General features: G+C 35.4%; 10 protein-coding genes across 19 annotated transcripts; 6 read left to right on the top strand and 4 right to left on the bottom strand.

Annotated features, from left to right (window-relative positions):
• Positions 1 to 45,450: 45,450 nt before the first annotated feature.
• LOC100367579 (ras-related protein Rab-11A) lies at positions 45,451 to 56,587 on the top strand. The gene is made up of 6 exons (XM_085495179.1): positions 45,451 to 45,541; positions 47,055 to 47,112; positions 53,400 to 53,595; positions 53,839 to 54,032; positions 54,406 to 54,486; positions 55,979 to 56,587. The coding sequence occupies exons 1-6, from the start codon at positions 45,527 to 45,529 to the stop codon at positions 56,122 to 56,124; spliced, it is 690 nt and encodes a 229-aa protein (XP_085351305.1). The 5' UTR covers positions 45,451 to 45,526; the 3' UTR covers positions 56,125 to 56,587.
• Positions 56,588 to 66,248: 9,661 nt separating this feature from the next.
• LOC102802120 (uncharacterized) lies at positions 66,249 to 85,882 on the top strand. Its single transcript, XM_085495022.1, has 19 exons — positions 66,249 to 66,367; positions 68,558 to 68,652; positions 69,524 to 69,619; positions 70,472 to 70,591; positions 70,743 to 70,878; positions 71,218 to 71,338; positions 71,643 to 71,881; positions 72,364 to 72,404; positions 72,503 to 72,572; positions 79,508 to 79,690; positions 80,096 to 80,211; positions 80,640 to 80,800; positions 80,926 to 81,034; positions 81,158 to 81,304; positions 81,782 to 81,935; positions 82,646 to 82,896; positions 83,438 to 83,548; positions 84,228 to 84,374; positions 84,622 to 85,882. The coding sequence occupies exons 1-19, from the start codon at positions 66,249 to 66,251 to the stop codon at positions 84,756 to 84,758; spliced, it is 2,553 nt and encodes an 850-aa protein (XP_085351148.1). The 3' UTR covers positions 84,759 to 85,882.
• Positions 85,883 to 99,134: 13,252 nt separating this feature from the next.
• LOC100366833 (kelch-like protein 24) lies at positions 99,135 to 102,235 on the top strand. 2 transcript variants are annotated; one of them, XM_002739725.3, is made up of 2 exons: positions 99,135 to 99,270; positions 100,269 to 102,235. In XM_002739725.3, the coding sequence occupies exon 2, from the start codon at positions 100,327 to 100,329 to the stop codon at positions 102,067 to 102,069; it is 1,743 nt and encodes a 580-aa protein (XP_002739771.2). In that variant the 5' UTR covers positions 99,135 to 99,270; positions 100,269 to 100,326; the 3' UTR covers positions 102,070 to 102,235. The 2 variants fall into 2 exon arrangements, with proteins under 2 accessions (XP_002739771.2, XP_085350925.1); XM_085494799.1 differs by having other exon boundaries at positions 99,135 to 99,274.
• A 3,121-nt stretch (positions 102,236 to 105,356) lies between these two features.
• Positions 105,357 to 168,246, bottom strand: LOC100366681 (uncharacterized). Of its 9 annotated transcripts, none has more exons than XM_085494948.1 (28): positions 167,989 to 168,246; positions 158,728 to 158,870; positions 143,780 to 143,953; positions 138,492 to 138,593; positions 137,499 to 137,599; positions 135,994 to 136,089; positions 135,064 to 135,183; positions 134,487 to 134,622; positions 133,957 to 134,077; positions 133,160 to 133,398; positions 132,071 to 132,111; positions 131,418 to 131,487; positions 130,926 to 131,108; positions 130,419 to 130,534; positions 130,037 to 130,200; positions 129,123 to 129,231; positions 128,728 to 128,874; positions 127,911 to 128,045; positions 126,745 to 126,873; positions 125,651 to 125,779; positions 124,408 to 124,533; positions 123,116 to 123,247; positions 122,700 to 122,828; positions 121,558 to 121,750; positions 109,969 to 110,171; positions 109,418 to 109,516; positions 108,895 to 109,107; positions 105,357 to 108,677 (listed from the first exon to the last, which is right to left on the bottom strand). In XM_085494948.1, exons 3-28 carry the CDS (start codon positions 143,896 to 143,898, stop codon positions 108,166 to 108,168), a joined length of 3,864 nt encoding a protein of 1,287 aa, XP_085351074.1. In that variant the 5' UTR covers positions 143,899 to 143,953; positions 158,728 to 158,870; positions 167,989 to 168,246; the 3' UTR covers positions 105,357 to 108,165. The 9 variants fall into 9 exon arrangements, with proteins under 9 accessions (XP_085351074.1, XP_085351076.1, XP_085351077.1 ...); XM_085494950.1 differs by lacking the exon at positions 121,558 to 121,750 and adding an exon at positions 121,348 to 121,498; XM_085494952.1 differs by lacking the exons at positions 105,357 to 108,677; positions 108,895 to 109,107; positions 109,418 to 109,516; positions 109,969 to 110,171 and adding exons at positions 112,339 to 116,460; positions 117,412 to 117,558; positions 118,583 to 118,693; positions 119,293 to 119,567.
• A 337-nt stretch (positions 168,247 to 168,583) lies between these two features.
• Positions 168,584 to 176,826, top strand: LOC146729624 (disintegrin and metalloproteinase domain-containing protein 10-like). Its single transcript, XM_085495021.1, has 6 exons — positions 168,584 to 168,641; positions 168,993 to 169,125; positions 170,081 to 170,202; positions 171,087 to 171,802; positions 175,058 to 175,186; positions 176,590 to 176,826. Exons 1-6 carry the CDS (start codon positions 168,584 to 168,586, stop codon positions 176,824 to 176,826), a joined length of 1,395 nt encoding a protein of 464 aa, XP_085351147.1.
• Positions 176,827 to 176,902: 76 nt separating this feature from the next.
• LOC102808412 (uncharacterized) lies at positions 176,903 to 177,583 on the bottom strand. Its single transcript, XM_085495020.1, has 2 exons — positions 177,173 to 177,583; positions 176,903 to 176,983 (listed from the first exon to the last, which is right to left on the bottom strand). The coding sequence occupies exons 1-2, from the start codon at positions 177,581 to 177,583 to the stop codon at positions 176,903 to 176,905; spliced, it is 492 nt and encodes a 163-aa protein (XP_085351146.1).
• A 107-nt stretch (positions 177,584 to 177,690) lies between these two features.
• On the bottom strand, positions 177,691 to 178,971 carry LOC144344497 (uncharacterized). Its single transcript, XM_085495019.1, has 2 exons — positions 178,900 to 178,971; positions 177,691 to 178,461 (listed from the first exon to the last, which is right to left on the bottom strand). Exons 1-2 carry the CDS (start codon positions 178,969 to 178,971, stop codon positions 177,691 to 177,693), a joined length of 843 nt encoding a protein of 280 aa, XP_085351145.1.
• Positions 178,972 to 200,914: 21,943 nt separating this feature from the next.
• On the bottom strand, positions 200,915 to 202,581 carry LOC146729623 (uncharacterized). Its single transcript, XM_085494777.1, has 2 exons — positions 202,023 to 202,581; positions 200,915 to 201,141 (listed from the first exon to the last, which is right to left on the bottom strand). Exons 1-2 carry the CDS (start codon positions 202,454 to 202,456, stop codon positions 200,967 to 200,969), a joined length of 609 nt encoding a protein of 202 aa, XP_085350903.1. The 5' UTR covers positions 202,457 to 202,581; the 3' UTR covers positions 200,915 to 200,966.
• On the top strand, positions 202,573 to 214,505 carry LOC146729622 (disintegrin and metalloproteinase domain-containing protein 10-like). Its single transcript, XM_085495018.1, has 12 exons — positions 202,573 to 202,585; positions 202,961 to 203,093; positions 203,803 to 203,924; positions 204,843 to 205,555; positions 205,991 to 206,125; positions 209,819 to 209,999; positions 210,892 to 211,060; positions 211,518 to 211,651; positions 211,875 to 212,002; positions 212,894 to 212,997; positions 213,784 to 213,886; positions 214,311 to 214,505. The coding sequence occupies exons 1-12, from the start codon at positions 202,573 to 202,575 to the stop codon at positions 214,503 to 214,505; spliced, it is 2,130 nt and encodes a 709-aa protein (XP_085351144.1).
• A 2,073-nt stretch (positions 214,506 to 216,578) lies between these two features.
• LOC100366531 (interleukin enhancer-binding factor 2 homolog) lies at positions 216,579 to 236,561 on the top strand. Its single transcript, XM_006822752.3, has 12 exons — positions 216,579 to 216,676; positions 219,606 to 219,674; positions 219,786 to 219,828; positions 220,803 to 220,859; positions 221,778 to 221,903; positions 228,712 to 228,814; positions 229,353 to 229,535; positions 233,742 to 233,820; positions 234,393 to 234,480; positions 234,980 to 235,156; positions 235,856 to 235,943; positions 236,409 to 236,561. Exons 1-12 carry the CDS (start codon positions 216,672 to 216,674, stop codon positions 236,549 to 236,551), a joined length of 1,161 nt encoding a protein of 386 aa, XP_006822815.1. The 5' UTR covers positions 216,579 to 216,671; the 3' UTR covers positions 236,552 to 236,561.
• The last annotated feature ends 19,512 nt before the right edge of the window (positions 236,562 to 256,073 follow it).

The raw sequence follows: 256,073 nt of genomic DNA, 5'->3' as shown, positions 1-256,073 counted from the left end.
TACAATATTATATCTTACAAAATACATCTTATCACACAATATTAGAGCAATTATTGGATTATCTATCCCTAACCGTCTTTGTAAAACACTAAAGTGATAAACTGTACGATATTTGTGTGCAGGCGAAAGTGTGATATGTAATTTAATTCTAGTTACATGTAGATGCCACTACAAACTGCTATAAAAAGTTCACACTTCTACGCATTTAACTGTGGTTACGTGTGATATAGCAGGCTTGACATAAAATAATATATATATATATTTAGGATGAAAAAGGGAATATTTCTGCCCAAGCTCCAGCCCGCTGTTACACTGACAAATACAACACATGTTGTCAATCATGAAAACACTGATCGTTTCTCAATCAACTTGTCAAAACTTTTACTGGGATTTTACAAACTTTCCTCTGAATTTTTTTATTATATTTTTTTGCCCAAGATACATTTCTTGAGAGCTGTATGACTAGAGTAGATTCTTTGTGGTATGGGCACGTTTATCATTATTTAAGTAAAATAATTTAAAAAAAAATCAAAATTCAAAAAATATCTAACAAAAATAGTTTTCCTGACTAAATAATGATGAATTACATTTTAGCATAGTTGTGTTATTCATCCATTGATTCGTGCAGCTGCGTTCACCATTCCCTCCTATCATTTCATTTATGTATTCATTCTTTTGTACATCCATTCATTCATCTAATGTTACATTGGCCTTCAGGGCGATATGTCGTTGCATGACATTCCACATGTCAAAATCTCTGTCTATATTCCCTATCGTGTGCTTCTGGAGAAGCTCATCCACAATTAGAAAACCTCCAATGTTCCAACCCTAAAAAAACAAAAGCAACGTTACTTGTATTTGGAGCGGCAACATATAACTGGTTGATTCATTCATTTTTACGTGAGCACGAGAAGGAAAGCAGTTGAGTCGAAGCATATATACAAGGTAGAATTTGATATTGATAATAATTAAAAAATGTTAACAAGTTGCTCTCTGATTGGTCTGACTGTCAGGTGTTATGCTTAGGTAGCCAATCAGGCACAATCTTGTAAGTCCAACTTATTAAGGAACAGAATAAACATATCACACTGAAACTTGATGGGAAACTGGCCTGGACTGCAATATTAACTGCGGTTTATGGGGTTATTAATATTACGGGGATACCGAAAAGTATGCAAGAAGACGCGACATCATAAGAATGCCGACATCCAAAAAACAACAGAATCAGCGAACTTCTTTGTGTGGAGTTCGGTAAAACTAGTATTAGAGAACGCTTACGCGCGTAATCATTCTATAGAATTCGCATTTCCTAATATGGTAGGATGAAAATATCACGTAAAATACCACAAAATTACGACATGCTGTAACATATGACGTTACCGTAACAGATGTATAATAAATACATTTATTATGAAGTGTTTAAAAGACGCTGGCCGTCACGTAGCGCGTGAATGCATTTTGCTCGCGTTATGTACGGCGCAATGAGTCCCAAGTCGAACACGACACGACGAAACGACATCCACCCTTTAATCATTAAGAAAATAATATATACTGTATTTTTATCAATGACAAGATTCGTCTTAGAAATACATCCATGGCAGTATTCCTCTGAGTGTAATATTTTCAGTGCAGTGTTGACGTCATTGAAAAGCTGTTGAACGTCTTCCGCGTTCATAATTTCCCAGTACTTGAACTGGTACAGCTTCTTTACTTCTGAAATATGACTACATTTCTGCAGATGAGGGCTCCACATGAGCCTCGTGGTCGCTATAGAGCTTCGCAACGTCTTCTTGACAGCTGAACCTAATATAAATTTGAAGAAATTACGTCATTCCCAGGCAATATTCAGTGCAAGACAAATACTATAACACAGTATATAGCGACTGAGTAATACGGTTTGTAATTACAGTTACAACAAATTTGTAATCTCGTAATTTCAAATAGAGTGAACACCCTACTTCACATGTGACGTCCGACGCAATCCAAGTCACAGTCAAATAGTTTATTTTAGAACGCATGCACTATGTTTAGGCATAGACCCTCTAGAGGGTCTATGGTTTAGGGCATAACTATTTGTTTATGTGTTTTCTGTCAAATATGTCTTCGATGTAAATGTCCGCCGGAATTACGCTGAGGGCGAGAAAGTCACGACACATGTTTTTGCCCTCTTGTCATAACACCCACTGCTCAAAATACCATGGTTACGTATGCCAAGGTAGCAGTGGACGCGAAAACAAGAGAGAACTTGAATGGAACACTATTAGAGGGACAAAACAAGTCTCGTGGTTCTCTCGCTTTCAACGAGATCTCGACGGCCATTTTCGTCATTGGTCTTTTCTGACAAGGACAAAACTATTTTATAATTAAACATAGAAGCCCGTATGCTCGTTCAAAACTGGTTCATGACGCACACGACCGACGTCTCGGGCATGGAAAAAAAGATACCACATGATATTAAAACCGGTTACACACCTACTCTCCGCCTTTTTCTTTTAGCTATGAACGCCGATATGATGTTGTCTTCTGCAATCATGCTGAATTCGCGAGTAGATATTGAATGAAATATCGGATTCACCACAGAGCTAATTGGTAGCACAAAAACCGTCACCCACATATACACTAAGGGGGGAATAGAAACACCCGCTAAGTCTGCAAAGCTAAGCACTGCAACCGGGAACCAACAGCACACATTGGTAGAAACCAGTATGATAGACTTGAAGAGAAGAGTTGCAGATCCTTTTCCCCTTCTACCGGAACAGGCATTTTTACTGCTTCTACTCGCCGATATCACTATTATACTATAGCACACTATTATCATTATTACGCAGATACAATTAACGCTAACGAAGAAGAACAAAGAATACACCCATCCTGGTGTGTAGTCATGACGCAGCTGATACGGTGAGCATACACTGTTCTGTCCGTAAAACAATGTTCCAAAATATGGCATTCCAAACGCCGGAATAGCAGCGATAATACTCGTCCCCACGACTAACGCAAAGCTCAGCACACACGCTCTCATCCTGCCGAGACGTATTCTCTTATACGGGAATGCTACTACTAGACATCTCATCAAGGTCATCATTGTGAGCACGTACAGAGATGACTGCGAGGACACGGCAGCCATGATTCCAAGAACCTTACATAGAGCGCTGCGTCTCCATAACAAATCATACACGAAGTAAGATTCGGCAAAGTATGCATCAATAACTGCAATCAAGAGAAGGTATATTCCACCGAGTTGATCGGCAAATGCTATCCCCAAAATCAGAAAAGAGTCGCCCGTGAGCATCACAGTACTATGCCTTTTCTTAATTGAAGTTACCCGCCACCTGACGACGACAGCGTTCAACACAACAGATACTGCGCCAAGAATCCAAACAACAACTTGTACGGAAGTAGATCGTAACATCCGGTCACAAGATGTTGTCATATCCGGTTCCGGTAGACATTCCTTAATTGGTGCACTTGCAGTGGCAACGCAACACAACACGTATTCATCACTCCACCTGTAAATGAGAGGCAAAATAATTTCGTATATGAACACACATTCTTGGAACTAGTAGTCCCAGGAATGATATGAGTATGCAACACTAACAATACAATGGAATTGACAACTGCTCGTTTGCTTATTGATAATAATCAAGGTTTAACTTTCTTGCATTTCATTTGCAATCATAAAATCAAGCGAAATGCCCCTGGGTATTCTGTGTTATATTACATTGTTGTTATACTCACAGCACGAGGAGATGTGATAAATGACTGAAAACATTATCCTGAAACTGTACTATGTTGTTTAACTGCAAATCTCTGATATAAGTATAGGCATAATAAAGAAAAAAAACACACAATGTGATCTCTATATGTCGCATATATTCAATAATTTATTTTGGATAAACATATTATAATGAGCATACTGACAGCAAAGACTGAATCAGTTCCATTTTTATTTAATCTCTTTATGAATGAAACGTGTTCATAATACATAACATGTAATTATCGATGGTTCTGCATCGTTTTAATGCCCATATTGTGAACATTAAAGAGGGGGAATCGTCACCTGCGCATGCGGCCAACGGCCAAAACGTGTCGTTGTTTACTAACAAGCGTCTACCCATGAGCCTTTGCGTTTTAGCATGCGTTGTTATCGTCGCTTAAAACTCAATTGCCGCGCATGCGCATGTGACGACCCCTCCGCTTTAATATGTCATTCCCTTCATGTATATACAGATCATGTATATTGCAATAGCATACTTTACTTACAAGAATTTAAGGGCTTTTAATCCATTGAATGTATTGACCGTAAGCTCTCCTATTGAGTTATTGCGCAAATATCTGTAATTAATGTTGCGATACAATAACATGAAAATTATCAACAAACAGAGGAATACAAATCATATCATGATGCAAATGCACTCATTTTGTATGCGAACTTGGACAAGACAGATCCGAGTTTACGCGAGTACACGCTATGGGAAAGTTCTTTGCTGCATTCGCTACAATAAGTCCATTAGACCCCGCACTTTTGAAAATACTAACTAACCAATAATATCGCGAAAATTTCATCATTTTCAATGGTATACTCACAATAATAAAAGATTATTCAATCCTACGAAAACGTTATCATCGATCTTCTTAATTCCATTGGACGACAAATCCCTACGAATCAGAGCCGGAGTCAGACAGTCATGTCGTGTTAGTTACGGCACTGAAGTGAACTTGAATACTATAAAATGTCGCATCAAGTTAAATGCGTATTCATAAAAGAATACTCACAATTTTCCGAGGTTAGATAAAAATCCAAGTTTCGTGCTCAGCGAACTGTTTCCCGTTTTTATGACATTGGATGCAAGCCTTAAACAAAATACGATTCAGAACAAAATAATCAGATGAAACGTACAATAACGTACCGCAGAATGTAATTCAATATAGTGTGATGTGATGCAACAGTACAGTATTAATGTATTCCTGAACATGTACGTACAGACTCCTTGTGCCTTTATGAAGTTCGGGAAAATGCAGTCTATCAGCATAGTTGCAATTAACATCATAACTCCGACAATCACACCCCAGGGGACAGGTAACTCCTGAAATACAGTATATGAATGGAGTCGAGTTAAATGGCGGCAGTCGTCGCGCGAAGCACGTGTTAATTTCATAATATCATCTAGTACCCATGTTATAAACAAACTATGTCTGATTGGCTGGCGGCTTGCGTTGTTCACTAAATGCACAGCTTCTATGGCTAATGCAGTGACTCCCCTAGCTTTAGCTGCTAAGATTGAACTCGAGCGAACACAAACCGGCAATTGCAAGGCGAGAGCCTAATAAACAGTCATTCTTTTTAGTTCCGTGAATATGTTGTGTTGATCAACTCGTTTCCAAATGGGTACCCTTACGTGCAACTCTGCGTTGATCGGACGAACTAAATGACATTACTGTCGCTGCATATCGTCTGTCCTATGTTACCCCGCCCCGACACACAAGATACATTATTGTATACAAATGTTTGTTGAAATGAAAATAATTGCACAATCATCATCGTTCCTCGTTTTGGTGAGCATATACAAGTACTTTACCTGTGCCTAGGACAGAACAAGACACAGTATTTGCAGTTTTTATGGCCCCATCTATTATATAGTTACTGTACTTCATTTTCCCAAACGTGTTTTGTAGTTTATGCAGAATACTTTCTAGTTTATATTGCTCGATGAGCATTCAGTTAGGGTATCGAAACCATAATCCCCCTGATGCGAGGCAAACGCGGTGACCACTGTACCACGCTCCGTCCAGAAGCACAATCCCCCTGATGCGAAGCAAACACGGTGACCACTGTACCACGCTCCGTTCAGAAGCAACTTACAAATGTCATTCGTGATATTTAAATAATTTCAATAACTCGAATCTAAGTACGCCATGAATTTCTACTTTCTTGGATAATCTGGACATAACCCATAATCTAAAATCAGCGAGTTTTTACAATGTTCGATAAGTTGGATTTTAATAGCATAACAATGTACCATATAAGGCACTGTACTAATATATATGCTTCGCCGTATGTGTAAGAAAACAGTACTGGTTCAACAACAAACGTGTATCTACACAGGGTAAAGAGGCCATTTAGACATTTATGGTAGACCCATATTTTCTGATTGCTATATTAATTATGTGAGGCAAAAACAATGTTGAACAACGAAACGCATTATAAATTTGCACGTAATACGTAAGGTGACGTGTACGTACCGCAATACAGCTCATCTCCACCATCTTCACACTGGGCTACACCATCACATATGTTGCTAGGCGACACACATATACTCTGATTCTTGCATTTATATGTACCATTAACACATGTGTGATTTTCTATTGAAAAACAAACACAGAATTCATACACGTTTAGGGGAATTCAATGTCGTCTCTGTCATTCGTAGTGCCAATCGTCATTCAATGGACTCATATGGGACACTTCCCAGAATGCAATTGCCTTAGTGTGCTACGTTCATATATAAGGGTAGAAAGTTAGGGTGTGAGATTATTTTAATCGTAAATTCAGATTTACGTTTAAGCTAGATAAATAAATTCATTTTGTATCGTTGGTAAAATAACCATGCATTTTACATAATCCATATAGTGGAGGGATGGTGATTAACTAATCCTGGTTCAAGGGCCTTAATTGCACACTTTGACATCATGCCCATTATAAATATGTACATGCATAGACGACGTCAGGTGGCCATTAACTCCCAGCAAGGCATATCGACATTCATTGGCGGATCCAGCAAAATGTATTGGGAGGGGGGGGGGGTCCAAGCTACGCTTAAGATATACGGACCGTAAATAGCAGAGAAGCTATGCGTAATCCAGATGATACGAATCGTCATGCGTTTGGGGGGGGGGGGTACATGCCCTAAACCCCCCCCCCCGGGCCCACCTCTGGATCCGCCACTGTCGACATTGCGTGTAAAATATCAAATATAATAACACGTACCACAGTCTGCATCTTCGTCAAGTGTCGGGCAGTCCGTGACTCCATTGCACTTCCGGTGCAGGGGAATGCAGTAACTCTGTGGACATTTGTATGTATATTCCGGGCACGTAAAGTTTTCTGTCACAGTAATAAAGAATATGATTACCTATGTATGAAAGGCAAGCATGGCACTATTGTCATCGGCGTGCAATATACATTGTTAACTGCTCATCTGTTTTTTTTTATAACGAATCTAACTGTCAACAATGAATGGATATATCTTCATAACAATAACTTTAAATCGTGAATTCTACAAACTTTCGTAACATACCACAGTTTTCTAAATGTGTAGCATCCCTACAGCCAATAGGAAAGTTAGTATCATCCAAATCATATACGCATCTAGTTTGGTTGAGGATGCAGACCCCATTCTTACAGCGAATCTCTTCTGCTTGACAATGTTCTTTGAAATCTATCGTTTGTACATTAAGAGGTATACTAGTAGTCTTTAAAATGAGAGAAATTAATAATGCTTTACGTACATAATACACCTCTGTTTCAAGTAACGCACTCTGGTGGCAAAACACTTATGTGACGTCAATAGACCACTTTCCTGGAAATGCGTTTCGCATGCGCGCGTATGCTGTTTAAGGGTGTAACGTAAACTTGCATGCATGATACTGTACTTATCGTTGTACCAATTGACAAAAATAAAATTCCCTTCTACCGACTATCAGCAAACTGACATGTTTGTATTTTCCGCCATGACAAACCATGAGTATTTCTGTGCCCGAGTTTCGCTTCCTCTGGGAAAGTGGTCTAGTACGTAGATGGGTGTGAGAATTATCATGTCTGGTTTTGAAATCGTTTAGAATATCACACATTTCCAAAGACAAATGAGGCACAGATCATGAACGGCGCCCTTTACGTCAAATAATCGCTTCGTCTCTAGAGGGCGTGAAAAATTGATTGACCATCATACCACAATCAGTTTCATCTGGCGAAGTTTCCTTCTCACAGTAAACACAGTCCGTTATGCCGTCACACGACGCGCTATGCGGCAAACACGTTTCATCCAAGCACGTGATAGCATTACATATTCCTACATATGGTAAATAGATGAGAATATCATTACTATACTAATAATCTAGAATCAATTATATCAAATTGTACATCTGTTACATATGTCCTTCTAGATCCAAGGTTATTGTTAGTTTTGATAACGTACATCGCATAAAATTTCGAGGAAAAGTTAATTATCATTCAAATCATGCCGTTTATTTAAAAAAATGCCCAGATAACAGAGTGTTGTGTTTACCAGACTCAGTGCAGTTTGTTTCATCACTTCCATCAAAACAATCTTCTCTCATATCACATCGTTTACCAACATCAATACATTGCCCATCTCCACAGAGAAATGTGTTATATGTGTTGTCGCAGGCACTGAAGTCTGTTGAAGATTTGTATTTAGAATTGAGTAAAGTTTGACCTATAACATACGCAATGGTGAATCGGCTTCAGAGAATGTATCTAACGGTGTCAAGAGAGACCATCGTTGGCGCAGTCTACGCAGAGCGGGCGCTAGAATTCGTGTAAATGATGGATTTTTTCACTGTCACATTGTACACGTCGCATGCGAAAACGTGTGTACTTTAAATAAATAAAACTACTACAATTGTATAACTAACCACAATGTATCTCGTCAGATGAGTCGTCACAGTCCTCCCGGAAATCACAATATTTTGAAAAAGGTATGCATTGGTTGCTTTCACACAAAAAACCATCACAATCTGAATAAATAAACAATACTGAATAAATAAACTAAATTAATAATTAATAATAACGGAATACGAACATAGAATTCAGAGTATTACTTGAAACGGAACAAAGATGTCTAATGCATGACATGTGCGCGTATATTTCTGATTATCGTCAATTGGAAAATGTATCCCCATACCACAGGCATCTTCGTCACTTCCATCGTAGCAATCAACATTCTGATCGCATATATCTGAATAATGCACACATTCGCCACTTCTACATTGGTGTAAATGGCTTGGGCATGATGTGTATTCTGTGGAGATAAAATAAGTACATATAAGTACATGTGAACACCCATGCCTTTGCATGATATCACTCAGAAAGTTAGTAAATCGATACGAATTTAGCATTCCATCAGTACAATCGTTGTTTTGTATATAATTTTCATTTTGAACCGTACGTAATGCATAATAATTGAATTTCCATATGCTAAAAAATATCTGTGTACAATTCTTACCAATGATGTCGAGAATTAGTTCCGTGGTTCTTGTGTTATCTGTGAATCGAGATTACATTTCAGAGCAAGTTGTTGTTGTTGGTGGTAAGTATTATGACATTCCGTAGAAATAATACCATTGATATTGTCTCATAGTGTACATCAATTTTTGAGTGTCTATAACAATATCTAAAACTCACCTTGGTTCATATTCTGTTTGCAGATAAACTGATTGGAAGTGTACGAGTCGCATACGAGATCGTGCCAATGTGCGGATGAATACAGTTTTGTCAGATGTAAAGCAGCACAGCCTTGATAAATCCCACCATCTGGCTGCGAGCTGTCAACAATTTCACGAACGCATGTTTGTTATATATTTGCGGTAAAACAGCATAGTCCTGTGGATTTAGGGTTTGACCCGGAACAAAATAGTACATTAGCGAATTTTGTTTCAAACGTTGGCTAAGGTCATTGAGAATGACCAAAAAAAACTCAAGACCTAAACCGTTGGGCAATTTTTTTAGAGCATGTTAAAGATTTATTGTTTTTTAGCACTGATTTTACCTACCGCAGATGCAATAACTTCTAATAACCTCTAATTACCATTGAAATGTATTACTGTATAGCAACAATATTTTAAAAACAATGAATGAAATATAAATCTGCATCTGTAACAGATCACGTCAACGTGCATGATGACGTCATATACATGATGACGTCATTGCTGACGTCAGAAGTTCGTCGACCTTGTGAAGCTGATGTCTTTTAAAAGCTAGTAGTCCAGTCAATCTAATTTAATTTTTAGGTCAACCCGGACAAAATTGCAACAGAAAGTTTCTTTGCAGATTTAGCAACAATAGACATCAATAAACAACATATCAAAAGTCTACCAAAATCGGACAAAGAGAAAGCTAATTTTTTTAGGTATTATAATTGCCCATATAAAGGAAATATTAAGCCATTTTATTGATGCAGTAAGACGTACATATACAAATGCATATGGGATAATAATGGTCAATATATCCACATATTTATCACACTTACCATATTTAGTTTTTTTGCGCATGGTGAAGCAAATAGCGCCCTCTACCTTGATTCCCTTCACTTCTAGTTCAGTTCCCAGGATATTAATGAACCGCTGCTTATTTGCTACATTTGCAAGAAACTGTTGTTTCTTCATTATTCATAACCATGTGAGAATCATAGTAAACACCAGTAGACATTTTCCCTAATGAACGCCTAAGATGAGTTGTGTGTTTTTTTGATGGTCTATCTAGATAGCCATTAAAAACAACTGTTGATTCTTTACCATATTTGCGGTCAATGTAATCAAGGTAAAGTTTGCAGATGCCCTTATATGTTAGTCCTCGTAGCCATGGAATTCTCTGTAAAAGTGAACCTCCATCAATAACATACTTAACCTCAATGGACATGTCACTAGTAATAGGACCAACACATTTCTAGACTACTTCGGCTAAAGCTGGCTTGTTTACTTCCCGCATCAGTCCATCAGAGGCAAACAATGCTGTAGGATGAATACACAGCTCATATGTGAAATATGTGAAAGTCTGTTGATACAATTCCCCTTGCAATGGAAACAAGTCTTTGAAATAACAACTGGGGATCAACTTGTACTTCATTCCATCAAGCTTTAATAATGTTTTCACACAGCCTGTTTTTTTTAGTGAATGAAAAATCACTTGCGCTTATTCCAATCCTAGACTTTATTATTTCAGCACCAATAGACCTAGCATTATCGACATTTCCTTTGTCATCAGCAACAACTCCAGTAGCTATACTACATAGAGAAGAGTTGTTTCTTGCACGAAGAAACTGTACCAACTCCATTAGGTCATTATGATCTCTAATTTGCCTGGTCTTTGCACTATCTTTGTGTTGCTCACTTGTGATGTAAGAAACGCCAGTGAACTCTTGCATTGCACGATTGACTTCTGCACATACAGGTGTTGATAGTAGCCAAACGGTATGTTGTATTTCTCTACCCCTCTACCCCTTGTCAGCCCACCACTTGTTTTGACACTCCACATCAACACTTTTTCAATTGCAATATCAGTCGATATACCTGCCCAGTCTGTCTGCCTAACCACATGGTATCCATTCAGGAATGATCGAAATACATCAGCATTACTTTCTGGTAGTTTTGACATAATCTGAAGATATATGTACACTGATTTTCCATAAAGATTATGGCCAGATGCAGCAAAGTATAGAGGCATGTTCGAAAATGCTTTTAGATGGAGAGACCAGTTACCAGTTCTTTCAGCTTTAATGAACTGCTGGAGTATTTCAATCATCTCTATGTACTGTAGCCATAATTTGGATGTTCTAAGGGAAGCGAGTGTTTCCTTGAATTGGTTGATTTTTTACTGTATTAAAGTCAGTACTTCCTCCGAACAAACCGATTCTATCTCTGTCTCATGTGCAGGCAGCCTCTTTAGGATGTTCCCCGCTTCTTTCAACTTATTTGTTGTACCTTCTGTTTGTGACTGATTTGCATTGCTGGAATCGGGATGTTCAGGTATATCTGTTAATTCACTAGCACTGGTATCTCCCTGGTAATGGAAGGTCATACATCATTGACAAAAGCAATGCATATAATGCTGCTTCCACTAGAATGTGACTCATAATATCCATTGAAATGGCCTTGCCACTCAACATATGTCCAACAGCATTCTCGGCATAAATTGTCTCCAATAGTTTCTTAAGTCCAGATCCACTCATCAAATGTCCAATGCAACCCAGAAAACCCATTTGCACATGCAGTGATTTCCACCACAAAGGCTGGCCGAAGGTGAGCACTGGTGATACATCATACTTCTTGGTTTGTTCACTGATGAAGCACATAGTTGAGAAGATACATGATTCATTAGTTGATTTAATATCGATTGACATGAACATTATAGATGAGACCCCAGGATGAGGACCTTGATGTACCATTTGCATAAAGATGGTCTAGATGGATATAACAGCCAAGAGATTTTCCACAGAAGACCCACATTCAATGTATCAAACTGGATAACTGGGCATACTTTAATTTGGCCATGCCCTCTGATAACTGCTTATAACATTTATTATTAACTTTTGCGATAGAAACTATATCCTCGGATGTGACATGAACTTTAGGTATAGTTTTGTTCCACAATATCCCTGGTGTTATGGTCGTTATTATGCCCATACCATGGAACGTATTCAGCCCGTCAATGTCCGGATGTGAAACCAGGAATGTCAGTTCCTTGGTGCAAGGTGGCACTACGTTCGAACTTCTGTACCTCTGCATATGATGAACAAAACCCATGACTATGGAGAGAATCAATGAGAAATCGTGAGCCAAACTGGCGATGCATTCGAACAGCAAGTCCTATTTGTAGTAGAGTCACTATAACTCGTGGGCAAACTGACTGCATGATGGCCTGCCCTATGCATGCCACTTTAACATCAGTGTTTTTTCCAACAAACATATCTTGAAGTAAAACTTTCAGGGTGGATGGAAGGTACTCAATTTCTTTCTCAGTGCGTTGCATTTCTCTAGTGTTTGGGTATAAATGACTAATTGTGCTGGACGATTTTATATCATTTTAATAAGTTGTGCAGCCGTTTCAATCAGCCTGTTGCATCAACTCATCTTCGTGGATCTTGAGTTTTGTTGTTGCAATGTTGTACGAATCTAAATTTATCACAAGCATAAAAAAGACGCGTTTAGTACGCACAAAAGCCTTCACATTTTGGTAAAAGTTGTCAGTGTTTGCATTCAAAAAGTCTGAAAGTGTTCAAGCAAGAAATTGCGGCAGAATCTTGTGGTACTTAAGGTTCGTCTGGTTGCCATATAAGGAAATTACGTGATGATAATCAAACATCACATTGACTTTACAAACTGAGCAATCTATTATGATTGACAGTCATGCAAGGACTTGCAAATGACTTGTTTTAACTATATTAAAATATGATTACTCTAAACAGAGCAATTAATACAGAAAGGAAATAAGAAGTAATCATAGAAAAGTGTTTATATGGGTCTTGCCATAACAATCTTCCTTGTGTATTTTGGGAATAACAGAGTGTTTAAAAAAACTGGAAATCACAAACGAGTCATTAAAAGTTCAAACAATGCTTAGTTTTCTAGAAAGATATTCTGTTATAACGATAAGTATCTGGTAAAACAAAAGATTGGTTGACTACTTGACAGGATTAAAATAATTGTAAAATAAAGCTGACATTAGCAAATTTCTGTTCTATAACTGACGGATAGTTTCTTCAGTTTATCTAAATAAAAAGTGTATAGAAATCACTAGCAATATCTATATGAAATAATGTGTAGGCTGTAAGTAGTATTAATTACAAAATATAAATGTAAGAAAAATATAAAATGTACGAAAAACACTAACCCTTACATCTACCCGTGTAAAAAAAATTGCCCATGTTATCAGTTCTTGTTTTTTTTGGGTAAATCTACAAACAATTCCTTATATTTTGATACCAAATTTGTTAATGTACTATTTACTTCCCGGTTCGGCCTGTTTCAGGGCTAAATCCACTGGACTAGCTACGTCACAGAACGCTCCACGTTGCTAAAACGCGCACCACTGTACCATGTATATCCTTGGCCTCTGCGCAAGCTGCTTTGTAACGCCGATCGAAAGCCGGTGAAAACAGCTAAAGTCGAGAAAAGAGCACAAACCTATGAGACAATCCTGAACAACCAAATTTACACATATGTTGCACATATAGAGGTCATATTGCCATACAGTTCAGGGGAGTCTCAACAACTAGCACAAAGTACCGTTTCTTGAGAGTTTTCCCCGATTTTGGTTGCTAGGCGGTGAATATATTCGAATTTTCTTTCCCAGGAAAATATATAGCTCTTACTTTTCTATGTCCCAATCTGTATATGACAAAGGGCTGCCATCAGACCATTTGTAAATGCCTTCAATGTCCACATCATGTAATCCTACGTGAGAAGCAAACGTTATATTATTTTTCAGTAAAAAACTGACTGTGCAAATTAAAAACACATTTTAAAAGGGAAAGTAAATCTTACTAGATGAAATTTCTAAATTGCTTTTTCATCAAACGTGTTTCAAACACTGTTCCATTAATATCTAAAGAACTACTCATTGGATTTTGATGAAACTTGGTGCATATGCGCAGACCTGATTAGTTTCGAGTAAAAAATCCATGCCTATAAATTACCTAATTTGCATAGTGATTAGTCAATTGTTTGGCTTTTCCACTGATATCCTAAGTACTAATTATAACATTACAATAAAACATGGTACATAGATGCTCTAGGACAATACACAGAGCTGATATGTTTTGAGTCAATATCCGTGCATATTAATTACCTAATTTGCCTAATTAGTCATAATTCTTTGGCTTTTCCATCAATATCTCAAGTTAATAAAATCAGATTTATATTGAACTTGTTGTAGAGGTGCTCTGGAATAAATTTGGTCTGAAACCACACATGTAAAATATAATAATTTTCTGTATGTATTCTAAATTTCAATAATGTGTTTTCACGTTGTACACCTCAAACAGGAGACAGATATAGGTTGCCAAGCTTCAGTTTTTTGGAGGCTACTTAATGTTTGTCTCCGATAACTTTCTAAGCTTTCTTTCGATTGCCAAATAGTATGTACATGATAAAGCAACAAATAATAAACAAAATAATAAAAAGTATAGTAATAATTTACATATCAATTAAAAAAACATGCCGAACAACACAATCGTATTGTTTTACAATAAGGATTGATATGACTCATAGTGTCTATCATATACACCATTTCTGGGATAAATTTCCAATTCATATTACAATGCTTGCCTATATACGTCCATGAAAGATGTTGATCTGAAACCATTTGATGAAGAAATACAGATTCATCTCTACTCTTTACACTGGTTAATGATGAATTGTGTGTGTGACAAACACCAAGAGCGTCGTTCCAGGATAATGGATCTGCCATTTGAAACAACTGATAACAACAATTGTTGAATGGTTTCCACCCCGAATGGCAGGCTGAGAAAAAACAAACAAAAAACAAAGGCAATAGTAAAAGACAACGGAAGATCGAGGGGTTGTTTCAGGATACCCCCTCGATATCAGCCAGATGATGTTACCTACTTATACACTTGCTGCTTCAACAAGATAAGCTCAACATATCCCCCCACGAACAATTCACTATTATCCACGTCTAATATCTCTAATATCCATAATAACTACAACATTCACAGCAGTTTTAGCGGAAATTATGGTTAGTAACATTTAAGGCATAGTTTTTACATTGACCTTGTTTGGAAAATGTAATAATTATGTAAAAAATGGTAATTCTGTAAAGCATTTTCGTCGTCGTGGTAAAGATATACAAACTTACCTGAGTTATTTGATGACAGGGAACTCACAACGGACACTGATTGGAACTTATACGAAGCGACGAAACCGTGGCTACTATCATCATATGCATCGGAGGTAAACATTACAAACATCTCGTTGAAGTTGGAGAGTATTGCAGTTGTTGGCTTGTTATGATTGCAGTATCGACCTCTACGTTCGACGCCAAACCGTCCACTATAGACTTCCACAAAGTCAGAATGACATAGATTTCTATCACGCTCAACATCAAATTCCTGGAACTCAATTATAATGTATGACGTAATGGGCGCCAGTAACAGCCATGAACACTGGGACGCGTCCCTGTAAGGATTTGGGTAGTCCAAAGTGCTTATAATTCCGCTATCTTCGGTACATTCCTGTTTCATTGAGCATATTCTGGTGATATTTTGGCAGTTCAAGACGTCTGTAAAATGATATGGTATTACAAGTATACGGTAACATGTATTATCCAAAACTGTGTACGTCGATCAAACACCATGAAGTAATATCCCATATATCTGTTTCTTCAGCAGTGAAACGACATTTATTGATATCGATGAATGGAAACGTGAATATTAGTTGAAACTTTCGATTGTTCTTCAAATTTTCAAATGGGAATAATATGAGGGGAATACTGCGGTCAAAAGTTTTGACCAAGTGTATAGTAAATGGTTGAAAAAAAAGATATTAAATACTGCGCAATATTGATTGATTGTTAGAAAGGAACATATAATGTACATTCTTTAGAGATCGGTTTGATATATATACTATAATACCTTCTGTCAGGCGAATGTAGTAGTCCCACTGCGAGGACGGTTGTAATGTGGACGACATATCTTCCATCCAGTAGGGAATTGGTCCATATTGACATTTAGAAATTATAGTGGAATACATAAGATAAAGACATTGACCGATGTCTTCCTCGAGACACAATGCTTCACATTCTTGGCGATTAGTCATGAAATACGTTTTCGTGCCCAGTACTTCTGACTGCACACTTTCCAATAAATGTTTTCCTGCGTTGATCCGGATGTAAAACAATGAAGATATGCTTTCTAGGGGGAGTATTAGCATATGTATAAGTATTATTCTCAAGACATTTGTTTTACTTCGTAGATAAATTATGTTAATCTACACGTAAAACATAGATTAGTTCAGCTAATTTAGCAACAGATCGTGCCTAGCCTGAACTAATTACAATAGAAGATTTGGTCAAGTTCACAAATACCCTCCCGAACAACATATCAACATTCTGCTACAATATAAACAGGGACACATATTATTTCTTCCAGTTGATGGTTACATAATCGGCATTTCAATTCTCCAATCGCATACATACATGTATAGGTGCCGACTCGTGCTAATACAATTTGTCATATCGTTGCACCTGTTAACATTGCAGCCATAAAAAAGGCATCAGCTTTCTAAAGTCATGCTAATGTATTCTGTACTGTGTACGTCTATGTTCTATAATATAGCACAACAATGAAGTTTGTTCAAAGCGGGAGGGGTCGTCACCTGCGCACGCGCGGGAATTGAGTCCCAAGCGACGATAACAACACACGCTAAAAGCGCAAAGGTTCATGGGTAGACGCTTGTTTGTAAACAATGACACGCTATGGCCATCTGACACATGCGCAGGTGACGACTCCCCTGCTTTAAACTTGAGAAAGTTAGGGAGCGAAATTTGTTTGGGTTGCACAGGTGATACTGTAGTACAGTATATTTATACTTTATGTGTGAAGATGTACTTAATTTCCAACGGTTGCACAAGTACTATACGTTGTCGCGTACTTTCTTTCAATCATCTAATTAAAGAAGTCTCTTTTGCAAATTTTTCCCAACTTACATTTTGGTACATTTTTTTATATATGGCTGAGGAGGTTATTTGCGAACTGTAACCATGGAAACACTTTCATGTTGCTATTTAGTGGCAGGTATAAATGCACATATAATACACCAGTAGCAGTTATTCTTTTTTCTCCTGACAAATATGTAACTTACATCACTATTGACGTCATGACAAGGGAATCGGTGTATATATTTTAAATTCATCATAATTAAAATGGATATTGTTAAAACAACTTAATGGTGTAAATCATAGAAATTCCTGTTCTTGCCATTTCGTGGTTTGAATTCCCCATAGACTTCAATATGTCCACCGGGTAGTTGCGGAAGCCACTCTAACGCTGTAATAATCAAACGGGATGTCTTAATATGTGGACAAACAGAGTTTAGACTGGATAAATCGGAAATGTTCTGTATGTGGTAAACCTGTGAAATAAATAATATTATTTAAATAAATATAACAAACGCATTCAAAGAGAGCAACCCCCAAACTCTTTTCCAAAGTCAAGTGGTCGTTGTTTTGGGGGCTACTATCCCAAAAAAATCATTAAAATAAAGATGAAGAATCCTTCCTAAAATACTCTCCATGAAAACCAGTTTCAGCACTTCCAAAATGAATTCGATTGCTTTTTATCTCAAGAGCTAAATAAATATATAAAATCGACAATAGATGTCAAATAACCCAATATAATGTGTAAGACCTTAGTATTGCCTCTGCCATCCTCCACTTCAATCATCATACCCCATTCTTGGTGGTAGTACGACAACTTGAAGGTTTGTAGCATCCATCCACTAAAATCCAAGGAGGCTGCTAGATATATACCAACTCCATTCACCAATTGACTTTCATGGAAATATATTTGCCACGTTTGATCGGGTGCATCAACTCCAGTCCATATATTGTAGTAGCGCGTTAGGTTGCCACGAAAATATAAATTAACGTCCCCACTGAAGTCCAACGTGTGTTCCTGTGTGATAAATTTAAAAAATGGAATCATATATAATATAGCAAATATATAATAATATAATATAATTGCATAACCGCTAACAACAATGATCGTACACATTGGTATATATGTTGTATGTGTTGTATATTTCAGATTAAGTATGTGTATATGGCAAATACCCTACAGCTTCCAGTTAATAATTGTTATTTCGAAATCGTATGAAGCAAATAAAGATTACTACAACTCATACTTACTTCTTATCATAAAATTAATATAAAAACTTACGTCATATATTTAACTCACTGTTTATACTTACGTCTCCTACCTATACTCTTACGTCATATATTTTACTCGCTACGTCATATCTCCCACCTATACTTACGTCATATCTTGAGCTTGCTACTATTTGTTCTTTTTGTATACGACCATCAATAACACCATAAGGGAAATAGTTGGTCGGGCAGCTACTATCTGAATGAATAAAGAAGTAAGCTGTGCAAACCTAACCGTCTATCTATTCGGAATATACGCGTATCCAATTTGAGATATAAAACCCGATCTAGATGTTGTTTTGTATCTCGATTTGGATATTTTGCATTAGATCACGTTGGCGCATTTTACAGGTATTATAGAATGACACATATTTAAATATTTACAAAGAAAGCCTCGGTCAAAAATAGGGTACCCAGGGTAATGTTTTGCAACCTGTTGTTAAAGGAAATTTATCCCGATCGCGAAGATTTTTTTCTACTCCGATTGGGTGTGAACTGGATAAACATAACGGTAATTTACGGATGCTATGGCCAAATGCACTGTCAGCATCCTTTACTTTTAGGTTTTGTATACTACCTAAAAACCCTGAAAATAGAAGTTTGCATGGAGTCATGAAAAAAAGCGGTGTGTTGTGATATTCTATTTTTCCCTGTACATAATGCATCCTTGTGATCACATCTGCCAATTATGGTAATCAGAATACACTCACTAATGGCATTGTCGCAGCTTTTGCAAGCATGCTTTCATGTCAACATTTAACAACTGAAGAGAGAGCCAGAGCCATAGGCTTGTTGAATGAGAGTGTTTCCTTGCCATAAGCTGCCCATCTGTTATTCACAGATCATCCCAGCGCTTCAGAGAAACCCATACAGTACATGGCAGACCCAGGTCAGGTCGTCCACGTGTCACAACTTCTGCTGAGAACTGCTACCTCCTTATTTCAGCCCTTCGTAACTGAACCGTAACTGCCAATTCCCTACGTAAGACCCTCAGCAGCAGCAACTCCGTCTTCACAGATGAGTCAAAGATTCACTTTGCAGAACAATGATGGTCGTAATCTTGTCTATAGACACGAATGCTTCACTGATGCCACCATCAGACAGCACAACCAGTTTGGTGGTGGCAGCATCATGGTATGGGGTGGCTTTAGTTACCACCGAAGGACCCCTCTCCATGTTACTGATGGCAACTTAACTGTATTATGTTACAGAGACGAGATCCTGTAGTGTTACCTTGTCTACCGTGGATAGGAGACGCGGCAGTTCTACAAGATGATAAAGCCAGACCACAGCGTGCACGTGTTGTCACAGATTTTCTGCAAGAGGTGGTCACACCCATTATTGAAATGTTCCATGAACTGGGATTTTCATTTTCAACCCTTCTCTCTTTCAGAACTCATGTAACGAAATGTGTAATGTGCAGTCCTTATCATCTGTTTCATTTGCATATGTTTCACGTCAATTATTTTACCAAATGGGTTTTTCTGAAATAAAGGATCTTGCTGTAACTGAAATATTCAAATGTTCTTTAAATTGTTTTGAGTAGTATAGTTCAGCCCCAGTGCAGTGTCGACGTGGAAGCCAGCACATGTCTCAAGATAATACCTGTCCTGCAATTCAGGAAGTGGGAATGATAGATGCGAGACAGCCTGCTGTGGTTCTGCGCTGTAAAATCAACATTATTCAAAGACCTGTGTTTCACCAGAAAGCGTGGTTTGTTGATCTTGCTCCTTACTCAGCACGGACAGTATAGAAGTAGCGTAACATCACGGCCAGTGTCGTGTAGTTTGCATTCCTTGAGCTCTCATCGTTTGAAGCTGTAGAACTGATATTGTCGGCGACGTTACTGTGAATGACTGTACTTTCGCTTGAACTATGCTGTATGAGTTGTGCACCTAGGCAGGGTAGGCAATTCTGAGCTGGGCTATTATCCTTATTGTAATGTTTATTGCTGACCGGTGTGTGATTTATATTACTCCTAACAATGGTTTAAGCTTGCTGTATTATTAAATTAGTATTATTAGTGTTGCGTCCTGGAGTGCGGGATATTGGCGGCCAGGTTCATAACAACTGTCATACAGGTGATTGACAGGTCATACTTGTTTCAGGAAAATTGGAATCTGCCAGGCGTGCTTGTGATTTACATAACAAAGCATGTTTACGATCTACTGACTTGCTTGCGTGAGTGTCTGCAATCTTATCGTGCGAGAGCTAGGCTAGATTGGGAATTACCATTCTGTGTGTTGCTGCTGCAATAGTGTGAGACTGGGATACAGGTTTCAATCATCATTCTGAGACTTGTATGAACTGCTCTGTGTTATCCTGCTATCAGCAGTGCCCTCCAGAATAATAGCGTTCTTCTGCAAGCAAGACTCCTGTATCTCTTTCTTGTTGCGTTGCAAGAAGCCATTGACTTCCATAATTTTTCACATTCTGGAACTCTGAGTTATTTTAGTGAATATATTCATTGTATTATTCTGTGCTTTGTTTCCTATCATTATCATTGAAGAGTCTCAGGGCGCACAAGTTGCGCATTTCGAATACCCATATCTGTCATTGAGTTATTGTACTATCGCGTCTTTGCTGTTTACTGGTGATGTCAAATTAATTTTCTACAATACAAAGTGGGCTAATAGTTGAAAAGGTGAACCACAGTATCTATCGTCCACGAGTCTTGTAGGGGTCGGGATACAGAATATAACACACTGTTCCAAACATCGTATGAAATGGGGAAATGGTCTACCACTGAGCACAAGGATTCATAATATTCCTTAAAATGACTGGTTTTAACTAGTGTGTACAACTGGATGGGTGGTTTTTGGATTGCGGGATAACTTGATCAGCCAAAATAAGAGGAATTGCATGTAGCGCCCATGTTGGGGGAGAGTGTACCTTCCGGTGGTTATTTTCTTCGCTCTATGGGATCTATTTGCCTATCAGCTTATAAAAGTTGTATCCTTTAGAAACCAAACTTGGTTTCAGTAGTATTGGTATGCCTCGGATCGCCAAACAAGAAATTGTAAAATAAGCATTCAGCCGTTGTTGTACCTTGTACAAGCCAGAGATGAAAAATCATAATAATTACCTGATGCCCGGGCACACATTGCCCAAAAACGTGTGGCCAGAGGGGCGTTCTTAGCTAGAATCCAGTGACTGTTGTAACGTATCATTTGATGTACCATAGCCGTGACTGAATTACTTGTAGTTCTTCTTGGAATTCTACCTTCATTCCAATAAAATCCATCACACTCTACGTGGTACCAGTGAGCCATTCGCGCGTCCTCGAAAGATGCCAGGCTTGCATTGAAGTATTTGCAGGCAGCCATTGCTTCAGGATATGTGAATGACCCTCGTATATTGAACCCAACCACTGTGAATAAATATAACACTTATACGCTCATTTTTTAATCAAATGATGTCATTGTGCACTGTATGTTTATTAGCTAGTTAGATTCATCTGCCACTGAATGAAAATATATAAAACTGGAAGGAATACGTTTGTTGTGCCGATAGTATGTTTCAAAAATTTGATTTTACTAGATATGACAGGATAACAGACGCAAATGGCCGCCCAGATATCGCGGGATTGAGAAAGCCACGAGACTTGATTTTACACTTATTTTCTACCGTCATCGTGTCTCCTGCTCTACTGATTTATGTAACTATGTGGTTCTCGCGCTCTCGGCCGACAAAGTCATATATTTTCACGTATACCATACTTTTTTGCCAAATTTTTTGTTTGCACTTTTTTCTTATAATCTTCAAATTTCCTGAAAATGAATCCTAATTTTTGAGCCAACGGAAAAAAATTGTCAGTTTTCACTCAAAAAAATGGCTATTTTGTGAATGTGTGATGATAAGAGGGAACTGGTGGTGAAAAAATTAAAGAAACACGAATATGTAATAGAGACCATTTATTATTCTTGAGACCTAATTATCTGTTTGATGCAAACAAATTGGATTGTAAATGTACCGTGATTTATAATAAATGGTACTCCGGGTACTCCGTGGATAGAATAGTGTAGGTGGCGCCATTTCGTCTGCTACATAAATGGGGGCTTGAATTCTCTGTATCCATATGAAAAATGAGTGATTATCTCTGGCTGTGTTTGTTTCTTTGTACTTAGTCTGTCTGTAGGTATGGAAATGATTATTTTTTTTTCATTTTCAACTCAAATTGATGCATGCCAATGAAATGTTGAGCAGTTGCTCAATGACCATTCCGATAAATGTTTGTACTGTTGTATACCCGGTTTCCATGACACAATTGTTGTTTGTGGGATGGGGAGTGAAGTCTTTTTTATTCACAACTCATCATGTTGATTCATGTACAAATTTCAACAGCAACTTCCCTTGACATAAGGACCAACCGATTACATTCTGTGAGATATGGTCGAATTTTCATAATTTAAAAATGTTCAAGAGAGGTTCCTTTTGACATACCGTTAGATTAGATGTTGAGGGAGATCTTGATCTGGTTGTAACAGCAATTGTTGGAAAGTGTTTCACTTATAACTCAAAAAAGTTATGATCGAATTGTCATACAAATTTTAAGGAGGCTTGCTTGCTTCTGACTGTTTACGGTGGAGATGGTTGGGCTGGGATATCTCTTTATATAAAAGTGTACCAAGCGCCGTCGTAGCGCATAACTACCATGCAATTGATATTTATCATGTTTCACAATATATACCTCCTTCGCACAGATCCCCGGTGAGTCCAACTGGACAAACACACGTGTAAGTATCGAATATTGGAACGCAGGTACCCTCATTGTGGCATGGGTTACTCTCACATAGGTAGGTTTTGGGATAATCTGCAATAAAATGTATGTACTTATTAATTAAAGCGGGAGGGTCGTCACCTGCGCACGCGCGGAAATTGGGTCCCAAACGACGATAACAACACACGCTAAAAACGTAAAGGTCCATGGGTAGACGTTTGTTTGTAAACAATGGCACGCTATGGCCATCTGACGCATGCGCAGGCGACGACTCCCCCGCTTTAATAGGTCACCGTCTAGTATGTCTGGCACTTTCAGCCACCAAAATGTAGCACATGTAGAAAAGCAAAATATTAAGGTATAGATGCAGGTTCGTATGCAGTCGGAATGATTTTTTTTTTCTTTTTTTTTTTTATTTTTCTTACTCAGACAGACTTGGCTATATAGTTATAAAATTTCGGAGCATTGTCAATGCTGGAACATACTCAAAAACGGTTTTAAAATATAGGGAACCGAGGCCCGCGTATGTGATTAAAAGTGCCCACGAACCTGCATCAATACCTTAATTTTTATCGACCTGTTTCCCTTCTAATGCGACTTCATTTCGAATTTGTCTCAACGGCGTTTGAGCGATTGAGCAGTAAAAACTGCGAATAGCCGTTATGTAGCAAAATATTACATCCCATCTCAACCGCGTCGTCTAAATTCGCACTGTCCATATGGTATTTCACCGGGGATCGCGAAAAACTGTGTCATACAAAGTATTTGTTAAAGGTTTCAGGAAAGGTTAATTTAGACTCAACTCGCCCAATCGCGATCGCTATGTTTATATAACTGTAATAATATCTCATCGGCTTTACGTAATCCATTGTGCCCCTTCCTCATCAGTGGAAATTATAACAAGACGCCATGACATGCAAGATTTTGACTTCACGGACAATTTTACGTCCGTTTCCCTCGAATTGTAAATATTTTTATTTTATTTTTGTCTGACGATTGAACATCAGTAAGCGTGGTGTATGATAGATTTTGGCATGTCGTCGTGATGCAATAGCCTATTTTGTGGACGATAAACGTCACTTTTATAAAACGGGCCTGCTTGGCAACTTTGTGATATGAAAACAAAACAAACTATATATACGCCCGGATGCCGATTTATTAATAAACAACTGATAAATGTAGTGTGATAGTTCCACTTGAAATAAACAACAATTGTGAGAGCTATTTGGATTTGAACTTCCCTAGTAAACTAAAAAACACAAGTGGGAATAATGGCTAATTTGCATAACCATTCACTCAGAAAGTAGATTGCTAATGCTCATAATTAAAATGGCTGTAACAGTTCCAAATTTAAATGTATCGTAGTTTTGTAAAAAGTGAAATATAGTGCATTTTAGCCTTGCTAAATGTTAACAGTCTATAGCCAAGACTGTTTGGATAATAACAAGCAAACAAAAATTACTCTGGCCACGAACCTGCATCTAACTATGGATTTAATTAAATGTAATTAAATTCATTTTCGGGGGGGTCACGTGCCAAGTTGAGATTGGAAGAATTTGAAGCAGGTGATAAAGCATAATAGACTATGACTCGGAGCACAAAACGCAATGTGTTGGACGTCAGTGACTAGAGAATTCGATCTAATATACTGTAGAATACATTTTTTCCACTTGAAAATTAATTTTCGCTGAAGAAATGCTTCAGTGAAAATAGATTCTAGCGAATAAACTTTTTGCTATATTTCACGTTTAACTCATCAATAATCAGTGGGAAAAAATCCATACAAAACACCCAATTCCTTCTAAAATAAAGTATTTTACAGTATGTCAATTATTGGAACAATCACTACCATACATTACAATTTAAAGTGGGTAGGTGGGTGGTCACCTGCGCATGCGCGGGAATTGAGTCCCAAGCGACGATAACAACACACGCTAAAAACGTAAATGTCCATGGGTAGACGTTTGTTTGTAAACAATGGCACGCTATGGCCATCTGACGCATGCGCAGGCGACGACTCCCCCGCTTTAACATTTGAAATAGGACGTGTGGCATTGTACACCGTGTAATGTGTACACCGTAATTGTACACTGTATAACGCGTGTAATGTACACCCGGGATATACATGTAGTACTGGACTACAATGGTGGCATAAAGTTAGCAATGACGATGAGAGAATCAAACTTACAGCATTTTTCCCCTGGTTCACCTGCATAACAGGCAGCTACATCATCCATGGTGATAGCACAGATAGTATGGTAGTGATCTAAATACTTCATGTGGCGACAATAGTTTTTATCTAGATGCACAAGGAACGTACGTTTAGTAACACCAAGCACTTCCAACCATGGCAAGCACCCTTCCATACTCGCCTCACCGCGATAGTCGACTCCATTAACATTCCAGAAACATTCATCGAGACCGCCTGTGCTAATAAAATATAGAACACATGTGATATATTTTCCTGTGCCAAGTTTTGTTTTAACAAAATTATTATCATGCAAAATACCATAGACGTCATGCGGTGACACATTCGTCACATGACGATGATTTAATAATAATACAAATATTTAATCAGTGTATTCAGCATAATGAAAAAAATCCAAGAAGCGTTTGCATTATATGCCGTGGTGCTTGTTTATGCTTTGCGCATGTGTGCATGCGCAGTGACTGGTTGCCACGAACCAGTCATTCACAACTGAAGGTAAAATAGCGATGTTGCTTGCTGTTGTCATTATTCAGATATCACATGTATATATCCATTCATTAAATACCCTAAGAGCAACACTGTCACGGCAGATGGCTATGTATCGTGCTGACAAGTGATCAAAGAAACCCATCTTACCAAACCGGGTAAACTAATCACCGTTACCCCAGACCATTCGTCCCGGTGTTATCGCTATCGCCACAACACCAGGACGAATGGTCTGGGGTAAATCACCGTATGAATGGCATTAAACAACATGACCTAACTCGGGAAAAATTACCAGAACTTAAAAGATCCTAATGATTGGACACCCCACGACTAAGCATATTAAAATGATAGGTTTGTTTTCTGAATAACATGTGACAATACCTACTAACCCATGAGCGACAATATTGAAAAGCAACTAGAAAGTAACACTTAAGATGAAACACCGGACTGTATATTATTTCATTTTGGAAAAAATAAAAAAAGCAAAAGGGACACTGCCAATCCATGCATTGACAAATAATACTTCAAAACTCGAGTATTTTGATTTCGTCAATCTCCCAAAAAACGACAATTTAAATCTATGTTTGCATCAATGTCAAAGCGATATCAGCACTACACACAATGTACATCTCAGCAATTATGTCAACTAGTGAAATAAACAAGGTACGTCACAGGGTACATTACTTAGAAATCATATACTTGTAGAGATAACACACTGGCTTACTTTTTCGGCCCATATAGACTACATCAAATCAGTTCAGTTCTCATTGTGAGTGTCTGCATCGTTTATTTTATGTTTTTTGTCATATTACCTCAAACCCTGCAAATGGAAGTGTGTTCCATGGGGAGAAACGCTGTGCATTGCCGTTTGATAACTGTCATAAAGGTGAATGACGGGTCATACTTGTTTTCAACTCTGTAAAACGGTTGGAATTTACCAGGTGTGCTTGCAATTTACAAAACAAAGGGTGTTTACAACTTTGGAAGGAGAATTGGAATCTACCAGGTGTGCTGTTATTTGAATAGCAAGGGATGTTTATGATCTACTGAGTTGCCTACGTGACACAGCTGCTAGCAACATCACATTCTGATTGACTTATGTGGAAACCCAGATGGTGTCACTGAATCACGCCTATAAATTAGACAGGCTGAGGACAGTTTGGGTCCATCATTTCAACTTGGTATCCTGTGTGTGCTGCTGCGATATTGTGTGACAAGTGATACAGGCTACAAGCATCATTCTGTGAGACTTGTATTTACTGTTCTGCGATCTCCCGCTTTCAGCGGCGCCCTTCAGAATACCAGCGTTCCTCCACAAGCAAGACTCCTGTATTTCTTCGTCGTTGTGTTGCAGAAGCCACTGATTGTCTTCCATTATTACATCCTGAAACTGTGAGTTATCACCAATGCACACTTCCCTAAGCAATCCCCTATTTTAGTAACTTTATTCATTGTATTTTTCTGTGCTTTATTTCTTGTAATTATTTTGAGAGGTATTAAATCCAGAAGCTTTAACTCGATATTTTGGTGTATGTGTATTTCATTTCCAGTACTATTGTCTACCCTATACTAGCAGTGAAAGAACCCCCCTGTCCAGTGTGAGCTCTGTTGGTGGCCCTCTCAATTGCGATAAGCAGGCCTTACACTGTGACATGTATAATAAATAAATAAATAAATAAATAAAATATAATATCTCGATATATATAATAGCTGGTGTGTTGCGTACGAACGGTGTTTGTGAAATGATGAAGGTAGCTCCATGGTGAAAGAAGTACACAGGAAACGAAACTGAAACATGATTTGCATACCACTGTTAAGCTCCAGCGACCAATCAACATTAATTAAGCAAGATTTATGCAAATTAAACAGTTAAAGTAAGACCATGGTACATGTGTTTGTTTTTAATAATTTAAACCTAGTTTATTAGGTGTTCTACTCACAATAGAATTTTGAAATTTTCACTCAAGAGCAAGGTCGTTTTCTACTATATAAATGTAAAAAAAATTAAATTCCACCTCTAAATGCATTTTTCCCTCCAACGCCACCTTAAATTCAATTATATTTTGGTTTATATTATTTTCTGCCACACCTGACCCGTGTTTATATAAAGTGTATTTGACTCCCACTAAATAATCTATTTCTTGAGGTAAAAGTTGAATAGATAATATTGAAATGTGTTTAAATAAATTAGTTCTGAATCAATTCATACCGCTGATTCTAAAAAAAAAAAACATCTCAAACATTACATTTAATGAGAATTCCTACATAATTAAAACAATTTATTGAAAAAAATCAAAGTCTACAATATGTTCATACAAAACTTAGGAGTAGGATAGCAAAGTTTTCAGACATATTTGCAACATAGAAATATCCAGTCACTGTGTAATCGTAATCAACGACTCAACATACACACGCATCAGTGCACGTACACTTAACATTGAATATATGATATATAATACGTCTAAACTACCTAAGTATGTTATACTTTTAAAACAAGGTGTAATCTGAATACCATTTTGTGAAAAGATATCGAAGGATTATGAAGGCCTTCGTGCTATTCACTTACGTCATCAAATCGTTCCGTCACTAAATGGCTCGATTATAGAAAAGGTGTATAGCATTGAAATTACGAGATTAAAGCGGAGGGGTCGTCACCTGCGCACGCGCGGGAATTGAGTGACGATAACAACGCTTGGCTGGTTCTCAAATGTCATAGCGCACCAAGCCACAAGAGCTCGGTAACTAGTAATGGTTCCGGCGATCTGATTGGTCCATCACGTTCTCATTCTTTGTTTTATTTCCTTTGCTTACCTGACGCCAGCGCGTACGCTAGTGGTCGTTATATTAAAACAGAGTTTTTTTTCTTTTACACTCAATAGTTGCTTGAATATAAAACTGTTTCTTTTGTAACACATAGCAAGAAACGTCTCAAATAGGAAGTCTAAACAGGCAGACTGAATAGGCATGCCTCATCGCAGTAATACAAACTTGTTTACGAGGAAACGAAAATTGGAATGTTTCCAAATTACGCCATTTAGTCACGTGGGAATCCCGGCCCACTGGACCAATATGGTGATCACTAGTTACCTGCGTACTACTTGTGATTCGCAAGGGATGCTGGGAACCAGTGAATAACACCACCTGCTAAAAACGTAAAAGCTTGCGGATAGACGTCTATTTGTAAATACCGACACGCCATGGCCGTCTGTCGCAGGAGCAGGTGACGACCCCCCCCCCCCCCATTTCAACCAACAATAATTGCACTAACCGTATGTAGTGTACGCTTCGATTTCATATATGTAAGCGCCGTAATGTGTCTGCAGAAGACTTCCAATCCTTAAGCCTTCGGTGTACAAGTCATCGAAATCGGCTTGGCAGAAAAAATGTATCCACACTAAACCACCATCTGTTTCATCTATGATGATGCTTTCTGGGTAAACGCCATTAATGAGTTCTAGAGTATCACCACACACCACGCGAACAGCTTCTTCATCGAGGAGTACAGCTGAAGAGAGGACTGTAATACCCTCCAGGCGAGATACTGTGTAGATATTAATTATTGCACGATATTAATTAAATTAATTTAACTTTGTCTTGACTAAGTAATTGTTTATTAGCATGATTGTTTATTGGAAAAAAATTGTTTTTTTCTCAAACACTGTTTCATTCTTTCATGTACAGAAAATAACTGCGAAGTTGTATAAAATTATCAACGCCAACATGGTTAAACTTGGTGTGTATTTGAAATAAATTTTATACGTTTTACGAGTTTCGCTTGCGTAGTATCGGACCAATACAGTCACGTGACACTGCTTCCCGGATTACGTTCTTGTAAACTACTTCCTTGAGGAGCCCTTTCGTTGCCACGGGTCACTACTGCCACGTCACTAGGGGGGCACCCCGAGGCAGCGACACGAACGCACTCCTACATTGTGCCAGGAAGGATTGGCAAGGGGGAGTGCGTCCGATCTGGATGGATCGTTTCGAAGTCAGTCGTACGCAGGCCATCAACGAATTTCGCAACTTGTTATGATCACATTAAAGAATAAAATTGTGGTTACTTTGTTTGCTGGACTTAAAAACACTTTGACACCAGTTTTTCGATTATTTTTGCAGCTAGCTCGGAAAGCACGTTGGCACAGTATTCCTGAAAAGACGTTATTTTTCATTGCTATTGAATATTAATTTATGTAAATAATACAATTTTCGATTTTAGTCAAATGTGTCATGCTACTCAGCCAGACCCCCATCCCCCACCAATATGGCGGCCATTTGCATCCATGGTATAATTGCTTGCATATTCTTCTAAAATAATTGTAGGCATATGCGAAATGGTACGCCATCATTATACAATTGTCTGTTTAGTATCCACTCACCATCTTCCCTTCTTGTCAGAATTCTGACACTGTCGACGAGGAGCTTCTTGTCGAAAGTCATGTCGATTGACATTTTGAAAAGTAGACGCTCTCGCCTATCGTTGTTCGTCAACTGTCTCAAGCTGTTCAATTTACAGTCCATGCTTTTCCATCCGGGTTGCTGGTCTCGCGTTGGTGGATCCACAGATGGCATTATATAACGAGCCGTGAAGACTGAGGCAATATCTTCCTGGTATTTCGAATTAACATCACGTGGTATGCGCCCATCGTTCAATGCCCAGCAGTTGGTGAGAAGACAACCGGGCATGTAACTATTCAAAGCGATGTTGTAAATATCTAGAATTGGTAAATAACAACAACAAATTAGGGGAGTTAAATAGAATCCTAGGCGATATTATTGCATGTACTGTTTAATGGAAATGTGTACACTCAAGAGTTCAGTTTGGGTATTTAGTCAAGTCGTTTAGTAAAGGATCATCTGAATGGCATAATGATGACATTCGATACGGCGTCTGTCGGTGAGCGAGATTCAGACCATTTCTTTGTTGATTTCATAAGCTCTTCCAGTGTTTCGTCGAACGTCGATATCCGAAATGTCAGTTGTTGCATGGAAGATAATATCCATGATTGTAGATAAGATCGTCCATATCAGAGGCGGCGGCACAAAATTTTGTATGGAGTCTGCTCACAATACCTCGCGCCTTCGGCGCGACCTTACTAGGTGGGTCTGGGGGCATGCTCCCCGAAAAAAAATGAAATCTAGACCCTCTGAAATGCTATTTCCTGCATTTTGAGGGGCACATTTTGCTGACTTATATAGCGGTGGATGTAAGTGAAAAATACACAAAGGGTTTCAGCCTGACTTTGGGGGACGCCCCCAGCGACCGCCTGGCGCCGCCGCCTTACTGTACATATAATTGAGATTGTTGTAAATTATACATATCTAGATGTTGTCTTTGCCGTAATTGGTTCATTTAAGTTGGCATGTGCAATTTTGGCCGGAAAAGCTTCAAAGGCAGCGTACGTGGTCTGGAAAAGAATTGGTAATTGATTTATCTAAACTTACTTCAAAGAATATTTGACTCGAAAATTAAACCAATTTATGGAGCGACAGTTATAGGAAATCGGTATTGTAAAAAATTGGCACTGATAGGAAAACCATCTTTTTAAGAAATTATTAATTAAACACAATATGCATACTATTTGAGAGAAGAGGTTTATCTCCAAAATTACTGATGAAATAACGTTATTAATTGGAAAAAAAGACAGAGAGAGATTGTTATTTCAAAAGTTGGAAAGATTTGACGATGTTCGTAGATTCCCAAGCAGTAGATGTAAGTTACGAACGTTTCGCCGATTTAAAACAAATATTGTTTATGAGAATTATTTGGATATCGTTCGTGTTCCCCTGTGCAGACACGCTTTAACTAAACTTCGGTGCTCTAATCATAAGTTACACATTGAGGCCGGTCGATATTATGGAACTCCAGTGGAAAATAGAATCTGCCAAATATGTACAGATGCTGTTTTCTGGTAGTTTGTCCAGCATATTATGAGGGGGGAATTCTTCTTCTCTGGGTTCTCCACACGTGTAAGGGGGAATATCTTGTCTCGTCTCATAGACGCACACAACAAAATACGTTTCAACTCTTGTCTTTAGTCAGTCAGTCGAGTACTCTATAAGACACCGCGCCCTGGGGAAAAGTCCCCAAGACTGTCGTAAGGCTGACCCAAGACTCTCCTAGACTGCCCCACGACTGCCCCAAGACTGCCTCTGTCGTGGTGTTCTCGCCAAGACCAACTCAAAACTCTTTTATTCACTTTCAAAACCTTAACCAATTACAAAGCAGTATAAAAACTCTAGGGCGTAACCTTCAATCATACAGCCAATCACACTAAGCACTGAATACGTCATATCTTTTGATTAATCGTTCACTATATTAGTAACTGCGAATACCAACTGTCAGAAATAGTAGTTCGAATAGCGACGGTTATATCGTAATTAGTTCCAAATCACTGAACCAAGTTCCGTCCAGAACCTCGCATGGGCCTAAACGATGACAGATATAACACTGCCATTCGCTAGTAATCAGCTAAATAAGTCGATCAACAGATACGCAAAACAAATTCATCACAATACAAGTAACTTGTAGAATGCTGTGTGGGTAATATTTTTATATTGATTTTTGTTGCATTTGCAGCAAATAGTTACCAAACAATGAGAAATCTATAGGATTGGATATACGTCTCAGCTGGCTTCACATGCATAGTTCAAGACTGCCTAACCGGTGCTTATACCAGGATTTAGTTGCAGCACTGTGGTATGTGGTTACAGCTTCATTTTCCGAGTAATCACAAGAAATTGACATTACAATAGAAAAATATAGCTGCAAGCAGCGATTACCGGCTTTCGATGCTATGCCTGCATTAGCGCTGAATTGCGTTCATGCAAAAGAGTTAAGACATTACACTTCTGTGATATCTAGGGTAATGGAGACATGTACTGTGATCCGTTTACTATATACTGTAGGCAAATTGATCACAATGTATGTTGATCTAGTCACAGTATGGTGAACTGATTACACTATATGAATTATATGACCATATATGGTCATTGAACATGTTAACAATTTATCTTGTTCAATGCCTTCAATATAGCATTGTCTCCATATTTGTACTTGCAATAGTGCCTGAGATATTAGTAATATGCATATTTAATGAGTTCTATGACCATATATGGTCATTGAACATTTTAGCCATTTCTCATTTCCAATGCCTTCAATATAGCATTGGTTCCATGTTTGTACTTGCAATAGTGCCTAAGATATTAGGGATATGCATATTTAATGAGTTCTATGACCATATATGGTCATTGAACATTTTAGCTATTTCTCTTGTCCAATGCCTTCAATATAGCATTGGTTCCATGTTTGTACTTGCAATAGTGCCTAAGATATTAGGGATATGCATATTTAATGAGTTCTATGACCATATATGGTCATTGAACATTTTAGCTATTTCTCTTGTCCAATGCCTTCAATATAGCAATGGTTCTATGTTTGTACTTGCGATAGCGCCTAACATATTCGGGATATGCATATTTAATGAGTTCTATGACCATCTATGGTCAACAAATCTTTTGGTCAATTCTCTTGTCCATTGTTTTCAATATAACGTTAGTTCCATGTTTGTACATGTAATAGTACTTGAGATATTAGAGACTTGCATATTTAATGAGGTCACATAACCATATATGGTCATTTAATGTGTTAGTCACATCTCTTATCCCATAGCTTCAATATTGCACTGAGTGCATGGGCCTATCTGTGATAGTGCTTGAGATATTTCAAACAGAATGTACAGGGCCCTCCCCCCTTTCCCATGATGCTTTGCATGGTACAATAAAAAAAATGTGAAAAAACATTCTAAAATCATTTTCTAAAAAACGGCTCGTCGCCTGGAGAAGCCGTTTGGAAAAATAAATACTATGGCACTTGATCTTTCAAAATATATGCAGGGTTAGTGAATTAGTCCAAAAATGTGCAAATGAGATGCAAAACAAAATTTCTGAAAATTCTAGTAAAATAAGTCACGTGACCGCTAAAGTTTTTTTTTTCATCATATTTGTAGCCCTTGTTCCACTGCTGCTACCATAAAAAACTGGGAGCACTCAGACCCTCAGAAAGGTGTGCAATTCGGCATTGAAAATTTCGCCTTTAATCCAAGATGGCGGCCGAATGACGTCACATATCGAAAATCGGAAACTTTGACGTTTTAGAGAATTGCATATAGATTGTGTCTGCAAAGTCTCGAGTCAAGTGGGCAACCCATCTTCGAGAAGAAGAGTTTTAAAAAAACGGCAGAAAAAAAAAAATATACATTACAATAACAAAAGGCTTTCGAAAGCCTAATAAAAGACTGGCACTCCCATACAATTAATAGCAAGTGAAATTCCTGGAATTGAAACATAGATTTTGAAGTCACTGGTGTAGGCATTGAATAACTTCAAGTTGGCATAAAGACGAGGTAGTTTATTTAATCAGTGCTGAATTAGAGGTTGAAATTATAATTAAGTTTGTTATCATATAATTTGTTTATTTAAATTTCTCCTGAATTCAAATAGAATACACTGGTGAAAGGATGTTTTTGAGGTGTGGTTACATTGTGTATGGAGTGGTAGGGTTGGGTGTCATATAATTTTTTCATTTTCAACTCTCATGAAATCACACAGAATTTCACTTAATTTATTTTCGATGAAAAGTTTTCAAGCATACGGTGTGAATCAAATTTTCACTGTGCTGTGTCAAGTCTCAATAGAGTATGAGGGAAATGGCATTTTCACTGGAATTTATTTTAGCGGAAAAATGTTCACAGTGAAAGGAAGTATTCCACATTATTACATATATACTGCAGTTTATTTTGATTCGTCCCTGAAATCAAAATCGGTACTTCCACACCCCATATGCAAATGAGGTCTGAGAGCGAATAAAGTAGTCCGTTCAAGAGTAACATAGCAGAAATAAACAATATTTAGAAGTACGATACTTTACGTTTGGGTACATGAATATATTTGCCGAGTGAAATGAAATTTGAACAACAGTAATGGTACTTCTAAGCAGTAACTTATTTTGATTAAAACTAATTTGCATATCACCAATGCAATGATGTTTTTGGTATTTTCACGGTCAATATGCAAATGAACATGGTATTGGCGATTCGCTCCACTTGGATTGCCCTTAAAATCACTTTAATTTTGTGTATCTGTGTGTGTGTGTGTGATTTCTAGTGTTTTCACGTATTAATTCTTCTGTGATTTGTTTGGCTTGGCCGATTTCGCTCAAACTTAGCAGGTAGGTCACACCTTCACCCTAGTTATCAGGAAATGTATCTCCTACAAATTTTGGATACAACACCTCAGACATAGCTCATTTTGCTCAGCTTGAGTGTGGGCACAAAGTTACTATTGGTAAAATCTGAAAACAAATTCTGACCACCGTTTCCATGGAAACAGCCAACAACTGAATTTTGTAATACCTTCACGCCAAATGTATCACACCCTACATTTCTATGATTAAAAAGCATGGACGTAGCTCATTCTAATCCGCTTGAGTGTGGGCAACAATTTACTGAGATTTTTTTTGGCTTGGCTAATTTTGTTTGTAATTGACAGGCAGGTCGTACCGTCACTAATTGGCAAAACAATCCTGGTCCACAGCTACCATGGCAACAGCCAAAAACTGTTTTTTGAATACTTTCGACCCCAAATTTATTACCTCCCACTAGTCTTGTATTCATGCCTTTTATTTTGGCTACGTTGCACTGTTGCACTGCATGAACTGTAAATGCTGCCTGCAATCTAGAAAATACTATCGGTTGGAAATAATAAATTTAAGGGATTGTTCAGTTACTCTGGCCTGGGGGGGGAGTCGGTAGATTCCATTTTGTCAGCTGTAAATCTCAGTTGACCCACCCCTATCAACAACAAAAAGTGGGCGACCCCCTAATATTATATTTTAAAACATGCTGACACCCCCCCCGAAAAACAAAGAAACATTAACAGTTTTGGCTCTGACATGATTACAAAATGTATGATGTGCATTGAAAATATCGTGGTTTGCCGTAATTTTTAGTGTTTGCATTTAATAGACCAGTCACCTTAGGAGGGGAGGGGAAGCATAAAGCCAAAAAACGACTGCAGAAAAGGCTGCAGGAAGTAGGGAAATCTATGCTGCTAAAGATAGTAAATAAAAACAAAGCTGTGGAGTACTCACTTGATAAACGCCCTTATAAGATAGGAAAAGAGGATTTGAATCTAGGCGGTTTGAAAACTAATTTGGATTTAATAAATCTTTCATATCTTATAGACCAGGAAAGCTTTACACCTAAAGCACAGTCTGTGCTTATGAAAACAAAGGACACTTTGATTTTTGTATATATTTGTGTTGGATTTTGGTATTTTACAGAGCAAAATATGCATATTTAAAAGTTAAAAAAACAAAAAAACTATTTATTTATATACATGAATCCATTTAACTTTTTTGATATACTGAACAAAAACTGTCACTGCTCTTTGTACTAATTGCTGTGTTTTTCCGTCTCCAGCTACAATTGGATAAATCCAGTAAATATCTTATACAATGGTGACTTCAAACTTTAAATAAAATAATCTGATATCACATGGACTTGGGATGTGTTCAAAACTTAACTGTATAATTGCATGGGGCTCTGCCGCATTGCATAATCTGTTAGTTATTTGTCAACTTCAACCCCAAAATATTTAGCCTATAACATTTTTTGCATCAACAAATTTATAGGCAATATGGGTAATAGTTATTATTAAGAACACATTTGTACGATTAACTTTTTAATCTATTGTTCTGAAATAAAATTTAAAAAAATATATGCATAAGCGCGTGTGTGAATTGTGGAAAACAGGGTGACCCCCCCCCCCATTCGCAAAATCAAAAACAGGGTAATCCCCCTACTGATCCACCCCCAGGCCGAAGTAACTGACCAATCCCTAACAACAGCATACGTCCTAGCAATAAAATAAAATGACTTCTAAGGACTGAATGTTTTTTTGCGAACTTTGTATAAGGTGCCCGGTTTTAGTTATAAACCGACGTTAGCTTCACGTTCATGTCCTACCATGGCAACAGCCGGCCGAAAACATATTGCTAGTTTTTTTTATAGTGGAGTGGATCGCCAACCGGCTTGTTTTCATTGGCAAAGTCGTTCAGCAACATGTTTGGCATATTAGGTGTACATCACATGGACTACTACGATTGAGAGAACTTTAAACCCCGAAGGGCTCTTGGAAGATCCACCCGCAGTAAAATTAGCGATTGCCATGGAGGCGCAACCATCAACATCAAAATCCCAGGAGGTTTCTGCTGGCGACGTTACCCAGTTCCAAATAAAGATCACCAACGCCAAATAAGCAACATTTTAACCGGTAATCAAGATTAATTCAATCCACGGCTAACAAGCAACATCACAAGTGAAGTTGTAGCGTGAAGCTCAGCGACTACTGCTGACAACGTAAGTCATGCTTGCGTGCCGGGATTCGATCAATAGGGGAGTTTCAGTAAAAAAACACATTGCAAATCATGCAAATTCAACATTTTCAAACCAGTATACTAAAACAGAAATGCTCAGCGATGCAAAAGAAGGATAGATGTTACTTTTCATTATACACATCTCTGTTGATACAATCCCTCACATATTCTATTCCCAGTTATACCTGCGTAAATGGATTAGCCTCTTTTGATGTTGACATTCAGACTAAAATCACGTGACAGGCTGTTAAAATTGGCTGTTGCATACACTTTCGCCGGTCTGGAAAATGTGTTTAGTTAGCTCTCATTCAAGTAACAATGCAGATTTCCCAGTGGGAGTGAAACTATTCGACTCTGCCATTAAAAAATAGGGGTGTTTTGAGCAAAAAACGAATAACCCTGGAGTGCACACAACACACTGAATTTCGGAAAAAATCTTGCATTATTTACAGCAGCAGAATACCACAGAAATATCAGACGAAACATGGAAACACTATATATATGTATTTCGGCCTGAACCCTCTCTATTGCAATTCCAGGAATTATCCCCATATGTGCAACCATTTTCCACCTTGGTACCACCCAAGCCTGAAAACAAAATCTTAATACCACGCTGAAGCGTTTGGTAATAACCATATTCGAAAACCACTTTTTGATCGAATTAACTGCATTGAGCCATAATTTGAGCTGAATTTGAGCTCCTTTCGCCTATCAGTAAACTTATATATATTTTCTCAGGATAACCATGAAATCATCCAAAGTATTGCAAGATTTGTATACACAGCTTTTCAGATTAGATATAATTTGTTAGTGGGAGTTCTCCAATAGATTAGCTATAATATTTTATTTTATTTTATTTTATTGAGGTGATTAAAGTCACGCTTGTAACTTTCTTTTTTATATGCATTGCAAGCTGTTCCCTCAGGTTAGTGGGGTATATTTCTTTAGAGAAATGTAAATAAAATAATAATATAATAAAAAATAGGTGCCCACGAATCTGTGTATATAATGATGAATACAATAGTAAGACCTCATGCAATAATAGTGCTGTTCATTTCATAGAATTATGACTACAAATAATATGTATCTGAAATTGACTCATTAATTTGAATATATGTTAAATGTACTATACCTTCACTTCGTCTTTGGTAACATGTTTCCTTCTCTTTGTCCCAGCAACATACGTGCTGCTTGCACGCGTCTTCTGTTCGTGGATTGGTGATACAGTACGCCCTCTCCCATGGAGCAATGAAGCACGACGAACCTAAGAGTGTTAAGCAATGACATAAACAAGTGATGTCATATATATGCACGCATGTTTTGTAAATATTACTATGATGATTAAACATTACAAGATTCACAAGATTTTTAGAAATATTTTTTCTTGAAGAACACACTAATACAGAATTTTTGCCTTTGCTGGGTGCCGCGCCTTCCAGCGACAAAGCACTTCTGTGACGTATATGTGGCCGTAAGTTTCTTCTCTTTTTTTTGTGGTGTGTATTTCAACACATTGCCGTTGCATGTGGCCAATCAATACAAAGCTTATGAAACAGCGCCCTTGCGGTTTGCCAAGGAATATACCGGCCATGTAGCTTTATAAGCGCTGCGCTGATTGGATATATGCGTTGAATGTCGCTGATAATTTCTAATTCTCGTTCACTATAGCTTGCTCACGCACATTACGTTATTTTGACGTCACAAAAGCGCTTTATCTCTAGAACGTGCGAGTAAATGTTTATTTAAAGGGCAAATTGGAGAGAATAACGTACGTTAAAGATATTACGCAGACGGTAAAGATATTTTTAACCGTAACTATGTTACTTTGCCTTTGCGCTTAAAATGTGTCTGTCACTATTCAATTTTAAGTTTTCTTCCTGTGTTTCAAGTTGTCCCATTCAAACGTCGTCAGAATAATCAATCACAACACACAAGGTTTAGTGACGTCACTCGTTCTATGTAAATGTACCTTGATTGTACGAGAGCGCTCCTGAGGTCCTCACACGAGTGGAAATTAACACAGAGCACATGAATACAATCTTGATGAGTTTTTCCATAGTGCTGTAAACAATAGTTGAGAGAAGTTATTTTTTCTGAAAACATGTACATTATATTATATTATTTGGTTTAGTTCGCCCAATAATATTGAAACCATTTTCTGACTCAATTTTTACAGCCAGCGGTGGTTACAGTTTCACTCCCTTGGATGTTTTGAATGCTTTTAAAATGACTTAAAATATAAATTTTAAATATCACCAACAAAATTGTTACGTGAAAGAAGTACAGACATATTCAACGTGAACAACAATATTCTTTTAATTCGTGATGTTCCAAAAGGATTTAAAATTGCACATTTTAATATCTGCTTTTACTTTTGGATGCGAAAAGCGACATTAAGAAAAAAATTAAGAAACAAATAAAACGCCTTTTGAAAAACAAATTAGCCGAAACATCCACAGTCGCCATGTCCTTATATCGTATGTTCTGTTGAATTTATCGGTGATGTGGTTTGATGTAGAACAGCCTAAGGTGTGATAATTAATCATAGGTGTGTACTGATATACCTGCAACACTGTTAAAAACTCTTCACATCGAGAAATACATATTGACAGACACAGAGACAGTATTTTGACAACCCTGGGATCCCGGGCTCAATTTATGTGGTCCGTGTACATTAAAATGGTTTACTCTGCGTTCATTTTTCAGGGGTGATTTAGCAATGCCCGAAACGATTTTTTATCAATATTTCCCAATATTTTAACCTAAGTTATTCATACCTAGAACATTTATTGGAAAATTTATCATTGTCAGAATTATAGCACTGTAATGAATGCTAATCGAAAGAATCTCTTCGATTTTGGTGCCACGGCGGTAATCTGCATTTCAGAAGAAAGGCGCCTTGCTGCGGGTTTCACAAATATTATAATATCACGCATTGTACGATAGCTCCATGGTGTGGCTATTGTGTTTTATATTGATCTAAATTGATATTCATTCCATTCTCGTTATTACATGACTGTATATACCACACACGTTTTTTCTTCTTCTGGTGTTTCAACATATGCGTTAAAAGTAATGTATAACAAAGTCACAGACTAATAGGTGACAAAAGAGATCCTTGGTTGTAGCGTCAAAATCGTCGATGTGGGTTCCATGCGTCATGTATAATATGTATAAAATACATTACATGAAATTCAAATACGTTGCGTGACCGTTTTTTTCCCTCTAGCTCCACAATAAAAAACAAGCGTACTCACCTGAAACTGTGTGCGATATACGTGCTTTAAGTGTCAGGGTGTGGCATGCCACGTTCACTTTTACTAGTATGTGCTTTGCCTTCAGGGAGTCACGCGCTTAAAGTGGCTTCATGTGATACATTAAGAATACTTTTAACTTGGTATTAGGAAACTCTACTGAGCAAATACGTCGTACGCCTATCATATAGCTGTTTAATTTGTTGTTTTAAATACTACGCCAGATGTTTTGCACGTGTCGGACGTGTAGCATCCTACGTCACTTGACAAACATAGACAACGTTTTTTTTATCACAGTCAGGCCTTCTCTTTTTTTTTACATGAAAACCAAACAAACAAAGCATTCGAACAACACATATAAAGACAAATTACGATTACTCTGTAATTCATTTTGTGTGTGTATTATATTATAAAATTAATAAAAAATATTTTAAAGAAAATAAATAAATGATAAAGATAAGTTGAAATGGTTCCAAAATAGACTCATTTTCGATGTGACATGTTCTCAAGTTTTATCCGACTAAGATTTCATGTTTTGGTCAAATCTCGAAAACGTCATCGATCTCCACTGCCACTGCAGGATTTCATAATTCGAAAACAAACTGCCCTCTGATTGGTGTGACTGTTATGTGTTAGATTTTGGCACAATCATAACTTCCAATGTTGTGGATTCCAATTATATATAATGACATTCTTAAACAAGACGATAGTTTGAGAGTAACCAATCATACAATGCTGGTTATATTACATGCAGAAACCCTCCCACTGTTCTTGCAATTAGTGTAATCACATTCAAAAATGATAAAACCGTTTTGTGTGGCAACCAATTCTGTAATATTGGAATAATGCCGAAGCTAGCCTGTTCTGGAGGTCATGGTGTTCGATTTCCTAGTAATAAACATAGTTTTCATTGTTGCAATTATATATCACTGAAGGTTACTTTACTTTATTTTAGGAGGTACTTTTAAATTTGATTTCAACTCTCACGGGTTGTTACAAAATCTAAATCCCGCGTGGTGATTCCAGGAGTCTATCGATCATACAGAGTGAAAATGCGACTTTAAGTTGCAATTGAGGACAGTGCCACATTGTGTCGATGTAGTATCCTCGGGGCGGACATCCGGGCAATTTCTACCGCCTGGCAACCCTCGCGGTGAAAACAAAAACCAACAACACGCAGAAAACGGTACTTTGGGATGTTTGTTGAGACTCCCCTGAACAGTGTATTAAGATTAGCCCTATGTGTGTAACATATATAAATTTGGCTGTTCAGGATTACTTCAAAGTTGAGTTTGAGTTGTTTTCTCGAGTTTTCACCGGCTCAACCGGCGTTTAACAGCAGCGCGCACAAAGCCCATAGAAATACGTGGTACAGTGGTGTGCGTCTTAGCAACGTAGAACGTCCGTGACGTAGCTCCGCCCCCAAGGATACTGTAAAACACGTCTTTTTCGCGAGCATGTCTTTTTCGCGAATTTAGCGAGAGAACTGATTCGCTAATTCAAGATGTCGCTAATGACTTTATTAGACATTCAAAATGGCCGCCAAACAAAGAAATCAACAATAACAAGAGAGATTCGCTAAATCAACATTTCGCTATTACCGCTTTTTCAACATGTTTTACAGTATATGATGCACGGCCAGGCACCGCCGTGGGTTTGAAAGCACGTGGTCGAACGAATTATTATTCTCTTGTCATATTCGAAAACTGGTACATCAACTATACCATTATGTAAGCCTCGAATGATTTCTGCCGCTGGTGTCGTGGTTGAGGGCCCAGAATCAGAATAAATCATCGCGTTCAGTCCGCAATGCATGGAGAATGACTGAAAGCCGCCAGTGCACCTAGAGGGCCCTAGAGCATTGGGACATGGTGCGCGTACACGTGGCTAAAGTTACGTTGTCGTAATACATGTATTGGGTTGGCACTAGATCTAACACGCAATCATGCTATCGTGAGATTCAAGTTCAAATATTCAGATTAAAACATGGGAGATATGGGAGTACAAACTGAGACGTCACTGAGCTGTAATACTAGTAGTGTGATTAGAATGTATCGAAAGAGTCACCGGCGGTAAGTAGTGCACGTTGCGTCCAGCTCAAAACTCGTACTCGTTATTGGAAGATCGAATTGAATTGTGGGAAAATCAATATTTATCAACACAAATGTCGCACATGCAACCACAGCATAATGTGGGATACCTCATCTGAAGAATTACCCGCACCGCTCTTGGTGGAATACATAGAACACAAACTATTAGGCACGTGTTAAATCCAATGGGTTTTCGAAAGTAGTAAAGCGCCATGCTCGGGACACAAAGGTGACGCAATTTCTTCATGTGAAAAACGAAGTCCGCATTAGACATACTGTAATTCAAATTTGCTCGACCGTAGAGGGCGGTGCGACATGTTCGAGTCGTCATAGACAGCATTGGATACGGCTTTTATCAGAACAATACAGAACTTTTTTAACATTGGTCTTAAAATAGGGATATAAATTATCACAAATTCTTGTTTCAGAGCGGTTACATTATTGAGGGAGGGGGCAAGGGTTATTTTCGTTCAACGTAATTGCAATATTTTATTGTTCGTTCAACGTAAATTGAAAAAATAAATTCCGTAATTCTGTAATCACAGGCTAGACGTACAACGTAATCAATCAAATATTTTTTTTTCGTACACTGTAAAAATGTGTAATTTTTCTCGGTACGTACAAGAATTTACAAGTCGTAACGAATAATCCAAGGAAATTACATTTTCGAAACTGTGAAACGACTAGATGACACAATTCACTGCAAAATTCAATTTTCACTGTGAACTGTAAAAACGTCTTTTTTCCTTGTAAATTGTAAAAAGCCCTTTTATTACCCGTAAAACTGTACTAGCTACCTTCCCCCCTGCACCCCCATTATTATTGCTTTGACAGTCAATTGTACGAAACATTTTTCGTAGGAAAAAACAAAAGACAAAAATGAACATTTGTTAAACAGTTTCCTCGGGAAACTAAGCAGTAGTCAACATAAACTCCTAATAATTCGTAATAATTATCAGTGTCAATCTTATAGCTGCATGTGACATTTTCCACATTTATAACCGCACTTTGAAATATTGGACCTTGGCCAAAACCAGTGATGGCTCAAAAATGGCAATTTACATGAATCATAATGTTTGACTGATGTTTTGCGAGAAAAGTACTAGGCACTTCGGTGACCACATGTTTATAATTGATGTTTGGCTTTCCTGAATTAGTTGGAATAATTTTAAAAAGTGACAAAATTCCTATTTTGCTTCCGCATGGTGTTTTATGGAAAATAACTTCAAAAAACTTCGAGTGTGAATTCTCGTTGTAAATTGCGACATCGTCACTGTATCGCTGTCGTTTGCGTGAACGTATTTCGTACACATTTACTCATGGTTGGCATTGACTGTAATAGCAAACTGGACGACAGAATCAGTGCATTTAGTACACAGGCGACCTTTGAAATGGGCGTTTTCTGTTTACAACTCAAAGGTCGTAACTCGAACATTTTTACTTGTGAGTCATTCTGAAATTTGACCTTCGACCTCATTACTTTTACGGCCCGTGGATTGATAGCGTATCGTCACGTCGTGTGTTCATACTTTAACTTAGTGACTTTTATAGACAATGGATGTATCGGTCGTAAGTATTTAATTGGTTACGATTGGCGACTCAAGAATACATATAAGTGTACATATAATATATACATTTCTTCAAACAGAAGGAAGTTGTTCTCTCACTGACAGCGAACATCCAAATGAAATCAACATAGTATTTACAATTAAATGGTAGTACTGTATATCCGAGACTGATACTACTAGTATAATTAATTAATACCAGTACGTCACAGATCATCAACCTAACGTACATACACAGTGGTTATTGTATCGGACTCTGGAACGGTTAACTTGAGTTCAAATCCTACAGTTGGGGTACATATGCAATGGGGTGGGGTAAACCTATTGCCTGGAGCAATAAGATGCGGATTCAGTGTGAGTAGCATTGTTAACGGTCAGCTTGTGTCTGAGCTCGACCAGGCCTGGTTAACACCAACATAGCGCATTTGTATGCCATAGTGTCATTATGACTAATAGTAAAATGGGTGCACATTATGTGACGACGCCCGGCCCGAAAACGAAATATGGGGGAAATTCACAATCACCATGATCAACACATGCGTTTGCATATCAGAAAAGAAGGCGATATTCTTTGCTGGGAACTGTCATTTGCCACAAAAATATTTAAGTTTGAAAACAAAAATTGTTAAATTATTTAATTTCTCTAAAATGAGTGCATATATCCGTTGACATTTGGCGGTTGTATTGTAGTGCCGAACTTGTCAACTTTCAACCAATCAAAAGACGTCTACATGACGTCACGGTAACATTGTATAAACCGCTTGCATATTTAGTAATTGATAACACAATATCTTATTGAATAAACATTGGCGAAATCTAGGTCGTTTGTAAAGCTTTGTAAATAAAATATCGAGTATATGTCATAATAGGTGCTTAACCTGTCAACTTTCAACCAATGAAAAGGCGTTTACATGACGTAATGTTTTAGCTATGACTCACATCCATATTGAGACAGTGATATCACAGTTTCTTTTGTCAACAATAGCATAAACCCTGCAGATTGTATTGTTTGTTGTCATACGTTCGCAGAACCAGTGTGCAAGAATCGATTGAGTTGTTGAAGAAAACTTGATTTTTTATCTGAATGACATGTATCGAACTCAGGTATGTTTGCAAGATGAATGTCTTACCTCAGGATTGAGTTGCCGACTTTTGTATGCATTCAAATTTGATACTTTTCGCGATAAATGGAATTTCTCATTTACAGTGCTATTATCTTGAACTGGGACGTCGTCTTCTCTGTTGGTGCGTGCACACGCATACCAAGTTCGTTCCGTGTTACCCGTAAACGCGAGTATCCGGTTTTCAGTAGGCGCCAGACCAACTGTGGCGAATCGTGAATCGAGCCGGTTTTTGCTGGTCCATAAAAAGGATAGGAATATATACTACAATCTTTTACCCCCCCCCCCCTAGTGACAGTCTCGGTAGGTTAGATTATATTACTCATACTCCGAGTCGAGACTTATAGCGAGTTGGCGAGAAAAAAATGGCATACTCCTGTCATTCGGGCGGGGAGTAATATTGGCTAATTAGAATTAGAATTAGATGTAGTCTTTCCATTAGTAACACAAATGAATAACTTTGGCACTGATCCACAGAAAATTCTGCATGTACTACCGTCTGGCTGGGCTCGGATTTCTCAAAAAGTCTCAAGTTGTGTGAGCATTTAACGTCAGATCATGGATTAAAATATACTATAATGAATCCACTGTGTTTGGGTAAAAAAGGCGGTCTACATTATCTATAAAGAGCGATGTAAATATAGGGAGAAACCTAACTCAATAATTTTGATTAAAGAGTTAAAAAAAGTGCGTTTTATAGAAAATTGTTGATGTCTGATTTTGTGAGTAATCAATGAATGGGGGAAAAAGAACTGATGTGAGCGGTTTTAATAGTGACCTTTTTTTATTTCATAACGATAGTTCTTCGTGAGATCGAACATGAACAAAAAATCGAACAGTGTGTGACCCAATTTTATTGTGCCTATAACGTCAAGCGACCAACAATGGCGAAACCTAGAAAGATTACTAAAATTATCGGCGATACCTACATTTATTCGGATATAGTGCAAAATAGCCTCACAAATACAACTTGGTCTATTTGAGACAAATACAAGTGGTATTTTCAAAATAAAAGCAATAGTTGCAGTTGTTTGGTTGGTTGCTAAGTAGTTTGTGCTTCAATTCTTCGATTTGTAATCTCTGTGATTGAAATTGAACTTTGTACAGCGTATGTGTGTAATGATAGTTCGGTTTATTTTGCCGATACAACTGTGCTTGTATATACATCCGGGAACTGGGCTATTTTTTACAGATGCGCAGTGATGACATCATTGGATGCGTAGAAGTAGAGGGGCGTTTAACCGTCGCCATTTTGGATTGATTCGTAATTTAGCGTTTGAGAAACAAGTTAATTATCGTCAAATATCTCTTCCATCCTCGGTAGCATAATTACCAGATTCATTCCAGTGTATTGCCTGATTATTTGACATCGGGGAACTGCTTTTAGTTTTAGTATCTGGACATTTTGTGAAGCTTTATTGCGGTTGTTTTGTTCCCGATCGGGAATTTTAATCCACCTCAAGTGACCGGGACCGACCTTCCTTCTTTGCTCGTAGGTGATCACCTTCTCGAAAATGGGCACCAAGGATGATGAATACGATTACTTGTTTAAAGGTGAGTATTGTAGAAATGGCAACACTTTTGATATACACTATGTAGTGCGTATTCTTTCACCTGTGTGTTTACAAGCCAACGCTAAATAATACTTGTATTGGTCATGTCGTCATAGCTTTCAGAGATCTCTATAAACCGGTCAACGATCATTAAATTGTTATCAGTACTAGTCGTGTATTCAATCGCTTACGCCCTACAACAGTTGCTTCACATAATGCTTGTTCGGTTTGTATTTGCATTACGATTTTAGCGGCTAAAATTGCGTGAAATTTTCCTTCAGTCTATTCACCATAAAAAACTATGCGACCAACGACTTCCGTGTTTACAATCGATGAAAATTCCATTGAGCAGCCATGATTTCATCGCCGAATTTTGCATCTGAGTCACCCCCCCCCCCTCCAACGTGTCCACAATGACATCACATTGCTATTGTCAGCCGTTTCCATTTATGCTTTGTTCGTTAAAAGTCCGTTATTTTGTGATTTGGGTAACCATACACTCGTTTTGTCGTTTCCATTGTACAACTTTTATAGAGGCAACTCCCCCACTTGTATTGTAATGTAAACTGTAGGTTTTAAATAAATATCCAAATTGTTTTCTAATTAATATTTTTAACTGATAGTTTATATCCGATTTGATTTCAAATTTTGTATATGTACGCCCCCTTCCCAATTAATTTAGTACAGATTTTGTATATTACATGTAATTTGTGCCATAATGATTTACATAATAAATAATGAACCTGTTTTAATGTTTAACTATATGTATAGCATTTGTATATAACTTGTATATAATTAATTTATGCCAGATTTGTGTGCCCTAGCTCTATAAATTTAGTACAGATTTTGTATATTACATGTAATTTGTGCCATAATGATTTACATAATAAATAATGAACCTGTTTTAATGTTTAACTATATGTATAGCATTTGTATATAACTTGTATATAATTAATTATGCCAGATTTGTGTGCCCTAGCCCTGGCTGTGTCAGTCAAATGCAGGCTATTAGCCAGGAATCAGTTGCCAGTCCGTTTGGTGGGTGGACTGGTGGCTGGTTAACACCCTGGTCAAATGACTGTTGGAGTGTTCTTTGATGATCATGACTTTGCCACCTGGCTTCTGCACTTTTCTGTAAATTTTCTCAAAATCTGGGACCAAGAAAGTTGGCTTTCAAGTGAAATATTTTTGCTCGTTATTTACAACACAAGTTTGCAAATTTTAATAATGTTTTGAGCCAGAAGAATGATTTCAGTATTTATATAAACTTCACCCTTGGCTGAGAGAAAACATGTCAATGGAACAGGAACTTCTGAAAGAGGCCATGGAATTGAGGGCTAGCCATGCACATATGAAACCTCAAGAAAGTTGTTTTAGACGGTTAACAATTCAGTATATTTATACTGCAAAACTAAGTCAGGGATTGCATTTATACAAAGTTCTGACAACAGAAAATACAAGGACATATGATCTCTAACTGCTTCTCTGGACATGTTGAAACAAAATTTATGTTAATTTTCTGAGCGGAGCTCGAAATCAGCACTGCATCCATGCTTCATAGATCGGGGAAGGTTGTGGGTAGAGTGATGTACTTTTTTACACTGAGTAAATTTTTTCGTGCTGTTACCCAGGGGGGCATTCTGACCTTTGTTAACTATTTCATTTAATTTTCATGTTCAGGTTTTCTACCTTCAAATTACGTGTGATAAATACGCTTATAGCGATAAAAACTACATATTTATAGGAATGTTTTGCTGCGAAACGACAAAATCAGAAAAATTTACAGGTATTTTATGATTTTTCAGCTAAAGATAACATAAAGGCTTGAGCTTCTCTGCCAAGGTCATGCAAGGGTAACCCCACTCCTGCAGAATGCTATTTATATGCAAATAAACGTACAGCCTTGAAACCAAATGATGCCAATTGTTCTTAAAAAAAAAAAAAACTTGTATTAAGCAGAGTAAAGTGTAGTACAGTTGAAATCTTTTTTAACTAGTTGTTTAATTTAGCTATTTTTTCTTGTTCAGTATTTTCGCAAAATAACAATGTACATTCTGCTTGAAGGCAAGTCTTATTATAATGAGTCTGTTTTCACTTTCCGTAAAATAAGGTCAACACATTGAAGGCTATATAAATTTTGCTTATTGGCAGCAGCCGGCACTGTGGGGGTGTCAGTGTTTTTACTGCTATACCATGCACGAAATGAAATTTACTAAAATTGCCGTTGTCAATTTTGAATAATTTTATATAAACAACGTTTAGTATACTGTATTGTACAGTAGAAATTTATGTCAAATTTGATGTTTAACATTTTTTCTTGAAATGTGGATGATTAAATTATTGGACAGTATGTTTATGTTCAACATATACAGGTTTGATTTTTGGGTGGTGCAACATTTTGGTTGCAAATGGTCAGATATCTCGCTGAGAGCGAGTTTCATTCTCTCTGCATCATCACATCTACTGTAACATTGATATATGCAACCACAGTATTTTGAAACGGCGACTGGGGAGAATCAAACTCTATTTCAGTGGCTCACGCTCCCGAAATTCTGGTGGCCAATTTGCTTTTTAGGTTTATTGGCTTTTGATGAGTTTTTGATAACGCAGCAACACAAAACATGTAGTCTGGCATTCATAGCTGCATTAATTTTGTTGAGATAGAGATTGTCATCTTCGCATGTTATGGGTAGGTACTTGAGCAGGTGATGACTCCCGTGCTGTAAAATGTAAAGTCTTCAGTTTTCAAAAGGTTTGTTTAATTTGGATAAAAAAATCCATCGTTTTAGTCAATTTGAAATTCCTTATCAGCAATTGTTAGTCACTCTGATGTCTAGGGCTGATGTTGATTCCAAGCTCCGATAAAACTGAAGTAATAACAGTTTTGAATTAATGTGGATTGTAATCACTGTAGCTGTAAAAGCTATAGTTACAATGCATGTACACCTTGCTTTAAACTGCAAAAACATTGTCATACATTTACAAGGTGTCTGGCGTGAAGCAATTGTATTTGTACGACTTCAATAGACACGGAAACGATATTTCCCTTCCTAGATTAATACACAGCCAGTATGCTTATTAGCATATTTCTAAAATAACCAACTAGTAGCTGTAAATAAAGCATATATAGTGACCACTCCCTAGTTTATCTGTGCACAAGTATTTCCTCTTACATTTTTAAATAACCTTGCGAAGCAATACAATTGTCATTGAAACTGGGGAGAGAGTGCCATTCTACAAGAACATTTTTCATTGAAATTACTGTATTTTGGTGTGATGTGTGAAATTTTATCTTAATGAGAAGTAAAAAAGATTATTTGCGTTTTCTGCATTTTATTTACTTGGGTTTAGTATGGGTTTTATTGATTATTTCCTCAGCATGTTTTTTTTTTTAACTTGAGATTTTTACTAATCATTTCATTTTACCAGGTGGACATAATCCTGTGCTAGCATATGAATGAATAAAAACTTGTTAGCCCAGTGCACACAGATTATTCGTAATCATCACAGTTACTAATGGGTCTTTTCAATCATTAATAGGGGATTTTCCGTACAATTGCGAGATCTCGCGAGATGTATGAAAAACGCGCGTCGAACGTCTGCCGCAAAAATCGAACGATTTGATTTTGAACTCGAATTTCTTTATTTCGTAACTCACATCGACCGGCCGATCTTCGACAGAGGAATATTGCTTCCGAATACCCTTACTTAATCAAAATTGTCTATCATCAATTGTGGACAGCACATTATTAAGCATGGAAATGTCCCCGAAATACTTTCGCGTTTGTCGAATCCCACATGATGTTTGACGGCACTACGACGCTATGACCTTTGTTTGTCCTGTTTTTACGTTCAATTTCACGCATAACGCGTGATTCTCGCAGTGAGCGGAAAATGGTCTATTGGTGAAAATAACCTTTTTATTATTTAGTGCTTGTCAGTGCAAATATACTAAACATGTTACAATGTGAATAGAATGGTGTAAATTATTGAAATTCTATAATGGGCATTTGGGGTTCATGCTTCTGCATCACCATCTCCATTAGGCATACTAAACAACGAGATAATTATTACTGCGTTTTATCATCGAAGGGTGGTTTAAAGAATATTTTCTAGAATGTTCTAGTTTTGCTCTGTCATTAAAATGTAGTATATTGAGATTTTGTTGTTGAAAATTTACTAAGTATCTCAAGATGAATGAGTATAAGTTACATTATGATACATATAGGAAATGTTTGCTATTTAATGTTTTATGTTCTCTATTATTGAATTCGCAAACCCTCCAAATCTAGAGCTTTTCCCACTTCATTTAGCAAAATTCATTTAGCATTTAGCAATTTTATCAGCTATTTTTTGTATTGGGAATTTGCTACCCCAGGTTTGTCATGGTGATTTAAAACCACCAATCCGGAACAAATAATTTTCAGGAAATGTTACAAATGTGTGTGACTTACGACTATAAATTAATGGCATTATGCTGCCTCTGTTATGATTATTTGGTTCTTAGTAATTTTAATGAAGTGTCATAATTACAACACTTTGTTTGTGCATTATCAGAACTACAGCCATACATGTACAGTCAACTCATAGCTAGCTAGCTATGTGTTCTTGGGTTTTATTATACAAGTGAAATCTAGTTTCGTCAGTATACTATGATTACCCGTGTATTTTGTATTTGTAAGTGACAGGAAGTAATATCTTGCATGTAGCGAAAATCTGCTCATTTCTTGAGGTAATGGATGTGAGGGGAAATATGGATTATTCATTCGATGTCATTGATATTCAGGAGTGGGCTAGACACGGGAAGTAGAGTTTGTTGACCTATTCTTGTAGCACCAAGGGGAGTATATCTACTTTTCATGCATGGAGTGAACCGTTGAAAAAAAGATGAATGTTGGGTGGTTTAAAACATGATTGGAGACGACTAGATGGTGGTTATGTTGCATCCAGAGCAAGATTATTGTGCTTAAAGTAATTCACAGCCGTTTTTATGTTTTTAATGACTTTGGTACATTTAGTAACTGTAGGCGAAAATACTGTTGTGAAGTATATTATAAAGTATCAGACGTGGACTGAATCTTTTTTTTTTATTAATGTCAGATCATTTGTTTGGTTCTATGTAGTCTCCAACATGTCTGTGGTCTGTTTGCTTTTGGCCAGAAAACGCCACAATATGTGATGTTCTCAGAACATGTTTTCTGTCACTAATGTGGTCATTAGTTAGAAATTGTCAGGTGATGCACCTTTTGTTCAATTGTCATTATTGAAATGAATTTGTTGATATTTCAATATAATAAAAAGCAAAAAAAAAAAATTATCACCACAAATGTTGTAATTTTGTGCCATAATAAACAAATTGATGAAAATGGGTCTTTTCAAGAAATCTCGTCTGAAATTCATTCAATTGGGAGGCTAACGGAAATACATGCTACTATTATCAGTTATGATCACCAACCAATTATATCACATGTACCGTATTTGTTCTATTTTTTAGCGCATCTTCAATGAAGGTGTACATGCTTTTATTGCGTGCTAGTTCATTCAAATATTATTTTGACAATACACACCTCTGTCATTTACACAATAGAATATGAGATACTAATAGTACGCTATGTGAAACATTTTGCAGTGGTTTAGACTACAGTAAGCCTATTTTGTTCCAATGGTGATCACATAATTTGTAACATGTATTGGTGTCCAACGTATATAGTATTAAAGGGCAGTTAGCGACATGGACAACATGTGTAAAATACATACATAGTTTGTTTACGTGATATTTGAACACGTGCTGCGTGACGACATCTCCCTTTAAGTGTACCCCGTTTTGTTTGGAAGGGCTTGGGGAATATAAGGGTGATTTAAGGTGATTCACTACCCGAGGAAATAAGATTTCTTGCCATTCTGATAATTACTATTTTTTTAGGAAATGATGCTTTAGCCTGGCTTTCTATTGAAATGTTCCAAAAATGTTAATTTTTGCATTTTTTGAGGCTGTTTTTCTCGGAACACTTATTTCATAATGAGGGAAAAAATGAAAAGTTGTTGACCTTTGTCAAATTCAATAATTTTCTCGCACTTTTTGAACCTAAAGAAATTGTGATTTCCTAGGTTGATTTATTAGGTTGAATATCAACATTCTACCCTAAATAAGTAAAACTGCACACTTTATAAAACTTGAAAGACAGTTATAATACTTCTGGAACAAGATGGCATACTTACAAGCGCAGTCGGTTTTTATTTTAGCAGTATAACATTGGTTGAATTTTTTTTTTTTTTTTTTTTTTGTAGTTGTGCTGATCGGAGATTCTGGAGTTGGCAAGAGTAACTTGCTGTCAAGATTTACACGAAATGAATTTAACTTGGAGAGTAAAAGTACGATTGGCGTAGAATTTGCCACGCGTAGCATCCAGGTAGATGGTAAAACGATAAAGGCCCAGATATGGGATACTGCAGGACAGGAGCGATACAGAGCCATTACCAGTGCGTAAGTGGACGTTTTCAACTAAACCGTCTGATTTCATGTTCTGATCTGCTTGTCACCTATTTTGACAAGTAGGTAGTTTTCAATCATTATGCCCACTAACAGAATTGTTGAGATCTCAAAATGGAGAAGAGACAGCGATAAGAATTGTTTTATGGAATTGACAGCGTTTTGATTTCCAGTGTTTATATTTTTATCTTTTGCTCCTTTCTGTGGCTGATTTAAATAATTGGTCTAATATTACAGGTACTACCGTGGTGCTGTGGGTGCGTTACTAGTATATGACATAGCCAAACACTTAACATATGAAAATGTTGAAAGATGGCTAAAAGAACTGAGGGACCATGCAGACAATAATATAGTCATCATGCTAGTGGGCAACAAGAGTGATTTGCGACATCTTAGGGCAGTTCCTACAGATGAAGCAAAAGCATTTGCAGGTAGGACTAATTCATTTCTGTTTATTAGGAACTAGTACCAATTGCAAAGACAAAATCATCTCCCAAAAATATCTGATACTTTTTATTTGTACAGAGGCCAAGGTGGGATGTGGGGTATCCCGAGGCAGTCTTAGCACTGTGAATTGACCTTCGATGTTAACAGGGTTTATGATCTTGTTGAGAGCGAAAGAACCACAAGATTTTTTTTTTCGCCCATCAATTCTCTTCCATCTTTATGTCTACTATATTCCACTGATCTGTTCCACTATGGTGTTTGGAACAGTGCAAGGCCTACTCCGAGCCAATGTTGTTTTCCATTCTTCCAATTATACTTGTCCTGCCGTCTGATTCTTTGTGTTCTGCTTCTCCACAGAAAAGAACAATCTTTCATTCATTGAGACGTCAGCGCTGGACTCAACAAATGTAGAAACAGCTTTCCAGAATATCCTCACAGGTAAGTGCGTCTGCCATGTTTTCTACTGTTTTTTTTCTTAATTTTCTTAATTTAGTAATCTTGCTTTCTAAGAACAATTAATCAGTGAATGTAGATCACAGAATCAGAATGACGTTTTCAAGTTGATCTGCACTGCGAAATTGCATTGCATTGCATTGCATCCCATCCAGAGTTTTATTTTAGTGCATGGGTTTTCTATTCTTACTAATCTTCGCCTTACATACATGGGTAAATAATCTCCTCCAGTTTTGATTTCTTGCTGTTAATCCTAGCTATGAATGCTTGATATAAATGAAAGGGTTGTAATGAAGTGTTAACAGCCAACTAAACTGCTTGAATTTCTCCTCGGTCAAGTTTTCATCAGCTGATTGCTAAAAGGGGGGTCTCTGAATTTGGTTCTCATAAACAGCTCTCGATGAACTTGGACACAAAAGAGTCAGGTTTTGTCTTGCAAACGGTGTTCCAGTCTCTTCCATCATCCCCCACTTTGTTACCATGGTTACAAAGATCAGTGGAACAGGAAGTGTAATGATGGAAGTGAATATAACACCATTTGACGGACAAATACAAGTCCTATGGCTCTCTCGCGTTCAATGAGATCTGAGTGGTTGTTTGTTTCTAAGGTCTGTCGATGGACGTAGAGAAATTTGTCAGAAATTTATGTTAGGGGTAATACTCTCGTTTGGATAAGTTGAATTGTAGTCGTATACTTGTCCACTAGTATTATGCTGACTAATCCTGCACATGTACTATTTCTGGGATAACTAACGGTTGGTTAAATAATGTTTTTGCTTTGCTACCTCTTTTCCTTGTATATATTAAAATATTAAATTTCAAAGCCCAAGCCCTTTAAAAAGGACCATGCTACAATTGTTCAAACAGCTTTTTAAAGATGCAGTCAAACCAACTGTAAAACACATTGACAGCCACAGTACCAACAATTTTTTTTTTCCCCCTGAAATTTCGATCAAGGCTCAGTCACGAAAAGAGGTGCTAAATTATTTGCGAAAGTATGAGTAGCAGTTTCACTTGTGTAAATGAGTTGTCTAAGATCAAAATAGGTCCTTTTTGAATTATTTTTTGATTTATGGTTCATGCACACTTCTATTAGAGCAAATACAATATTGAGAAAATTACCTTTTAAGGAATCCTTCAAGAAACATTGGATTTGGTCCTGTGGCTGTTTTTTGGATTTGAAAAATTAGAATCTTTCCCAATCCAGTTTTATGCAAGGACTAATCCCGGCTTTCCAAAAAAAGTGATTCAAATCAATTCAAATGTAGCATTGAATTTTAAATGGATCCTTTTTAAAGTGCTCCTGTTCTTGTAAGTTGTCAAATTGGAACGTCTGGAAACACTTCCATTTCCATTCCCTCATCCTGCATTTGTGTGTCTGCGTCTGCTAGCATATTTCATTTTTGTTATCTGCTCATATTTTCATAATTATTTATTTTTGTCCATATGCATGTTTTTTTCTTTTCTTTTTTTGCAGAAATTTATCGCATTGTGTCACAGAAACAAATCCGGCAAGGGTCGGGTGAGCAGGACGATCTGAAAACGGATAACACTAAACCAATCCATATAGCCCCTACGGAGGATGATACTAGGAAGAAATCAACATGCTGTGCAAACTTATAGATCCCTCTCAACTCATCCCACCCATCCCCCATCATTCCAAATGTTGTGGTCCATGTTGTGCTGATACGCTTCTGTGTTGATGTGTAATGCATTGTAAATAGGAAGATAGAATTCTACATATAGGGGTGGTATGTCATTAGGAAGGTGGGGAAGGGAAAGAGCAATTTATTCCGAAATACTATCTGTAATTTACCTTAAAATATACATGTAATACTGACAAACTGAAGTAACCAGATTTATCTACTATCAATTGTAAAAAAAAAACAATGTTTTTGTTAGTTTTGGGATTATTATTTCTGTGATTGGTTTTTGTTATTGCAGAAATATACCACATTGTCTCGCAGAAACAGATCCGTGATGGAGGAAGTGGTGAGGACTCCCCCAACGACAACGTACAGACCATCAATATTGACAAATCCATTGATACCGACTCAAAGAAGAAAACATGTTGTCAGAATTAGCAGCCTCTGTCTTTTTATTTGTCTGTCTGTCTGTCTGTCTGTCTGTCTGTCTGTCTGCGTGTATGTCAGTCTTTCACATTACATTAGTGGATGCACACATACAGAGGTGGTCAACTTAATCATAATGACAGATTTTTCTTTAAAATAATAATCTTTTCGTAAGGGGAGTTTGTAATACTCGAACTCTGTGCTATTGCTGGATTTGTCTGATGTCAGCTCCTATGTACAGTCTAAGGCCTTCCTATACATTGTATCATTACACGTAATTGAAGTTTACTGCTAAGAAGTCGACACAAACTTGCATGGGATTTAAACCTTGCAAATGCTAGTATTAAAATCACTGTACTTTAGGTCCTGTGTGTTCACTATTTAAAGTCGTCTGTTTTTTTACCCACATGTTCAAGTATTACAACTTTAAAGTGGGAGAGTCGTCACCTTTGCATGCGTCAGATGGCCATAGCGTGTTTACAACAAGCATCTACCCATGAGCCTATGCGTTTTTAGCATGTTATCGTCGCTTGGGACTCTATTCCCACATGTGCTCAGGTGACGACCGTCTCGCCTTAACCCTACCCCACATGTGTTACTGTACGATAAAAGACAGACATTGACCAGAAAATGTGCAGAAATTTGACCTTGGTGTGAAAATGCCTATTCTGCTAGTCACAGTAAGGTTCACATGTAATTTATAATTACGTTTTCTAGGGTAATAGATTCATAATTTCTTTTTCAGCCAGTATATATATAATATGTAGTATAGACACTAAGTGTTCATCAATGAAATGAATTGTCTGGGCAGTGATAAATAAGCAAGCCATACTCAAGGCATTTTTTTTTTTTTTTTTTGTTCTGTTGCCAGTGTGGTTCTCGTGTGTGTACATGCTATTTTCAAATCTTGCGTAACGAATAAATATCATACATTTAATTGTTTACAAACATTATGTCAGTCATTTGTACCTGCAACAACTATCTATTAAATGCTTACTGGTGTATTTATATATACATGTATAAAGCACGGTTTATGCTTTCCATACCTTTGAGATATTGTCTACACTTCAATGCGAAAATGAGATTCTAAGGTCGTATAGGTTAAACCGCCCTACAGGCTACTGTCTGTAAGATGTGTTATCATTCTCAACAAGGCTTGTAATTGGCTGCTTTGTCATGACATTATCACCAATCAGCACACGTTTTAGAATGGAGGCATGGGAGATTCACTTATTGGTGTATTTGCAAGCTACTGGGTGCGACCAGGTTGGCGGGTTTTATCACGAAGGCAGTGTGGTAACTACCAGGTGCTGCAGAGAGGGCAAGGTTTTTGCAACTTGCAGCCTTATTGTATGTTATTTTCACAATTTGAGACGTCAAAATTAAATATCATTTACATATGGGCTGTTAAGAATCGCTATATGCTGACTACAAAGTTGTCTGGTTTGCCAACCTTAACTCGCCAAATTAGTTGTTGCACTCCACTCTTGGTCTCGTAATACTGCACATTGCTTTAATTTTGAGATGTTCATAAATTGCAAAATTTTGCAGTGATAAACATTTCACTACTGTCTTGGCATGAAGTTTGTGGCTTTTGTAAAACTGGGTACGGTATACAGTGCATACATGTTTTGACAAATTTTGAATGTGCTGTAATACTGATGGCAATGCTGGAAATTATCCTTCCTAAGTGACCTAGCTGCAACTGTAGGCAGCCTTGGATTCCTTGACCCCACATTTCTATTCTGCCTGTGGCACCTCAGAAGTAATAATTAGTCGTGTGAACCCACCCCTCTTCAAAGGTGGTTGGTAAAAGTTTTTCTACTAATTGTCTAAAAGTGTGCAAGGCCAGCCAGTTTAAATTCTTGAGTATAGAATGTGAATCTATTGTAACTGATGTTTGTTCAAAAATTAATATTTTACTATTAAATTTGTTGATTCAATTTCTTGCTCATCTGCTTTTGCTGAATGGTCACTTAGAAGCGGTTGCAAGAAAGTGATTCTATGGTGCTATGCAGCAATGTGTCTTAAAAGTGATGCTTTGTAGAGGTTTTGTACGCGCTTTCCTCTTCAATATTTCAATAGTTTTAATGTAGCATTGTGCATGTGTGAAACTCTGTATCTAAGAGTGTACGAGACTATTGCACCTTTTGCAACAGTTTATCCTTCACTGTGTTTATTACCTTTCAAACTTGCTTTCTGTAATCTTGACTATTGTGCATTGTTTTTACCTTATTCTTGTGCTTTATCTTCATTATGGTTTTATCCGTTAATTGATGACCATGCATCTCCGATTAGAAGTGCAAGTAAAATGTCAACTGTTTTAAATACGAGTCCCATCGTAAACAGTGCATATGAAAAACAGTTTAAATGAAATTTAGATTGTGTGCTTTATAGCATCTGCTCTTAACTAAGGGGGTTAATATTGTTGAATTGGCAAGTTTCTTTTGCAATTCTACCTCTACCTCTACCCTGCAGCGCTTTCCAATTTAATTGTATATGCCCCTTATAAGGACAGTTATCTCGAGGGGTATTTCCAATTGAATTGAGGAACTAGAGTTGGGGTGCAAAAGGAATGTTTCCAGATGACACAATCGATTGGGCAAATGCAAGCACTTCTAAAGAGAGGCTTTTTAGGATGGGTAGGATTTTTTGACTTATTTTCAAATAAAAACTTTTCCTTTTGTATGTGTATACATGTCAGATAGCGGATACTAACCTGAAAGACACAGCTGTGTGGATATGACGTCTCGCAGACAAAGTGCTTTAATATTGTAATTGTAGTTTAATAAATAAGTTGCTATTCACACCAGTAAGTTATTTTACTGACTAACCAGAGGGTGAAATTAAAAATGAGTTTACTGTCCACTGGACAACTTGATGTACCTGTCCCGGGTGAGATAAATTGCTTCAATTAAAATTTTTAGCCTGTCATTGTTAGTCTTAAAAATTCTGAAAGCAATTTTTTTCGACACTTGGGGCTACACTATTTGGTCAGTGGGTCAAGGACAAATATTTCCCAAAAATATGCCTGTCTGCGATGGGCCTTAATTTCGACCACTGCAGACATTTCTAAAATGCTTAATATTGCATCGTACAAAGTGTATGCCGTTTGTTGACGTGTTAGATTCAAAATGGCAGCCATCCCACCGTGCAGTGTTCTAAGAGTCTTGTGCGACTTCTACATTATCTACACAAGATTCAATGGAACCACAACAGAATAAAAACCTAATAATGTTGCTCTGCTAGATGTAAAGTCCGCACGTTTTAAAAAAATAAGTGTGTTGTAACTTGCTGGTGAGAATCAAACTTAAAATAATAAATTAAAAAAAAGTGCAAATTTTATCAATATCTTGACTGTACAATATTGTAAATAAAATGAGAGCATTGCGTTGATTGAGCTGCACAGTTGCATTACCTTTACAGTGTCATTTTTCATGTTGTGGAATATTTTAATAGAAAATTATGTAACCATGTGATTCATCTCAACTGGTTCCACTCTGAAGTGGTGTTATATTTCCACATTTTTCAGCTCCTCTTAAGGAGGTTTGGACTGAATTCAGGATTGTCATTTTCTATATGGAATGTAGAAATTGAAAAGTTTAATTCTCCATGTCTCAAAATTATGTTTGGTGACATTGGATAAAGAAATATTCTGGGAAGTTTCTAGAGTGATATTGCATTGCTCAAACAAGCTGCTTTCCGATTGGTCCAAATGTTGGGTGTTCAAGTTTGATAGCCAATCAGATAGTCTTATAAGTAGCTTCACTTTGACTCAAGACTCCTTAAGATGATGAAACATTGTCTTTTCTGACCCATTACAGTTGTTCTTAATTTTGCAGGGTTGCTCTTTCGAAAAAAAAAAAATATATATATATTACAATAGTCTGCACTAACTCGAAATCTAGCTTATTTACAAATATTATAGTCTGTCTTGTATATGGTATATCATAGAAAGAAATCATATTTGTTATTTGTTTCCTCCAATAAGTTTGGAGATTAATGTGTCAATGATTTGAGTGCACTGTACTCTGGGTTTTGTGGCAAAATATTTCTATGCTTAGAATAATTTTGTAACTTAGATCTGTCCTCTTGATTTGCAAGTTTTCACAACAATTTAAACATGTTAATAAAATCATTAGTATCAGATGTTCTTTTCATTGTCCATTTTCTTTCCCTCTAAACTGAAATTCGTAAATAACAGTTCAGTACAATAGAATACATTATGAGCGTTTTTGCCCTTGGCGGCGCCCTACTTACGCTGTGATCATGTCCGGGAAAGATCAGTACCCATGTAGGACTTAGTTCCAGTGGTACAAACCTGTCCTTTCGGCGGGAGTGCTCCGCAAGCAGTTGGACCTGGACCAAAGAAGATCGACTGTAAAAAATATGGGTGAAAACAGCGGCGGATATGGAACATTTACGTGTAGAGGTGATGGTATTTTTCGTACTTCTATAATAACTGTTATAGAGGGCGTTGGGGTGGGACTCGTAACTTTACTATCCTCAGGGGCGGACATCCGGGCATTTTCACCGCCTGGCAACCCTCGCGGTGAAAACAAAGGCCAAAAACTCGCAGAAAACAGTACTTTGGGATGGTTGTTGAGACTCCCCTGGAGAGTGTATCAAGATTAGTGTAGCATATATACATTTGGTTGTTCAGAATTACTTCAAAGTTGAGTTTGTGTTGTTTTCTCGAATTTTCACCGGCTCGACCGGCGTTCCACACACAGTCACTTGGGGGCTGAAAATCAATAAATACTAATTTTTTTTTTTAAATCATCCGCTATACGTATATAAACAAGTTGTGAAACACGGCACCGAGTAAATCGACGCCCTGTCGGTTTCAAATGTCGATTTCTTACCTTAAAATGCGAAATAAAAAGTGCAGAGGGGATCAGGTATTATGTTAATAACCATTGTTCATAATCGCTAACTTGGTTTTATTCAAAACTGCACAAATCGCGAGTTTTCTGGTGATATCCGACAATTTCATGATCGAAAATGGCCAGCAGCCAGAATCAAGGGGGATTCGCACAGAGTTCTGGGTAAATCAAGTGCGCATACTCATTTTCAGCCAATCAGGCGTGCCGTAACAGCGAGTATTTCCTTGATTTACCCAGAACTCTATGCGAATCCCCCTTGATTCCGGCTGCTGGCCATTTTCGTTCACGAAATCGTCGGATATCATCAGAAAACGCGGGATTTGTGCAGTTTTGAATAAAACCAAGTTAGCGATTATGAACAATGGTTATTAACGTAACACCTGATCCCCTCTAAAAATTTTTGTTTCGCATTTTAAGGTAAGAAATCGACATTTGAAACCGACAGGGTGTCGATTTACTCGATGCCGTGTTTCACAACTTGTTTATTTATATACGTATAGCGTATGATTTTTATTGAAAATTAGTATTTATTGATTTTCAGCCCCCAAGTGACTGTGGTTCCACAGCAGCGCGCACATAGCCATATAAATGCTTGGCTGCAATCTCCTTCCCAGAGGCCTTTGCGCTTTACGCAATAGTGCCTCTGCCACAGGCAGCCTTCAATTTTGTGGTCAATCACCTCACTACGCACGGCCATTTTCTTGTACCTGTTAGATCTGAAAACGTACTACAAAAAGTGGGGAAAAAACGTATGTGACATCCGAACTACTAATGTTTATTAATGTCAGACCTCAGTAAAAACGCAAATATTCTGATGTATTCTGGTGAATATATCAATACTATTTCTGGCTTGAACGGGTTCGATTTTGCGCGTCTAACAGCATTAGAACACACAGGTTCTAGTAAGTTTATAAAGTTAGTCATTTATAGTAGAAACTAGTGCTTTGGCATGTAGGAAAGGATTGTAATTTTCTAACGCAAGTCATGTATATTTTGTATAAATAACTGAACATTTTATTTAGAGTCGGGGCGTGAAACCTCTTAATAAAGTGATTAAAGTAACCGAGTGACTTACGCATAACTTTGTTAATCGACAGGGTCTTGTAGTTCGAACATATTCGAATATGCAAATGAGTTCTATGCAAAGCTGCTTGGTGCAGTGATGATAAGTAACTCGCATCGAATTGTGCGGAGTTCGGCTTGGCTGGTTCCGGCCTCAATTGTCATGGCGTATCAAGCCACAAGAGGCCGGTAACTAGTATCAAATCCGGCATTCCGATTGGCCCATCACTTTTTCGTTGTTTCTTCTATTTCCCTTGGTTACCTGATGTCAGCGTTTATGCTCGTGGCCGTTCCGGGGTTTCCTTTTACTTTCGAAAGTTGGGCGAATAAAAAACTGTTGTTTTTTTTTTGTTATAAATTTTCATAGAAACAGCGATGAATGTCAGAAACTACCTGCCATTCGCAAAGGACGCCGGGAACCAGCGAATAGAAATGCATGGTACAGTGCGAACTCCGCGCAGTTCGATGCGCAAACGCCTCTGGGAAGGAGATTGGGTACAGTGGTGCGCGTCTTAGCAACGTGGAACGTCTGTGACGTAGCTCCGCCCCCGAGGATAGCCCTGTGCTAATATCGACTGTAAACCACTCCTGTTTTCAAACAACTCATTAGTTTTTTTTTTTAAATTGTACGGGGATATCGTTGGACTTTACAGTAATTTCACTGTTTTGAAGATTTTTTTCTTAGATGTTGACTGCATGCTGTCTAACTGTATAAACTATGGATAGGTAAGTGTATCCGATTTCCACTCATTCATTCATTCTATTTTATGTTTTATTATTTTCCAGATCACAGTTGAAAAAGCTTGTATCTATCTTGTCTACTAATAAGTTTTGGATTATTTTAAATCAGTTTTAAGTGTGTGGTGACAATGGAGGTCTTGATTTGCAAAGAGTGGCTGACACTTTTTTGAGACTGGTGTTACCTGCAGTTGAACACAAGAACAGTCTGTGTAATGAACTGTTAATGTATGAATGTAATATTGGGTTACATCCTGCTACTGGGATTTAGAAATTTAAAGTTAGGATCTCGGAAGGGATGTGGTCAAGAGCGGTAGTCGTCGCGCCGCGTATGTACGACATTTGTGTTGATAAACATTAATTTTCCCACAATCCAATGCGCTCTTCTAATGAAAATCACAAATATGAGGTTTGACCTGGGCGCGACCTGCACTAATCACCGCTGGTGACTCTTTCAATACCTTCCTATCACCGAAAAAAATACATAATTAAAGCTTGGTCGCGTCTCAGTTTGTACTCGTTGATCTGCGCAACAGTCAAAGTCGTGCGTGGCGCGACGACTATCGCCCTTTAAAATGTGTTCTAAATCTGATTTTAAAAATTAGTAATCGATTGAAAATATTGTTTTAAACACACAAACTTAAACGTGTTACTCAGTAATACACCTGTCTTTTACGTCAAAATGACGTAGTCGAGTCAACGTAATGTCTTATGAAGCGACATCTGTGGTTTGGTTTAGTGTACAATGTAGGAAGTCACGCAAAAACACATTTAGAAGAAATATATATCGTGCACATATAATGTAACGTCTACAGTGGCGTAATAGCTGTAATCGTAGGGGGCGTCATTCACGAGTCGATATCTACCGTATATTGTGGTGGTCCGTAAAATAAAAGATTCAGAGAGTTTTACTTATGTTAATTGTTAGTGAAAAACAACGACATTACTGAGAAGAGTGGTCTATTTTATGTTATTTTGACGTCACAGAAGCAATTTATCGCTAGAGGGCGCGACCTATATGAACAGTGTATTCAATGTCGACGGTATACAAATCAGATGGTTCAAATTTGAAGATTTTCTTGGGTGTGTTAATTTGTGATATTTTTCACAGCTGAGTTTGAGCGTATATACAAGACAAAATTTGATACGTCTAAAAAACCTGTCAACATACAAACTCCTCTCTGATTGGTCACACAGTAAGGTGTTAGGGTTGGGTAGCCAATCAGGTACAATCTTGTAAGTAGCTTCGCAATGGTATATTTCACAGTGCTTAACACGCCAGGTAACCTAACGAGGTCCTCCCAAACTTTATGTCCGTATATGTTACATATATATGAGGTACTCCATTATTACGCGTGCGATGTTGATACGGGTGGTAGAAGGTGTCTGTTGGAGGGGTGAAAAACAAGTTACCGCCTGTCGGAGCTGCGTATTCTGATGTGATTTTAACTTTTAATCTATATACCGTCATAACTCATCTGTAATTCACGAGTTGTACATGTACCAACACAATAGAACTTATTTCATGCGCTACCCGGGCCCTGTTGTAAAATAGAACAGTCCAAACACGCAACACCATCAGAGCATGTCTTTGGAAAGTTTTTTTTAAAATAACACCACGGCCTTTAAAACAATCGCAGTACTTATCCGCTCTGTGTTTACTTGCTGTCGTAGGAAAAGGAAACTTCTCGCGTCACTGAAGTCTAAATTTCTACCAGAAGTTGAACACACACTCACTGCTGATTCTGTGTGTTTCTAGCGGCTGCCAGTGGTTTTATACATCCGGGTTCCTTCTATCGATATCAGGTAGGTATAAGGAAATCAACAATGCAATAAGTGTACGTGGTTTCACCCGGAAGTAAGTTATTATAATATACCAAGTTAGCTTATATCTAAAAACAGTAACTTCCTAGACAAATCTATTTTATGACATACACATTGATAGACATAGTTATAGTCCTACTATGCAGCGCGCGATGTTTCTGTGAAAAAAAAAAACACTACAAGTTACACGCGTAACACAGTGCGACGTGGCGACTGCGGCGCTATGATATCATCGATCGATTTCGTAATCAAGCTTCAATGGACCGTATAGTACTGTGTATTCATGGTGATTATTAACGCTGTGGAATATTAAAACTGTGGCATATTAAAACTGTTCCCTCCTACCACTTTACAAACGTGATTACAGTATTTCGTTGTAAGACATTGTTAACCGAGGTTAGAAAGTCAATCAGATAAACAATGTTCACGATAATAAAACCTTGGTATCAAAGTTCACACGGAGTGTCTAGACATGGCACTCGTACAATAATTTCAAAAGTCTAAATGTTTGTTTTGTTGTAATAAATAAAACAGCAAAATATCGGTGTTTTAGAAAACCTGTGCGTGGTTTTTGTGAAATAAACAAGCCAATACTTAAATAAAATAACAACGTATATAGATCACGTTTTAAGAATATAAATTTCATGTTTCTGCTTGACTGGGGACAAATAATGCCGAGCCCGTTCTTACTGTGATTTAACACTCCTGCACCGATTACACACAGGTGCTGAATGACTAACTTCAAGTTGACGTACGCGATTGTTTTGCTACGTCAGTCTCCCCATAAAACCCATAACGAGAAGGTAGCTTTGGTACAACTTAGGCACAAATCTCGAAATCTCGTTGATATATGAGGAGCGTCACAAGTACAACACAGCAAACAACTGATAAACATTCCACAAATACAACGGCAGCAACAAGTGGCATTAGAATAAAAGCTAAATCAGCGAGAGAGAAATGTTATGATATCCACGCAGGATCGACCATGGTCAGAACCATAGTATTCGATATTCCAACATGACGATCATTACATATCTTTATGATCATGATCATTTGCCTAGGTAATGAGCTCAAGTTCAGGAAAAAGAAATCCTTTATCTTCTGTTTATCTATTTTTTTTAGATTCATCATACACATCACAATTGTAAGCTGCAAAACTTTCAAGATGAAGTTGTCAAATATTGTATATGTGACTGTGGTGTCTGTGATGTCATGTGTTGGTGTATTCGGAGAATTGTCATTAAAGGACGATTCTGGTGATCATATATGTTACGTAACAACCAGGTGAGTGTGTGTTTAATACAATGTGTGTTTTATGTTTCAAAACTTAAGGGATTTAGCTCCTCCTCTGGCACAGACGAACAGCACTTATTTTAAATAAGTGACAGTTTAAACAATGTTTAAAAAATAGTATTAACTTTTGTATTAACATGCGAATGTTCTGGATTTCATGTCATTGTTGTGACTTTCTTTTCATTTACAAATTGCAAGTGCAAATATTTCCCAATGCAAAGTTTCAAATGTTTTCTATTCTAAATACAATATGTTACATAAGTTATAACACAGGGGCGGGACAGAATTTTTTCATTGGAGGGGGGGTCCAAACTTTAAAATCGCCAGACTAAGTTAATGATTTTGTTATATTATACAAACAAAAATTGAAGAAATTTTTCAACGGGGGGAGGAGTCCGGACCGCAAGAACCCCCTAGATCCGCCATTGTAACAATATACGTGACATTAGCCAGTTGATCTCAGACATGTACATCAGTCTATCCTATCAATTGTACAAATGCCCACACAAACACCTATAATTTATTAATTGACTGTATTTTATGATGCACACTAACGCTAACATAACACACCAGCATAGCTGTGTGTCTTTCTTAAAATGTGTATCACGTAATATTATCTTCATAAGAAGGGACGTGATACGTGGTTTTGTTTGGATGTCATAATTATCCACCATTCTGTCGTCGCTGTAGTTGGTTAATGTTGTTAATAAAAACAACTAATAGTATCAATTTGATATAACATCTAGTGTGTAGGTAACGTTCGACTTATTGTATCGTGAGCTCCTGAAAATCTGGATAATGATCTATTGAGGGTGCACGTGCGCGTCTCGCTCTCAATGAAATATAGGCGATCATTTGCAAAAATAGTTGATTATGTGAACAAGTTATATATTACAGACGAACCACACGCATTTTAAATACAATATACTATACGGCATATTGAGAAACAAAGTGAGTTATGAATTAATGTAAAATGCAAATGCTACTTTCAAATTGGCCCACTTATTATAGTATTCGTTCAGTGACAATTAAAATAAAACAACTAATACTCATCTATCAAAATAATTAGTGCAAACTCTCATTTGGGTGCTACAAGACACAATATTTTCAGTTCGTGGTAAATCACTATCCAAATGTATTTACAAACATACAGCACCAGACAGCAGTACTAAAAGTTACATATTTTCTGCTATATTGCTTATTTATAGTACTCAGTGATTTATTCTGAATTGGAAAACAAATACCTAATAAAATATTCAAAAGCTTATCCATGAAGTTAGCCACTACTAGACTAGACATTTTTACTGTTGCTTGCTCCACGACCTCGGAATTATTCAGGAGTGACTTGCTCAGTGGCGTGTTGAAAAGAGCGGCCACAACCTGCGTCAGCTTTTTAAGAGGGCACACCCAATTAAGCTCAACAGGGTCTAATAAATAAAACAATTATAACAGCGCAAACCCTATATAATAAAGAAAATAACCAGTACTCATATTCGCAAAACGTTTTGAGGTCAAATGTCAAGTTCACAATATGAGTTTATGTATAAAATAAAATAGCCATGACTGTCAGACTTTGTCGACATGTAATTTACAGCGCCTGGGTGCATTTTCGGGTCAACAGGTCAAGGTCACATTATTGAAATATATATGTCCACTATCGTGCTACAAGTAACTAGGCACTTCGAAATTGGAACACATTTCTCTCATGTAAGTCACAGAACACGGCACATGTCAGGGTAAAAGTTCAAGAGTGAAGATCACACCCTTGTTAATTTAAGGTCAGAGGTCAAAGTGTCAGCGTATGTGTATATAAAGCCTAAACTTGTTGAGTGTTGATACGAATATTGAGTTGTGAGTTCATTACCCAGCTTTCTTATATAAGATCACCCAGTTTGAACAATTCAGATGCGTACATTTGCTAATCGACTGACTATTTACTAGTATACTACTTTCAGCCATGTGACCCATTGTTTTGACCGTTGGTTTAAACCTTTTGTTCTTATGCAAATTGTAAACCGGTCACACTTGTAGTTGGGTTCGAAGCCACAACATCAGCCATTGGTATACCCTCTATCAACTGAGCTATTGGATTTCCGATGGGTTTTCTGGGGAAATAAAACTGTTATTAGAAATGCCATTTCAATGTCAACTGGATTAATAAAAAAAACAATGTTTTTTCAGCTTACAAGAATCCTATGAAGAAAGCTATGTATATCCATATGATCAGATTTATTACACAACATGCTGGAATCCACTCAAATTCTTTAGGTGCACCCGTACACGGTAAGAATCCAACATACCATCCATAGCGCCCTCTGAAACATATTTAATCTCACTCTATATATTATCAAATTTGACTTGATACATCAAATAAATTAAAGATAATTTATTCGTATATGCAAAGTCGACTCATCGAGTATGTAAGGTTACACATGATATTGTGAAAAGCTAAATAAATTGATTTACAGACGCTTGTACCGAACTGAGTGGCGTACAGTATATCAAACTACATATGTGAGAGATAAGGTCTGTTGTCCTGGCTACGAACAAAATGGGGACGTATGTATTCGTACGTATTTTCCTTATTATATATATATACTCTGTTTTGCAATAGTTGCCATACTGCAATCGAATAATGCTTTCGTCACTGGACCGTTAATGCTTATATTTGCATACTGTAAACTAGTGCTTGGCCCCGCAATCAGTAGAGTGGTGCATAAGTAAGAATAACACAGAGCAACGCATAGCATAAATCCGTAGTTGAAAAATTGTCAATTTAAATATATACGGGTATGAATATAAATATATACATCATGTACCCGCTAAAACAGACATACTATTATCGTTTTAAATGCTGACAAATGAAGATTACGTATGATATGTTATTATGGTTCTAAAGCAATGGGGAAGCAGTTCTGGAGATCAATTCACATTTAAGAACGTAATTAGGCCAGATATTTAGATTTAGACTAATTTACATACCAATAAATAATTGGTTGGTTAGTTCGGCGTTTAAATTGTACTGTATAAAATAATTAAGTACACTTAAAATATTTACTTTATACAGAAGTATGCACTTCTATTCGAGGTGTGCTGCGGATAAAAGAATATGATGTACATTAAACCCCATTTTCTATTCACTTACAGCGCTATGTAATGAATGTGACAATCGACATGCTACCTGTGTTCGTCCCGATGTGTGTAAATGTGATGCAGGTTACCATGGCAATGACTGCTCAAGTAGTAAGTTATTGTGCATATTTGTGTTGTGAAGCACAGACATCATTTGTGATGTTCCATTAATGCAATGCTATAATTATATGTTTAGTAATTTATCCAGATTATCTTAATTCAAAACTAATAAAATGTTAATTATATAAATACAACCAAGAGAATTATTTGTTTGTTTTTTTCTTTGCAGGCAATAAAATGTAAACAGAACATTCTAAATTTACCATTCATTAAATATCAGTCATATTTGCATAACAGGGCATGCACGATCAAACGGGAACCCGACGTTACCCCAATTAGATAGATGCCGCCCAGCAAAAAACGGTATTAATCATAGCTCAAAGCTGCGCCACAAGCGAAGGTCCAATATAAGTTAAAACGCTACGTGTTCAATTCTCAAATTGTATGGATAGTCATTGAACAATCTGTGGAATCACTGGGCATGCTAATTTATGAATTCCCTCACGAAATGCTAAAAACCCGTGTATAGATATTCATGTTATAATTATACTTAAACTATGCTAACTTTCAAAAAACATATATATAACATGTGTGCGGTCGAATATGGGTTTGGAAATAAGCCACATCGAACGCAGTTTTCTGTACCATCACAAGTGTGGAAAGAATAGCGATGTTGTGCTTAGTGAAAAAAGAGGGACATGGTACGGTCGCCCCTGCATCTAATGAAACACGGAACATTTTAGGAACATTTATTATGACGAAGCATACAACCTCTTATAATCTAGAAATATATCAAGAAATGAAATATAAAAAGGAATCAGAAAATCAACCAAAAATATCGAAAAAAGTCACACCAATTACAAAAATGTTCATTAGTAATTTTTGTCTTTCTATTTCTCACAGCATGCAGTAACAACATGTGTGGAGATAACTGTGGTATATCTTGTTTATCAGTGTGTGGTACTAATGCTGATACGTGTAATCCCAGCACATGTGAGTGCAGCTGTAATCCAGGATGGAGAGGTAAGGATACTAATACATGTATGTAAGCTATGAGGAGTATGGTGATGTCCACATGTGAGTTATACTCGTGTGAATGTGTATGTATATAGATTGGATGTTGCAGTGCTATTTCTATGCATTGAGTTAATACTAAATGTTCATACTTTATTAGGTGATTTTTGTGATGAGCCTTGTCCATATGGATATTATGGTCCTGGTTGTGCATTGCTATGTCAATGTCAAAATGGTGCCGAATGTGATTATGTAGATGGTTCCTGTACATGTACTGCTGGCTGGCAACCACCTCTGTAAGTACTATAACAGAAAAATACAGCCTGTCATTGGTCTGTTAAGTTTAAATTGTATTGCAACTATTACAAATCAATCCATGACATTGTGATTATTGTAATGTATGTGGCTGGGAGTGTCATTTATTCTTGGTCTCCGCATATTTTGTATTTACGTCCAGTTTCTAAACTTGTTTGTTTATGAAAAATGAACACGGTTAACATTTCTTTTACGAAAGAGCCGCACACAGATCTGCGAACGCGTGCCTGTAGTTATATCAAAGTATGTTAATTTCTCGTTGTCGATTTTTAAAATAAGAGTCACATCAAGTCAGAATACATTTCTTATGTGTGTTTCAGTTGTGACATTCCTTGTCCTATTGGAATGCATGGTGATAACTGTTCTTATATATGTGACTGTCAACATGGAGGAGATTGTAATCCAACTAATGGAGCCTGTGACTGCACACCAGGGTGGTTGGTAAGTTACATTTCACAATAAATGTACATGTATTATTGCCACTCAGATGACCTACCCAAAATATAATCGGATTATTGTAAAGTATATTATAAACCCCAATATTATATGAGCTTATTATACAGTTACGGCACACAAGACAACTGATTCAATCGTTTTACAAACTTTGGCACACAAAAAACGACGGCACATGCGCCAAACCGTACTAAAAATAGAAGTTAGATAACACACATATCCGATAAAAAGAACCGACACGCATCAGTATAAAATTATATAAATATATTGCGGTTCACTGTTTATTGACTAGGGGGATGTTTGTTCAGTGCCTTGTGATGACGGTTATTACGGCCAGGATTGTCTTGAGATTTGCGACTGTAGGAACGATGGTATATGTGATAACGAGAATGGGGATTGCCATTGTTTAGCTGGTTACCATGGCGAGAACTGCGAGGGAGAATGTGATCATGGTTATTATGGTGATGGTTGTCTAGAAAATTGCCTGTGTCAAAATGGTGCGGACTGTGCTATAGAAGATGGCTTTTGCACGTGAGTATTTAAGATATGTTTCGGAGGAATACTATTAATATGCAACGAATTGTTATTTTTTTATTTTTCTCATATGCAACTTGAAAATCAACATTCAGTTTAACTATTTATTTGACATGTACATTGTGTTATATTAGTCTCCTCCTGCAGAATGGTTATTATCAGACATATATATGATATTACAATTAAAAAAATCATATAAAGATATTATCATCATATCCTCAAAAAGCTGAAAATGAATTACAGATATCATTTATATATAACAAAAAGGGAACTGACTGAGGATATATTCTTGTGGAACATCACAACTTATTCTTACCTTCTACTTGTTTTACAAAGTTTTCTTTCACAAACTGTTTTTTTCCAGTAGAGTAATGGTAAACTTTACTCCGCTAAACCTCCAAACATTATCAAAACAAAAATACCCCCACCCCCTACGAAAAAACTGTCAAAAACTGTAATGTCTGTAATATTTGTTCTAGGTGTACGCTTGGATTCCAAGGAGTTTATTGTAACGAAAGTGGTAAGTTATTTATTGAAAACGATTGTTGCTTTCAAATTTGTTTCTAGTCAATCGTTTGTACACAAAAACAAAAAATAATCATTGTTGTTGTTTTTCAGCGTGTGAAGTATGGAAATTTGGAGAAAACTGCACACACAAATGTCCTTGTGTTCAAAGTAACAGTTTAAGGTAAGGTTAGGTTTAGGTAAAGGTGCAAGAGAATAATAACTTGTTTATTTATTCCCTGCTTTCTATGTGCGTTATAAGAGTTATACCTGAGGCTGAGGGCGCTTTCCGGTAGAACACATGCAATTGCAGATGCTCCGAGCTATATTTTAAGTTTTTACTCGTTCAAGCGTATAGATCTATCTACCTCATCATGAAATGCCACGATTGTAATGCCAGAAAGGGTGTAAAGTTGTGCCAAGGCGACCTGATGCTATGCGCAAGTTGTAATGCAAAAAGGTCAACATCAACATCAACCGAAAGTGAAAGTGAAAAAGACAAGATGGCGACGTCCATGTCCATTGGTATGTCACCGGCTGACCAACTACATGCCATGCTGCAACCCATCAGTGCACAACTACTGAAAATCGGAAATGACTTAATGGAGGTGAAAAAAAAAGCAAGCGGACTTAGTCAGCTCATTTGATTTTTTTAATGAGAAATATGAAGCTCTGTCCGCTCGTCTGGACCAGGTGTTTCAATGTAACAAAGAACTCAAACAAGTAAACAAAGACTTGAGTCAACGAGTGACAGCGCTGGAAAGAGAAGTTACAGATCTTAATCAGTATCAACGGAGAATTAACCTGGAAATTAGTGGCGTGCCTGTGAGTGAAAATGAAGATACAACAGCAATCGTATTGTCAGTATGTAAGAAAGTCAATCCAGGGATACAGGCAAGTGATATCGACATTGCTCATCGTCTTCCTACAAAAGAAAACAACAGTGAAAATGAACACACCAAACCACGACCAATTATCGTTAAGTTTACCACACGAAGTTCTAGAAATTCCATTTACGAAAATAGAAAGAACTTGAAAGACATTACAGCGAGGAATTTTGGATTTAACAGCACCGGGAGAATCTTTATTAATGAAAATTTAGTATTAGCAACACGTCAACTTCTGTTTAAAGCGCGGCTCCGCAATCCCAGGAATTGCACCAGTGTATCATGGGAAATGTAATTTGCATGGTCCGCCCAGTTGCTTACATTTCAACTGAAGGCGTTAATTCCGTAAGCTAACATCGTGCATTACGCTATAATCTGATTTGAAAGGACTTGCTGAATCCCGTTGTTCGACGTTCACTCTTTTGAAAGCCGTTTTCTGTGTTTGTTTCGCTCGTGGTCGACTGTGAAGCACAATTTCTGTAAATGGCGTTACGGCATTGTAAGGTTCTCTCCGAATTGAACTCATGCCTTTGCTTTCTTGCTACTAATTGTACTAATATGTTACAAGTGCGACCTTTTTATACAATGTATTTATTCATTCACAACCCGTACATTACGAGCGCGATGTATTCATACTACGTACTGCGCTATGTTGCCGTGGGTTTATTTATAAATGTAATGAGTACGTAGTTGCAACAAGCCAGTTATTATTAAAAATCTAAATAGGCAAAGTTGTGATGTTGTCTCACACTTCTAACGTCCACTGTCATGAAATCGTATTGTCCAAAAAGGGAAACTATTGTTTATTTGCACTTGTTTCCGGAAGCATAGCAGAACTTCGCATACTTGAAGTCAAGTGTACGTGTTTGGCTGGACATTTGATTGCACCTTTACCGTGTAACAGCCAACATGCACAAAATAACGATACGTGTCTCGGAAGCACAAGAGGCCGCGATACGCGCTCTATTCTCCCACTCTGATTGGGATTTAGTTTACGAGAACCAGGCGGAGGAAGAACTAGATTTAGATGATAGTGGATTGGAGCCTGATCTGGTTGTTGAGAGAGTCGTCGGGCAAAACGAGTGTGGGTTGTGTCTTAGTCAACCTTGTGTGACAACAAACAGGCAAGATTGGTTGGGAAATGGCCAGGGTCCGTGTGACAACAACGCTGCTATTAGGCGTCGTTTATTTCAAAAAGTATTGGACGATGCTCGGACAACGAAATGCGTGGACTGACGAAAGATACATCCAGCGCAAGTCACAACTTATGATGGCTGATGACGTTGTGGTCACACAAAGAGAAGTGATGCCGGAGTGTGTTATAAGACAGATACGCGGACTGTATCCCAATCTCCCAGGCGTGCCTTATATGAGTCATCTCTGGTACTGAAAAAATATGTGTCTTTCATTGATACAAACGAACCAAACGGCCCTTTTCAGGGCCAACCAATATTCCAAAAAGAGAACTACCGTATTGCCAATTCCTTGCATCATGAAATAACTGTAGTTTATTTGAATGACCTACACAATGTAGTTGTCGTACAACGTTTGCCACAATGTGTCTTGTCGGCTAGGCAATAATGACGTTATGCAACGTCAAAAAAAACAAAAAACAAAAAACTTCATTATACGTATACGGCTGTGCGGCACGGGTCCGACGCCAAACATACATAAATATATGCGCGGCTCATACTAGTACGTGGCAAAAAGGGCTAAATATTTCACTGCGGGGACATGTTTCAGGGAACATTATAATTTTTTGTGAGACCTTTCAATTTATTTATTTCGAGAACGAAGAGAAATTTGAGAAGCATACTCGACATATTGTCGGGGACGTATTTGGAACTCCCTCGACTCTTTTCATCGATATCGGAGTGAAAACCATTTTTTTTATTTTCCCAGCCCTGTAACCGCGAATGTCTTTCTTTGCGCACACACACTACATAAATTTTTGGTATGTTTACGCAAAGTCTCTCCCCTCTCGCGCATACCCCAGCTCGTGCGATTCGCACTCGCGCGGGTCGGACCGCTTCGTGGAGCGCCGACGATGTCCCCTGAGATGAACGGACGGACGGACGGACAAACAGCTCACAGCATATCATTTCTTATTAGCTCCACGATATCACTTACATGATCAACTCCGTAATTACATAAACATACCTAGAGATTGAACAAACAACTCGGGACTAACACCTTACATTTACATAAACCCATGACTGACAGCCAGTTTGAGCAGTCAAAACGACTGTTTGAATCATGCTTTTCCGTCGCTTTTACGCGGAATTCACACTGACATCGCACCGAACTCGTAAATTAACATCGCAGTTGTATCGCGGACATATTCATGTTTGTGTACGACATGAAAATAAAGCACCACAGGCGTTAAGATTGCCGAAAAGAGTGATTTTGCGGAGCACCCCGAAGAGTTGTTTCACGCTTGAGTGTCATTTGCATACTGAAAAGTGGCGGCCATCTTTCCTTTTATACACCCAGACCCGCGGTTTAAGGTAAATATTGCAAGAAAGAGAGCTGGGTATAGATTTTTATGGACAAATAATGGAAAGATTTATATTAAGAAGAATGTTAATTCAAGAGGTATGCTTATCTCGGGTGAACATGATATACCCCGCATTGTTTAATACATCTAAATTGTGGTAGTGAAATAGCAATGTGAATTAATTTCTATTTTTATGACAGTCTTAGACTCATCTTCATTACATAAATTTCAATGTAATAGTTACTCTGTACAAGACTTCAATACACAATTTCCAAACTCCCCACCAGGTGCTTTGTCCATTTTACACATGAATATTCGATCATTAAACAAAAATATTGACCAACTAAAATTATTATGCGAAAATACATTATCCCCAAAATTCCATGTCATCGCTTTATCTGAAACCTGGCAAATCAATGATTCATCTTATTTTAATATCCAAAATTATACTCTTATCAAGAAATGTCGTACTGGTGCACTTGGGGGAGGGGTGGCAGCATATATCCACAATTCGGTTGATTACCGTGTATTGAACTCTAACATTATTCCCCACTCTGAAACCTTGTGGCTAGAATTACACTTGAACTCTGGTTATTTTAACATAGGCATTATATATAGGAAACCAGGAACAAATGTGGTTGACTTCAGTACTGGCCTAGAAAACCACCTTATGAATATAAATGTTACTAAATCAAAGTGTATCTTAATTGGTGATTTTAATATTGATTATAATAATCAATCAGCTACAGTAAATCAGAATTACATCAATTCTATGGCCAGTATCAATTACAAACAACTAATCAATAAACCCACACGTTCAACAAATAGCTCATCAACAATAATTGACCACATATATTCAAACTTCTATGATTATTTTGTGCACTGTGGCACTATTCTGACAGATATAACAGACCATTTTCCCATTTTTGCATTCATTGAAAATCTTGACAAAATGTACCAAAAGCAGAGTGTATATTATACTCGAGACTTTTCCCGGTATAATATTGAAAATTTTCATCTGAAATTAAACAGTGTCAACTGGTCTGATGTCCTAAACAGCTTGGATGTAAATAATGCGTATAATACTTTTTCGTCTATTTTTAGCACTATTTGTGACAAAGTGGCCCCCTTAGTCAAGATGAAAAAAAGATCAAAACTACCCAAGAAGCCATGGATAACGAGGGGCATTACAAAGTCAATCAGACATAAAAATAAACTATACGAAAAAGTGATTAAGAGTAATTACAATCAAAATCGCCTGTCTGCTTACAAAACCTACAGAAATATTTTAACAACTATTCTTAGAAAATCTAAAAAAAAATATTACTCCAATTTAATTAATCTAAATAAAAACAACCCGACTAAACTCTGGAAAACGATAAATGATTTAACAGGAAGGGCCACTGGGAATGGTGGTAGACTGCCTAAACTACTTACCATAGACAACCCGCTTTCTCAAACCATGAATATTCATGACCCAATAAAAATAACTAACTATTTTAATATATTTTTTGCTAACATTGGGGAGGAACTTGCTATGAATATTAACACATCTGCCGATCCCTTGGACTACTTTACAACTACCAATTTGAATTCCTTCTTTCTCCAACCAGTTACCATCCATGAAATAGAATCTGATCTAAAATTATTAGACCCGCGTAAATCTTGTGGCCATGACTATAATTATTCCCGTCTTCTAAGAGATGCAGCCCCTTTCATTAAAATACCTCTTTGTCACATTATAAATCAATCCTTTATGTCTGGTGTGTTCCCCGACCAACTAAAAATAGCCAAAATTACTCCTATTTTTAAAAAAGGTTCACCCTATTTGCCTGGTAATTACAGACCCATCTCAATCTTACCCGTTATCAGTAAAATTATTGAAAAAACTCTGCACAAACAATTATCTTCCTTTCTTAACAAATTTAATATTATCAATAAGCACCAATATGGATTTCGCAGAAAATACAGTACCAAGCTTGCGTTAATAGATCTTTTCTATGAATTAATTAATAAAATTGATGATGGTAATATCGTGATGGGGGTATTCCTGGATTTTACTAAGGCCTTCGACACGATAAATCACAACATTCTTCTTTCCAAATTAAGTTCCTATGGTATTCGTGGAAAACCTTTAGGCTTGAAAACTATCTATTGAATCGAAAACAGTTTGTTCAAGCTGATGGCCATACCTCCTCCACTCTCCCAATTAATTATGGTGTGCCACAAGGTTCCATCCTTGGACCGTTACTTTTTCTAATTTATATAAACGATATTCCTGCATCATCAACTTACTTCCAAATTAAATTATTTGCTGATGACTCAAATCTTTTTCATTCATTTTCCAGTAACAATATACCCAGCGCTGAAGTTGATTTACATTTAGATATGGTGAACACATGGTGCAACACTAATAAACTTACAATTAATACCAACAAAACTAATTACACGCTGTTTTCCACCTCTAAGAAACAGCTGGTAAACAAACAAAACATACATTTAAACAATGCAGTTCTCCAGGAAGTCGATACTACTACTTATCTTGGTGTGGTGATAGATAAACATCTCACATGGAAGCCGCATATTAATAGAGTTTTAGCAAAGATAACTCCTTTAATTGGCTTAATTGCTAAGCTCAGACATACACTTCCCAAATACGTTCTTATCCTTCTGTATAATTCTCTAATTCTTCCTCATATCCTCTATGGTTTAGAAGTATGGGGTAGTACGTATCGCACATTTCTGGACCCTATATATAAACAACAAAAAAAGCTTGTTCGTATCATGCTATTTAAAGACTACTGTGCACATAGTAAACCTCTTTTTCAGTCACTACGTATTCTCAATATATATGACCAATTTAAGTATCAGCTATGTACATTTATACATGACCTACAATTTCACAGATTGCCACGTGACCTTAATTACTATTTCAATTTCCATACTCACCATTATCACACTAGGTCAAGGGATAATTCAAACTTTCTTCTACCAATGAAAAAGACAAATTTGGGTCAGTTTTCAGTCGATTACCAGGGAACTAAAATTTGGAACAGCTTACCCCTGGATATCCAATTGATTCGTATTCGAGCAAATTTTAAAAAAGAAGTGAAAGACTATTTAATCCACTGTAATCATCAATAGTTATATTCCAATATGTATATATAGAGGCATACAAACATGTATCGGTGTGTAAGCAAACCATTGTAAATAAGTTTTTTCTGTCTACTTGATTGCCCTTTTTAATAAATAGCTATTTACAAATATATGTTGATGGGAAATAGACTAGACTAGCTCTGCATGAGCTAATTTCTGTTTCCCAGCCATAGATTAATATTATTATTATTTATCAATATTTATTAGTTATTATTTATTGCTGTATTGTTATTTTTTATGTAATCTATGGCAAATAAACATTATTATTATTATTATTATTATTATTATTATTATTATTATTATTACCTGTTCGATGATACATTGCGTCCGGCGAAGACTTAAAACTCGTTGAGGGCGGTAGAGATTTTTTTCCCCTCAAATAGTTTCCATGCTTTCAAAAACGTGGTTACACAGAGCGGTGGGACAGTAGACACGAAGACTGGATAGAATGTAACACAATTTGAGTAGCAGAAACAAGTCTCGCGGCTCTCTCGCTTTCAACGAGATCTCAACGGTCATTTCCGTCTGACGGCTTTTAACATTTCCTTTTACCATGTGTTTTATCGCTTGTTCCATCAGTTGTCATCCCGGTAATGGTCAGTGTTACTGTAAACCTGGTTATGATGGCAGTAATTGTGAAGAGGAATGTCCACATCTTTGGTATGGAGAAGGATGTATGAGTATATGCCAGTGTCAGAATGGTGCACACTGTGATCACGTGACTGGCGTATGTACCTGTCCACCAGGCTTTAATGGCACATTGTAAGCATGACTCTATTAAAAACAAATTCTCGATGATACTTCAATTTTTATTTTCCTTTCTTTTGGTGGTTGTAAATTTGTTTTGTACTGGTCATAGTATGAAGTACCCACCAGATATGGAAATCTGGTCCATCATTGTGTCATAGTTATTCATGTGCTATGTTATCACTAATAGTAGTATTTTTGGTGATAGATGTACTGACATTATTGTGTATAGATCCTCGTCTATGACTCACACGTACATACACGAGACAGTATCTTTTAAAGTCTATATAAATTGTCATAACAGTATCATAGTATATATAATATACAGCTATCATCACGTACACGTGATAAGGACATAGTGGTAATCCAATATGGTATTTCCAATGATAATAAGTCAATTACAAAAATATGTCTATTTAGCTGTGATGCGTCTTGTCCACCTCCTACATTTGGTCTTAACTGTGAAGGCACGTGCACTGTTTGTGAAAATGATGGCGTATGTGATCCAGTAAGTGGAATGTGCATCTGTGATGAAGGTAAGAACAAAGATGGGCTGTGCGAGAATTACTTGACAACATATCGGTGGGGGCGTTGTCCGGTGTTGCTATATTTCATGTAGTTTGTCAGTGTAGTTTAAGTTGTTATGTTTAAGTTGTTTAAGTTTGTAGTTTAAGTTGTTATGCTGCTAAACTTTGCCTAACCTAAACAGTACACTTGCTCCTAATACAGTAATTTCCATCTACGATTAGCGATATATTGGAATATCAGTGTAGTACATTGAATGAGCCGTACTTATTCTGAAAATGTTTCTCGGTTCAGGGCATGCATATTCATACGCCATACACAATTTCACTGTCGTTTGAAGATGTGCCAGCAAGTTTCGTGTACAGTTTGTACAGAATACCACCCATGTGGTTAATATCATTTCACTAAAATATTTATCTAATATTCCATCTACTGTTAGGTTGGCGCGGTGACTGTACGCTACCATGTCTCCCTGGGACTTATGGTATGTTCTGCAATAATACTTGTGATTGTGAAAATGGGGCGTCTTGTGATCCTATCTCTGGACATTGTATTTGTAATGATGGATGGATTGGTGATCGATGTGCCGATATATGTCAGGTACGTGACGTAATGTAATAAATATGAAGAAGTACACCATGGAGAAAACGTAGCTTCTACTTGTATCTGTGCTGTATTGTAATTATCGTAGAGCCAGAATCGTAACAGTGTTGTGTTTATTGTAGAGTTGGAAGTATGGTTTCAACTGTGAGAAAGATTGTGATTGCAACGAAGATAACTCTGCTGGATGCAATGCAGTTGATGGTACATGTGTATGTCATTCAGGCTACCAAGGTAAATCAACAATGTAATGTAATTTGTCCCATTCCTGTTGTTATGGATATATATGTCCATTGTATTTGAAATCTTTATACGACTATTGGATTTAGATTAATATTTGTAAATATTACGTTGTAGGTGTTAAATGTGATAGTATGTGTTCTAGTGGTACATGGGGTAGTTTCTGTAAAACAACATGTGACTGTGGGCAGGGGTCGGCATGCGATCCAGTGGATGGGACTTGTGAGTGCCCACCTGGATACTCTGGTGACAGATGTGAAAACAGTAAGTTTGGTTTTGAGTTCTATTTTTTTCTTTCCTGTAACCTCCTGTAGTGATTCATCAAGTATAATCATTTTACGTCAATATAGTGTTATAGTTAATATATACAGTAGCAGTTAAAAGAATTGAAAGTCTATCTAAATATGCAACCATCATATCATATGTAGATATGATATGATATATAACACGGCTTTTGTGCATGCTGTCATTATCTTTGCATTTATCACGTCCGGGTAGCTTCCGCCACGCCCACAGAGCATTTCAGCTGATCTAATGTACTTGGTTCCATAATTTCTACAAATATTTACAAATTCCAATGACAGTTGAATCAACCCAGTCAATTAACAAGCGTAGTGGACCATGACGCGAATTGAAAATGTTCCAGTGTCATTTTATTAGCCAATAGAAACCTCTCGTTTCAGTTTTTAAAATCAATATTTTAAAGGTGAAATATAATGTTGTTATTTTGGTGTGTTGTAGCTGCTGTATCAAATCGCCCCAAATCAAACAAAACCAGTGACTTGAGTGCGGCAGGGATTGGAGCCGTGGTAGGGGTCCTTGTCTTCTCCTTGTTGCTCGTAATACTATTAATTGTTCTGTGGCGATGCCGACGTAACCCCAAACCAATTGTGAAGTAAGTCAGTTTCCCTTTAATACAAATTAATCAATCAAACATATGCATATTCGCCACGCTTACTATAATACGTACATACTTCGGTACCGGTGATGCATGACTTGTTTTTTTTTTTACATCAATCATTCTGTTCGCTATTCTGTTCTGGTGTTGTATTTTTACAATCAGTTGCCATGGCATCATTACGTAGTCTGGTTCAAAGATCGTATTATTGCCTAGGACGTAAGCTTTTAATAATACCAACATTACTGTAAACGTTCATTGTGGGAACTTCTCTCAATGTGCCCTGGGTACTCTGCCTGTCATTTTTACGATATTTAATAGTTTTAGTACTTCTTCCTTATTAACCCTGTTTAGTCTGGTGTCAAGTTGAGGTAATACCTCTTAGAAATGTACACGTGTTTCCCTTGTAAAAACTTGACCAAAGTGCTTATATTCTTTTTTTCCGCGATGTATTTTAATGATTGATATCAAACATGTGTGATGCACATTTGAATTTTGTAACTGAAGCCCCGGTTTCACAATGTTCTGAACATGGTTTCATTGTCCATGTTTGTTTGTATCGACAATATTGAATGAGAAAGGCAGATTTTTAAGTCACAATAAGTTTATTTGTATTGGTTCTGGTCCTTTGATCACTCTGTAATGTATATATTATATTTAATCATAATGTTGATGATAATGATAATAATATTGTATTTATTGAACAGTGGACCAGGTGTGTTATGGGTCAGAAACAACGAAGACAATCTGAGATACGTAGATCATAGATACGAAACTCCACTTGACCCTGGGTCGAGTGTTTCTGCACCGAACGCAGTAGAACACAGTTCACAGATTAGTGTGCATGATAATCCAATGTACGTACCGACTACAAGTCTACGTGTTAATTCTCAAAATACTGCGACTACAGGAGCCTATGAAACAATAGACGAGGATGTCTTGTCAACATTTAAACCGAGTGAGTTAGCGGTCATATTTTATCATGTCCGTCACATAGAAACAATTAATGACCTGCCAAAGGTGAAGCGTGATGCGATCTCTCTTTTTGATGAGTGTGTGCCCTTCGGACCATATATCTTTTTCATAATGATTTCCATTGTTATTCATTAGTTGTGCACTAATTTTATATCACTTTGTATCGTTTGAATATAATATTAATCCTACTTTACATACATATATACATTTACTCATTAAAATTATTGTGTGCTCGTGTATCTGCATATTATTCCATCTCAGACGGTGACAAGGTTGTATTTTTCTAGCAAGAACACAGCCCGTCGCGTCGCGCAGCCCGTGTTCGAATTTCATGTAACCAAACAATGTATTTTACACGCGTTATACACGTCGCTATGAGTCCCACATCGAACAGGATGCGACGACCACCGCCCTTTAATTTTTTGCAACACGTGGAGAAGGGTGTGCTTACTCATTATTTATGTTACCTGTTTAAACATAACGATACTGATAACATGTCATTCACGTTTTCATGTGGTTTACAGAAGTATATGGGAATGATAATCCTTATTTGGAGCCAGTGCCTCATGCCGCTGGTAAGAATATAAACCTCCTGTGTGATTCCAAGAAAAAGGTCAAGCAAATAAACACAGACAGTAAGTACAGAAAACAGAAAATTCAATTCATTTTGATTCATTCATTTATTGAACTTTTTAGATTACCATAACTAGCCATTGTTTTACCTAAATACACAGTGCACATAACCTTTCTAGACGTTTGATCAAAGTTCTGTATTGAGGTTATTATGACACAAATCAGGAACTCTTGTGATACGCGTCTTTTGCACGACGACTTTACTAAGCATTTTGGACATTCATGCCAAGTTTTGTGCTTCTTCGTAGTTTTTAATCTATCATTTCATGTTGGGCTTAGAATTTTGGATACTGGATATTATTTTGTCCCTCGTCACCGTGTTCATGGTTCTAGCTCGATGTGACCATGCCGGTAAACATTACAGTGAATGTTAGTACAGGCGAAAATGAAACAATCTTTGATGGATGAAAACAAGTCTCGTGGTTCTCTCACTTCCAACGAGATCTCGGCGGCCATTTACGACTAAGGCCTATTGTAAACAAAAATTACAGCTAATTTCTCCCATTCTGTGCACGTTACATGTACAGTTGGAGTGTGCGCACACGGTGGTTCACATAGAAACGCGCATTAGGTTTTCATTCAGAATGAGCCTGTTGGCTTACCTGCAATGATGTATTCGAAATGTGTGGATAAATATTGCATGTAATTATTAACTAAGCCTATATCACGTGATTATTACAGTGTTTCCTAGTACTAGTGCCGACTGCAGCCACTACACTCTTATGAAAGATTTAAAGCCTAAAGAAGAATCTACTTACGTAGAGGCGACAGCACGCCCTTATACAAATGTACCATCAGCAACGCCAACTGATGAGGCATTGACCCACGGTTAGTCTGCATGTTGACTTTATCACATTTCAGGCCACTTCTAAAAGTACCTTACGACAATTTCATAGTGAAAACACCGATGAATATTTCATTTGGTGAATCGACCAATGATAATCTTTCATTGAATAGTGAAAGCACAACTAGGAATGCAAATGAATAATGTATTTATTTTTTTTTTATTGATATTTAGTAAAACCCACCCCTGATTTTTGAAACAAATCGTCATACTTTTTATAATTATTTGCAGATTATCACAATCTATCCGATCCCAGTGAATATGATAACCTTCAGCGAAATCCACGGCTAATCAGTGAAGTCAGCAACCACTACTGCACTATTGCAGATGCACAGCTTTCAGTAAGCAACAACCAAACAAATGTGTGAATAATGCAACAATCTTTTACCAAAGTGTCTTGCTTAGATAGTAGTTCATTATTTTGTGATTTATAAATTAGATTTAATCGCCGGAAAAGCGATGGGACAGAGTGCATTATGGGTTTGTTGTGATGATGATGATGATGATGATGACGATGATGATGATGCAATGTAATTAGTCGCCATATTTGCCATATTAGAAGTGTGCACGCGTCGACCACTAACGTGAGAAGTTCACCCAATGATTTTGGTGTGTTAAAGCGCGGTGGTCGTCGCGCAACGCGTGTTCGAATTTCATGTAAACAAACAATGTATTTTACACGCGCTGTATAAGTCGCTATGAGTCTCATGTCGAACAGGAAACGGCACGATGACCACCGCCCTTTAAATGTTTCTTCTTATGAAGCTAGTATGGTTCACTTTTAATATATCAAATATGGTTTACAGAAAAAATGTAGTATGTAGTCTTGTAAATGTATCTATGTAATACAATTGATTGGTGGAAAGTGTTTTCAAATTTAAATAAATATCAATGTACGCCTAACACATGTAAATGATATTCCAGAAATATCTCACGCGAACTGAATAGGTCACGCGCATTGCGAGATAATAAAAAAATCGCATAGTTTTGCGAATTTATTAAACATCCCCCCTATAATCTGGCAAAGACGTTGACGTTTCTGTTACGTAATATACTGTGAAACATTAGTAAACAGAATAATAGGCAACGATATAAATATCCTAGACAAAACTAGATTCGCATTTCAAACATTTGTATTTGTACATTTTGACTTTGCCGCTAAAGTTCAGATACAGGTGAACAATAATGAATTGACAAATATACACAGACATAAATGTTATAGTTGTATTATATCTACCCGAGGGCTTTCGACATTTTATTCATTTTACGCTTGATAATATTTGTAAAATTCGGTGTTTTACTCGCATTCAATTGATGGTTGTATAGTTGTGGTACGACTATAATGTTATATATTGTTTATTAAGGCAGTAAATAATAAGAAAATAACATTTTTTATCTTATAAATTAGTAAGTGTTTGTTATCATGTGGGGTATACATGTAATTTGTTTTTATTTACACAACTAATAATTAAATACCTGTGTTTCATGAAGATTGTATATATTCTTGTTAATTTTGTTAAATGTCACCAGCACTGAACTAAACTAAACTTAGTTCACAACCATACTATATGACTGTTAGATAAAAAGAGGAAATCCCTAGCACGTGGGTGTGTCTTTTGAATAACTTTTAATTAGGTGTTTTCAAGATCTCTTGCCGATGACCAGATGCTGAAACTAAGGGATGTATGTTAGTTCAGTAAAAGTCACGGAATTTTCTAGCATCTGTAGTTCATCGAAACAATACTTTTGACTGCAACCCCGTTGCGGGTTGTGTTTGTCACAGTGTATGTTTATAGCCAATGAATAGGTCAATGCCCGTAGAAATTACACATATGTACATATCATAGTAAACATGTACCCAACCACACAGCTTGTCGATCTGAAATGTTGTTGCTGCTTTACAAATATACAATTTTTCACATGGTGAGGATAATGTTATGCTCACTTAGGCATGTGAGAACAGCCTAGTTCTGACAAAAACAGACATCATCTAGTGAATTAAGAACAAAGACTAATGAACAAAGGGCTTGGAAACGATTATAATATATATTGAGAATGTTTATAGCAAAAAACGTCAATATTGTACAATACAAAACAGATTTTAGACAGGAAAATAATTGTGTGTGTTAGCTATGGTTGAATTACCCCAGACCATTCGTCCCGGTGTTATCGCTATCGCCACACAATATCGTGTGGCGATAGCGATAACACCGGGACGAATGGTCTGGGGTATGGTTGAATACGTGACAGAGATATATTAAAATGTGTTTGTAATAAATTTTAAAACATATCGGAAAAAAATAATTATTTTAGAATATCCTTGATGGAAACATTACAAATTTATTTGGCCTGTATATATCCAAAAGATCGTGTCGTTTTGGTCTAGTTTGTGATTGCATTTCAGACGAATCTGAAAAAAAATGTCTAATAATTGCAAGAATTGACCATTTGATATTCAGCCAAACTATTGGATTATTCGAAGCATCGATGTATTAAACGTGAAATCCGATAAGTGGTTGATATATCGGTGATACACTCACTTACTCGAACAGGGTAAACTATCTATACAATTTATATCACAGAGAGAACATAATATAAAAACCAAAAACAACAATAACCGGATAGAATAAGATTACACATGTAGACACGAAAATAACACACCGAGTGAAATATATTGACTAATAATAATTTATTTAGCAATGCACTGTAAGATATTTCATTATATACAGTCAGGTAGATTATCTCAAATAACTAAACACAATGTACAATGGTACGAAAAACTTTCACTTCGTCTTTTACAGACAAAAAAAGAAAATTTAGATAAATTTCTAATTTGGATGGATCTTTGGGATTAAAATATATGTATATGTATCATATACTATTCGTCTTCGATAGATATATTATTGCAAATCACAAATACAAGATATTGTGGTACATTGTAGTATACACATATTAACTAACACAAAGACAATCCACCACTTCATATCTTTACACCGTGCCATAGTCGCCCTATTTTCACAATGACACTCCATTCCACAATCCACTCCATAAAAATAAGAACATGCTGAAAAAAGGAGAGGAATCACATGCATATTTCAATAACGCTGTAGACACAAACGAATAATTGTGTGAACTCATTTCTTTTAAGTATGTACTAGCTGTGAAATTATATATCAGGGCAATTTGACTGTATCTGTTGCAGACCACGCTAAACAATAACCAGACTTACTATTTTCACACCTGGCACCTGTGTAGCCAGATGGGCATTCACATGTTCCGTCAATAGGATCACATGGTGCATCTTGTTCACAGTCGCATGGTGTCTCACAGTCAACGCCCCAGTTACATATATATATATATATATATATATATATATATATATATATATATATATATATATATATATATATATATATATATATATATATATATATATATATAATTGCATGGTATTACAAACACTGTACAGGCAATAAATACACATATTATGCGGCTCGATGTTTTTAGTAAGAACATTTAGATTAAAATGGTGATTCACTTAGAGGATAAAAATATGCACACATATTATATAGTCATGTTTACCACGTCAATGCAAATTAGTGGATTTACCTTGGTAGCCTGAATGGCATATACATGTACCATCAACTGCATTGCATCCAGCAGAGTTATGTAAATTGCAGTCACAGTCGAGTTCACAAGTTAAGCCATACTTCCAACTCTATAATATATACAATATAGTTAAGATACATATATGGCTAAATATGAAAACCATGGTTCCATCTCCACACTACGTAGGACACAGTTAATAAGATATCCGTAGTTTAGCTCACAAAAAAACATAGTTCTAGCTTTCCAAATATACAACAAGTTAATATATGTAGTCAGTGTAATAACATAAACATATTCTCACACGTACATTTGGTGGAACATATTTAAATGTTCAAATGTTAGAACCAACGCGTCAAACATAGTAATAGTACGATTATGGCTGTGTTTATTGTTTACTATTATGATGTCTAAGTATTTTTATCGTTATATGATACTTCTACATTTTAAGTTCATTGCTGGGTTGCCTATGATTCTAGTGTCTATAACCACATAAAAGGTCAGAGGTATAACATATATATTTAGAATTGGGGTATATAATAGATATTAGAACACTAGAGTGATGTATTTCATTATTATTTGTACATGCATGTCTATATCCAACATGCCTGAAATATAATAATTCAGAGTTGATATTAATTCATGAAGATACTCAATTTCTGTTTTGCCTTAATTACTTAGGGAATGTACTAAGATTCGACATACTTCGACCGCGCAAAGACACTGTCCAGATATGTGGTCACAAGATTCCCCATTTTCACAATTACAGGTTGTATTGCAGAATATTCCATACTTTCCAGCAGGACATGGTAGCGTGCAATCATTTCCACGCCATCCTTACGGTAAAAATATAAAAAAATTAACCATAATTATAATTATATGATTTTATTTATATAATTGTTTCTTCTTGTAAATTGTGCGCATCATTTTTGCAGTAAATAAATATAGCTACAAGCAGCAATTTGTGGCTCGCCTTCAATAAGTTGTTTAACAAAATACATATAACCCGTTAACTTTATTCATCAAGACATTTTAAGCAAGGCATTTGCTGGCATGGTTATTGTTACTAGGCTATTATGTCATGTGATATATAGAATGTTCTAAAACACGTGCAAACAGCATATGATGGAATCGGTCAGTTAGATCAAAAGATAGTTCAGGCTGTTATTTTTTTTAAAATACCCCTAAGTTCACAACAACCAAAATCAAAAACTTTTACAATGTTATTTAATAGACTATACCTGTTCTAAGAACATATATGTAGAAACAGGTACTAAAAGCAAAACTTTAAAATATTGCACAGTATCACCCTCCCCATCGCAACCCAATACACAGACAGATAATAATTAGTGTATATTTCGCATACTTTGGGAGATATTGGTTTCAGACAAATGGAGCATTCTACACATTATTGGAAAATGAAAATTACCCACCCAGGTCGTGGGACACTGGAACAACTAATCCTTGAATACAACCCCTTCAGAACATATTTATATGATATGTCTGCCAATGTGAATCAAAATGGAGTGAATCAATTTGCAAATGGAACAAATGCATTGGATTTACAGAATTTTTTTTATTGCAAATATAAAACATATTTGATAGTGTAGATATTGAAATTGGCCACATACAATATGTTTCCTTGGTTCAAACATATACACCACTTAAATTACTACACACCGCAGCTAGTTAATCTCCTACCTTCATCACAATTACACAGTCCACTTACTGGATCACATACGCCATCATTTTCACAAACGGTGCATGTCCCTTCACAGTTAATACCAAATGTGGGAGGAGGACAAGACGCATCACAGCTAATAAATACACACATGTACATTAGTGACATGAAAAATATGGGTAACCCTCAGGCTGGACAACGACAAACAATCAGTATTATGTCTAGCTCCACTCGGCGATATAAATACCAATTATAATAAACTCAAGTACGATTAACATAGCATATTATTAATGTTTGGTATAACGATGTTAACAATCGTTTACGTGTTAGTTGAACAGCATCAAGATATTTGCTGTGGGATCAGTACTTACAGAGGTGGTTGCCAGCCAGCAGTACATGTACAGGAACCATCTACATAATCACATTCGGCTCCATTTTGACATTGACATAGCAATACACAACCAGGACCATAATACCCATATGAACAAGGCTCATCACAAAAATCACCTAATAAAGTATGAACATTTAGTATTAACTCAATGAATAGAAATATTAAAAGGACAAGAGATGTGTGCTGGTCATAATACTAAACATCCAATGCAAATACACGTAGACGTGTACATTCAAGACCATAGCAGCCATAATACATTGGCATCAGCATTGGTACGTTTATTAGCACAAAACGCCACAAAACATTGTTTGTTAGGTAAAGCTACACAATCCCTGCGATACAATCATACAATAAAAAACAGCTTAGAGTGCTAACATACATACATGTTACATCAAATACTGTAAAGAAATCTACTGCTATTAGTTTTCGCAAAATCGACAATTAGAAGGATTTCGTGAAAATTACATTTGCGAAAATCACTGATAATCAACGACTTTAGGATACAAATAAAATGTTTTCTACTTCAATATTTTGCAGTTCCCAAATTAAATTTAATCTTTAAATTTTCTTTTACAAATTCAAAGCGGTTTACAACCAGTACACATTTAGCTTTTGTCCAATGTTATATGTGTGGACACAACATAAATTCAATACTACATGTATTTATTAATTTATTTCCTAAGTCTGTGGACACTACATGTAAATATAAATAGTTTAACACTGATTTTATTGTAGAACTAAATCTTTTAGTAGTGATTGGTAGTACGTCTCCTTACCTCTCCACCCTGGATTACAGCTGCACTCACATGTGCTGGGATTACACGTATCAGCATTAGTACCACACACTGATAAACAAGATATACCACAGTTATCTCCACACATGTTGTTACTACATGCTGTATGAGAGACTGAAAGACGTAAATTACTATTAAACAGTTTTGTGATGTGTGACCTTTCGATATGCCAATGACAATAGCATGTATGTTAAATTTTAAGTAAAATCAGTATTTTCAATATGCAAAGAAAACAAAAGACAAGCAATAATAACTCAGTATGACTACCATATAAATACACTATAACACGGGTATTCCATGAGGGCATGCACGAATTAACTTGCCCAGTGACTCTCCCTACTAATGGATGGAGAGATGAACAAATTAGCGTTCCAGCTTATATCGGGGCATTAGCGTACGTCATTTTTGATTGATATAATTTTTACAGGGCAATATATATCTGACTCGATGTAGCAATGAATTCTGATTGTGTATGCATTGTTGTTGTTGTTACAGGTGTTATAAATCATAGTAATTTTAAAGTGTACTGGTTAAATTGTAAATGTTGTCACTTTCTTTCATCCAGTAATAATCTTCGCGTGTAAACAATGACTTGAAAATAACGCTTAGTTCTTTCCCATATGTCATGTAATCTTACTATAGTGGCAATATTAATACGCCTTTATATAAAAAACTTCCAAAATACAAATACATATTTTTTTCACTTTGCCTCTTTCTTATACAAATGATACAAACCTAGAATTAGAATTTTAAAATAAATATGGAACTATTAGTTTTATCTGACAGAAACAAATAAGGTATACGTATGCTTTTTATAATTCAAATTTTCCTTCTTTCAGAAATCCTGTTTTCCTCCCTGGTTTTAATGTGATGCTTTGAGATGTGCGTCTTGGTATATATTGTAAGGAACAATGATATTTTATTCAATAAATAATTTGTATTAAAATATATTTCGATATATATGTGCATTATAACTTACTACTTGAACAGTTATTACCATGGAAACCTGCATCACATTCACACACATCGGGACTAACACAGGTGCCATGTTTATTGTCACAGTCATTGCATAGAGCTGTAAGTGAATAAAAAATTGAGTTTACTCTACTCCATATTAAACAACGTACCTTTAATGCATACCTGTATAAAGTGGATATTTTCAGTGAACTGTATTATTTTTTTCACATGCACTAATTATATGTCAGTTATAAGGAGAATATGCATAATATCATTTTGCACATATCCATGTTTATTTGAAATGGATACATAGCAACGAAGGATGTATGTCTGATTTTGGAGTTAACGACATTTGTTAACGATGTGCTCATACAAATTGACCTAAATGTGAATGTAAAGAACGGTCTAGTTCTTCAGCCAATACATATACAAATACTCGAGGAAATTAAGTGATTGTGATTTAACTAACTCTGGTCGATACACAAATAATAATACTGTTCTACCATATAAGATTATTGCAATACTAAGGACGCGAATGGAAAATGTTGCAATACAGATGTTAGACATATAAGAAAGTAAATACGTACGAATACATACGTCCACATTTTGTGCGTATCCATGACAACAGACTTTATCTCTTACATATGCAGTTCGATATAATGTACGCCACTCAGTCCGGTACAGGATCCTGTAAATCAATTTAATTTGACTTTCCTCAATATTATGGGCACTATTTTTCACATTCAGGGATGCGTCGTTCAAAATTGACAAGACTCCTGTTACACCGTTTCGATCGACTACCGATAAATTCCAATCAAAAGGAAGTAATAAATAAAATAGCCAACTGAAACATGTTGAATATCTTTGAATGCAAGACGAGGTTTCCAGTTTATTTCTTTGCAGACTAAATCAATTATTAAACACATCGCGAACACATATTTCAACATACTTCATAAACTATCACGTCCCTGAACCACTTATAATAGCACACCGTCTCAGTAATAACATCCGTGGTCTGTTAGTTCACAGTGGGCTTCGTGTGAATACGCTTCCTTCAGAAAAGTGTGACTTGACACAAAGCAGCTTGACACAAAACAGCTGCTCTTTGCTAATAGCACTACATTCACGGGCAATTTCAGAAATCGCACATATAGCAACAATACTCACGGCAATGTAAGGTAACCTTATATACATGATAACGTGTAACTTGCATAATGTGGCAGAAATGAAAACACAACTACGATTCAACAACCATTTATCCACCACGAAACATTAGCTAGAAACACACTTTCCTATACACTTCTACCAGAAGGGAAAGAACATCAACGACATGTCTACAGTGGGAATGGACCAAATCAACAAAAACGATGACCAGTTATGAAAAACAGATCTGTATAGCTTGATAAATTAAATAGATTATAACCTCATGACTCAAATCTTAACTGTGATGGCTCCCTTTGATAGGCGCCATCTACCACTCAGTGTATATAGCTTTGTTTCTTTCTTAAAGGGCGGTGGTCGTCGCATTCAAGTTACGCATTGGTTTCCCCACAAGTTTAATGGAAATCACAAATATGAGGTTTGACCTGAGCGCGACTTGCACTAATTACCGCCAATAACTCATTCGATACCTTCCAATCACCTAAAGAAATACCTAATTAAAGCTTGGTAACGTCTCAATTTGAACTCGTTGATCTGCGCAACAGTCAAAGTCGCCATCTTTGTTCATATCAGATCCACATATCTCGAGCATGCGTGGCGCGACGACTACCACCCTTTAACGCATTAAGGATCTACGTAGTAGCCAAGGTGAGTGTTGTTTTTTATTGGTCGCCATTATTTCTTGATATTATTTTTGATTTTCCAGGTATTCTTTGTTTATTTATTTTATTTTGTATTTATTAGTGAAATATTCCTTTTTCTAGACAAAACGTCGGAATAATAATAGAGTTAGTGTTTTATGTATTCATATATTAACCAGTCTAAATTACATACCCATCAACCAACTATTCATTACTATTATTTATGATCCTTACCGTATACGAGTGCACGTGAAAAATACGAGTGGGTTGGTACAAGTTGTGTAATAAGTCTGATCATATTGAACTATATAACTTTCTTCGTAGGATTCATATATGCTGAAAAAACGGGAAATATTTTATTATAAATACAACTTAGATCTCTAGAAACACTCACAAGTATCAGGGGTAGATGTGTGTTATTTTACACTACCGAACAGTAAACGTTTCACCCCTGAATGATTCCGAGGTCGTTTAGCAAGTCAACTATTTAACCAAAGGCAGAATCACCTGTAAAATGCATGTAGTACAATCTTGCAGTGGCCATATTCATGGATGACTGCTTTCGAGTATTTTAATAGATATTAGACATTCGTTCTCCAATTCAGAACAAATTGCTGGAGGTTATACGTAAGTAACATGGCTAAAAACATGTGACTTTTAGCACTGTTGTTTGATGATCCTATGTTTAATGAATTTGTTTGATTTTGATTTATCACGAACTGAAAGTTGTGTTCTTGTATCGCACAATTGATTAGACGAAACAAAGAAACCTTCTAATTCGCATGTGCCATGATCATTTTGGTACGCATGATAACAATCACTGCGCATGCGTATTAGACCATTTTTAGGTATGTTAATAACAACCAACAACGCAATGACGACAAAATGGCGGATAATGATGACGCTTTTGGACAAAATACCACGTGACGGATCTTTCCTTATGAAGATGATGTTACGTGACATACATTTTAAAGAAGACACAGAACTATGTCGGTGTGTTATGGTTGTGTTACCATGCAGTCATTGAAAACAATGGGTCGTAACACTTGAGTTGATCTGTTCAGTGTTTTACAAAGGGTATTTATCTGTTGAATACAATTCCTAAATAATTTGTAGGTTTTATGTTGTCATTTGTACATCTTATTCGAAGTCCGACGTATGTTTAAAGCGGAGGGGTCTTCACGTACGCACGCGCAGGAATTGAGTCCACGCTCGTTAAACTGCAAAGGCTCATAGGCAGACGCTTGTTTACAAACAACGACACGACTTCCCCGCTTTAAGTGTAGTGCTGCACTGTGTCACCAATCTGATGCGGGTACCACATCAGATTGGTGACAAGCATACGGAGCAGAAAGAAATATAGTTAAGACATGATTAACGATGTAAGAATTAATCTACCTGAACAAAGGGAATTAGCAAAATAAGAATTAAGAAAGACACCTTCTATTGTACTGACCATGATTTGATTGTTCTATTGTTGTGCGTATACTGCCATGGCTTCTTCGTTTCTACATTGTATTTGAATAAGATTCGATTTGTTTATTTGTATACTGCCATGGCTTCTTCGTTTCTACATTGTATTTGAATAAGATTCGATTTGTTTATTTGTATTTGTAAATATTTTTTTATCAATATTTCTGTTATTTTTTTCCTAGCGTATGATTTGATATTACGAAAATGGGTACATTTTCATTTTTCGTTGGAAGGGACAGTGTCACCAATCTGATGTGGTACCCGCATACACGTATGACATGACAATTGCATTCAATTATGTAACTTATGTAACATATTAGTTTTAGAGTAAAAAATATTGGACATTTGTTTTGACAATATTAAAAAGAAGCCGTATATGCCTGCCTGCACACGTGTTCTTGCAATGTGTACATAACAATAAAGACTAGAGAGACAACGGTGAAATTTAATGCTCTGAAAATGTAATACTATTTTTTTAACATATTTGCCATCTGTGATTTTCTCGTTCATTTGAAAATTGACAACTTATTTCAGATAAATGCTGCTCGTCTGTGACAGACGGGGAACTAAATCCCTTAAGTTTGGAGAAATAAACACATTTTACGAGAAGTAATATATTAAACACACACTCACCTGGTTGAAATGTAACATATATGATCACCAGAGTCGTCATTTAATGACAATTCTCCGAATACACCAACACATGACATCACAGACACCATAGTCACACATACAATACTTGACAACTTCATCTTGAACGTGTTGCAGCTTGAAATTGTGATGTATATGGTGAATCTAAAATTTAGATAAACAGAAATCAAATTATCATAACACACTAACAGGTCAACGATGGCCGAAGTTTAGAATTGTATTATTGATTTTGAGACTTGTTGTGTTAAGAATGCTTTAAAAGATCGAATAGTTGAGTGGAATGCATTAAAGCCTTTAGTGGTACCACAATTTCTAGGAATTGTAGTGTCATGAAATGTATACGAATCACGAATAACACAAAACAATATATTCCTATTTATTTGTTGGTCTTTTTATGTACCTAAGTTGTACCAGAGCGATTATCTCGCCATTGGTGGGCGAGAGGGGGGGAGTAGATATACGTGGCGAAGTCAATCGCATACGTCCAGTTTATATAAATATTCAAAAGGGTGTAATCGATATATGTGTAGTATATCGCAGTGAAGTGAGTACAGACAAGGCAGTATTGTTCTCCGTCGTTTCTCAACGATGGAGCTTTAATTGATGTCTATCAATGTATTATTGTTAATATTATTGCATTGTTGACTTCTCTATAAGTTTGTCTGTTTGTCCTACCTGGTATCGATAGAAGCAATCCGTCTATTCAACCAACGAAAATGCCTTGGGTGCCAAGGAACAAACTATGAACATCCAGAACCAGCAGCGTGTGTGTTCAACTTCGGGTAGAAATTTGGACTTCAGTAATGTCAATAGTTCCTTTCTTCTGTGACAGCCAGGGAAATAGGACGAATAAGCACTGTTTTGTGGTGGCTGTAGTGTTTTAAAATCTTTCCGAAGATATGTTCTGTTGTTGTTTTACGTCTTGGGACTGTTCTATTTTATAATAGGCTATTGTAGCTGTTACAAATCACGTATGGTATTAAAGTGACTTATATATGAATATAAGTTAAAAACACATCAGAATACGCAACATCGAACCCGTTACAGTCGGCAACTTATTTACCAAAAGAGTGACACTCCGACAAACCTCCCCTACAACCCCTACATCATTACACACGTAATGATGGAATCGTCCATAAGATAAATAACATGTACAGACATGAGATGTAGGCAGACCTCGGGGCTTCACTAGTCTGGTCCCCTGCCCCAATTTCAACGCTTAATTTTCTTAACCGCCCTCAGCATTGAAATTGGGACAGGGAACCAGACTAGGGGCTTCACCTGCAGTGCCAAGCACCGTCGAAGTAGCACATGTACTTCGATATCATAAATAAACACAAACAAACAAACAAACAAACAAATCAAGAAAAAATACAAATTTGAACAATCTGATTTATTATATACCGTCGACATTGAACTCACTCTTCCTTTCACGCCCTCTAGCGTCGAGGCGTTTCCGTGACGTAAACGAGTGAAAGAAAGGCCGTTGAAAGCGCCGATATTATTTTGATCGTCCGCAAGATAAATCATGGCCACCCGTCAATAAAACAAATACTGATTTTGAGAGATTTTTCACATGACAAACGATTAAACATAAACACACTTCATATGATGTTATATTCGTTTATAGATGCTTACATAATATTGTTGGCAGGTAAGATGACGAGATCGAGTTGTGATACAAGTAAATTATGTACAAAAAGTAGCACGTATCGAGACATGTAAAAATGTTAATGTATATTATTAATAATAAATAATAATAATACACATTAAGAATTATATTTTTTTATTAATAAGAATGTACTTTATTTTCACTCGATATGTCAGATAGGTCATTTGCCTATTTTCATCGGTGTCGAGCGATTTACAATTATAACAATACATTTTTTGGTAAAATAAATAACAAAATCACAACAAAGCTAGTAAAATTAAAAATTAATTTAAAAATAGTGGCGTAGTTATTGTTCAGAGTGAATCACATTCCGCGTCTCTGATAGTTTTCCAATTGATCAATGTCGTAATCGGAGTAGCGTTCCCACACAGAAATACAGTAGTAACAAAGCGGTAGTGTAAATAGGCAAGGCCGCGTGCTCCCCCCTTCAGCCTGCAATAAAAAAAAAGAAGACAAATCTATTGCCAAACCCAGCCCACCGGAGGCTACTTCAACTTGAATGGGAGTGCGCTTCCCGCCAGGGTAGTCAAAGCGGGAGGGTCGCCACCAATCTCCCCAGGTAGAGTTTTATCACGAATATATACTTTCGGTGATCTAATCGCAAGGAACTCTGGGAAGGAGAATGGGTCGCCACCTGTGCACGCGCGGGAATTGGTCCCAGGCGACGATAACAACACATGCTAAAAGCCCAAAGGCTCATGGGTAGACGCTTGTTTGTAAACAATGACACGCTATGGCCATCCATGGAAGGTGGGCCATCTGACGCATGCACAGGTGACGACTCCCTCGCTTTAAAGTGCTACAGTCGCCGCGTCCTGTTCGATATGGCCCCAGACGTATACGCGTGTAAAATACAATGTTTGTTTACATGAAATTCGAACTGGGTCCGTGTGACGACTGTTTCGCTTTAAGTGTTTTTTTCTTCCTTTTCTTTAGATAATTGTTTATATTTCCACAGTTGTTTGTATGTTATCGGTTTAATACTGTGTTTCTGCATAGAGGGTCTACGGTTTCTGCTATGCGCTTCCTCCAAGAAATAGGTATCCTCGGGGGCGGAGCTACGTCACGGACGTTCTACGTTTCTAAGACGCGCACCACTGTCACACGTATTTCTATGGGCTTTGTGCGCGCTGCTGTGGAACGCCGGTGGAGCCGGTGAAAACTCGAGAAAACAACACAAACTCAACTTTGAAGTAATCCCTAACAACCAAATTCATATATGACACACACGTAGGGCTAATCTTGTTACACTGTTCAGGGAACTCTCAACAACCATTGCAAAGTACCGTTTTCTGCGAGTTTTTGGTCTTTGTTTTCACCGCGAGGGTTGCCAGGCGGTAGAAAATGCCCGGATGTCCGCCCCCGAGGATAGAACACATACGAGGGTGTAGAATTTAAATGAAAATCATATCGAATCAAACTTTGATGAGCTTCCATGTAGGGGTTACTATTTTTATATGAAATAGCTATTTCACAGTCACAATTATTATAATGCCATGGTAATATGTTTTTATTATTTTCTGCTATTTGTAATGTATTTAAAAAAAATACAATATATGTACATAAACAATAATCTTCCTTCCCTCGAAGATAACACACATCTTCAAAACGTAATGACCACTGATTATACTTTTGCTGTCAGAAATCCAAACAACGCAGTTCGCTGGAACGTATATAGCGCCACCAACGACATTTATGGTATTTACTGTTTGTTTGTTTGTGTGTTTGTGTACAAGGACAGCAAGGTCACGTTCCTGTGTTTGCTTTCTTGTTAATTTAACGTCTTTTCGTCAAATAGTACTGACGTGTGATGTTCATACGCTTCTATTGCATAGAGACGAGGAAGGGAAGCGGTAGGTAGGCAGTTTCTAGTATTCACCGATTGAATTAAAGTAATAATATTTGCCTGGGTTCGGGGGTCACTGGACTCGCAGATTAGCTTTCCCAGTTTTACATCTGCTCGGTTTCGCTGCAATGCTTCCGTTTGTTATCGTCGGTAAAGTGTAATTTTTAATAATCTTAACGACGATAAAAAAAAACTAAACTAAACTAAACTAAGAGTTGCAGAACAAGTTAAGGCCATGCTATCTCTGTGTACAACTTCAAGACTGAATAGGGTAGGTAAACAGTGAGTACAATTTTGCAAGTCGGCAAACTTTGGCTCACCGTATCAGATGCGGAATGCCAGTCATAATCGGTAAGCACAATTTCTCAAGGAAACAGATAAGGGAAGCGTTCACACTTAAATATGAAGTTAGATACATGGAAGAGTTACACGCAATCCGCTTTACATAATATCAGATAGTGAAATGACATCAAATAGACATTTGCATAACTCCACCATGTGTGGAAAACAATTACAATTGTTGCGTAGTAGAACCATTCTGACTATAATAAATCATTATTAATATGAGGTTATTACAAGGATACCTCAAAGTATACATGAAGACAGTACAGCAGAATTATCGACTGATGCACATACATATATGCATCTTGAGGTATACTCATAATAACCTTATTATTATACATCTTTTACTTCCAAGGATACATCATGGGAATGCCGAAATCCAAAAAGTTTAGAACACAATAAGTGAAATTCTTTGTGTGGAGTCCGGTCAAACCCTGGTGGCAGCCATGTTTGTTTTTATTATTAGAGGACGCTTACGTGCATATTCCATATTGGGAATTTGTATTTCCTTATATGGTAGGATGAAAATACCCTGTAAAATACTGAAAAATTACAACCTTACGGTGACGGATGTATAATAATAATAATTATCAATAAATATGTCGCTACTTACACATAGGAACAATTAAACTCACTAATGTTTGTTTCTTGATTTCTATTTAGGCATGGTTTATGGGATTGACTCTATGATATGTCAGTGAAATAAGTGTTTATCTGTAAAATGGATTTGGAGATTTCATTTGAATTCGATAATCCCAATCACCTAACATCTTTGATGTCTGAAATGAATGAAGCGAGAGTTGAATCCAAGTTCACCGATGTTATTCTATGCGTTGATGGGACCATCTTCCCCTGCCATAAATTGGTATTGGCAAGTAGCAGTGAATACTTTAAAGGGATGTTTTCTAGTGGTATGCGTGAGAGTAAAGAAGAAAAAATTCACCTCCGAGACGTACAGAGTCATGCAGTAGAGCTGATGTTGGATTACATATACACTGGAAAGGCAGTTATTACTGGCTCTAATCTACAGGCTCTCCTTGAAGCTGCAAACATGTTTCAAGTTTTAACACTCCGAGATGGATGCATTAAGTTCATGTTAGAGAATATGGATGCAAGCAACTGTTTAGGTGTATGGCAGATGGCGGAATCCTTCAGCCTCGCTGCTGCCAGTGAAAAGGCGCTGGAATACATGATAAACTATTTTAAGTTAGTCTCCACTCAAGGGGAATTCCTTGAGTTGACTAAGGAGGTTTTGATTAAACTTGTTTCGAATGACTTGCTCTGCGTCGAGGATGAAGATTTAGTCGGTGCCGCTGTGATTAGGTGGTACGAGCACTGTAAAGGTGATGATCGCAATAATCGGGAAGAAGATTTTGTGGATGTATTGGAGTATCTAAAACTTGGAGAGTTATCACCAAATTTGTATTATGACATCAATTGTCAGTTATCAGACATGAAAGGAGTAACCAAAAAAACTATAGAAAATAGGCCTCGATTGAAGGACAGGAAAAACAAAGGTAGTCCAAAGCGTCTTGTTAGTGTTGTCTGTTCTGTAGGGGGGTTTCGGCGAGGCTGGAGGTATTGTCGTAATGTGGAATATTTTGACGCTGTTAAGAAGACATGGCACCGTATAACGCAGACTCCCGTGATTAAAGATAAGAATTGGGAGGTTGAATACGCAGCAACTTACGACAAGTACATCATCACCCACGTGTTCAGGTACCCAAGCATGTTAAACCTTGAAACGAGGGAGTGGGAGTTATTCGATGACAAAATATATCTGCATTTACGTGAATGTCAGAGCTCCAAGATGATAGTTTTGGATAATAAACTGTATTTTATTGGTGGAGAAGATCGGGAGAACTCTCACTATGTGGCAATCTATGGTGGATTCACGTGTTGTGATCTAGTCACCCGCCGGGAAGTTCAAGTCCCGCCGTTGCTGAAAGACGGCGTCTTCTCAAGTGTTGTTTCATTTCAGGGGAAGATATACGTATTCGGTGGAAGTGTGCGCTCTACACATGGTGACACATATGATTCAATATCACTGATCCAGTGTTATAATCCAAACAAGAAAGTTTGGACCTGCTTCGATGATATCCCGCCGAGTGTGCCACGAGAAGATACAAATGCTGTTGTCTTCGATACACTCATTTATATATTCCAGAATGCCAGTAAGTTGTACGTGTATGATCCAAAGCAGAAGGAATGGCAGCCCCCGATTGCAGGATTTCCCGAAGCCCGCTATTACAAGGACTGCAGCGCTACTGTATGTAACTGCAAGATATACATCATGGGTGGGCGTATCGATCGCGACGATGCACACGATGACGTTTACACTAATAAGATGTACTGCTATGATCCCATTCACAGCATATGGGAATCAAACGTTGGGAAATTGAAGACTCCATTGGCGTACCTCAATTGCCTGACTATTAGAATGCCTGACGATAAGCAAAAATAATACGATGTATTATGTCTCGAGAATATTCCAGTTGCTCCACCTCAAATTGACAGCTGTTTTAATTTAGGTAAATTGTGAGAATTCAGTCACTTCAGAGATTTGTTCGTACTTTCTTCCTCTGTTTGTATTCTTCTGGAAAATAAAATTGACCGCCTATACTTCATAATTCCTTTGTCGTTAATTATGGAATGAGTACTCTTGTTTCTAGCGCCTGACAGTGTTGTGTGCTTTGTCTTTCTTCAACTATGAAATGTGACACTGTCCCATGTCAGAAGATTCACCAAACTAAGAAAACAGAGTAACTGATGCTGGACCCTTCAAAACTGTCACATTTCCTACAAAGTTTTTGTTTTCAATATTTTAATGTTGGACAACATTTCCATTCATTGAAGTCACTGCTGTCTTTCCAGACTTTCATTTCTGTTTTCAGTGCTAGTTGTAATGGGTGTTACACAATTTTAGTTAGTGTAAACAGTTTTGGCCCAAGTGTTCTTGAGGTATGATCCAGGATACAACTGCTTCAGGGCTATTAAACAGAAATGTCTGGTTCTAGAAATAACTACTGTAAATACTTTTAGCTGGAATTAATTTTCACTATAAAAGACATTTTGGGTGTTTTGTAAGGAATTTATTTTCACTGATTTTTTACAAGTTGAATGAAAAATATAGGAAAAAAGGCATATTTGCTAGATTTTATTTTCCCTGAATCATTCCTTCAGCAACAATAGCAAAAATTAATTTCTAGTTTGTAGAAAGCAAGTTTCACTATATAGGTCTTCGTTATAACAAGGTAACATCTAGGTAATAAACATAGTGTTTGTAGATAACAAGTTTCACTATAGGTCTTCGTTATAACAAGGTAACATCTAGGTAATAAACATAGTGTTTGTAGATAACAAGTTTCACTATAGGTCTTCGTTATAACAAGGTAACATCTAGGTAATAAACATAGTGTTTGTAGATAACAAGTTTCACTATATAGGTCTTCGTTATAACAAGGTAACATCTAGGTAATAAACAGTGTTTGTAGATAACAAGTTTCACTATAGGTCTTCGTTATAACAAGGTAACATCTAGGTAATAAACATAGTGTTTGTAGATAACAAGTTTCACTATATAGGTCTTCGTTATAACAAGGTAACATCTAGGTAATAAACAGTGTTTGTAGATAACAAGTTTCACTATAGGTCTTCGTTATAACAAGGTAACATCTAGGTAATAAACATAGTGTTTGTAGATAACAAGTTTCACTATAGGTCTTCGTTATAACAAGGTAACAGCTAGGTAATAAACACAGTGTTTGTAGATAACAAGTTTCACTATATAGGTCTTCGTTATAACAAGGTAACATCTAGGTAATAAACAGTGTTTGTAGATAACAAGTTTCACTATAGGTCTTCGTTATAACAAGGTAACATCTAGGTAATAAACATAGTGTTTGTAGATAACAAGTTTCACTATATAGGTCTTCGTTATAACAAGGTAACATCTAGGTAATAAACAGTGTTTGTAGATAACAAGTTTCACTATATAGGTCTTCGTTATAACAAGGTAACATCTAGGTAATAAACATAGTGTTTGTAGATAACAAGTTTCACTATAGGTCTTCGTTATAACAAGGTAACATCTAGGTAATAAACATAGTGTTTGTAGATAACAAGTTTCACTATATAGGTCTTCGTTATAACAAGGTAACATCTAGGTAATAAACATAGTGTTTGTAGATAACAAGTTTCACTATATAGGTCTTCGTTATAACAAGGTAACATCTAGGTAATAAACATAGTGTTTGTAGATAACAAGTTTCACTATAGGTCTTCGTTATAACAAGGTAACATCTAGGTAATAAACATAGTGTTTGTAGATAACAAGTTTCACTATATAGGTCTTCGTTATAACAAGGTAACATCTAGGTAATAAACACAGTGTTTGTAGATAACAAGTTTCACTATATAGGTCTTTGTTATAACAAGGTAACATCTAGGTAATAAACACAGTGTTTGTAGATAACAAGTTTCACTATAGGTCTTTGTTATAACAAGGTAACATCTAGGTAATAAACATAGTGTTTGTAGATAACAAGTTTCACTATAGGTCTTTGTTATAACAAGGTAACATCTAGGTAATAAACATAGTGTTTGTAGATAACAAGTTTCACTATAGGTCTTCGTTATAACAAGGTAACATCTAGGTAATAAACATAGTGTTTGTAGATAACAAGTTTCACTATAGGTCTTCGTTATAACAAGGTTATAGCTAGGTAATAAACAGTGTTTGTAGATAACAAGTTTCACTATATAGGTCTTCGTTATAACAAGGTAACAGCTAGGTAATAAACACAGTGTTTGTAGATAACAAGTTTCACTATATAGGTCTTCGTTATAACAAGGTAACATCTAGGTAATAAACACAGTGTTTGTAGATAACAAGTTTCACTATAGGTCTTTGTTATAACAAGGTTACAGCTAGGAAATAAACACTCAGTATTTGTAGAAAGCAATGTTTTATTGGCATTCTATAATATTTATAGAAATGAAACCTAAGTTTGGAGCAAACAGACAAAATTTTAGTCAATTTTTACATTCAAAAAATGTGTCTATTTTTGTCCCAATCTTTCGAAAGAAAGTGCAGACTATAAAAGGGACTGCTCTGTGATTTGTGATGAAAAGAAGGAACTGGTGGTAAAAAGGTTAAACTTTCAAAATACATAGCACAGTAACAATGATGAGTTACAACACAGTATGGTACAATCCAGACGTAACTGAACTTCCAAGCAGGCTTTGCCTTTCCAAGTTTTAAAGCAAGTATCATTGTCATCATTAGTCTTAATTTGTATTCTTTGTAACATTTTCCCTTCACTTTACTAATATGAAACATGTTTACAGGGGTTTTTCTAGAAAAAAACTGCAAGAAGGAGCACTGCAATTCAGCGGAGCCACCTAGGGTGTGGGGTTTTTGATAATTCTAAGTTAAAATGGAGCATTCTATGGCTTCCTTGGGGCCAAAATTACTATCAGATAGGTCACAGTTGAAGACTGTGACCACATGTGATCTCTGGTCAATCAGAATTTTATGGTTACCAGGGAATCTGCTTCCAGGGTAAGGGGGCGCATGACCATGGCATGAGGGCGCTGCGCCCCTGTGTTTAGGCAGATTATTCTGCACAATTTACATATGTCTATTTGCATAGCAACCTAAAGTAGATTAAAGTCGAATGTTGCAGATAAACGCATTAAACAAGTCTGTTCTAATCTGCATAGATTATAACTTATCTTCACACATATATATAAACTAATTTGCATATATTTAAATCTGTATACATGTATACAAAATCATGAACTTGTTATTGCAAATTTGTATTTGGTGTTTGATGGAATTTCCTACTAGGATTCTAGATAGAAGTAACAATATGAATATTGAACCATCTCAAATAAAAAGCTTACTTGGATAAATAACATTTTATCATACAGTTCAAACATTTTTTTTCCTGTTATAAAATATAATATATTCTAATACAGAGTACTATCTATACAAAGTTGAGGATTTCTTTTGTGCATGTAAAACCCTCTAAAAACTGAACTCGACATTAGACGATCTAGTGTACTTTTACAACATGTAAATACTAAATGTATAGAGTTACTATTTTAGTGCTATGAGTAAAATTAGAATTGTGAAAATACCAAATGTCAGTTATAAATTTATTTGGTTGATCTGATAAATGCTGCCCTCACAGTCACAATTACATATAGATTCACTGCCCTCTAGAGGCTAAATGGTTCCATTGTTGTCTGTTAAAGTGGCAGGAGCTTTCACCAATTCTTTTTTAAATTTTGTAATTATGTTTCTATACTAAGACAAAGTAACCAGTGTGGTTCCAACATTTCTAAACATGTTATATGGCAGATATAACAAATAAATCACATGCAAATAATGCGTAAATCACATGCAAACCATATGCAAATACATGCAAACCATATGCAAATACATGCAAATAGAATGCAAACCATATGCAAATACATGCAAACCATATGCAAATACATACAAATAGAATGCAAACCATATGCAAATACATGCAAATAGAATGCAAACCATATGCAAATAACATGCAAACTATATGCAAATACATGCAAACCATATGCAAATACATGCAAACCATATGCAAATAACATGAAAACCATATGCAAATACATGCAAACCATATGCAAATAACATGCAAGTAGTTTGAAAATAAATTTGTAGTTGACCAAAAGTTCATTTTTTAGTTAAGTGCATGCATTGCACAAAGATCCTAACACTACCCCATGTATGTACACTTAGTACCATAAGGATTACTTTTTATATAATTCACTGTTGACCAGACAAAATTTGATATTGCTTTTGAAAAAAATGTTGGTAATCTTAGTAATGGAAGTAACAAACATTTTAAATTTAAAAAATGTGATATTGCTTTTAAAAAAAATGTTGGTAACCTTAGTATAAATGGAAGAAAAAAATGTTTAAATTTACAAAATGTGTTGCATAGAAATTCAATGATAACTTTAAATAATCACAATGTTTTAACTTACCGTATTTAGCTATCAAGGAAATAAGTAAAAAAAAAATATTTTACAATTCACTCTGAATTCTTTTACAGTATTTTGTAAAAACTTGAAAATCGCAGCTACATTTTGTATCTTATCACATTGCACCTTGGTGGTGGAATGAATTACCTACCAACAAACAATCTTATACAAGAAACTCCATAGTCAAAATGGCTGCGAGTATTTTCATTATTTGATCTTTGTAGCATTCTACAATTCTTGTTTCATTAAAAAGTGTTGGAATACCAATCAGGTAAAAAAATTGCATAGTCTATATAAATGTTGGGTGAGGTTAAAATGTCCTCTCCAAATATTTACTAGTGTAAATTTGCACCAGTAAAGTAAAAATTAATTTTCAATATCAAACAATTAAAATTAATTTGGCTGGTATAAAAAAAACGATACAAAAAGATTGTTTCTGCTCAAAATTCATCGCTAGTATCTGACAAAGAATCTGATTATGAATTTACAGTACAGAGCTACATGCTATATGCAGTCTATATATGAATTTTATATTAAATATTACTGTTTTATACTAAGCAGTAGTTAAAATCATGAAAATTGTTCATGCATTTAGCCAAGTTGCACGGCTGATCATTTGATAAATACTGCCCTCACAGGCGCAACTTCATTGTTACTTTGTAACGGTCCTTCCTTAACTAGTTCTCTTGCAGCATAAATGTAGCATTCTGATAACAAAGTAGTGTCAATATTTTGTTATAAATTTTTTATTAAATCGACAATAGCTGTAACTATTTTCTCCAAATTTGTTTTTTCCCCATGTCATTATTGTCAATCTGTAATGGCCATCAGCGAAACATGGACGCTCTCGGGGATTACGGTACAAGATTTTACCATAGACCCGTGGGCAAAATGTCAAATACGTTGTCATCTTGAGGGGCTAAGCCTCTCTGACGGCCTCTAATTATTCTCCATAATAGTGTATGTCATAGATCACAGTTCTCTGCATTTCCCATGGTGAAACCAATTTGAATCTCTATTCATGTGACATTAGTATGGTCACTTTGCACAATATTTTTAGTAAGATTTTGTCTTCTTTATGTTGTTTAATTTTCAAAGTCACAGCTATTTTACTTCATTCCCTTTGAATTCGTGAGTCAACTTTTGTCATCTTTTAAAAAATAAACCCACAAAACGTTTTCCTCAATTTTGAATAATTGTACCCAGTATGAAATTATTACCATTTTTCCCCCAAAATTATCAAAATTATCAAAATATGATGTCATTCAAAATATATGAACATCACTTTACTCTTTGAACGCCACAGTCGACTTTTACAAAATAAAACCCACATAATTTATTTTATAGATTTTTTGAAACAAATAAAAAAATTATATCTATTTGATCCAAAATATCAAACAAATTACTGAAAAATACATAAGAATAGAAAAAATATTGCACCAAACTGCAGTAGGAACAATTTCGAAACTCAAAGGGTTTATAATAATCTTTCAATATTGACCCTCACGTATAAATCTCTGCACACTCCTCTCTGTTAATTTATGCTGCTATGTAGTTCATGGTCATTTTTAACTTGGCTTGGGTCTCCTGCTGTGTCATATTGATCTAAAATGTCACTGATTGGACGTCCATCATAATTTACATTCTCGGTATCTTCTCTAACATAATCACTGTCGATTTCACATGGTGAATGTTCAAATCCAGTGTTTTCTACATCACAGACGTCAGCTCTAGCGGAATCATCATAGACTTCACTTATTGGATGAGCTGAGGGAACAAATCCGTCATATTCAAGATTCCCTGCATTGTCTTCATTGCAAACATTATTGATAGGATTTGGTGTATCGTCGATTTCATTGTTTTCCACACTATCATCACCAGCTCTAGCATAATCATCGTTGACTTCACTTAATGGACGTGGTGACCGATCAAGTCCATCATATTCCACATTCTCTCTGACTGCTGACTCATAGTGATCCTTGATGACGCTGATATTCCGTGGTGATCGTACAAGGTTGTCATAGTTGTCATTGTGATATTTGTAATCTTCGGGGAAAACAAAAAAAAATATCATTATTTTGTTTGATGAAACTTTGAAGAATTCTTTAAAATACTAATGTCAGTGTTGATGTTGGTGCCAGTGTTGGTAGCAACACAAATGACAGTGTCACCACCAATGCCAATGTTGACATCAGAACGAGTGTCACCACCAGTGTCAGTGTGGTACAAATTAATACAGTAAATTTAATCAAAATGTTCCTACCGTGTTGTTGAGGATAATTAGTGACTGGAGACCCAGGTGGAGATGTGGATGCAAAATTGGAGTATGTATTAGTGACTGGCTCTAGGTACGGTGACTCTAGTGCTGCAAGTCTTTGTTTCTCTGCGGCAAGTGATTCCTTTACTGTGGCTGCAATGTCCTCCATACTGGCATACACAGGTTCGCTATCTTCATCATCATAGTTACTTGGAAACCCTGGGAACAAAAATATCAGAAACTTCAAAGTTAGGGCTTATTTTGTTTTTGCTATTGGAATTGAAACAAAGATCTCTGCACTGAATCACTATATGTTCTGTCTTTGTGTTTTATTTTGCAATTTCTTATTCCAGTCGTTATGCTTTCTAACTTCACATACATGAGAACTGCTGTGCAAATCATCAACTACTGTTGACGCAGACAAGCACAAACAATCATGACCTGCATGCACAAGCATTAACAGTATGCTTTGGATATATGTTAAAAAAAAATGTTAAAATGTTAAAATTGTTACAAGTATTTCACTTACTTTGTTGACTGAAGTAGTTGTTGGAAGCACCTTTAGAGAACTCATCGATAGGAATTGGTGGTGGCAGTGGAAACGCACTGTAATCTGTTCCATTGTCCCCTGCAAGACACAAGAACACACAATTTGAATATAAATATTCTCTGATAAAATTGATAAAACGTAAAGTGTAATGAATTACACTGTAATTAATTAATTAATTAATGAATTTCATGAAGGCATGAGCATATTATTATTGATATTTATGAAACATTTACCCTGGCACTTTATTTAAATCCAAAGCATTTGATTCCATCGTTAATAGATGCCATTTGGTAATGACCACAAGTCTTTGCAGGTTTACCTTAGCGGAACTCGTATATAGAATATCTTTACATGCATGGGAGTGAATCAGCCAATGCTTGGTCCCACAAAGACGTTAGCCAATAGCTTTTATAGCCGATGCAAGGGTCTTTGGATTTAAATAAATCGTGACAGTCTTGAGGGTAAATGAATATAAAAATATTTGATTAATTTCTATGGAAGCAGTTCATGAAATGAAGTGTACTACTTACGTTTGTCATCAAATGTATATGAACTAACTGTTGGATCAGGAGTATAGTGGTTTCCTCTGACACTGGATTTAGGGATGTACAAAACATTGGTTCCTACGATAATCTGCGAGTTCTCCTGCCCTCCACAAATTGGTCCTGACACATTGCCAAGTTGATTGTTGTTACCGCACTCCGTGTCGTCATCGTTTACTCGGAAAACCCCCCTGTACAATGTGATTAAAATACAACAATATGTCATGAAAACTAAACAAGAGAATTGAACAGTTTGAGCATTGAGGGTGCTGCAGATTTTACAGTTGGACAGTTTTTTGAGTAGAAATTTTTTTTTTTTGGTACTGTTATCACATTCTTTTCTTTCAAAAGTGCTACATTATTGCTACAACTTTTGGGATTTTTTTCCCCAGTACAAAGTAATTTTGTTGTCTGAAAATATGAAAAGATGGGGAGTTTTCAAGGTATGCAGAATGATTCACCATGTGTACCCAAATGAGATTTTGAGATATGACTAAATCTTAAGGAAAAATTTTTGTTCAAAATTTAGTATAGTAATCATATGTTCTTTGTGGATTTTTTGAGAAACAGCGTAAAATAAAGCCAAAACATGGTAGTAAAAATTAAGGAAATCTGGTTTCAAGTTTCAATAGTAGCCAACGACCTAAACAACCACCGCAGTAATTTTCACAGGTGAAAAATTTTTGATTTTTCATTCTATGTTATTTCTATTTATTACGGTTAATTTAAATAAGACAATTATTTGCAATGAGTTTTCAATGTAATTTCTGATTGATAATGATTTAGAGAGAACAATTTTAATCATCAGATAACAAGTAAAGTCAAATGACATGAGAACATAATTTCTTACAATAAAGTGTAGTAAAAAAAACCCAGATGCATGAGGCCCTTGTGACAAGGGGGCCAACAAAAATTCAGGAATTTACATATTTCGTCACTACCACCGGGCCATGGTATACATTTATTTCTCCCAGGTGTTGATGAGTGTGTGTGTGTGTGTATGACATACAATAAAGAAATTAACAAATGATGGTTGCCATGGTTATTTTTGTTATTTCTCCCATAGCGATGTATACAACACATATAAAATATAATGATTTTCTAGCTTAAGCTGTACAAGGCTAAAATTGAGTCACAATAACGTACGTACGGTTTACAGAGTATGAGCTCTTTGAATATGAATAATGGTGGTCATCGCATTGTGATCATGATTTTTGAATTTCATGTAAACAATGCATTCCACATGATGGATATGTTGCATGGGACTCGCATCGAAAGTGACATGGTGCAACAACCATCATTTAAATTTCAAATTGACAGGTATAACCATGCACAATTGCTTTTATACAATGTTTTTTTTGTTTGTTAATATTTCTGACAATTCAAATCTATTCCAAGTCTATCTCTGCATCTATTGAGAGATGGGCAGGGAGTACAATTTTTAGAAAGTGGGTCGGTCAGAAAGCTATCACAGAACTCTTTGTTAAAAATAAGTAGGACAAGGACAGGCAGCATAGGGAATCTATAACTATAATGTTCAAGGTTACAGTAGCATGTTTAGAAATGTGCTCATGAGTTGTTTTTTTTTAGCCAATATTTTTGTAGTTTTTGTCAACCTTTTGAGTGCCAATTTTGTTTTCCTTCCAAAATGTTAGTGCAACATACTTTGCACATATTTAAGAATTTTCAATTTATTTGTTAATTTTTAATGAGGTAAAAATAATTTTCAATTGGTTACTGATCTTTATCAAGATTATCAAATTAATATGAACGAGGAGAATTTATTTTGAAAAAGTGACAAAATTTGGTATTGGTATTTAAAGGATTCATTTACTGTAAAATACATGTACATTATTTTAGATGAACAGACATTGGGTGTTTTGTATGGAATTTATTTTCACTGATTTTTGACAAGATGTAAAATGTAAAATATAGGAAAAAAGGTACCGGTATATTCGCTGGATTTTATTTTCACTTCACCATTCTTTCAGAAAAAATTAATTCCCAGCGAAAATAAAATATTTTACAGTAATAATGATCCCAAAATTGTCCAGCTTTTGCACAGGAACATGCAATATGGTACTTATGAACCGGTAATGAAGAAAAAAAAAAAAAAAACCCCACTAATTAGGGCCTTTTTTGAATAGTGTGTTCCATTTAGTTCTGCTAATAGAAATGTAAATAAAAGGTGAATAACCACAAGTGCTTTATAAGTAGTATATGTGGTTACATAAATAACAGGAGTGTCTGTGGTCAAACCCTATTCTAATGATGTATGAAATTAAACTTTGGATTTATGTGTGCTTTTATCGAGAGACACTCCCAATAAAGCAAATATATTGAGACACAGAACATGAATCACAAACAGAATTAGAATTATTTATTTGATAACACATATATAATAATTTGAAATAAGTACATGTAAATAGACATTGACAATATTAGGATTCATACCAGTACATGTGTATATGTAAACAAACAAAGTACAGACTAAGAAACAAAATGCAGTACAAAAATGAATATAATCGGGGTTACAAAATTGACTTGAATTCTAAAAATGAACCTGGTTCTTTATATGTATACCATTCAAACTTGACTGTATTTGTTCTATTAAACTGATCTTTATGTTGCACTCAGAGAGCACCCATATACATTGTAGCTTTAAAGTTGTCTTACAACTATTATGTGTGAAAATTAAATGTCTAAATTTGTCCAAATTGTTGAAAATGAATAATAAATGTTTCAAATTTCAATGCTTCTAAGCGTGTCTGATTTGATTACGAGCATCATGAATTTATAACAAAGACAGAATCCTGTTTTTTTTTTTCTCTCTGCAATATATGCAGATTCACACTTATCAATATTTTCACAAAATAATCAAGACCACAACCACAACTATGAATACTCTCATATTTAACAGATAGATCTTTGTGATGTTTTTAAACTCGACCCAAACTGATTGTTGGCCGACATGACCATCTATGAATGATGAGCTTTTAACAGAACAAATACGGTATATAATTCAACTGTGTATCAAAGTTACAAAACTAACCCATCATAAGAAAATGAAGCCACAATGGGCTGGCATATATACTGTGGAATACTTTATTTTCGCTGGAATTAATATTCGCTGAAAAGGCTTTTTGGGCATTTTGTATGGAATTTATTTTCACTGATTTTTGATGAGCTTAATGTAAAATATAGGAAAAAAAGTGTATTCGCTGGATTTTATTTTCACGGAATCATCCCTTCAGCGAAAATAGCGAAAATAAATTCCAAGCGAAAATAAAGTATTCTACAGTATATAGTTGGGCATATATATAGTTGTTGAAAATCAAAAATTATAAAATAAAAAGAATATTCACCCCACAAATCCCTCAACAGGATTTATTTTATTGTCGCTCTTGACATAGCTATTTATTGACTAGAATACGACTGGAAAGTTTGGTTATTCAATAATAATACTCTCCTCAAAATATAACAGAAAATAATAACCATGGTGACTTAGTTCTCTATTTGTACTTTAAAGAGCCTGTGTAGCTCTACCCTATCATAAAACCCTGTGAAAAACAATAAGTTTATGTGTATGCTTTGTTCAGAGACAAGGTATAGATTCAGTTCAGGCTGAAAATATATAGATATATAAAAATAGCAAAGCAGTACAAAATGTATATATATATATTAATTGGGGGCAACACTAGCTCTGTTAAAAATAAAAAAAATCACTCCACCTCCCATGACTTAAAATTATTCTTTCTCAAGCTCCATACCTTTTGTGGGCATGAATTTTTTTTTTTGGTTTTCTATAAAAATTGAGTTGACTGCTAACTAGCTTTTAATTAATCCATACAGGAAAGCCTCACTTTCAAACCCCAAACATACAGCGCCCTCAACATGTATTGTTACTGAAAATGTCTTACATAGAAATATTATAATATTAAATTTAGATATAAATTATGGAATGGCTGATGTAAAAACAAAATGCATTTTTTAAAATACAGCAGTAAAAAACAATTGATATATGCATTACATCTATAAAGAATTGATTAATTAATGCCCTTATTAATTGAAAGTTAATCAGGTAATTCACTCAAAATGCCTGCATTTTGATACAAATATATTTATTTATGTTAGCTGGATTTTTTTTTCAGGAAAAAAACATTTGATGTGTATTTAATTGTGACATGCATTACATGTACAAATAGGGGGAAATGTTTTGTCAATGAATTTAGTTTTTCATTGAAGAACTGTTCCAATGACAAGTATTAATACTGCACAAAAGTGTTGATTTAATTAAAAAAAGCAAGCAGCAGAAACAATGCTGTGATCCACTCTACTAATGCCTAGCTACAGTTCTAGTAATATCTTGCTATGTAGCCTAGAATCTACATTGCACTCCACTCACAACATGCCTAGGTACAATAATATAAGGTTATTACAATAGTACAAAAAAGTATGCACAAAAACAGTTTGGTAAGGTTATCAACCAAAGTTTTGCAGTCAATGTAACTGTGTACTGCCTGAGTGCATACTTTGTGGTATCCTCAAGATAACCTGTACATCTTCTTGATCCAATCGCTTTGTGTGGGAGGACCAGAACTGAGTAAATAACAATTTCAACCATGGTCAGCCATTGACTATGAATTTGATGGAAACTGCCCATGATTATAGAGTCAATGTGAAGCTACTTAAAAGCTTGTACCTGTACCCAACCCAAACACCTCACAGTCAGACCAATCAGAGAGCAGCTTGTTGTTAAATTCTGCCATGCATATAAGCTTCAACTGAACTGTAATTATGGGGAAATCCCTGTCTGGAGCATTTAAACTGGCCAATAAATTTGTTATTTCCCTGAGACGGTTTTTTTATAGTGTGAATGAAGTTTGCATAAATCAGGGAAATCAGGGAAATGAGATTTTATTGTCGTCGTTCCGAGCATAGAATCCTTTGCTGACCAAAATGTTATTAGCTTATTATTAAATTATGATAAAATGGAAGCACAGATGTTTATTAATCCATCAGAAATATGAAAGCCCTGAAAGAGATATGATAAAACCCAATAAATGTTCATATAAATTCATAAATTGTTATACAAATCAAGATTATTATTATTATTATGCCACCTCAGGCAAGATATGCATCAATTTGGTTGAAACGATGACGATTGGTAATGGATGTACATTTGGAAATTATCGGATGTCTAAAGTAACCGAGATAACAATTTGTTTCGACCTGCTTCCTTGTTGGCAAATCACGATGCAACCAACATACTTCAAAAATATTTAACGAGATCAGTTTGCAAAGATTATATTTTCCGGTATTCCAAATTGTGACTTTACCTGTGATTAGACTTCAAAATAAGATAATCATGATTAGATTGAAAAGTACTACAGAGTAGATATATTATGGTCAATCTGACACCTCACTGAAGCTAAAAACAATATCAAAAGTATCTCTAAATACTGAATGAGTATCAAAACTATAAAATCTGATACAGCATTAACTTGATGTAGGTATATAAACATAATTGCACACAAGTTGATACAAAAATTATAAAATACTAGGTAATTATTCACCAATAATCTAATCTTTTTTAATGCCATTTACAAGACTACATACTAAATAGTTTGAGGTATACCATATTTGATCTATTACATTTGCAACATTTATAGATAAGATTGAAATATTAACTTGTTATGCTATCCCGAGTTTTGAAATCAACTTTTCAACACCGCCATTATAGGTTAGTATTCTCGCTGTGGTTGACACACACGTACCCTTCTAGCAGGACAATGAGAAATACTAAAAAAATTTTCTGATTTTCACCAATCTATCCCAGTAGTATATTCCGCCCAGTGATAAATATTTATATGGCAGCATTACTGTTAGTTGTAAAATAAAAACAGCCTCTGGCTTTTCACTTGCACACACAGGATGTCTGAAGCCTTATATGGCTTCAGTTGTCAGACGAGTGTTATATTGATAATTTTAGAATTACAGAACATGTTGGCTATCAGATACATTTGCTACTAAAAACTCTTGTAGGTGACAATGTTTGTCAATCATTTGTATTATTCTGCAGCAAACATACGCTACTCTGAAAGTAAAATGAAGTTGTTTGATATTCACATGTTAAACTGTGCACGATCGATTGCAATCATTTAGTGACACGCATGCTTGTTCGTCTACAATAAAAAAAATTTGACAATGAACAAGAAATGACTCAATACTGATGACCTTAAATCGTAAATCAAATTTAGCATTCAACAGCATTACAGCTTTAGGAAGCGTCCATCTCTAACAGGTGGTTCGTGAAATATAGCTTGCAAGCAGTTATTCAGATGTTTATATTTTCTTGGTTGTTGCTGACTGAAAGCTGTGCATCTGCTATTGTTGAGTAGTGGTTGCTGACTTGACTGATTGGACGTGGATTTCGCTGAAGGTTATCATATTCACCGGGATCGGATAGATAATGATAATCTGCAAAAAATGAAAGAACACGTATGACGAGTGGTTTCAATGTCAGCAGTTGATTTGAAATACTGTGGAATACTTTATTTTCGCTGGAATTAATTTTCGCTGAAAAGGCTTTTTGGGCGTTTTGCTTGATTTTTGATGAAATTAATGTGAAATATAGGAAAAAAGTATATTCACTGGATTTTATTTTCACGGAATTATCCCTTCAGCGAAAATAAATTCCAACCAAAAATAAAGTATTCTACAGTAGTAGCTTTAATTTTCGTGAATTTTGCAAGTTGGGGGAAAATCACCAATTTTGTAGTAGTGAGAATGTCTTTGCGATTACTATGACACTGATTCTCACAGACTTTTGTGAAATTTATTCTTCAAGAAGGCCATAAGGTCATCAAACTGTGACAAGTAAGAAATTAGTGTATAATCCACTTCCAGTTTTGAAAGTAGATTTTTTTAATCATAAACTTTTAGTATTTCAAAAAATTAAAGCAATAGATTTTAGATACAAATGCCCGCTGAGATTTTGTTGAAAGTACGAGCTACGATTGTTTTTGCCACTCAAATAGCGTTTTTCGCTCGTTCATTGCTTCCGCTGTTTTCTGTAACCATGGTACTCCCAAGCTGTTATTCGACAGCCTTATGCAAACCCGAAGTTGCCACTGCTAGGAAGACTCATCATGCCACTGAATGCGGAAACTTTGGTTTGCAGCTTGTTGCACTTTTAATGTTGAAGTCAGAAAATAAAAGTTACACTGCCCCCCCCCCCCCAGAAACACTTACCAGAGGTTACTCAACTGCATACTCAGTTTTGTTCTCAGTATTGAGTGTAAGGTTATCATAAGGCGACTCATCAACTGTAGCCTCAGTGGCATTTTCACTAGTGAATGGAATATTATCATAGGGCACTTCCGGAAGTGGCCTGGAATCTAAGAGAAAGAAAACATGCATGTAACTCACCATGGGTCAATGCGGCATCAGTTGGCGTTGGTGATGGTAAATTTTGATAAGGGTGTTCAGTTGGTTCTACATAAGGTGATTCCTCTTTTGTTTGTAAGTCTTCCATACTAGCGTAAGGAGTGTGATCAGCACTAGTTCTAGGAAACACTGTAAGAACAGTTATATAGTAGTGCATTAGTGAATTAACAAGAAGTTAGTTTTTATAGAAAGTTATACACTAACAGTACAGGTTTTTGCTCTATGAGAAGTGCATCACTAAATATATATGTAAGCAAGAATATACATGATGAGGGTATGCAACTTTCCTACCCATGTATTGTGATATATGCGATGAAGATCTCTTGAGAAGGGAACTCTTGCTAACGTTTAAAAGCAATCCCATTCTATAAGCCTCTATTGAACATACTTCTAACCAATAATATCACAGAAGTAGTGGATGCTTAGAAATATTTGATTGCGAAAACAGCACACTCAAAAACTCAAAACACACATATTACACACATTGCAAATAAGCACTGGCAAAACAGTGTAAAAAGAACACAAATCAAATCTTTCATAGACTGAATAATTTGTATTAAGATTTCTAGAAATGTTGGTTTCTCTTGCGACTTTGTGATTATCTTGAAATTTGAAAGACTTCTTTATTGTGCGTGTGATCTTCATTGCATATCACACCCTTATCTTATCTTATATTCGTATTCAAAGTTTCATTTCAACTGGACAATTCATAATTAAAGAAATTACAATGTTTTTTTGTTTTTTTCATTTCCACTAAAATTAGTACTACATGTATAAGCAGAAGTATATAAATATAATGTGTGTTTAATAGTACAGACTATGGAGTGTATAGCTTGATTTATGGTGCCATGTTGGTGCCACACCTCTTAAAACTGAATGCAGTGAACTAAACAACATTTTAAGAGTGTTTGTTATTTAGCTTCATACAGGTTTCCATTATATGTATATGCAAAGTATGCAGTATGGAACTAAAATGACAATATCAAAACTATGAGTACTCTAAGTGCAGTTCAACTGTTGAGCTGTGAACACTATTACACAGTCTATAACTGTGATTTTTTTTAAATTTGTTACCAGTAAACCCCCCCCCCCCAAAAAAAAAAAAAAAAAAACGGAAAATCAATTTTTGTCAGAATCTACATCCTCTACTTACTGTCTTTATTTATTGGTTTGACGTTGTCCTTGGAATCAAAAAACTGATTGACATTCTTCTCTGCTGAAAGTGGAGAAGGCACCAAGTAATGATTTTCATACATATCTACTTCTGTAAAACACAATGAACCAACAATAAAGTTTAAAAGGCAATTATGAGGCATAATATTGTTGGATTCCATTGCTTCAGTTTGGAGCATTTTTGATGCACTCCATTCCCTGCCATGGGTGTATTATTCTCACAGTATTGTACATGTTCCACTCTCATACATATGTCAAAACAGCGACTTTATTCATAGTAGGTTGAAACAGCAATTTCAATATTTGGGCATGGACGTCTCCCTCCTCCCCCAAAGGTCTGAGGGGAAGCACATCAAAAAAGCAGGTGTTCCCAAACAAAGCCAAGACATGGAAAATGATTTGCTACTGTAGGTAAAATGGTATAATGTTGATACATCATTGTGATGTGTTGACTCAGGAACACACGAAACATCAAAGAAACCAGAGAGCTTTCAAATTTAACTTCTTGTTTATTCCGTCGTTTTCAGTTACCCCAACGGCACTACTTTTCACATATTAATAAACTCAGGTGATCAGGTGACATATAACACCATTACAAAAGCATGTATTCTGACGCATGCAATAAAGTAGTCCCAAAAACGTCACAATCATAAGCAGAAAGAGATGTTAAAATAAGACTACTAAACTCACTCTTGTTAAAGGTTGATACACCACCCCCATCAATCGACTCATAGGCGCTTGCTCCTGCAGTATCAGTATTCTGTTTATTATCACGTAGACTTTTACTCGGTACAAACAGTGGATTATCCTGCACAATAATCTTCGAACTGTCCCGCTGCACTGCATACGGTCCAGAGACGCTTGACCCAGGTTCACGTGGAGCTTCGTAATTTGGATTTTCGTATCTCAAACCGTCTTCATTGTTGGCCCATGACACGCCACCATTTATTAAATCATTATTATATCTGTTGAAAAAAAAACATACAATAATATGATCAGAAGATAGAACCGATTAAAGCTAACTGGTGGTTTTCATGGAAATGCAGAACAATGTCATGTGCTGTATATATTTAAAATTAAAAAAATGCATAGCAATTAAATAATTATAACAGCTTGGAATTAACATAAATGCAATAAATGTAAATAATATTCAGTACAGCAATAGTAATAAATCTGACTGAGCAGTCATAAAGAAAAGAAAAACATTTAAAACTTATAATACTAAGCTAGGGCAGAGAAAAAATGAAGGAGAGAGATGCAAAAAGGTCAAACAGAACAGAGAAAGACAGTTTTAATCTAATGAATTTATGTTGTTTATTGCTAGTTTATTTTCTACAGAATAAAAGAGGATATTAATGATTTTGCTCACCAGTGTGCATATCTTAATTTTTGTGGTTTATTTTGCTAGAAGAATGATTAATTTGTAAGCATGTGCATTGAACACTGTTCCATTTGTTTCAGAAAATCTGTAGGAATTTTGTTTATGTACATGTATAAGTAAAGTATTAACAATACCATGAGAGTTAGATAATACTTGTGGTGTTCAAAACAAAAAAACAAAATTTTTGTCTGATATTGCAACTACTGTAATTAAGTCACACATAAGGCCACAAAACAAAATGTTTTTGATCATTGTTTATAAAAAAATGTGTGTGACAGTCTTTTAATTTTTTTGTCAGAATTTCAGAAAAACGTTCTTAAAGGCACGAACATGTGCATGCAATATTTCAGGAAAACAAATGACCAGAAATATTCTTCTTTTTTTTCTGGGGCTAGACATAACAAAAATACAGGTTTCTGAAAATTTATGGATTTTCTGAAGAGACATAACTGGACTGTGAATGAACGACTGTAATTGATTCATAATAATTGCATTGCAATGTATGGCATCAAAGTATTGAAGGTTGATATGCAGGCTTTGTGGTATGGTGTAATCTCTCTTTTAGAAGCATGTTTGTGTTTTGGCAGGCAACTGGCTAGAACTGTTTTGGATATTTCATTTTTGCTATATTGAATTTCACAAATAGGTTATACCAGTATATACAGTGGTACAGTTTTAATCATTAAAATAGCAATTCCATTAAACATTGGACTGGACTTTGAAATAAGAGCAAGATAAGGGTTCCAGTGTAAATTTATTTTGGGAATAAATTTAATTTAGTATTGTTACCAGTGAGAAACACTATTTCGTAGATCGTAACTTTTTATCTGGATGAACAATGCATGCTGGAAAATTTTAAAAATGTTGAACATAACCTTATAATATCAGGTGAAATTTTTGATATTTTGTATTCTGAATATCGGCCTCTATTCACACCAAACTTTGAAAATGCATTTACTAGATCGAGGCGAGAGTGTTTTTATTTTTAGTTGTTTGAAATTAAGCCAAAAAACCTGCATTACAACCTTAGAAAAGAAATTGTCTGTTATTATTACCTTTTTAGTCATATTACGATAATGAGTTACCAACGGTTCAAAAAAAAAAGAAAAAACGCGAAATACAGCAACGCTACGTACAACTACGCCATCCAACGGTGCAGGTGACTGCAATGTGATATTGGAATGACTTGGTGCGCCGATAGTGGGGCCTGCCCACTGGTGAGCGGAACGACCAACGTAAAAGAACATGTCATGCAAAATAAATGGATATAAATGTACGTTTATGTATGTATGTGTTTACCCTGTATGGAAGGTAACCCAACACTCAACCTAGGTTCAACTGTTCTCATGTCAAAACTGACTTACTTCGAGGACGGTCGGAATATACGTCTGTATCGCCACAGAACAATTAGCAGTATTATGAGCAACACCATGAAGACAAGGACCCCGACCACGGCTCCAATCACGCCCGGACTCATGCCGTCCTTGCTCTCAGCCGCTATGGCTGCTGCAGCAGCTACAATTCAACACAATTACAACTTGAAAAAGACAAGTAACATTATATTTTCAACTTACACCACAGCGGGAGTGTATCCCTTGCTTGTCGGCTGTTGACGTCTACGACAATATATGGCAAGAAATATAGCTATGGCGACCAAAAGGAGGCCAGTTATTATTCCTCCGGTAATAGACATGTGATAATTATTGTCACTATGACTTTCAGATGAGCTCCTGGCAGAGTTAGAGATGAGTTTGTATTCACCGGTGACTAGATGTGGAAACGACAGAAAGAGTTAGAGCACAATTACAGAAATAAAAGACATTTAACAGAAAGGACAGCCACAGATACACCAAAACAATACACAAATTTAACAGACACAGACAGGCATAGAGAGTTTATCTGTACATATTTTAGTTGAAAAAAAAACAACATACATTGTTAAAGTTTCAGAAATAGAATTGTTAGTTGAACATGAAGACAAAGTGAACAGGATACTTTATAAATTGGGTGGTTGGGGGAGGGGTGGAAATAACAGTGTATGATTATTGCACTATAAGAAAAAAGGGGTAAAAGATCTGTCCCGGCACCACGTTTAACTGTGTGTAAGTATTTTTCATGCCTGCAGTACAATGTGCAGCAATCATGCAGACATATATTGTCACCCTTGTAATGAACCCTAACACCCCCATTGTATAAACATTTTAGTTCAACCCATGCTTTTAACAAGAATACTTTTTGAATATTAATAATAAGTTAAACAAAAATCAATTTCTTTTTGGATAAGGTACAGAGAAAATCATGCAATTTACACCAATATAAAATACTAATATTATTAGAATTTCATGGACACATCAAAGAGATTTAAGATTCATCAACACAGTATCAACAAATTATCACAAAGAGATCATAGGCAATAACAAACTTTTTGATTGGTATGAAAATAAATATATCAGTTTTCAAAACTTTTTAAGAAGTATCGGTACTTGTTAACTCTACAAAAGTAGCTTTTTTAAGAAGCAAAAAAATGACTATTTTGGTTTCAAGGGTTTTCTCTACGAGATACATAGAAGAATAGGAATGTTCTCATCAAACTGAAATTTAAAATACTTTTATACACCAAAGGGCCAACACATAGATATATTAAGATATTTGCGAGGGGAATTAACAAAAAATAATTAAAACTATGAATATTATCATTGTACTATCATTGACTCACATTGATCGCATTTTTCACCAATAAATCCCACGGCACATATACAACCATGGACGGGGTCACATTGGAAATTATCGCTGGTACAACCACAGAAATAGGCACATCCTGAACCATAAAATGGATATTCACATTCTGTAGAGTAAAGTGGAAAATAAACTTATTGTCAAAGTCGACTTCAACTCAAATCAGTGCGAGTGCTAATTGGCTTAACAGTTAATTAAAGCGACACTGTCTTTGTTACGTTGCATGCACGTAGGAGACTAAACACTTGTGATTACCGACAGAGTAGCAGCAATCAAACCCACACAGCTCATTACTGCATCTCGGCTTGATACAAAATTGTGGCGCTAATCACTGTTTTCTGCTTTCGTCAAACAAAGGGAAAATATCGTGGGATTATATATTTAGAATACTCATACCTTTTTCGCATTTATCTCCCCTATATCCACTTCTACAGTATCCAACACAGCTACCAGTAAAAGAATCGCATGTACTGTTATTGCAATCACATTTAGCAGCACATTTAGCACCATAACGACCCCATGGACATGCTGTATACAATAAAAACAATAGAAGTTATTCGATGACAGTCACCACCATCTGTATGTGTTAGCAGTTGTAACGTTATATTACATTCTAGATACAAAGTATTGCGTTTGACATTTTAATTTTAATAACATATCAAATATTATTATACATCTGTCATAAGTTACAGCGTGTCATAATTTTGCGGTATTTTACGGGGTATTTTCATCCTACCATATTAGGAAATGCAAATTCCAAATATGGAATGCTACGCACGTAGCCGTTCTCTAATAATAAAAACAAACGTGGCTGCCACATGGCTGTGCGTCGGTCGATACTGCCGCTGTACTGTCTTAATGCATACTTTGAGGTATTCTCGTAATAACCTCATATTATTATACACCTGACACTAAAAACAACGGAATTTAGTCATCCGTAAAACACTGTACGTACAGGTTAGAAAATGTTACGAACACATTTGGATGTCTTCCTTATTTGGAAATCTGCGTAGCATTTATGTCATATACAAACACTCTTTTCGTTTAAATCGAACTTAGAAGTGCTATGTCATGTTATTGAATGCAAACAGATTGGGCTGTTATCTTTCATAAAAATTATGATTAGGAAAAAGAAATATAATATTAAGGTTATTACGATAATATGACAAATTATGCATTTGTATGATAATGCATTGACCTCTGTTATGCATTGGTTGATGTGATCGTCGTACTGCCTTAGTGCATACTTTTTGGTATTCTCATAATAACCTAAATAATATAAAATTTGACGGTTACACATTTAGTTATAGTTTTGGATACACTAGGTTTGAAGGTACATGTACATATTAAAGTGGAGGGGGGTGGTCACCTGCTCACACACAGGAATTGAGTCCTAAGCAACAACAGCAACGTACTCGTGGGGTTTGTAAACAATGTCACGCAGGTGACAAGTCCCCCGCTTTAATATTACATATAATCTTCATTATTACAATTAATACATGCTATATAAGGAAACACCTAATATTCCATATATGGGATGAAGCATACCATAAATGGAAATTAGTTTTCCAAATATGGAATGGTGAGAAGATGTACATGAAATGTAAGTTTCTATATACAATTTGAGCAATGCATAGAAATGACATTGACAAAACTGAGAAACTTTTTATGTTAGTGCATGCACTTACGTTCATCACAATTTTTTCCAGAATAGCCAGGTTCACATTCACAGTCACCTGTCACGTGATGACAAGAACCGTGCTGACAAGTACAGATTTCTTGACACATCACTCCATAGAAATTCATTTTACACCCTACAATACAATATCATCATGCAATCAACAAACAAAACATGCAGAGTAAAAAAAAAAATTGTGCCAAGGTGTACATCCCCAACAGTGTTCTCCCAGCAGTGTTATCAAATGGCTAAAAAAGAAAGTCGAAAGATTACAAATAATGCAGGTCCGTTCAAAATCAAGGGTAGATAAAAAAAAAGGGCATGCAACTATGATGACATGCGGTGAACATTTCAATGATCATGAGAAACCGTGAGACAAGCAAACAGACTTCTAGAAATACTACAATGCTTTAATGAGTCAATAGAAATTTTTTTAGGGTTTGTCTCATGATTTACTCCCCTAGGAATGCACAAATGCATCATAGAAAATATAATTTGAACGATCTGCCTATTGTTTGATGATAAAAACGTTATTGGATGGATGCCTTGAATCTACATATTGTCATAAATCTACATATTCGATAAGAAACAGCTTCAAATCTCACACAACTTGTAAACTATCGCCAAAATCATATTCTACATAATTGTATTTATTCCAAATTATCGATTTCTCCAGCCAGATGCATCAAGACGGTGTACAATGTGCATATTAAAATGCAGTCACCATTTTTCAAGAGAAGTGATTTGAGAGAATCTAATGTCAGATAAACATTGGCAGTTGAACTTGCATTAATGACAACATGTCATTCTGTGATGAGGTAAGTTGCAGACCCTTATCTTTATCTACCCTTGAGTTAACCATAGACTTTTATTTTAGTGAAGAGTCTTTTTCGCGTGCAGTTTTAAAGCATTCTAGAATGCCAAATAGTGATGCCTAATGAAATAATGTAATTTTCATTTAAATTGTAACTTCATTAATACTTTAAGATTTTGAAACAGGATTTAATGGGCGAAACACACCCATCACAGAAGATGAACACTGTGCACAAAAACAAATAAATAAATAAATAAATAAATAAATACAAATACATTTATTAGAGCATTGACAATGTAATAGAGGAGTGTAACACAGAATAGAATAACAGAAACCCTACTTTCTACCTAATGAATATATAACACTCCCTCTCCTGAAAGAAGGACTTTCACAGAGTGGCAGCAGAGGCAATGAGTACAAGGGTGCAGTCAATATTTACCTTCAGTGCACATTAGTCCTGTGTAGCCAGGTGCACATATACACTCCCCATCAAAACTGTTACATGAAGCACCATTCTCACAGTGACACTCCATTCCACAGTCTTTCCCATAATACCCTTGGGCACAAGCTGAAACATTAAAGAACATGTTTGATTGATACGGATTTGTCAATAGATAAATTTGGTTCAAATTCTAGGTTAAAGGGTGGCAGTCAACATGCCGTGTCATGTTCGATAGGGGACTCATAGCGACGTATACAACACATGTAAAATATATTGATTATTTACATGAAATTCGAACACGTGCTGCGCGACACCACTGCGCTTTAAAGTGTCAAAGTTAGTGGCATTGTTATGTCTTTGGACAATGTAAATATGATCAAACTCTGTATGGATTAGGAAAGTGCTTCTAAAAGTGACAATAAGGTGTATCAGTTTAGCACTAAATCTACATGGCATTTTTATATATAATTCCATGATGTTGTTTTTTTTAGGTTGTCATCAGCTGACACAAGTTATTATCGCTAGTTTTGCAGGGATTTTTTTAAACAAGGGAACAAGGGCGCAGCGCTTTCATGCCATGGTCATGCGCCCCCTTACTCTGGGGAGCAGATCATCTGGCAACCATAAAATTCTGATTGACAAGGAATCACATGTGGCCACAGTCTTCAACTGTGACCTGTCTGATAGTAATTTTGGCCCCAAGGAAGCCATAGAATGCTCCACTGTAACTTAGAATTATCAAAAACTCCACACTCTGGTAGAGAGAACCTTATCTCCCCCACTTGGTGGTGCCGCTGAATTGCAGTTTTTTTTATAGAAAAACCCCTGTTTTGTATCAAGCCAAGCTGTAGTAATCAACTCAGTGGCAATTTCACTTGCTTGTGATATTTGCTCCAATTACTATTTTTTTATATTTTCAAACTACTTTTTGGAGAAACTAAATACAAATTCTGTAACAGGCAAAGCTCTGGACAACCTTCAGGCAGTGTGTACAGTGAAAAAAAGTTCTGCATTATGTATTATGTTCATGTATTACATCACACTAAAGACACAAATTTGATAATGTAGATTAAAACATGTATAGCTCTTACCATCAGCGCAGGTTACTCCTTGCCATCCAGGTAGACATTGACATTCCCCTGTTTCTGGTTGGCATGTAGCGTTGTTCACACACTGACATGTCAGAGAACAGTCAGGTCCGTACTTGTTGGCTGCACAAACTACGAGAAGAACATCATCAACATTTAATAGACATCAATAGTAAGATACAACTAGAAAATAGGTAATATTTGGTGAATGTTGCTCTAAGTAACTATACAAAACAGCTAAATGTTTAGTGGCATAGTAAAGGTAGTGGAACCCAAAACAGCACGTGTTTGAGAATAAGTTATATCTGTGGCCTTAATACTTTATAATAGTAGTTAAATATCCTTTATCATGATTGCAAATGCTTATAATTACATGAAAGCTATACTTTTCAAATACTAGACTAAGTATAGTTTCAATGTACTCTAAATGTATTTTCAAATTTTCTTTCAAATGTATTTTCAATGCTATCTAAATGTACTTTCAAAGGTAGTTCAAATATACTTGTATTTGTACTTGTATACTGTAAATGTACTTCTAAATGTACTTCCAAATGTAATTTGAAAATTCTTTCAAATATACTATCAATGTACTGGTACTCTGAATGTAATTAAAACTTTCTTTCAAATAAACTTTCAATGTACTTTCAATGTACTCCAAATGGACTTTCAAATGTTATTCAATTTTTTTCAAATATACCCCCCCCCCAGTACTGTCAATGTACTTCCAAATGTAATTCAAATTTTCTTTCAAATACTTTCAATGTACTATAAATGTACTTCAAGTTTCTTTCAAATGTTCTCTAAATCTACTTTCAAATGTACTCTACATGTACTTCCAAATGTAATTCAAAAATTCTTTCAAATATACTATCAATGTACCGGTACTCTGAATGTATTGCAAATTTTCAAATTTACTGTCAATGTACTTCCAAATGTAATTCAATTTTTTTTCAAATAAACTTTCAATGTACTCTAAATGTACTTTCAAATGTTATTCAAATTTTTTTCAAATATACTTTTAATGTACTGTAATGTAATTCAAATTTCCTTTTCAAATATACTGTCAACTTCCAAATGTAATTCAAGTTTCTTTCAAATGTTCTCTAAATCTACTTTCAAATGTACTCTAAATGTTCTTTCAAATGTAATTCAAGTGAGATAAGCCCTACCTTGTGTACATGTTGGTCCAGTCCAGCCGCTTTTACACCCACAATATCCATCTACTGGGTCACAATTGCCATTTGTATTAGTGCAATCAGGACATGGTGTCTCACAGTTCCTTCCATAGAAACCCTCATTACAGACTGAAAATTTACATACATGTATAAGAATTAATCAGCTGAGATTTCAAGCTGTCATTTTTCACAACTTTTGAGAACATAGCATAACTATTACAACAAATATAGATTAAATAAAAATGAATGAATACAAACTAATAATGCACAATCTTTTCTTTCATGGCAAAAGTAACTATAAAAGTCCTGAAACTATACAATAATATATCTAAACATTTTGCAGGAATAAATACTGGCTAAAATTCAGATGTAAACAATTCTGACCAAACAATGAAGTCAAAACTCAGATTTTTTCGAGTAATTTCAGCATTTCTACGAGATGTCGTGAAAAGTCAGATTTTTCCAGCAATTTCTGTCATTTTGTCTAGTAAAATGTTAAAAATCAAAGAAAAACACAAATCAAAAAACACTTGGTGTGAATATGTAGGGCATTGAGATATACATGTGCACCAACTTTGAGATAAATTGGAAAGAGCATATCAAGTTAAGAGCAGTGAAAGACGGGCGAACGGAACTCAAACCACTAGCCTTCATCCGTGAAGGCTAAAAATAATTATTATCATGTTCCTTGAATAATTTCTGTAAACAATTTACATATTGCAATATTGAAATTAAATGCCAGTGACAATTTACAGTAAATTATGTGTTGCACTCAAGATGACTATTCATGGCCATACTCCAGGGTACTTACTATTTTCACATCTGCTACCAGTGTAGCCAGCAGGACACTCACAAGTTCCGTCTACTGGATCACAAGATGCCTGCTGTTCACAGTCACATGGTGTGTCACATGCACCACCCCAGTACCCACTAGAACACATACTGTTGCAATGAGCACCTATCAATAAAATCATACATGTAAATCAGATTCAACATCAAACTTTTTTTTAATGAACTCAGAAGTCAGTTACAATTTAATGAAAGTTGGTCATTTCCTTGCATAAGGGGCTCCAGCAAACTTCATTTCGACAAATCTTGATTTGCAAAATATTCTTTTATACTTTATACATACATATAGCTTGGGGTCAATTAAAATTTGCAAATAAGTTATAATTTGTACTATTACATAATTTGGTGTGGATTTACCTTGGTAGCCTGAATGACATATGCATGTACCATCAACTGCATTGCATCCAGCAGAGTTATCTAAATTGCAGTCACAATCTTTCTCACAATTGAAACCATACTTCCAACTCTACAATAAAAAAACACAGTTAGGATACATTTTTAATACTTTAAATGAATTAAGATGTATTATTAAAAGTGTTGAGCTAATTTTGATTATTGATAATCATGTCAATATTTTAATAATTAAAACTACATCAACACTTATGATACAGTGGGATAAAAAACAGATACATCAGTGATAGCAAAGATCTTGTTTTAATAGTTACCCCTATATGAGCTAAATGGTCACCACGTTTTGGTTCACACCATATTTGCGGTTTTGTGTAACATCACTCTTTCACATTATACTACCTGAGTGTGCCTTCTCAGCTGATATGATGTGCTATGGACACACAAAGATTTTTGTGATGAAACTCTGATGGGAATTCACTTATGATAACAGAAAATCATACCCATACATTGATTTTAATAGTGACTTTCAAAAATAATATTTCTGTAGTTACGAGATTTGTAATTTGGTAAAATGAAATTCACATTTTATAGACAAAATCAGTTTAGTTTATGCTTTCAGAAGCTTCCTACAGCCATATACAATTTTTATTTCAACACCTCTCTCCCGAGCAGTCAACAAGCTGACTGAACTTGATTTTTGGAATTACATTTTGATTCCAACAAAAGAAGTCCTATTAACTCAAGAACCTTAAGAAGATAGTACCTAAATGTTCATACCGGTATATACAAAACACCATTTTATACATGGCCAAGATTTCATGGTTACACAAGATGACAGAATTCAATCTTATATATTTTTGTAAATAGGAATTTATTTTTGGAAGTCTTATAATACTGACGTACTATCACTTGTGACTTACCTCACACGTTTCTGCACAGCGATCACCTAACCATCCAGGAGTACAAAGACACTGACCAGATATGTGATTACAAGACGCCCCATTTTCACAATCACAGGTTTTATTGCAGAACAATCCATATGTCCCAGCAGGACAATGTAGAGTGCAGTCATTACCACGCCATCCTTAAAATAAATGTTACAATATTTTTAGTATTATGACAAAGACCAAATAATATGTATAACCACACACTCAGATTACATCATATTTGACATCCCTCTGTAAAATTTTGTAATGATTATAGATGAAAAAATATGTATACTATGATTCTACCGATGAAGAATGATTGATTTATATTATAATCTCCAAAATATCCTTCTCCTAATGACCATTTCTTACTTACCTTGAGTACATATGCACATTCCACTTACTGGATCACATACGCCATCATTTTCACAAACGGTGCATGTCCCTTCACAGTTAAGACCAAATGTGGGAGCTGGACACGAAGTATCGCAGCTAAATAGACAAACCAGATTACATAACAGTTTTAGTAACAGAAAATCATTACTGGGTTTCCCTATAACTGCTGGGCAACGTAGTAAAAAAAGGTGACAGTCATTATGCTACAAATGCGCGAGATATTTGTCCCATATCGACAAAGATGGTAATATTTGCTTTGTCAATAAAACTACACATGGCTTGCTCTGTATATGTAAAGGTGGGCATATTACAGCATGGAGAGCGGTTATCATTACATAAGTGCGGCAGATCACAGCATAAGATGCACTATAATTTAAAGGTAAGAAAACTAACAGAGGTACAAGGCATTATGATCCATTTTGATTATCTGATCTATCAGAGATGCACCTCTAATAGAGAAAGTTTTGTAGGTAGAGAAAATACTTACAATTGACCAGTAAAACCTGGTGGACAGGTACATACGCCAGTCACGTGATCACAGTGTGCACCATTCTGACACTGGCATATACTCATACATCCTTCTCCATACCAAAGATGTGGACATTCCTCTTCACAATTACTGCCATCATAACCAGGTTTACAGTAACACTGACCATTACCGGGATGACAACTGATGGGATGAACATAGAGAGTGTACTTTATAATTCTCTGATATTTCTAGGATTTAAAATACAACAGTGGTACAGGCAGTATTATGCAAAGTCCTCAAACCATCAACAATCCAACCACGGATCAGATCTGATAAAACATTTGTCATGTGCCTTAATATGGTATAGCATCATACCTTATTAGGAGGTAACATGTCCATATAAGGCCTGTGGGAGTTATTCATAAGATACTACCTGTTTTTCCACTTCATTTGCATATCTAAAACTACAAGACAGCTTAGCTGGGACTGAAGAAATCTACATGTACGTACCTTAAACTGTTACTTTGAACACAAGGACAGTCATGTGCACAGTTTTCTCCAAATTTCCATACTTCACACACTGAAACAAACATAATTATTACTTTGAAACAAATTTCCTACTAAGCAATGATAGATTTACAGCTACTGGTGAGATCTTGCATTGAGCGATTTTAGAACATTCAGAAACATGCGACAAGGAACACTTTCTCGTCATTACTGGCAGTGTTGTCACAATGAGGAAGGTTATTTACTGCAATTTCTACTACTTTGTATACATCTCAATTCATTGTCCTGTGCATTGATAACATCACAAGCTGAGAAATGTTTGAAATTTATTGCGAGAAGAATATCATGACTACATTCTACTACCGATAGAATGTTTCATTCAAAAGTGACTTTGTTTGAATAATAACAAATTTTACAATTGAGGAACTAATATCACATTTCAGTTTTTATTAATTACTGTTCAAACCTCATAATTATTGCTTAAAACAATCCGTGATGCATGTAACATATTTAGAACATAGAATATGCAGATTTCAAAGCTTCATAAACAAAAATATTTGGGGTTGAAAACAGTTTTATTTTTTGAGCAATTCCATGGTTATATTAGAGCTACAGAACTTGACAGTGATCAATGCTATGACAAATTGAGACCTTACCACTTTCATCACAATAAGCTCCCTGGAATCCAAGTGTACACCTAGAAAAAGAAGAAACACCATGTTTATTTGTTATATTTAAAAGTAAATATTTGAAGAAACACTTATCAGAACTGTGCATGTGTTCTACTGTTCTGATGTTCTTCTAATTTCTGGTTTGTCATTGACTAAGTTCATACATTGTCAAGGTCTAACAGTACGTTATTGTCACAAAAAGAATACATGTTCAAGCATGACACAAAAGTTTGACAAATGTTTGAATTTACTAGCTTGACTGTAAATGAACAACTAGTCTCTATCAAAATGTAAATATTCATTATTTGTGTGACCCTTGACCCTGAGCATCTGACGACGCTTTTAGAAAAGAGTCATAGTGAACTTTTTTTTTCTGAAAAAAGCAAAAATATAAAGTTATCTGATTACTCAAATAGATTCATTCTGATAATTACTGCACTGTGAGGCTACTGAGAATGTCATTTACTTTATATATATATGACGTTTTTTTTTTAGAGAGGTGTCGCGACTTTTCTATCTACATGGCCTTGTTTATTTATTAACTACATTATTTTTTCTCAGGAAAAACCAATGGAAGGAAATCCTATTTACAGACAGTTGTTGTTGCACAATACATGTATACTGAAGATGTAGGTCTCTGAGACCTTACCTTTTCACTACCCGACTTTCTCGCTCAAATTTGTCTGCACTTTTTATTCTTATATTCTTCAATATCAACAGACAAAATTTGAGTAAATTTTCAGTTTTTACTCAAAAAAATTGGCTATTTTTGTCCCAATCTTCTGAAAGAATGTAAAAACTATAAACAGGTCTATTTTTTAAATTTGTGATGAAAAGAAGGAACTGGCGGTGAAAAGGTTAAACCATATTTTTTTGGAGGGTAACATTTTGGTTCAACATTTCCCCTGTTTTTATGTATTTTTCAATGTTTTTTTAAAAATAATTTTGGACTATCACATTGGTTACAATTTATGTGGGTTTAAAATTGGCGAATGATGATGGAAGTGGACTTTGATCGAAAGGTTTAAGCACTACAGCCACCGTAATGTATATTACACGTGTTTGAAAACTCACATGCAAAATCCATCTTCTATAGCACAGTCAGCACCATTTTGACACAAGCAATCTTCCAGGCAACCAGGACCATATTTACCAGGATTACATTCATCCTCACAGCTTTCACCATGGTAACCAGCTAAACAATGACAGAACCCATTCTCCTTATCACATATACCATCGTTCCTACAGTCGCATATATCAAGACAATCCTGACCGTAATAACCGTCATCACAAGGCACTGAACAAACATCCCCCTAGTCAAAAATACAATAAATATGCATACTTTTTTCCATATTTTTTTTCAATAATTCATAAAATGGTCAAAAATTGAGAAGTTACACTTGTAGATTTTTCAGCACAGCGATTGCAAATATGTATGCCGCTATTTTAGTTTTTTAGGTAAGAGTTCCTCAGGACCCCCTCACCCATAACTCAAATTCTAACCCTGCCCCTCCAGTACACCTCTTCCTTTTTAATTGTATATACTCCTCTTTGAGTCACTTATAATTATTTTCAGGGGGAATATTGAAATACATTCGGGGGCTAAAGTGTTAGGGTTAGGGTTCAGGTTAGGGGTGAGGCAGGTCTTAAGGAACTCTTTCAGTTTTTTTGCTGCCAATTTTTGTTTGGTTTGAACCAAATGGTTGTCCGAATTATTAATGTATCATGTTATATGCATAGTGACATCATTTGAAATATACAAACATCAAAATGCATACCAAATCAAATGCTTCTTGAAAGCGCAAGAAAATTGCATGACAGCTTTTGTTCATACCAAAGTGTCGAAGACTGACTTAGAAAGCATGACTTACCATCCATCCCGGTGTGCACTCGCATGTTCCATCTAATGGACTGCAACCACCACCATTTTGACAGTCGCATAGAGCGGTACAGGCATCACCATGAGTTCCATCTGGACAAGGGGTATTACATCTAGATAATTTATAATACAAGACTTAGTATTTCAAGGATATTGCAAAATATGTATGAAAACAGTATAGTGTGAGTATCAACTGATGCAGAGGGGGGGGGGGCAATGCTATGTGAGCATGTACTGATTTGCAGCATCCTCACAATAACCTTAATATTACATTTCTGTGATCCAACCGCTTGGTGGAGGAAGCCCACAACAGTGAAAAATTATTTCTTTCTCATCATATGAACAAATAATGCACAATCATTCCATATTTGAAATTCACATTTCCTAATAAGGTATCTGGTGCTGCGGGACTTCTCATCCAAAATTTGTATTATATCCTTTTGCACAACTTTCTACAATGAGAGCATTTGGTCAGAGACACGAGTTGAGATAATATTCTAATGCTGGTGCATCAATACTTACAGAGGTGGTTGCCAGCCAGCAGTACATGTACAGGAACCATCTACATAATCACATTCGGCACCATTTTGACATTGACATAGCAATACACAACCAGGACCATAATATCCATATGGACAAGGCTCATCACAAAAATCACCTAATAAAGTATGAACATTTAGTATTAACTCAATGCATAGAAATACACAACCAGGACCATAATATCCATATGGACAAGGCTCATCACAAAAATCACCTAATAAAGTATGAACATTTAGTATTAACTCAATGCATAGAAATACACAACCAGGACCATAATATCCATATGGACAAGGCTCATCACAAAAATCACCTAATAAAGTATGAACATTTAGTATTAACTCAATAAAAAAGTAAAATTAAAGTAAACTAATGTTTGGCATATACCTGTACATAAATCTAACCAATACACAAATCCACATTCAATATTACATTTATTTATTAATTGATTGATTGATTTCCTATGTCTTTAGACACTACATGTAAATATGCATATAGTTTAACACTAGTTTTATTATAGAAATAAATCTTCTTAGTAGTCAATGATGGTACGTATCCTTACCTCTCCACCCTGGATTACAGCTGCAATCACATGTGCTGGGATTACACGTATCAGCATTAGTACCACACACTGATAAACAAGATATACCACAGTTATCTCCACACATGTTGTTACTACATGCTGTATGAGAGACAGAAAAATACAAATATTTCATGTCCAAAAAATTATACAAAATGTAGGTCTTCAATCTTTAATAAACAGCCAAGGTCGGCTTGATGTCAGGTGGAATTGAATTAAATTATTATTATATTTATTTTTTATAAATTTGTTGTGCCAAAGGAATATCTGGAAATAGTCTCTGCTGTTTCCCCCAAACTTTTTTTGTCTTTGGTGCAATTTACAAGTGCATATGTGCAAATCAGTTTTCCAAATCTACTACTGGGTGTTGGAAGGCAGAGTAGACTGTACTTATATTTATACTGCAGAGTGAACAGTTGGCTCCTTGAATTTAACTTGCAACCTCCCTGATGTGAGGTGGATCTGCTAACTACAGTATTATCTTGCAGTTCAGGTGGAAGTTTATGGCAGTCAATACGGTAACACCTGAATGCAGGGTTATTATTACCTATTCGTGGCTAAACAAAAATAAATTTGGCTGAATGCGCTTAGGGCCAGTGGCCTACTGTACTTTAGAAATAAACATTATTTTTTATTACTCATGCATTTATAAGACAAAACAGTGACTTGATGACCAGTTTGGCTGAAAGTTTTTGTTTTTCAAAATAGATGCGGGCCTGGAATGCTTTGAAGTTCATCAAAATTATCAAATATTTCCCTTAAACTTTTGATCAGAGTTTAGAAATTTATTTTGGCCTTAAAATTGGGTGCCCTCAAGTTCAAGCTAGCATAGTTAACACCACAGGGTATAAGTTTAGATTTAATGTCACTTAGTTTTAAAGTCACTGGTTTGTAAATGAAAAAATAACTTACTACTTGAGCAGTCATTGCCATGGTAACCTGCATCACATTCACACACATCAGGACGAATACAAGTACCATGTCGAGTGTCACAGTCATTGCATAGAGCTGGAAAAGAAAAAAAGATGTAAATATCTCAAGTTGCTGTCATCAACTGTAATAAATACAAAATCTACTACACCAGTGTTTGAAATTTGTCAAAATACTGTAAAATCCTTTATTTTAGCTGGAATTAATTTTATTGAAGAAACTTTCTGGAGTATATTCGCTGGATTGTATTTTCACTGAATCATTCCTTCAGCGAAAATAAATTCCAAGTGAAAATAAAGTATTTTACATTAGTTTTCCAGACAACAGGGCAGGTAACTTTAAAAACTTGCCTGCCATGCTAAAAATTTACCAGCCTCGTTTATGTTTGCAATATTTTATTTGCTTTCAATCATTCCGTATTCATTCAATCAGTGTCACTGCAGTGACTTTCATTCAAGTAAGAAAAATCTGATTCTAGATCCAGCTCTGAAAAGGTCGGGTCAACTGGAACTCTCGTATAGTGTGAGAGTTTACTGAAATCACGCATAGTGTGAGAGTTCACTGAAATCACGCATAGTGTGAGAATTCAAATCATGCATAGTGTGAGAGTTCGCTAAAACATGCATCGTTCATGAATTGTTGTTGTTTATACCTTGTTTTACATTTCGCATCAGACCTCTAGGTACATAATTTTGACAACAATCATACATCCGTAGACATTTAATTTCTTTTCTCAAAAATTCTGCCAGACCACAGAATTCAGTAACTTGATATTTTCATCAGCCCACTGAGTTGTAATTTCAATTTCAAACACTGACTAAACTCAATTATAGCAACAGATCCAATATTTTACAGTCACTTGCTGAGGTGTCTTATATACATGATTACATAACATGTTGAATTTATTAGCTTTTACTCAAGAAATGATATTGCTTCTGAAATTTCAGGTTTAGGAGCATTTTGGCACATGGCCAGAAAATTAAATTTCCTGGCTGATATTGGTCTGGATAGCCCATATTGAACACAACATGGTCACAATGACCATTTCCGTATTAGATTACCAGGGATTTTTTTAAACAAGGAAACAGGGGTGCAGCACCCTCATGCCATGGCCATGCGCCCCTTTACCCAGGGGAGCAGATCCTCTGGCAACCATAAAATTCTGATTGACCAGGGATCACATGTGGCCACAGTCTTCAACTGTGACCTGTCTGATAGTAAATTTGGTCCCAAGGAAGCCATAGAATGCTCCATTTTAACTTAGAATTATAAAAAACTCCACATCCCATCTCTCCCACTTGGTGGTGCCGCTGAATTGCAGTGCTTCCTCTTGCACAGTTTTTTTCTAGAAAAACCCCTTATAACATAAACAGGAAGAGAAACATTACTGTGCTTATATATATGGTAAGGAAAGCGCTGAATCACTAAATTATTATATAACGGCAGTGGTTATGGCGAAAACTGCAAAGTTATGATGGTATACTTACGAATACAAATATCTCCATTTTCTGCATAGCCATCACAGCAGACTTTATCCCTAGTGTAAACTGTTTGGAAAGCTTGGCGGTATTCTGTTCGGTACATAAGTCTGTGAACCAAACATTGAATTACACTGTTTTTAATGTTATACTTGGCGATGATACCGAAGGTGGTTGAGTTGAGTTTATTGCATTGTATTTGTGGATACAAACATGGAGGAAACATTTAAGATGCTCCATTGTTCTGAATCACTTTTGCCTGCAATAATTTGTAACAAGCATTAGCAAATGAAATGCAACAAACTCAAAAGCAAAAATGCAAAGACTCTGACATATTTCCTACTACATATTTATGTACATTTTGGCCATCAATAGTTCAAGGATGGTTGTCATTGCGCAGCACATGTTCCAATTGCATGTAAACAAACAATGTATTTTACACAAGTTGTGTACGTCGCTATGAGTCAAACAAGACAAGGTGCGACGACCACCACCCTTTAAATAACACCAATAAATCTACAACAAAGTACAAACTAATATATTCAAATTCAGGGATTTATAAATTCAAATAAATTAATCTTAAGGTAGTTCTGCTGATGATTCACTTACATGCAAGTCATTCATATTTGTCAGTTTTTACGGAGAAAGAATGTGTTTTCAAGAAAACACACACGACATAATCATAATTTATTCCATGGATAACTTACACTAATATTCAAAATTCTCTGAATTCTGATTTTTTGTGATATTCCAATTGTAGTGAACTACCGGTAACTTCAATGTCAGAACAGAGAAATAGGAGAACCAAAAATCTATGAATTAATTTTTTTTCTGAATTTTAGCAACAAACTTTTCATCAGGACCGCAAGAAGATACTACCGATGCTCAGGTTAAAAAAGAATTTGGCAAACAGAAAAATGTCATTCTTTATAAAAAAGAAAAAGAAAAAGAAAAAGAAAAAAAGACAGATTAACTATCATGGGCATATGAGGGCACTCTTACCGTCGTCTGGTACACTTGAACCAACTAAGTACATCTGTACATGTTGTATAATAAATCTGATCATACGGAGCTTCATAACTTTCCACATAAGAATCCAGATGGCTGAAAAAACAAAAACAAGACAAATTTTTCAAACAAAAATGCACTCGACAGTGAACCTGCCCCAATGCTCTAACCTAAGCAACGAGAGGAAATGTACTTTGAAATGAAATTTATGTTATGATGTTGTACATGAAGTATTTTTGCAGAGCATATCTATCACATGTTAAGCCATTGAATGAAATGAATGAACTCGGTGAGTTTCCAGCTCTGATTAATATAAGTCAGGAATTTTTTTAAACAAGGGAACAGGGGCCCAGTGTGCAGTAGGGAGTAGATCCTCTGGCAACCATCAAATTCTGATTGACCAGGGATCACATGTGGCCAGAGTCTTCAACTGTGACCTGTCCGATAGTAATTTTGGCCCCAAGGAAGCCATATAGAATGCTCCATTTTAACTTAGAATTATTAAAACTCCACACTTTGGTAGAGAGAACCTTATCTCTCCCACCTTGGTGGCACCACAGAATTACAGTGCTCCCTCTTGCAGTTTTTTTCTAGAAAAACCCATGTAAGTAGTATAAAGTTGCTGTGTTAAATCATAAATATGTTGTGTTACAAGCACAAAGTTGTTGTGTTACTAGTGTAAATATGTTGTGTTGCTATCATAAACATAAAAACAGCAATAAACAATGATAAAAGTAATGTTGGCAATTTAAAATTAGACGCATGATATACAATGTATATGCTTTTGGAACAGATCCAGGAGAACTAATCATGTTGTAACACATCTGACCATATATCCGGAATGCTGGTTATGAAAACTGCCCCACCCACTTCAATATATAAATGGAGTAAGATCACCCCATGCAATCAACCAATACAGTGCAAGCTGAGATTTATGATTAAGAGCACTACACATATTACTCTCTAGATTTAGCCTTTTCACCACTAGACTTTCTCGCCCACACATTTTCTGTACTATTTTATGTAATTTTTAATATTTCCGGGAATGAACCAATTTGAGTCAATTTTCAGTTTTTACTCAAAATATTTGGCTATTTTTGTCCCAATCGTCTTAACGGGCAGTGGTCGTCCCGCCACGCATGCGCGAGATATTGGTCTCATATATGAACAAAGATAGAGACTTTGACTGTTGCATGAACCGACACGTAAAAAACTGATACGTTATCAAGCTTTAACTAAGTAAAATCTTTTGTGATTGGAAGGTCTCGAAGAGTTAATGATGGTGATTAGTTCACGTAGTGCCAAGGTCAAAACTTGTGAACTTGTGATGTCCTCTGAAAGAGCGTATTTGATTGTGGGGAAAACCAATGTTTATTAACACGAATGCCGCACATGCTTAGCCTGACTACCGCCCTTTAAGGAAAGTGCTATAAAGACTATAAACCCAACTATTTTTGAATTTGTGATGAAAAGAGGGAACTGGTGGTGAAAAGGTTAGAGATGACTGATACACTTATATGCTCTTGATCTGTTTCTTCCTTGCCTCTCCCTCCTTCCTCGCCTCTCCCCCCACATTACAACCAACACATGTTTCCGTCAAAATAGTTTTTAAGGCCATGTTAGCTCATGCTGAAGGCAAGTCAGTAACCTATCTACAATATAAATGCATAATAATCCCTATGTTTTAAATATGCTATTTTTGCTGGTAATTGAAATCCACTACATTAAATCCACATGTGAATTACACAACAAATGATTGTTTCGTTAGCAAATATGCAAATTTCTCAGGAAATTAATGAGAAAAATTATTGAATTTACAGAATATTTTCCAACATTATTACATGTGTCGATTTAAGCAATGATTTAGTACACCGGATACAATACAAGCAACTAGCATCAACAACACCTGTTGTTTTGTACGTCTGCAGCAAAGCCGATTTAAAAACAAAAAGAAATTTTCTTTCACTGTTATGCTATACTTCAAAACAATTTGATAACTATAAGCACAGATATCAGTCGATCACCATTTCTGATTATGAAGGCTCAATAAAGAATAATGTTCAGGCTATTCTAATTATTTAAATCACTTCTATCTTCTTCTCAGGTGGACAAGATTGTGTTAATACTTCAATTCTTATCTTTAAAACACTTTACCTATACTTTACCCTTCGCTTCTATGAAACAGAATTTATGTAGATAGAGGAATTCAACAACCATCATCTTTGTTTGTTTACAATATAACCCATCTTTTTTTTTATTGATAGACCATCCACAGATTCAAACACTAGCAACGATGTGAGTTGTTTTCATTCAACTCATTAACATCACAAGATCTTTTGTTGCGCAAGGTTAAGAGGCTTGTAAAAAGGTGGAGCATTGTGACGATTTATTTTAATAACACAATTACAAGGTTATCACAAGATGTCATTTGGTCATACATAGACTGATGGCGTGTTGATAATAATATGAATATATCGGAAGATAACATTGTAATCATATGACTAATATTTCTGAACTATGGTTATTAATCATCATGCTAGTAAATCTTAGACAATATAGCAGAAAAGATCTTGTTAAGCATGAGAACGCCACAAGACTTGTTTTGATTCTAAATCGTGATCTATTCTCTAAAGGCATGTTTCCCTCGACCTGTGTAACCATGGTAGTTAGGGTACTGGCCCGGTGATGCGAGCAAATGATCAATACGCTATTTGCAGAGCATATCAAGTGTTCTAGCACACTCACTCTTAAAAAGATTTCAGTATTAATTTGCATCTATATCTATCATACATATACATATGATGTCTTAAGCTTTCTGATGATCTGACATTTAATTACACTTATTTGCATTTATGAGTTTTTATCCTTGAGATATCCTATCAAAATATTAAGAATTAACATCATTGTTTTCTGCAGAAACTTAGATAAACTGTAAGGCTTAAGCACCACAGTCGACACCCAGCATGCCTGTGTACGTATCAATAACACCCCCCCCCCCATTGGACATGACAATGTGTTGCTTTATTGAAACCTACATTTATATAATAATTTTCTCTATAAAAAAGCATATCTTCAGCGAAAGCTCACACGAACTCGAAAATGCAAGTGTATAAAGTATTATTATACATCCGTCACCATAACACCATAAGTTACAGTGTGTCGTAGTATTTTACAAGGTATTTTCATCCTACCGTATTAGGAAATGAGAATTCCAAATATGGAATGATTATGCAAGTAAGCGCCTTCTAATAATAAAAACAAACAAGGCTGCCACTGGGGTTTGATCATCTCCACACAAAGAAGATCGCTGATTCTGTTCTCAACATTTTTGAACCTCATATTATTTTGACCATAGACACACTCCTGACATCAACGTAACCACATGCACTGCTAATAGAGAAAATACTGTAGTTGTTTTAAAATTAGCAAATCCCTTTCCATAAAATTGCAACCTTCTTTTCAAATACAATTTAAATTAAGTAAACTTTATTTATAAACTGAAATTTACAGTTTGACATTACACTTGAGTATTTTAAACACCTTCAAATTGATCTGCAAGTGTTATTTCATTTCAAGTTCATTTTAGAAATTTCATTCAGTTGATATACAAAGACTCAGAAAAAAAAATTATTAACAGTGAACATGAAGTACAGAGAAAGCAATAAATACGAAAGTGTTTGAAAGAAATTCTCATAGCTATCGGTACATGTATTTGTTTGTTTTTTACAGATTGTGATGGACAAAGGTTATAATGCTGGTGTGTTGTGTTACGGCGTAGTCAAGGGAGGACACAATAGTCTGTCTCTTGAGATGACCTACCTTTGCAGTCTTATAAATAGGCATTGTTCAAAAAACTTTTCATACAAGTATCTGCAAGCATGCTGTGAATGCAGATGAATTGAAATGCATTTGGAGAATTTGAGTTGCATAAAAAAAGTTGTATATCACCTTTATAAGTTTGTCTAGATTTGAAATTGTTAGTGTTGCTATTCTTACTGAAGAAAGAATAAAGCCCACAGGAAATGAAATGTATTAATCTGAAACTGTAGCTTACAACAAAAATAAATTAAAAATGGTTTTATCTGAGGCCGATTATCTGGATCATACCAATGACAATCTATATAACTACTGGTATAACATTACAATGTTTACTTCCAGGCCTCCTAAGTACATAAAGAGTAAAAATGAATAAAAAGGCAAAAAATACTTCAGAAAATAAAAAATAAAGATTAAATTTTGTTGAAAAAAGTTGATCAATATTATTAAATAAAGAAATAAGACAGACAGAGAAGCATGTGCTCAGCGGACACAATGAATTGGAGCTTGGCATGTAACAAACTATTGCATGTATTCACATTCCAAGGTCATCTTTGTTATTCAACAGTATACCAGGTACTGTAAAGCACTTTATTTTCACTTGGAATTAATTTTTTGCTATTTGGATAAATCAGCAAAAATCATTTTTTATTTTCTATATTTTATATTGAAAAAATTCACACAAAACATTACAAATTTTACAGTAGATGATAGAAAACAACAATTCTGGTATAATATATGTCAAATTGAACTTTCTATACACTTCTGCTAATTATAATTTCATAATTTATTTATTTACATTTGCACCCATTTGCATAATTATTCCTGATAGAAATTGTGATGATGAACCTACTGAAGTACTCTATGCACAAAAGTATTGACTCAAGTTTTTGCAAAGTATCATTTGATTTAAAAAGTCACTATGGGAATCAGTACTGCCACAGTGTTTGTATCCTGAGAAGAACGTCTTTGACAACTTTATCTTTGATTTAAATAAAAATATGTGCTTGTAAAGTATGGAATTTACCGGTAGTACTATTATATGACTTTGAAAAATCTTACACCTCGATAAACAGGTATTGTCAGTGTTCTCACATTGTGAGATTTTCTGGTCAAGGCTGAAGTCATGCAACCTGAAGGACAGCAAGCAAACACACAACAATGTTCACATCATGGATACTTTTAATTATATTTTCAAGGTTTTGTTAAACAATTGAATACACTTCATTCATTCATGCGGCTAATGTTCATTTTCATAGCTTGGCTGGAAATGGTATAACACTATAAAATGCTTTTTTTTTTTATGGAAGGAAATTCTTACGTAGACAGACAATATCAGCTACTACTTCTGCTAGGTAAATTTTCTGCATGTTTGGCAGTGCTTCCTTTGAAGTAAATTTGGCACTGAGCAACTTTAATGACGATGCCTGCATGGCAAGGGTACAATCTTTTAGATATAGACTCACCTGGTTGTTTTGTAACATATATGATCACCAGAGTCGTCATTTAATGACAATTCTCCTAATACACCAACACATGACATCACAGACACCATAGTCACACATACAATACTTGACAACTTCATCTTGAACGTTTTGCAGCTTACAATTGTGATGTACCGGTTAATTATAAAGATGAATCTGGAAATAGATAAAAAATAAATATTTATAATTTTTAAATCAATGTAACATGGTAAAAAATCCTGTATTGGTGTTGCGTTTATCATTGTGTTTAATACAGTGATACAGCCTTTGTGTTCTAGCTAATATAAATTAGTGTGGATATTATTCCACACTCTTACTGTAATCATATAGTGAAACAAGCAACCTGTCAGCTGATATAGCTCTGCAGTACAGTTAGACAGTTGAAAATAGCACTTTTTACCAAAAATGAGAAAAATATGCATCAAAATTAGAGATTTGAAGAAATCTTCACTAAATAAACAAATTTAAGAGCGGTCCACCCATGGTACATAAATACAAAGTATCAAATCAAAAAAAAGTTGAAAATGTAAAGTAGATGTCGATGGAAGACGTCTATATCGTCTATACCTGCTGACAGACAATCAGCCTTGCAATGATATACAAGATATAGATGAATACAACGACAGCATGTATGCACCAAAAACATTTCTATGATAGCATGGGGGGGGATAGGATATTTAAAATAAAAATAGTTTTCAAATCATAGCCTTGAAATTCCATTGTAAAACTACATTCTGTATGCTTATACCCTGATGTTTTATTATTATGTCTAGAGAATCTAAAAGTGAAATATCAAAGTACATTGTAGGAATTCTAATCAGACTTTAAATGCTGATGTTTAAATATTAGAAATTATTATTTTATATAAAAGTTGCATAATATTTTATTCAAGGTCCTGAAGATGAGGTTACACATACAACCCAAATAATATACCATGCAAGGTTTGTATCACCAAATGTAACATGTTTAGGCATAAAATAACCAACTCAATGAAATTGCCAATAAAACTCAGCAGTCATAAAGTACAGGAGACATTTTATTATAAACCTATTAAGCATAGTGACAGATTTATTAATAATTTACAAGCAGAAGCTGTGTGTAAGTTATATTTTCACCCAATGCCTGAATTCTATTTCACAGTGCAAAGGTCTAAGACTGGATACTGCCTAATATTGGAGTTTGGACCACAGTGCTATGTGATAATTTGCTCAATGAGCACAGGCAGATACTGCGAGTATTTCTATTCTAAATTGTGTATAACTTTTATATGAAGGTGAATGCATGCATGGCCTCCCTAAGCCAATTGGAATTGTGCATTTTAATTTGAATGAATGAATGAATGAATGAGGCGTACCATACAGAAATTATTAGAATTGGATTTATGTAATATTGAAATTATTCAATAAAAAGTATTAGTACTATAGTGACAGCTGGACATTGAAACCTTAATACAATACAAACAATCAGACAGAATATATCAATAAATGTTGCATGTCTTGTATCAGGCATGTACCCATGTCACATCATTTCTATGAGAATTCTATATATTCACTCGGATGGCTAAAAATTGCCTTATACAATATGAAATGCAGAATATGGGACGCCTAGAATGGCAGCAAAACAAATGCTGGGTATCCTTGAATTGAAGCGTGGTGTTGAATAACAACCAAGCAATAAAGAAACCATTAAATGAAATGTCTGCATCCATCTATCTATCTATCTATCTATCCAACTCATGGATATCTTACTCAGAGGAAGAAATAAATTTCTTGAGCGACATTCCTACCTACGACATCAGATGTAATCATAACATACTGGATGGACAATCATTTGACACTGTTGGCCACATGTCTTCTCATAGGAATACATAATATAAATAAGAATAATAAATAGGTTGAGGTCACTGTGTGTCAGAATCTGAGGTGATGCATCTGTTGATCTGTGTTATTGTAGTATTAATATGCAGGGTATTATGTAAGTCAGCTGTCAATCATTTACTAAGCTATAAAACCAAACCTACAGTGCACAGCAGATTCCTGTCCCTAACTTTATAAAAACATTTGTAAATACCAGCTATGTATTTGTGACTGGCTCAATATTATCCACACCCATACTGTGAAAGCATGCCTTCAAACATATACATGTACACTGTATAGATTTGGCATAGTGCCTGCAACCACCTATCTATTTAAATTTTGGGTTTTTTTGCTTGGACAATGGAGAACTAACTAATTATTTTTAATTTATACTCATAATGACAACTGAGTTTCTGAATTGGTCTATTGAAATTTTTTTGGAAACAGCTATTCTTATTTTATAAAATGTTTATAACGTCCACAGGTTTCTGCCATTCATTGTACTGTAATTCCTTATTTTGAATTAAATTAATGCCGATTAAATCAGCTATTTTTCTTTGTTTTTCAAGACTAATTAGGGATAACATGTGCCAACCTAATTTTCAGATTTCACAGTAACAATATTTTTTTACATGTATGCCAAAATACAATTAGTGGTCTCCACAGATTATTTAAAGCAACTTCCTTTGCATTTAAACTTTCAAGAATCAGGTTAATTTATATATTATTTTAATACTATTTTAAAATTTATATGGTCATTATAATTTAGAAGAATTTAGTATAAAGTTTGGGGTGAAAAACATATTTTGTGAGTAAGAAAAAAATTATACAATTCTGTAGCAGGGGGAATTTAACAGGAGTCCTCAAGTCACAGTGACTTTTGAAAAATTACATTTTTGCAAGTGTCCTTACAATATCAAGTTACCAGTACTGGCAAAAATTCAATAGTTTACAGGGGATTCTTTCAGTGATTGTGGAATATAAAATACCATATTACATTTCATATATATTTTTTTGTTTGAAATTTAAACTAATCTTGTAATGCAAGGTTGTGATGACCACAGAGCGAGTTTTATAAATGCATTTCAGAATTTCAGTAAATTAAAGCAGACGAGTCGTCGCCTACTCATGCATGGGAATTGAGTCCCAAGCGACGATAACAACACACGCTAAAAATGCAAAGGCTCATGGGTAAACGCTTGTAAACAATGACACGCTCTGGTCATCTTACGCATGTGCAGGTGACAACTACCCTGCTTTAAACACTTTTTATTTTCTCATGCACTCACAGAATTGTTTTTCATATTTTTTTTTAATCAAAAAATTAAGAAAAAAAATTGATTGATATTGTCATTCATATTATTCATTCTACACATACTTATAATGTTAAGTTATTTTAAAACACTGTTTATTTTCTCATGCACTCACAAAATTGTCTTTCATATTTTTTAATTACTTTTTTTAATTAATTAATTAATTAAGAAAAAAAATAATTTATTGTTATTGTCATTCACATTATTCATTTTACACATACTTCTAATTTTAAGTTATTTTAAAGTACTGTAAATGTTTTGAACATTCATCAATGGATACTGTACAACACGCAGTTCTCAAGTCATACTAGTACTGGTAGTAGTGATAGGTGTGTCCTTATACTGGGTAGTTACATTGCACATGTATGATGTGTATAATAGTGCCGAAAAAGTTAAATAGCCATGTATGCATACATAGTCGTCATGCTGCGTTACATTATTTACCGTATTCGATATTGGTGTCATGTTGCAAGATGTACCGGTGTACAATGTGTGTAACATACATTGTTTACAACTGAAACTGTGAAACGATAGTGCTTAAACAAACTGTAAACTTTCATTATTTGATGATTTCAAAATACAAAATTTTGTGAAAGTCACTGACACTTTGTGTTATAGGGCAGCAGTGAGATTTTCACTGCTACGAAATTTTTTGATTTTTACTGACTTGAAATACCTAATCTCTCACTAATTTAACGAAGGTTCTCTACTGCTGTTGGTACAAATAAGTTCGCAAGAGTATCGTATTGCCTCAATTAGAAGAACACATATTAAGTACACAGACATTACCATTTATCAGATCAGTGCCTCTTTTTACAAGTCCTGAAGCGATTGAAAATACAGCTCTGGCGTTGAGAAAGTGTAGTGTACTTTTATGTAATCACATCTACTTTCACACTAAAAAGTCATTCTCTGCATTTCACATGCATACACAATTTACCCCATGCATTGCAAAGTTACAGTCATATACAGGTCATACAATTTGTCAATAAACCTTACATATATATTCTCACTATAAGTTGACACACCCACATGTAACAGTATCTGAAAGTAATCCTCTTTTCAATTCTACCATGCTGTGTTCATAGGCATTTACAGGATACATATTTTAAACTCTCCATTCAAATATGAGTGGAAATTCCCCTATCTACACCAATATTGAGTTACATGTGACTGAACTTTATGGAATTATTTCATATTTGCCTTGATCTGATCAATAAACTCATTAAACATGTTAAGGTTGTTGCTCAAATCACAAATAGTATACAATGTATGTACTAGTTACTATAAAATACTTTGCTTGGAATTAATTTTTGCTATTTTCGCTGAAGGAATGATACAGTGAAAATAAAATCCAGTGAATATACCTTTTTTCTATATTTTACATTCAATTCGTCAAAAATCAGTGAAAATAATTTCCATACAAAAACCTAAAATCTCCTTTCAGTGAAAATTAATTTCAGCTAAAATTTAGTATTTTACAGTAAATCATGATCACATGATAGTTAAGGTAAACAAACCACCAGTACGAAGTAGCATATAACCACAAGAATTCTAGAATGATCCTTGGCCACTTAGAGACAGCTGAGGCACAACCTATGGTATATAGTTGTAGTGATACAGCCATTTTTTCACTACCGTACTTATCCGGGTAAGAGCCCATGCCTGGACAAACGCCCACTCCCCACTTTTGACACAATAAAGAAGTTGAGGTCATATCCGGGCACACGCCCAGGGGGTCTTTTTCTATATACACAAAACAAAAAACAAAAAAAACTATTTTCTATTCGTTGACTGTGGTTGTATTACCAGTTGACTTTCTTGAAGTCTGTCGTGATACTTATAAAAATTGTTAATTGCGTAAAACAAGGGGTGAACGCAAAATAGCTGTGACAGCTTTCTGCCTTCAGGGCAGCGCTTTCACCGTTCATTTTTTTCAGAATCATAACAGTCAGCAAATCTATAAAAATAAATATTAAAGCAGAAACGTTAGTATTCTTTTTGAAATACGTCATGGCCCTAAAAAGCTCCGACCGTTTGGTTTGTGCTTCCTTAGAAACAATTCAAGCAAATCGTATAAGGAGAGCCACTAAGCAAGTGTTGCACTCGTTCGGCTTTAGCGTCGACGACAATGAAAACAATGTTGCAATATTGTAGCAACCCGTACCTGGGAGAATGGTTGAAATTACGTTATTTTGGCTTTATAAATATATTGTAGCAGCTTGTGAATCCATAACTGGGGCCAGCAATTTTGCAATGTCACGCTGAAAACTGCCAACTTTTTTACCATCTTTTATCACCGCTATTGCATTTCTGTCATGAAAACTATTCTTCTGTTGTTGGATAAAAAAAAACTTCCTATTTCAAGTCCACTGCGATATCCATATAATGAGACATTCCAACGGCCGAAACTTGCTGAATGATAACTTTCACCGTGATTAATAAGCGTCAAGTCTGATAAGACAGCAATGTCACGATTTGACCTGCATGATGAAATACTAGTAGTGATGTCATTCTTAGCCAATCAGTAAAGCAGATGCATAAAGGTCAAAGATGATTGCTAGACTGTAAACAAAAGCATTGCAGCAGAGCGACCCCATTTTTCTTGTCTCTTTATTATGATTAGACATGAATAAAAAGTGCCAAGCTGACAGACTGCGAAATCCGTGGATTAAAAGTGCTAAGTCCAAATTGTATGGGACGATATCGACGAACTTCAGGAATAAGTTGTAGGGATTTTGTTCGACGGCTACAGTGACGCCGACTTGGACATTTGAAAGTTTTGAGTTTGACGAAGATGGCAATGAACGTACAAATAAAGATCTGAGAAGTTTTTTCAAACAGCTATGAATTTTTATAATTTTTACTGTGTAAATTTGTAAATTATTATTGATCTTGTATGACGGTTGATTCGTAATTTGTCAAGACCGGAAATCATTTTACGCAGTTCAACCCCTGACATTTTAATTCCTTTTGAGTTCACGCGTATTGAGCGTGTTTGTCGGCGGGAAAATCCAAATTCAAATGATTTCTCACTGTCGATTTTTATTATTTCTGGTTTATTTGTCACATTATAAGCAGTACATTATTTTTGTTTTACTTCTAGTGTTGCATATTGTTCATTTATTTTCGTTGCATGTTTTCATTTGCCCACTGTCTCTGTGATAGAGGGACTGTGGTTTGCCGTTCTATTCCCTGCCGCAGTTCGATCTGCGTGTTGTCAATTTTTGCGAATTTTCGTTTTTTTTGCCGGGGATCTCCTGGCAAACGCCCACCCCTTCTTTTTGGCAATTTTCCATGTTCAGGACCTTGGGCTTATACCCGGATAAATACGGTAATTCAACTAAGGTTATTTCTAGATTTTGTCAACTGACAGTTTTCAGTTTCTCCATTAAGACAATACCAAACATGATTTTGAAGTTGGCCATAGCAAGGCTTGAATTTTGAGTTAAAGAGAACACCCATTTTCAAGGCAAAATTTGATAAAACTGTCTTAGTGTATAGGACTAGTGTAGTAAAATTCTGTATTTTTCAGGTCCCAGATTCCTTGGGTAACAAAGTAATGCTGGGACAGCACAAAATAAAAAGAGCAGACATATCATTCCTCCTTGTTTTGTTCTTGGTTCTTTCACATAACATAATGATCTAAGTTTTATGTCCCCTTTAACTGGATTACATTTCACCAAGAAGAAAAATTATTATGTACGTACCATGTAAAGTAGGAAAAACAAGAGTACCGGTACATCTTTTCACTGGTGCATATATGCAGCCGACCACAGGAATTGACTCAGCTATATCTCACTGATGCAGGGAGGATGCTGGTCGGACATGCTAATTTTGCCGTGTATCCACAAGGAAGTCATCTTTCACCTTATCATCGTGTCAGATGATGTGTTGTGAACAAGTACTCATTGACAAGTAAATGATAGCAAATTATATAATTCGGATATACAATTAGAATTCAGTGTCAAAGTTCAAATTTCATGATCTGGATATACCATATTTGATCTATTAGTGGGAGATGCATTTATTTTTGCCAATAGTATTTTGTGGATGGTGCTTAAAGTTGACTTTCGCGCTCAAAGGATTAAGAGGAATCCTAGACTGCAGGTTAAGCCAATAAACAACTTACAATGCTAAGCATCCGACTTAGTATCTAAGATAACCTAGAACAGTGCAACACTTAACATGTTAGTTTAGCTTCACCTTTCTCAGGGATAGGTAAACAAAAACAGAATAAATATTGATAGAACTTAGAGTGATTAGAGAAGAACAAGGCTGTACGTCCCAACCTTGAAGGATACCAGTAGCCTTGTTAAATGTTTAAGTAAGACTACCAACAAGGATAAACAAGCAGCCACTCGGCTGAGATAGCTTTGCTGTTATTCATAAAAATTAGCGATTTTACCAAAAATGACAGAAATATTCATCAAAATTACAGAATTGAAGATATCATCATAAAACGAACAAATCTAAGAGAGGTCTACCCAAGGTACATATACACCAAGTATCAAAGCATTCAGGCTTGTAGTTTTCAAGAAAAAGCCGAAAAAGTAAAACATTGACACAGACGACGGACAATCACTTATATGATAAGCTCCGCACGACAAAGCCAACAGTGAAGCTAAAGAACCACTGAATTAAGCCGGTATGACGTATATACCCGCAATGTCGAAAACAAGCATTGTTTGAAAGTGCATGATACACCTTAATAGCATACGTATATTACAAAGATCCAAGTTGTTCACGTTTGTCTTTAAGAGGCTGGTTGACAAGATTCAGTCATCCGGATTAGGATATGAAAGAATGTCATTGTTGGCTGGTTAATAAAAACAAATTGTATCATGGGAAACTTTGTCACAATAAATCGTAAGTGTGTGTATGCGTAGGCTAGTCAACAATTTAAAAAGTAAAAATGATGGCACAAAGTTCCAGTTTATATAGGTAAAACTGCATGACTAATAATTGTGCTCAGTAAAATAGACAGTCCCCAACTAGTGCTAATTATTTTCTGTCTCCAATCATTGTTGATAAATACAATTACATTTTAGCTTTACTGTTTTTTTACTAATTCTGTTGTTTTCATAAATAAATTGTACAGTGGCCCCTCGCTAAGTCATGGGTTTCTGGATCCAAGCAAAAACCGTGACTTATAGAGGGTCATGACTTATCGATAAAATGTACATATACATACATGGGTCTATTTATAGTATGTTTTCTTTACTGAACAAGATCACATCGTCCTTGTCCGTATTGATTCAACTCATTGCAGTAAGTTTCATAGAGATATATTGAAGGGAAACGACTGAGAAGTACGTAAAGTTGCAACTTCATACCCGTGTTGCCACCTCGAGTCACCCTTTGCATCTCAGTAATCGTCGGCCTGTAGGTGTTAAGTTGTCTCCTCTATTCTATTAAAGGCCAATTAAATACACAATGCAACAAAACTTTAGTTCTTCTACTTCAAAACTATTGCCATCCAACTACTTGCAACTTAGCCTCAACCACGACTTACTGAGGCGCGAATTAGCGAGTGGTCACTGGATATATCATTTTTGCAATGTTAATATTCTGGAATCTGTGCATCACTATATGATAGTCATCTAATGCCTAGGTACGGTGCTAGTAATATCTCATTACTCATTTAGATTTAAGCAAGCATCACACACACAATGTCATATAGGTAATTGTAATGTGTCAAGAAAAAAATTGGTACTGGCCTAGGCCAATTCGATTTATATTTGTGGCACATTTAAACTGCATTAGAACAGGAATATTCAATACAAGATTCACAAGGCTGAATAAATGAAAGAAGGAATCTTTTTTTTTCATAAGTTCAGACAGCAGACTGCAGTCACTGAGTCACAGATGGGTGAAAAAAAAAAATTCTTTAACTGCATCTTTACAAAGAACTCAGATGTGACTCAGGTTTTTGCACATACAAAGGCAAGTACTTCTATACTTAGTCACTCAACCCCTAGAGAAATGAACGCACATCACTGGAGTATGAATGACCAGTCAAGATACTTATATATGACCAATATATGATGGTGCATACATAAAATGGAGGTGGGCTTAATATAAGGTTTAACGGAGTGTCTATTCGAACATAGCGTGTGAATATCAAAGTAATCAACAAAATTGGTTGAGGTGTGTGCAAATAGCCATTTTGTTGACCATTTTGGCTATTTATGGCCGGCGTACAAATAGGCATTTAGAAGCATATATTGGCTATATGGCATATCATGTGCAAATAACTTCGGCTGAAGTGAAGGAAGGGTCAGTAAGTTATTACCACCTACACTGGATCATAATTAATGAGTGTATACAAATGGCAGAGGAGGCAAAGAGTAAGGATACACACCTACACACATTTAAGAGAATACCGGTATATCTTTTCAATATATTGATGTATGTGCCCTTTAAATGAATGACTCATACTTTCCCTGGTTTCTATTGAAAACCCACCTGACGACTGCAGTATACCATTACAACAAAGCATTACTATGGGGCAAATAGAAGACAAACATGGGTCCTTTGGGATTCTTGAGATAAAAACAATTCTGAAAACACGAGAATAGTACTGATATCATAGATCCTGGCCAAATTATATTTGTTCTGTCCATAACATGATAAAAATATAATTTGAAATGATCATAAGGATTCTATGTGCCACACAAATGACAATAAAAAAAACAATAGTAACGGACTTGAACTTGCAGGTTCAGACCAAATTTAAGGCAAAATTATAAAATTGTCTTGGTGTATACAAATAGTATAGAGAAGCGTTTCAAGACATATTGTGTGAAAGACACATATCAAACATCTGCTGCAAATATTATGATTTGTTTTTAATAGCTCAATGTCAAAATGCCGATCTTTCAGATGGGATTATTGGATTTACATAAACTCACTTCATCAAAATTGCCCACCATCAAATGTGTATAGTGTGTTATTATGTGTGAAAATACCCTAAAAATAATATAGCATTCGTTGAATACCATGTGAAGTTGTGACTCCACTACGATGCTTTGACCTTGTTTTTAAGTCTGATTTTTTTGCTTAGTGAATGATCTCGCAGTGAGCGGAAAATGGTCCTTTGACAATAAGATGTATTCAGTCAATCTACATGTTAACAGCACTTATTCTGTTATTTTGCACATGGTTGGTAGGGCTTGGTGACTATATTTGGAGTAAGTGAGTAATTCACACAGCATACTAACACTTTTTATAGGTGTAGTTTCACTGCTGAGGTCCATACAAACAGTATCATGATCTTACACAATACAAGCAGGTGTAGTACGTAGCATAACACTGCATCACTAACAGACGTGAAACTGACTGCTTTTATCTCAAGTAGGGAAAAGCGATTAAAAAAGGCATTCACTTTTATGTTAAAGTTTTCAAGATTTTTATAATGAGGACACATAAAATTTACAACCTGGTGATGCCTGATGAACGGACGACACAAATTTCATTCACATTAGGTGCAAAATAGTTGCTTACACCCAACCCCAACGCCTGGTAAGCAGTCTCAAACTTTCCTGAGAACTTATTTACAGATTATCAAAACACTGGACGCGGTATGCCTTTGATGTGTGGTCACGTGGGGGCAGCTTAGTTGCTTTTGTATGAACAAAAACCATAGCTGTAGTGTAACACTTGGAAGAAATGTAACACGTACATAAAATTGAAAATGGATATTAACTACCTATTATAATTGAAAATTCAGTTGATTTGAAATTTGTTGATTATATTAGAAATAGTAGCATTGTAAGCACCACATTCTAAGTTTCCTGTTTAATGGAATTTCCCCACTCCAAGAAGAGGCAAATAATCTGTTTTCACTTTGGCATAATAGCAATAATTGTGAAGTTTTAGTCAACGATAATTTTAAAATCAAAAACTGCCTTCAAAACTAAACTGTTCTCACAAGGATAATTTTTAAGAGGAGTTTCTTAAAAATAATTGTATCAACAAGGTTTATTATTTTCATAAAACATTCAAAGATAAATTAATTTATCAAATTAGCGAGTATAAGTAAACATGAAATAATAAAATGTCTAATAACAAAACATTGTTTGATTAATGTTTGACCAAACACTCTTAAACACCCTATCTGCACATGGACAGATACGTAACCATATTTGCATCTATAACGTCACTGAAATATCTAGGAAAGTGTCTGGGTATGTTGCAAAGTCACTCTGTAACTGCCTACCAGGTGAAGGAAGGGAGATGTATGTACCGGTAAATAATTTGTGCTCGCTGTAAAATCATAGTAGGTATACAGTAAACTACTAAGAACATACTATAAACAATGTTTAACATAGAAGTATTGTTTACACAAGACTAACACTTGACACACAAGTCATGTGATTTTCAATTTACCAAATGTACCAACATATTAATAGAAAAGATGAAATTCTCTTATTAAATATTATATCTATACACATATAGTAGATTTGATGGAGATATGTAGAAAATTAGGAAAGCTGTTACGATAGTATTTGCATTAGGTATTATATTGTGTTCTTGTCCCCAGGATACATACAGCGTGGCGGAACCACCACAGAGCTTTGTTTTACCGTCACACTGGACTGACTGACACCACTGCAGTCATTATCCTGACTACCACAGAGGCTAATTTCTACTGTGCTATTGCTGATTTTTCAAATCAAATTCAAATAAATTACTGGAAACACATGTGTAGTAATGTGTTATTAAAGTGTAGTACATATGTGTATCTATCTGTCTAATGTAATAAGATTTTTGCAAATGTATAATTGTATGTGTAGTTGTATTCTGTAATTGAGTGTTTTAATGAAAATGTCAATCATCACTATTTTTAATTGAATAATTATGCAAATAATATGTAAACATTATGCAAATTTGAAAGTAAATTTTTACCACCAGTTTTAGCAAACCTAAAATCAATTTTTCTCTACAGATACGTTGATTAAAAAAAATAGGATAAATAGAGATTGCGACAAGTAACATTTAAGACGATTGACACATCTAATTTCAATAATTACGATTGCTGAACAGCTGAAATGTTGGAATAAATATGATCATACAAGTTGTGCCAATAACACCTACACGTTCTACCTGTAAATCATTGTAAGTGTGTCATTTCTTATGCATGTTCCTGATCACTATATTAATTACCAGTAAATGATTTCCACCACTTGTGAATTTTATGTCAACCCAAAACTTACAATGTTTTCTTTAAGGATGTAGTAGAGGTTATTGCTATTGCAATTGCATAGCACATTTCTGAAGTAACATATTCTTTGAATCCCATCAAGTTATATATTTTTAGAAAGCTTATTTTTCAAATAATAAGAAATAAATATTCCTACAAAAAAATGGTACAGTGTAATGACGTGATCACTGTGCAAATAGAGAGGTGTTATTTTCGAAGAAACCGAAATAAGGCCACAAAAATGATGTTCGCGGAATTCAGAGATACTATAAAAGGTTTGAATTTAATTTCCCAGTTCGTCTACTGTCGCGTGACCTAGATTTTTACCTCATAACACTTTTTAAAAACATCGTCAACGTTGTTTTGAAATATAGTACCCTGTTTCAGAGTTTACATAGGGGAGAGTTGTGTCATATTTTCTAAAGTCAAAGTGGTAGACAAACTATTTTTGCCAGATTTCATTAGCAGCTATCAGAGAATACCTATGCCAAAAATCACCATCGTGGAGCAGCTGGGAGTCGAGATCAACTCTCTAGACTAACCCCAAATACCGATGTTTACTTAAGCATGAAAAATCACAAAAAATATAAAACACACTGTATCTCAGATTTATTCAAAATGTATTACCCTCCTAAACCATCTCTACAATTGTTTTTTTCTAGTTAAATGCATGCTTCATATATTCGTATAAGAGAATATGGAAAAAAAGTAAATTTGATATTTTCAAAGGAAAAAACCTCTACTACATCCTTAATGCAACCTCTGAAGACATCAAAATAATGGCACAAATTCAAAATTAGTAAATTTGATAGAGGTACATGTAACAAAAATAATTATTTTTTGCTGTGAACATGGAGTGGTCGAACTAGTGAAGCTTTTATGGTTTGATCACTACTAATAAATACTAAGCACTCACTAATCAGCAACCAACTGCATAAATACAATGTGCAACAGGTTGCAGTTATAAAATCCATCAATTGCCGTTTACAGTTATAAACAAACACAGCCAGACAGTACCGTATTACTTAACAGTGAAGTCCTGTTAAGACCAGACTGTCTTACAATACATGGAAATGATGTGTGGTAACTTTGTGGTTAAAACCACATGTAGTGTTTAATGTATGAGATGGTCTAGCAATCATTTACTACACACACAAACTGGCCTTTAATTGTGTACTCTAAATACCCGTATCAATAAAAAAAAAATGTCTGCAGATAAAAAAAAACTTCAGTCATTCCCAAAATGAAGTTCAACTCCAGTACCTGACAAGGCATTTTTCATTTAAAAGATTGAATAGTTAAGCACAAAAACAAATTTCCTATTTATAATGATATATATTACAACGTTAAAATTCAAACCATTTTTCATACTTTAACTAATACTTCCTTTTTTTCAAATTCATGGATCATACCAAGTATTTTATTGCTACGAGACTGGGGTGACAAACATTACATCATTTTTTAAATTAGAATTGACACTGGTCATTTATCAAGGCTCAATGTGCATCCTTAAAAACAGGGTTTGAAACTTGTAAAATTAACATTTGTGATTTTATTCATAGACGTTATTATAAGGTTTCTGTATTATTTCTGTTGAAAACACCCCCCCCCCCCCAAAAAAAAACACAACAAAAACAACAGGAGTATTTTGCAATATGACGCACATGGTACAATACTAACAACAGGATAACTTTGCCTCCAGATATTAATGCATATCACGGTATGATCTGTAAATTATGGAATGAATTTGTAGGTCGATATCCCACCAAGTTGGATTGGATTTCCAGTGAGATGAAACCGAAACTTAAACTGCAAACTGTCTCATACCTCTACATGCCATATATACCATTCATTGTAACATAAACCCAAGGTGTAAATAAATGGTAAAACTTGTGATAAATTGTGAGATGAGAAATTGCCGAAAGAGCGGACAACACCCAAGTGCTGATACACGCCACACTGGGCTGATTTTCAATGCTCCACAATACAGGTATTCACTAGGATGGAACGTACATTGTTGTTTTCTTATGTGCGTCACTTAGTGAGCTATTTATACATTTCACCCACATCATAACATGCATATAAAACTTGTCTTCAATCAGTTCAATACTCAATAATTCAAGACAATCAAATGTACATGAAATATTCAAATCAATTCCAATGGGTCAAACTATATGCGGCAACCATACGTAGTGTGTTTTGAAGATGAAAGTCAGTTCTGAAAAGACTGGTTTTCTTAAATCAGACTACGAAATCAATCTAATCCTTCTCACAAGACTTGAATCATCCACTGTGTAAATACAAATACGTGAAAACAGGGAATTTGTCTTAGAAGTTAGAACGAGGTACGTCACAGTGTAACGTAAGAACTCAGAAAGTCGTTTTCAAGACATTTAAATAAACAGATATTACAATATAAGACAATACGACACAAGATTGAATTACAGTTTACTAAAGAAAGCTCTGTAGACAGATAGCACAATGCTAGTTTGACATAGAATAACATAGAAACCATTGGTTACATTTGTTTGAATTCAAAGAATAAATAAAACTTACCTGGTACAAAAAAACTTGCTCAATCCTATTCAAGAAAACAAGTTGGATGCCTAGAACCAGCTAGGTATATCCAGAACCAGCAGTGTGTGCGTCCAACTTCGGGTAGAAATTTGGACTCAAGTAACGTCAGAGGCTTTCTTTTCCTGCGACAGCAAGGAAAATCAGAACAGATAATAAGTTTTGTGAAGGCTTTTATTTTGAAAACTTTTAATCAGCCCAAAGACATGCTCTGTTGATGCTCTGTGATTGTACTGTTATTCACATTAGGACTGTTTTACTTTGTGATTGGGTAGGGTGGGGTAAAAGAAACATGATGACATCATGTACTTCTGTAAGTCATTATACAAAAGTGACTACTACATAGTATATAGTAAAAACAAATCACAATTCACATCAGCAATGAACTTGGTACATGTACAGTCATTCTGCATCAAAGAAGTTAAACCTCACTAAACAGCTACCACCCCTCAAGCACATAGAATAGCCCAAAGTCTATTTTACCAATGATTAGAGGACTCCACTTTATGACTCAACACTTTGCATCCATACATGGTCGGCTTGCCTTATATGGCAAATCATCGTATCAGGCCGTCAAAAGTAGTTGTCTTGCAAATTTACAAGAGTGACGAAAGCACATTTCTTTCAAATTTCTGCTGAAGAGATTAAGTTCACCTCATGAGTTCATCTGGAGTGCCAAACACTATGAAAGAAGACCATGTACTCAAGGCTAAATGGCAGTCTTTGATACCATAAATAAACAGGTACAAGGTGATTTCCAAGGAAAATCAATAAGCTTGGGTAACCAGATTGAAAGGCTCACATCAACATTGATTAGTGACAGTATTATACCGTGTTCTCAGTTACGCCAATGTAATTTGCACTCGGTAATAAGGAAAATAAGGATTCTATAATCTTGCGTTCACACCATCAAGTCAATATAACAACAATATAACTAAAAATTACACACATTACGGTAATCTTAAATACAATCAACATTGATTAGTGACAGTATTATACCGTGTTCTCAGTTACACCAATGTAATTTGCACTCGGTAATAAGAAAAATAAGGATTCTATAATCTTGCGTTCACACCATCAAGTCAATATAACAACAATATAACTAAAAATTACACACATTACAGTAATCTTAAATACAGTTTGTTAACTGAATTCAGTTTAGGAGATTAATACACCTAGAACACCCTATAGGAATGGTCCTCGGTGTTGCCTCTACTACATGTATATTAAAGCCTCATCATACAGACATAATGTGTTTTCATTTGTTTTTACATTTTAACAAGTCAAAATAGAACTTGTGTTTCCGGTAACAGCCTGAAAATTACTAGTATACAAGTTTTTTTTTATGTTTCCAAAAAGGCTCTGCTATTAGTTTATTTCTGGAATTTAATCATGGTATAACAACTGATTTGAAAACCTTTTTTCATGAATTAGTCCATGCTAGGTATATGTGGCTTGGTTTACATTAACGGTAACGTAATAATCAAAGAAAGCTTAGAAAGAACTCCTGTGTGCTGAGAGTATTGGAGACACATTAAAAACTAATTCAAAATTACTTGAACTTGAGATGTTGATGGAAACGCAGAAAATTAATTATGCATATAAGGTAACAGATTTAAGTGTAAAACTAATAAGGTCTGCACAATGTATCAAGTTTCATTGAAATGTGATTAGAACCAAAAAAATATTAATTATTATGCTAATTAGAGAATTAATATGAACAGATTTTAACCCAAAATTAATCAGACTGTCTATTGTCCTAGACCATTTATGTACCAAGTTTTATCCAAATGTGATGATCAATACTTGAGATATACAGTATTAATTAATTATGTTAATTAGGTGATTAAGAAGAATAAATATTTACCAAAAACTAATATGGTGTATAGTCGTAGGTTCATTGAAATGTGACAGGTACTCTTGAAAAGTTTCGTTGAAATCCAATGAGTGGTTTTTAGACATCAGTGCAACAGCCATAGAACAGCAAAAAAATAACTAATTATACAAATTAGGTAATTAATAGGCACAATTATTTATCCCAAAATTAATCAGGTCTCTGCATAGTCCTAGAATATCTATGTCGCAAGTCTCATTGAAATGTGATGATTAGTACTTGAGATATCAGGTGAAAAGCTGAAAATTAACTAATTATGCTAATAAGGTGATTAATATGCACAAATATTTACCCAAAACTAATTAGGTCTCTGCACAGTCCTCAAGTAACTATGTACCAAGTTTCATTGAAACGTGATCATTATTACTCGAAATATCAAAACCTGAAAATTGATTAATTATGCAAATTAGGTAATTAATATGTACTGATATTACCCTAAAAACTATCAGGTCTGTGCAGTGTCATACGACATCTATGTACCAAGTTTTATTGAAATGTTATGATTAGTACTTGAGATATCAGTGGAAAAGCCGAAAATTGATTAATCATTATGTAAATTAGGTAATTAATAATATTAACAGATTTTTACCCAAAACTAATCAAATCGGCGCATTAGATCAGAGCATCCATGTGCCAAGTTTCATCAAAATCCAATGAGTGGTTCTTCAAATATCAGTGGACCAGTCATGGAACAGCTTGAAATCAGTTAATTATCATTCAAATTAGGTAATTAATATTCATAGATTTTTACCCAAAACTAATCAAATCTGCGCACTAGTTCAGAGCATCCATGTGCCAAGTTTCATCAAAATCCAATGAGTGGTTCTTCAGATATCTGTGGAACAGTCTTGGAACAGCTAAAAATCAGCTAATTATCATGCAAATTAGGTAATTAATATTCATAGATTTTTACCAAAACCTAATCAGCTCTGCGCATTATCCCAGAGCATATATGTACCAAGTTTCACCAAAATTTGATTAGTGGTTCTTGAGATAACGGTGAACAAAAAAAAGTGACATACACACATACATACATACAGACAGACAGACATACAGACATACAGACATACAGACATACAGACATACAGACAGGGTAACTGCAAAAACTCCCTTTTGTGCTTCCCACACGGGAGTCAAAAAATGTAACACTTGCTTCTTATAAGTAGACAGGAAATGATCAGATTTTGTTTCCGCTAACCCTTGACCAGTCATCAATGGAAAAGTTATTCCAATATGATTTACAACAACAAAATATGTGACTTTTGCCACTAATTAATTGAGCCATAAAATTATTCTTAGAATAGCGTATTTGCTCTATTACTATAAGTAGCGTATATGCTAATATACCGGTACTAGTATATGACCAATGTCCGGGTATGTCTATGGTAAAAATAAATGATACAATATTTTAATAATCTGCATAAATGCATAATGTTTTTGGAGTAAAGTAAGCAACTGCTTTATTGAAAACCATAGTAGCGTACCAATTTGCTCTCTCAGAAGCACATACACTCTCGTAAAGTACAGAGATATGTTAACCTTTTCACAACCAGTTCCCTCTTTTCATTACAAAATTACAAATTTTCATGCGATGCAGTGGTTTAAACCGTTTTTCTAGAAAAAAAACTGCAAGAGGGAGCACTGCAATTAAGCGACGCCACCAATTGTAGGAGATAGGGTTCTCTCTACCAGGGTGTGGAGTTTTTGATAATTCTAAGTTAAAATGGAGCATTCTATGGCTTCCTTGGGGCCAAAATTACTATCAGACAGGTCACAGTTGAAGACTGTGGCCAAATGTGATCCCTGGTCAATCAGAATTTTATGGTTGCCAGAGAATCTGCTCCCCAGGGTTAGGGGACACATGGCCATGGCATGAGGGCACTGCGCCCCTGTGCCCTTGTTAAAAAAAATCTCTGCAGTGATTGGGATAAAAATAGCAAAACAGAAAATTGAGACAAATGTCTGTTGGCTCCAAAATTAGGGTTCATTTCAATATTGAAGAACATGCAGAATAAATTTTGATGAGAAGCCTGGTGATAAAAGGTTAAAGACTACTATACAATAAATGCAATTTCTACCTGCTTCTAATAGAGCAAATACAGTATTTCAATATTTGCTATTGCTACCTTGTCCCTCTAAGGCAAACAGTGAAGTGGCCCAAGAAAAACAAAACAGTATTTATAGCCACTATAATTATAAGTACATTGTATTGTTATCCCGAATGGAACATATATCAGCCTTAGGAAATATCACGTGTACATAATGTGTGTATTATCGATCGTGGAACATCCAAGTATCGTACAATGATTGATAAGTTATTCTTGCGGAATTCATGTTAATTTCAGACCACAACATTACAAGTTAGTGTAAACAAATGTCTGTGTTCTTATACAAAGATTTGAATATACAAACTTAACACAGAGTAAAGTAAAAATGCCACTTGTTTTTTCTGTTAAAATAACAGCACACAAATACCCCATAGAAGTCAGGCCATGGTTGAAAACTACCCAATTGTAAATTGTTCTCTGTGACATGGGCAATTCACAATAGACAACTACAACTGTACACTGTATAACTGGGACACCTTAGCTTACTTGAGAACATATATTATTGTGATGAATCCCAATACCTACTCTGAATGAATGACACTTTCAATTGTTAACTACATTCCACCTTGAATTGAACAAAATGACATTTTTGACCTCTCAACTCAACCTTCAGTTTTCACCTATTTTTCTGGAATCTGAAATTTACTTCTGTTATTTAAATGCATAGTTACTTGTTTTCGATATTTTATGTTAATACACAGGTGCCACAAACGCTCAATTCCAAAGTCTGTGATTTGCAGTTGAAAATACTGAAGATTTTGGTATAAAGTAATAAACACTTCGACAGGTCAACACTGGAAGTGTTGAATATTTCAATTACCTAGTATACCTGATTTTGAAAAGTTTTGAATACAAAAGATATGCAAATTCATTCCAAAATTCAGGTCCAATATCTGAAATAAAAATTCATTATTTTACAATAAAAAAGTGATGCATCCCAAACTTTTGCGTCCTAACTACCAAGTATGTTTGTGCAGTCTATTTTGTATATTGTCAGTCATATGCTAATCGGATACATTCATATGCAAATATGAACACTTTTCATATCGCCTTTGTTGCAAGCTGTAAAGCAAGTAATCTGCCCATGCTGGTCGACACTGGTCTCACGTGACGTGCACTCAGAATTTGCATCCACCAAAATAAGGCGCAACCAGCACTAATGTTCTCAAAGCTTGTATGTCAGCGTGTGACAGGAAGCCGGCCAAGTGATCGACACTAGTACCTGGTACTTTAATATCCCATCCCTGTAAACGTAATTGAATTATTATTATTAAACACCACACGCTAATTATCATGTGTCAAATAAATCATTGGGGATATACAGGGGTCGAAATACTCTGGTGCACACTGCACTATGCACATAGATTATTAGCTAGTGCAAGTAAACTCAAAATATAATGTGCACACTGTGCACGTAGAAATTAACACGACATTTTCTCATTATATTCACTAAGCCTAAATTAAGTTCAACTAACATTGTAAGACAACTGAAAAAAAAGCAAATTCGTTTGTGATTGCGTCAATCGAGAATCGGTAAATTTTATTTAAACTTTAAAAGTGGTGCAGTGCATTTCACAACAAGTTAGTGCAGGTAAATTTCAAATTCAACATGCACACTGTGCATGCAGAAAAAAAATTATATTTCAATCCCTGATATATGATTTTGCTTGCTGTACCTACTGTATTTTCTCTACTCAAAACATATGTGCTCAGATACATTACAGGTGGTGTTTTTATAATGCAAACAGTTAGTAAAAAATACAAACAAATGACGTCTCACTGCAACAACCTACATGTATACCTGCTTTAAACCAAGTGTTGAATTTGCATGAAAACGAAGGCATGCAATTTATTAACTCATAACAACCTACTGAAGGAGATTAAAGGTTACAAAAACAACAAAAATTACCGATAAAAATTAATCAAATTACAATGGCTAATAGTTTAAAGACAACCAAAAACAGACTAAAATGAAGTTAGAAATGGAAATATATAATAAAGTAAAATGAAACACCAACAAAAAACTATAAACTGAAAATAAAAACAAGAACCCAATGAACACATACCGTAATAGGTATAAAAAAAAAAGTCAATGACTAAGTACCTACAACATGTATCGGTATGTCTTTTATTTAAGTGCATGCGTTACCGTACTCATAGAGCAAATACGTTATTCTCAATGATCCAGAGAGTTAACACCTTTATCTATGAGATTTATATTTTTACATGTCTACACATGTATACAGGTAGCAGCAACCACAGAACCAGAGGCTGCTGCAAATCCATACTTGCACAAATCATGTACATGTACCATATTAGACGCACAACTCTAATAGAAGCACATAAAAACCAAAAATCACATTCAAAGTATACTGATTCTTCATTGAAATATGACTTATTTTGTTCATAGACACACTTGTGTCGTTTATGTGAATGTATAAGCTATAGACCACTGCATAGGGAAACTTTGTAACTATTGAAGAATGAGAAATATGGGTTAAATGATTTTAGCTGATTTGATGTTGCAGAGATATTCAAAAGCTTTTGTTTTCAATTCACTGAATTGTGAAGGAAACAATACATTCCATTGTTAATTGTGAATAAACATTCAGCTTTCAACAAAAAAACTGAAAAAAATATAACCCAGCTTATAAATTAGCTCTCGATACAGAACATTAAATGATTTTAATTTCCAGATATCTATAAGGATGTCCCAGTTTGGTGCACAAGTCATTCTAGTTTAAACTCACTTCTTCTCAATAAACCCTTGCTTCAATATGCAATAATACACCCCTAACAGAATTACAATACATTATGAAAAGAAGGACAACCTAATGGTACAGTCTGTACAACTCACCTGATCCGAAATAATACATATGATAGGTTGCAATCACAATAGGGTCTGATCACGTCATATTATAAGTACTGTACACAACACGCCACTACACACTAAGAATAATGATGTATAAACTCCTTTCACGGCCTCTCAATACTACTCACTGAATGACAATTTGATGATTCAACTTCCCTACATTTTATATTAATTAAAGAATATTTTGACTGCATGGGGTAATTGGGATAGTTTACTTGAACATAAATGTTAGTTAATTCCTACACCTGGGTATTGTGGACATAAATCACAACTGTTCCAATATGACATGTGATATCACAATATTATTCCATGTTGCTCATGCCACCCCTCTCTGTAGAGGTAATGGTTTCTCCCATACAACTATTGAGTTGGTATTTATGCTAGAAACAAAACTTTGAGCGGGACATTGGTAGAATATACTACGACGACGAGATTATATTAAGTGTTGATTGCAGAGGTCATTCTGGGTCAGCAGTGAGCAACTCACATGACACCAGCCCAGATACAAGTCTTGAAATCTTGGTTTTGTTTAGAATTACGTACTTGTCAGTACCAACAACAATTGTTAACTTGGTATTTTGTTTAATATTGTTCTTAATGAAATAATATTCATAAATAATAATAATAAAAAATAATAATCTGTCATGTGACAATGCAATTTTCAGTGGTAATAAAACAAACCATTCTGGTGTCTATGAAAGTACTAGCTGGATTATTTGTTAAAGCAATTTTAATTTTTTCATATAATATAAATTGTCAAAATTCTGTATACGAGATGAAACTCAAAATTCTAAAAAATTTAGACAAATGTGCAACAAAATCATATTCTACATACCTAACTTAAACTATCTGTTAATTTCTGATAATTTCTAGTAAAAATCCTTATAAACAATTGATCTTTAATAAAATTACTGAGACTGACCATCGTTTTGATGCAAAAACAATTCCTTTTTTCTGAGAGTAAACAATGTTACAAACATTTCCACCACAGCGTTAGAGGGTTGGGTTTGACTCTGAGTTCTGGGTTTAACTACAAGATATGAGGCTCGTGCATAAGGTCTTGGGTTTAAAACAATGCCCTTTAACTGCCACCAATGGCGTGTGAAAAGGTGTGAGAGCCAAGTTAAACCCCTGCGACCTATAAACTTAACCTGTGGTTCAGCCTATTAAAATATTTTCAAAGCGATCAAGCTCTCCGCTTGTCAGCATGTGTGAACAAGGCCTTATCAGGAGAGATTTATATAGTTGTGTGTATAGTTTTGTTTATTTATTTATTATATATTATAGGGTAATCAGTAAATATGTAAAAGCAATGGTAGAAGTACCAGTACATTGTTCTCTGTTGGTTCTGAAATAATGGCATTCCATGCAAATACTTCATCATGATAAGTGTGGGTACTGGGTAATAATTATATTAAATTAATATGGTCTGTTTTATTTAAAACTGGCATGAAAATTTTTATGGCCGCCACAAGTATTCACCATTTCTACGAATAAGAGATGTCAGGTGATAAGCTTTTTATCACATGACCTACCCTTAACTCAAAATGATAGCGAAATCATAATTTGACAGAACTATGCTTGCAAATTAGATCTGCTAATTTTAATTTTATACTACCATAGTTAGACATGATATTGATAATGTGTAAACATGTTGGCGGTAAACTTGACTTGCAGGTAGTAATATTAGTAATAATTACTTTTGATATAGGAATTTTTTTTTTTAAGTAAATCTGAAATTCGGTATTGTCACAAGATTTGCTTTCTCAGGACCGCGTACTGTATGTATCAGCAGTGATATTTTACGTTTTTAGTAATTTTATTTCTGGTTCATACAGATAATTAATAATTCATTCTTAATATACTGAGATAGCCAAATTCTCTGGGATATCACTCACGATGAAATACGCCTACGGAACGCCAGCCGACGTCGAGAACGGACACGACAAACCAAGTGATTCACACAACTTTATTCGTCATGCTTGTAAACATCCGGTCAACAGAGATGGGTTTATAGTTTGTTGTTGTTGTTAGAACGTATCGTTGACTCGGCGACTGTACAACAACAACGACGTCGTTGTTTTGCCTATTTTTCTACTTGTTAAAATATACTAAACAGAAACAAGTCCACTATAACGTAAAGGTAACACACACTGTTTAGTAATGTTTTCAAAAAGACGAACGACGATACTGTCAGTGAAAATTAAGACTGTGTTGGTGCTAGTGTTTGTAGTTATGACCCGAGGCTACTGGAGGTAAATAAATCAAATTCAACAATCATCAAACCAAAACAAAGTCGAAAACAAAAACATTTTTGACAGTTATGTACAAGTTCAAGATACAATGAAATGGAATCAAAATGCACCCACCTTTGTACGACTTGTCTATCGGCAGCATGTTCGTCTAGCTCATCAGCTAGCGCTTTGACGATGAGCGTTGATGAACATAATCTCGTGAATCACGAGAGTTTAACTGTCAATCACTTATGAATCATTTGCCCCAGATCGTCACTAAACAACTGATATTTAATACTACCAGAAAAGTCGGTTACAAGACCGCTTCTTGGTCAATAAAACAATTATACACGTAAAATGGCGCAGCTGTTTTGTTTACGTCGAAGAACATCGCATCAATAAACTTTAATTTCTCAAGATCACATTACAGTGCATTATTGCCACTTGAGGGCAGTGTTGCTTCCCGGCGTTGTCTTACCCATGTCGTCTGCAAGAAGTTCATTCATTTTTAACATTTTTAGTTACGTGAATCTGTGTCCCATTGTATAACTAATATTAGAAATGGATGTTGACGCATGCCTTGATGCCTAGCAGATACTGTATGATTTTGAAAAGTCTCATTCGGTTTTCCAAGAAATTTAAAAAAATGCGCCTTCAGTGTCGCCGCCCCCACCCAGGCCCAGAATCTCCAAGAATTCCGGTCCTTCTGAAGAAGTGAAACTTGGTAAAGATGTTATTTCATTGGCTATTTATCCTGGTGATCGATTCGTTTGGAATCGTCTGTTTGGGTAAGTTTGACTGAACTATTTTACGTCAGCCATAACGTGTCATCATCCAACTAACATCCAGCGATAATTTGTCTAATATTTATCCACATGGACACAACGGCTTATGTACGTGGCTATTGAGATAAAAAAATAACAGTACCCCATACTCTACAGCACGTACGGTGATGGGAAACCGTGAAGTTACGTCGTACAAACATTTTCCAAACTCAAAAATATACATATCATGACCTCATAACACTTCAACTTACAAAATTAATAGTTATTTATGTGCAATAAGCCGCAAATCTAAAAAAGTTATGTTACCTTTGTTTCCTAGTTAATATACATATAACCTCTATGCTGTTTTCACAGGAGTCCCACTGAATGAGTTTATCCAGAATTTTGAACCTATCTACTACAGTAAAGATGAACTGTTAAAAGAACACCACACTGTAAAGCGTTCTGTACAGAAAAATCTTAACCTCAAATTTTCAGCATATAGCAGGTAAAGTTGAATGACATTACCCTCTTGCATGGGCTTGTTTCCTTCAAAAATGCAATGTGCTACTGCAGGGCTTGAACTTCGGATCTGTGAGGGCACCTATTTTTGAGGCAAATCATGTTGAACATGTTCTTTTATCTTACTGAAATTGTATAGTGAAAATATAAGAAGACCAAGGTAGGTTATCAAGACATTCATGTACATCCTGTTTGATATAGTACGTCATCATCAAAGCATTTCTTCTAGAAATGGAGATTATCTCCAAATCCGAGGACATGCATTTAACTTATTATTTTTTTCAAACATCAGTAACCCACCTTCAAAACATAAATTGGGTATTCTTTGGTTGTATAAAAATGTTTCCATATCAAGTGACAGTCTCCTGCTGATCAGACTTGCATTTATCTCCAGATTCTGGTAAATTTGGAGATGATCTCTATTATGAAGAAAAAATGTGACATCTAGTGCGATGTTAGTATTCACATTTAAAATACAAATCTTCATATAAAATTTTATGATGCACAACATGTTACAATTAGTTACCATTTTGTTTATTCTCTTGTGCCTCATTGACTCAATAGAAACTAATACATTGGAAAAGTTAATTTCAGAAATGTTTCACTATTGTTGAATTTGGTAAAAGAAAATTAGCATTTTATAAACAAAATTATACAATCCTGTTCCCTGCAGGCAACAAACTAATCCAACCTAATTTTTTTGGATTTTATTTTGACACCAACAATTGTTTAAGTCATCTCTGTGTGAACTTTACAAAGTTAATCTAACAAGGCATGAAACAGGCAATACCAGTTATTGTACCAATGCACAAAAGTACCTTCAGTTGATAATATCTTCATACAGTCAAATTTGGTTTTAATCCACCAACTGTAACATATTGGACTATTCAGTTGTAATATATTACTTACTACGGTAGTAACAATTGTTTTGTTTTTTCAAGATTATTTGAATTAGATCTCACACCTGACAGGTATCTGTTCACTCAAGATGTATTACTTGAGACTGGTAATGGGAGTCTGGTTGACTTTGACAAATCAAAGATTTACATTGGCAGTTTAAAAGGTATAATATTTTCTTTAAAATATGTATGAAATCTTTTTTGTTGTTACGCTATATGCATCTTTAGCTAATGATGTGCCATTCTGATCAAGCAAAAAAAAAACAGCATATACCGGTATTGGCAGATGAGCAAGTGTGATCAAACATTGTCTTTCAGGTATATTCCGTGATGGCTACTTAGAGTGGAGCAGCAACTCAGAGTCAATATTGGTTCAAACATTTCAAAAATATTCACCATGAATTAAAAACTGTAAATAATATCTCAAAATTTTATGTTCATAACTGTAATTTTAATTGAATTATTTCGTTATTTATGGTGCAAAATTTCCTATTTTTAATTTTTAAACCACTTGTTTCGTGACAAAATCTTTTTTTTTATATTTTTTAGATAAATGTTTAGTGATATTTGGTCAAAATTATTTATAACCTCGTTTTATAACCTTTTTTTTTATGATCAACAGGTTTCTTGCCTATTAAAAATGTTATATTATCATTATAATAATGCTCCTTCAACAGAAATAGCGAACCTAAATTCTAAGTGAGAAAGTAAATCCATAGCAGATGAATGAAAAATTAAACAAAAACTGCTTTTCAACCATGATCCAGGCAGTTTTTAGTATCAGTAATTTCCAAGAACTATTATGTAACTGCCTGGATCACTCTTAACCCTTCGAGCGCCAAAGTCAACTTTTGTGTCATTCACAAAATAAAACCCACATAATTTTTGTCCTGTTGTTCCAAAATTTTGATTGAGATATTTTTTAAAAAATAGGCAAAAAATGTGGTGCTCAAAGGGTTAATTAACAAATATAGGTTCAAATGAGCTACCGGTAGTAGTTGAAATTGATGAGAAAGTTATTATTCTAACAATACATTTAACTTTCTAGGAGAATATGATTCAAGTGTTCATGGTGTACTGACAGAAGAAGGAATATTTGAAGGGAAAATTAGAACAACTGATGATGAATTCATTTTGGAACCAGTGCACAAATATCTGTATCACAACAGTAAAAATGAAGCAGGCACATCTCTTGACTTCCATTCTGTTATATACAGAGTATCTGAAGTCAAATTTCCGTACAAGCAATTCAAATGTGGTTACAGCTCTCAAACATCAGATTGGATGCAAAAAATACTTGAAGAAGCAAAACCCATAGATCAGCCACCAAAGAGACAAAAGAGATATGTTGAGCGCAATACGTGTTGTACACTGAACATTGTGGCTGATCATACTTATGTGGAAAAGCAAGGATCAGTGATTACCAGTGTAGAGCAGGTTATTGTACATATACAAGAGTTAAATATTATATACAGGACTATTGACTTTGATTTGGACAATGTTGCAGATAATATTTCATTTGCTCTGAAACATTTGACAGTTTATACAGCAGAGTCATTGATGGATCCCACTTATGCCTTGTCGTCATCTAATATGCTAGATTCAGAAGATTATATTAGGACATTTTCAAAAATGGGCAACTACAATGATTACTGCCTGTCTGTTGCCTTTACCAATCGGAATTTTGATGAAGGTGTTCTTGGATTATCCTGGATTGGAGAACCTGGGCATGAATCAGGTGGTGGCATATGCCAGAGAAGAATGGTACGTATGCTTGAAATAATCAATTCTACTGCAAATTTACCGCAGGGTAAATGTGTTTCAAGTATAATGTAACAACATTATGTGTAAAATTGCCAAGAATGAAGTTGTTTTATACATTGAATACTTGAATGTAACATGGTTAATTTGTAGTGTTTCACTCACTTCACATATGGGAATCGAAACATAATATTAAAAAATTACTGTCGCAGACCTTTATTTTTAATTTTAGTAATTCCAAATGATTTTCAAAACGTGAAGACACTGAAATTGACAAGGATTATGTCATATACAATGTATTTGCAATGAATTATTTGTTGAAATTTTAAATTGTTCATCGTACTTGTATTTCCAATTCTGATATGCTTATATTTTACTTGTTACCTTTCAGTATGCGAATGGCACAATGATGAGTTTAAACTCAGCTTTATATTTTACTTGTTACCTTTCAGTATGCGGATGACACAATGATGAGTTTAAACTCGGCTTTATATTTTATTTGTTACTTTTCAGTATGCGGATGGCACAATGATGAGTTTAAACTCAGCTTTATATTTTATTTGTTACCTTTCAGTATGCGGATGGCACAATGATGAGTTTAAACTCAGCTTTATATTTTACTTGTTACCTTTCAGTATGCGAATGGCACAATGATGAGTTTAAACTCAGCTTTATATTTTACTTGTTACCTTTCAGTATGCGGATGACACAATGATGAGTTTAAACTCGGCTTTATATTTTATTTGTTACTTTTCAGTATGCGGATGGCACAATGATGAGTTTAAACTCAGCTTTATATTTTATTTGTTACCTTTCAGTATGCGGATGGCACAATGATGAGTTTAAACTCAGCTTTATATTTTACTTGTTACCTTTCAGTATGCGAATGGCACAATGATGAGTTTAAACTCAGCTTTATATTTTATTTGTTACCTTTCAGTATGCAAATGGCACAATACTGAGTTTAAACTCAGCTTTATATTTTATTTGTTACCTTTCAGTATGCAAATGGCACAATGATGAGTTTAAACTCAGCTTTATATTTTACTTGTTACCTTTCAGTATGCAAATGGCACAATGATGAGTTTAAACTCAGCTTTATATTTTACTTGTTACCTTTCAGTATGCGAATGGCACAATGATGAGTTTAAACTCAGCTTTATATTTTACTTGTTACCTTTCAGTATGCGAATGGCACAATGATGAGTTTAAACTCAGCTTTATATTTTATTTGTTACCTTTCAGTATGCAAATGGCACAATGATGAGTTTAAACTCAGCTTTATATTTTATTTGTTACCTTTCAGTATGCGAATGGCACAATGATGAGTTTAAACTCAGCTTTATATTTTACTTGTTACCTTTCAGTATGCGAATGGCACAATGATGAGTTTAAACTCAGCTTTATATTTTATTTGTTACCTTTCAGTATGCGGATGGCACAATGATGAGTTTAAACTCAGCTTTATATTTTATTTGTTACCTTTCAGTATGCGGATGGCACAATGATGAGTTTAAACTCAGCTTTATATTTTACTTGTTACCTTTCAGTATGCAAATGGCACAATGATGAGTTTAAACTCAGCTTTATATTTTATTTGTTACTTTTCAGTATGCGAATGGCACAATGATGAGTTTAAACTCAGCTTTATATTTTACTTGTTACTTTTCAGTATGCGGATGGCACAATTATGAGTTTAAACTCAGCTTTATATTTTACTTGTTACCTTTCAGTATGCAAATGGCACAATGATGAGTTTAAACTCAGCTTTATATTTTATTTGTTACCTTTCAGTATGCAAATGGCACAATGATGAGTTTAAACTCAGCTTTATATTTTATTTGTTACTTTTCAGTATGCGAATGGCACAATGATGAGTTTAAACTCAGCTTTATATTTTATTTGTTACCTTTCAGTATGCGAATGGCACAATGATGAGTTTAAACTCAGCTTTATATTTTATTTGTTACCTTTCAGTATGCAAATGGCACAATGATGAGTTTAAACTCAGCTTTATATTTTATTTGTTACCTTTCAGTATGCGAATGGCACAATGATGAGTTTAAACTCAGCTTTATATTTTATTTGTTACCTTTCAGTATGCGAATGGCACAATGATGAGTTTAAACTCAGCTTTATATTTTACTTGTTACTTTTCAGTATGCAAATGGCACAATGATGAGTTTAAACTCAGCTTTATATTTTATTTGTTACCTTTCAGTATGCAAATGGCACAATGATGAGTTTAAACTCAGCTTTATATTTTACTTGTTACTTTTCAGTATGCAAATGGCACAATGATGAGTTTAAACTCAGCTTTATATTTTATTTGTTACCTTTCAGTATGCGAATGGCACAATGATGAGTTTAAACTCAGCTTTATATTTTACTTGTTACCTTTCAGTATGCGAATGGCACAATGATGAGTTTAAACTCAGCTTTATATTTTACTTGTTACCTTTCAGTATGCAAATGGCACAATGATGAGTTTAAACTCAGCTTTATATTTTACTTGTTACCTTTCAGTATGCAAATGGCACAATGATGAGTTTAAACTCAGCTTTATATTTTACTTGTTACCTTTCAGTATGCAAATGGCACAATGATGAGTTTAAACTCAGCTTTATATTTTACTTGTTACCTTTCAGTATGCAAATGGCACAATGATGAGTTTAAACTCAGCTTTATATTTTACTTGTTACCTTTCAGTATGCGGATGACACAATGATGAGTTTAAACTCAGCTTTATATTTTACTTGTTACCTTTCAGTATGCAAATGGCACAATGATGAGTTTAAACTCAGCTTTATATTTTACTTGTTACTTTTCATTATGCGGATGGCACAATGATGAGTTTAAACTCAGCTTTATATTTTACTTGTTACCTTTCAGTATGCAAATGGCACAATGATGAGTTTAAACTCAGCTTTATATTTTACTTGTTACTTTTCAGTATGCGGATGACACAATGATGAGTTTAAACTCAGCTTTATATTTTACTTGTTACCTTTCAGTATGCGGATGGCACAATGATGAGTTTAAACTCAGCTTTATATTTTACTTGTTACCTTTCAGTATGCGAATGGCACAATGATGAGTTTAAACTCAGCTTTATATTTTACTTGTTACCTTTCAGTATGCAAATGGCACAATACTGAGTTTAAACTCAGCTTTATATTTTACTTGTTACCTTTCAGTATGCGGATGACACAATGATGAGTTTAAACTCAGCTTTATATTTTACTTGTTACTTTTCAGTATGCGGATGGCACAATGATGAGTTTAAACTCAGCTTTAATATCAATTCAGAACAATGGAGAATATGTTCCCACATCCATGACTTATATAACTTTCGCACATGAAGTGGCACATTCTTTTGGTTCCAATGTAAGTATCATATAAATGTATTGCCTTATTCATTGCGGCTATCAGCAGTTGTTTCCTATAAACCTTTAATTTTTCACTTGCAGACACATTATATTTATTGAAAGTCATTGCACGGGTCTCAGACCATGGTAAACCGTTGTTAGAGAAGGTTCAATTCTCTTTTGCTGTCTCTGACAATGGTTTGATTTTGGGCAGATCTATCCATGGTCAGAGACATCTGACATTTGAATCATCTCTGATCATGTTAAGTCTCATTTAACAAAATGTGGCCTGCCATTGCAACTTTCGGGGTGCTTACCATGGCGTACCATAGTCAGAGATGGTTCAACTGTCTATTGCTGTCCCTGACAATGGTTTGGTCACTCATGACTATTGCAACTTTAGAGGTGCTTACCATGGCGTACCATAGTCAGAGATGGTTCAACTGTCTTTTGCTGTCTCTGACAATGGTTTGATTTTGGGAAGATCTATCCATGGTTAGAGACATCTGACATTTGAATCATCTCTGATCTTGTTTAGTCTCATTTAACAAAATGTGGCCTACCATGGTCACTTATGACTATTGCAACTTTTAAGGATGCTTACCATGGCATACCAGAGAAGGTTCAACTGTCTTTTGGTGTCACTGAATAGGCTGTGTGGAGATCTGACCATAGTTGACTAGGGGCAGAGCAGATCCGACCATTCTCAAAGACACCCGACATCCAAACTGAACAGCATTTTTTAAATGATTTTTTTTTTTATTTTATTTTCATAATTTCTTGCAGTAATGAGTTGTGTGCAGTAATTAGCATGTAAAATCTGTTTGTTTGGTCATGATTCACATTAGAAAACTCAAAAATAAAAATTTTGGGACTTAATGTTTTGAGTTCTGTCCATTCAAGGTCTGTGTTTCCATCCATGGACAAAATATGATGAAATTACTGTTGTGCATATCATTATTGGAAGCAGACATTTTTGATCTAGGTACACGAAATTTCAACATTTTTAGGCCAGTTACATTCAAACATCATCCATTGTAGGTTTGTCACCTTTCATTTTATTCAGTGATCAGAATCAAAATGGCCATTTTGTTTTTCAACAGATGTTTTTAAATTTTTTCTAACGAGCTGATTTTACAAAAGCAAGCATTTAGTTTGGACTGTAGCCATAAAAACTCAATTCTCATTTCAAATTGTGTTATACATGTATTAGCTGTTTCTCTGGTATGACTGAGTCAATTTCATTCAAATATGCTATTAACATCACGCTTGGTGGGATACTGATTTTAATTTACAATTTGATTTAAAATGGCCATTTTATTCATTTTGCCAAACCCCTACATCAAGGTTTTCAGTATGTTAAAGCTGCATATATTTGATCACGTTGAATAATGTGGGCATGACATGTCTTTTACACTATAGCATGATGAGCCAGATGACGGGGAATGTGCCCCAGAGGAGGAAGATGGTGGTTATTATATAATGTTTGCTTATGCTGTGGATGGAAATGATCGAAATAACAGAAGGTTTTCACCATGTAGTAAAGCAAGCATGAATGCTGTAATAACAGTTGATGGGATAGGTGAAACCGGATGCTTTATAGGTAAGCACATATCATTTGTGTCTTCCAATAACAGAGCACCCAATATCAATATGTAGTAATGGTGTATTCTAACTTCCAATGACATCTTCTATGAACAGAGCACCCCATCTCAGTATGTGGTAATGGTGTATTCTAACTTCCAATGACATCTTCTAATAACAGAGCACCCAAAATCAATATCTGGTAATGGTGTATTCCATCTTCCAATGATATCTTCCAATAACAGAGTACCCTTTATCAATATGTGTTAATGGTGTATTCTAACTTCCAATGACATCTTCTAATAACAGAGCACCCAATATCCATATATGTAGTAGTAGTAGTCCAGAGTTTTAAATCCATTTTGGTCCCCGAAGACGAGGGTGGCCGGATTCACCTTAAACTAGTGGCAATCGCTCTTACCCCCTCCCTCCACTTTGCACGATTTAAAGCATCCCTCATCCTCATCCCAACCTTCCCACTCTCCTCCACTTGCATCTTCCACGTCTTCTTTGGCCTTCCCCTTTTCCTTGGACCACTCACCTCTAAATCAAAGGCCCTTCTTAATACATGCCCATCCTCCCTCCTCAGCACATGCCCATACCAACGTACCCCATTTGCCTTCGCCAACCGATCTACCGCTTCCTTCAAACCCAACATCTGCATCAAGTCCTCAGTTAACTTTCTGTCCATCAACTTCACCCCACACATCACTCTCACCATCGCTCTCTCCGTCCTCCTTAAAATACCCAGCTCATTTTCACTCAAACACCATGTCTCGCTCCCATACAGCAATGCTGATCTTACACAACTCTTATAAACTATTCCTTTCATCTCCAAGGGAAATCTCTTTCCATATAGTAGCTCTCCACATTCCCTAAACTTCACCCAAGCAAACCTTGCTCTAGCTGTCACAGCCGCCTCACACCCACCACCCACACTTACCTTGTCAATCTCTTATACCTAACCTTATTCTCTTCAGTACCACTTTTTCGCATTTTCTTGTATGCATCTTTCTTTCTTGCTATTGCTTCCTTCACCTCTTCATTCCACCAACCTGTGTCTCCTCTACCCCTCCTACCTTTCTTCTTCCCACAAACTTCATCACATGTCTGCAACACCCTTTCTTTAAAGCACCCCCACAAATCTGATGCATCAGTCTCCACAAGCTCCCCAACTCTCGCTTCAAAATTCTTTCTGGTATCTTCTTCTTTCAATTTCCACACATTCCTCCTCACCAATGCTACTTTCCTTACTATTTTTTTCACCTTCCTCTTGTCCGCATCCACAGCCACCAACCTGTGTTGTAATTCCCCTGGAAACACCTTTATATCCTTCAGAAATTTTCTCTTCTCCTTGTCCACTAGCACAAAATCAATCTCTGTCTCATTTCCTCCAGAGCTGAACGTCACCTTCCTTTTGTCCTCCTTCTTAAACCATGTATTTGCTACACACAACTCCATTTCATCACAAAACTCTAACAACATCCTTCCTTCCAAGTTTCTCTCCCCAAAAGCGTTCCCTTTGTGCACACCTTCAAATCCATCAATCTTTTTTCCCACATGCCCATTGAAGTTACCCATACATAGGACCAATTCACCCCCACTTTGTACCCCCCATTCCCCTGACAACTCATCATAAAACTGCTCCTTCTCTTCATGCGTCCTACCACTTAATATATGGTAATGGTGTATTCTAACTTCCAATGATATCTCCCAATAACAGAGAACCCCATATCAGTATGTGGTAATGGTGTATTCTAACTTCCAATGACATCTTCTAATAACAGAGCACCCCATATCAGTATGTGTTAATGGTGTATTCTAACTTCCAATGATATCTTCCAATAACAGCACCCAATATCAATATGTGGTAATGGTGTATTCTAACTTCCAATGATATCTTCCAACAACAGCACCCAATATCAATATGTGGTAATGGTGTATTCTAACTTCCAGTAACATCTTCCAATAACAGAACACCCAATATCAATATGTGGTAGTGGTGTATTCTAACTTCCAGTGACATCTTCTAATAACAGCACCCAATATCAATATGTGGTAATGGTACGTGTATTCTAACTTCCAATGATATCTTCCAATAACAGAGCACCCCATATCAGTGTGTGGTAATGGTGTATTCTAACTTACAATGACATATTCTAATAACAGGGCACCCAATATCAATATCTGGTAATGGTGTATTCTAACTTCCAATGACATCTCCCAATAACAGAGAACCCCATATCAATATGTGGTAATGGTGTATTCTAACTTCCAATGATATCTTCTAATAACAGCACCCAATATCAATATGTGGTAATGATGTATTCTAACTTCCAATGATATCTTCTAATAACAGCACCCCATACCAATATGTGGTAATGGTGTATTCCAACTTCCAATGATATCTTCTAATAACAGCACCCCATATCAATATGTGGTAATGGTGTATTCTAACTTCCAATGATATCTTCTAATAACAGCACCCCATATCAATATATGGTAATGGTGTATTATAACTTCCAATGATATCTTCCAATAACAGAGCACCCAATATCAATATGTGGTAATGGTGTATTCTAACTTCCAATGACAACTTCTAATAACAGCACCCCATATCAATATATGGTAATGGTGTATTCTAACTTCCAATGATACCTCCCAATAATAGAGCACCGAATATCAATATGTGGTAATGGTGTATTTAACTACCAATGACATCTTCTAATTACAGACCACCACATATCAATATGTGGTAATGGTGTATTCTAACTTCCAATGATACCTCCCAATAATAGAGCACCCAATATCAATATGTGGTAATGGTGTATTCTAACTACCAATGACATCTTCTAATTACAGATCACCACATATCAATATGTGGTAATGGTGTATTCTAACTTCCAATGATACCTCCCAATAATAGAACACCCAATATCAATATGTGGTAATGGTGCATTCTAACTTCCAATGATACCTCCCAATAATTGAGCACCCAATATCAATATGTGGTAATGGTGTATTCTAACTTGCAATGATATCTTCTAATTACAGATCACCACATATCAATATGTGGTAATGGTGTATTCTAACTTCCAATGACATCTTCTAATAACAGAGCACCACATATCAATATGTGGTAATGGCGTATTCTAACTTCCAATGATACCTCCCAATAATAGAACACCCTATCTATATGTGTTAATGGTATATTCTAACTTCCAATGACATCTTCTTATAACAGCACCCAATATCAATATCTGGTAATGGTGTATTCTAACTTCCAATGATATCTTCTAATAACAGAGAACCCCATATCAATATATGGTAATGGTGTATTCTAACTTCCAATGACATCTCCCAATAACAGAGAACCCAATATCAATATGTGGTAATGGTGTATTCTAACTTCCAATGATATCTTCTAATAACAGAGAACCCCATATCAATATATGGTAATGGTGTATTCTAACTTCCAATGACATCTCCCAATAACAGAGAACCCCATACCAATATATGGTAATGGTGTATTCTAACTTCCAATGATATCTTCTAATAACAGCACCCCATATCAATATGTGGTAATGGTGTACTCTAACTTCCAATGACATCTCCCAATAACAGAGAACCCCATATCAATATGTGGTAATGGTGTATTCTAACTTCCAATGATATCTTCTAATAACAGCACCCCATATCAATATGTGGTAATGGTGTATTCTAACTTCCAATGACACCTTCTAATAACAGAACACCCAATATCAATATGTGGTAATGGTGTATTAGATATTGGTGAAGAATGTGACTGTGGGTATGAAGATGCCAATGGATGCTGGGATGATTGTTGTTATCCAATGAGAGAATCTCATGATACACTTGAAGGCACTCCATGTACTCTCAAATCACATGCAGTCTGTAGGTAAGGTTAAACCCAGAATATTAATTGAATGTTGTATATTGTGCTAATTAAATAACCACATGATGCTTTGTATTCTTAGATTTTTCACTTCTGTCGTTGTATTGTATCAGCACTATTTCTATAACGTATCAGCATTTAACCAAATGTTCCCTTATATGGGGTTTCGAACATTGAATGTCACTGTTGTCTCTCCTGACGTTTTTTTTTGTACATGCAAATTGCTAGTGCTGACACATAGTGCCTTTTTTCTACAAACTCCATATTATGTTTGGGACTACATGACAGAGCTGAGTTGCTGACTCTCTGTTAAATGTCAATTTAATGTGCTATCCTTGCATCAACCTGGCTCAGTCGAACACAAGCACCTGTGGTCGCATTTGTTAGTGAATGAATCTTAGCCAGTGGAATTGGCCTTCCCATTGAGTCTGTGGCACACTCACCCGGGGATAGGGGTTGACCATTTTTGATGTGTTCAGTCTACCGATCACGAGTCTGATGCGACAACCACTATGCTGCACCCCAATAAATTATTACTACTAGCAAGAAAAAAATGTAATAATTATGTTGTCACAAGAATAGCACAAAGCATGTACTCAGGCAGTACTCAGGTTACATCAACTTCCGCAAGTCAATACAATCACTGTACTGCTCATGTGCATACTTTATGGTATATTTCTCATGATAACCTCATATTATTGTCTTCAATGGTTTGGTAATTTACTTATCAGAATAAACAAATTGACATTCAGTGATTCTTTTGCACAATAACTAAAAATTTAGAAAGACTCCTATAATTGTTGTGACTAGTGAATTAAAAACAAAGTTGAAAAAAACAAAACAATTTTGGATTTTCAAGATTGTTTCTTTGGCAAGCTCTGACCAATTTTTGCAATTTCCATGATGTAAAAATTACATTTGAAGTATACATAAATATCAATTTATTTTTGGATTCATTGACATTTGACGATCCAACATATAAGTCTGTAATTTGAACATGTCAACAACAATTTCCTGGTCATGGTGGGCTGATGTATAATGTTCTGTTTCAGTTTGATATATCCAGTTGTTTGTTTTGTTAATTAATGGACCTTGATAAGCCTTATTTGAGAGACAAGAACAAGTATGACTCTCTCACTCCAACAAGATCTTGGTGACTATCTGTGTCCTACCTCTATTGTCATGCAATGTTGAGCTAAGGACAATCTTTGACTAGTGTTATTCTTACTTTATCACTAAAAAAAATAAGACATGTGCATATCAATTTTTTTTTTTAATTTCATTAATGACTGGTGATCATTCCTATCACACCTCATAAAATACAAAATATTATCAACAGTGTCTATAGTTCTAAGTTCACACTTGTATGTCACATTTGTACATGAACCACCACAATGTCTAGAACTAATTATTTGTATGTCTTTTTTCAGTCCTGCATCAGACGTATGCTGCAGTAAACAATGTACTTATTATAATAGTAGTCACAACATACTTTGTTTTTCTGGTAATCAGTGTGCTGATGATGCATACTGTACATATCCTTTTTCTCTCAAGTTTGGATAAGTAAGGTACATCATTGATGATAATGACTGCTAAGCTGGCAGATTCAAGTTGAAAAATTTTTACCATTTGACAAGTTTGATGATATCAATATATATGAAAGTTAACCCATCCCCTTTTTGTGTCGTATTCAATAATTTCATGTGTATAGAGTTTGTGATTACACTGACGTATGTACATGTACACATTATCTTTTATGTATGATAGTACACATGGTAAAAAGTTCATTACATTTAAACATAAAAGTTCTTCTCAATATAACACTGTTCCAAATACTATTATACTGTTATATGTATACATATATCAGTGGAACAGTAGGCTGATGATGGGAGAGATTGTCCAGTTGTGTGCATGATGCTCTCCTTCAACAAGATCTTTGTATTGACATCTAAAGTTTGTGTATATAGTTCCTCTTACTTAATGACTGCATCATTCAACACTCAAATATAAATATAAAAAAAAAAACTTAAAATAAGTCATTGTATATACATGTTGTTTCCTTGACAACACTTATACTGATGATGGTGTATGTCCTGAACCTGTGTTACAACCTGATCTCATCCCATGTGAAGGAGATATGATATGTATGAATGGGGTAAGATACTTTTATTGTTAACGATGTTTTACTCATATTGCCATGGTAACAATTAGTGATTTGGTTCAGACAGAAAAGATTCTCAACGTCGTAATTTAATTGTATTCATGGATTAATAATTGACATGCTGTAACAGAAGTTGTTTAAATTTTTGTGAAATTATATAAATTATAGGCCAAAGATGCTTGTGTACAAACTATTATAATTAATAGTATGTTTTATTATACATCTAACACTGAAAACAATCCATCGTTCTATAGAAAGCTATATCTACAAATGTTTCAATGTTGAATTTCTCATAAACATTTTTCTTTGTTTACATTGAAATCACTAATAAAAATCATGATCACATCATTGAATGCAAATTTCAGTGTTTTTTGTTGGTGCTTTAGCTGTTGTATGTCATTAAATTGTTACCACAAGCAGAGAACAAATGTGTAATAATAAATACAGAAGAGCTTGCATGCATACTTCTTTGTGTTCCTAACCTCATACTATTATATTGTAAAAAATAGTAAGCCATTTTAGTATTGAGTATAATAATTGTCCAAGCTATAATATAATGCTTTATTATCTCTTAGATTTGTTCACATTCCATATGTGTTGCTCATGGTATGGAAAGGTGTATGTGTAAAGAAGAAGATCAACTTTGTCATGTGTGCTGCTTGGAAGATCATATCTGCAAGTGAGTCGATATATTATTTTCCTATTTCCTGTTAGTTTGCACATAAAGATAACAAAAGTACAGGCTTTGATATTTAACTTTTCTGGGTCTTGATATCAGTAAGTATAGTGGGTAGAGTGATCACTCACTTGAGGTCTGAAAGTATAAATGCCATGGAGACTAAAAATGCTTGGATTCTATCAATATTTTCTTTACAATTTCAATCAGTTTTTTTAGAAAATTCTGCTTTGATATTGGTGTAGTATATCACTCTCAGGCTCTGTATTATACTAGGTCGTTACTCTTACTGCCAGAAATTATAGGACTCGAATCAGAATTGAATCTTTACATGGATGGAGACTTTATTTACCAAAACTCACACAAGGCTGTACCCAGCATGCAATACGCTTAGGCAAACTCAATATGTTACAATTGGGTGCCTCATAGTACAGAAGTTTAAGCTTTGCATATTAGATCAGATGTTAATTATATATCGGTCCATATACATTGAAATGTGAAATGAATCCAACATGTTTTTTTTTTACTTTTTGATACTTAGGTCAACATTTCAAATAGATATTGTCCCGGACACAATGGCACAACCTGGTAGACCTTGTAATGGTTACAAAGGTTATTGCAATCTGGATCAAGAATGTATAGAGGTATGCCATTTATTAATTTAAACATATATATTTTATTCACATATGCTAGCGATGGCAAATTTTGTTCCAATTTGGTACAAAAAGGGAAGATAATAATATTTTGTACACAAAAGACACAATACAACAGTTTTCTTGGACAATGACTGTTACAAAGTCTAAGATAATCTTATGGACATGTCACAGTAAATGCTTCAACAATTGACTGAATTTGGCAATTTCATTGTATTGCGAAGAGACAAAAACAAAAAATGGACAGCATGACTGCAATTATGTTTTTATTTTTCAATTGTTCTTTCTAGAATACAAGCTAATATATGCTATAGTTACATTTCAATCTAATAATATACCAAGATATTTGCATTTTCATTCGCTGAATGATTCAGGATGCTAAAAATACGCCATAATCCTGTATTTCTATTATTCCCATGCTTGATATACATACAATGGGACCTCCACTGTGGCCATTTTGTTTTCAAAAATGCTGGTCTAATTATGTTCAAACTTTACACATGTGCAATTATTTTAAGATCGAATTCAAGGTATGATTAACACACAAAAGTATCAGCAATTCTAACATACCAAATATATGGTCTATTCACAGGTTCAACCACAGCAAGAACTGACACCTGTTATACTACAAAGTCCATCAATACTTAAGACTTACTGGTGGGCTATAGTACTAATTGGTGTCATAGCCATATTGATAATTGTTGTAGTATTATATGTTTTTAAAAAGCAGTATATTGCATCAAACATACCACCCTCAGATCACAGTTTAGAATTATATGCATAAAGTGTATGCAAGCTAGTAGATTGTGTCCATAAATATGTACAGTGTAGTAGATTTTCTGTCTCAACAAACAAACGCTTTTACACAGAATGGCAAATTCCACAGGCAGTAGCCCATAATCTATTTAGTTGTTGGTTTCAATATTGATATGCTCTTAATTATGTTCAATAGCTATATATAAGGTAGCATGTAGTAACTTTCTTATCATTATCAGAACATTCCTATGGTATTATTTAACTTGTTAAATACTAGTATATATTTTTTGTATTACATGACCATGGTGCTCATCATCCACACTAGTGATGTTGATTGTGAAATATCACTTCATATGGTACTGTAAATATTTTAATATTCACATCAAAGTTTTTTTTAACAGGTATGTTAGTAATGTAGACAGAGAAACACAAACTTTATCAAAAAGGTATGGTTAACAACCAAATAAGCTTATCGGTATGTTTAACGAATTTTCAGTTCTGAACCATTCAGTGGCCATATGAATTATTTGAAACAATGTGCTGTATGCTATATTAAAACTTTTTAACAAGCTTATTCTATTAAGGCATAGTATGATGTCCGCCTTCAACCTTGGACCCAAAAAGATGCTCTGCAGCTTTAATCTTTCAATTGTGTTCAACTTTTTCTCCCGAACTATATCAAACTTCAAAACATTTTAAAACTGGCATAAGGGATGATGTATTGAGTTGACTTACTTAATCAACTCATTTGCATACTTAATTAATTAATTATTTAACACTGTCCTTTGTTCTTGTTCATAATGTATCATGCTTTGAAAAGTGAATATTTGTATTACTATTCTGCCAAGAATGTTTGTACTTGTTTCAGAAACAAGCTTTTTGTAAAACCTTCTGTACAGTGTAAGTATTACAGGTGTATTATATATTTATTTGTCCTTCATTCTAAATTCTTTGATATATCAATATTTGAATTTATGAAGTTATATGTATCAGAATTAACTTTTACTATATTTGAAGTTGTATACAGTTTTTTAATTTTTTCTATTGACTTCACGGTTGTTTTTGGAAATTAAATATTTTAGTGTTTATCATTAAAAGATGAAAATTGTTTTGTTTTCCTAAGATTTGTTTATAATAATTCATAACCCTTACACAGTGTTGAATCACATAATGATGAACCCTCTCACAAGTATCATGAGATTAAAAGATAATATGGATTAACACTTCTAACAACCATGAACAAACGAATCTCCCTAGCAAGTCAGGCTCACATTTATTTATTCTCAACAAAACAAAATAATATATAAACACACTTGCATTAGAAGGTGTGAATGTTTTTATATAGCAAAAACAAAAATGAGTTGCATATGCCAGATTTAGACAACTACCTTCTCATGATATATGTGATCACCAATGTACATACCATATTTGCATACAAAACACACGCAATAGAGAACCCTGGAACAGATCGACTATATTAGAAGCAAATTTACAATATATCGATGTGATGTACATGTGAACCATTTATTTTGGCAAGATGTTTTACATAAGTAGTGAGATATGTGCAATAGAGCAAGGTAGTGGTTGTATTTTTACAATGATTAGGATTGCGCAGATATGATCCAGTCAGTTGCTCATGCCATAAAAGTAAAATACTGAAATATTGTAATTGTATTGTATTATATATTATATATTATTGAGATTGTAATTTTTGGGAACGTACAAGAGATGATCACCACACAGATCACATTGCTATTCCACTGTCATAACAGCAGGACAAAATGCACACATTTAAATAATAGACAAATGCTATCATGTCGGCAGATGAGTTTGTAGAAGGAAATTTAATTGTAATTAAAATCCTTAATTTTGAATTGAGTCCAAGTTATTGCTGAATATTTCAGTATTTTACTTTTATGGCATGAGCAACTGACTGGATCATATCTGTGCAATCCTAAATTATATAAAATTGAATATGTTCTCTGAAATACGGATTTATATCTCCAAATGCCACATAGAGATCTCTTGCAGATTAAGTCATGATGACAGAGTTCACGTTAATTGAAACAAATGCATGTTAGTAAGTATAACAAGATGTAAAATTGAGTTTTAATGTTTGATTGAATCAGTTGAGGCATGTCCCCAGAAACGAAATGACTGCCAGTCGGCCATTTTGAATCCAAAATACCGATGATGTAATGGACATAATTGTGCAATGTTGGGTTTAATATATAATACAATCACTACATCAACTCCATGAAATATATTAGCTAACCCAAACCCGATTTTAGTAATGCAGGTGACCAAACAGGAACAAATTTACAAGAAAGCCCGCATTTCAACACAGCAAAAATACGACGCCTTTAATTCCTGAATATTTGGCAACCCCTTGAACCATGGAAATGTCAAAAAGGACCTCGTGTCCATAAAACATATAGTAGCAAGTAAAGAAGTCGGCCCAACCACAACTATTGAAGTATAATAGGAGCTCGGGAGCACACCAGATAAATAAACAGTAATTTTAAAATACAAAAGGTAGCTCAATCAGTTCTCAAACTTCTTGAATAGATAAAACAAAAACCAACGTTTCGACGATGTTAGGATCGTCTTCTTCAGGGTAACAGCTGTACATCCAAATAACAGTTTCAAATCAAGGTGTTTGAGAACTGGTTGGGCTACCTTTTGTATTTTAAAATTAATAAAAAATAATTTGCTGACCGCTTGGGTGCTTCGCACATCCGTTGGTAAGTTTCCAGATCAGTTAAAACGGAGGTGACAATGACAAGTGATTATACTTCTGGGGGAGTGGTACAGTGCATACCAATAAATTAAGTTTTCTAGTTACTACGTGAACAAAGTTAGTGAAAATAGTACAGTTATTGCAGTAAAAACAACCATAGAACTCATTCAAAAATGAATTTGCCCACCACTTCTGGGTCGCGTTCAAAATATACTACTTTTTTTTTTTTTTTTTTTTTTTTTGTATTTAAAACACCTTTTTTATTGGAGCATACTTTTAAAGTTTACATAACATATACAGATGCCTGGTAATTACTACAAATAAAATGAAATTACAGTAATCTTTGTGAGGGGATCTACATGATACATTTCAAGAATTTACCCCACTTCTTGATGTTGGAGTTCAACTTATTTATCCTGGAGGCAATATTATATTCAATCTCTTGGAAGTATTGAACATACCTTTTGAAAGCAATAAAATGTAATTTTTGTTTTCTATATCGACACTGGTGTATATATTTCTTTGCCACCTGGAAACCCAACAAAATATACTTCTTGGCAATGGTGGGGAGAGGGGACACATACTATTTTTTATCTTCGAAACAAAGACTGTACATAAATACATGCATATATTTACATGATCCAATAAATATTTGCACTACATGTACTGTGCTTATCGTGAAAACAATTACAATATTATTACTTCAAACTCTCTGCAACCACCACTGGTGATTACATCGTTTCATTCCGCTCAGCTGTTACCGGTAGTAATAGGAAGGTGGCAACTGAAAACCGCCGCACTACGGTTATTGAGTGTTTTCGGGGTCCATAAAAAAGTAATCAAGGAGAAAATTGAAGTTATTCATATTAAGTTACTATTCCTGCACGTGCCTATCTAAATGTTAGCTCTCTTTACATGACAGTCCAATAAAAAAGGCATCATTGGCTCAGCAAGTTTATTCTAATTATACAACTCATAATAACTCTCGAGCTGTCCTCATTAAAAAAATATGGTTTAGTTTTGGAAATCGTGGTGCTAAACATTGTGAAACGGGTGACTGAACACCCCAGAAAGCAATCTATGGCAACTACGTGCCAAGCTTGTATTACCACGAAAGTCGAAGTGAGAAATTAAAGCCATATTAGTTCTTTAAGGATGTAGTAGAGGTTTTTTTCTTTGACATTTCTCAAATTTACTTATTTTCCATATTCTCTTATAAGAATATATAAAGCATGCATTCAACTAGAAAAAACAAATATAGCGATGGTTTCAGGGGGTAAAAAACACCTTTTTTTTTTTTATAACGAACAGGAAACGCACGTGTCATTGCTTTGAAAACAAAGATGTTGATTTGACTAAGGGGCGACGTCAAAAGATCGATGTCGGATAAAAAACTTAATAAAGGGGAACTAAATAGAGCCTATTTTGGTGTTTGTATTTATCAAGTTATGTATATTGATTATAAATTTGAAAAACTAAATTTAAAAAAATGATTATCTTCAGAGTTATGATGATTTAAATATGAGAAACCATAAACCTGCGAAGGACTTCCGTTTGCGCCATCTTGTCATAAAAAACGCCCTCATGAGGTATAAACAGGTAAGGTAACAAAGCATGATGACGAAATAGTATCTGATTAAATATAAGCAACTTAGGGAGCCATAGCTGGCTGGACTGGTGAATTGACTTCCAGTCTAGGTTGTTTCGACTTTTACGTTAACGTTATTTACATGCTACCAACATACAAACATTATGGATGTGCGATTGATCGAGACAGGCATTTTGTTTTGTTTTTTGTCTGTCTAATAAATGCTATTTCCAGTACTGCACTGTGCGGCGTGCAAATTATTCAAAGTATGGATGCTGGAGTATGCAATCTTGAGTTCGTAGTGTGGTGGTGGAAACATTTTCGTCCATGTATTCACGGGGCTGCACTGGCAAATCATGGGACAAGTGTCACAGGAACACCAAGCAGATTGTTCACAGACTTCCGTGTAATTTGAAATAAAACTTTCATCCGAACAAGGGGCATCGTCAACGATATACTCTCATCACTCACACTGGACTGATCTGAATCGTCACAGTATACCGTACTTCCCTGATCATAAGCCCGGAGGCATGAACACGTAAAGGAAAAGTAAGGGATGAGCTTGTACTCGAGGACCAACTCAGAAAAAATGATTTTGTTTTGGGGTTAAACACTGTAGCCATCTTGCAAACAACGAAAAATTATCCAAAAAAAATATTCGTTCACCACGCCGGGCTCGGGAAAATAATACTTATTTTTGAAAAAAAATGCGTCATTGATTTGAACGATACTTACAATGAAGAAACAAACATGTTCATAAAAAACACACATTTTATTACAATACAATTTACATACCGTCTGAATTTACGGTGAAATAATGGGTAGGGTCTGTGAGGAAACAGTGGACGAAGGCATTTATCATTATCTTCGTTTTGGTATGTTTTCGATCGTACGCAAACTCTCGACGCAAAACAATTTTCCACCATGAGGTTTTTCAGCACGATTTGACCTGGAACAACTTCCTTTGACATAACAGGTCATGTCTTTCATTAACCAATCAAAATGATGTGTCGTAATGATGAAATTTTCCGATTATTGACGATGATTTTTTAGCGCAATGCGGAAGTGAATTACCGCAATGTTAAAATGCGATCTGTAGCACTGATTGCAACGAAAAAACGATGATTTTTTTTCCTAAAAACTGGCGATTCGCAATTTCCGAAATATAAACGACGGTTAATAGTAACCGTGGGTAAACTGAGTGTGGAGAAAGAATTTAAACACCTTTCTCGGTCGCCAACATGTCTCATCGTTCAAACCCTAGGCTTTTCATGATAGTCTCAAAGTAAACCATGCCCAATAACCAGGTACACGACTTAACGATCACATTTTTGGCTTTTCGAAGGCTACTACTCAAAGAAATATGGATTACTCCAGAATTGCAACATCGATGTTCATCCTGAGTAAATGACAGAATAGAAACGATGCGAATCACGTTGTGTACGTTCGCCATGCACTCTGAACTTGAAATTAATGCGAGTTTTCTCATAAAACTAAAAACATGAACCAAACTAACATGCCAATCACGATTATTATGAAATGAAACACACCTTTTACACGCATATTTTAAAGAATATCGTCGACGCCCAGTAAAAACACTCTAGGCTTATAAGTGAATGCTCTCAACTCGATAAATACCAAGTAAAAACATAGGGATGGGCTTCATACTCGGGAGGGGCTTACGATCGGGGAAGTACGGTACTTTAACGCAATTGGGCTTTCACTCTCAGAATACTGTGGTTCAAACGCATATTGCTCTAACCCAAGTTTTAAAAAGCACATTGTGCATATAAAAGTTGAGTTTATACTAATAGTACACAATGCTTGGCAGCATGAACGGCTATGTACAATGGCGTATACGAATGCGATCAGATACTAAAACGTCATAGCTTTGAAAAGTACCCGGATTATAAATATGTTCGTTCGTTAATTATTCCCCTTCATAAATGGCCTCCATGGCAAGCACTTCAAATGCCTATCCAAGCTACAGTTATAATTAAAACAAAATTAAACCACTGCAATATTATTTCGAATACAGTTTAGAATATACACAACTATAAATTAAGGCCGCATTTAGGTTCGCTTTAATTCCTTTAGTTTTTTTCCAAACCCCCTACCCCCCACTGAAACTTAATTGATAAATATTGGTCATGGCGTCAGACTACATTCACCATTAAATACAAATTGATAATCGAACAGTAGTATTGCATAGCAGTTGGTTGTCGGGTGGGTGTAAAAAGATTTTACAAATGCACCTCATTTGACGCACAGATTTACACTCGAACCAACCTATTTTTCAGTTTTTTTTCCCTTTTCGGTTATTTCTGTCCATGATTGGATAGAAAAAAAAAAAATTTTTTGACTTCATTAAAAAATAAAATCGTTTTTGTAGGATGGAAACTTTTTGAGGTCAAAACCCCCACCCCCAAACTAAAGGAAATATTTTTTTTCATCAGACATCGATCTTTTGACGTCGTCCCTAAAGACACGCTCTTCAAGTGATTGACAATCATTTAATTTACATATTACGCATGATCTCTACCCTGAACAAGCATATCGGTATCCAAAGATAATCTTGGCAAACATATTGTTTACAAGCGTCTCGCATACAACCTACAAGCGTCTTCTACACAACAACTCATTTTATCCAGTTTTTATATATCGATTATGTAGCGAGGGCCAAAGAAAAAAGAATATAAAAAATGTTCATTACAGGGAATGACTTGATTTGTGGTCGTAATATTCTTATACAAAATTAGTGAACATTTTCTCAGAAATGAAAGTGGTCGTTAACTCATTATGTAACCCCAAAGTTTATAGTTTATATATATAAATAAATAAACTTTTTCATTGAGATTTGAATGCACTAGAAGATGGGAAGACCGCGCCCTCTATTGCCATGAAAGGGTAAATCTATTCAACTGCCTACTAAGACAAATTCATTACTTTTTCCAGTCTTCAGAGCGATCAAAAGTTTGACCTTTCTTATGTCCTACAATTATGGTGATAAATCAGATTTATAGGTAAGTCTGTGAATCCACCTATAATTACATGACGAAAAGAGCTAGCTATCCGCATGTAGTTGTGAGCAACTGATAGTTATTCATTTGAATTTGCCCGGTTTGTATTCTGTCATTGCAATGTCCTTTTGTTGGATAATATAAATAATATAATATAAATGCTAATAAAAGTTGTAGGTTTACTTTGTAAAGGTCAAATACTAGTAATAATAATAATAATAATGATAATCTTTATTGTATAATCGTATCCTTATTTGGATATTGACTCAGAAAAAGTAAATTACAATAAAGATGAAAAACTGATGATGTAACAAAATGGAAGTAAGGGCAATTTTCTTTTGGTTTATTCACAGTTATTCAAAATTGTTTCTATGTATCGATACATATTTGGTGTTATAAAGGTCATTTGATCAACTAGACAATAGCGTAGAGGTTTTTTTTTTCTTTTATTTACGGCCTTCGCGCCCGATGGTATTCTCAAAACCTGAAATTGACGCAGAAAACTTGCTGACCGCTTGAGGGCAGTATTGCTGCCTAACGTCGATGTGTGTGTGTCGTCTGCGGTTGAAGTTCATACTATTTTCCCGCTGTTTAACCCGTATTTATGGGCGTTGATGCGTATATTGTGGAGCCTAACTGATAATAGTGTCATTTTAAATAGTCTACAGTCACACTCAGTTAAGTTTCCCGCGGATTTTCAAAGAAATGTCTTCAGTATGGCCACCCCAGGAGCTAGCCGGAGTATCCTGACTCAGGTCTTCTACCTAAAGAAGTAAAGTCTGACACAATGTCATTTTATTGGCTATTTATTTTAGTGGTCGTTTCGTTTGAAATCACCTGTTCTGGTAAGTTTTGATTTAAATTTCTATAACCACGAATAACGGAATATCTGAGCTTACTTCAACGGTGAAATCAACCTAGTCAAGTTCCACGAAACAACCTTTAAATCAGGATTGGGTTTCGTTCCAGAACCATAGGTTGCAACATGCATCTAAATAACTTCGGATACTTCGTAAAACTTACTCCTCGCATATGAATTTATAGTTCAGGAGTGGACGGTTAGAAACTTTGCGAGAGGATAGATGGTAAATTGGAAAGGGTCTACTCGGAAAAATGTCTGTTTTACATTCTAAATTTGTGTACATGCTTCCCCGGCGCATGAAAGCCCCATTGACTTCCTCAGTAAAGTTGAAAAGTGTAATAATCTGCGGTCGAGATATGATTTATAGTACAATCTGAGCCCTGTATAATGCTCAATTCAAACATTTTTGGATCATGTTATTTTGTTGAAATGCATAATATACTGTAAGTGTAAACAGCTTCAATTTTGCAAGTCAATGATTCGAACATTCTCTTGGGTCATACAACACAGGGGTGTCATTGATTTCGGGAAATGTCGTCATGAATGTAAGTCTTATATATTGTCTGCAGTGATGTATTTTAAATGCACGACCCTGGGGGCCAAAATCGAACACAGCACAATGCTCCACTGGAACTTCAATTCGTTCAACATCAATTTCATATTTTGTCACTTTCCACAAGTTAATCAAAACCTGAACAAAGAAATTATTGAGAAGTGCATAACACTTTCAAAACGTTGCACTAAAATGTCAGTAAAAAAAATTTACAGGTTACAGGCAATGCACCTTATAAGTTGATGACACTATTGACAAAGATTTGTTGTGATGCAACTAGTTATAGTAACTCATTGACGAAACAGAACATCATCCATTGATACAGTGATCTTGAAAAACATCTTATTAAAGTTAAAAATAATTTGCAATTTGGTAAAATTAATTCACATTTTAAAAAACACAGGAAATCAGGGGCCATAACATTTTTGTTTGAGAAATTAATCACCAATGAAGCCACATAGAATTTTATGTTTTTTCTTGAAAACCAAGCTTTCCAGAAGCCAAATGAACAGATTTAACTTAAAGGAAAGGTCAATCCTGTCAATATTGTTGGCCACATAGCAGCAGTTGTGTACACTTATTTGAATAATGAAAAAAAAAATTGAAATAAAAAAAAAATTAGTATAGTTATAATCCCATATATTATGCCATATGGTCGCCGCCATCTTGGCAATTTTCAAGCGCCCTCTATTGGGTCAGGCGAGAATGCGAGCGGAATTCGTTTATGCACTGTGACGTCAAAGGCTAGGTTAATTAGTGTCCAACTTAGGGGGTTATAATGAGAGAGAAATATAATCACTTAGAGAGTCATAATTCATTGCGCTACTTTCAAGAGTGATGGCTGTCTGCAAATACTATGGATGCTCAAATGACCGCGACCGAAATTCGGGGATGTCTTTTTTCACATTCCCTTGTCCGAAGAAAAAAAGATGTCTACACAAGGAATGGCTAGCTAATATTGGTACAGATTTTAAGCCAAAGTCATACAGCCACAATTATGTTGTGTGTGAAAATCATTTCACAGAAGATGATTACCAAGGAAATCAGACGATCCTGGCACAGCTTGGATATACACGAAAACGACTGAAACCTGATGCAGTCCCCGTTAAGTACATTCGTACTGCGAAAAATGAAAGTAAAGCAGTACTCGACAGACGCAATCGAAGAGCAAAATGTGAGGTAATATTACCAAGAAAACTTTCTAAATTTGTAGATGTTACTTTGTTCGAGTGATAGTAAACTCGACACCGCGAGTGTAAATGTTGGAAACATTTTTTTTAAAAAGAGCAATGTGCAAATCGTGGAAATGTTTGACGTATGTCAGTGTTTTTTTTTTCTTTTGCCGGGAAAACAACACTTAAACCCCAGACAACTAATTATTTGGCTGAAACTAAAGTAGTTTCCTGATAGTCTGATGAGATTTGGTGACACCGGAAGGCGACATTATGTTGTGTTTTGCTTGTTTATGTTGACGTGTACGCCGGACTGCTAACAAATGTTTGTATTGTTGCTGTTTATTAGTACCCCACTGCCCGCCCGCAATACATCCGCCGGGATTTCAAAATTACAGCCTTTATTCGTCGGTCAATTATTTATTGTTCACTATGTCAGGTATAATATTTTATCATTATTTTAGTTTGGAATGAATCACAAACGCCAAGAACGTAAAAAAAAAACATCCCGTGATTTTGCGTTTGATTGTGCCGCGCCAAAACATTTTTACGAACGAATCCCTGGGGGAAACCTCTGGCGGGTAACGCGTTTTCCTGTTATCGGCAATGATTCTCCCCGAAATAAAAGGATAGATCGCGAATGTGTTAATTACTAAAAAAAAATATAGATTATCATTTTTATAAACATGCGAATGTTGAGCAGTTCTACTGTGAATCCTCGTCATGAATCTTGTCGTCTGCGTGTTATGATTCGTATGCAAATGAGCCAGTCTTTGTAAAATACCAAGGCGCCGAAGGTGTCTGAAGTTTGTGTGCATTTGGAAGCCGTTTTCGCCCTTTGCATCGCTTAACGACCAAATTTATACGCAGTTAGCAGTAGTTTTTAAATTAGTGACTCGATGACTCGATCTGGTTATCGACATTATTCGTTTTAGCTTGTAACACCCGTGCCGGTTTACAGTCACGGTGAGCGCCTCGCTGTTTCCAAGCTTTCCCTTCCGGTCCATCATACTCGGTACACGATCTAACTATTATAAATTTAAGTTTGCGTTATTAAATGAGCTGACAATCATGACTTCGGGCCAACGAGTATCGAACAATATTGTATTGTGCTCAGTGCACATTTTTATATTATTACTCTAAAATTTGTGTTTGGTATGTTCAATCTATAATTTATGAGTCATAATTAATTTTCCGCTCTATTATTTAATTTTATTTACACAGGTGCGGAAACTTATTAATGCTGATCCCACTGTTCTAGTCCCGAAAAATGAGTACCCAGGTAAGCCCTCCCACTATGCACCTGTGCTTCTTATTAAATGAACGAGCAATGCTATTAAAAATGAATTTAAATTATAAATTGGTAGATTGTCATTCACAGACCAAAATAAATATGATTATGGACAGCTTATTATTCAGAATTAAGTTGTATAATTTTTTGGTATATTTTTCACTCTAGATATGAATAGTATTGGGAAAAAAAGACAAATGAAGCAGAAAGATACAGGAGTGAAAAAAATAAAGGTAAACTATATTCTTTATTCTGAATTAGATTATGTAAATGTATTAAAAGTTTATTCTACATATAAATATACAAATATGTATTTTTATATTTTCAAGACCATTAGTGTACAACTTTTCCCCTAGCCTGTCATCATTATAAAACTGCATTACACCGATATATAATATTGTAATTTTTTTGTTTTTGTTGTGGATTTAGCTGATTGGTTCCTGTGAAAATGAAACACAGACACCTCTAACTCTTTCAAAGGATAAAAATGTTCAAACCGAAGATCTGACACCAAAAATTAGGAATGCCTGTATCCAGACTGATGTGCCTTATGTTGCGCAGGATAAGAATATACAGGTACAGTGTGATTAACTTGTCATTGTTTTTCTTTAAAATTTAAGGATCACAGCCACCAAGAATAAGCCATATGTTGATAGCTTGGTTGTAGTGAAACTCTAAGGGAAGGACCATTGATAGCTGTGAGTGGGGTGATGGCAGAAAAATTGTGCAAAATTTTATAGTTCTGTGTTAATTTTTTCTATGATAAAATTATTGTGATTTAACTTTGTTTATTGTTTTCCCCCTAAGATTTCATCACGATTTTTTTCCTGTGAAGTTATGTTTTCAATTCACCCACGGTTTTTAACCCCCTAACAAGACTGATTTTTCTGGGATATTGGGTCAAAATGGAATTCCTTTCGATAAGGCCAGACTTTTTTTTTTATTCCTTGTTTCTCGAGTTTTTATAGTTTTTTTTGAGGAGGGCGAAAAAAAAAAAAATTAATTCTTTTTTTCCCCCTACTAGATTTGTGTGATTCTCAGAGAATTGTAAGTGAGATCATTGATCGGAGAGAAGAAATGAAATAAAATGTTATTCCATGTATGACCTGGTTTCTCATCTGCGCGAGACTTCGGTACTTTGTTCTTGATATTCCCACTTAAATGCAACTTGGATTTGTTATGCGGCGTGCGGAAAAAAAATAAAAATATTTTTTTAGCATTTTTTTGCACTTACAAGTCGCGAGAAATTACGCTGAAATAATTTTTTTTTTTTTTTCATTTTCGGCTCCTGTTCATTCGGCGGGTTCGCAAAACAAAGGATAATAAAAGTCTGGTCTAACAGAGCAAAGCTATTCTTATAGGTGATTTATTATCGTCATTTGTCAACAATTCTATTTTTTTACTTATCCTTGAAATATACCAGGCCAGTTACCAGGATACTTGACATGTCTTTTTGTAGTGATATTTTCAATTCTCTATTTTTAGCTCAATTAATTTAATACTTTGTATTGTTTGTAACAAGACAATAACAATTGTTATTTCCAAAAAAACAAAGCACCATTGGTTACAGTAACATTCTACGAAGACGGCATAGCTATTTTAGTTTACCTGTGTCGTCATGCTTACTGTATTGTCATACTGATCATTATTTTACTTTTTTACTATGTTTATAGGTTATACCGGAATGTCGTGACATGGCCTGTCAAGTTAATCTAGCTTCAGATTATGAATATATATATGCATGTCAAAAATGTGGTAATGGTGACGGCTCTCATATTCATCATGACCATACATATGTAAAAAAGAAAGAGGAAGATGCAGTACATCATGTCTCACCAGCAACAGTCTCACAATCAGGTGCAGAACAGGTTGATGACAATCTATTGGACATATCCATGAACTCCGAGCTGTCTCACGAGTCTCAAGAAAAAGATGAATTATATGTTCCAGAGTCTGACAGTGAAATAGAAGACGAGACTACAAAAGATGAGTTGGCACAGACACTTGTTGGTGAAAAGAAGTTTATTGTACACGAGTCTGCACTAGACATTCTTTTCTCATTTATTTGCTGTACTAGTTGTGGGCAACCATCGTGTCCTGATGAAACAAAGAAAGTAATCAATGGATCCCACTTATCTGTGACTCTCTTTTGTTTCAATGGACACTCCATCCTTCAGTGGCTTTCTCAACCTGTTATTGGTCAGATGCCTGTAACTAATCTCCTTGCCTCAGCAGCTATACTTTATTGCGGTGAGACTTATACACATATTAGAAACTTTGCGAGCCTTCTCAATTTACAGTTTTTTTCCAAACAGACATTTTACATCAACCAGAGAAAATATCTACTTCCTACAATAGATGAAACTTGGAAACAACATCAAGAGGAAGCTTTCGCAAAGTATAAAGGAAGAAGTGTACAACTTGCAGGTGATGGAAGGTGTGACTCACCAGGGTACTCCGCCAAGTATGGTACATACACTATCATGGAGCAAGAAAGTGGCAGTATTCTTGACTTTCAAGTGGTCCAAAGTACTGAGACAGGTAGCTCCGTCAGGATGGAAAAAGAAGGGTGCAAGAGATCACTGGAAGTAATGAAGGAAGTTCCTATACCAGTTGCCACACTAGCAACTGACAGGCATGTGCAGATACGTTCAATGATATCGAAAGAATATCCTGAAATCCAACACCAATTTGATGTATGGCACTTCAGCAAAAGTATTAAAAAAAAATTAACCACAGCTGCTAACAAGAAAGGATGCGAAGAATTGCTGCCATGGATAAAAGCTATTACCAACCATCTATGGTGGTCTGCTCGCCATTGCGAAGAGGATCCAGATTTACTTGTTGAAAGATGGAAGTCACTTGTCTACCACACATGTAATCAACACAAATTCCCTGGCATAAAGGTCACAAGTTGCTCACATCCACAAATCTCGGTGTGTGAAGAAAGGAGAAAGAAATGGCTGAAATGGGGAAGCCCAGCACACAAAGCACTGGAAACAGTCATACTAAACAAGTTGATACTACGCGACTTAAAGTATCTTACTTTGTTTTGCCATACGGGGCAGCTCGAAACATATCACAGCATGATGTTAAAGTACTGCCCAAAACGGCAGGAATTTGACCATGACCAAATGATTGCCAGAACCCAGCTTGCTGCACTGGACCACAACAACAACATTGGCCGTGAACAGCGTAGAACAGCAACAGGCAATCTTCAGTGGACTGCGGCATGTCCAAAAGCTACACGACAGTGGATTGTTAGAAAGCAATACGTGGAAAAATCAAACAAGTGGGCCATGAATATGATGACAGCTACACTGCAAAGAAAAGTTGATGAGGATATGGGGAAATCAGTGTATAAGTACAGCGGTACAACGAATTACCCCAAGAATATCGCACCTGAACCAGCCCCATCCAAAAAGGAACTCATTGACAGCTACCGTTCTCGCTTTCACTGATTGGACAGCCTGGCAACTACAGTAAAATAACTAATTTTCACTGAGTTTAAATTTCGCTGATTTGCCATTTCAGGCATATTCAGTGGGTTTTAAATTTACAGTTTTTTTCATTTAGATAATGTGTCCTATGCTAAATTTTACATATTCATTGGGTTTTAATTTAGCGCATTTTCCAGTCAGCGAAATACTGTAAAAGGATTAATTATTCACTGGGTTTTAATTTTGCTTATTTCGCTGACTGGAAAATGTATTAAATTAAAACGCAGTGAACATGTAAAATTAGCATAGAACACATTATCTAAATGACAAAACCGTAAATTTAAAACCCACTGAATATATCTGAAATGGCAAATCAGCGAAATTTAGACCTAGTGAAAATTAGTCATTTTACAGTAAGCAAAATTAAAACCCAGTGAATAATTAACCCTTTTACAGTATCAGACATTACAACACATTGCATGCCACCACCATTTTTTTCAAAATATTTTTTCAATATATCTGTGGAGGCTTTCAGCACGTGTTAATTATGTAATTCAAGCATGACTATAATTTTGACATTTTAAAATTTTAATTGCCTATGTTGCTACAAAATTTGTAATTTTCAGTTATATAATATTAAAACAGTTGATAATGTCAACATCTCAAGATGTGCAGCTTTAACAGTTTATAAATAATTTTTATGTAATGTGTAAAAACCATGGAATATGTTTTGTTTCACCACACACTTTATTGACAATCTCCTAAGGGGACCAAAACATAGCTCACATAATACAATAAATAATGTTTGTGCTGACACCATATGTCTCTGGAATTGCTATATAGAATCAATAGTATAAACTGGGAAGGCTTTTTGTTAACCATGTGAACGCAAAGTGGTGCTACTATACCATACCAGAGTGAAGACATTCATTCAATCAAGATATTGTGGTGATGGGAATTTATATCAATTTATCATATCTTTATTCACTTGGTAATGGAACTATGGCATTCAAAGGGTTAATTATGCAACGTTGACGGTCAAGTCTGTCGCCTGGCACAAAAAAATATCCTGAAGTCCCCTAAACAAAATGATTTTAATTATTTAAAAAATGCTTCTTTATTTCACCAACAAATCTGAGGAATGATTAAATTGAAAATAAAAATGTCAACAGGAAAATATATTTTGCATAGTTTTTTTCTGTCAAAATTTGAACTTCCTGGCTTAAACTTGCCTTTAAACAATAATGGGTAAGATTTTAATTTTTACCCCCCCCCCCCCCCCCAACAAGATGTACTCTTAGCATATTGCTAAAATAGTCATGCTTACACTGGATGTTATTCACAAACAAAAATTTAATAAAAAAAATAGCGTGATACAGTGTGTATATCAAATAGAATTTTCTTTAAAACCAACATAATCTGCTTCTTCTTCTCCTCTTGGGTATTGGGCTCTTATTGAATGCACCACACACGCTGGTATGACTTTCCTAACACCTTTACCGATCCGCTTCCAGGAGTGTCCCCAAGCAATAACCTGTCTGTAAGCAGTAAAACGGTACATCCTACAAAGAGAGAAAATAAGGCGTCGTTCAAAATTTGGCATAACTGGCAACAAAATCATAATAAAACAATAAGTAAAACCTAGCCCAAAAGTGGTGAAAATAGTTATAAACATTAAATACACGGTGTACAGCAAAAAAAGAAGATATACTTGTAGACGATCGTTGACACAAATGGCGGCCATCTTTGTGGTTACCGATCGACCGTTCCACCCGGTCGATCGACATACTTACATTTCAACGAAAACTGTCATATACACGCCATTAACTTAACTGTCTGTACTAAGTTTTGTTAGAATGGGAAAATAGAATTGTACATTTAAGCGTATTTTTTACACTGCCGATGAGCGAGACATGTCGGCTGGCGGTGAAGTACCTCGGCAGCTTGAGTAGGTTTGGTCACGGTGACCTCATTTGGTCATGTCTGTCGCCCAACTTTGTGACAACGATCAACTACTACAAATATATCTAGGGTTTTGCAATTACTAATAGACGAACGAATCAGACTACCGAGACTACTGAAAGTGACAAAAACAGACACCGGCGAAATCCAGAGCTACAAAACTGCAGCTATCGGTTGCATTCAATAATTTAACGCATCTGGTATTTTTATCGATCTTCTCTAGTATGAATACTCGACATTTATACTGAAAGTAACGACATTTTTACTAAAAGTAATGTGAAATTTGACCTGTCATTAGCAACGGAAAACTAACGGAAGAACCGTGACGCAAACGTAAACATTGCCAATCAGCGATCAACAAATTCGGATCACACAGATACCACACAAAATTTCTGCTCGAGTTCGAGAGTTCTTTGACAAACAATACGTACAATCAGAGCTGTAGCAATTTTTACAATAATAATCATTGAAAAAGTTTCACCTGTTTGACATACTTGCTCCAAGATTGTAGGTCCTCTTTCTATCCAGTTGGTTTCTTGCGTACGCAGTTTCTAACACTCCACGGTGCATGCAAATGACATTGAAGTCCGGGTGTTGTGTCACGCAAGTGTTATTAATTGGGGACTTGTTCGACAAATATTCTGTTGAACAGCAACAAAGTCGCTCATTTAGCGGCAATGTAGAGTAGTCTGGACATCTTCCGCAAATACACAACTCGGGTCTACTTGTATTGACATCACAAGAAAATGAACTGCCGTCGTCGGTGGAATCGTTGTCGCTGTAATGTTCGTTGTCAGAAGTCGTATTGGAATTATCGCTAAACTCGGAATCTAGATTAGGCAAATCGGGAATTTCACTCTCAGAATACTCAGGCTCAAATGCGTACGGCACCAACCCAAGTTCTAGGTAATCCATAGAAAAAAAACGCGAGAAACGACAACGCTCTTTGAAAATATACAACGTACACTGCAGTACTCAATGAACTTAGTATGGTTAACCCGCAAATGAACCTAGCCTAAAACGTCATAGAAATGCCCGGATGGAGTATGTTAGTGTGTTAATTCGTAGCTATTGTTCGTTGTTTCTTATCTCCATAAACAGCCTCCATGAGCTAAATCGGGACATGTTTAAAAGTCACCCACAACCACAATAATAATGAGGAAAAATTAACATGGATGTAAAACTGTTGGAAATGGTTATTAAGATCTATACAGCCCACAATTTTTGCCACGTTGACCTACACTTTAATTTTTGGATTTCCATTTGGTCTCAGGATTCCAACAAAATTATTTCTGGTAGACCAGTTTGACTACTGAATTTTGAAAATGGTAATCCTGGCACAGGAATTGGTAGTCCTTGACCTTGGGTTAATTTAGTAAAATGTATTTTTATTTGTAAGTAATTATGTTGTGTCTGTAGGAGTCCCACTGAATGAGTTTATCCAGAATTTTGAACCTATCTACTACAGTAAAGATGAACTGTTAAAAGAACACCACAATGTAAAGCGTTCTGTGCAGAAAAATCTTAACCTCAAATTTTCAGCATATAGCAGGTAAAGTTGAATTTTAATTTTTATACCATAAATAGACCTGTCTCTTGTTTGAGTTACAATGTCTTTTTAGAAATGTAGTACTGCATTAATTGTTATGAATATGCTGAATGCTAGAATGAGTGAACCAGGAAATGGACTTGTCAGAGTCAATTGAAGAAAGCAATACAGATAATATATAGTTTATTGTTCTTGATACAAAAACAAACTGTAGTACCGGTAGACACTGTTGTGGACAGCAGTCAAGTATGGATTCCTTCTGTGCATACACTCACTCTTCCATCCATTGCCCCTCAATGATTTTAAAGTATAGTACATGGACTGATTTTACTGATATACATTCATACTTTTATCAAGTTGTACATGTAGTGGGATGTATGTACATACAAATCGATGTGGTTCAAACTGGCCAACTAACGGCCACTTTTCTTTAAATTTCTTATTTTCATATATACATCATTTGGTTTTTTTTATTTGACACATAGGAACAATGTTGTAGAACACATGCCTATAAACAGACAAACTCATTGTCAAATAATTTCTATGTGAGTTTGGTTGTGAAAATTGTGTGTATCAATGATAGAATGGTGTTTTCAATATCATACAAAATTACTTTGTAATGATAGAATGATCTAGTGACAATAAAATTATATACCTAGTATTTGGTTGCATGGCTATGATATTTAACTCAACATATGTATTTATTTTCAAGATTATTTGAATTAGATCTCACACCTGACAGATATCTGTTTACTGGAGATGTATTACTTGAGACTGGTAATGGAAGTCTGGTTGACTTTGACAAATCAAAGATTTACATTGGTAGTTTAAAAGGTAATGCAATTTCATATATACTGTACTTGACCAACTTAGCGCCCACAATCCATTTTGGGATTTATATTTTTAGGGGTTCAACTTAGTGCCATCTCTTATGAAAAGTCCAAAATATAACTACGTAATTAGTCTTGAAATTTGGTCATTAGATATCTCATTTTTTTTTTGAATAATCAAATTTTCTATTCTGGATGCTGATACAAAGAATGGGGTGTGAAACATTTAAAACTAAGTTTCCACTGTTACTTGTTGACAACAGTTCCACACTTTGTTTATCTTTTAAAAATTATTAATCACCAGTTATGATAATAATTTTGTATAGCCTGTATAACCACAGTCAGCTAGAACGTACCATGGCTGGAGACATCCCATCTGAATTTACTGTACATGCATGGAAGGTATTGTCTGAGACGTGAAGCGTGCGTAAAATCCAGTATTTTGTGTATAACCTTATCATTATATGTCTTTTGTGGAATAAAACGATAACAAAATCAAATCAGGGAAGTCTAAATTTGTGTTTGTACAGTGTTGGTTTTGTGCCTGACGACACTCATTTGCATAACATCCAAAAAGCTGCTTTAGCTTTACCTCCCCAAACACCACTTGCACTCAGCTGTTTCAGTACAAGCTTCGACACTCAAAACTTTAACGTGTTGTTATAGAACTTTTGATCATTAAAGTTGTATATATTGACGTATAAACCTTTGAATTTTTCCAAGCAAAATTTTGGTACAATATTTTGAACATTTTTATTTTCTATAATTTCTTTGTTAATTTTGGACAAAATTTATCATTGCCTACAGGTCTTATTCAACTTTTATGAAAAAATATGGGAAAAAAAGATGTGTTGACTTTGGCGCTCACAGGGTTAAAGTGCTAAGCATTCATACTACAAATTATTATCTCTGAATTTTCTAGGAGAATATGATTCAAGTGTTCATGGTGTACTGACAGAAGAAGGAATATTTGAAGGGAAAATTAGAACAACTGATGATGAATTTATTGTGGAACCAATGCACAAATATCTGTATCACAACAGTAAAAATGAAGCAGGCACATCTCTTGACTTTCATTCTGTTATATACAGAGTATCTGAAGTCAAATTTCCATACAAGCAATTAAAATGTGGTTACAGCTCTCAAACATCAGATTGGATGCAAAAAATACTTGAAGAAGCAAAACCCATAGATCAGCCACCAAAGAGACAAAAGAGATATGTTGAGCGCAATACGTGTTGTACACTGAACATTGTGGCTGATCATACTTATGTGGAAAGACATGGATCTGTCATAACTACTGTAGAGCAGCTTATTTTAAATGTACAAGAATTAAATATTATATACAGGACTATTGACTTTGATTTGGACAATGTTGCAGATAATATTTCATTTGCTCTGAAGCATATGACAGTTTTCACAGCCGAATCATTGATGGACCCTTCATACCCATTTTCAGCAGCTAATATACATGATTCTAAACTTTATCTTGAAGCATTTTCTGAGATGGAGAACTACAATGATTACTGCCTGTCTATTGGTTTCACTAATCGAAATTTTGATGGTGTTCTTGGCTTAGCCTGGGTCGGAATAGGTGGCCGTGCTTACGGAGGCGGTATCTGCCAGAAAAGAGCAGTAAGTTATAGCTGTAGAAATTATTGAAATTTTCCAAAAATGCTGTGACTTTTCTACTTGGTGAAAGGAAATCTGAAAGTCCCTGCAACTAGTATGATATTTCAAATGAGATAAAGTCTAAGAACTTTATTTTTGATATTGCTCAAAGTTGATAGTACTGGTATATAAAATCTTTTTTTTTTTACATAGTATTAACTTTCTGTAAAACCATTTATTTTCACTATTTTGAGCATATTCACTGTGTTTTAATTTCACAAATCAAGGAAGCAATGAGTTTTATTGTTATTTTACATTTCCACGTAGTAGATTTAATTTTACCCATCAGTGAAAATAGCAAAATTAAAACCCAGTGAATAATTAATGCTTTTTCAGTATGTTTCAGGCTGCTTGGAATCAAATCAATGCTGAAATATTTTCAACTCAATCATTTTTCAGCTTGCTAATAATGACAAAATGATGAGTGTGAATGCGGCTATACTAACGGTTCAGAACATTGGTGGATCAAATGTTCCCACACATGTGTCTCACATAACATTCGCTCATGAAGTAGGACACAGCTTTGGTGCCCAAGTAAGTATCATATTTTTTTGAGGTTATTACTAGAATACCGTAAAGTATGTATGAAAGCAGTATGGTGATCATATCGACCAATGCGTAGTGGAGGTCAATGTGTTACCGTACTGCATGCTTATAGAAATAATTTAATTTGAGATAACAGCTCGAAATGGCAATGAAAAAGAAAGGACAGAATGCCAGACTAACCAATCATTGGATAGAATTTAAAAAAATGGGTCACTAGCTTTCCATGCACTCAAACAAACATCTTGGATTAAGTGGTGACGAAACTTGGTGACTGCTATGAAATTTTGCAATTTTTACTGACTTACTATACTGTACAATACTTTATTTTAGCTGGAATTAATTTTCACTGAAAAGATTTTTTGGGTGTTTTGTATTATGAAGAAATTTACTTTCACTGATTTTTAGACAGTTGAATGTAAAATATAGGGAAAAAAAGTACATGTATGTTTGCTGGATTTTATTTTCACTGAATCATTCCTTCAGCGAAAATAGCGAAAAGTAATTACAAGAAAAAAATAAATTATTTTACAGTATTTGTAAAAATTTGTCCCCTGTGAAATTAAGGTAGAGATGCAGTTTATTTGTGAATTTCAATCAAAAATAGTTTTTTTCGTTTTTTATATAGATTTTTATCTAAAGAACATTCTGTGAAAATTTGACCAATGAATTCTTATTGGAACACCGTTAAAATTGCTGCTTATTTTCTGGTTAAAAATAAAAAACACTCACACGTGGCAATGTTTATGTCCAATTGCCTAATTTGCATGAGTAACCAAATAACAGGACCTTTGATTGACAATATGCAAATCGAGATTGTACGGGTCATAGTTCATTCAATTCACGCGCATGTGCAATTACCGGTATTCTCAAATCAGTTCTCGCTCGCAAGCAAACCAAACATTATATTTCCTCAGTGTTTTTTCCTAATTTTTATCATTACATTATGCATGGTGTGAAAAGAAAGGTAGAAAGAAGATTCAGATGATTTCTATGTCGGAAGGGGCAAAAGCTACACTGAAGCACCGTCCCTCAACACCGGTGTTGAGGGACGGTGACTGAAGGCATCAGCTCACCAAACGAAAAACAAAATTGATGTGAGCGTCCAAACATGACTTTCCCTGAAGGCATGAATCCGAGTTTCTGATTGACTGAGAGATTTTATTTTTAAATAATTGTTCTCAAAAAATAAACTGAGCATGTGAAGAATAATTTAACATTGTTTACAGTGATAACTGCTCATTGTCGAAACGAAGCTTACCCATTCACGCTAGTCACAATAAACGTCATACTCTTGAATAGGCGTCAATGACTACGGTAAAACTTAGACTCTATTTTAGTCATCAGGAATGATCGAAATATCCGAAAATGACGCCAAAATACACCTTAAAAGTCCCATTTTATTTTTTTTCTAAATCCCGTCCCGAATTTACGGCAGAATCTGGTCCCTCAAATAAGGGACACATGAGCTTTGATTCTAACTGGATATATTGCACTGGGTCGGGGAGATACAAACTTTTGTGTATCTTTTGTCCAATCACAGTCCCTCTATCACAATGGATACCTCTACTACGATCATTCGCAAGTTTTGCTAGGTGGTGCGAGACAGTTTTGTTTGCAACCGGACGAACTCCGTTTAATTCAATGAAGCAAACAACTGACAATGCTAAAATAAATTGCAGAGGTACGCTGAAATTAATTGAAAACAACCAAATAATTTCAATGAAAAATAAATCACAGAGAGAGGTAACTTGATACATTACGGTAACAACTCTTTTGATGCGCTGACCGCTTCTCCGCGTCTGATGTTTTGTTTTCCTTGTCATATTACTTACTGATTGATGATTTTGTTTTGATTTTTGAGTTTTTTAGCCGGCAACTCGGCCACGACCTTTGCTTTTTCCGTGAAAAATGGGGAAGTTTACGTCAATTTGACGGACATTCCATTTTTTTAAACTAACGAAGCACACTGTTTAGCACTCCTATTTTTTTCATTTGCGGATTTCTATTCAGAAAAATTCGACCGCTCGAAAATGCGCCTTAATTTTGCACTCTTAAAACATGTCAGATTTCCAACACTAATTATTTAAAACCGGTCGAAATTTTAAAACTTTTACGTTAGGAGCTGGAGCTCTCTTCTTGCAGGCGACCGTCGCCGGTAGTACAACAGCATGTTTTGTACGTACATCCGTGCGCTGATTGTCTGCGACTGTCTTAGAAAATCCCTGAATAAGGCGTTGCCAAAATCGGAAAAATAAAAAAATGCCTCCTTAAAAAACGAACATAATTCAAATATTTCTTTTAACAAATATGTTGCAGTGGGAAAAATGGGATTGGAAACGATGAACAAAACTTCTGTGCCTCGCGTTTCGATTCTAGGATTACGCGATTATTCATTATTGTGCGTTCGCTTCCTGGAGTTGGTTCTCAATACTACATAAAAATCATCAAGGATAAATAATTTAATATCCCACTTTGTACTCTTCACGGTAAACCATAGGCTCTGAAATACTCGTAGATTTTTTATTGAAAATACATCGAAGAGAAGCCATGATGTTTTGATCGTGATAAAAGGTCACCTTCCTAGGACTGCCCCCTGTTTAATAATTCATGAGATGACGTCATATTTACTGGGCATTGCCATGTGTTTTTACCGACCCCATCAAAACACTGGTATGAATGACGTGTTTCTGATTTATATATTCAAGAGCAGTTGTTCTGGTTCAACGATTTTACATAAAATGTCTATGTCTATACGTCAACTTTCAATTTCAATAGTCTAGAAAGTATGACAAAGTATGACAAAGCAGTAATTCCCGGTTTAACACGCAAATATGCAAATTAGCCTTTTTCTCGTCTTCTATTTTTGGTGAATTCTTGGGTTTTAAATTAAAATAGCTGATAGACGCTTTGGCCATTTGCCTCGAAATTTTCACACATTATTGACAAGGTGTTCCCCCTTCAAAATGCGTCCGGACAGTTTATTACGGCGAGTGAAACAAAAATAACAAGTCCGCAATTAACATGGATATATAAATTATGCAAAAATAGAAAAGAGTGAACTTTGAGGTCATGCTGTGCGATTTTGAAAGTCGTTAGAGAGATGAGTGGACGCATTTGAATTAGTAGTATACCAAGGTATCCAGTGATGTAATTTTACCCACAAATGAACTTGAAGTTTTTAAGCTAATTTTTTTTAAACCACTTTTGTCCAAAAAAGCATATTTTTGACCCAAAATCAAAAACGCATTCTGGATATTTAAAATAAAGACAAGTTTTACAAAGTTTGTATAATAAGCTTTCAGAAAATATATAACATGTTGGATATATAATACCATCTTCATTGTCTAATTACTCAATTAAAAAGCAAGCCACATAAACTGCATCTCGTCCTTAAAATGTTTCACAGTATGTAACAATAACAGAATGCCATGGCCTCATCCTGACATTTTTTGGTATGGAGGCTGTGGTGTACCCATGCTGTTTTACTTGTAAACATATGACTGCAGGATACACTGCACCAATCATGAAAATAACTTCAGTACCCAAAAAAGTTTTGGAGCAACACCATAGCATTTTGTATAGTTCTTGATCTTCTGCCATTCATTGGTCTCCCTAATACTGAAACACACTTTCAATGAGACTGATGAATAATGTTGACATTACACAACTTTTCTACTGTAGCATGATGAGACTAGTAATAAGGAATGTGCCCCAGATGTTGAAGATGGTGGTTATTTTATAATGTTTCCTTTTGCTTTGGATGAAAATGATCGAAATAACAGAAGATTTTCACCATGCAGTAAAGCACTCATGAATGATGTTATAAAACTTAATGGGATTGGTGATACAGGATGTTTTATAGGTAAGCACATATCATTTAATTGTGTTCATTTTTACAGTGAAAGGCATAAACCTGGGGATGTTATAAACATTTTATATATATAAATTTTTGTAAATCAAAATGACTGCTAGAATTTAAGTTGACCAATCTGAAAATAATTAAGTTCTTATTAATATTATAATGAGCTAGTTCAATCATCCAGTCAGCAAGCTCTTCATTTTGAACAAGTGAGTGGTCACAGTTGCTACGTCACTTGAATGCTTGCACATGCATTTTGGCTGTACAAAATGTTGAGCTCTCAAGCCAATCAATACAAAATATTGGAATTTGAATGAAAGCTAATGATTGGTATTTCAAAAAGTTATAAATATATTTATAAACTAAGGTACAGTTTTCTGTATTCCGAGCACAGACTTAAAAAAAAAATCCTTTATGCCTGAGCGTACTTGTATGTTCATATACTGGTAAGTTCTGTTTAAATCTTCCAAAATGTGTATATTCTCATATTTTCTTTATACAGTAACTAGCAGAAAGTTAGCACCTTGCTAAACTAAACAATTATGAGTTCACTCGCAACAAAAATTGAAATATATAGCACCCAATATCAATATGTGGTAATGATGTATTCTAACTTGCAATGGCATCTTCTAATAACAGAGCACCCCATATCTATATGTGGTAATGATGTATTCTAACTTGCAATGGCATCTTCTAATAACAGAGCACCCAATATGAATATGTGTTAATGGTATATTCTAATTTCCAACGGCATCTCCCAATAACAGACCACCTCATATAAGTACGTGGTAATGGTGTATTCTAACTTACAATGACATCTTCTAATAACAGAGCACCCCATATCAATATGTAGTAATGGTATATTCTAACTTCCAATGACATCTTCTAATAACAGAGCACCCCATATCAATATGTGGTAATGGTGTATTAGATATTGGTGAAGAATGTGACTGTGGGTATGAAGATGTCAACGGATGCTGGGATGATTGTTGTTATCCAATGAGAGAATCTTTTGATACACTTGAAGGCACTCCATGTACTCTCAAATCACATGCAGTCTGTAGGTAAGTTGAAAATTTATAGTCCCTCTATTTGACATATGCACATATTTTAGCACAAACAGCAGTTACAATATTTTGTGTCAAAATCTATCATTCTATTGTTAATCGTGTAAAGACATTTCGTAATTAAAATCTCACTATAATAATGTCAATTTTCCTGTGACACCCTGTGACAAAATGGGAACTTATGGTCTAGTCTCTGTGCATGCGTGTATGCGAGCATCCACAGCTGTATGAACATACTTAACACCTAGTCCGATACATATGCACATGCAAAGATTTTGTGATTGGGTCAAATATGGCTGACTGGTGGTCATTTTGTTGTAAAAATACACTAGAACTTGGTATGAAGGTTGTATGTGTTGGGTTTCTATTATTGTATGTACAGTCTTTATATATTTTGATTCAAAATCTTTCAATATCGGAGTTAATAGATAATTATTTTGTGTTTTTTTTTCAGTCCTGCTTCAGATGTATGCTGCAGTAAACAATGTACTTATTATAATAGTAGTCACAACATACTTTGTTTTTCTGGTAATCAGTGTGCTGATGATGCATACTGCACATATCCTTTTTTCTCTCAAGTTTGGACAAGTAAGATAAAACAATTATTCTAAGCTGGAGTTGGGATAAGATTTAAGTCAAAGATTTAAGGCATTTGACCAGTAGCCATGAATACTGTGTATTGTGATCAGTGTGCATACTGTGCAACCATTTTGTATGTTGTTTTGTATTATGAAAAGTGTTTTAAAAAATCTGTAAATTTCATTCTCTTGCATTTGTGGATATCTTTCATCCAAGATTATTATCTTGTTAGCCTATACAGGCATTGTATGTACATGTTGTTTCCTTGACAACACTTATACTGATGATGGTGTATGTCCTGAACCTGTGTTACAACCTGATCTCACCCCATGTGAAGGAGATATGATATGTATGAATGGGGTAAGATACTTTTATTGTTAACGATGTTTTACTCAAATTGGCATGGTAACAATAAATAATTTGGTGAAACAATAAATAATTTGATACTGTGTGGCTATGAGTCACTATAATAATTAATAATTTAATCTAGAAATCTAGAATACATGTATGTGTAGCATAATAATCTAAGAAATTTGAAGTTGTGTTGATCTAGAACATATTTTAAATATGAATATCCACTGGTAGTATATTTAAAAGTTATGTGGTGGACTCCATGCCACGCTTGCACAAGATAATGGATACCATATAAACAAAGATGGCGTCTTTGATTGTTAAATTGCGCAGATCAACATGCACAAAAACGAAACTCTAGGTTTAACAACTAATTCCTAGGATGATTGAAATGCATTTGAATCACTCAGAGAAGTCAAAGTTAGTATTTAGTTCAAATAGCGACTAGATCAAAACACACATTCATGCCAGCTACTGGGAAAGTGCATATCAGACATACTGTAAAGGGGGTAATTATTCACTGGGTTTTAATTTAGCTTAATTCGCTGACTGGAAAATGCGCTAAATTAAAACACAGTGAATATGTAATATTTAGCATAGAACACATTATCTAAATGACGAAACCGTGAATTTAAAACCCACTGAATATGCCTGAAATGGTAAATCAGTGAAATTTAAACCCAGTGAAAATTAGTCATTTTACAGTAATGGGAAAATCACTATTTATCAACATAAATCTCACACTTGTGTGGTGCGATGACCACCACCCTTCAAATTTAAGAAAAATAATACTGGATAAATTACAAAAAACAAAACATAATAAATAGACAAAATTTGTTAGTGCACATACTCAGTTACCGTACATATGTTGTAATTATGATATGCTTCTGTATGGCTTAGATTTGTTCACATTCCATTTGTGTTGCTCATGGTATGGAAAGGTGTCTGTGTAAAGAAGAAGATCAACTTTGTCATGTGTGCTGCTTGGAAGATCATATCTGCAAGTGAGTAAATATACTATTTATACCTATTTCATGTTGGTTTACACTATGTCATACAACTTATAAACTTAAATGGGCACTTTAAAAACTGTACCACTTTAGCAATGACCAGAATTTTCTTAGTAGCTGTATGTATGTATGTATGCAAGTCTGGTATGCAAAATCGAAAATTAATTAGTATATTAATAAACTTGAATGCATGATCTATATACCTGACCTATATTCTATTGTGTTAATGTCATTCACTGCATAAACACCTTTATCATATTAATATACACCAGTTTTGCCGGGGAATAAAAAAACAAATTGAATTTTGAATATTTTTACCTCAACAAATCAGGCGATGATATCTGGCAGTGTTGAAGAATTCTTGAAAAAAATGTATGTAACCCTTCTTTAAAATATTATGAAGATTCGTCCCTAACTTTTTTTGCCATGAATCATTGAAAACATTTGTGTTTCCATGGCAGCAAGATCCAGATCTCCCTCAAACTCCAATCTTGAGTTATCAATGAAGGACCATTCTCAATGATGCTGTTACCATGGAAACCAAGATCAATGTCTCTCCCAAAATCTGATAGATTGGTCAATGTGTTAAGGGCATCCCTTCTGTAAAGTTTATGAAAATTCATTTGTATATTTATCCTGCTGACAACAAAATAACCAAAACATAACCTTCTTGACAGAAGTAATAAACTCAACCAGTCATTAAATGAATAAACTATCAATAATCAATGTATTGTAGACAAATTAATAAAAAACTTGTTTCTTTTTACTTTTTGATACAAGGTCAACATTTGAAATAGATAGTGTCCCGGACACAATGGCACAACCTGGTAGACCTTGTAATGGTTACAAAGGTTATTGCAATCTGGATCAAGAATGTATGGAGGTATGCCATTTATTAATTTACACATATATATTTTATTTCACTACTCACAAATGATTTAAATCTTTGTGTTCAACAGTGTTGCTTAGGAAATAAAGTCCAGTTACACTAGGCAGGTATTTGTTACCGGTAATTTCTTGAATCTTGGAGTCATACAAGGCTATTTACAAGATTGTGCCTGATTGGCTACCCATCCCTAACACCTACAAGTCAGACCAATCAGAGAGCATCTTGTTGATATTTTTTTTTTTCAATGTATAAAATTCTGCTTTGTATTGTATGTACTTAAAATGTAACATTTCTTACTTTCTTCAGGACAAGAAAAATAAAGCTATGTTTTGGTCTTATACATACCACTTTAAGTTGCTGTAGTATAATAAATGAAAAAACAATTATTCTAACGTATATATATACGGTCTATCAACAGGTTCAGCAACAGCTGGAATTGACACCTGTTATACTACAAGAACAAACCATGTTCCAGAGTTACTGGTGGGCTATAATAGTAATTGTGCTCATAGCCACAAATATTATTGTTGTGGTTTTATACTTGTTGAAAAAACAGTATGATGCAGCAAACACACCTCCCTCAGATCACAACATGGATTTATATGCTATATAAAAATATACCAGTAGATTTAAAAATCTTAGGATCCGTTAATAAAGTGTGCCTTAATATTAGTCCGTTGAAAAAAAACATCATTTTAAAACGTCTTCAATCACGTTTCAGGCATGCCTAGAACAATTTCATTTAAAATGTTAGTTTTTATTTTCAAATGTTCTTAACCAGTCTCTGATATACTGCATTTTTTTCTGAAGTTTGGATGGCATGATGTAATTAGTTTTTTTGTTGACTGACTGATGGCCATATTTGTCCTGAAATACAACATGCATAATTTGTAATTTGATACAAGATGGCCTACTGTTGGTAATTTCCCTCATGGTCATTTCTGAGGTTTAAATTTGGTTTATCGGTAGTTATTTTGTTTTTTTTGAAAATTGGATTTACAAAATTTCGTCACATCATCAATTGTTTTTCAGCCTCAGGCATGCGGACACTGATATCGAACATGAAGAGTTGCCTGTAATGCATGTTCATTGTTTGTTTCTTGATCTCTGCATGACTGATATGGCCTTATACCAGTCAGTCATTATGAATCAAATCAATAATTCTTACCCATATCTTTGACACTTATTGACTTACCGGTACTGTGATTAAAAACGGTTTATATATTTTTAGTCCCAGAAACTTGGACTAAACCCTCTCAAACTTCAGTCAAATACAAGCAATGACTATATCATGTCAATGAATTGTTTTGAAGAATAGAATTTTTCAAAGTAATGCTGAGATCAAGAATTCATTATATAGTACAGCCGTAGCTGTTACAAGTTACACCTGATAATATTTTTAACAAACATTGTTAATTGTAAGTTTTTCAAAATACAGAATCCTGTGCCATGTTTTTTCTAGTGAATTTTTGCACAACTTTTTAATCAAAAATATTTTTGTTTGTGCATCAATGACACAGCTTTTCATACAATTTTATGATTTAAATTCCATGTACGCACAATATGTGTAGACTTGTGTGTGATATTTATGTGTCTTCATTTTATGCATACAAAATTTGACAAGGCTAGGCCATGTATCACCAAAATACATGTTATTGTACATGTATTGAAAGTTGTATACAAGTTGCATCTTGCAGCAGAATTTAAATATTTTTACATGTAATAAATGTTATACTGTTTATCATTGAATATTGCTGTTTGTGTTTTAAATAAATAGACACTAAACTATTTTTCTCACAGGTTGAACATACATAAAAATAATGATTTTTTAGCCAAATAAATTTTTCCTGTAGTTAAAAGCTTGGTTAGATAAGGTCCAAAATCTTATGTAATAGGCAATTTTTCCTGTAGTTAAAAGCTTGGTTACATAAGGTCCAAAATCTTATGTAATAGGCAATTTTTCCTGTAGTTAAAAGCTTGGTTACATAAGGTCCAAAATCTTATGTAATAGGCAATTTTTCCTGTAGTTAAAAGCTTGGTTACATAAGGTCCAAAATCTTATGTAATAGGCAATTTTTCCTGTAGTTAAAAGCTTGGTTACATAAGGTCCAAAATCTTATGTAATAGGCAATTTTTCCTTCAGTGCAAGATCTTGGATAATGCATAAAAGACGCAGATCATCCGCTGCAAAAAGTTGAATGGTTTGATTTTGAACTTCAATTTCTCTTCTATAGTTCAATGTCAAAATGCTGATATTTCAGAGAGGACTATGGTATTGAGATACCCTACTTCATCAAAATTGACCATCATCAAATCTGTATAGCACGTATCATTTGATAATACATATATTGGAGTGTGTTTGTACTGTTTTTATGTTTTTTTTCACGCATGACTCAAGATTTCACAGTGAACGAAAAATGGCCTGTAGTGGTAGTTGTCAAGATGTATTGGGACGTTCTGATAATGTGGCTTCCTATTGAAATTGTTTCAAAATTGTCCATTTTTCAAAAAATGCGAAAAGTTGATGACATGTGTCAAAGTCAATAATTATGTGACACTTTTGAAAATGTGGTAAATGTTTTCTTTTAGTATTTTAAATCGAATGTCTGAGATCTTAAAAACAAAGTTTCATGCTTGTGGGTCTTTGGTGGCGCTATTTACCATATGGGTGAGTTGCCTAATACCGAACAAACAAACACAAAACCCACGCCATTGATTTTCAACAACACGAGTGTTGTGTTTCTAACTTGACCCGGCTTTTTAAATTATACATCACGAAATGAGGTAAGCGGAACAAATTATCCTATGTAGTCTATTATATTAAGAAGTTCGGCATACCCGTACTTAATGAAGAGGTGCCAGTTTCGTTGACTTCATAATCAAATCCTGGCGATGTTTTCTTCAGTCGGGATCTTTTGTTTTGTTTTCGTATCAATATTTACCATATAGCTTCGGGAGCTGCGTGCTTTTACATTTGATTTTACCCATTTTTTTGAAACTCATAAGATTGTTAGGCGAAACCTCTGCCTTTAAGGATCTTCTTCTCCAGTTTGCACATAGCACCAAATTATAAAAACTAACATATACCTGTAATTTGACATATACAGTTTAATTGACACGAGTAAATCGTCTATGAAAAATACCATTCAACCGTCGACCATTGAAATACATGTACATTCAAATTACAATATTTTTACCTTTGAAAGTTTTAGTATAAAACCATTGACAGATTGAGGCATGAGCGTATTTTGCAATTGTCAGAAATGATGTCAATAGATCAATACGCTTGTATGACCAATCAGATTATGTGGATTTTCATTGTAGGTGATGGAAAATTATTACAAGAATTTATCATGCCAAACAGCATTGATTATCTGGCATATTAAAAAAATAGTAACTAATCCAGGCCATCATGAAAACTGTTTATACTGGTTGTAACAATAATTTAGACAGTGTTTATTCGGTCTGTGTAAAATGAAACAAGTCCTGGCCGTTATGGATCTGATATGAAAAACTACAATGTGAATCACACTACATGTAGGCTGTTGCACTTGTTTATGTTTTGCACACATACGTGTATGTAGTGACTGGTTGGCAATTACTGGTTGTTCACACCAAAAGATAAAATGATGGCGACGCCACTCTAGTTGGGCTGGTGAGATCCCTGGGCATTCAAGCGTTATTACATATTACATATTATTACATATCACCGGAAATATTTACAACCTCATAAAAAATATGTATAGTGGGGTATCCTACAAGGTAAAAACTAGTAAAGGGCTCACAAATGAATTTGATTCATTTGTGAGCCCTTTACTAGTTTTTACCATTTATGGGGGTAAAACATTTATTTTTGATTCATTTATGGGGGTAAAACAAGGCTGTAATATAAGTCCAACTTTATTTAGTTTATTCATTAATGACTTGCCGGAAAAAATAAAATCTGCAAATGGCACCCCCCCCTGAACTAAACAGCCAAAAACTAAACTGCATTTTATTTGCTGATGACGTCCTAATATTATCACAGACCCAGGAAGGTATGCAGTGCAGCATAGATGCACTGGCAAAATACAGCAATTCTTGGAAACTATCAGTAAGCCTCAATAAAACTAAATTAATGGTATTCAATAAAAGAAATCATACATTAAATAAGAAGTCAGTGTTTTATGAGGGAAATGAAATTGCCACAGTAGATAGTTTTAATTACCTGGGTATAGTTTTCACGCCGAATGGAAGATTCAAAACTGCGTCCAATACTTTAAAAGAGAAAGCTATGAAAGCTATGTTTCCACTAAAGCAGTCTTTATTAACATTATCGCATTAGCACAGCATTGAATTTATTTGATAAATTAATTGTACCAATCATTAATTATGGGTGTGAAGTATGGGGAGAAGAATCAGCAAAACATAGTAACATTATAGAAAGTGTACAGTTTGCATTCTGTAGATATCTTTTAGGTGTCAGCAAAAATTCAACAAAAATTGCCATTCTTGAAGAGCTGGGTAGATATCCATTGAACATCAAAATTGAAACACAAATGTTAAAATATTGGTTGAGACTAAAAGCCCCAGTAATTCCAAACATTGTAGCAACTGCCTTTATGGAAATGAACACTTGGAAAACAGGATGGGTAGAAAGAATAGAAGAGATAACTAAAAACAACAATCTTTCAGAATTATCAAAACAACATGAAAAAAATATAGGGGAGGTACTCAGAGAAAATTATGTAAAAACATGGAGAAGGGAATTATTTAATGACAGCAGAATGAATGGAGCAACAATCAAACTAACTTCATACAGAAAATTTAACATTACTTTTAATATGGAGAATTATTTAAATGATATAAAAAATTTAAAATTAAGGCGATTATTTTGCAAATTTAGAATTTCTGATCATAAACTACTCATTGAGACTGGCAGACAAAAGAAAATTCCTAGAAACGAAAGAATATGTAAACTCTGCACAGATGATAAAATTGAAGACGAGTACCATTTCTTAATAGGATGCAGTAAATATGACATACCCCGTAATAAATTATTTAAATATATACAGGGCAAAAAATCTGACTTCTTGAAAATGAATGAAGACGAAAAATTCCGATTAATTATGACAAGCTTTGCAGGAATAGAAACTGCACAATTCATACATACAAGTATGAACTTGAGAGATGAAACATAGTAACTCCATCAAATTAGTCTGCAGGTAGTTTTAATGCAATGGCATATTTAGTAGCTTAGTAGTTTTATTGTTATACTAATTTTCATGTATTTTTTCCTCCATTCTTAGTTACATGTATTCAATGTTTTATTTGTGATTCTGGTGGATTGAACTGTACTTCCGTCTTGCTTTGTACTGAACAATAACATTAGCTTATGTTTAATGTGCTATTTGTGATATTAGTTGTGTGAAGTATTATTTCTGTTCTTGTTTTACAACCATAAAATTACTCTCTGTAGTAGATTTTCGTGTTGAATAAAATTATTATTATTATATACATGTACGAGTAAACTTATGGGCAAAATTGTCAAAGCAAATCATAGGTAGTTCTGATCAGCATGCTGGTTGGCAAAAATGTGAACATGTGAAGTCACAGTGCTACAACCTATAATGTATAGGCCGCTAATACTATGCAATTATAATATTCATTTTGAATGGTTGACTTGCTAAATACTGAACCATTTTAATATTGTTTAATGTTCTACTTTTTTCAGGGACACCAGAGGCCGTGGTCGGGGAAGAGGAGGACGTCCTATGCCATACAGATCGCCAGGCCAACCACAGTAAGTACTAGTAGTCATGGCAACAAACAAATCAGGAACGATGTCTCAAAATTGTCATGTGTGAAATCCTCTCATTATGATAAATTGTTTTCTATTCTTATCTTTTTCCAGATTTCGGAGTTTTGTTCCACACATGCCCTTTGACTTTGTACAGGTAAGAACACAATTGTGTTTTATTGAACAGTATTTCTTGCATGCACTGAAATGTGGCATATATCTCAGAACTAAAAAGTGCGCTGGTAAAAGTTGGACTACTGGATGCACCACTGTGACCAGTGACATCAGTGCGCTAAGATTGGTGAGGGACAATTTCGGCCACCATTTGCCACTCTGGAAGTTTTGGCCACACACGTTTTACATTGTATTCTTAGGGATTGAGTTCTTTCAGATATATATATTTATTAACATATTTGCAAGACTTGTATATATTTATTTACAATCGGCTTATTTTGAATTGTTTATAAATGAAATAAATATGCCATACTTGCAACATATGTAAAATACTTTATTTTAGCTGGAATTAATTTTTGCTGAAATAGTATTTGGCTGTTTTGTGTGAACTTAATTTTCACTGTTTTTTGATGAATGTAAAATATAGAAAAAAACATATTTTCACTGGCTTTTATTTTAGCTGATTTATATCACTTCAGCGAAAATAAAGTATTTTACAGTATGTCGTTCTTGCATCGTGTGAGTTACAAGTAAATATTATAATGAAGCAGTACTTGCAACATAAATATAAATTTGCTGTACTTGCACCGTGTAAATTATTAGTAAATAAAAATTAATAAGCTTTGTGTGCAATGCACAAGTTATTAGTAAAAATATATAAATATATATTAAGTCAGGAACTGAATCAGTAACATAAATACGTGTGTGACTGGAACTTCCCAAGGTGGCAAATGGTGGCCAAAACTTCCTAAATTTATAAAAATTTCAGTTGACATTAGTGATTAATGTATATAATGTAGAGAATCAATGAGTTCTTGCAAGATGATGATCTCTTGTTCAAAATCTCATATTTCAGTGACACAATTACATGTACATACACCAGACACTGTTTATTTTGACATTATAAAAAAGAATACGAGTTGGATTCTACTTGAAATATTCTGTTTGTATTTTTAGTGTGAAAACATATTCCAGAGAGTAAAACCATCACCAGATGAGACAGCTTTCACAGAGGTGAGTTTAGATACAGATGATCCAACAGGTATCAGTATTGTTTCCTAAACTTAAATTTATATGTACCTTTAAAGTATCAACATCAAAGTCGTCATACGATACCATGCCTGACACTTCTTTAATCAGTTTAGATTTTCACCTTTTCACCTCCAGACGCCCACATGGTTATGTTCTTTTTTCTTGTATTCTTCATTATTTTTGGAAATAAACTCTAATTTTAGAGCCGACAGACACAATTTTAGTCAATTTTAGGTTTCTACTAAAAATTTGGCTATTTTTTGTCTCGGTCTTCCGAAGGAAAGTGTAGACTATAAACAGGACTATTTTGTGAATATGTGATGTAAAAAGGGAACTGGTGATAAAATGGTTCAACACTGTACAGTACAGCTGGTATTCTAATAAGATGTTATCACCAAGTATGGAAAGAGACAGTATGAATTTATGCTTAGTTACTGTGTGTCATTCTCATAATGTTTTTATTAATTTTTTTCTTCCCTTGTAGTGATAATTTAATGAGACATAAAAGCCTGAAATGACAATAAAATTTTACGCTGTGCAAAAGTTTGTGTTCAGTGGTGTGATTCCGTTTTTGCCACTTTTGATATTTTTTCTACTTCGTTTACATTGTTTGAATATGATGTCATGTAATGTGGTTTATCTATATATGGGATAATTTGAATGAGTGTAAATGCAATTATTTATGGAACTAAGCTCAAAAATCTCACTGTTTACTTGTGATTTTACTAAATTAATTCTTTCTTTTTTTGCACTTTCTTTGATGACATTGTTGGTATCCTATGATTGTCAGGCAGTGATGCTTCTACTTTATGCCTCTTGCAAACTTTACATTTAATAAAAATTGGTTATCGGAAATCAGAATGCAAGCTGTACTTAGGCTTATGATGTCGTTCTTTTCAGGCTATTTTGAAAAAGAATCAAGATTTGACGCCCACTGCTGGAGAGCAAGCTGCTATTTTGAGTCTGGTCACTAAAATCAACAATGTTCTTGACAACCTTATTGTGGCACCTGGAAATTTTGAAGTGGTATGTACATGTTCTTATCAGGGTTCTCCCCACGCTGGGCGGGGGTGGACGGCGCCGTCCGGCACTCAGAATTAACGACCGGCACATATGGCTGCCGTCCGGCACTATTGTTTTTGTCCATGACGCAACAAACGCGCTGGAAGACAAAAGAATGTTTGAGAGGGTGGATAATCAAAGCTTGGGTTGTGTAACCAATTAAAAAAAACAATAGGCGTGAAACTCAACTCAACGAGTTGGCGATGTGAGAGGCCCAGTGGCAATCGAGTGTGGGTGAAACCCTACTTAGCACGGCGGTAACGCATAGAAAAGAGGATTACCGTACCCATATTTTTACTGCCAGGGTGACGTCAAATATACAAAACCGATATCGGTAAAACCATTCGTTAAAGACTAAATAAGGTCTATGGTTAAAACCAAGTTCACGCCATGACTTGTAGCGGCAACATTGTCATTGCCGAGCGGAACGAAGGCAGCCATGCACTTGCATGATCAGTAAACGCAGCTGACGTACCATCACAGACAACATAGTTGATCACCAAAAAGTCCAGACGAATGCTTGATTAAAGATGTAAATGTTTATATTTCGACTATTTAAAGTTGAATTTTCTTCAAATCACGATTTAAAAACCCCGGTAAAACGGCCTTGCTTTCAACTCGCGTCATAAGTGAAGGAAATAAATTTACTTGTGTTCTTATTGGATCAAATATTCTGATTGGTTGTTTTTCGCGTCAATGCGTGGCTTTGTCCAATCAAAAGCATCGTTACATAGTATCAGGGTACACGCAGTAAAATGAACTGTTTCCGGGTCATAGCTGTTTTCAACGAAGCAGACATCAACAAACTTTCGATTCGAATGAAAATTATTCTTTTAAGTATGTATTTTTTTTATACATAATGCTATTATTTTTGCTAGAAACTGTTAACTGCAGATCGAAAATCTTCTATTGAGTAGATTTTATTTTGTTTTATCATCTTGCTTTTTGGCATGCAAGTTTTTAATGAACCAATACATTACGACAACTAAATTTTATATTGCCACATCCAAATAAACAAAATATACAAACATTAAATTTCCAGTAGCTATTGATTTTTCTCAAAACAAAAATACAGAAAATAAGTTATAGTACGTTTTTGAAACGTTATTTTATTTTGGCTGACTTCATAAAACATTAATTTTAAAAAACGATTTAAGTCTTTAACCCTTAACATGCTTCAATTTATCTGACCATAACGTTCCCCCCACTGCATTCTTTTCAAAAAAATAAGACAGACAGTCACTGTGGATTCAATAATCGTAACTTTTTTATTTGCCATGCAAAAGTCAATAATGTGATATGTAAACATATCTAGAAAAAACAATCTTTCATAATATTGTATTGTTATGACCACTTATAGATTTTGTGGTATACATTTTGGGTATAAAAACAACAGTTTTAGTAAAATTTAAATAAAAATATTATTCTTCTATTATTTAATATTTATAAGTCAGATGGCTATCATTTATCTGAGGAATTTGTTGATATTCTGAAAGTATGCATTAAGAAAAAAAAATTCGGACCATATATACACAAATTAGCATATCATTTGCATATCATTTAGCACCAATGAATGACATTTTATAAAAAAGACTACCTAAATAAGTCGTTATAGTGAATGAAATACTTGGATTTGCAGTTTGTGATCATCAAACAGTTGCCACTCCTTATTGATGTAATTTACACAAATTTGGGACTTTATTTTGATGTAATAATGATTGTTTTTGGTAAAAAAAAATTAAGACAGAAATTATGTAAATGTCCACGAAAAAAAACTCATGGAAGTAAAATATATAAAATATTGAACAGAACTGTAAATATATTATATGAAGAATGTGATATTTTGATAACAAAAATTGCATTGTAATAAATAAATTTGCATATCATTAGCATACCATTAGCACCAACAACAGCTGTTTGATGAAAAACACATTTGAATGCAAGAGCTGCAAGCATTTAATACATCGCAATTTAGGGGGAAAATCTCCATTTTGTTTACGAAAGCTGTGAAAAGCATTCATGGATAATTATTTATTTACAATTGCAACTAGATCAATTTATTTGTAGTAGTTGCTTGTGTTTTCAAATATGTGTATATATAATAAACAAGCTAATGAGCTTCAGCATGCAGTAGTGAAAATAATGTCCTCATCTTTAAGAAATAACTTGACAAAATCTAATGCGGTTGCGTTTTCCGGCAATTGAACATTGAGTCCCGGAACACCGGTGAACGGCGGTACCAAAATGTCGTCGCCACTTGCTTTCGATGACCAACCAAGACGAGTATCGTCGGCAACTTCCACTCCAGAATTTTGAATCTCCCACTCGGTATCATCATTCGGAATATCACCAAAATCGATCTCTTCCGCAGTAAAACCTTCAAATTCGTATTCAGAATCTGCAAATATTTCGTCCCATACAGCTTGTATTTCAGGGTCATTGAAATGCAAATTTGGCGTCGCCATTTTGATTGCGTTGCTAGTCAAACATTCAAAGTTAGCGGTCGAGCTATGGAATTTGTACATGCAATTTGCATATTAGGCGGGGAATCCCCGGTTGAGGCAAGAATAACACACACATATACACAGGTCAAAGTTTATTTCATACGTTTTTCGGCTTTATTGATGATGTACTCCACATATACGTCATTCAAAACAACGCAATTTCTCAGAGGGTCGTTTACGATTATTCTCGTACTTCGCTGTGAGATTCAGATGCGCTATTACGAGTATTCTCGTACATCGCGTCTTAAGGGTTAAAGTTGATTTGTTAGTGTATTATTTATCCCGTGTTGTGTTGTAATCTTCCCTTCTGTATAATAAATATCATTACATATGACCTGTCTTTTGTTAGTATTTTGACTCCTGTCAAAGAAATACTCACTCCCTGTGGCCATTTTTAATATTAATTATTCATGCATATTAATGAGCTCATGAATATTCATACCGTCCAGCACTCTCTGCCTGCTAGGGAGAACCCTGTCTTATACACTATTGTTCATCAGAGAGGGTTTGTATTCTATCATAGACCATACAAGGTCCTTGTAGTGTATATAGTTTTATGAATCAAAGTCTATGTGGCTTCTACATCTACAAGGTTGACGCTTTTTTTTAATTAATCACTTTACTTAAAGCGTGGTGGTTGTTGCGCAGTGCGTTTTTCGAAATAAACAATGTATTTTACACGCGTAAAAAAATCGTTGTATACGAGCTATGAATCCCATAGCGAACAAGACGCGGCACGACGACTGCCGCCCTTTAATTTAATGTAAATCTGTCAGGAGTTGCAAGTTATGCAAGTTTAAATACTTTTCATAGAAGTGTAGCAACAGTGTTCTCCCCAGGAATTTAAACCACTGTGGCGGCCTAATTTGCATATCAATTGCATATCATTTACATAATAATAGAAATTGACCAAAGCACATTTACACCCACACAATAAACAACATATATTTTCAAAAACAAAGTGGCAGATATTTATTTGCTTTAACACAGTGTTATAAACACTTTTATTTTGGGCACTTTTGTAATATTAATAAGCTCCGTCACAGTGCAAATATTTTTTTTTGGAGTCAAAAAATTACGTTTCACAACTTAGAAGAGTTTGAATTTAAAAATGAAACCTTCTCAAAATGCAAATACTGCAGACTAAAAAGAAACAAATAAATTGTGAAAGGTTAAATGAAACTCATCTGAAACGTTCCAGCCAGGATTATGTTCAAGACTTTCATGATCTTATTTACTACAAAATTCTCCTCCAAAAAATCGACCACGTAATTATTTGGTGGATTGTTGGTTATTATTCCGACCATCAGCTTCTACAACGTTTACATTTACAGTAAATGAACGAACAAATAACACTTCCAAACAATCATCAAAGTTACGGCGTGACATAACTTACTTCGCGATGTTATACACCGGTTATACCAATAATTCCTCTTACTCGGTCATGATGCCATGCAAAAATTAAATTTTTTATATGAATAAAACGTAAAATTTTAACTAGTTTTATCGGGAGAAATTATTTTTGATCACTCGATCACTTCGTGAAAAACACAGACTCGCCATGATAGCTGTGACGCGTTAATTGACCGCATATGTCCTTTGTCCCGGTGGGTCAAAAACGCCATTAACCAATCAGAATGCCGCATGGTAATGCCGGTAGAACCCGAAGTTTTCCGAATGATCGTGATCATAACAATTACATTGTGGAAGTAAAGCGATGTCGTAGCACGATGTGTTGGTATGAATTTTAGATGAAAACCAGTGTTCTCCCCAGGCCTCTGAAGCGACACGGTACCGTGACGCTTGGACACTCGGCCGTGATGCTTGCCCTTTGTCCGTGACGCTTGGTCACTCGCCCGTGATGCTTATGTTTTTGTTTACAAGTGTCAGTCTCGTCTTGCACGTATTTAAAACAATAACATTTATTAATTTAGGTAATCCCGCTTTTGTTAGCCATACAAAGACAGTGCAAGAACCGGAAGTCTGCAATATGTTGCGAAGTCTTTCAAAGGTGCAGAGCCTCCAAATCAAACAAAAAATTAACTAGAGTAGCAATAATTTGCCCATTACACGCAACGGCAACAATGTGACAAAACAACTCACGGCGTACGTCGCAAAGATCAACCCCGATTTGCTGCACTCTGATTTGCTATCACTCAATCGCCGGTGACATTAATTACCCCAAAATTAAAAAAAAACAAGTGAAATTAAGTCGCATTGGAAAGAAAAGTATGAATAATTCAACAGCAGACGAAACGGATTGAGAAAAAACTCTGACCTCTGGAAATACCCCATTCATAGGGTGCCTTAGTACAGAAGAACGCCGCCCTAGAGCGACATAATGCACGTTGCAACATTGTGACCGATGCATGCTGGGCTATCAGGGGTTCTGATCGAGGTAACAAAGATGGCGGCGCAGAATGCATGATTTTCCGCGATGTTTAAAAACAACATCTCGTTGGCGATTTTGATGTAATGCCTATGATAATCGTCAATGAATTGTTTTAAAAAAAAATTGTGTATTTCACACCAAAAAGTCAGATACAGATGATCGCAATAGCAGTGGTGAATACCCGTCCAACGCAATGCCGTCAGCTGACAATGTTACGGTGATCGTAGGGTGATCGTAGTGTTGTACTCACAAGGTATATTGCAATGAAAAATCGCCGAACTGCCATTGTAGAATTTGTTTCTAATTATTGATTTATTAATTTCAATATATTTCGATATCTTGCCGACTTTATAAATTTAACCAAAAAATGTTTTCCCCCGACGTTTATATGAACCGACATTGACATGGGCTCTAAAACTTATACACAATGATGAACCAGTTACATCCATGGATAACATTATATTCACTGACTGGCTATAACACGAGTCTTTCAATTATTTTTCCTTTTTATGCTGTTCCATTTCAAACTTTATTTGACTTGATACAAAAACATAAAATACAATGCAGTAAAATGATATAAAATTTATCAGATATAAAAATATCTTGTCTTTAATTAATTGTAGATTGACAATATTTGTTGGGAAAAACTGATTATTATGCAAATAAAAATTATGCAAATTAGATGCATTGTTATGCAAATTGGCCGTGATGCTTGACATGAAGTCTGGGGAGAACACTGAAAACTGCATGATGGTTTTCGAAAGAGGTGATTAGCAATTTTTGAAAGGTAAAAGAAGTCTTGAAAGAAGAATTTTTACATGATTCACGATGATAACAGTTCAAATGTATTTTACCCAATCACGCAATAAACACCTTGTTTTTTCTTGAGTAGCATATTAAACTGATCGTGAACTCCGCTTTGCCCATGTTACATCGGGGTGGAATTGATTTTGAATGAATTTTAGCTATCAATCTAAAGACTGCATCTATCGTCAGAAAATGTTTACTTACAAACAAAGATTTTACAATTTTAATTTTACAATGCTAATTTTACAAAATTGACTTGTATTGTTTAAAGCCGATACCACATCGCACGACTATGTCTTTTGTTTACAAATTATTATCCACGACTGGCAGGATGCTTGTCGGTCGGTACGTAAGTATAATAACAATATGACAATAGTCGGACGCGTTTCCGTGGTGGTCGCTAATTTTGAGTGCCGGTCGGGCCGACCAGCGTGACGAAATCCCCAATAAAAAAAACACTGTGGCGGTCTTGCTAATCACCATGGTGGTGTCAGACCGGTGTGGTGGCAAATCGAAGCACTGTGGCGGGACCGCCACGCTGTTTACATCCTGGGGAGAACACTGTAGCAATATTTTTAAATTCTATTTAAATTACTGTAGAATACTTTATTTTCGCTTGGAATTTATTTTCGCTATTTTTGCTGAAGGGATGATTCCGTGAAAATAAAATCCTGCGAATATACATTTTTTCCTATATTTCACATTAAGCTCATCAAAAATCAGTGAAAATAAATTCCATACAAAACGCCCAAAAAGCCTTTTCAGCGAAAATTAATTCCAGCGAAAATAAAGTATTCCACAGTAATCTCTGTGTATAACATGCAAAGTTGTTAAAGTAAAACGATTGTTACAGGCAAAAAGAACTACATTTCAGATAATAAAGACTGTCAATAACAGGAATGCAAATACATACATGTATTGATGTTGTTTTTGTAGCAATTTGCTACAGAAATATTTACTTCTACCATCAAAACATGCACATGATACTTGTCTTCTTGAACAATATATTTTTTTTTATAAAGACATTGTGGTGTTTATTTCTAAGACTATTTTGACTTTTTTTTTGTAGCAATTGGAAGAGGTCAGGCAAGTCGGCTCTCACAAGAAAGGCACCATGATGACGGGACTAAATGTTGCCGATATTGTTGTTATACTAAAAATACTACCCACAGGTAGGGATTATAACACCACAGTCAATTTAACATTTTTTTGAGTTAAGGTTGTTCAATTTCACTTTGAGAGTCCTTGAAATTTGTTATATTTTGCTGTGAAAAAAGACATTTATTGGTACTGACCTTACATTTGACATAAATGTTGTATTTATTTATATGGATTACAGAGTTAATATATGCGAAAATACATAAAAAAAAATTAAACACAATCCATTGAATTAAAAATGTCATATAATAATGATGGAAAAACATTTTGAATAAAATAAAAATTGGGGTACAGACTTATTTGTAAGTCTATGTAAAAATACAGCAGTTTCAGTAATTCGTCCTATGCTAACAGATATTTTGTAGTTACAATAGAACATGTTCTCACACAAAAACTCTTTTGCATACATTTCAAACCCACTATGTTCAACAAACTTATTGGTTTATCCCTGAAAACTTGAAAACAGCTATCCAAACAATGAGCAATGACAAACAATACATTTACCTGTACTGTATGACAATAGTTCAAAATTTTGATTTATACTCTTTTCAGTTGAAGCTGTAGCAGCTCTTGGGAACAAAGTTCTGGATGCCTTGGTTGCTGCTGATCCTGGCGAAATCTTAACCTTACTGAAAAACGAGTCTGGATTTGAAATCAGTTCTGCTGAGGCTACTGTAGAAATCCTTATAACTACCATTCCTCCAAATCTCAGAAAGCTGGACCCAGATCTACATTGTAAGTAATGTATATACCGTAAAAACTCGATTAATTCGCGGTCTCTATTAGTTCGCGCATCCATTTTATTTTCGAACGCTAATTTTTTAAATGTATCCTTTTAATTCGCGGCGTTCAAAAACATGTTTAAAATTGTATCCTATTAATTTGCGGGCCAGAATAAAGTGGATAACTCAGAATATATTGCATGAAGACATTAAAAATATACATTTTATGTTATCAGTACTTGGTGTCGCCGCAATCACAGATGATCTCAGTCATCACAGCTTTTCAGTTAGCAAGCAGTTTAGGTTCTGTAAAGATTTAACGTGAAAAAATCATTCCCCCACGACACTACAGATGTTGGGCAAGATTATTACTTAGTCGATAAATATCCATCGGTCAGCACATCGATTACGAATTTCTGTGATGGAAAGCTCAGTACGTCCTATGGTGTGTAAATTGACATTTTTGATTGGTCGGGCGATTGACCTCGTGTCACATTTTCATTATACCGGATTCGGTAAAAAACACAGAGTTAAGCTGTCATGTACTTTCTATAAATCTAACCTTGCACACATAATCTTGTACTGATGTGTTTTTTGTCCAAGAAAGACGTTCCCTTTCATTTAACCCCCAGTTAACTCTTCGCGTCCATGGTATTTGTGAGTTAAAAGATTTTTCGAACAAATGACTTGGGGTCAAACTTCGGTCAACACACACTTGATGTCAGCATCGCCGCGCAACAAGTTTCGCAAAAAAGTACTTGAAGTTCAATTGCGTCCCAAAATGATGTCGCTGATCACTCAGTTGTCGCAGCGTGTGTTGTGTCATGTCTATGAGGCACCCCGTTTTGACTTTGGCTTGCTTTTCCTTCTTAGTGATGCAACCTCTCACCTATGTATTAAAACACTTTGAATTTATTCTTTGCATGATTATATTTGGTCAACGCGAAACATTATTTTTTCTAAACATTTTCTGAGACCATTTTTATCAACGCAGGGTTATTTTTTCCGACAAGATGGGCTTTGTAATATCTGCCATAACATCGCCCGGGCGATGCCTAGAAAAATAAAAAAAGGCAGTGCAGCCAGGCGGCTGCTTTGTAGCCACGTGTTCATTGTTTGTTTGTGTCCAGAGTGACCTTTGCCATTTCACCGTTCATTTCAAGTGTAACATGGTGCGTGGTCCTTGACGCAGTGCGTGTTCTCTGCCCGACTATACACCATGAATGTCGCTAGCCACGAGTCTCAGAGGCACTAAAAAAACGTCCTGTAATCGTGTTCATTGGAAAACAAAACAAATCACTAATAAATTTATGAAAACAGCTCCCTTTTGAATCGATCAAAAAGTACTCTTTTAATTCGCGCACCAAAAACCAATAATTTCCGTTTTTACGCTATTACATAATTCGTGCACTTGAAAAAATAATTATTTTTACTACCGCGAATTAATAGAGTTTTTACGCTACATCCTGAACATAGAAATACTTTGTTACACTTTTATTCCTGGGTGTATGTGATATTTTTGGAACTACTTTATTGCACACGTCAAAATACATACTTTTTGTAATGGTGTTATATGTCAACTGATCACCCGAGTGTATCGATATATAAAAAGTAGTGCCGTTGGGGCATCTGAAAATGGTGGAATAAACAAGAAGTCAAACATGAAAGCTTTCTGGTTTCTTTGATGTTTTGTGTGTTCCTGAGTCAACACATCACAGTGTAGCTTATTTGAAGTAAAATTTTAACAGCTTTGTTGTTGTTTTTAATATGGTAGTGCATATATTCGCAGTGTTGTACAATGTGTATGTACAAAATTTTATCGGAAAAGCAAATTCAACTTAGATATATCTTGCGAATTCCATGTTCACATCATTAAAACCAGTGGCATTAAAATGCAGTAGATGTTTGGAAATGTTCAATAAAAAGAGACTTATTTTAAAATGAGCATCATTATTTATTGCCATGTTAAAAAATGGAAGACGCATCTATACAGGGTTCTCCACGGTTTGAAAATTAAACAGGGCGCGCCAATGTGAAGTGGGCGTGGCACATTTGTAACGTGCATCATTGGCAAGGATGTTGAAAAATGGAAACTAAAAAATCTATTAATCTACATATATTATTACATATGCATAATATATATTTATTATTACAAAATGAATAGGAATTTTGAAGAGCTATTATTAAGTAAACGTCAGCACGTACAATCAGCTGATTTTAGCTGCACGATTCCTCAAGCGGCGACATCAGTTGTTTACAAGTAATGATCGCGTCTAGAAAAAGACATAACAAGTTTGTTAATTTATTTTCCCAAATAGATACATACATGCTTTATTTAATTTTTAGCAAAAATTTATATTTATGATTTATATTTATGAAGCAAAATAAAATGTATGTCGCACAAACGTTCGTAATTGGTTCATTAAAAAACTTGCATGAATGCCACCAAAAACCAACGAAATAAAATGTACACAATAGAAGATTTTCGATCTGCAGTTAACAGTTACTATCAAAAATAATAGAATTAGGTATAAAAAAACTAAATACATACTTAAAAGAATAATTTTCATTCGAATCGAAAGTTTGATGTCTGCTTCGTTGAAAACAGCTATGACCCGGAAACAGTTCATTTTACTGTGTGCACCTGATACTATGTAACGATGCTTTTGATTGGCCAAAGCCACGCATTGACGCGAAAAACAACCAATTAGAATATTTGTTCCAAAAGAACACAAGTAAATTTATTTCCTCCACTTATGATGCGAGTTGAAAGCATGGCCGTTTTACTGGGGTTTTTAAATCGTGATTTAAAGAAAATTCAACTTTAAATAGTGACATTTAAATATAAACATTTACATGTTCAAGCAAGCATTCGTATGGACTTCTTGGTGATCAGCAATGTCCGTGATGGTACGTCGGCTGCGTTGGTCGTTTGTTCCACTCGGCGGTGACGATGTTGCCGCTACCTAGTCACGGCGTGAACTTGGTTTTAACCATAGACCTTATGTTTAACGAATGGTTTTACCGATAACGATTTTATATATTTGACGTCACCCTGGCAGTAAAAATATGGGTACGGTAATGTACTTTTCTAGGCCACATGTTCAGTTTTAATCGTGTTGAAAAAAATTGTAACTTTTTGTTTGGTGGTGTTATCACCTCACGGTGACCTGCTACGATAACAAACCGGAATTTTCACAGTTGCACCTTAAAACAATGAACCAGTTACCCTGAGCACGATGAATCATCTTCGGAAGACAATGAGTGTTGGCCTGTTTTGTAAACAATTCTTTGTCTGGGACCATGCAGGGCGCACAGGAAATATAACAGGGCGCTGACAATTTAAACAGGGCGCCAATTTCAGATAACAGGGCGCGGCGCCCTGTAAAAACCCCTCGTGGAGAACCCTGCTATACCTGCTTTGTGAATTTCTTGTACAGAATCACTTATTTGCTTCAGTATTTTTAGAATGTACTGAATTCTGCCGAAAATTCACCCATCCGAAAAATCGTCCTAGGGTTCAACATTTAAACAAATGATCATCAAATATTTTTTGGGGACTTCTATTTTCATTCAAAAAAAATATCTATGTCGACTTTCAGCACCGGTAGTTGGACCACCTGAAAACGAAAAGAACTATTGCAGAAGCAACTGCATATCTAAAATGTTATACATTTTTTTTCTTAATTAAAAAGTAGACCGCCTAAAATTTCACTATAGTATCACCCAGTGCATCTTTCTTCAACAAAAATCACTTTAAATACAATATTTTTTTCATTTTATTGGTAATGAAAGTATAGCATGTCTTTTTAGCGAATTTAGCGAGAGAACTGATTCGCTAATTCAAGATGTCTCTAATGACTTTATTATAAATTCAAAATGGCCAAGGCTTGGGGATTTGTATACAGTAATCCAGAGCATCAACATCTGGGGCACTTCCTAATTACACTTTACAGTTTTCCTTTGTTTTTATGGAGGTAATAAGGTTTTTATGGAGATGACCTGACAGGTCAAATCACTAATTAACCTGGGCGATTTCTTGGTCCCATTTTATTTTTTTTAGAACCCAAACTGTCTTACAATTTCGTCATCTCACACTTCATCGCATATCACTCTTTTTTTTGCATATTATTTTATAAATTGTAGGTATGCATCAGTATTTATTAAAAATAATAAAACCACAAAAGACTTTAGTAATTATAATTAATTATAATTTCAGTGGATGGTAAATTAATGCAGAGTCATCTTGCTGCTGTCAGACATGCCCGATGGTTTGAGGAGAATGCATTCCATTCAAGGTAAGATTTCAGATTTTTACAAGCCCTCAGATTTTTAAACAAAAACAAGTGAAAAAAACAAAAGTAATCATATACCACAATTGTTTAGGTTTTGCCTTTGGAAGCTCCTTAGAGCCAGAAAACAAAGTACCGTAAAATCTGTATTAGAAGCCGCATCCCCAATAGAAGTCGCACCCATTCTTTTTAAACAATTGGGAGCCAAAAAATCATCATTTCTCATATGTGTAGATGCTCTAATAGAAGCCGCACCCCCTCTATTGGATTGTACCATTTTAATAGAAGCCGCGGTTTCTAATACAGATTTTACAGTAGCGAGGAATAATTATGAAACAGAATGCAATCCAAACTTATCAACAAAAGACTGAATTCTGAACAGGCTAATGAATGATCATGTTGTGGAAGCATCATGTAGTGCCTCAAAAACTAAAGTAAAAAAAACACAGAAATCTCATCACTTGAGGGCAGTGTAAACACAAAGTGATTTTTAACACTGACACATACACTAGTGCGTTGACTAGATATATTTCCACTGGAGCATGAAACAACTAATCCTTGCCAATTATCTCTTCCAGCATCAAAGTGTTAATCCGTATCTTGAAAGATCTGAAAACTAGATTTACTGGATTAGAGCCGCTGACACCATGGATTGTAGATCTGCTGGTGAGTGGTTTATTATAATCTTATGACTTGTGAGGGAAACATTACATTATATTGTTAACCTTGCATGTTTATTGTGTTATAAATTCCCACATTTTGCGATCAGCGAAATAAGTAAAAATAAATCCAGTAAATAATTCCACCCTGTAGAGTACTGCAAAATACTATTTTCGCTTGAAATTAGGTACCGGTAATTTTTGCTATTTTCGCTGAAGGAACGATTTAGTGAAAATAAAATCCAGCGAATATACCTTTTTTGCCTATATTTTACATTCAACTCAGTCAAAAATCAGTGAAAATAAATTCCATACAAAACGCCCAAAAAGTCTTTTCAGTGAAAATTAATTCCAGCAAAAATACAGTTTACAGTACTCCAGAATAAGGTTTTCTGTAAAAGCATTTTTGCAAATTTCAAGTTCAAATAAGTGCATCTATCATAAACAGTGATGTTACCTAAGCAATTTTTACCTAGTTCATAACATCTGTGATTTTTACTCTGTAGGCTCACTATTCCATCATGAATAACCCTTCAAGGCAACCTCTTCCAATCAACGCCGCTTTCAAAAGATGTCTACAACTATTGGCATCCGGATTTTTCCTACCAGGCTCTGTCGGTATCACCGATCCATGTGAGGGTGGTAACATTAGAGTGCATACATCAATGACTTTGGAACATCAGGTAAGGACTTTCTGATCACTTCTTGTGGACCGCTCCATGTGGGGGTCTATGTGGCAAGTTGTTTGATTTGTATGTATGCATATACATCTAGTGAGCATGGAAAAATACAGTTATTGCACAATTAGTAGCACACTGCTTGTATAATTGACAGAGCCTGTTGTCCAAATTAGTTGTATACAATAAATGCAATTTTTAATTTTGTGGGCTTCTATTGGAGTTGCATTTCTAATACTGTAAAATACCGGTACTTTATATTCGCTGGAATTAATTTTCGCTGAAAAGACATTTGTGGGTGTTTTGTATGGAATTTGTTTTCACTGATATTTCGAGACTTTAATGTAAAGTATAGGAAAAAAGGTATATTCACTGGATTTTATTTTCACTGAATCTTTACCTCCATGCAAAAATAAAGTATTTTACAGTAGAGCAAATATGGTACATATGTATTCATATAGGTAATGTGTAATCATTTGCCAAAATCTGTCGCTTGGTGCTTAACTTTTCAAACATCTCATAACATTCACTGTATGATTTGCACTTGAAGTTACATACCTATGAAGTCATGACAGATGCATAGCATTCAGTATTGGAGAATGTCTGCCACAATAACTTTCATAATAAAATTGTTCAAGTATATATGATATTTACAGGTTATTCTATAGAGAATGTTAATTATTGTCTTATTTATTTGCTCCTAAGGATCAGGTAGCTTACACAGCTCAGACGCTACTCAGAGTGCTGTGTCATGGAGGTTTTAAAAAAGTGCTTGGATTAGAAGGCGATTCAAGTGAGTAGAGCGTCACTTAAGTTTCCGGTATTGTATATCTGATATAATTTATTGGACATGCTGACCTATCATGCATGAATTTGGAACACAGGCAGTCATCATGGTATACACATGCATGTCAATTTACTGTCAATTTTGTACCGAAAAACAAATAACTGTTTCTCAGTCGTCATTTGTGTGGGTCACTGATGCACGTTATTTTGTTTCACACTTTGGTTTAAATTGTCGAATGGCAGCCATTATGTATCCTACTAATTGTTGGTACAAAGGCATGTTTTGCATATATTCTTGGTAGTTATTTAGGAGTTTCATAATTTCTGTCAGCTATCAGTGTCATAAGAGACTATTCAAGCTATGAAGCAAATATCTCAACAAAAGTATGAAGCGAGGTGAAATTCAAAATGCTGTTTTGTGTGATTTTGTTTACACTTTGCAAAAAATGTGAAATTTAAATTTTACTTGTAGCTATAGCAACAGAGATGTCTGTTTGGGAAGGTGTGGTGGTTACCCCCAGTGAGAAGGCATACGAGAAGCCAGAGAAGAAAGAGGAAGAGGAGCCAGCCGGAGAAGACACAGAGGACACGATGGATTCACAGGAAAATGCATAAATGGCTAGAGGTGAGAGGTAATTACTATTCTATTAGCCTTATTTACTGAAATTGGCAAATATATGTACTAAATTTTGGCAGGGAAATATGTTTGAGTCTTCCTGTTCAAATTTTGAATGTGGCTGTGCACTTCATAAGTTTTGACAACCTATGCTGCCATTTTTGGAAAAATTACCTAATTTATGTTGACAATTACCCGTAAAATCTATATTAGAAGCAACATCCCTAACAGAGGGCTAATCTGCACTGGCTCGGAAGGTTGTAAATGATTAGCTAGTTTGAATTTCTAATTTGCATAACATTACTGAGAATGAACGTGCATTCAACGCCACAAGTCTTTTGTTTTTTTAGCCAATCAGAATTCATCTGCCGAGCCAGTGCAGATCAGCAGCTAACAGAAGTTGCAACCTTTCTTTTTGAATAATTGAGAACGAAAAAATCACTATTTTTCATTTGTGTAGATGTTTCAATAGAAGCCACATCTTCTCTGTTGTTTTGTACCATTTTAATAGAAACTGCGGCTTCTAATACAGATAATGAGATTTTACAGTATTGTATTAGTACAAGTACAATTATTTAATCCATCATCTTTCTTGAGAAGAAAAAAAAATTTGGTCATCGAATGTGCCAGTTTGTATGTCATATCTTCTTTTTAATGCAATAATAAAAGTAAAAAACTAAAAATATAGATGTCCTTCCATCTGTCCACAATTACACCAGGTAATAATTTTATATTTCTGTATGTGGCATTCTGTTAATGTATTTATTTATTTTTGTTCTTTTTATCTTCACAGAAAACAAATAAAACATCTAAAAGAATCTTGGATGATCTGATGTGAAAGCCAGCAATATGCTTCTATCTGTGTTCCTTTTAAAGGTGTGAAGAAAATTCAGTCCAATCTTTTTGATAACTTTCAAGACACAAAAAGTGTTGAAACTAAACTTTACTTTGTGGGAGTACTCACTGCCACTAGATATTTTTTTTAAACCTTGGAGCTTTTTAAAGCTTTTATGTAATATGAAAATTATGCAAAGATACAATTATGATGTCACTGGTCAGTTGTAGTCAATGATGGTGTCTTTAATACTCTGTATTGAATTCAGTTCAGAATGAATTCTTATTACTATATTCATCATTATATTAACTGTAGGTGTATCTGAACTATCATCTGCATAATATCAATAAATTTGGTTTTCCAAGAGCTTTTATATTTTTGCTATATTTTTTTACTACTCATAGTAAATCAAATTGTTTTTTGTTGAAAACTGTTCTGGTTTACTTGTCAGCTTGTAAGTTTCTTTGTGTACTACCGTAAAATCTGTATTAGAAGCCGCATCCCTAATAGAAGTCGCCCCCCATTCTTTTAACAAAAATGAGAACCAAAAATTCTTTGTTTCTCATGTGTGTAGATGCTCTAATAGAAGCCGCATCTTCTCTGTTGCATTGTACCATTTTAATAGAAGCTGCGGCTTCTAATACAGATTTTACAGTACTAGTCTATGCATAGCAGTGAACTGCTACAGTGAATACAAAGGGATTGTGTGATTACCATACTTAGTCTTCACTCTTGGTAATTCGACTTGTAATTTTTGGGTTTGGAAAAGAGTGAGTCTGCTCCCTTAATGACCTGAGATCCGATCACTGACTTCATAAAGATTCTCTCACAGGGCCTCTAACATCTGAGCTATTGTGGATTTGGATATATATTTTCATATAGATATATTCAAATGATCTATTCAATATTACATGGTGAACTAAAATAGTAATGGGCAATGACAGAACATACAAAATACCAGTTTGTATTCAAACACAAGTTTAACACGCTACATAGTGCAAAGAGTTGTTTATTATGGCCATTTACCTTTCATAAAGAAAGCTACACTAATCATTGCTACAAGGAAGAGGTATTTCAAATCCTGTATGCTACAGATTTTGTGAAACACTAGATAGTGTGAAGTAGAGTGTTCCATGGTGCAATCACTACAATTGTTAGCTTCCCATTTAAGCAGGTTCTTGTCTCATCATTTGTTCATCTTTTTTTTCAATTTACGGAAAGTCATTCTAATAAAAATTATTTCTGGCATCAAACAAATTTATCAATGTGACAATGAAGATCGAGAGTTATTTACAGCAAGTTTGTAGAATTGGTAACAATATTCAGTTATTAGTTCCAGTCATTAATGATTCTGTTACAGTCTTAGTTCCAATAACTCAAATCATATCAGAATCTATATTTGAAAAAGTATAAACCCGGCTTTGACAACATTTACAACAGTTAAGAAAGCACTCTTCTCCAAAAATACAAACCTTGACAATTAGCCAAGCTCTAAGATACCTAAAACGAACCAGTGCGAATTATCAATCTACATACTCAAGAACTTTGTTTGTTACAAATGTGTGTTTAAAGCAAATTGTGTTAGATTAAAAATATACATATTGATAAAAACCAAGTTGGGTTGCAGAAATAAAAATGAGGCCAGAACTGACGAATTGACATTTTTCACCCCGATTAATATTGCCAAATTGAAACATGAAGGCATGTGGTCTGAAGCTCTGGGCGTACTATCGACAACAAATAGACTTTCCCGTACAGCGTGTATTTTGTAATGATACGAACCGAAAATGCATTTGAACAAACCCTTGCATGTTTTTCTTTGTTAAACAACGATCTTGACTTTTGAAATTAAATATATTGACATATTTTATATTCACCAACTTGTATGTCATCGATTCCGACCACGTGACGCCAGTAATAAACGTCACAATAAAAAAACTCAGATACTCCAAATTACATTTTAAAATTATCACTTCACTTAAATTTCAGATTTACTCTCAACAAACATATTAATTTCATTATGTAAATTAAGAGGGAATAAATGATTACTCTGCAATCGATTTGAGCACAGACAGTATGCGATATAAGAGAAATAAGAGGCCTAGTTAGGGACGACGTCAAAAGATCGATGTCGGATAAAAAAAACTTATTTGCTTTAGTTTGGGGGTGGGGGTGTTTTGACCCCAAAAAGTTTCCATCCTACAAAAACGATTTTATTTTTTAATGAAGTCAAACAAATCCTTGTAGTATTTGTAGTTCGTTTTTTTTTCTATTCAATCATGGGCAAAAATAACAGAAAATGGAAAAAAAAACACATCCAAGACGAGAAAAAGGTTTGATCCGAGTGTAAATATGTGCGTCAAATGAGGGCATGGACCTAGAGCATGCGCATTTGTAAAGTCTTTTTACACCCGCCCGACAACCAACTGCTATGCCATACTACTGTCCGATTATCAATATTTATCAATTAAGTTTCAGTGAGAGTGGGGGTATTTGGAAAAAAACTAAAGGAATTAGGTTTTTTATCCTACATTGAACCTTTGATGTTGTCCCTTAAGAACTTGTGACATGTAACACTCGAGAAACAACATTAAATTGAATGGACCACCAGAGTCGATTATTTAAAACAAATACATGTTACAAATAAATATCATAACTAATAGAAATTTGCATACTGACAAATGAACCATCCGTCTTTTAAAATGTATATATGAAAGATTTTAGGTGCAAAAAATACTGCTGACATGTGATTTGCGAACATTAGTGCATCAAATTAATTAATTATCTAGGATAGGAAGCGTTCTTTTACTACACTAAAATAAGGAAATCTAGAAACAAACATTTACATCTTTGTATTATCTTTGAATTTACAGTCTATGCTTAAACACATTGTCCACAAGACAAGAAATCGCGCCTTTAAATACAGAACAGATGGAATCGAATGTTTCTTTTTAAAGGTAGATAGATAACAGTAGTAGTTACCGGTCGATTGTTGTCGTACTTGCAACTATGACTTTACATACTTGAAAATCAATTACAGGATTTTTTACCGCCCTGAATTTGAAATAATCTCCAATCGGTTCTTAATAAAAATGGAAACACATTTACTATAAATAAATAAATACATGCCCCAAAACAGCGCAAAACATGAGCTAACACATGAACACAATCAACCGTTACCATAGAACACACATAATTCCTTTTTATTAATTCAGAATTAAATGTGTTACTTTTGGTGTACATATCTTGCAATAAATACGCTGTAACTCAAATAAGTTCCCAGATAAGTAACTCGACTGACTAAGCATATATTCACGCAAAAATTGTTTTCGTTTGCAGTTTTCTAGGATATTTCAAGAGTTTACATAACTGCAGGCACCGCCCTGAAACAGACAAATGATGACATCATAGGTGCGTCATTGGTTTATATATACTCAGTTCGCAATGGTTAACGTATTGAATATTTCACTGCATTCGATAGTTCGCAGCTGAACTAGTTATCGATTTCAATGTCAGATATCATAAAAAGCTTTTATTGAATGCAAATACGCGAGGATTTTTCATAAAAATAGAAAATAGGTGTCTCAAAGTGTGCTATTTCTGTCCATACTTCCAAGAAATAAACCAATGATAAACGCACGAGCGACCTGACAAATATAGTGGAATGCTTCTACTAACGCAAAACACGTTTCATTCAATTAATAGAGCTGTAGCCGTGCGCGTTAGAAATTAGAAAAACAGAATCAAACTTGTGTCACGGACAATTACGGAAAACATCGGAAACATACAACATATAGAAAAAGGTAGTAGGTAATGGTACCCCTTGATTATTCAATAAAACAAGACAACACATCGTGTTCAAGTGAATAAATTCGTCATAGTGCGGCTATTAAATCAACAGCTATATATTACAATTAGGGACAGTATGGCTCTTGTTTACATATTTAATCGGGAAATTAAGCCTCGATCGTTCCATTGAAGGTATATGCATATGAATAATAAAAAAAAATAAAGCATCGGAGTACTGCAGTCTGCTACATGTAAAAATCTGAAATATACATTAAACGTCAGGAAAATCGTTTCATTAATACAGAATTGGATAGCCTCACTGGCACCGTAGTATACTGTAAACGAGAAATTACTAAACTTGCCCTAATCAAATAGCCAATTCACTCAATACGACGTATTGTGCTACAATTATGACAAAACGATTGTAACGCAGTCTTGTCACATGGAAGATATATCGAAATAATGCATCATAGCCTAGCATTTGAATTTGTATGTATTTGTTACGCACGCATTGTTTATTACAACCACAAGGATATGAGATTGTGCCAACCGTCCGCAATGCTTCGATTCCCTTCGAGTCAAATGGAACAGAATTGCTGGCAAGTACCGATCATAACGATCACGCGATTAGCGTCACTCACTAGTAATAATGAATGAATAGGACGGATACTACTGCGAGTTCGACATTCACCACTGTAAATCGTGATTCAGAATATTGCAGTGAATGCAATATTAAATAAAAAATATATAAAAGTACTCATTTGCTAATAGGAGTAATTTTGCTGCCATTAATACTGAAATATTGATAATATGAATGCTTCGCTTCTTAATTTTATGTTATTTCTTGTCGAAGAAAGTACTTGTCGAACAACAACATTTAAGGAAACCGGAAATTGCAAAGAAACTGAACAGTTCCGAATTGATGCTTAAATAAAGTAACAGCTGGGGTCATGACATTTATGAAATAAACATACAGTATCTTCTAATAGCATACTGTGTCAGCTGTAATATTATCCGCCGATTTCAGTTTTTTTCAATTCTGAAGGTCACGGTAAAGAAATTTCTAAGTGAAAAGTCTGTTTTACATGATGTATTTTTGATATATTATTCAATATTTTTGAATAATATAGCAAGTTTAATACAAATCTAGTATAATTGAGGAGTAAAATGTTGTTGTTTTTTCTAATTGGACTACTGTTTTAATTGGGAATGAAAGAGGGTAAATAAATTCACCATAGATGATTCGGCCTTGATGGTAGAAACTAAAATGTACAGAGGCTATAGATACGTGCAATAATACGTAACGTAAGTTACGTTATGTAAGCGATCATATTTGTTTTGATTCAATTATATTGAAATATAATTAATAACTCCCGAAATTGTATTGTTTACCTGACATAGATTGGTGTGTTTTGTTTGTTTATTGATTAACGTCTTTCTAAGCCACAGGCTCATATAAGTAATATACAACACAGAGTACATAATTAATTACATGAATTCCATGCGAGCGCTTCCTTCCTACATTGGTTGGCTTTGTATATATTTTTCCCAAGATTTATAAGCACTGTAGCCGAGTTCGATGTCATTAATTCTTTTTTATTTGTCACGTGTAGAGATATGCCCCAAATATTTCATAACCAATATGGTTCTTAGCATGAGATATAAAGGGCACTCAAGAACGAAATGGAATTCGTCCTCGATTGAGAGATTGATATGTTTTAAACACTTGTGTTATATAAGTTACAGTGAGTTACTAGTGAAACACATGGGAGCTTATAGTGCAATGCATATACAACAAATTCAACAGGTTAAATATCAATATAATTCATATGTATTCCTTATTCCTGATAAAAATTAACGGTACCATATACCATCAAACATTATGAACAGATTACAATAACAATTCTCTGACCGTAAGCATTAAAATTGTTTTTGAGATATGAAAGGAATTATTCTCGAGCTCAGATAACCTGAGTGTAAGTCCGGCGCGTAATTTACGGACAGTTGAAATATCATGTTGCTTTAAAAAAATATATATGTCACTTGAAGTCAAACTAATCTAATTTTCTAAACCTGCATATGAAACTCGCAATGGAGAATATCATCTACAATATATTAACAAACGTGTATACAAAATGTACTTGTTTTAACGGCTACTGGAAGTTTCGTAAATACTTAAAGCGCGGTAGTCGTCGCGCTGCGCATGTGTGAGATATATGGGTCGAGATATATAAACAAAGATGGCGACTTTGATTGTTGCGCAGATCAACGAGTACGAACTGGAACGTTTCCAAGCTTTAATTAAGTAATTTTCATGTTATTGGAAGGCATCGAAGGAGTCACCGGCGGTAAACAGTGCAAGTCGCGCCCAGGTCAGACCTCATACTTGTGATTTCCATTTGAAGAGCGCATTGGATTGTGGGAAAATCAATGTTTATCAACACAAATGTGGCACATGCGCAGCGCGACGACAACCGCGCTTTAACAACCCGTTTTAAATGATATGGGTATTTATTCGTGATTATAACAAATAAGGTTATCATTTTGAATTTTCTGGTCCATGGCCCTAATAGAGCTACCGCGGATCATTACATTCCAGCACGGTTCGTCTTGTAACCGCGATTCTAGTAAGAATGTACTAGTACTGAGTAAATATGGCAACTAATGTACGTTATGAAGTAATCGAATGTACTGAGTAAATACAAAGATTATTGTACGCTATGACGACATCAACATAACTTTAAGCGGGAGTGTCGTCACCTGCGCACGCGCGGCAATTCAGTCCCAAGCGACGATAACAACACACACGCTAAAAACGCAATGGCCATCTGACGCATGCGCAGGTGACGACTCCCCCGCTTTAATTACATAATTTGTACTCGTATGTGAAAATCAAGGGCAAGACGGTGATTCCTCTTGCTAGAACACAGCCTACATTCCTTTTCCATATCCCACTGAACGGCAATAACGAATTATGTAAATGTCATGGTTATCTCAGTGTTGCGTAATTTATATGTAAACAGACGTAGTAAATCACGTTGTAGTTTAATGAATTAAATCATAATTTATTCTAACACTGTGAATAAATATGGCAAAAAATAGATTGAATAATTATTATTTGTATGTGTTAATTATTCAGTTAATTAAATCGAGGTTTGTGTGTAAAGTATGATGTCATTTGGAGTGATTGATTGCACTGTACAATGACAGGCACGTTTCGTTATTTTTATATTGACCAATATCCAACAGAAAAAGTGAAAAACAGCCAAAAGACTTATTATTACACTTTTCAACAATGGAAAAATATAATGTTATTATAATGGCATGGCCGATAACCCAATCTACAAAAATAAATGATTGGGTCCTAACCTTGGAAAATGTCGTCATATGACTTTACCATGAAAATGAAATGAAAGAAGATTTGCTTGCGCGGAACCAACTGCGCAGGCTGATTCTTTAATGTGTTGTCATGTTGCCTGCAATAACGAAATAAAGATTAGTCGATTCCGTCATCTATAGTGTCAGTGTTCCGTGAATTTCATTCATACATTATATCCAATTTCTCGCTACATGTTGTTTCTGCTTCTTGGCATATCGATTTGGGACTTCGTTAACATGATTCGCCGTTGCAGCTAAGTGAATCAATCATTTTGTCGATTCTGAGTTAGCGAGAAGCTGATTACATGCGTGAATCCACCAGAAGCCAATTTTTCATCATGGTATTTTCAAAGCTGTATATTGTACTGTGGATAGCTTTGTTCTGCGTATTCGTTGACGTGTCCGTAGGAGTACCGATAAAAGCGAGCATGAATTCTACACCGACAACAAGTGTCCAATCTACCACGTCGCCTTCATCTTCAGGTGCCCACGACACGGCGGCGGCAGGTGCCAAGACCTCGCAACTTAACGCCACTCAACCATCAACCATGAGAACGGACGTCACTGTAATGACTGACGCAGCAGATCCAAAACTGTCGGAAACGTTACTGGTTCATCACACGACGGAATCTTTGAGTCCTGACGTAAGTACTACAATATCCAGTAACCATTCCAGTGTGACAACCAAAAACGATTTTCAGGTTAACACAATTACTACGACGGAGTCGACTGTGTTTGGCAAAACCACGATGACTTCTAATGACGCCAACAACCCAGGCGAAGCAGTAACAACGCCGGAAAGTATCGTAATCGGGATGCCTGTAACGTTACCGTCAGTGGACGAGTCTGGGGAATATATAAACGTCTCAACTGTTGAACCAAATCATGTGTCCACGTCCAACATGACATCGCATGGGTTAACCAATACTGTAACTGCAAATGATGGAAGAGAAGAACATACCACTCATCTTACGAACCCTGATTCCACTGGCGGAGCCGAACTTTTACCGTCCTACGCTCCGACCACAGCGCCATCATCACCAATGTTAACAAGACCAGTAAACCCCACAACATCTACAAACGACACCGTGATCTCCACTACAGTCCCAACAACGAACACACAGGCAACTTTAACTTCAAATACCACAGTGGAAAATCGAAGCACTTCGCTCACTTCATCCTCTTTTGCCACTAGTCCTGAATACCCGCAAATGAATATTACGGATTTGTCACTGAATTCCGTTTCAACAGACGAAATCAATACTTTAAACAACTATATAGAAGAAAATGTCACTCTCCCCACGGACCCGGCTACTACTGCAGTCGAAGTTTTGCTCTCTAACGCTCAGACCAAAACCCCACATTCGCTATACTCAACAAAGTCGGAATACGCCATTACAGCTACAAGTGAAACCATGATTTCAACCACTGTCCCGAAAACAACATTGCAATCATCAACGTCGTTAACAAAACTACAAGACGCCACAACACCCCAAAACGACACTATTAATTCCACCCCAATCCCGACAACGAACAGGGTTACAGCGTTAACTACGAAGACCACAATGACCGATTACATAGCAAACCAAAGTACTCCCTTCACCTTGTCTTATCTGGCTACTAGTCCCAGGAACTTCAACAGTACGGACATGTCACAGCATTCAACTGCAATTATGCACCCGTCTCTCGACACTGCCACAAATACTAGTCTGAACTATACTGAGTATTTCGAACAGAACATTACATCGACTGATATTGTGCCAACTACTTCTCCTGAGAACATAAACCCAATACTGATCATGAATGTGGCAGTGTTTCTACCAGAACGCTACAACACCTTCCGACCTTTCTGTTGGAGTCGGACTTTCCCTGCGATAGAAATAGCGATGGATGCAACTCACTCGAAATACAATTTTGTTTTAAACTACACTGTATTTGACACTGAGTGTTCTGATATACGTTCAGTTGGTATCTTAGCCGACTTTTATATACGACTTAAGGGTAATATTCACGCCGCGATTGGCCCAGCCTGTTCACTAGCAGTCGCCAGTTGCTCTAAATTATGTTCGCATTGGAACATCCCAATACTAACTGGTGTTGGCGGCGCTTCATATCTGGGAGACAAGAATGGCCATCCTCTTCTTACTCGCCTGTGGGGAGCAATGGAAAAAATCGGTAATTTTTTTGTCAAGATGTGCCGCTTCTATGATTGGCATCGATTTATTCTTCTTTCGTCGTTGTCCAGTGACTGGGTAGTCCGAGCAGACGGGATATTTGAAGGAGCCAGGAAGAAAAACTTGACAGTTGCTGATTACCTTAAATTTGACGAAAATACTGCAGATTCCGAGAATCAATGGGACGTAATGATGAGAAAGACGAAGAAAATATCAAGAAGTAAGTGTACTCAATTTGTCAACGTAAATTATATCGACATATTGCGATTTTCATTATACCATTTCTAATATTGTGCGTAAACTCGTTTCAGTTTGTACGATATTACATTCAACTCCATGCTATACGGGATGGCATGGCTTATGATTGCCATATATATCATTACTTCCTAATTACCAAACCAGCGTTCAGACATTAATATCCGACGCAAGAGCAAATCATCAGTAAACGATGATATCCAAAAGCTCTGCCCCGAGTTCGTTAATAACAGTATTAAAAACCGAGAGGTCAGTATAATGTATATCATCAATGGCAGGCTCATGAGATTGTGCAGGTTCTCCGTGCAGTGTCGGTTTGCATCCAATTAAATTGTATGTTTTACCTCGTTATGTTTGTATGTACGCGTGCCGATAATATTACATACTCACAGCGGGTAGTGTTCGTAGTCGTATCGATGACATCCTAATAATGCAGCTCTTCAATTGATGATGAACCTAATTAGGTTATCGTAAATTAGAATGACCAATCACAACTGGTTTCAATAACAGAGTCTCGATTGCAAAAAAAATCAACCAAAACAAATTATGTTGTTCCATTCGATGTATCACGCTTCTAAGATTGTAATCTCACTCTACTTTCAAATTGCTATTTTGGAAAGCATGGTATGTTTGTATTGCTAATATGTTGTTGCGTATGATACTATTACAATTCCTTATATAGTCAATTGTTTTGAAATGGCAAGAGTAAGAACGGGGGGGGGGGCACTCACTGACAGCTGGGTTAACATTTCCAGTATTCCAGTAGTGTGGTGCGACTGGCCAACAGTTTGGATCTCTCAACTCATGACTCTTTTTTACTATTTCATTTTAAATGCGAGACTCACCCCTCTTTTAACTATTTGAATAATTTAGGTTCTCAACTCATCGTCTCTATAATGTGTAAAATAATCCCGCTTTCACGTCCGAAATCTTTATCGCGCGTCTAAAACACGAGTACCGTATATCAGTGACGTCACTGCCACTGTCCATATGTACACGTCGAAACCTAAGCGTTATCGCCACCTAACCTACACCTCCCTACACTGAAATACTATGACAACTCTTCGAACAGTTCTACTAGTAGATTATATCTACGAATATAATTATTTTTGCAATATAAAATGTCTTGCAAGATATATCCGTATAAATCTACCCGTTAAATCTACCCGTTAATGTTAAATTCAGTTCCCATATCAGCACAGTTCCCTTGTCGTATCATCGTCTGACAGCGTGTTTATTGGAATCTCTGTAACTGCCCAGGCAAATAGTCGTGAATGCTGGTCTTCAATTGAATAAAGCCCAAACTGTGCGATTTGTAATCCACGTACTAGCAGTTAAAGCGGGAGGGTCGTCACCTGCGCACGCGTGGGAATTGAGTCCCAAGCGACGATATCAACACACGCTAAAAACGCAAAGGCTCAAGGGTAGACGCTTGTTTGTAAGCAACGACACGCTATGGCCATCTGACGCATGCGCAGGTGACGACTCCCCCGCTTTAATCGTGAACTGGTCTTCTGATAACTATCAATACGAATTCCTCAAAGAGACGAATAACCTGACGTGTCAAACCTTCTGGAGAGTACTACGTACTACACGTTATTTGATAATAAACGTACCATACACGCTGCTGTAGGTCATACGCCTCTAGTATTGAGTAATTAGGTATAGATACAAATTGATTTCTCCTTCTAACATTGTCAATTCAGCTTTCTATACCATTGATCTCGTTTTTTTTTAAATAATTGGCACCATGGTGTGCTATATTTAAATTGCACATGTATTCTTGAACTTTGACCCAATTATATTGTACTGTAATAATATTCACATGACTGAATCGGACTCATTCAATACATTAATAATTCTCATCTAAATTCAAATATGATATTTTTATAACAATTGAAGTTCTCGCTAGCTGTTGTTGGCAACATATTGTAAAACGCCACTTATTATATGTAAGTAAAAGTGTTTTACGAACGTAAAAAATGATAACACAAACTGTCCATATTTGAATATCAAAATAATATTTCACCATGTTAAATTTATTATATACCCTATACATGTATATAAAATATGTTTTTGAAATGCAGTCCCTCACCCCCTTGGCTATTTTCGCAGATTTTTCGTCGCCGGAGCGATTCACGTCCCAAATTTTGGTTCTCTGGGCGTCTCTAATAAATACTCTATCTAACCGCTGGACTGAATTAGCTGAATTATGAAAAATTCATAGAAGATTGGGCGAAAATCGGTCGTTTTTGGCCTCAACGTTTTTTTTGCTCGGAAACGTAAGGGCGATAAGACTCGATTTTCAAAAACGCAGGTCGCTCGGATCGGACGGTTACTATTGTTTCGAGTCTGTTGTGTGTTTAAAAACATAATAACTTTGTTTTTTTGGTAAATATAGAACATGCTCTGTTCCAATAAAGCATTTTGACATGCAAATCAAACAATTTTATTAGTTCCTTATTGTAACGTCCCCCATATAAACAGTCCTGTACTCTCCAGAATTTGACAATGGTACTAGCCCAGAATTGACTTTCTGTTCAGCATGTCTTTGATTGTAGCAATATTTACGCCACTGTACGAAAATACGCACACTCGCGAATTTGACAACATTCACTTGAGCGTTTTAGGATAGTGGGAATAGAAGCAAATAGATGAAAATGCCAGTTACGTCACTCATGAAGATTGATGATTCGATTGCTGGTCGGGATAGATGTATTAAGTGTTCATTTCTATGCATATTGTCTACACCTGCGATTCTCAATTTCGATGTGTAAAATTATATCGCTGCTGTGGACGGCGACGGCTGACAGATTGTTTTGGTTCTGCGGCTTTCTTGGCATGGGCAACTGATTTTTAGGTTTCTGTTTTTTTGATATTCTGACGTTCACTTGGTCGTATTTTGTATATACCACTCAGACGCTGACAAACAAGTAAGTAAACGGGCCGGAACATAGTCAACATGCCAGTGGGACTCTGAAGGCCCCGGAGAAAGCGCCATCTTACAACATTAATGATCGAAATTTATATTACAATTTCATGCTTCCGAACAATCCGATATTTATGCAGGATAACAAAGTATACAAGTACTGTCTACAATATACTGCATAATATAAAAAATAACATACCTATCTAACCGCTGTTGATTTTTGTACAAAATTCCAAGAACACAAAACAAACAACTGACAACAATCGACAAAACAAAAACACTACACAGTCACTGTAGCCACACCAGTAAAAAAAAGATACTGTGGAACTCATTGCAAATGTAAATACAAAATAAATGTCAGTGAATACAATATTTAATAATTTGCAGCCTTCATGGACAAGTTCACAGCCTCTAATATTGCAAAACCGTTAGTTGTGAACTGAACTTTAAATCTCATCAGGATATCCACATGAAGTCACACAGATAGAAAAAAAAATGCAGTATTAAGACAAGAAAATTATGCTTTTTTTGTCAAGGCTATATACTAAATTCCCTTATTTTGGGGGTATTTTTGTGAGTGTACATGTATCCATAAAATAATCAAAACTTAAAAATGTAATCATAGTACAAATGTAAAGTAAACAAAATTATCGAGTGATTTTGGATTTGTTGGAAAAGTACTTGAAATGCTGTGACATGGTCTACTATTGGTGGTGGAATTACCAAGCCAGTTTATAAAACAAGCCGGTAGGCTGGTTGGCATCCGCTCCGCTCAAAAACAAGTACTAGTATCATGTTTTCGGCTGTTGCCATGGCAGGACATGAACGTGCAGCTAACGTCGGTTTATAACTAAAACCGGGCCTCGTATACAAGGTTCGCAAAAAAACGTTCAGTCCTTAGAAGTCACTTTATTTTATTGCTAGGACGTATTCTGCTGTTAAATTTATTATTTCCAACCGTTTTGCGATAGTATTTTCTAGATTGAAACATGGAGGCAAAAAGCTCCATGATTGAAGAAGGCAGCATTTACAGTTCATTCATAGTTCAAAGTTGCGTTGGGATTACGTTGATAGAGTGTAACAATGTTGGCGCCGGTGATCTCTTACCAGCTCGCAACGTAGCCAAATTAAAAACAAAAACATGATCATATAAACACTGCTATTTATAATAATATAAAGACTGGTAGGAGGTAATAAATTTGGGGCGAAAGTATTCAAAAATCAGTTTTTGGCAGTTGCTATGGCAGCGGTGAGCGAGAATTTGTTTTCAGATTTTACAACCTAACTAGAGTGAAGGTGTGACTTGCCCGCCAAGTTTGAACCAAACGGCCCAGCCCAAAAAAAATCACAGAAGAGTCAAATTTGTCGGTAATGAAAACAGATATCAAAAATTCAAATAGTAACTTAGTGCCCACACTCAAGCTGAGTAGAATGAGCTATGTCTGAAGAGTTTTATCCTAAATTTGTAGGAGGAGATTCATTTAGCACGAAGCTATCCAGTTTTTTGGCTGTTACCATGGCAACGATAGGCCATTTTTTTTCTTCAGATTTTACCTAATACTTAGGGTGGTGTGACCAAGACAAAGCCAAAACAATCACAGAAGAATTAATACGTGAAAACACCGGAAACCACACACTCAGAAACACAACATTGATTTTAAGGGCAATCCTAGCAGAACGGATCGCCAATAGTGAACAAAAATGTTCGTAAATATTGCTGACCGCAAAAGACGCTCATCGCGAAGTGTCTTGTTTATAAAATTAAAAAAAAAATCATATGCGAAGTAAAGGCAAGACGAGGCTACAATCATAATGGCATGTACATTTTAAAGACGATTTTCAGACGTTTCTTCAAATTACAGTCTTAATCTATTCAAATTGCTCCCATCATTGTAATAACCATGACAACCGACGAAGATGAGACACTTGGATATTATTTCAATCGTATGATGGCGATTGAAGTTATTCTTTTTTGTTTTATCTTAGCACGTGGTGTAGTGCTATCCGTCGCCATTCATAACATAACGATTGTGAAATGATGTCCTAACATCGTACGAAGGTACACACTTGTTTTTAATTCATTCTAGTGATGTTTGAAATGTTAATATTAGATAGCGTGGTTTGTCATATGATGAACACTATCGAGGAGATGCTCAAATTACGACGGGCGTGCGCTATGTCATTTTGAAAGCCTGATTAAAAAAGATAATTCAGATGTTTCATTAGTCTCATTTCAGTTTCGATTATCACTCAAGACGCATAAATGATATAGCATCTCTAAAGTACAGCCGACTTTTGAAAGCTTCTTTCATAAAAACGTGTTAACGATATTGACAGTACACGTCTGTGAAATATACATGCAATAACCTTACTGCAATAATAGTTTGAGTCACGCGCTCGTACTAGCTGTGGGAATATATCAGACAATTTGCGGAGCAAACCACTGATGTGCGATATCATTTTGTAACCAAATTAGCTGAAGGTAGAATTATGAATTTGTGCCTCGCTGCGAAAATTACTAGCATTGTTGGGAAAATGGTTATATTCTGTATTATGTCCTATATGACCGAGTCTTCAATGAAACCGTTAATTATATAATTTAGAGTTATAAAAAAAAAATGAAACGAAAAACGGAAATGTACGTGCGTTCTAAAATGTACATTTTTTATTGATAGTTGTCATAGAAACTAAGACGTTCCAGGGAAATGCATCCTCGTTTAATTATCGGCGCTATTCTTGTAAGATTTCTTATTAATTCTGGTGAAATGCCGACTGAGCTGCCTTGGAACTCTGTGTTCAAACATAAATACGGATTCACTCCTAACAGGTGGTATTAGTGTGGATTCGATGCCCCAAACTTTGCATACTCTAATCGCGATTAGTAAAACGAATGTCACGCTATGCAGCCCGCCTCAGTTGTCACGCACCTCTTGTTTGACCTGTATGGAAACAAACAACGCATGTACATCAAGTAACAGCGAATAAACGGCAAATCAAAGTAAACATGCACTGCGTGCGTGACTCGAACCGGCGCTCGTGTTTACTTTGATTTGACGTAGTATTTACCATGCCGTTTATACTTTGTTATTTACTTGCTTTATTTTCAGCAGCTAAATTTAACTAACGTACAGATATTGCAAATGTCGCGTAGGACCTATTTAGAACACGGCTCGGATCGGCGGCGTGGCTATTAACGTAGAATAGTACCTTGATTACGTCATTTCGGCACATGTTACGTGTTTAGCACCTTAATCGCTTGTGTTAGACACAAAAAGTAGTTAACTGTATAGTAATTATTGAAGAGAACCTGCCATCAAAGCCAGGCCCGTAGCCAGCACTTTTGAATAGGGGGTTCGAAAACAACAATAACATATTTGACGTGAAACGTGTGAATTTTATAATATTCAAAAAGTGTCTTTGTTACAGACATTTTTATATTCTCGGTTTTAAATTCAATTGGTTTACTTTGTGTTACGTTGGTAAGTTATTTCACATAACATCTTTGAACTATTTTACCATTTTAGAGAAGGGCTCCTGAGCCACTCCCCACCCACAGACAAACCCACGCACACCCTAGATCCACTACGGCAAAATGTTGTACATAAAAAAAGACAAGTATCCTAACATTTTTGTCTAAGCATTTTAAGGTAGAATGCTGCTCACGAGTTTTTTGTTAGCGCACATAAAAGTGACACGATTTCATGTCGAAATCTGTCAACAATTATTCATTTTTGTATTATGTAATTTTATTTCTGTGCAGGGCCTCGGCCCATCGTACAAAATGTAATGGGTAGAAAAGTGCATATCACGTTTTAAAAACAATACAACATCCATGTAAACATATGGTACTAAGTTAAGATGAATTCATATTCATCTCTTCACTTGAAAACTGTTAAAAGATACAGTGGCGGATCCCTCAAAATGTATGGGGGGGGGGGGCAAGCTTCGCTTAAGATATACGGAGCGAAAATCGCATAGAAGCTATGCGTAATCCAGATTATATGAATCGTCATGCGTTTGGGGGGATGGCCCCCCTGCCCCCCCTAGTCTGGATCCGCCACTGAAAAGATACAAGGCTAGTTGATATATGGTGTGGCAGTTTGTGTAGCGACGAAGTTAGCCCAGACTGTTATTGACAAAAGATCAGCCCTTGGATCATTGAAAATGGACATATAAAAACAAAGTGAATTTCATTTTCTACCATGCTAAATTCAAACGTATCACTGCAAAAACTGAAAATTTATTGATCTAACTGTATTTTTGCGTGTCTGCTAAATTCAACATTATGTTTATGGCCAAAACAGCGAAAACTCGTCAGTATATATTCTAGTCTATAATTTCTTGACAATAAATCTCCCAGGTTATAATACTAGTTTGATTTTTCCGAAAGTACACAGCCTGGATGATTGTGAAATTGAGGCAAGCCATTATTGCTGACAACATTTTTTTTATTCTTTGAGTAAATATCTCTAAGAAATTTGCAGTATCTCCAACTTGTTTTTCAAACCAGACAATGCCGAAACCATATTTGAACAGGAGATTTTAATGCGGGTTTCCCAAGAAAGTCTGTCGGTCTTGTCTAATCGTTTAAGCATGAAATAACATGCTATTTTTTACCTCAAGTAATTTTAACCAATATGAAAGACAACGCTTGAAATAACCACAGCATAATGGCAGCCTTCCACATTCGTCCAACATCGCTACATTGTTTGTACAACTATCAACGCTAAGTAGATACCTGCAAAATGTTGCCTGTACCCTCTCGATTTCCGAATTAAGAAATAGCTGGCACAATGATTGCATCAAACAAATTAAATGCACTAACCAATGGCATACTACCAAGTTTCTTACAGTATGTAAATTTTTTGGTTCATTGTAAATCTGTTTCAGAGGGCGGTAAAATAATATGCATATAGTGGCAGTTTAGCAGCGGTCCCAATATACTTCAATGACTACATCTCCTTTTTATGAACCCACTAAAAATATAGTAAATTTTCTAAGACATCGAAAAAATATGTTTTGAAAAATATGATTCATCGCATAGTTTCAGTGCTGAATCAACACTGTGGGCTAAATTGTTGGCTTAAGAAGCTCTTCGACCAATACAACTCGTGATGATAAATCTTCGGCATTTTTTTAATGATGTTTTCAACCCTTAGCTGTACACGATTGTCCAATAACAGAGGCTACACGTACTAATATAATGAGTTAACTACATTTGGCTGATACACTTGGAACAAAACAGTATATATGCCATCATTAACTTGAAGAATACAAAACTAATGAACCAAACTAGGAAAGTAGTGTTGTGTGTTGTCAATCCCGTTGGATCCCCATACTTTGATAACTGAGCGAACACTAGCACAAGAAAAAACGGCCCTATTCAGGACCACCACGGTCTTCAGAGAGTGAATACCATTACATTATTGTTTCAAAGTTGTTTTAATATTTAACATCAGCTGTTTGAACGCAATTTTCATTACACCATCGCGGAATCACTGAATAAAAGCTTGCCCATTTATAACACCTTTTTTTTTTAGTTGCTGCTGTTGAGCCGAGATGGCGTAACGTCACCATTGACATTGATGTGCATTTCGACCGAACACAGATGGTTAAGTACATTCTTGTCATTTTCACAAAAACTGGAATGTTATTCAACAATTTGTTGCTGTTTTCTATTTGCCATTTCTATGATGTTCTATGATGAGTTATGTTGTTATGTTGTTCACGTTCTCGGATATTTCTCTGCTTGTTTCATCATATACCTTCAAAATTCACCAGGACCATACTTACAGCGGGAGAGTCGTCACCTGCGCATGCGTCAGTTGACCATAACGTGTCATTGTTTACAAAAAAGCGTCTGCCCACGAGCCTTTGCGTTTTTAGCGCGTGTTGTTGTCGTCGTTTGTGACTCAATTCCCGCGCGTGCGCAAGTGACGACCCTCCCGCTTTAATATGTCCAACCAAGTACGAAGCGTTGTGTTTACATTAATGGCGTTATTGGGGATTCATTTAATTGGTACATTTAGAGATTTTGTTGGAGTCAAATATCCTGTCCGTCTTCTGCAATTATTCTCGATGAATATGTACCGCGTACACGTGTCTATTCACAAATGCAATGCAGTTCACAGTCCATTTCTACTATTATGACATACTGAAAA

The sequence above is a fragment of the Saccoglossus kowalevskii genome, chromosome 21, assembly GCF_978046115.1.
Source record: "Saccoglossus kowalevskii chromosome 21, keSacKowa6.1, whole genome shotgun sequence".
Classification (NCBI taxonomy): Eukaryota; Metazoa; Hemichordata; class Enteropneusta; family Harrimaniidae; genus Saccoglossus; species Saccoglossus kowalevskii.
This window is presented reverse-complemented; position numbering and strand designations above follow the sequence as displayed.

Excerpts from the sequence above, each read along its gene's own strand:
- LOC100367579 (XM_085495179.1), top strand. Across the intron at positions 54,033-54,405 it reads TGAAGCAAAAGCATTTGCAG|AAAAGAACAATCTTTCATTC; the intron begins GTAGGACTAATT and ends GCTTCTCCACAG. Across the intron at positions 54,487-55,978 it reads TTTCCAGAATATCCTCACAG|AAATTTATCGCATTGTGTCA; the intron begins GTAAGTGCGTCT and ends CTTTTTTTGCAG.
- LOC102802120 (XM_085495022.1), top strand. The coding sequence starts at position 66,249 with ATGAAGTTGTCAAATATTGTATATGTGACTGTGGTGTCTGTGATGTCA. Across the intron at positions 69,620-70,471 it reads TGGCAATGACTGCTCAAGTA|CATGCAGTAACAACATGTGT; the intron begins GTAAGTTATTGT and ends TATTTCTCACAG. Across the intron at positions 70,879-71,217 it reads GCTGGCTGGCAACCACCTCT|TTGTGACATTCCTTGTCCTA; the intron begins GTAAGTACTATA and ends TGTGTGTTTCAG.
- LOC100366833 (XM_002739725.3), top strand. The coding sequence starts at position 100,327 with ATGGATTTGGAGATTTCATTTGAATTCGATAATCCCAATCACCTAACA.
- LOC100366681 (XM_085494948.1), bottom strand. The coding sequence starts at position 143,898 with ATGAAGTTGTCAAGTATTGTATGTGTGACTATGGTGTCTGTGATGTCA. Across the intron at positions 134,623-135,063 it reads CTGTAATCCAGGGTGGAGAG|GTGATTTTTGTGATGAGCCT; the intron begins GTAAGGATACGT and ends ATACTTTATTAG. Across the intron at positions 109,108-109,417 it reads CAACTACTTCAGTCAACAAA|GGTTTCCAAGTAACTATGAT; the intron begins GTAAGTGAAATA and ends TTTTGTTCCCAG.
- LOC146729624 (XM_085495021.1), top strand. The coding sequence starts at position 168,584 with ATGTTATTTCATTGGCTATTTATCCTGGTGATCGATTCGTTTGGAATC. Across the intron at positions 170,203-171,086 it reads TTACATTGGCAGTTTAAAAG|GAGAATATGATTCAAGTGTT; the intron begins GTATAATATTTT and ends TTAACTTTCTAG. Across the intron at positions 175,187-176,589 it reads CACATTCTTTTGGTTCCAAT|CATGATGAGCCAGATGACGG; the intron begins GTAAGTATCATA and ends TTTACACTATAG.
- LOC102808412 (XM_085495020.1), bottom strand. The coding sequence starts at position 177,583 with ATGAAAGGAATAGTTTATAAGAGTTGTGTAAGATCAGCATTGCTGTAT. Across the intron at positions 176,984-177,172 it reads GTGCAAAGTGGAGGGAGGGG|ATATCATTGGAAGATGGAAT; the intron begins GTAAGAGCGATT and ends TGTTATTGGAAG.
- LOC144344497 (XM_085495019.1), bottom strand. The coding sequence starts at position 178,971 with ATGTCATTGGAAGTTAGAATACACCATTACCAGATATTGATATTGGGT. Across the intron at positions 178,462-178,899 it reads TGTTATTAGAATATGTCATT|ATATCATTGGAAGTTAGAAT; the intron begins GTAAGTTAGAAT and ends TGTTATTGGGAG.
- LOC146729623 (XM_085494777.1), bottom strand. The coding sequence starts at position 202,456 with ATGGATTACCTAGAACTTGGGTTGGTGCCGTACGCATTTGAGCCTGAG. Across the intron at positions 201,142-202,022 it reads GGAGCAAGTATGTCAAACAG|GATGTACCGTTTTACTGCTT; the intron begins GTGAAACTTTTT and ends CTCTCTTTGTAG.
- LOC146729622 (XM_085495018.1), top strand. Across the intron at positions 206,126-209,818 it reads GACACAGCTTTGGTGCCCAA|CATGATGAGACTAGTAATAA; the intron begins GTAAGTATCATA and ends TTTCTACTGTAG. Across the intron at positions 212,003-212,893 it reads ATATGATATGTATGAATGGG|ATTTGTTCACATTCCATTTG; the intron begins GTAAGATACTTT and ends TGTATGGCTTAG.
- LOC100366531 (XM_006822752.3), top strand. Across the intron at positions 219,829-220,802 it reads TGCCCTTTGACTTTGTACAG|TGTGAAAACATATTCCAGAG; the intron begins GTAAGAACACAA and ends TTGTATTTTTAG. Across the intron at positions 235,944-236,408 it reads TGGATTAGAAGGCGATTCAA|CTATAGCAACAGAGATGTCT; the intron begins GTGAGTAGAGCG and ends TTTTACTTGTAG.